The sequence below is a fragment of the Myxocyprinus asiaticus genome, chromosome 2 (genome assembly GCF_019703515.2).
Source record: "Myxocyprinus asiaticus isolate MX2 ecotype Aquarium Trade chromosome 2, UBuf_Myxa_2, whole genome shotgun sequence".
Taxonomy (NCBI): domain Eukaryota; kingdom Metazoa; phylum Chordata; class Actinopteri; order Cypriniformes; family Catostomidae; genus Myxocyprinus; species Myxocyprinus asiaticus.
In genome coordinates this window covers 42986140-43274497 of record NC_059345.1, presented here as the reverse complement: position 1 = coordinate 43274497, position 288358 = coordinate 42986140, and the positions used below count along the sequence as shown (strand labels likewise).

The 288358-nt window shown below is 38.4% G+C and overlaps 9 protein-coding genes across 11 annotated transcripts in view; 6 read left to right on the top strand and 3 right to left on the bottom strand.

The window, feature by feature from the left end:
- itfg1 (integrin alpha FG-GAP repeat containing 1) overlaps positions 1-26315 on the top strand; it is a 202146-nt gene extending 175831 nt beyond the window's left edge. Inside the window, exons 15-18 of the mRNA XM_051716640.1 lie at positions 5816-5940; positions 12926-13008; positions 13841-13958; positions 24697-26315. Of these exons, the coding sequence (XP_051572600.1) occupies positions 5816-5940; positions 12926-13008; positions 13841-13958; positions 24697-24756 (386 nt within the window). The 3' untranslated portion in view covers positions 24757-26315. The remainder of the gene's footprint in view (positions 1-5815; positions 5941-12925; positions 13009-13840; positions 13959-24696) is intronic.
- Positions 26316-31263: 4948 nt separating this feature from the next.
- On the top strand, positions 31264-58286 carry LOC127451741 (neuropilin and tolloid-like protein 2). 2 transcript variants are annotated; one of them, XM_051716650.1, is made up of 9 exons: positions 31264-31621; positions 34919-34975; positions 36751-36891; positions 37851-38099; positions 39370-39417; positions 39698-39822; positions 40396-40624; positions 53923-54036; positions 56412-58286. In XM_051716650.1, the coding sequence occupies exons 1-9, from the start codon at positions 31612-31614 to the stop codon at positions 57113-57115; spliced, it is 1677 nt and encodes a 558-aa protein (XP_051572610.1). In that variant the 5' UTR covers positions 31264-31611; the 3' UTR covers positions 57116-58286. The 2 variants fall into 2 exon arrangements, with proteins under 2 accessions (XP_051572610.1, XP_051572619.1); XM_051716659.1 differs by lacking the exon at positions 34919-34975.
- Positions 58287-68249: 9963 nt separating this feature from the next.
- Positions 68250-78639, top strand: LOC127451840 (dnaJ homolog subfamily A member 2-like). Its single transcript, XM_051716818.1, has 9 exons — positions 68250-68495; positions 69947-70006; positions 71721-71947; positions 72274-72354; positions 72620-72753; positions 72884-73080; positions 76698-76842; positions 76931-77058; positions 77605-78639. The coding sequence occupies exons 1-9, from the start codon at positions 68265-68267 to the stop codon at positions 77791-77793; spliced, it is 1392 nt and encodes a 463-aa protein (XP_051572778.1). The 5' UTR covers positions 68250-68264; the 3' UTR covers positions 77794-78639.
- A 1994-nt stretch (positions 78640-80633) lies between these two features.
- LOC127451750 (alanine aminotransferase 2-like) lies at positions 80634-115650 on the bottom strand. The gene is made up of 11 exons (XM_051716673.1): positions 115004-115650; positions 103851-103940; positions 102904-103012; positions 102485-102618; positions 93109-93352; positions 92706-92785; positions 88447-88583; positions 87788-87962; positions 87462-87617; positions 85717-85829; positions 80634-82202 (listed from the first exon to the last, which is right to left on the bottom strand). Exons 1-11 carry the CDS (start codon positions 115298-115300, stop codon positions 82091-82093), a joined length of 1647 nt encoding a protein of 548 aa, XP_051572633.1. The 5' UTR covers positions 115301-115650; the 3' UTR covers positions 80634-82090.
- An 11612-nt stretch (positions 115651-127262) lies between these two features.
- On the top strand, positions 127263-136930 carry LOC127451944 (UPF0547 protein C16orf87 homolog). The gene is made up of 4 exons (XM_051717034.1): positions 127263-127463; positions 128255-128351; positions 132215-132394; positions 136139-136930. Exons 1-4 carry the CDS (start codon positions 127398-127400, stop codon positions 136255-136257), a joined length of 462 nt encoding a protein of 153 aa, XP_051572994.1. The 5' UTR covers positions 127263-127397; the 3' UTR covers positions 136258-136930.
- A 6644-nt stretch (positions 136931-143574) lies between these two features.
- Positions 143575-181648, top strand: LOC127451685 (myosin light chain kinase 3-like). 2 transcript variants are annotated; one of them, XM_051716571.1, is made up of 13 exons: positions 143575-143741; positions 153738-153828; positions 154353-154692; positions 157388-157905; positions 158667-158772; positions 167838-167931; positions 170869-170978; positions 171625-171766; positions 172222-172292; positions 175003-175131; positions 177777-177929; positions 179267-179402; positions 179531-181648. In XM_051716571.1, the coding sequence occupies exons 1-13, from the start codon at positions 143658-143660 to the stop codon at positions 179606-179608; spliced, it is 2052 nt and encodes a 683-aa protein (XP_051572531.1). In that variant the 5' UTR covers positions 143575-143657; the 3' UTR covers positions 179609-181648. The 2 variants fall into 2 exon arrangements, with proteins under 2 accessions (XP_051572531.1, XP_051572522.1); XM_051716562.1 differs by lacking the exon at positions 143575-143741 and adding an exon at positions 148562-149212.
- LOC127451890 (origin recognition complex subunit 6-like) lies at positions 181622-194076 on the bottom strand. Its single transcript, XM_051716930.1, has 7 exons — positions 193938-194076; positions 193732-193858; positions 184791-184954; positions 184608-184697; positions 183888-183997; positions 183492-183578; positions 181622-182720 (listed from the first exon to the last, which is right to left on the bottom strand). The coding sequence occupies exons 1-7, from the start codon at positions 194000-194002 to the stop codon at positions 182590-182592; spliced, it is 774 nt and encodes a 257-aa protein (XP_051572890.1). The 5' UTR covers positions 194003-194076; the 3' UTR covers positions 181622-182589.
- Positions 186922-250342, top strand: LOC127451665 (vacuolar protein sorting-associated protein 35-like). The gene is given in 19 exon segments (XM_051716519.1): positions 186922-186966; positions 194413-194497; positions 194500-194537; positions 197508-197606; positions 197820-197916; positions 198155-198278; positions 207440-207622; positions 207890-208103; positions 208925-209008; positions 210690-210799; positions 211428-211524; positions 211644-211792; positions 226985-227192; positions 230394-230549; positions 230943-231065; positions 236450-236629; positions 236856-237095; positions 244425-244568; positions 249316-250342. Coding segments are annotated over 19 exon segments (2544 nt in total). The 5' UTR covers positions 186922-186933; the 3' UTR covers positions 249496-250342.
- A 3076-nt stretch (positions 250343-253418) lies between these two features.
- Positions 253419-261157, bottom strand: LOC127451827 (histamine H3 receptor-like). Its single transcript, XM_051716793.1, has 3 exons — positions 260734-261157; positions 260477-260643; positions 253419-254639 (listed from the first exon to the last, which is right to left on the bottom strand). The coding sequence occupies exons 1-3, from the start codon at positions 261113-261115 to the stop codon at positions 253725-253727; spliced, it is 1464 nt and encodes a 487-aa protein (XP_051572753.1). The 5' UTR covers positions 261116-261157; the 3' UTR covers positions 253419-253724.
- Between the last annotated feature and the right edge of the window lie 27201 nt (positions 261158-288358).

Here is a 288358-nt window from a genome sequence, read left to right as displayed (position 1 = left end):
CCAGTTTGTGATTTTTCACACAAGTGTTTGCCTCACTGGTGATGGTTTTAAAGTACAAAGAAAAACTCAGACTTTGATTCGATATTCGATGGCTCCTAATGAATTTATTAATTAATATTTACTTTATTTTTTGTTTGTACTCTAAACTCAAATACGTTTTCAGTGTTTACCGTGCACACCAACGCTTTTCATGTATTGAACAAAGCTCCGCATGACGCTTGCGTAGAGCAGTGTGTTGAAGCCCTGAAGCGCAAAGCCAAAGGGCATCAGTGTCAAGCGGCGCTTTGAAATCCACATGAAAAGCGTTTGCAGACAAAGACGTCTCATTCTGTGTTTTGGTGATAGTAAAGACTTGCCGTGCTCCTGTGGAAATTAAAATGCGCTTTATGCTGAAAAATACTTGATTTCTGTTACAAGGTATATCTAGGCTTGTTTTGTACAACAAATAGTGTTTCACATAATTTGATCACCGACAGGGAAGCACTGTTGTGTGTGTCGGTGCTGTGTGTGTCAGTGTAATGACTCCGGTTGGACACATCGCAAAGGTTCTGCCTTTTAAACAAGTGTTTATGCTGGTTTATGCTGTATTATGCTGGACAGTAAATGCGTTAATCACGATTAAGAAAAATTAACTCGTCAAACTTTTAAAATGAATTGCTTGCGTTAACATGTTCATTTTGACAGCTCTAGAAATAACTCTTTACAAACAAACACTGTGCAGTGATACTTCACTGTTCTTCTTCTGCTGTTTTACTTGAGTATTTAAATACACTATAAACCATAGGTATTTCGTTAGGGTAACTTTCATTACCATTAACAAACATTTCATTATTTAGTGTTTAACGGATCATTACAGCTGCAACACTTTTTACTCCAGCACTCCAGGCCCAGACGGAATCTGCGTGTGTAGAACTCCGCAAAACACTCAGCAGGTTTTTGCAGAGTTGCAACATCTTTCATTCATTAAAGTTCTACACATTCCCCACCCCTTGTATGCATGTTTATAAAATATTTAGGCCTATTTGCTGATGCTTCCAGTCACCAATTAGAGTGTAGTGTTCTCAGCTCCATTTAACACATTTTACTAGGTTTAAATCCCTACTACAGATTTCCCCTCAAAATCAATGCAGAAAATATTAAAAAAGTCAGCAGATCCCATTTGGGCCTTATCACTAGAAGCTGCTTGTCTGAAAAGCCCAGAAGTGTGGTTGCTTGTGTGACAATTTCATCTATAGATGATCATAGAAAATGGAAATGCCAGCATTGTCGACTTTGCAGGAGAATGTCCAACAAGAGCGAGACTACACAAGATCATCTTTGAGCTGTGGCTCTTTTCCTAATCAACGAGATTCTCTCTTAGTACATTCTATATCATTCAGCCTAATGGATCCACAGAGTGCATCCAGAATTCCAGTACCGCTATTATGTGCCAAAGGGAGGTTATTAGGACATTCTTGTTCTCTTCTCTGTGGTGCATAATGGAAAATCAGCTTATATACATCTAATTGTTCTTCTCTTTAATGGCATCATTAAAGCAGCCCTGACAGCTGTCACGGACACATGAGCAATACACTGACCTTTCCTCTGATGGGACTTTGTGTGTTATCACTACAGCAGTTATTTCTTTAGATCAAGCATCCTTACTCTAAAATCTGAAGCCTGGAGTAAGACCTAAAGTAGTAGCTATCGCATGTTGTTTTGTTCAGCCCAGACAAACTCTTGCTGGACCACAGAATCATTCATTAGAGCCATGTAGTTCTTATGAAAGGTACTACAGAGCCGCACCTGCATAATTACAATAATTGTAGATCATAATTGGTACTAACGTCACATCTTTCAGTGCCATTAGAAACTGGCTGATTATAGCGTGAGGATAATAGTTCACAGTTTGGACTACTGCAGATCTTTTAGCGCCATGGTTTTCAAACTGGGGTGCCAGGGCATGTCAGGGGAGGTGTGGAAAAAGATGATAAATTCACCAAGTAAAATAAAAAATAATAAATACAATAAAAATGTATTGTGAAGATAAATGAAAATTAATTGCTTAATAGACCATACTCCAGTTTAATGGACCATAGCTTAATACTGTTATGCCCATGCAGGTCATGCCAGAGCACAAGTGCAGTTTCACTTAAGACAAAGCTTGGCTCATGCGATGCGAGCTTATCACAAATATAGGCTAAAAAAAAACAGTTACATTATCCCATTGTTTTAAGGACAAGCATTTATTTTAAAAAATATGCAAAAAAAATGTCATATTATTAATAGAACATTTTATAGCCGTTAATCACGCACAGTATGATGCATTGCCGAATGAGTCTGTCAGACTGAATTTAAGGTTATTTATCATTTATCATTTCTCTAATGCCTGAAATATTAAGAACTTTGATAATATAACACTAGAGGACAATACCTGATAAAGCTTCAAATAAGTTGCCAGAATGTACTGCTGCTTTTAGTAGGAGAAATATATTTCTTACATTTAGCAAAGGCTAAATTTTTTTATAGGGGGCCTTACTGTTTAAGACTTTGAAAGCCCAAAGTCTGTTTTTTTTTCTCCACTTAAAATCAACATGAAATCAAAATCAAATGTATATTTGACAAAGTAGCATTACCATTTAGAATCACAATCAGGACCTCATCATGGTACCGAAGGGCTCTTGGGCTCTCCGTTCCACGAGCCTCCCCTAGCAGGAGTGCAGACTGTTAGTCAGTGTAAACATGCGCTAGACTGATGTTTCTCGCAGATAGGCCATGTCTCTGTTTATTTCAACACTACATGTGCGCCTCCCATGTTGGCAACAACCTTCAACCATGGGGTGTTGGCAGACACCGTAAATGAGGCCCCCTGGAAGTCGGGGACCCTGGGCTTAATCCCAGGCAAATCCGTGCATTAATGCGGCCCTGGTCGTAATGCTCTCAAGGGTGAACTTGACCTTCAGCGTCCCCATCCCGGTCACCATTTTGGTTTACAGCAGGTAGAGGCTTAAATAACTGTGGCCTGACTCCTGTAGCAAAATTTGTTTCCTCTCCACAATCGACTGAAAATTTTTAAAACATGTTTTCCCTCTTTTCACAGTCCAATTAATTTTGAATGGATAAAATCAAGGTTTTTTTTTTATTTATTTATTCTGTTTTGCATTCTGTTATCATATTATGGAAATAAGATTGCAAATGCCGTTTCATGTTGACTTTTTGAAAAAGGCTGAAGAAATAACAAATAATTCAAATGATGTACACTCGCATTTGATGAAGACTCCGATCATTTTAGTAGACTAGAAAAAAACTTTTTTATTCTTAGAAAAGCAGGATCACCACCTCATGGTACTGTAACTGTCATGTTGAGATAACAAGCACTCACAAGTTACATCTGAATCTCTCTTGACAAACCATAATAATAGTATGAGATGGTGAAATCGTACGAGCTGGCTCGCACAAAAATGGCAACTTTCACTCCCATAAAGAGAAAATAAACGAACCAATGAACAATGTTATTAAGATTTCTCCTAGGTTTAAATCCTAACCTAAGCCTAACCAAAAAGTGTAACTCCTTACCCAAACTCTAAACCTAACCATGATTTTAATAGGAAAATATCTTTTTGAAGAAAGAAAACATTGTTATAACATTGTGACAAACTTATCACGTTATTGACATTATTTGGATTGAATAAATAAATATTGAATGAGTAACCGAATTTGTTCACAGATATTTTATTTCTTAAAATGAAGTGTAGCTAAAATGTGATTCCTGTATTGCTTTGATTTGAAATTCTGTTTGATGATTGGTCGCACCTTTTCGTGCGAGCCAAGTCATACAATATCTTACGATCTCCCCATCTTGTACAAATTATTTCGAGTTGTCATGAGAATGTTGCAATCTCCATATCTCAAAAAGGAGCTTTTACACTTTACACTGGAATGCATGGAGATGACATAAATGTACATATACAGGAATCGCAATCATGGGAAATTGCACAGAAGTTGCCAGTGCAAAATTGGTATAATGCAGGCATCCAGTGTTTAAAGAGAGTAAGAATATATAAAAAAAAAAATTAATTACACCATTCCACCCACAATAGTAAGAATAAAAATTACGTTTTTGGCCTTTTTTTTTGTTCACATGCTCCAACAATGCTAAAACAATTTCAGCTCTCGCTGCTGGGGAGGCACCGGCACCCCCCAAACTCTGCATATAGAGCGCACTGTGCCCACCCACTTTTTCAGCCGTCTGGGTTCCGCAAGTATTTTCCCCGTTCATTTCTTCCATAGACTTTTCATAAAATCCTTCGTTAAAGAGTTGTAAAGCGTAAACCAAACCAAACAGCTCCGAGGTGAATCGCAACATTACAGACTTTGTTTTGAGGCAAAAACGTATTTGAAAATCCAACAAAAAGACAAAGGTACAAGTCTGTGTACTTAACGTCTTTCATGAGGGCACGGAGTACAATCCCATGAAGCATTGCGAATGACGAAATTAAAAATAAAACTTTGGAAATATCTAAAACTATTTATTTTAAGTTGTTGATTATAGAAACAACATAGTTTACGTTTATTGCGAAATATTCTGATATACACAAATATAGTTTGAGAGTGTAGGGAGATCAACTTGTTTGTGTCATTGACAGTGCGTCATGGGAGTGGGCGTTCGCTTCCGGGCTTATTTCGCAGGCTTTGTTGGCAGCGGTTCTCTGATTGGTGAAGCCTTCTCTGCTGGACCATGGGTAATGTAGTTGTTCAACAGAAATTCCACTATTAAAGAGGATTTTTAAACAATGAAGTTGAAATAACGTAGATGGATGGCTTCAAAGGAAGCATATATCATCGATGAACAACCTCGTAGTTCTCGGTAGGTCTGTCTTTTAAGGTATTGTTGAAATTCAATTCCCCTATGGAAGAAATGAATAGGATTTTACTTTCGACACCAGACTGTTTCGCTTTATTGCAGAAACAGACAAAAAAATTACTTAGTGCAAAATATGGGGATGCTTTGTTGCTTTGTTTCACCCAATTTGGAATGCGCAATTCCCAGTGTGCTTTTAAGTCCTCGTGGTCACATAGTGATTCGCCTCAATCCGAGTAGCGGAGGATGAATCTCAGTTGCCTCAGCATCTGAGACCATCAACCCACGCATCTTATCACGTGACTTGTTGAGCGCATTGCCACGGAGACATAGCGCGTGTGGAGGCTTCACACCATCCACCGCGGCATCTGCGCTCAACTCACCACGCGCCCCACCGAGAACGAACCACATTATAGCGACCACGAGGAGGTTACTCCATGTGACTCTACCCTCCCTAGCAACCGGGCCAATTAGACCTGATTGGAGTCACTCAGCACACACTGGGATTCAAACTAGCGAACTCCAGGGGTGGTAGCCAGCGTTTTTTACCAATGAGCTACCCAGGCCCCCGTCTGTTACACTACTCTAGTCACTGTTGCTTTGTTGAGACTGATTTATCCCTCATGAGGGACTGGGCATGGCTGGGAAGAATCCTTCATATGCTGACTTCTCTCTTTTTTTTTCTTTTTTTTTTAAACAAGTCTTATTTATGGATGACACTAATAGCGACTCTTTGTTCTGTTTTCTTTTCCTATTTCATCTTCTCCTCCCCTCCCTCACCTGTGCATGTCCTGTTCCATTTTTTCTCTAATATTTCCCTCCCCCTCACACTTTGCTGTTCTCTCCTTCACCTTTTCTCTCTTCCACCCTCAATCCCACTCTCTTCACTCCTACAATTCCACTCCTGTCCTGTCCTTTCCTCCCTCTCTCTCTCTCTCTCTCTCTCTCTCTCTCTCTCTCTCCCTCTCCCTGCAGCGGGGCAGCTCAGTCAGTCGGCTCATCTCTCTCTTCAGCTGCCCTACACCGTGCTCGGTCTGGGGCGCAGCGCCAACTTTCTGGATCACCTGTATGTGGGCATCCCCCGGCCCCCTGGAGGGAAGGTACAGACATACATTCACACACATGCTAACACACACACACACGTTCAGCATATGGAGGAAGAAGGTGGGATTCATGGGTAAAAGAACCCCAGGAGAGGAAGAACATCCAGTTGGCCTGGTTTACTTCTACCTGCTCCCTAACTGTGTCTAAGAGGAGGACAACATGTACCGCCATTCACTGTTGTGTCTGTTATTCTACAGTAATATATATATATATATATATATATATATATTTTTGTATTGTATGTATTTTTATCGCTTTGCCTTCTTAATTAATCTACTAACAAATATAGAAAAACGAAAAGTTTATCCAGTCAGAATTTAATCATTGATGCTTACAAGCAAAGTGTGACAACTGTTTCACAAATCGCATGCCCAAAGCAGTGAGTGAGTCTGAGCTCCACCCCGTCAGGCCTTCAGAATTTCCACAGAATCCCTCAACAGTGCAAATGAATAAGCAACTAAAGTCAGATTGTCAGATTCATCAGCCAATCGGATTGATATGTTTGTTCTTGGTGGGTGTGATCTTTAGGATTTTAAAGCGAAGAGTGTGAGATCAAGCTGTCTGTTGAGACTGCTGTCATCACTGCTTTTATCGCCATTGAGAAAGAGATCCTTATGGATTTAAAAACACAAGCTGTTCTGCATGACCGTGTGATTGCTTAATTTATTAAACAGGAAAGGAGGACTGATTTTCACTTCAAGTAAATTGGTAAGTGCTTTTTGCATTGTTATAGCAACATCAGGAGTTTTCTAAGTGTAAATTAGGCTGCTTGAGCATTCAGTCGGATTTTACAACTTCGTACTAGGAAAAGTGCAATGGAATGCATCTTTAAGTCAGAATTACAACTTGTAGGCTCGTGCAGAAATTCTCAACTCCGATTTCGCAGAGATGCAGGGGCATGATGTCACACAAACATGTCGACACTCAGGGAGATATACAAAGTGATAAACATTCACTTTATTAAGTAATATCGATAAATGAGTTCGTTTCCACATTACATGATATTAAAGCTTGTTTAACAAACGCCTGCAGAAACAGGTGTATAAAACATTATAATCTCTTTTGATAATCGTAAACCTGAAGCACAAATGCTAGCGCTGCAGCATTGTTTATCAGTTGGGTTGCTAGTAGACATCTCTAATGAACCCCTGCTAAGATAACGGGATTGTTGCAGTTCCGAATACTGGGGAATGGAATGCATTTATGGTCGGAGATATCATGTAGGAATATCCCACATCCAACTTGAATGGAATGCAGCATAACCGTGTACCCTGACGAAACAAAATTTATTGCAAGCAACATTTAAATCACAAATATTATTAGACAGATTTTTCCAGGTATTATAGACCTCCTTGGTAGATTCATATGGAAAATTATGATTTTTGAATGTCTGTTTGGGAGACGTTCATTTCACAAAACAGTCATACTGCAGTTAAAATTAGGCTTGTTTGAGCATTAAGTGTCGTTTCAAGTTCTGACTTTCATGCGTGGACATGTTTTTAAAATGTCATTTGGTATTATTAGTTAGCTGCGACATAATGTATGATGCCCAAAGGCATAGGGTGTCTTATTCATTGTGAAACTGTGTTTTCTTAATGGCATGAATCACACTGAAGGCCTAGATTTTAAATGCACGGCCCGCCACTGATATATATATATATATATATATATATATATATATACACACACACACACACACACACTACTGGTCAAAAGTTTTGAAACACTCATTCTTTATTATAATTTTTTTACATTTTAGAATAATAGTAAAGTCATCAAAATTATGGAATAACATAAATGGAACTACGGGAATTATGTTGTGACTAAACAAAATCCAAAATAAATCAAAACTGTGTTATATTTTAGCATCTTCAAAGTAGTCACCCTTTGCCTAGAATTTGCAGACATGTACTCTTGACATTTTCTCAACCAACTTCTTGAGGTGTCACCCTGGGATGCTTTTTAAACAGTATTGAAGGAGTTCCCATCTATGTTGGGCACTTAATTATTCGGTCCAAGTCATCCATTTCAAAAACGTTTTTTTTATTATTATATTTTAGTTTTATAATGAAATAAATTAATATGATGGCACAATTATATTTTTGTCTACAAAACTAATTTCAAACATTTAAACAAATGCCTTCAGATCAAAAGACTTTTAAGATCATGAGAAGCATTTCAGTCAAGTGTTTCAAAACTTTTGACCGGTAGTGTAATTCTTATCAGTTGCATACATAAAATTAAAAAGGGTAAATATTTGGCAAAAAAAAGTACTTCATAAATTTAGGCTACTGTATATACTTGTTTATTCAAAAATTAAAACACAACATACAGACAACGCACATAAATAATTCCTGACAAGATAAGAAAACAGTTTAAAACAGTTTCATATTTGGGCTTAGGAGAAGCAGTTGATCTCTTGCGATACAGGCCTGGGTTTCCCAGTATCGCAGCAATCTTAAATGATGTTGTAACGCCTATTTCCAAACCAGCCACATAGATTGCTTGTTATTAAGCAGAACTGAAGTGCATCATTACAGGAGCTGTCAGGTTCAAAGGTGTTAAACAAAGGCCAAAGCTTTCAGTAAAACCTTCCAGAAGTTTGTCTCCCCAATGCAAAAATGTGTGAAAATACTGTCAAATTTAATTTAATCTGAGATAACAGGAATAATTGGCTTTGATAAGACATTGTTTGCCAATAATAGACAAGTTTAATGCTAAACTAAACTAATGAATGCATCTTAAGTGATAAAATGTGATCATTATAAGCTAAACTGCAGTCTACAGACGCAACCAGTGAATATGTCCTGTCAAATGCTATCTTTATTGGGGAAAAAGTCATTATTGATGTGTTATGAATAGTTTAGAATATATAGATACAGTAGATAAGAGAAACTAGTTAATTGAGCTCTCAGGAAATGGAACTTTGTACCTACTCATTTGTAAGTAAAATGCCCAAACATTTTATTCTGTGATTTAAACAGCCTTGCAAAAACAGACTAATTAACAGTATTTGGTGAAGTATGACTCCTAATATGCACACTTATACAACACAATTTCACCAAACAAAATTTTACCTGCTGCATTTTGAGCTTGAAATAAATTGTGGAAAGTAATAAGCTGTTTGTTAATTCTTTGATACAACTATCAAACTTTTGATTTGTTGCGTTACCCAGAAATCAAGCTGTCAGTACTAGCAAAACATTTTTGTTTACCTCACACAGAGTCTGCATTAATGCAGTCGAAGGACATACTCTCAGACTAAGCATTATATAATCTCATTATATCATTAAACTAAATATAGAATCTTCATTCTATATTTTAAAAAGTCCCATCCAGTTCTCTCCATTGCATAATCATAAGGCGAGGGTCACTCCATTAGCGTAACCCTTAAACACGTGGGCTCTGAGCTGCCCTACTTCTCTAAAACTCAGAGCTGCAGTAGAGGCTCGCTGATTGTGAGAAGAGACAAACCCTTCTCTTTCTACCTGTGCCCTTGGTTGACCTCAGCATTAGGCAAAGGCTTGACTCCCATCAAAATATTACCCTATCCATTTCATTTATGAGACTCATCCACACTCACTTAAGACACATGCTTAAAATAGCAGCAGCAGAGCTAGTTCAGATCCCATACTCTTCTTTAGCTGTGCTTGTGCGTGCGTGTGTGTGTGTGTGTGGGCAGGTTTGGGTGGTTTCCGAGGACATTTTTTTGTAGGTTACAATTACGAGGGTGTTATGCTATAAATGTGGTTTATGAGGACATAACTAGTGTCCCTATAATTCAAATCGCTTAAAAAACATACTAAACGATGTGTTATTGAAAATGTAAAAATGCAGAACGTTTTTTGTGAGGGTTAGGTTTAGGGTTAGGGTTAGGGGATAGAATCTATAGTTTGTACAGTATAAAAATCATTATGTCTATGGAGAGTCCTCATAAGGATAGCCGCACCAACATAAGTGTGTGTGTGTGCGTGTGAGTGCAAGTGTGTGTGCGTGTGTGTGCATATCATAATGTAGCGGTATGATAAAGGTGTTGTCGGAAATTAAAATCTGTACCCCTGGAGGATTCCCTCAAAAAGATGGATTTAATGTTTTCTATGAATTGCTGTTGAGAAACAAGTTGAAGAGGGAAAATTACCTTTGTAATTGATACTTCATAATACATTAAAGCTCCCAGAGACTTCCTTTCCTCTAATGAACTTTTTATGCAAACAGCTGGGGGAATAGACGACTGTTGATGCTGCTTCATGTTTGGAGGCTTATTAACAGTTTGATGCACTAAAAATGATGCCATTTACTCCAAGCAGAACGCTTATGACTCCGACACAAATGAAAAAGCTGTTTTCATTTGCTCTCTCATATCTGCCATGTTTCAGTACTTAATTTTTATTAGTTTCTCTCTGAGAGCGGAGTAAATATTTAACTAATTGGCAGCACGATTCTGCTACATAGAGCATTTAAGGTACACATCATAGGGGGAAGCCAACTGGGTTAGCAGTGAAGGGTGCCAACACACTAGGGAAACCTCTGATGGAGCATTTGCCGGACAGTAATGTGTAAGGTCTGTTTTGAGGGTGTGGAAAGAGCCGTGACAGTTTGAAATCAAGTGGACATATAGCAAATTGGATATCCTTCCTCTCTGAGATTCTTATGAAATCAATGCATTCGCTGCATTCTCTGACGCAGCGTGTGTAGGAGCCCAAAAGAATTTGATTGGTTTGTAACCAGTTTGAGGTAACCAAGCTAACCATAACAGATATTTTTAAAGCTTGTTTTGAGTAGCTTTGACCACCTACCTACTCTTCTGCACTTTAAAGTGATGCAGAATTCTCTGATTGGACTGATCTATCCTGATCGGTTGAAGTTATAGCACTGAAGTTTCATTTCATGTTCAGCATTCTGCAGTATCTGTGCCTGAAGAACACTGAATAAAAATGATTTTGTGGTTAATTAGTTATAGAAGGAAAAATTAAGTACTTTCCACATTGAATAAGTTAGTTTAAGAGTGAACTTGAAATTATTAAGTACATTCTATTTTCTAATTATGAAGTAAATTTGTACTCAATTCAAGCATGTAAAAACAAATGCTTTAGCTTATAAGTAAATATTATTCATGATTGTGTGTTATCTTTACATGTTATCTTTACAGTGCGTCATCATGAATCATAATAAACCTTGTCATATTTATTCGCTACATGTATTTGATTGAAATTTCATGGTAAATCAAATACATTTACTTCACTTTTCGAAGCAGGTGTTCCAAGCATGCTTAAATAATGCTTGCATGGTTTCACTGTTTACAAGTTTATTCACACTGTTTTTATTTGTTATTTTGTGGTTATGTTTGGTAACTTCTTTTTTTGTGAAGTCTGAAGTTCACTTTCTACTCAAAATTAACCATTTGTGATAAAAAAAGAAATATCTGTTGATTGTTACTGTCATCGTGTTTTGTGCACTAAGTTTTGAGGTGTGCGTGCGCAGCTCTCTATCTTTTTTTTCTATTTCAAGTAATGCAATGTGATGTTGTCTTATAGACTACATAGCATGCAATAAGCTTCAATAAGTTTAAGTACCATGTACATCAGATTTGTAAGGAAAAGTTACTGTATTATCTTTAATGTTTGTTAAATGTACTCACTTTAATCAATGTTATGTTAAGTGGATTTTAAACCATTAAAATTTACTTTTAAATTAAGTAAATCTTGCAAGTCATCTATGAAGCCCATGTTTATAATGCATTGTAAAGGCATTATACATGCATTATACTGCATTTATAATGTCTCATAATACACCTTATAAGTTATAACTTTTCATGAATAATTATAACTACAGTTATAATACATAAGACTTCCCCTATTTATAGTTATACCTAAGAGTATAATGCATTATAACACAAGTAACATCCAATTTTAACACAGCAGAAGCTAATAAAGATAATTATATAAGTGCTGTCTAGTGTAAACAATCAAAAGACTTTATGACGTGATCATATTATAAGTGGCCTTTGCCTGCTTTAAGTTACAAAAGCAATACCTGCTTATAAACAGTCATAACATAAACTTGTTACATACAATATATTACAAGTCAAACTTATATAATGGAAGTTATTTATAAAATAAGTCTCCAAATAAGATGCACAAACCAGAACAGATTTAGTTTTATTTATTTTTTATTCTTGGGTGTAGATTGAACATGTGTGATCAACATGCATATTTCTAAAGAGAGAGTTTCTGATGTATTTTAACCTTGCAGCTTTACAAGTGTTTATTGTAATATCTCAAAATTTACATTTGAATTTGTTATTTTGTATTTTGTTCATGTGTATAACTTCCAGTATGACTTATAACCACTTAGAAATTTCTTATATCTTATTGCTTAAGTCACTTTACTTAAAGCATACCTATTATATACTTTATATTACAAATATATATAATACAATATAACTTATACAGATAATTGCTTGTGTTATAATGCGTTATACTCTAAGGTATACATGTGAATAGGTAAGTGTTATAGTGTATTATAATTGTGGTTCCAATTATTTATGAGAAGTTATAACATATTAAATAAGGTGTATTATGAGACATTACTAATGCATTATAAATATGGGCTTCATAGAAAGTGTTACCATCATTTTGTTCAGTTCATGGCCCTCCCTCTAGCTAGCAAATGTTTAGTTTAACAATATTAATGTCGGCCAAAAATGGCTGCAAGCAATGTTTGAATAGTGTATCAGTCGTTATTTACATAGTGACAGCTAAAGATCAACAGGTCTCTTTTTCTTTACTTTCATAATGTCCAATTATACAATAATACAATCTCCTGCAAATCTTCAGTCTACCACAGACATGGCAGATCCGTTCTAATATATGTTTGCCAAAGGATAGCTGCAGAAATTGAATGTGCTGTAATTTCCATAACATTCACTGGAGTATTATTCTCTCTCCCCACCCCCTATCTATCCCTCTCTTTCTCTTTCAGAACATAAGGAAACAGGAGTGGACTGCTATCATTCCCAACTCCCAGCTTATTGTTATACCGTACCCACAGAATGACCCACGCAGGTACACACACAAGTATCAGAACTCTAGTACAAACAGTATTTATGAATTTCCCCACAAATATTCAATTTGTCAACTCGTTAATGATCAGTATCCACCAAACACCAGAGATGCAAATCCACAGATAACAAGCTAATGATAATAAACTTGTTAATTTAATTAAAAGCAGTTTCACACCAGCATAGCATCCGTCACTAGACTTAATCAGCACCCTGAGAAGGTGTTTCCTCGGGCATTAATATTTAATGTGTTTACCAGAGCCAGCGAAATGTATCTTAATGAAGCTGTCCGCCAATCTTGATCATTAATATTTGAGCAGCTCACTTGATTTCTCGCTATTCCCCATGCACCTCGCTCTGACTTCATCAGCTACCGTTTTGCTTTCAAACAATTAATAATCATAAACAGAGTATCTCTTCAGTAAATAAGAGAGCGTTCCATCTGTCTCGTGCAATCTCTCCATCTATTATTTTGTAAAGCTGCTCATTTTGATGTTCTGATGTTTCCGCTCGTTGGAGAGTGCACGTCAGGGCTGATTATATTTAGCTGTCTCGGGTTCGTTGAGTCATCATATTAAAGCTCCCGAATGAAGTTGCAATGTGCTAATCAGAGTTTTCTTCAGTGCTGTAAAAACTCCAGCTGTCATTGTTTTGATAGTTTACACAAGTTCGCTCAGTGTAATATCTTTATGTGCATTCTCAGATTTCATTTCAGAGTTTTGAGTGTTGTTCAAAGTTTTCACTGAACTGAAGAGATAGAGCTTAGGTCTGTATTGTACATTTTTCCAAAGGTTTTGAATTATCTCTATTTTCTCTTTCTTTCTGTATCTCTGCAGTTGGAGTGCAAAGCTCTACCTAACCCCCAGTAATATAGTCTTATTGACAGCAATAGCATTGATTGGGGTGTGTGTCTTTATTCTCGTCATCATCGGGATACTGCACTGGCAGGAGAAGGTGAGATCTCTGATTTCTTTCATTTCTCCTTTTAATTTTCAGCTTTACGTTCCTCTCACTCATCTTTTGGTTTCACTGATCTAACTAAGCCCAGTTTTCTGTCACTGGTTCCTACTACATTCCCTGTTTCATCTGTGGATCTGTTTGAAGCATGTATACTCCTGCATCTGTCAATCCTCTCTTCTTCCTCTGCGGCAAATGATTGTGACCTCACAGAGACGCACAAAAACACACACATCAGTCTTTGCTGTGAACATGTGTGTGAAGATCTGAGCAGATGGGTGTGTCCGTGTGTGGCCCTGCCCTTGGGCTCTCTCGGAGGGTGCTCCACACACATACACACTGTTTCTAATTGCTTTGTTCTGTCCTTTCAGCATATCAAATCTGTTCCTCATTATCCCACACAACATGCCCTCTAGGGTGTTAAGTGTGAATTTGTGTCTCTTTTTGTGAGAAGTTGACTGTTTCTTATATGCAATCTCTACCTCTGAATATGTGAAGTCTATACAGATCTACGAGTGTATAATAAAGGCAATTAGGGTTGGTCCGATACCAACATTGATGCTTCAGTACGATACCAGCCTTGGTACCTCGGTATCGATACTAAATCGATACTTTGGCAACAAATAAATAGCCTCAGATTACTGATGAAATCACACAGAAAAGGACTTGATTAAAATAACTGCATAAAATTCTGCATTTTCCATTAAAAAAAATTCTGGATTCCATGTTTTAATTAAATGTTATCATCAAAACAGTGTTCAAATGAATACATAAAGCTTTAATCAAATAAAAATATAATCATTTTTTTTCAAGAGTTTTTTTTTTTTTTTTTTTTTTGGTCAAATACAATGCTGCACAACAGAGCTTCACAGTGAAAACATTCATGAAAAAAATCTGATTACCTGTGGCACAAGACTGCTATGGCGTAATCACAGTGTGCACTTTCAGTACACTTGTTTTTGTGATATTGCTTACATGTAATAATAATAATAATAATTATTAAATTAAATATAATTAAATAAAATTTATAATAATAATAAACCATTTGTTATTTTTGTTATTAGTAGAATTATTGCTATTACTTTGAATATTAACTTTTTATATAATAGTAATATTTTTTGTCTTAATTTTTCTGTCATTTCACGCATTCGGTTAAACAGAGCTTTTATTTTGGTGGAACGTTTATTTTGATGGATCATTGAGTTCCTCCGGTGTGGTAGTTTTTAACAAGGTTTTCATTCTAAATGAAGTGATGAAATACTGAAATATTTGCAAGCTGAGATCTCAGAGCAGCACTGGAGGAGTTCATGTGAGTGTTCACAGCCACTCATACACTAAACACACCGCATCATGTGCATTGCATGCAATCTGTTTGTGCATAGCAGCACCTCTCGTTAAATCTAAAGCATTCAGCGCTTGCACACAGTATATTATTTAATTAAATTGTATCCTTTTACTGTTTAATGATTACACTTGGCCATATCAAGATTTTAATTTGATTAATTGTCAAATTGTCATTGATTTCATCTAATAAATGTCACATCCTGTAAAATTAGCAACAGCAAGATGATATTGTACTGAAGACTCTGAATTTATGTATTTTTCCCTGTTGTGAAGTCACGGAGCCTGAAACCAGTTACTTTGCCAAGAAATAACAAATGTATTTATTCTTTTAGTTATCAGACATCAGTGTTGGGTGTAATGCATTACTAAGTAATTAATTACTGTAATTAAATTACTTTTTCATTGAAAAAAGTAAAGTAAGGGATTACTCTTAATTTTTCAGTAATTTAATTACAGTTGTTAAATACTGTATAGACTCTACAGCAATTCTATATAAATCAATAGTGAATTTAAAATCGAAATTTAAATTTAAATTCTTTGGCCAGTTCATTAATAATTTGTTTGATTTTATATGATTTATTTGAAAAAATTAAAAGAACAATTTCATGTCTATCCTTGTATTTTTCATCTGGTCGAGGTTGATAAGGATTTTAGAAAGTAGTTAGTAATAAGTAATGCAATTTACTTTTCAGACAGAGTAATTAGTACAGTAATCTAAGTACACTGTATAAGATGTAATTGGTAGTTAGTAACTAATTACTTTTTTGAGTAACTTACCCAACACTGTCAGACATAGAAGAGAAGGAAAATGTCAATTTAAAGTGTGATGTCATACAATGGTTTCCGATCTTCCTCGTCTTTCTCGGTGTCGCTCTGTCTTTCTCTTCCTCTCTCTCCCTCTTTCTCATCTTTCTCTGAAGAGCATACTCAAACAGGGTGTATTTAAGTCCATCCATAGGAAAAAAACAACATAGCCTTCCTTTGTCTAAAGCAGATCAACATGTGTCTATGGAAAGTTCCAAGTTTACCATTAGGTAATGTAAAGAACTTATGTAAGACTTACATAATAACTTACATAAATTTAACTTACACGTGGCTGTAAGAATGCATATAAGACACATTATGTAAAAGCATAAGTAGAATAATGTAATGCAAATGATCAATAATTTTACAAAATCATTACAAATACTAATGATAATCAGTAATACTGATAAACATGAAAATTTTAGTCTTCACGTACCATTTTAAATGTTTTGATATCGTGATATTTTGTTAGTACCGGTTTACCGTGCAACCCTAAAGGCTACAATGCTTTGTTTTTCTGCATGCCACTACGTATCGCATATCGTAAAGTGTTCTAGCATTTAAAAGTATACTCTTTTGACCACAAGCCTGGATGGACACATTTGATGCTAGCACAGTCAACTCTTGGCGCATGCTCAGACACGCCAGACGCACACAGGTCAGGAAGGCTACAAAAACTGGGCTGCTTGCAGACAGTCAATGTTGACTGTGCTGATGGCGAAATTTGCAGCGACAGAAACTGTATAAAATGATACGGGTCACTGATATACTTATGAATTCGAGAAATAATATAGCTGAATATGGTGGCTGTTGGAATGGAAGTCCCACCTTACTGTTAAAAGAGCCAAGTACTTTTTTGATAGAAACATTGCCTGTAAGTTTACTCAAGAACGCATATAGGCATTAGCTGGATAAGCCTGAAATTTAGCATTTTTTTTTGTGTGTGATCTGAGCTAAAGAAGTACAGTTTATGATACAGTTGTTGTCAGATTTTATTAATGATTTAAGATACATGATTTGATCTAGTGCTGCAAAAAAGAATCAATAAAATCGATAATCGAAAATAATTTGCAAAAAAATTTAATTATCATTTTTAAATCCGATTAATTGATTAATCAAAGAAATAATCAAAGATTAATCAAATAATTGTTTTTTGCAGGCCTAATTTGATCGTGGTCTTGACCAAGCATTTTGGAGATTTCTGTCTTTCCCCATTCAAGTAGATGGAAGCTGTACTTGTATGAACAGAAAATAACATCCCACAGGCTTTCTGGTGGTGTAACAAACATGGCCACCAAGTGACCTAACCTGCTTTAAAGGGACTTTGGAAACCAAAGTATACTTTAGCCTTAAGTGGTACAACTTCACATTTGCATACAATGCATGTAAGGATTTACATCTGTCATTGGTTGCAAATGGCAATGTAATTTGCAAATGGCCAAGACCTCCTTCTGGCATTTCCTATTTTTTCCATTATATTCACCGTGTTAATACAATGCACCTATATATATATACACACCAGCTTGCAACCACCCAAGTGTGCAAGGAGTGATTTTTGTTTGTTTGTTTGTTAGTTTGTTAGGACACATTTGTGTACCTTTAAGAGCAATTGTGTGTGTTCATCTCTTTGGACGTCTCATGGCAGTCCTGGCTCTGCTCTTAGTGTGCATGTGTGTGAGAAGAGAAGAGCTGTTCTAGTGTTGGCGTCCTCTCAAAGCCATCTGCTGTGGGTGCCTGATTATGCGTGCTGAAAACCATAATTGCTCTCTGCTCTGGGAAGCGCTTCCCACTACACGACCTTCATTGGAGTTGACACTGCATTAAAATAACATGCTGGCTCCATATCTCTCTTCTTCAGCTCTGCAATTATATGTTTGACAAAAGCGAAGAGAGAGAAAAAAAGAAAACATAGAGAGGGAGCATTTTGCATCTTTGAAATGTCTTGATGAGTGTTTGATGGAGCATAGGATTTCCTGGTGCACACATTCAGGTCATGATTAGCATTGCTCACTTACTCGGTTATTAAAAGGTCAGGAAGCAGCTTCGTTCACCTCCGACTGTCTGAGAGGAACAACACAGCTCTGACTTTCCTGAAGCTGTGAGCAATGGAAGCTGCAGGAGGTCTAATATCGCAATACCAGACTGAAACACATTATCACTCTCCATTTCTCACAATCCACATGCAGCACAACTCGAAACATGCTCTGCTTCTATTCATAGATACAGTATGATTTGTGGAAATGCTTATGCATGATATTTCAAGATATCTATGACCATTGTTCCTTTACAAATCTGTGCCGTAGAAATGTCAGCCCCTTTTACACTGCATGACTTCCACACTCATGAGACCTCTCATGAAAATGCATGTTCTCATCAGACGTGGCTTAAGACATCAGATATACACAGTTCTTTCTGTGACTTTCTTTCTTTCTCCATGCCCTCCATCTTCATCGCTTTGCCCCACATTGACAGCTTGTAATTGAAGTGGCTTTAGCAGATAAGAGAGGGCAACCTTTAGTGCCTGTGAAAATAGCATTTGGAGGGGACTCGGCAGATTGTTCCATCTTTCTGGACTGTTCCATTTGCATGTCTGCGAGAGGGGCACAATATTACAGATGAGACACAGTATTTCCTCTTCGCCCATTGATCCTCCATTCTTCTTGCTCAATGTCACAGACACAGGTAGGATGTTTTCAACCATTTGCATGTTTGCATGGGGCAGGAACACACCTTGTCTAGCAGCTTCCTTCCTGTAGACATCCTCAGTTCAGAAAATGCATCAATGAAGAGATGAGGAGACTTGCTGAAACTGCTGCTACATCTCCGCACCTATGAAACGCCTTATTAAACCGGCAGCATAATGACAAATGAAATCGACTTTGTAATTTTATTGTTGTCTTTTTTGTTTTTGTTTTTTTGTCACAACATTTTTATTTTGTTTTTAAAATCATACGTTTTCCATTAACCACTTAAAAAGGAAGAAATATACCCACATTTTCCTATCTTAACCCACATGCGACAAATAAACCAATCAAAACAAATCCATTTTATGTCAGATGTATAGCAATACAGGCAATACTCGAAAACAGTTAAAGGAATATCCTGGGTTCAGTACAAGTAAAGCTCAATTGACAGCATTTGTGGAATAATGTTGATTACCACAAAAATGTATTTCGACTCGTCCCTCCTTGTCTTTAAAAAAAAAAAAAAAAGCAAATATCTCTGTTACAGTGAGGCACATACAATGGAAGTGAATGAGGCCAATCTGTAAATGTTAGAATACTCACTGTTTCAAAAGTATAACCACAAGACATAAACTGTACAGGTGCATCTCAATAAATTAGAATGTCGTGGAAAAGTTCATTTATTTCAGTAATTCAACTCAAATTGTGAAACTCGTGTATTAAATAAATTCAATGCACACAGACTGAAGTAGTTTAAGTCTTTGGTTCTTTTAATTGTGATGATTTTGGCTCACATTTAACAAAAACCCACCAATTCACTATCTCAACAAATTAGAATACATCATAAGACCAATAAAAAAAACATTTTTAGTGAATTGTTGGCCTTCTGGAAAGTATGTTCATTTACTCTATATGTACTCAATACTTGGTAGGGGCTCCTTTTGCTTTAATTACTGCCTCAATTCGGCGTGGCATGGAGGTGATCAGTTTGTGGCACTGCTGAGGTGGTATGGAAGCCCAGGTTTCTTTGACAGTGGCCTTCAGCTCATCTGCATTTTTTGGTCTCTTGTTTCTCATTTTTCTCTTGACAATACCCCATAGATTCTCTATGGGGTTCAGATCTGGTGAGTTTGCTGGCCAGTCAAGCACACCAACACCATGGTCATTTAACCAACTTTTGGTGCTTTTGGCAGTGTGGGCAGGTGCCAAATCCTGCTGGAAAATGAAATCAGCATCTTTAAAAAGCTGGTCAGCAGAAGGAAGCATGAAGTGCTCCAAAATGTCTTGGTAAACGGGTGCAGTGCCTTTGGTTTTCAAAAAACACAATGGACCAACACCAGCAGATGACATTGCACCCCAAATCATCACAGACTGTGGAAACTTAACACTGGACTTCAAGCAACTTGGGCTATGAGCTTCTCCACCCTTCCTCCAGACTCTAGGACCTTGGTTTCCAAATGAAATACAAAACTTGCTCTCATCTGAAAAGAGGACTTTGGACCACTGGGCAACAGTCCAGTTCTTCTTCTCCTTAGCCCAGGTAAGACGCCTCTGACGTTATCTGTGGCTTAACAAGAGGTATACGACAACTGTAGCCAAATTCCTTGACATATCTGTGTGTGGTGGCTCTTGATGCCTTGACCCCAGCCTCAGTCCATTCCTTGTGAAGTTCACCCAAATTCTTGAATCGATTTTGCTTGACAATCCTCATAAGGCTGCGGTTCTCTCGGTTGGTTGTGCATCTTTTTCTTCCACACTTTTTCCTTCCACTCAACTTTCTGTTAACATGCTTGGATACAGCACTCTGTGAACAGCCAGCTTCTTTGGCAATGAATGTTTGTGGCTTACCCTCCTTGTGAAGGGTGTCAATGATTGTCTTCTGGACATCTGTCAGATCAGCAGTCTTCCCCATGTTTGTGTAGCCTAGTGAACCAAACTGAGAGACCATTTTGAAGGCTCAGGAAACCTTTGCAGGTGTTTTGAGTTGATTAGCTGATTGGCATGTCACCATATTCTAATTTGTTGAGATAGTGAATTGGTGGGTTTTTGTTAAATGTGAGCCAAAATCATCACAATTAAAAGAACCAAAGACTTAAACTACTTCAGTCTGTGTGCATTGAATTTATTTAATACACGAGTTTCACAATTTGAGTTGAATTACTGAAATAAATGAACTTTTCCACGACATTCTAATTTATTGAGATGCACCTGTATGTGTGTTAACATGATTTTAGTGAGATAAAATCGCTTACTAACTTTTTATGTGTAAAGTTATTTCCAATTTTACAACTTTGTTGCCATGTAGACGTAACGCGGTAAACCCTAAAATGAACATAAAAACGACAACTTTACAGCTCAAATAATAAATGAGTTTTAACAGAAGAATTAATGCAAGTGCTTTTATAAAATTATAAGCTTCACATTTCTGCCTTTAAACCCTCCAAAAATTGGCCCCATTCACTTCCATTGTAAGTGCCTCACTGTAACCCCATTTATGAGGAGGAATGAGTCAAAATTATTTTTTGTGCCATTATGCCACAAATGCTGTCGAGCGAGTTTAACTTGCATTGAACCCGTAATATTCCTGCAATAAACAGTTAAATATTACATACATATAGTTATAGTCAGTTTGTTGTAAACAAACCTCAGCTTCATCATTAGATCAATATGACATCTCAAGCTCATCCTCAAACCGAGAATAAAGGAAAGCATGATTTTGACATGGAAAGGTCTGTTTGAAAATGCTTGAAAGTCAACATGACTGCATCTTATCTTCCATGCTGGAGACTGCGGATGCGTGCAGGTCATGTGAATGTCAGCCTGTCAGTTTATTGATGCCGTACTATAGGTTGCCAACAGCTCCATCAGTACTTGAGTTGTGTGTATTCTTGAGCTTCTCGGAGTCTTGAGGTGTGCACATGTCGATCGTAACGTATGGGCTTCAGGTTGCATTGGTGCAACACCACCAAACAACTCAACATGATATAAATGGCTGGTTGTCATCAAGACAACCTGGAAACAGTCCTTTGGACTGTGCTAGAAAATATGTTATTATAAGATGCATCATTATATTTTATTGCTGATAGTCGATCTGACAAAGACCATTACTTATTAGATGCTCCTTAAAGAATTAAAATGATCAACTGCAAGTCTTGCTTTGTTGTAACAAAGTCCCTTTTAATGCAAGTCAGACCACTCAGAAGCCATCTTGAGAATGCTCCCAGGCAGCTATTTTCTATGGATACAAGCAAGCATATAAGTACAGCTCCAATCTACTTGAATGGGTAAAGACCAAAATCTCCAAACTGGTTGGTCAAGATTATGATCAAAAAGCATATTGCAAATCAGCAGTAAAATCTGACAACAATAGTATCAAATTGTGTGTTTGTTTTTTTTTAGCTTAGATTATGCTAAAGAATGCTACTTTTCAGTCTGGTCCAGCTTCTTTTTGGGCTAAACAGTCTGGTAGTAATCCTGAGCTTGAAAGAGCGTAAAAATTTGTTTTGTCTTTTTGCAATTAAAGTCAAGCACTCATAACAGAGTAATCAATGAGTCTGGGACTTTGCCTAAGATTCACTAACAGAAAATAAGTCCACAGATATGTTTCTCAGTTCTTCGTGTGCACTAAAACCCTCAATTCACAATGAAAGCCTTCATTGGTGAATAATGATGTTGAAATGAGTCAGCACTGTAACACATGCAAAATTAGACATATAGTGTTATATATCATAGAGTAGATATCATCTGGTCGCTCAGTCAAAGCCTTGGGTTCGTTTTGAAAAAGAAAGTAATCTTTTTTTTTATTATTATTTATTTTTTTCTTACTTATTTGCCATTTTGCCTATGAACGACATGCATTTTCACCAGGGTCATAGGAAACTGAAAACTGGGGGGGGGGGGAGGACACATTCTATATGTCGTCAGCCTCGCTTCACAATATGAGAGTTTTAAAGATTTTTTTTTATAATATGTTTTGTGTTTTCAAGAATATGTGATAAAATTTGAAAGAAAACATATCAACTGAACTTTTAAGGAACATCAGAATTAGGGGGGGGCCTGGGTAGCTCAGTGGTAAAAGACGCTGGCTACCACCCCTGGAGTTCGCTAGTTCACTAGTTCGAATCCCATGGCGTGCTGAGTGACTCCAGCCAGGTCTCCTAAGCAACCAAATTGACCCGGTTGCTAGGGAGGGTAGAGTCACATGGGGTAACCTCCTCGTGGTTGCTATAATGTGGTTTGTTCTCGTGGGGCGCGTGGTGAGTTGAGCGTGGATGCCGCGGTGGGTGGCGTGAAATCTCCACACACGCTATGTCTCCGTGGCAACGCGCTCAACAAGCCACGTGTTAAGATGTGCGGGTTGACGGTTTCAGACACGGAGGCACCTGAGATTCGTCCTCTGCCACCTGGATTGAGGCAAATGACTACGCGACCACGAGGACTTAAAAGCACTCTGGGAATTGGGCATTCCATATTGGGTGAAAAAAAAAATGAAACATCAGAATTTTTAATGATAGAACTTTCATAATTCTATTGCTTTTAGATCATTTAAGGACTTTAATTCAGCAGCCATATCACACTCAAGACTGGTTGCCCACTGAAGCTAAGCAGGGTTGAGCCTGGTCAGTACCTGGATAGGAGACCTCCTGGGGAAAACTAAGGTTGCTGCTGGAAGAGGTATTAGGGAGGCCAGCAGAGGTGCTCATCCTGCAGTCTGTGTGGGTCCTTATGCCCCAGTATAGTGATGGGGACACTACACTGTAAAAAAGCACCGTATTTCGGATGAGATGTTAAACAGAGGTCCTGACTCTCTGTGGTCATTTAAAATCCCAGGGCACTTCTTGTAAAGAGTAGGGGTGTAACCCTGTTGTCCTGGCCAAATAACCCCTATTGGCCCTTATCAATCATGGCCTCCTTCCCCATCCATTAATTGGCTCTATAACTCTACTCTCTCCTCTCCACCAATAGCTGGTGTGTGGTGAGCGTACTGGCACACTATGGCTGCCGTCGCATCATCCAGGTGGATGCTGCACACTGGTGGTGGTTGAGGAGAGTCCCCTGTTCACTGTGTAATGCGCTTTGAGTGTAGTGTCAGAAAAAGTGCTATATAAATGTTACATTCATTCATTCGACTGCTGTCAAACATTTCAAACATTTGTCCAGTCAGCCAGAACCAAAGAATCAAACCACAAAAAAAAAATTCCACAATGTCTGTGTCAAATATGATCTTGCCTGACCAGTTTCAGAAGCTTGTGTCACCTCTCTGTCTACACTGTTGACTTGGTAACTGATCTTTTTTTCTTTCTAAAATAGATATGCCAAAAACATCACCATTAATCTAAATTCAGTATAATATCCCAACAAAAAGTTATTAGTTATTTCTAAAAGTGAGGGGGACATGTCCCCTGATTTTCACAGTTACAAGGGAAAGAATACGCACCTGCCGCTAAAAATACATCCAGGTGACCCTTACGGTACAGGGGAGCCAATTCACAAGTGCCTCACAGAGGGACCCAGTGCATGAGTCACTCATACTAGCTGAGAATAGACACAGTTTTTGCCAATACTGAGACTGATAATCACTGTGCATGCACACACACACACTTTCCAGGCTTGGCAGTGTGTTATTATCATTCTCAGGCAGCAAGTGTCTGGTGTTGGCTCTATCTGTGATCGCACACTGAGGTATTTTGCTGTGGTAAAGTGTGCCATTGTGTGTGTAATGAGTTCTTTGTCTGTGTCTCTCTCGCTTTGTGTCTGTCCTTTCCTCTACCGATGAATCAAACGCCATTGTATTGTGTTCGCATTCAACTCACCAGCAAGGTTAACATGTGAGACCCAGATTCTCGGGATTGTGAAATTACAGAGAGCATGTTGCCATCTCTGATTGTTTTTTTCGGTTACAGAAAGCAGATGACCGGGAGAAGAGACAGGAGGCCCATCGCTTCCATTTTGATGCCATGTGAGAATTTGGAAAGCATCACAAGTAAACACGGAGAAGATCAGCCCTGCATTCATTTCATCTAATGGTTACTTCAATAATTTATTTTCTGTTTGCTCCCACACTGGAGATTTTTATGCTTTTAAAAATGCCTGCAACCAGAGGAATCCAAATGAGTCATTTCTACTGGATCTGTCGATGTCTGAAGAGTTTTTTTTGTATTATAATTATTATTGTCATGATGATTGTTTACATGAACCTAAACACATAAAGATGTTTGCACATTGAGAAGAGGGAAATAATTTGATGTACCTTTCAGTGCCATTTGTATACTTTGGTTTGGCATAAATATGTTGTTAGAATAGTCTTTCTTTTCCCACATTGTTAAAGTAACACTGGTAAATGTCAAGTGGGCAGAAACAGAACCGGCAATTTCCTCTTCGTTTCATCTCATGTTTTGGAAATGTTCATGGTTCATTTTGAAGGATTTAATCACTTGTCTGTCTTAACATGTATGGATGTGCCTGTGTGTGATAGTTCATTTATTTCACTGAATCCCTTTACTAAATAAACACTTGGAATCTAGGCGCTACATGTGTAAATTGGCATATATAGCTACATAGTACCAGGCCCTTTTCTGCATGTTCACGATGTTATCCGCTGTAAACTGATTTTATTAGGCATTTAACTTTAGGGGCTGAAAAATCACCTGAGATGATAAAAATGGCATCACTCTGCTTCCGTAACATATAGCATTTACAATCAACGGTTATTGCCAACAACTTCCGAGTGTTTCCCCAGACAATTTAGTGTTAGCTGCTTGCTGTAGCAGCACAATTTACTCAGTTGCCATAGGTAACTAAGAAATACCACACTCTAAAGCAAGTCAAGCCTAACCTAAGTAGTGTCCATAGCTCGTAGTCAACAAAGCAGATGTCTCTGTTTCAGCATGAACTGTCCTCTATATTTACTTTCTAGTAATTCCCCTGTGTGTCGTTCATTCCTAGATTGTCTTCTTTCCATTTTGAGGCACCATTTGCAATATTAAAACTGTGGGTTGTTTTTTTTTTCCATCATCACTGATGCCTTTGTTTGGGTATTTTCCTTGATTTCTAAGTTGTATTATTTATTTCTTATACCTGTTTTTTTAAAACATGTGCTACTGAAGAATGTTCAGTGTGAAGGGTTTGCTCTTCCAGTATGTGTATATATATCTGACAGATGCTCTGATCCATGCATTGATTTATGCTAATCTCTTTTACCTTTATACGGTGTTGTTATTGTGTCATAAATACACATTAATTAAGTGATTTCACTTTCAAAGGCAAAATCAGTTGTCAAACCATCACTACGATACAGCTGCATCCTAGATCTGAATTTTATCTAGCATGCAATTCTTTGCAGATGGTTTGCACAAATTGTTTCTGGTCAGGAGCATATTTGTCCTAAAAGGTTCTGCATCTGTGCTCTGTTTTAATTATTGATGAATCACTTTCGACATGGTTTGGGTTGGATTGACATGCAGTTTGTCATTTGATTCTCTTTGAAATTATATGTTGAGAATAAACATGACCAAATACTTTATTACCTTGACTGTTCATCTCAAGTTGTGACCAGTCAGAAGGTGGTACTAGTCTTCATCTGCAATGATTTCAAACCATGCATTTGAATTCACATAGTTCATACCTTTCATGGTGGAGGCTATTGTAACAATTTATTTAAATAAAGTCGTGACTGAGGTAGGGCCGTCGCGAGGAGGAGGTTTCAGGGGCTTAAGTTTTATGACTTTACTTTGTTCACCCAGTAGTCCATCTGTCCGTAATTAAAAGCAATGGGCGATAGCTGTGGTAGATTACTGTTTGCTCGTTCAATAAAGTTCACTGCAGAAACGACTGTCAGCTAGGTTTTAAAGACCTCGCATTTACAGTAAGCTGTTGAACACTACTTGTTCAGGCCATTAGGTGGAACTGCTGTCACTCGGCAGGTTTCAAAAAACCATCATTGTTTCAAAGAACTGATGAGGTAATATGCATGCGAAACAATCCACTGTTGTGTCTAACTTCCATGCTTAATAGTTGTTCACAGTTTACAACATGACCTGGTGAGTTTATAGTTTGGCATTATTGGGGGGAAATTATAAATTATCCCTTAGTGTGAAATATAGCTGTTTGTGCATGTAAAAGGTCTGCAAAGTTACAAAGCACAAAGTCCACGCCAAAGGGAGTTACTCTCTCCCACAGAAAACACTGCTCCTGAACTGCCTGAAACGCCTGGTTTGCAGTCCAGCCATTACTTCTGTGACATAGCTACGTCACTATGTAACACATTTGCATAATTCCTGCCTAAGGAATGCGCTACTCAGGAAGCCTCAGAAGCTGAAACTCGGTTATGGTAAGGGGCGTTACATTTCCGACACGCTCTAAGCGGTTGACCAATCACAACAGACTGGGCCAGCTGACCAATCAGAGCAGACTGGGCTTTTCGGAAAGGGGGGCTTTAAAGAGACAGGACCTAAATCAGAGCGTTTCAGACAGAGGGTGAAAAGAGGTGCTGAAGCAGTGTACAGTATGAGAAAAATAATGTGTTTTTTGAACATTAAAGCATGTAAACCTATTCTAGTAGACCCCCAAAATAAATTATGAACCTGTAAATGAGCATAATATGGGCTCTTTAATGAAATACATTATACATTTATAAGCCATATAAATCCACGTACATTGCAATGGAACAATGTTCTTGTAAATTTTAAAGAGCTACTGTAAATATTATAAATATTATATCTAGGTTTGATTTAGCCAGTTGGGTCGCTGTCTGTTAACATCAGTTAATGTAACGTTGCTTACTTAATGTTGGGCAAATCGGTTGTTCCTACTTGAGCTCAGCAAGCTGGCTAGATAAATAGATTTCATGAAGCCATAGATACATCAGAGATTAGTTGGCTAGCTTATTGCACCTCAGTTAATTAACCACTTTTCCCAAATGAATATGCTTGTTTTGCATTGCATTTGCATTGCAGTACATTGCTTGGAGTATGCTACATATAGGTTGACATTTTAAACCATATTATAAATTATATTTTCAGATGTGAAGACATGCAGAAAATAACTACATTTTTCAAAACAGACAGACACTGCTAGTTAGGAGAAGATAGGGAGCTTAAGAGGTCTGACATGACCCATGACAGACCAGTAAATGAGAAGACTGATTTATGTAGACAGGGCCAGAGTTCTTATATATTTCAGGATTTTTTTTTTTTTTTTAAGTTAACAAATTAATATTCATCCATACAAAAATAAATACATAAGTTGGTCATTTACCCCCATCAATGTTTTGTTCTTTGTTGTTCAGTGATGTGGTCAGCATCCAGAAGGTAGCTCGCTGGTATCTCTCCAGCAATAATTCAGTAAACTACATAATGCCATTCACCAAATTCTTAAACTCATTTTAAGTTACGTTATGCAAGTATTCCTGTTAAATGATTATTTCAGGCATTGTGAGGAAAAACAGTCCATTATTTCTTCCAATCCTAGCAATGCCCCTGGACTGAGGGCTGTGGTTTGCCACACATAATGGAAGTCAAAAAGTAGGCTATTCTGCCACATAAATAACCCAACTATTCACAAAAGAGAAAATTAATAGTTTTGCATCACTGTTGCCGTAGCGAAACATGCCACCTTAACCCTTAAATGCATTGCCTACCTCAGGTCTTTAGTGACCTGGGACCTCATTCCATCCCCTGTACCTCATAAAGTTTTTGGAGTTGTGCTCACACCTCTTTAGTATTCTTCAATTTTTCTCTTATAAATTGTGTAATGACAGGGTCATTTACTTCAATAAATTATATTTGATTATTTCATATATATATATATATATATATATATATATATATATATATATATATATATATATATATATATATATATATATATATATATATATATATATACATTCAGGGTTGGGGGGGTTACTTTTGAAATGTATTCCACTACAGATTACAGAATACATGCTGTAAAATGTAATTTGTAACGTATTCCATTAGATTACTCAAGGTCAGTAACGTATTCTAAATACTTTGGATTACTTCTTCAGCACTGGTAGATTTTTTCACTTGTTTTGACTATAAAACTCTGCCAGTACAGTAAGACAAAATACACACGTTAAAAATACATTCACTGAAAAACCTAAATATCTTATGCAGTGTTGTTTCTAAAACAAGATAAATCAAATTGATCTTGTTTTAAGGATTTTTGGATATTTTTACAGGAAAACAATACCAAAATTATTATCAAGAATATGATTTTTGCCTTAATATCAAAGGTCTTACTAGAAAATAAGAAATTATGATCCAATGTGAATTTTCTTGATAAACAAATATGATCATACCTGGTAACATGTGCATGTAAAATGGCTAGAAATAGCATTTTAGCTTAGTGTAAAGCTGACAATTTACACAAGGTTTATTTCTATTTCTTCTGCTCCAAACTTACTCCTCTGTCTGCTCGTATGAATGTAACACATCATAAGAAAGTGTTTCACTGCTGTTGAAATGCACTTTGAATCGCATCATTTATATGTATAAATGTTTTCCATCTGAAAGGACTAAATATTAAATGAAATAAATGACAAAAAAATTGCAAAGTAATCTCTTCAGTAATCAAAATACTTTTTGAATGTAACTGTATTCTAATTACCAATTATTTAAATTGTAACTGTAGTGGAATACAGTTACTTAGAGTCATTGTCGTGCTGGAATGTCCAAGAGCATCCCATGCGCAGCTTTCGTGCAGAAGAATGCAAATTGTCTGCCAGAATTTTCTGATAACATGCTGCATTCATATTGCCATCAATTTTCACAAGATTCCCCGTGCCTTTAGAGCTCACACACCCCCAAAACATCAGTGAGCCACCACCATGCTTCACAGTGGGGGTGGTATTCTTTTCACTATAGGCCTTGTTGACCCCTCTCCAAACATGGCGCTTATGGTTGTGACCATAAAGCTCTATTTTGGTCTCGTCACTCCAAATTACAGTGTGCCAGAAGCTGCGAGGCGTGTCAAGGTGTTGTCGGGCATATTGTAACCGGGCTTTTTTGTAGCATTGGCGCAGTAAAGGCTTCTTTCTGGCAACTCGACCATGCAGCTCATTTGTTCAAGTATCGTCATATTGTGCTCCTTGAAACAACCACACCGTCTTTTTCCAGAGCAGCCTGTATTTCTCCTGAGGTTACCTATGGGTTTTTCTTTGTATCCCCAACAATTCTTCTGGCAGTTGTGGCTGAAATCTTTCTTGGTCTACCTGACCTTGACTTGGTATCAAGAGATCCCCAAATTTTCCACTTTTTAATAAGTGATTGAACACTGACTGGCATTTTCAAGGCTTTGGATATCTTTTTATATCCTTTTCCATCTTTATAAAGTTCCATTACCACGTTACGCAGGTCTTTTGACAGTTCTTTTCTGCTCCCCATGTCTCAGTATCTAGCCTGCTCAGTGCATCCACGTGAGAGCTAACAAACTCATTGACTATTTATACACAGACACTAATTGCACTTTTAAAAGCCACAGGTGTGGGAAATTAACCTTTAATTGCCATTTAAACCTGTGTGTGTCACCTTGTGTGTCTGTAACAAGGCCAAACATTCAAGGGTATGTAAACTTTTGATCAGGGCCATTTGGGTGATTTATGCTATCATTATGATTTAAAAATGAGCCAAAAAACTATGTGATAATAAATGGCTTCATATGATCACTATCCTTAAATAAAAGACAGATTTTTTGCATGATCAGTCATATTTTCAAAATCAATGCCAAAATTTCACAATTTCTGCCAGGGTATGCATACTTTTGAGCGCAACTGTGTGTGTGTGTGTATATATATATATATATATATATATATATGAGTTTACTAGTATCACATGATATCTATTTCTTTGTTTATTACAAGAGGAATTAGTACTATATTCATACAAATAAATATTCTGTGCAACACTGAATGATCAGCAACTGTAAATTATCATTATTCCATATGCATGTACACATACATATTATACATGTTATTTCTTACTCAAGGTGCCGCTGTTGTTTCAGTGATTGACTTAATTTACATTTGATGAAGAAACAACATGGAAGTAAACTATAGCAAGTTTAACACATGCGGCGATGATGAAAATGATGAAAATACTTATTATGTGTAGGTTATGCTTATCTTATGTGTAGCTCAATATGTGTTTGACAGCCAGTTGTGTCTCATGAAATTTCAGTGTGAAAGTAATTAATCTTGTTCTAGATTGGTCCTGATTTGTTGCATATTCTCTTTGATATATGCAAAATAAAACTTCAAAATATATATTTATTTATAAAGATCCGAATATGTAAGAGTGTTTGGAGAAATTCTCATGCATTTAAGGGTTAACTTGACCGCGCGCTCTCTTCACTCGCGCCGAACGGCAGTTGTACACTCGTGAGAGTGCGCATGCGCACAGGCTGCTCATTCAAGCGAACAGCGCCCGAAGCTCAAATGAGGCTCGTTTAGTGGGATCTCTTCAGTTCAGCTCTAGACACACACAGACACGCTCCTCTCTCTGGACTATACGCGCGTCGTTTATTTAATGGCAATACATTGAATATGGATTAGAGCACATTTCTCAACAGGAACATTAAAAGCTCATTCATTTACAACCGCCCACAGGGCTCGAGGTGCGTGTGCTCTATAAGGAATATAGAGGGTGTTTTTTCCTGCTTGAAGGATGGGATTAAAGAGATCGAGGAAAAGTTGGGATTTTTGAGTCTCCTCGTGTTGTATGGCAACGATGGAGAGATAAAGCTCACCACCTACTGAGATCACGAAGGCGGACGCACTGTTAATTACACAGAGAAAGGAAATGCACAGAGGTGAGTTTCAAGAAACGTTTGCTTTTTGTGTGTGTCAGACAACAAGGCATCCAACAAACTGCAATTTCACTTTTTCTTTAGAGAATTTCCCGTGGCAGCCTTTTGTATTGACATGTCTAACAAGTTGCAGTTTCAGGGCTTATCATAAAATGCGTCGCCACCTACAGGTGTGTTTTTTTTATTAGCTATTTAACGCGCGTGATGGGGAAACGAGCAAATCAGTGTCCCTTGCGTCGTTTGCGTTCTATTCATTAAACCTTTGATCGTTTTTAAGACGAGAAATTTATTTAGTGCTTGCCAGTCATCAAATAATGGCTTCATGGAAGTTATAGGCTGTTTTAATACAACAAAAGGCGAGTTGCATTAGATTTCTGCAGCGTCTCGTGCAGCATGAGCTCTTGGCATTTGCAGGAGCGGCGCGGGAGTGCTGAAGTGACAGCTCCCGTGCGCGCACTGCTGCTCCTCAGACTTCATCCCTCTGATGATCCACGTCATACACAATAGCTTTCATTACATGTTTCTGTATGAAATAAGGCCCGCGAAAATAATTGCCTAAGCCCAATCTCACCATTTGAACATAATGGTTAATAGTTGAATTACAAGCAAATAAATGTTGATCCTGCATTGAGACTGTCTACTGTTGCTACTGTCTTATACCGTGTAGATTAAGCCAACTGTAGGCTATTTATTTGCTTGTTTTTTTTTTTTTTTTTTTTTAGGCTGGCTTTAGAAAGACCTATCTAAGTCATTAGACGAATGAAACACAAGACGCAAGAAAGGAAAGCAGCATATGCACTATTTGACACTGGTCTGGGTAATTAGTTCAGAGGTATTTTTAGTCTTATTATGGGGTCTGTCAGACCGAACGCGTTACAACAGTACGCAGGTGTCTCGAGACGCGCTTTTAAAAGCTGACGTTCTTTTTTAACGTGATGCGCGGCGCTGTTTTTGGGCATTTTTGTGCCCTTGAAGGGCGCTTTGAGAAGGGGACGCCACTCGAAGAGTCGTTCCAAACAAAAGTAAGAAAGGGCCCTGTCACAAGACTTTTTGTGACGGCTACTTTCAAACTGTAATGTCATGCTCCCTTCAGAGTGCCCACATCAAGAGCTTCGTCCTTCGTAGTGAGCAGGGATTAGGGGTGATCACTTTCGATTGGAAAGGACTCAAAGCAGCGAGACGCGGCACGTAAAAAAGACGGTCAAAGACGTCCGCGCACATGTTTACTTTAAACAGCTCAGACTGCCGCAAAAACGCGTTAAGTGTGAAAGGCCCCTTCTGCGAAATCCTCCTGTCGTCGGTCGCATTAACATCGACTACATTAAAGCGCCATATTTCATTTAAATGACACTAAACTTTTTTTCTCCTCCACTCTGGTGTATTTGTAGACAAACTACTCAAAATGATATCATAACATGTTTATGTACAGCAGCCTTGCGTCCCACGGGACACATCCCAGATGTCTGTTCATCTGAAACCAGACAGCATGCTTCAGATCATTGAAATTCACAGGCCTTATGTGATATGCATCTATTTTGAGTGAAAAACTTGATTTAATAAGCCAATACCCAGTGGTTCTCAACCAGGGGGTCGGGACCCACTAGGGGCCTCAGCACACTTCGGTGGTGGTGGGGGAGGGGGGCCTCAAGATCTCTTAAAATGATTTAAAATAACATATATTATTATACTCCCTTTAACAGCTTGATTTTTATGAAGAATATACAGTTCTAGACATTTCTGGAATCACAAAATGTATCATGATTAATTATTTTAATCTATATATGCTAGTAGTTTCTTACATTAAAAAAAAAAAAAACGTTGAAAAACAAGCTTTGCCATCTTTACAGAAGACATATCTGAGGAAGTATCTTATAATAGATATATCTTATAATATAAATATCTAAAAGGCTACATAGGGGGCCTTCGAATATTTTCTCAGACAATGCGGGGGGCCTGGGAACCACTGCTATACGCTAAAAACATGTTTGCATTTTTCGCTCGTTGTACATTTGTGCTCAAGGGGTGGGATTTGTAAATCTCATAATATACAGTATATCACATCAGCGATATAAACAATCATCTTATATTTGTGTTTGTCTGATGTCAAGGCGTATGAAGCGTGCTGTTTAAACAAGAGCCTGGTGTTTTATCAGACGGGGTTTATATGTTCGCCTTTTCTTCACCAGACAGACAGTTCAGTTTATCATAAACAGATTAATGTAAGCCAACGTCGATTTATTTAAAGTCAAGATAAATAAAGCAAAAGTATAAATGTAAAAAAGCTGAGGAGCTTTATTTTATTATACTAAATGACTGGTAACTGCAAGGATACCAGTAACTGTTGAGGATAGAAATTGTATTTACAGAATTCAGAAGGTTTTAGAAACAACACATGCTATCTTTTAGAAATGTCCTTTTTGCTTTCTAGATATTAAATGATCACTAAATGTGCTTGGTAATAAATAAATATTGCATCAGAATTAAATCAATGATGTTTGTGGCTGATATTTTGTCAACTAATCACACATTTAGAGGCAGTCTTTGACCATCTGGCCTTATGTCAGAGAGGGGTGTCAAGTGCAAGACGTGTTATGATATGGATCGGAAAACAATTGATCAGTGTGTTAGATTTATTTCTGCCTTGGTACAGGGCCAGGAGAGTGATAGAGGAGTTTGGGGTGATCAATGTTCTAGTGTTTCTGAGCCCGCGTCGCTCCTGGCCTTTGCCTCCACGCCATGAATCAGTGCTGGGCTAGTGCAGTCGTTTTCAGACAGAGAGAGGCTAGATTAATGGATTCTCTGTACTGCGCAGTAGTTTCTAAGATTCTCACAAGCACACCAGCATTATCTGAATCAGAGTTTACGGAGACCTTTTGAGGCCAACAGCAAATGCATTTTTGGATGCGTGCAAACAACACTGCTGACCGGCATAGCCATATTGTTCACCAGCAAAACTTAGCTGCTGAAGCTGATTGACCAGTATGGAAGTCCTACTGGATCAGCTTGTCAAAAAGCCCTTTTGGAACATTTTGTGTTGTGGGCAAGCACTTAAAACGCAACATGTGCTTGTGACCAGCTATGCTGTTTTTTGTTTTGTTTTTCAGCGTTGATGTCATTCTAAACACTGTCATCTCCGGTATTTGAATTTTGTAGCTGTTTCTTATAGTGTTTTTTTCCAGGCTTTTATACTGTCCCGAACATGGTGTCAAGTAAAGGACACAGTTGCTGCAGGAATTTCATGGCACATGCCTGTTTTTGTCCGCTAACATTTGACATACTGTTGCTCACTCTTCATTGCAGCCTGGGTTCTCCTCATTGTAATAGAAGAGGGATTTGCCCTGGCGCAGAAAATTAAAGGTATGACTCACACATTTCAGTGCACATACCTGATTTGTCAACTGTGACAGTCCTATGATATTCTGTATGCTTTTTAAGCACAGAGGTAATAGAGGGTTCCCTTCAATGCTGTTATATGGCTCATGCAGCTTATTTTGCATTCTGTTTTTCAACAGTTTTTGTGGGTAATCTGGTCAAGATATTAGTTTTAAACAAAACAAAAAATGCAGAATGCCTCTTTCCATCTTTCTTAATGAACACAAAATATGTCAAAAGTCTTACTTAAAGGGATAGTTCACCCAAAAATGAAAATTCTCTCATCATTTTCTCACCCTCATGCCATCCCAGATGTGTATGACTTTCTTTCTTCTGCAGAACACAAACGAAGATTTTTAGAATAATATTTCAGCTCTGTTGGTCCATACAATGCAAGTAAATGGTGATCAGATCTTTCAAGCTCCAAAAATCACATAAAGGCAGCATAAAAGTAATTCATCAGACTCCAGTGGTTAAATCCATGTCTTCAGAAGTGTGTGCGTAGGAAACAGATCAATATTTAAGACATTTCTTTACTATAAATCTCTGTAAAAAAAAAAGTGAAAATGGAGATTTAAGGTAAAAAAGAACTTAAATATTAATCTGTTTCTCACCCAAAATGATAGCATCGCTTCAGAAGGCATATTCAATCACTGGAGTTATATGGATTACTTTTATGCTGCCTTTATGTGCTTTTTGGTGCTTCAAAGGTTTGAAAAGACTTACAGAGCTGAGCATAGGCAGAGCATGTGTAAGGCTGGGCAAGGCTTAGCTTTCCCCTGGCCACGGGCATGATTAATATTCATATTAATGCTTATTAGGTATTGATCGGAAATCCATATTGCCACTCCAGGATAACACTGCTCATAGCTGCACCAGTAAACTGTCTAGGATCAGTTTCCCCACCTCATATACAAACTTTAATTACTAAAGGGAAGGGAAAGCTGACTCTAGATTAGTGGCCTTGGCCAAATTCATCTTAAAATGAAAATCTCTTGATCTCTTGTTTCGTTAAATAAACCCTATTATTATAATTTTTTTTACTCTCTGTCTCTTTGTTTGTATTCAGCAGAAGAAATAAACAAAACAAAAAATCTGGGATGGCATGAAAGTGAGTTAATGATTAGAGAATTTTCATTTTTGGTTGAACTATCCTTTTAAATCATTATCAGATTGTATTGTCAATGACATTGTTCAAGCACTGATGACCCAGTCTCCTCACTCTTGTTTGCTGAGATCCAGTTTTTGCTCTGTTTTAGTTTATTTCAGTCACAAGTTCTCTTAAAGGTGCACTCAAAATTAAAGGCAATTTTTTTTTGGTTTATGTCGTCTTGCACAGTGACACCCAGAGGTGTGGATGCAGCATGATTCAAACAAAATAGTTTTCAGTTTCAGATGCCATTGTAGAAATTCACTATTCACATTCAGTCATGATTGATTTTATCCATGAGTGAAGGTGACCCATAACAGGGTGGTTACTAAGATTAATCCAGTAGTATTTGGCTGGTCATGTGATCATAACATGGCCGCCCCCATGAGGGGACCCTCTATTGTACAATAAAACACCTTTTATAAGGTTACTGATTTCATGTGAGTGGTCATAATTTTATACATATATTTCAAAATTACAATTAATTTGTAGAGGAGTAAAATTTAAAAACAGTAAAATTACTGAGTGCACCTTTAAATGTCAGTTTTTTTATTTCCTCTATGTAATTTTTATGTGCTTTATCCTCTATTTCATCTATCTCCTCTCACAGAGATTCAGAATGAGGGTGAATCTCCATCTCCTACTGAGCAGTGCGGCCAGTGGACCCGGAATATCAACGGAGGGCTGTTTACATCTCCAAACTACCCAAACTCTTATCCACCCAACAAGGAGTGTGTGTACATCCTGGAAGGTAACTTACCTAAAAATACAAAGAAACCAAGTGTACGATTTTCTGGCCGTACTTCAGCTAACAGGTGACAGCGTGATTGATGTCTGCCTATATAATATAAGAGTGTCACATCTTCTTGCCTCTAAGTGCTTTTTCCTATTATGATAGTAGATACAAAACTAATTATCCTTATATTCTCCAAACCACATAAATTAGATGCCATTTCTTACCAGTATAGCACTTCAGAAGTCTGTTTTGCCATAGCAGTATTTCAAGAAGTACAATAGCGCCCCCTGTAGGAAAAAGCACATCCAAATGCATGAAAATGCCTTTAAAAAAATGAAATATAATTGAAATATAATTATCATCTAAGATATTATTTATCAGTATAATAAGTGTTTATCTTTTTTGATTGACAGAACTGACTATCTGGATAACAATTATAAGCCTTTGCACTCGTATGTGAAGAACACAAAGAAACTTTTCTTCTTGATAAATGATTGTAGAATGTGCAGAGTCTGTGGTTTTGATGCAAGCTGCAGGAAATACAGCTGATGAAATGGATTCAATAGAACAAACCTAAATCACCAGTGACATCATGTTTGATTCATAGACTGACGTGATTAAGGTTGTTGTGCCTCAAGCAGGTGACCTAAATTCACTCTGTGTATAATTTAGTTTCATTGTACTACAAGCTTGTGTGTTTGCTGTGCATCACAGATTGGATATTAATTTGGACACGTCTGCATTCTTTTTGTTATAAATAAAAATGAAATGAACTCTGCAATGTAATGGTCTATTACGTAATTACAACATTGCATATTTCCTTTGTGTGTGTATATACCAGAGTCTCTGTTTGAAAAGAGTTTTATTCTTGCAGCATAGTTACCATGCATCATACTGTACAGTTATAAACTAAAAATAACATTCACTCTTTCAACAAGTAAAGAAAAATATTCTTGATTCCCTTTCTCCTGCAGCTCTCCCTCGCCAGAGAATTCAGCTGGCCTTTGACAAAACGTACTATATTGAGCCCTCCTTCGAGTGCCGCTTTGACCACATTGAGATAAGAGATGGTCCCTTTGGTTTCTCCCCTCTTATTGATCGCTTCTGTGGGCCAAAGAGTCCAGGTGTGGTCACCTCCACAGGCCGCTTCATGTGGATCAAATTCATCAGTGACGAAGAGCTTGAAGGCTTAGGTTTCCGCGTCAAGTACACTTTTATAGCAGGTAACCTTCGCAATTGCATAAAATACAGTATGCGCAGGCAATTTGGTATATTTAAACTTGATATCTAAACTCATTGCATTCTGAATTTAAAAAGTTGGCTTTGCTGCTGTAGACCTTCACAAAAAAAGTGATTTTGTAGTGAAGTAAATACAGTATAGCAGAAAAAATTAAGTACTTTCTACATTGAATAAGTTAAAGCGTGAACTTGAAAATATTGAGTAAATACTACATTTGTTTTTAATTCAAACATGTAAAAACTAATGCTTTAGCTTATAAGTAAATATTATTTATGATTATTTGTTACTTTAACAATGTGTCATCATGTATCAACCCTAAAGTAGAAAACTTTGTCATATTTATTCGCTAATTTGAGTACATTTCAGTGGAAAATAAATGTAAAATTTTACTTAACTTTTCGAAGCTGTTGTTCCCTGCATGCACCGGGCCTGAATCATTAATGAGCTTGCATGGTTTCACTGTTTGCAAGTTTATTTACACCATTTTTATTGTTGATTTTATTGTTACGTTTGGGAACTTCTTGTTTTGTGAAGTCGGAAGTTCATTTTCTACTCAAAATTACCCGTTCATTATCAAAACAATGATCTGTTAAGTGTTACCACCATCATTTTTTGTGCATCAAGTGTTGAGGTCTGCGTGCACAGCTCTGGATCTTGTCTCGTATCGCCATTAAAGCAAGGTGATGTTGTCTCATAGACTACATAGCATGCATGGAGCTTTCCTGTGTAAAGCTTCTATATGTCATGTGGTACATTATTTAATGTGTTAATAATGAAAGTTCAAAATGTGGAATGTTCTAATTAAATGTTAATTAAAATTTCACTAAGATTAATTAAATACTATGTACATCAGATTTGTAAGTAAAGGTTACTGAGATGTTGAAGTTTAATTTACTCTCTCACCTCAATCGATACTATGTCATGATATCGTCGTTTTTCTTTAGTGTTGTAAAGAGTGAGAATAAGTCCTTGGTTGTCTCTTGAAACTTAATACTTGAAATACAATGACTTCTAGTTGATTCAGAGGATTTTCAGGCATGAAAATGTTCTGCTCAGATGTAGTAGCTTTATGCGTTTCTCAATGTTTTTCTTGTTCTTTGTGTTTAAGAGGTCAAATAAGACAAACACTAAATCTGCTTATTAGATCAAACAGCAAACCTTCACTCTGCAGCACCCACGGCTCTTTAAAATTGAGCATGGGATTTCCACCCGTGCACTATCTGGGCAATGTGATACCTGTCTTATCATTTCAGACCCAGATTTTCATTTGCACGTCGGTGGATTGCTAAATCCAATTCCAGGTAAGCAATTCAATATTTCACCCCCCACTTCAATTCCATCTCAAGTGCTTTCTATCTCTGCGGCAGACTGCAGGCTATCTTTTACTGGCACCCTCCATTCCTCCCTCTATCTGTTAGCCTCATGCTTTCCTCTTTTTTTTTCTCAAAAACATGTTTCTTCATCTCACCACTCCTGTATTTGTGTCCAATTTGCACTCAATGCTTCATTTTCTATGCTTTTTGTTTTCCTAATTTTACTTTCCCAATGTATTTTCCTGCTTCCAACCTTCTCTTCCCACAGATTGCCAGTTTGAGATCAGTGGTTCAGACGGAATCATCCGCTCCAGTCAGGTGGATGAGGATAAGATCAAAAATGGAGACACACTGGACTGCATCTGGACCATCCGTGCGCCTCCTCAGTCCAAGGTGACCCTCCTCTCCCCTCTTACTCCCATAGTTCATCAAATGAGATTACCCTGCTCTTCTGCCATGGGCAGATATATGGCCACCTAAAACCAGGGCTCGATGAGACCACAGGAGGCTATCGGGTCCTGACCCTTTTTCTGCTGAGAAAACTTTTCAAGGAGAGCTCAAATTAGCAATGCAGCAGCAGCAAGTATAAGGCCAGTGATGCAGAAATGGCTATAGAGCAGAATCAGCAGTACTATGAATAAGACTGAGGGAGGAAAACGGCATTAAGTTGGCCCAGGGATTACACGCTCACCTGCACTAAGCAGACTGGAACACTTAGCATGCTAAAAAAAACATCCCTAAAGAACTTCGCAAAAGAATATCTGTTTACGAAGCATAAAGATAAGTAATTAGAGTTGGGAGAGTAGCTCTTTAGTTTTTCATGGATCTCTTACCTTCCGTTTTTAAAGAATTTGAATGCATTCCCAGAAGATTATATTTTTTGCAAATTGCTGTATTCTTCCTGTTGCTGTTCAAATCAGCATTTTGCTGAATCAAACGAATGCATTTGTTGTTTTATCCCTGCAGATATACCTTCGCTTCCTGGAGTACCAGATGGAACACTCAAATGAGTGCAAGAAGAACTTTGTGGCCGTGTATGACGGGAGCAGCGCCATAGAGAACCTGAAAGCCAAGTTCTGCAGCACTGTGGCTAATGACGTGATGCTGAATACTGGCGTTGGTGTCGTCCGCATGTGGGCTGATGAGAGCAGCAGACTCAGCCGTTTCCGAATGCTCTTCACATCATTTGTGGATCGTGAGTATAGAAACTCTTAATGGTTACAACTAGTGTTGTCACGATACCAAAATTTCAGTAGTCGGTACCGATACAAGTAAAGTTAAAATTTCAATACCACAGGAAACAATAGGTATGTAAAAATAAATTAAAACAATAGCATGTTTCCTTCTAATGTTTCTCAATTAAGTAACATTGCTTCGGGTTTTTTTTTTTAAGTAGGACCCTATGAAATCAGTTTTATTTCTTTCTAAATTCTATATTTTTTCCCAAATTCCATGTTTTCCAATTTTAATTTTTTTCTGAATTGCATGTTTTAAAGTTTCATCAGGCACAGATGGTCTCTATGGGCAGGTAGGGCAGAGCTCTGCCTAAATATTCATCCACCTGAAAACATAGATCCATACTATAAACTGCCAATATTGTAATTTGTTGCCCGTAAATGTTCAAAATGCTGACATTTGTATTCAAAAGCAGGCCTAGTATAAGTTTCTATCCTATTTTTAAGTCATATAGTAGCTGAAAGCTCCATCACACACTGTTTGATATAGATATTCAAGGATGTGGGACAGAAAGTCTGCTGCCCTCCCAAACTCCACAGTGCCCCTCAGTTTTCCAATGGAAATCTGTTGTCAAATATGGTACTGCAACGAGCCCTTACTGAGAACCATTGGAGCAGAAATAAATCTGCCCATTAACGTAGCGCTAAACCAAAGGTAACATTAGTATTAGTGTGTACCAGCAGTGGGGTAGATCACAAACATGTCGGCTTGCGAGCACTATCGATGAGCGTGTGTGTAACTGTAACGAATGCTGGCAATGACAGGCAGATGAAGACGATGGTGATGTGAAGAACCCAAGTGCAGTTTATTCTTAAACATGAAATCCAAAAACCATGAACCTGGACTGGACTGGACTGGACTGGACTGGAAAACAATGTTACATAAATAATACCTGACAAAGGACCATGGCAAACATGAGGGTTTAAATACATGGACATGGGTAACCACATGACATAAACAACCAATGACGAGACTGAACTAATAACAAGATAACTAGATACTAAAACATGAACCAATGACATGACAAGACTGATAATGAGTTAACAAGACAGTAAACCAATGAAAACAAGACACATGAACATGGAGGGAAACCAGGACATCACATGACCAGGAAACACATGACATGAACAAGAACAGGAACTAAACTTTCAAAATAAAAGTCATGAACACAAAACATGAACAAAATACATAAACGTGACAGAAACAGTGTGTCGTTTCTACTGCAAATTATCTGCCCCACCTATATCTGTGGTTACGAGCCGCTACTGAGTTTCATTCAGTTGAATCATTAAAATGTGTCTGATCAAATTGATCCAAACTTCAACAAATAAAAATAGAACAGTTACTTTTCAGCAAAACAATTTAATTATTTTTTTATTTTTTCTTAAGTGCTTTAGTAAAAATCATCACAACATAATCTAAAAAATAATATTGGTCTTATTTTATGTCAAATAAACTGCTGCACAACAGAGCATCACATTATAAATGAAAACATATATTCTGTACAACAGCACTCATGCTTGTGAGATAGAAGTTCAACATAATAATAATAATAAAATACATTTTACTAAACACTAGTAACATATTTCTGTTGTAATTTCTTAAATTTTGCAAGTCGAGCTTTTATTTTGAATCAAACTTTTATTTTGACATGAAGTCTGTAACTATTGAAGCACAAAATTCTGCGATTTAATTGTATAAATATACTGAATAGTCTGCAAGTGCTGCACACGTTTCAGTGAATAAGCGTCGTCTGTTCTGTAATCTACTACAACATGCACAGTGTGCGATGCTCATAAAATGTGGTGTTTTGATCAGTGTATTTTCAGCATATGAGCAGCTTCACGCACTCTCTTTGTAGCACGCAGCGCTGTATATTTATTTAATTAAATCACACCCATTTGCAGTTTAATAATCACAATAGGACATATCTCAATTTTTATTTGATTTAATAAATGATTTAAAATGTAATTTAAGATTAACGATTTAATTTAATAAACGGATCGTCTGCATGCACTGCGGGCTTCAAAGTGAAAAGTACACAGGGAAATCGATTCAGTGTTTCCAGCAACTTCAGAGCATTTAGCAATCAATCCCTACGTCTAAAACCGCATACTCTCACATTATAAACTGTATTTGATGAAGGACATTCTTCTTGGCCGATAAAACAGTACATTCTTTAGGTATGCATGCAAGTACTATGAATAGATTCCGGACATACTTCATCCAGGAACGTGGATGGGTCTCGTGACCCGAACATATGACGTAATAACAATAACCACAGAAAAATTTACTCTGGTTTTGTTAAACAAGCATCATTTAAGCACAAGAAACAACTTTCTTGATGTATATATATCACTTACAGTTGAAAAGAGCCATCCGACTCGAGGTTCACTGCCGAGGGATAATGGGATTGTAAAGTGTCCAGTCGATCCGCACTTCAGAATCTTGCCGGAGATAGTAGGCCATCCGGGTATTTCTCGCTTACTGCATCATGAATACTAAGGATTCAGATATACTACCCATTGGCATACTGTTTTTGGCACACTATATAGTAGGGAAGTATAGATATTTGGACGCAGCATGTGAATACAGGACATTTATGACAAGCGATCACTGATGATCTACTGTTGATGAATTAGGACAATGTTTACTTTAAAGTGTTCATATTGTAATACCTTGTAGATGAATGTAAGGGTGCATATTTTATTTCATCTGTTTGAATGAGCAGCTGGAAGCAGTGAAGCACAGACATTTCAAAATGTTCAGGCTTTTTTATTTTTCAGGCTTGTTTATTGTTAAAAATCCTGCGTTATGCACAAAATCTTAATTTTTTATTATTTTAATTATATTAATTAAATTTTAAAACTTAAACTTAATTTTTCTGGTTGTTATTGGTATGTTAGTTGCACAATAATCTGCTTCTGGGATTTAATTCATTTCAGACTCTTGTAGCCTCTGTCTGGCCCATCCTGTCACAGGAAGGAAAGACTAAGAAAACATTTTAACATATTCAATATATCAATTTTAAAAACTATAGTCATAAGATACATTATTTTATTGTCATTTGCACAGATGACACATGGTAGAAACTGAGCATTGAAATTTGTAATAGGCAGATGAATCTGTTATTGCCTTTCTTTCAACACATTCGTATCAGCAAAATCTAATATTGGTCGATCTGTAATTCGTATGTTTTGATATACTGGTACATAAACCAATTTTAATATGATGTATATATATATATATATATATGTGTGTGTGAAAAACATGTCTTGAGAATATTATACCTGCAGAAGCCCTGTTTTGCTGATAAGCAGTGTTACAAGTTCTAAGGCCTTGTTGCATGTCCTCAAGCCTGTTTAGGTAAAAGCATCTGTGATGCATGATTTATTTCTGAGATTGTGTGGGTTTGTTCTGAATGGACATACGGTATTAATTTTATTTGTTCAGGTCTTAAAAAGTCTTATTTTTATTTGTATTAATTTTTTTCAATTTGGAATGCCCAATTCCCAATGCGCTCTAGGTCCTCGTGGTGGCGTAGTGACTCGCCTCAATCCGGATGGCGGAGGACGAACCTCAGTTGCCTCTGCGTCTGAGACCGTCAGTCCGCGCATCTTATCATGTGGCTCGTTGAGTGCGCTACTGCGGAGACATAGCGCGTGTGGAGGCCCACGCTATTCTCCGCGGCATCCACACACAACTCACCACGTGCCCCACCGAGAGCGAGAACCATATTATAGCGACCACGAGGAGGTTACCCCATGTGACTCTACCCTCCCTAGCAACCGGGCCAATTTGGTTGCTTAGGAGACCTGGCTGGAGTCACTCAGCACACCCTGGATTCAAACACGTGACTCCAGGGGTGATAGTCAGCGTCAGTACTCGCTGTGTTACCCAGACCCCCCTTAACTTTGATTTAAAAAAACTCTGCAGCAACACTGGGACCCCTAGGGAAAAATACTCTTAAAGCTAGTGTGTGTAATCCAGCGAGGCTAGCAGTTAGCAAGCTAGCTTTGAAAGCCTAGAGCCCGCCCTCGCTTCAGAGGTGTCTCCAAAGCCACGCCTCCTCTATCACACATGAACACACACAGAGCAGAGTTAATTCTGCTTTTAGCACGCTCTTGATCCAGACGTTTATTCGTTGTACAAGTTTCTAACACGGTGTTTCTTTTCTTGTTTCCTTTTACTGGTGGTTCAGGAGGAACAAAATGTAGCTGCAGTTCGCCTTCCATTCTCGTGCTCGCTCTGCACAGCGTCAAGGAACCCGTGCTGATGACGTGTGATTGTCTGCGTGAACAAGTTGCGCGGCGGTATGCAAATATAGATTGACAGACAGGAAGGACATCCTATCATTACATTCAGACCGAATGCAATGATTGGTCGATCATTTTTTAGTCCTGTCCCTTCCACAGAAGATATATATATTTTTTTTTTTTTTTTTTTTTTTTTTTTTTTTTTTTTTTTTTTTACATTTAGACCACTTAAATTATTGATTGCTATCAGGATGTGATGAGACTTTCAACCAGTATAACAAAAAAATGTTTCTGGAAAAGTTTGCACACCCTAGCTTTAAAGTGGGTGGGAAAAAGATACATTTTTGTTTTAAAAGAAAGTAAAGATTTTCCAGATAATATTTTCATTTAATTTGCTTTTGCTTTAGAACAATGACAATATAAAAGCTAACTAGTTAATTTTGCAAACAACATGTTTTCTTTATAATATCATGTTTACTTCTTTTCTTAAACAGTATTTATAGGTCTTATATATGAAAATAAATAGCTTCCTCACAAGGGAATCATCATATTTGGTGGTCATTGGCATCAAACAGATTGAAAACTCCTGCACTAACATAACTTAATAACAAAAGCAAGTACTTTACAACAGATCATTACAACACCTACCAGTGAAAGAACATTATTAGTGCCAATTTGTATTATTGTATTAAGAAGCAGCTAGTCCCATTTATATTTCTTGAGCAAATACGTGGTAAGAAAGTTTGTATGTATGGATGTGACCTTTGGAGAAGGCAATGCCACGTCAGCTCGCAAAAAAACAAACAAAAACAAAAAAGCAAAAGCCAGCAGGCTGGGCAAAAACTTCATTTATATTTCATTTTGTAATGTGCTTTAGGCAGAGTCTGCCTTTCCAGGATAGCATGTCTACTGCAGTATGAAAACAGCACAAACAAAGTGTGCAGGACAATTTCCCAGATTATGCTGTGCCAAATTTCATTAAGATTAGATGCCATTAAAATGACAACTTATACTGCGAGAAAATGTTGCACTCTATTCAACTGGCATGAAATATTGTTATCTATTGTTACTTATAGTCTTCAAATTTTAAATCTGGATGTTTCACCTTTTTATCCAATATAAATTTTGAATACAGAAATGGAATTCTGCTCTTTTGAGGCTTGTAACTTTATCTCAAATGTTGTTTAAAATGTCAGGAAAACAATATGTTGAATAATAGAATGAAATACACTATGATCCATGTGAACTGACTCAAAGAACCTGGCATTTATTTAAAAATTGTCTATTTATAAAGTGTGTAGTTAAAGTAATCTCTATAAGCAGCGATATCAAAAAGCCAATTAGTCCCCACAACCTTTGCATAGGAAATCAAATAGCAGAGCAACTTAATAAGATGACTGTAGTGTTGCACATTTTCCATGCTAATGGGTCAGTCATAAAAGACAAATTAGAACTTATCATGTGCTGCTGTAATGAAAGGGAAAAAAAACTAAATGAGGCTGTACTTTATGAGTTAGACTTTGGAAAGTGAACAAAATATCCCATTTTCTCTCCCTTTAGCTTTTCAGGACAGTTTAAAGGTTGTATGCAAATTGCTGAAAATTACCATGGAGCAAACAGTCATTCTGTCTGTAATACTTTTAATAAATTTAAAATAATCAGAGGTATTAATTGCAGCATTCAGTGTCAACTCCATGTGAATACTAATCTTACACTGCAAAAGACAAACATGCAAATGGTTTTTCACTACAGTTCCAGTGGAGCAAACCTAGAACAGGCTGACATAGCCTTGTTGTGTCTGGTTTTGTTGGTTAATTTATTGCTTTCACCAATCAAACTGGCTATGAACACACTCAAAATATCATAGTAGCTCTCACCAATGGATATTAGATTTGTCCTTTTTCCATCTGAATATTAACTAACCATTAAATTTTGTTACTTTACAATTATAGATGATATTGTAGTCAGAAGTTGAGCTAACCAAACCAAATGTACCAAATTTTACACTGTAAAATCTAATTAGTTGACCTTAGATTTTTTTTAAGGCAATCGGTTTGCATGCTTTTTCTAAGTTTACTAGTTACAAGTCAACTTAACTCATCTGTGATAAAGTATCATTGTTTTTATTTTATCATTTAAATTGAGTTATAACATGTCTTATACACAATATAAGGGAAATTATGACTGGACTCTAGGTTACCCATATGACAAGTTGGATTCACGTCAGTACTTCTTAATGCACATAAATTTACACTTTTGTAAAGTACAATTGAGTAGAGAAGAATGACTTAATTTGCCAGACTCCACGTTCACCACAGGTATCACCTTAATGGTGACTTCACACAAATTACTTCAACCAGCTACAACAAAACAACAACAACAGTCATACAAATTAAAACTATATAAATTTGGAATAACAATTATGATATTTCTCCATAAGTTCCCTTGTCTTGACCAAACATTCATAGTTTATTCAAGTGTAATGGGTATCCCACATAGCCGCAATTTTGTACTTGTAATTTTGAGTTAGTAGTACTCGAAGCTAAAGTTTAAAGAACGTATATAACTGTTTATTTAGGACAACTTAAGGGTTTAGAGAGTAACGGTAACTTAATTAAAACTGGTAAGAATAGTAAAAAATAAAGCTTAAATTTATTATTTATTATTTGAGATAACTACTAGTATTTACAAACATTTAATGGAGAATTCAAATTTATTTCCATCATTTGGACAGATAAAATATATTGGGGGACAAACTAGAGATTCCAAGTGTAGCCAGGTGGAATATTTCATGGGTTATTGTTCATTAAATCAGGTCACTAGATCACTGTTGTCTTTTTCACTATGCAAGAGCAAAATATAAAGAAAAAGACAAAAACCTGCATCACAGCACTTGGTAATATTAAAAGTTCTTGTGATAATGTCACAAAAAATATTGTACTGGAAAATGGCATGGTAACTTGAAGTCTGTTATTAGTTTAAAGAGCACCTATTATGGTTTTTAAACGTGCCTAATTTTGTTTTAAATGTCTCATACAATAGATTTACATGCATTTTTGTTACGAAATTACGTAGGTTAGTACAGGAAGTAAGTCTGGAATTACTAACGACTCATTTCAGGTGTTCAGAATCGGTTCTTTCTTTTGGGTGTCAATAACTCCATATTTCGTGCACTTTAATTTTTGAAACTTTGCAGACTTTTTTACATTCACAAACAGCTATATAACACTACATGAAAGGTAATATTTGAAAAACCATAATAGTTGCTCTTTAAGGTGCATATAGTTTAATGTAATGATGTTGTACAGTTTGAGATGCAATGATTTATACTTTTTTAACTTTTCATATCAAATGTTTTTGTGATTGAATTAGTAAATAATAAAGAAATCAATTTCACTGAATTCATGCTTTTATGAAATTAGTTATTTAAATCTTCATTAACTTCTATTGTAGCCTATGTTTTTTCAAATTCTGGTCAGTATAGACCTAAACTCTATATTTTTTTGGAAAATATGAACAATGATGGATAAAAATAGAGCATAATGGAAAATGTAAAAACTAGTCCGTCGAGGGAGGTCACGTGACACCATGCAAGAAGCAGACGTGTGAACGACGAGCTCTGCGCACTTTGCTAAATTTTTAATTATTTTCATGTTATAATCTGGTGAAATTTGATACACCCAGTTACACATTTGCTCTTTGAGGCAAAACATGGCAAAGAAGTCAAAATCCTCGGGCTCTGGAGACATTAAAAGACACTTACGTGTTCAGGATGAAAGCCCCGACAGGCCTACAGACCGGGGACTCGATTTGGATGGCGCGGCGGGAGAGGAGATCCAGCGTCAATTGTCCAACATGTTGGTGATGTTGACGAAGGTTTTGCTGTCTTGGAGGATCTCGCTGTAATACGTCGATCGATTACGGTGATGGAAATAAAATTCTCTGAGTTAGTTACAAGAATGACAGATGTTGAGAGACTAATTGATTGTCTGGAGTCTTTGGAGAGGGAATTAGCCGCTAATCAGCCCGCAACCAAAGTTGATTTGGAACATCTCCTTGAAAAGCTTGAAGATCTTGAGAATAGAAGCCGCAGGAATAACGTTCAAATTGTCAATTTCCAGCCAAACTGAGAATAGAAACGAAGGTCGGTTGCAAAGTATTTACATGTCCCAATCAGGCAATGTCTTTTATAGAATCAATGGCTGAGTAAACCGTTGGATGTTTCTCATGTGAGTGGGTCGACTCGCTGTACTTACTCTTGAGGAAGCTGGGCGACATTTTGGGGTTTTTGTGTTGGCTCCGCCGTGCGGCTAGAGCCTGTTTTGTGAATAACACTTTTCCTTAAAGAAACTTTTGCATTGATGAAAGATTACATTTGCATTGAAGTTCCCGGCCAGTTTGAGATTGGACACTACGGATGACCGCAAAATATCTACATGCTCACACAAAGGATGTCTTTTATAAAGTTGACGGATTGAGTAATTCGTGGTATATACTTTTATGCGGCCTCCGAGTGAATTGACTCGACCATCCGGGGAACCGGGATGCCGGTTTTGTTTCTTTTTGTATTGGTTCTGCCTAGCGGCTGGAGCTTGTTCTGTTGAATAACACTCCTTTGGAACAGCTGGGGATTAATCTTTCATTCTTCGTGCTTATTCCTCCTGCTGGCTGGAGTTTGTTTTGTTGAGTATTTTTACGGAACATTGGAATCATTACGTCATCCGCTGAACTCATAACAGCTGGCTCACTGAACATTCGTTTGTCTGTCCGAGGAATCTGTTGTTGAGTGTGTTGCCACGGAGGGCAACCACGCTCAACTCACCACGCGCCCCACCGAGAACGAACCACATTATAGCGACCACGAGGAGTTTACCCCATGTGACTCTACCCTCCCTAGCAACTGGGCCAATTTGGTTGCTTAGGAGACCTGGCTGGAGTCACTCAGCACGTAATTTCAGATTTATTTTACTCTGGATAGGGGCATCCGGCAGGGTTGCCCTCTTTCCCCCTTATTGTTCTGTCTTGCCCTGGAACCATTAGCAGCCGCGATAAGAAAGGAGAATGATTTTCCAGGGATGATTGCGGGAGGTGTGGCGTATAAGCTTCTGCATATGATATATCTTCTTATGCAGATGATATTTTATTATTCGTCTCTGACCCTACTAAATCTATGCCTTGCCTCCACAGAATTATTAATTCCTCCTCCAAGTTCTCAGGATACAAAGTCAGTTGGTCTAAATCCGAAGCTTTGGCTTTGACAGCGTACTGTCCGGTAACGGCTTTTCAGCCGGGCACCTTCCAGTGACCCAAACAGGGAATTAAGTATTTGGGAATTTTATTCCCAGCAAATTTGTCTGATTTAGTCAGAGGTCATTTTCATCCCTTAATAAAGAGGTTTTCGAATGATGTGGACAGGTGGGCTTCATTAAATTTATTAGATGACTGGGAAGGTTAATGTTATTAAAATTAATTGTATTCCAAAATTCAACTACCTGCTACAGTCTCTCCCTGTAGATGTCCTCCTCTCTTATTTCAAGCAATTTAGATAGCATAGCGAAATCCTTTATTTGGAATGGTAAGCGTCCCAGGTTAAATTTCAATAAGTTACATAGGCCGATTGACAATGGTGGGTAAGGCCTACCCAAGATTTTGTTTTATTATTATGCATTTGGTCTTAGATATTTGGCTCATTTGTCGCTTCCACCTGAGGGAGCTCCTTCCTGGTTTTGTGTTGAACAGGAAGTTCTTGCCCATTTCTTGCCACTGCAAAGCCTTTCAATCAAACTAGCTGGAGAGGTTAAGTCGCACCCCGTTATTTTGCATTTGCACTCGATATGGACAAAAGTGTCCAGAGTATTTAATTCAGATATTTATTTAAACGTAGCCTCGAGCATATGGCTGAACCCTAAACTATGTATTAATAAGTCCCCTTTTTTTTGGTCAGATTGGATTGTGAGGGGGGTTAATGCACTTGGTGACCTATATGAGGGTGGAGTATTGAGACCTTTTGAAAATTTGGTTCAACATTTTGGCATTCCCAGATCTCAGTTTTATAAATATTTACAGCTTCGCCACCTACTCTGCAATGTTTTTGGGAGTAGCACGCACCCCCCTAAAGCGGCAGATACTCTGGGAGTGGTGATTACTGCTTTTGGAAAAGGTCATGAGGCATCAGTGTATTACTCCCTGCTAATTCAGAGTCTGGGGGACGGAGCTTTGAATTCTCTCGAAAGATTATGGGAGAAAGATCTAAACTTGACATTGGGGGAGGGGGTGTGGGCTAGGATCCTAAAAAATTTCAAGTCTGCATCTAGAGATGCAAGGGTGTGTCTGATGCAATTTAAGATTTTGCATTGATTTTATTGGACCCCCTCTAGATTGTATAGGCTTCGTCTTAAAGACACTTCCACCTGCTGGCGATGCCAATCAGAAGACAGGGACACAACCCATGTTTTTTGGGAGACTGTGTATTTTGGGTGATGGGGCGGTCCTGAATATAGGTGATAAATATATAAAAAGCTGGGTCCTAACCAGCATGATGATTGGCAGACAGGTAATTCTCAGGGGATGGAAGTCAACTGATGCGCTCTCATTTCGTGAGTGGTCTACCGAAATGGGCAGGGTAGCAGCATTTGAGGAAATGGCATGTAGAAGGCTAGGCAACCTGGATTTGTACATCAGGAAATGGGGCAGCTATTTAGCCTTTTTGGAAGGCTCTCGGGGAGGGGCAGTGGAGAGAGACTAGTGTTTTTTTGTTTGTTTTTTTATGTTTCTAAATATTTTCTGCTGTTTTATTGTCTATATGTGTGTCTTTGTCAGTTGGCTTTTGACCACTGGGGTGCTCGTTTGTGTCTGGTGGGGGTGGGGGGGTTAATGTTTGGGGGGAAGAGTTGTGATTTCATGTGGTTTGATTCTGCATTTTCTGTCTATTTGATTTGCTGCATGGAATCAATACAAATTGTTAATAAAAAAATAAATAAAAAAAAATTTCCGTCAAAGGGAGAAATAATAATAATTTATACCGCAACCACTGGTGGTAGCTTGTTGGACCAGGACTTAGATTTGAGACGTTTTTCACTGCATTTGGGTTTTCTCTGCAATGGGAGCCAAGTCATGCCAGAGCATGGCACTTTCTTTGTAAAGCTGTGCAGCAGTGCATCCTGTCCTGGATTGTCATTTTGAATGTGTCTCCCCTAACCAGAAAGGAAACAAATACAATTGGCGTATCACTCTGTTTTTTGCCCTCCTCTAATGAGTGATAATCTGTCAGGAGGTGTTTGGCAGCCATCAGTGCAGCACTTGCTGTTGTTGGAAGGCAAGAAATTTCTAACAATTTTGGAAATTAACAAAGAGTAGTGGGAGCATGACACTGTTGCCAGAAAATGAAGTTACAACCTCTTCAACCCTCTGTCAGAAGCACTTCGCACCAGAGAATATTCCCTCCCCTCGCAAGTTTTAGCATTGCAGATGTACTGAGGGCGGCAGTTGGGAACGGTTTGCAAAGAATGGTGAAAGAGGGATGAAGCTGCATACAGGCTTATCAGGGAATTTTAAAATGGTGTTTGCCAGGACTGAAAAAGTCATAGAAATTAATAAAATCTTATAGGGCATAGTTCTTATAAGGCACCCAAAAATAAAAAATTCTGTCATCATTTACTCTATTGACTATTCTAAACCCATTTTCTACACAAAAGTAGAATGTGCAGTCTCGGTCACCATTCACTTTCATTGAATGTAAACAAAGATCCAATGACCAGTCGCTAAGTGGATGGTGACTGAGAATTAAGCCTAGTGTACACTACATGATTCAAGCTCGTATCCTTTGATGTTTTGAATCAGTGACTGGTCTGCAACGAGAAGTCTCAAATCTCACGACCAACGGTCTTATAGTATGCGCACTCCTGCGACAATCCCCGACAAGTTGCAGACGTTACGACAGATATGAAACCATCTTAATATCTAGATATCTTGTCGTCAGGTGTGCGCACAGTCCCGACGAGCAAGAGACCGACAATGAGCAGCCAATGAAATACAGAAAGAGCAAGAGAGCAAAATTAGAAAATAAAATAAAGCATCACCCATATCTCCCTACCCGCTGTCTTTATTTTCAGCTGTTTTTTTTCTCTTTCTTTCCTTTGCAAATCGTAAGCGCAAAAACTGGCACGAGCCGTTCTTTCATGTTTGTTGATATGTTATCAAGAATAAACTACATTATCTTAATTTTAAAATGCATTTTTGGCGATCCGTTTGAAAAGGGACTACGTTAAAGGTAGCTGTAACAGCTGGTTTTTCAACGGTTATGTACGAATTTAAAGGGAAATAATCATACTCGCTTTTTTAAAAAAGCGAATGCATAAACATGTACGATAGGGACACAGATATGAGCAGCATGCACAATCTACTTTTGTGCTCCACAAAAGAAGGTCATATGGTTTTGGAACACATTGAGGTCAGTAAATGACTTATAAGTCATGGAAAAGTAATGGAAATTTCTAAAATGAATGTACATCTTTCTAGGTATGTTCTGCTCTAAAATATTTCACAGGCTGAATATTGCTCGTGTACAGTAAAACTTGCTCACAAGCCATAGTGATGTCTGATTTGTGAGCGACAGCTGAACAAGACAGAGGAGGGTATGAATGTCAGGGTTTGTAGAAGCAGCCTGAAGGATTCACCCCTAGAGATCAGCACTTACTTTAAATTAATAGCTTATCTCCCCCTCTTCCTCTCTTTCCGTTCTTCGTTACCCTCTGCTCTCACTAGCACGCTAAGCGTTCGCTCAGTCAAGAGCTTTGTAGCAACCTGGACAGATGGGCATGGTGATGGCTGTTAGATTTGATTTATAGTGTTGTGCTCAACACCCGCTACACAACCCCTGGCATGGGCATGAGGGCACCTATCTACAGACAGCTGCTATGGAAATGAAGAGCTGGGCACGAGGTTGCTCTGTTTTTATAAGATTTTATATATATATATTCTCTATCTGTTGTGTGTTTTTCAGCTCCATGCTCCAGCAACACCTTTTTCTGTCATAGCAACATGTGCATCAACAACTCATTGGTGTGCAACGGCATTCAGAACTGTGTTTACCCCTGGGATGAGAACCACTGCAAGGGTGAGTAAGAGCATAACCACTAGTTTCTGTTTCCTGAGTCACCTATGATCTGGAACGGGATGAACCAGGACTAAGCTAACTACACCCAAAATGGAGTCTTTTTGACTGATTCATTAAAAAACAGGCTCAGAACCATTTCATTGTGAATTGGACTACACTGGTCGGGCTGTATGTTTGTTGTTGTAACCTGTGAACACAAAGCAGTAGAGTAATGTCTGGTCTATTAATGGTCTTGACTCTTTCTAAAGTCTTTGCCCACATATTTTGTCTCTCAACACATTCACTTCTATGGAAGCCCATTTCCACCACGTCAAATTAAAATCTAGCACAAAAGTCATTATTTTGAGATAGCATATCATTATTCTGAGATTTCTGAACCCTAGTCTTTATACTAACTCAATAATTTGAGATATTATGTCATTATTTTGTAATGGTATCTCGAAATAATGATACAAACTCAAAATAATTAGATAATATCTCAAAATCTTGAGATACTAACTCAAAATAATGAGATAATGGGTCTGTTCCAAAACTTAGTGAGCTGCCTCACTGTCTCCTGCCGACATACAGCTGTCTTCTGTGGCAGCATCCTAACTGAAAATGAGCCTCATAAGAGAGCCATTTGGCTTGCTCTACAAAGGCAGCAACTCCATGAGTCCCACACGCAGCACACGGGACACTCAACTCGCAACTGATTTCAAAACAGGTGACGCAAGAGGAACGACGCGATACTCTAATGAGCATAAATTAACATAGTACACACATATTTTGGGATAAATAGTCAATTTTCTACCACATTGAACTATTTTTTATTTCTACCTTTCAGTATTAAATTATAAGTATGAATAATAAAATTTTCTCTCGCTTTGTCCGCCATCTTGGATTTATTTTTCCACCAAGCTCATCACGGTGCATTATGGGATCGCCTACAAGGGGAAGGATAAATGATGATACCTTACAATTTGACCAAAATAAGGCATCTTAGGAGACAGCATAATTGAGATATATACTGCCTTTTAGAACAGCCTTCATGACAGGTGTGCACCTATGATACATACCTATAAGGTTTTGGAACAGACCCAATATCTCAAAATAATGAATGGATACTAACTAAAAAAAATTAAATACTGTAGTATCTTAGAATAATGAGATACTAACTAAAAAAATGAGATATTAACTCAAAATAACAATAACATTTATGCATTTGGCAGATCCTTTTAATCCAAAGCAATTTACAGTGCATTCAAGGTATACATTGTATCGGTTTGTGTGTTTCCTGGGAATCGAACCCATGATCTTGACATTAGCTGTGTCTCCTTTGAAAGGCTGCGTCCTCCGGAGGTTGCATTTGTCGGCCTCATACGTCATTGAGGCTGTCTTGTTTCAGAAAAGTGAGTAGGACACTCCACATGCAGCCTTAGAATGCGACCTTCTTTCACGGGAATTCGGAGGATGCATGAGGTGTATCCTTCGTGGGCACTCACAACCCACAATTCTTTGCTTCAGTGGAAATGAACATCATTTGTCAAAAAACAAATGACGCCAATTTGCCCAAAAATGTTCAAATGCAAGTAATGTTAATTCCCAAGTTGAAGTACCTCAGTAGACGGGTGAAGAGTATATAATATATATCATTATAACGCTCCTAAAATTGATCTCATACATTCCCTACCAAAGGGACTTTGTTCCCTTCTCACTCAAAGTGCTCGTGCTTTTTAAAGAGTGATGTGCTGCCAGTTGAGCTACAGGAACTACAAATAATGAGATACTTACTCAAAATAATGAGATATTGCCTCAAAATAATTAGAGAATATCTTTTTTGGAATGCCCAATTCCCGAGGCGCTCTAAGTCCTCGTAGTGTCGTAGTGATCTCAATTTCAACTGCGTCTGAGACCGTCAATCCACGCATCTTATCACGTGGCTTGTTGAGCGCGTTACCGCGGAGACATAGCGCGTGTGGAGGCTTCACTCAATTCTCAGCGGCATCCACGCACAACTCACCACGCGCCCCACTGAGAGCGAGAACCATATTATAGCGACCACGAGGAGTTTACCCTATGTGACTCTACCCTCCCTAGCAACCGGGACAATTTGGCTGCTTAGGAGACCTGGCTGGAGTCACTCAGAATTAGAGAATATCTTAAAATAATGAGATACTCAAAAGAATTATTTGTGTGCTTATTTTTTTTATAATTATTTTATTTGACGTGGCAGAAAACAGGGTTCCATACAATTCATATGGCTCACAACTTTTACTGTGGCGCTGTAGACTCAGCAGCGGCACAGAAAACACTGATAAAGAATGTCTTTATGCCTAATTATGGTTTAAAATGTGTTTGGTTAAAAAAATCATTCCCTTATGTCTTTACATCAGAGAGGAAATCCAAGGGACTCTTTCACCAAATCACAAAGACGCACGGCACCGTGATCGGCATTTCTGCCGGTGTGGTTCTGGCCTTGCTAATCATCTCCATCCTGGTGCAAATAAAGCAACCTCGCAAGAAGGTAGTGGCCCGTCGACCAGCTGTCATCAACAAAGGTGGCTTCCAAGAGGTCTTCGACCCTCCAAACTATGAGCTCTTCTCCCTTCGTGACAAGGAGCTGTCATCAGACCTGGCTGAGCTGTCAGATGAGCTGGACGGCTACCACAAGCTAAGGCGTTCCTCTACCATGTCTCGATGCATCCATGAGCACCACTGCGGTACCCAAGCCTCCTCTGGAGGCAGCATGAAGCAGAGCCGCACCACGCTCAGCTCAATGGAGCTCTCATACCACAACGATTTCTCCAAGCCACCACCCATGAAGACCTTCAATAGCAGCAGCACCGGCACCTACAAGAAGAGCTGCTATGGCTACAAACAGACTCACGACTGTGCTGAGCAGGTGATCGAGGATCGCGTCATGGAGGAGATCCCCTGTGAGATCTATGTGAGGGGTGGGAGCGTAGGAGGGGCTGCAGGCAGCATTGGCAGCGGTTGCGGGAGCATTACCATCCGTAACCATGGCTGCGCTCGCAGCAACAACACCACCACCACTGTAGTGGACCCGGGACCGCGTTCCATATCCATGGACTTCTGAAACTGAGAGGAAGAAAAGGGAGAACAAGAGCCCTGAATTATACCACTTTTTTCAGTGTCCTTCATTACTGATTTTCATGCACAGGGGTTCCAGTGCAATATAGAGAAACATGAAGCACACTAAGTGGATAAACTTATGTTTACAGAGAGATAACATGTGGCTGGCTATTTTAATCTATGTATACTAAAAAAGAAAGATAAAGAGTATGTAGGTTTTGTGTTGTTGCTTGGCATTAACTTACTTTTTGCATCATTTGACTCTGTGGATAACTCAAATTATACTGAAATGAAGATGACTTTCATGGTTATAAATTAAAATCATGTAGTGATCTCAGCAATCCCCTTCTATACACTTACAGTACACTGTGTCCGAACCAGTCAACATGTGATTTTTCTGTCCTAAATTGGTGCGTGATGCAACAAAATCAGCCAGTCAGATATTTGATGTTTTAAACAGCGTTATATAACATACAATATAGATATGCAGAAGGATTTTGGATTGTGGGTGGGGCTTCCCAATATGGCAGAATAGTAAACTAAGCGACTGACAAAATGTGTTGCTTCTCATCATTTTGCACTGTCATGACTGGTTAGAAGAAAAACTTAACATGGAAGACAAAGGATTGATCGCTTGTGGCTGTATCACATTGTGCATGGTTAGGGCACGGTGTTAAGAGGGACACACATTTGGATTGGAAAGGCTACTAGATCAAATATTCCCACAGCATACACAAACACTGACCTGATTTTTTTTTTTCATTTTGTCATTGGTTTTAATAGTTGGTTTTTAACTGAGATTTGTCTTAAACAGATTACCATGTTGGCAGTATGCATCATTGCATCTGAGTGGCCATAAAAGGCCACAAAACACACATATTGATATTATGTTTTTTTAACCTATAAACATAAGTGTTCTGCATTTTTTGAGGAGCAACCAGTCCATTATAAGCTTCAAATAAAGACAATTGTAAATTATGCTTACACTTTTTGTATAGAAATTAATCTTTTTTTGTTGTGAAATAAGTAAAAATAAACAGGAATATATTTTCTAATCAATATATGTTGTATAATAAATTATACTGCGCTTCCATTTTAGTCATGACATGAATAATTGTAAAGATATTGATGTAAGAAATGTCCTATTACATTTGAATAAAATTATGTCACCTTAAGTATTTTTGAATGATTGTATTACTTAAATAATAAGGTAGGATCGTTTTTGTCGTTTTGATTGTTTATCTCATGAACCACAAAAATCATCTATCATCCAGCATGCATGTTTTATCTTATGTCCATTAACGTCTAGATTACTTTATTCAGTCCAAAATATTTTATTATTGTCATTACTGGATACTTGTTCAAACTAAGAACAATGCACTCTCTTAAGCTGCTCCCTTGCTTTCATCTTCACTGTCATTTCATTTTCTGTTCACCTGTCCTCTTATTTTCCTCTAGTCCTCTCGCAGTGTCCATCTCATTGATCTGTCATGTTGAATTAGACCGTGGAAGTGCTCAAGGCCTCGTATGTCTTGAAAAGACAGAGGACAGACTCATTGCAGGTCACAGCCTCCATAAAACCCAGAGGCCTCAGCCACTCCAGGTGATTGTCACTGAGGTTAAAGTCAACATGAAATCAAATCGACCCTATTTAGGCAATGTCCACATTAATCCGGATACATTTGAAAATTGTGTTTTCATTTTCGAAACGCTTTCTGTCCACACTGCCGTTTTCAAGCATTTTCGGAAAGTTGCTTGTCCACACTTCAACATATGAAAACTCTTAAATTCCCTTATTGCGCATCCAGACAGCAATTCTGAGTAAACTTCCCGTCACCTTTGAAGGAATATAATGTGATGGTTGTACTAACTAACATTTATCTTTAACAGCGCTATTAAAGCAGGCACAACAACGGCACTACAATATGGGCCGCCATCTTGATTGTTTTGGGTTGAATGGATCATATGACTGTGTCACATGACAGCAAATATGTCATCTTTTTTAGATATCTCTGTTTCCCCTGTCCTCACTACAACGCAAAGACGCCATTTTCATATTTATCCAGTTGGGATAGTGCTTAAGAAAAGCTCTGTTTACTCTGTCAAAAAAGGTTTCTCAGTGTGGACAGAAGGCCAAAACATAGAGGAAGATGCATTTTCAAACGAAAAAGTAGTAGTGTACAGTAGAGTTTCACAAACATAAAGTGAATTCACAAATAAATAAAATTAGATTTGCAAAATAAAACAGTTATTTACAAATATATTTTTTAACTCACAAACACAACTCTGTCCAGCATTCATTTGTGAATCGCACACATTTCTTTGTGGATCGCTTCCTGTGCATTTGCCAAATTAATGCCATATCACTTTCGTACACTGTGTAATATAGGGTATTCATTTATGGTTTGTGCTCCTAAGATCATCAAATATGATTCATGTTTTATAAAGACACTATCTGTACTACTGATTTTTTTGTAGTGTCTAGTAGTGTGTCTGTTTGGATCTGACATGTAACATTAGGAGTAAAGGTTTTGATGACACATTTCAGTAAAAATTAAAATAGCAAACTCATACAGTCAGCCAGGTTAGCTATAAAGCTAATAATCAGGACACTCTACAAATGGGCAATTTTCATCTGTCTACATTTAACAAGACACTACACATGTTTATAACCGAGAGAAAACGGTACAAACCTTAAATCACAGTATTACTCTGATGATGTCCGTTTCTTTAAAAGTTTGTGGCCTTGGAGCTTATCTGTATGTGCTTGATTCCATGCTCATGAGAGTGCTGTGACTCTGGTCCCACCCTGATAGTAAAAATAAGCGTGATTGGTTGAAGATAGAATGTGCTATGATTGGTCCGAGTAATGTGGCCGTTATCTGATTGGCTTGAGTAGATGATGGGTGGAGTCCACCTATTTGTAGATTTGTGTGCACATCTTGACGCTAGATTTGTTTCAAAATCGACAAATGCGTGTAGCGATCCGCAAATGCACAGGAATCGATCCACAAAATAATGCTGGACAGAGTTGTGTTTGTGAGTTAAAAATATATATTTGTAAATGGTTTTTTGATTTGGAAATCTCATTTTATTTATTTGTGAATTCACTTTATTTTTGTGAAACTCCTAACATATATTTGTAAATCTCATTCTTTTTATTTGTGAATTCATTTCATTTTTGTGAAACTCCTTACATTTATTTGTGGATCTCATTCAATTTATTTGTGAACCAACTTACTATTTGTAAATCTCTTTCCATTTGTATGTTAATACAAATTCTATCTCCATAAATCAAGCCCTCTTATTTAATTAATTATTACTTAAAATGTCTAGAAGGGTATGGATGCTGGCAGTGCTCCAAAAAGGTGTGGGAGCTCCAAACCGCCAGCAAAGATATAAGGAGTCCTTAACCTTACCCTTTTGGATTTGGCGCAACCCCCTTTTGGAGTAACCACGCCCTCTTTTGGAGATTCCGCCTCCATTTGGAGGTCTCCAGCCTGCAGCTATACTTTCTTGGAAATGTCAGGTTTGAGGCTCATAACTCAAATATTTTATTTATGTGAACTTAATTATCTTAGAAAATCCATAGACTTAAGATTTGAAGTGTTAATAACTCAAAATTGAGGCTATGGGGAATAAATTGAATTCTTTAATTAGGTTTTCTTTGTCAAAATGAGGTTATGGGGGCATTTAAATATTTTTAATTAAGAAATTATAGAGGTTTTAGCTCTTTTGTAGTATTATTTATGTTGTTTTGTTGCAGATAATTGTTTTGTGTGATGTCACAATTAGGGTGATCAGTGTGGTTTATCTGATCAAGTTGGACCCTGTTGACAAATTCTCTTTGTGCATTTGCAGTTAAAGTGCAGGTATATATTTCTTTAGAGTATGAAATTTATTTAATGACTGACCTAGAATCAGTTATGATCTTTATTTGAGTTGTGCTACTGTTTGATCTTAAATCGAATTAATTCAGTGAAATCTATTATCAACAGTAGAAACAACAATATTAAAATAGCAAATTGAGTTAAGTCTACTTGCATCTAGTTACCTTAACCTAAGTAGCAAAGTTAATTCTATATGAACACCAAGTTAAGTGAACTTAATTACATAAGTTTTGGATATGCCATTACTCAATTCAATTGAGAGAATGAGTTTACTCAATCAAATGAGTAGTCAACTTATTAAAGTTTTCAATGTGCTAACTGAGGTGTCATACAGTTATCATATGTGCCAATAGATTTTATGCTATATCACACTAATATTGGTTATTTATTATGTATTTACATTTCACTTAATATGCTTCTTTTTGCAACTTATGTTCACCAAATTTTTAAACCACAGTAGCGTAGCTGTGAGGTTGACGATAAAATACCTGCTTAGATGTAACCTCCCATGAACTTATCATATTAAATATTTTATTAAAATTCAAAAAGGTTTTACATGTAAAGAAATTAAAAGCCCTTTGACAAAGTATGATTAAAATAGTAGTTTACCCAAGAATGAAAATTCTGTCATTATTAACTCACCCCATGTTTGACCGCCAAGTCAAGTCATTTTTATTTGTATAGCGCTTTTCACAACACACATCTTTTCAAAGCAGCTTTACAGAAAATCATGCTTTAGCAGAAAATTAAACTCTAATATCTATAAAGTCTTAGAGTGATCATTGTGTAGTTTGATTAAATATGATTGTATATTGTGTATAAAAATAAATAAATTAATAATTAAATAATAGTTGTATTTAGAACTCCAGTGAGCAAGCTGAAGGCGACTGTGTCAAGGAACACAAAACTCCATAAGATGATGGTTAATGGAGAAAAATAACCTTGGGAGAAACCAGACTCACTGTGGGGCCAGTTCCACTCTGGCTAATCAGCATGAATATAATGCAAATGTTAGTTATTTATGTCCAGTGCAGGTCATGGTTTAAGATTAGTAATCTAAGTGTTAAGGTCCAGTGTTATGCACATTCGAAATGAATGTGATGGAATATAGTATGTCAGAAGGTCACGTAAGTACTGTGGAGCTAGATCATTCAAAGCTTTGTATGTAGTTAAGAAAATTTTAAAATTAATATGAAATTTAACAGGTAGACAATGTAACAATGATAAAATAGGGCTAACATGATCATATTTCTTGATTCTGGTCAGCACTCTGGCAGCTGCATTTTGAACCAATTGAACTTGCTGGACATCCTCCCAGTAATGCATTACAATAAACTAGTCTTGAGGTCATGAAAACATGAATTAGTTTTTCAACTTCAGCAACAGAGAGCATGAGTCATAACTTGAGGTGGAAGAATGCTGTTCTACAAACACTGGAAATTAGATTTTCAAAGGACAGACTGGTATCAAATAAAAAATAAAAAGTTCAAAAAAAAAGTTCTTCGCTTTAGAAGACAACGTAACAGTACATCCATCGAGAGTCAAATGATATTTTAGCAGCTTATTTTTAGAGGTTTTTGGTCCAATAATTAGTACCTTTGTTTTGTTGGAATTGAGTAGAAGGAAATTTCTACCCATCCAATCGTTGATATCATTGATACACTCTGCTAATTTTGAGAATTTTGAAAATTCGTCGGGTTTAGAAGAAATATAAAGTTGGGTATTGTCTGCATAAAAGTGTAAACTTATTCCTTGATTCCTGATAATATCTCCCAGGGGAAGCATGTATAAGCAGAAAAGCAGAGGCCCTAAAACTGATCCCTATGGCACTCCATACTTAACTATTGTTTGATTTGACAATTCCTCATATACACATACAAAGTGGTAGCGGTCTGATAAATAGGACCAAAACCATGCTAATGCAAATATACTAATGCCAACATACAGTAATTCTCCAGCCTATTCAAGAGAATGTTGTGATCTATGGTGTCAAAGGCAGCACTAAAATCTAAAAGCACTAGAAGAGAAATGCAGCCGCAATCAGATGATAAGAGCAAGTCATTTGCTACTCTGATAAGTGCAGTCTCTGTACTGTGATGGGGCCTAAATCCTGACTGAAATTGTTCATATATACCATTTCTCTGTAGAAGTGAACATAGTTGGGAGGACACTAACTTTTCTAGTATTTTCACGAGCACGAGCGTGATCATTGTACCATGGTGCGGGGCTTTTTTTTCTTGAATTTTTCTTAAAACGAAGGGGGATGACAATATCAAGAGTGCTAGAGAAGACTGTATTTATATTTTCTGTTATTACATCAAGTTCTTCTAGACTTTTTGGCTTAGTATGTGAGACAATTCTGGAAGATTATTAGTGAAGCTATCTTTAATGGTCGAAAGAATAGTTCCACCTGAACGATAGCGTGGTGTAGATTGAGTGACATTAGCTGATCACAGCAAACAAGAGGTAATGATCTGAGATGTCATCGCTCTGTGGAAGAATTTCTATAGTATCAACATCAACTCCATATGACAGAATTAAATCTAGCATATGATTATGGTGATGAGTTGACCCTGTCACATTTTGTCTGAGTTGAGAGTATTGATAAATGCTAATCCCAATGTGTAATTTTCATTATCTATGTGAATGTTGAAGTCACAAACAATTAAAGCTCTATCTACATTAACTTCTAGATCTGATAGAAAATTTGCAAATTCACCAAGGAAATCTGAGTACGGTCCAGGTGATCTATTTACTGTAGCAAGTGCAAAAGACGACAGAGATTTTTTATTTATATCTGACGGTGTCATATTAAGCATTATTAGTTCAAAAGACTTAAACTTATATCCTGTCCTCTGAGTAACACAAAAAACTTCACTGTAAATTGTAGCAACACCTCCTCCTCGACCCTTCAGGCAAGGCTCATGTTTATAACAGTAACCTGAGGGAGTAGATTCCTTTAAACTAACATATTCATCCAGTTTAAGCCAGGTTTCAGTCAAACAGAGCACATCCAAACTATGATCTGTAATAATTTAATTTACAATTTGTGTTTTGGTAGAAAGAGATCTAATGTTTAGTAGCCCTACCTTTATATGATGTTTATCTTCATTTTTTTATTTTTTTTATTTATTTTTTTATTATTATTATTTAGTGAGGGGTTTGAGTTTGGAAGTTCGGGGAACAGACACAGTCTCTATACGATATCTAGGTGATACAGTCTCTATATGTTGTAGTTCATGTGACCTGTGTGACATCTCAAGGCAGCTAGCAGACGTTCGGATTAACCAGTTTGTCTGCTTCCTGACCTGGGCCCCAGTTAGTCAAATACTACTCTATTAAGACTATGAGCCAAATTACTAGAGAGAAGAGAGGCACCTTCCCTGGAGGGATGGAGTCTGTCTCTCTTTAGCAGGTCAGGTCTACCCCAAAAACGACTAAATCCTATGCTATTCTCCAGACACCCCTCAGACATCCAGCCGTTCAGTGACACTAATCTACTATAAACCTCGTCACCACGACGAGCAGGGAGGGGCCATAGTATATTAAAGTGTCTGACATAATTTTTGCAAGTTCACACACTTCTTTAACATTTATCTCTAGTGATCTCTGACTGGTGAAGCCGGACATCGTTAGTGCCGACATGAATAACAATTTTAGTAAATCTACCTTTAGCTTTAGCCAGCACTTGTAAATTTGATCTGATGTCAGATGCCTGAACCCCCGAAATGCATTTAACAATGGTGGCTGGAGTCTCTATTTCCATGTTCCTTACAATAGAATCACCAATTATTAGGGCTCTTTCAACATAATTCTCAGTGGGTGCATCACTGAGTGGGGAGAATCAATTGGAAACCATAACAGGAGCGGGAGAGTGGTGTCACTTTGCTGAGCAAGGATGCCGTCGAGATGTCACCTAAATGCCTGCTGCGGGGGCTCTGCAGCCAGAACCAAAGTGTGTGTGTTGCTCGCTGTTCTGCCCTCATCTGAAACAGCATCTACTGGCTTCTCTTTCTCACTGACCTCCACTAGCGTTCGGATGCGTGTCTCTAACTCATTAAACTTCTCTGTCAGCCTGACTAGTTCCTTTCATTTAACACATGTAAATGCCTCACTGCTTACGGAAGAAGCTATAGTAAATTGTGGCATCTAATGCAGGAAGAAATAACATGAGAGGATACCATGACTTACAGCAATTGTTTGTTGTTGTTATGGTTGTTCTTGAGTGGCGAGGGTTTGAGATAGATGTGGTTCCTGATCAGTTGATGTTTGACATTGATGCAATAATCCGTGGAAAACACAGTGGAAAAAACTAATGCACGCAGTTGAGACACGAAATGTAGACAAGCGAGAAAAGAAAAAAGAGAGAAAACCGGGTGCGCGCGGTAAAATACACGCAGTTGAAACAGTAGAAAAGCGGAAAAACCTGAAGCACACCGTAAAATGGCAAAGGATAAAACGATGAATGTATAAGAATAAGAATAAGCAACGCTAAGCAGGCTAACAAGCTACAAACACTCGTGCAGCGTGCCGGCAGTACCGCCAATTAGGTAGCTGTTGAGGTAGTAGAGCAGTTCTAGAAATAGATTAAATAAATTTAAGAATAGCAATACAATTGAGAGAACAAATAATACCACAAAGTAGGAGTGGGAATGTATACTCCATATGCAGAGAGCAAATGGATGTGGAAAAAGATTTAGCAGCTTAAAGAATGAGCAAATGAGCATTGTGGGTCATGGGACAGATAAACACAACACTGCTAAACAAAAGACAAAAACAGTCCAGACATCATAACAAACAACATAAACACAGAAATTTGTAATCATTCAAGCTGATGTTATGTTGAAGAAGTGAAAAGATCAGGCTATCTGGTCAGAGGCTGTGCAGTCAATGACTCACTTATAAAACATAAGGGGGATAGAAGTGGAGACATTGCTGTGCTTTTTCTGTGGTCTGATGTGAAATGCAGGGCCAGAAACACTGTGTGTGTTATACCACCATTGTCATTTGCTGCCATCCAGTGGTTATACACAGTATGTGATGTCTCTTTCTGCTAATAACGAGGTCAGAGGAAGGTATCTGTTATGAAAAGCCCAAGTCCAAAGGTCTCAATGGATTTCTCACTGGTAAAATTATAACACTGTTAAAAGGTTAGTTCACCCAAAAATGAAAGTTCTCTCATCATTTACTCACCCTTATGCCATCCTGGATGTGTACGACTTCCTTCAGCAGAGCACAAATGAAAATGTTTAGAAGAATATCTCAGCTCTTTTGGTCCATACAATGCAAGTGAATGAGTGCCATCATTTTGAAGCTCACATAGGTCAGCATAAAAGTAAACCAGTGGTTTAATTCAATGTCTTCCGAAGCAATATGATAGGTGTGGGTGAGAAACAGATCAATGTTTAAGTCCAGCCCATTTTTATTATAAAATATCCCCCCTGCTCAGTCAATCTACACTTTTACTTTCACTTTCAAATTCTTCTTCTTGTGTTTTTGGTGTCACATTCTTCATGCATATGCCCCCTATTGGTCAGGGAAAAGCATTGTTCTGTATCTCACCCACACCTATCATATAGCTTCTGAAGATATGGATTTATCCATTGGAGTCATATGGATTACTTTAATGCTGCCTTTATTTGCTTTTTGGAGCATAAAAATTGTGGCACCCATTCACTTACATTGTATGAACCTACAGAGCTGAGATATTCTTATAAAAATCTTAATTTGTGTTCTGCAAGAGAAAGAAAGTCATACACATCTGGGATGGCATGATGATGAGAGAATTTTCATTTTTGGGTGAACTATTCCTCTAAGCCTTTACACTGAACTGTGTACAACTCAACAAAAGGGATGAAAACAACCTCTACTTTCTTCATTCTTCTATATGAATTTGGTGTTAAATGTTGCTAAAAGTCTAATATGCACGTTGTGAAAACATGCCATAATAAAATACTTAGAGGAGACCTGGGCTATAGTTGTCGCAATGGGAAGTTGTCACAAGCACTGTAACTATATTTCAGTAACTATAGGGTTTTGATTGAACCATTCAATTGCATAAATGCTTGTTTTATCTAGCAGTGTTTGGCATCTAACACCTAGTTCAAAACCGCCTCAAATTAGGCTTTATTATTATTATTATTATTATTATTATTATTATCCTCCTAAAGTTCCAATTTCATAATATTTTTGTAATAGCTCTTGGGTGAACAAATGAATGACTACTGACATACTACAGCAGGTTCCCATTGAGACAACTTAACACATATAGTGTTGCAACATGCCACACTTATTAAAAGAACTGTATCTTTTTTTCCTGGGCAATAAAAGTGAAAATGTTCAGTTGCTTTTTTGGAGTCAAGATATCAAAGTATGTATTTATACAGATATTGACTTTCAAAAATATCCCCATATTAATCTGAGTTAAAAGTGTGACAACTTGCCCAACTAGGCTCCGTTAGCCCATGTCAAGCCAGTGGTTCAGATTTAGACTTGCACTGCCTACATTTTAAATGGCCCGCCCAACAACAACAAAACTGATAAAAAAATTTTACACTGTATTTTAAGAAAAATATAAACGTTTTCAGTAAATATTATGTTTTCATTACAGTTTTATTTTTTTATTTTATTTTATTTATTTTTTTGCAATAATAGCTGGTAGTTATACAGTTATAAATAATTCACACACAACTTAATAATACACATGGGCAATATAATCTACTTCTAGTGAGCAAAAATTACTGAAATATGAAATATTTTAGCCAGACCTCTCTAATACAGTTTTGGCTGTATATATATATATATATATATATATATATATATATATATATATATATATAAATAATTGTCTTTTATTTATTCATTTTTTATTACTTTTTGAACTGTGTTATAACAAGGGTCTTTTTTTTTTTTTTATAAATGTCATGTTGGGGCAACTTATCCATTTTTTATTTATTTATTTTTTTAAATCAGTGTCAATAAACTTACCCCATATAGTGTCATGACGTGCCGGCTTTCTTACAAAAAGAGCTGTATATTTTTTCCTGGTCAATAACAGTGAGAATGTTAAATTGCTTTTCTTTTCAAGACTTCAAGATGTGTGTTTAAACAGAAATTGACTTTCAAAAATATCCTCACTTTCACTGGAGTAAAAATTGAGACAACTAGCCCCAGTCTCCCTTAAATGACTCAACAAAAAGAATTTAGACTTGCAGTACCAATATTTTCACTAGCCCAAACGATATTCGTCAACAGAATGTCATAATGAAGCCTCTCCATCATCATGATGACATGTGCTCGTTTTGTGAGAGGAGGCGCATGTTGGAGAGGTTAAAGTTGACACTTCCGGCCGGTTTCTCGCTGTCGCTTCAGCTCTCTCTCCGCTTCCTCGCAGACAGTCCTTCACTCAGCACAGCCATGTCCAACGTCGTCGATACCAAACTGTACGACATTCTCGGGGTCTCCCCCTCGGCCTCAGAAAACGAACTGAAAAAGGTAACGATTTATTTGTCCAGTCTTTAAATATAGAGGATGGTCTCGCTGTTCGAGCGTGTAAACCGGGTGGATTTTGAGTGTGTGTGTGAATCAGGAAGAGGGAGAGAGAGGATTAGCACTGAGCTAAAGCTCGTCGTGAGGTTGGCCTACTGACTATAGTCCCCAGATCGACGGGCGAAACCGCTCAAATGGAGGTCTGTTGTGAGGGGTTTAATAAAGCCTGTCCGCTGTCTCTTTCCCCATCCATTTACCTCTTAATCCGGGTAATTTATTCTGTGGACATGGACACTAATGGAGTCATCATGTGTCATGTAGTAGCTGAAAACACTGTTAGCATCAGCTCATCGTGTGGCCGGTGTCAAGGCCTTGGCTTTGGACTTGTTTGCTTTATATGTCATAGTGCCAAAGTGGCCACACGTAAAATCATTTTACTGCCAGTCTAAATATGGACTCTGGCATATGACTGTCCTGCAGTGGTTTTATATGTAAGGTGTATCGCCATTAGTCATGCTGTGTATTATGTGTTCGGCACAGATGGGCTTCCGCTCAGGCGCAGAACATACAGGATCTCGTCCGATAACTGTTTAAAGTGACCATTATCTCTTGTTTAATCAGGGTCAGTAGTGTTAGGAAGTTGTGGCGAAATGGCTGCTGTTGTTGATTGGTAGTAAGTATTGAGTTAAGCTGTTCAAGGCCACACGGGGTTCATATGAATATGACGCACAAGGCTCCATGTTAAACACAAGTTGAGCTCAATAGAAAGTATTTGTGGCATAATGTTTGATTACAGCAGAAAATCATTTCGACTCGTCCCTCATTCATTTAACAACTACAACAACAACAAAAAGGCAGCAAAAATTCTGGTTACAGTGGAAGTGAATAGGGCCATTACATAAACATTGAAATACACAAGCATAGATGTAAACAATATATGTGTTAACATGATTTTAGTGGCATTAAATCAGGGATTTGGCAGCGCTGACTACATTACAAGTTGTTTTATGTAGTTATGACAACAAAGTTGTAATATTGTATGCAACTTCACACAGCTGAGGGTCGAAAGCAATTTTATCACGCTAAAATAATGTTAACACGTATAATAATTATGTCTTGTGGCTATACTTTTGAAGCAGTGTGTGTATTAGTGTTTATAGACTGGCCCCATTCACTTCCATTGTAAGTGCCTCACTGGAACCACCAGTTTTGCTGCTGTTTTTTAAATAAGACATGTTGATATTATTTGTGGTAATTATCAATTTGCCACACATGCTGTCGATTCAGTTCTCAAATCATATCTTGATTCATCTCGAGAGGCAGTTTAGTCAGTCCTGTTTTACTTGAAAGGCTCATGTTCCTTTTGTAAGGGAATAGTTGAGTTTGCTTGATGTTATCTGAAGGAAGTATGGTCTGATGACACTAACCTTTCAAAACCCTATATATTTATATTTCAGGCTTATCGAAAATTAGCAAAGGAATATCACCCTGACAAAAACCCAAATGCTGGAGACAAGGTAAGAATATTCATTTGTTTTGCATGTGTCCGAATATTGAGCATGTTGATATGTCAAGGCATTTTTTTAGAAAGTTGGAAGGCTGTAATTCGTGTTGTTGTGGCCTGTTATGTCTGTGTACACGTTTTTCAGGTTCAAATTAGTGATGTCCAGATACCATTTTTTATATATATATATATATATATATATATATATATATCCCCTTTTCTCTGCAATTTTTCTTGCCCAATTCTCACTTACTAGGTCCTCGTGGTGGCGTGGTTACTCGCATCAATCCGGGTGGTGGAGGACAAGTCTCAGTTGCCTCCGCTTCTGAGACAGTCAATCCGCACATCTTATCACGTGGCTCGTTGTGCACGACACCGCGGAGACTCGCAGCATGTGAAGGCTCATGCTACTCCGCGATTCATCCACAACGTACCACGCGCCCCCTTGAGAGCGAGCACCACTAATCATGACCACGAGGAGGTTACCCCATGTGACTCTACCCTCCCTAGCAACTGGGCCGATTGGTTGCTTAGGAGACCTGACTGGAGTCACTCAGCACGTCCTGGATTCAAACTCGTGTCTCCAGGGGTGGTAGTCAGCGTCAATACTCGCTGAGCTACCCATGCCTCCCGATACGATTTTTTTAAAGAATGATTAGGAGTACCGATACTTTTCACTATTCGCCAATACTGGTGATACTAGTTGTTTGTTTATTTATTTTTTATTCCATATTAAACAGTTTTTCCATTTTATCAGCAAAATAGGGTCTAAATAAATGAATTAATTAAAACTGTAATCTAATGACAACCAAACATTTAATTTCCAACATAATATTGTATTTTTAATCAATTTTTATTTTATACAGCACTTAACAGCATAATCCTCACTTCACAGTTATTTTTGTCAAATAAGGTGCTGCACAACAGAGCATCACAGATGTGAGATATTGCTTAAAAATAAGAAAATTATTGATTTATTATTATTAGTAGTAGTAGTAGTAGTAGTAGTAGCAGCAGCAGCAGCAGCATTACAGTGAATATTACATAACTATATTCAGTAGTGATATTTTTTTTATTGATCTTTTATTATGATTAAAGGCTTTTCCGTTTCTGTGTTCTTGGTGGTAGCTTCTCGCCTCCGGAAAAGCAGGTTGCTACGTGACCCAGTGTGATTATTGAACCGCAAAAGGCTGCTATTTAATTTAATAAATATGTAGTCTGTATGTGCTGCACGCTACAAAGTGATTAAGTGCTCTGCTCGCTGTCATCTGCTACAAACAGAGCACGCGATGCTCATGATGGTGTTTTAGAGCTCCTGGGTACGAGTAGCCAGCTTCACTTTTACATTCAAACATTCTTAAAACAAGATATATTTAATTGAAAGCGTGCAGCACATGCAAACTATATATTTATCTCATTCAATCTTAGCCTTTACAATGTAATAATCACACAAGGAAATAAAGTAATTTTAATTTGTCCAAATTTTCACTCAATGACATTAATTCATCAGATGGTATCGGAGCATTTTTCCAAGCACGAGTACAAGTACATGAGTGCAGTATCGGACCCAGTACCTGTATCATGACATCCCTAGATCAAATGAAATATGTTAAAACGTATTCACTAAATCTTCACATTATTAATGTTTAAAATAATCAGAACATTTTTCAGAGGTCAAATTTGTCTCCACTGTATCTGCTTTAAGCACACAATTTTATTCTTTTCAGTTCAAAGAGATTAGCTTTGCATATGAAGTACTAACTAACCCAGAGAAGAAGGAATTGTACGACCGTTATGGGGAGCAGGGTCTGCGAGAAGGGGGCTGTGGAGGAAGTGGGATGGATGACATCTTTTCCCATATCTTTGGTGGAGGCCTCTTTGGCTTCATGGGTGGACAGAGCCGGAGCAGGAATGGAGGACGGCGGAGAGGGGAGGATATGGTCCACCCCCTAAAGTGAGTGAGGTTCACACAGCTTGTGGTTTGAGAAATTTCCTTATTTAAAGAGATGTGTAGAAATGGTGTTTGTGCTGTTCTCAGCTGTCCCTAAATGGTCCCACTGGTCTCTTTCTGTTTCCTTATTGTCCTCGAGTCCTATTTTCTGTCATAGTTGCCAAGCATGTGTAAAGTAATATTTTGAAGAAAAACTTTAAATATCTGCGTTTACGGTTTTAACCAGGATTGCATCAAATAAAACATGGATGAACTGTTTAAAAAAAAAAAAAAAAATTATGTTTGAATATTCAGGAAGAGCTTTTGTAACACTGCTTTGTTTCTCATAGGGTGTCTCTTGAAGACTTGTACAATGGAAAAACAACCAAATTGCAACTGAGCAAGAATGTTCTGTGTAGCGCTTGTAATGGGTGAGTAATATTTCTTAAGTGTAAGGGTGTTTTCATGACAGTTAAAGAAAATTTGCTTAGTAATTTTGAGTATTCTCTCTCCGTCCAACCACACCCTATCAGTTCAGTGTAATCCTGCTTTTATAAGCCTGGTATCAGTCTGGCATCATGGTTATTTGTAAATGACCTGAACTGACCACCAAGGCTTTTATATTTTTTGAAATTTTCCCCTGGGTTAATAAGTCTATATGTGCTCATGCTTGCTGCTGTTTTTCTGTCTCTTCAGCCAGGGAGGAAAGTCCGGCGCAGTCCAGAAGTGTACAGCCTGCAAGGGGCGTGGTATGCGCATAATGATCAGACAGCTTGCGCCTGGCATGGTCCAACAGATGCAGTCAGTGTGTACCGATTGTAATGGTGAAGGTAAGCCACTGGACTCTTTCTGCATCGGAATGTACTCTGATGATTAGTAGTAGTTATTAAATCAGTTCTGAACAGCTGCAGGTTAATTATGTAGAGAAAACCCCTCAATAGAAACTTCTCTATGATCCAGGTGAGGTGATCAGTGAGAAGGACCGCTGCAAAAAGTGTGAGGGCAAAAAGGTGATTAAAGAGGTGAAGATTCTGGAAGTGCACGTGGATAAAGGTATGAAGCACGGACAAAAGATCACCTTTGGTGGAGAGGCTGACCAGGCACCTGGTGTAGAACCTGGAGACATTGTCTTGGTCCTGCAGGAGAAGGAGCATGAGGTGAGAAGCTAAATTTCTGTCTGGCCAAAAGCCTTAGCCTATATTTTAAGCCCAAATTAATTTGTGTTCTCTTTATTCACAATAATGGCCTGTGACAATTGAGCTTTCTTTCCGCAGTATTTGCTTTCTTAAAAATATGTGAACTATGGTGTTAATTGTTAGTAATATTAATTTGTAATCATCTGAGATTCAAAATGAATGTAAGAAATTTCCCGTACCCAGAGTGTTGAGAGTTTAAATAGCCTTCTAATTCAAGGCTCTCTTAAGAAGATGAATTAACAGTGACACAGTATGTGTTTGGTGCAGTGAGCCAAAGTGCTTATTCTCTAGTGCTGCGATTCAGTCATACAAATGACCTGGCTTTGGTGCCCTTTTGACTGCTAAACTGCTGCAGGACGATGAAGCAGATTGCAGTGACCGTGTGTCATAAGAATGCTGTTGTACAGGTTCTGGATTCAACCATTTCTCTCTCCTTCACATGCCCTCATGTGTGTACAAAAAAAGGAACATGTTAGATTTGGGGAGGGGAATCTTTAAGATCCATGTATCGATATTTATATTCAGGTTGTCTAAAGTGTAAACTCAGAGCGGCGTTCCTCAGTGCAGTCAGAGACACTTCTGTGAGGCACAAGGGACTTTTTTCTCATGGACATGCTGGGACTCTCTCACGCGTTTGGCTCTAGGGCCAGGCAAAAGTATATATTTTCCGCTTGATTGCAATCTTGAAGGATCTTGATGTCTATTCTTAAAATCCCAAGATCGCTCTTTCTTTCTATCCACAGCCCTCACCCTAAATCACTCACATATGCGACAAAAATGTGTGATTAGCCACTGGCTGTTAATTTTTTTTAGGTTTCACTCAACAGTATTTGAGTAGTGTAGTGCTGAAGAAGTTTAGCACCGAGATCTTTTCACTACGTGCATTGTAAGTTCTCTACAGTCAGTTGTAGATCAAAAACAACAAAAACATTTCTTATCACACATGCATTAAAGACCAAAACAAACACTTCTGTTAGAGTCCATTTAAGCACTTGTTCTACATATCAATGTTAATACTTGTAAATGGTACAAATTAGGCATGTAAACAAACATCTAACTATATATATATATATATATATATATAATATGCAATTTCAGGACAAATTTATTGCTGGAATACATGGACTTTTTATATTTTTAAAAAGCTTAAATGTGGGGGCCTGGGTAGCTTGGCGTGCAAAGACGCTGACTGCCACCCCTAGAGTCATGAGTTTGAATCCAGGGCGTGCTGAGTGACTCCAGTCAGGTCTCCTAAGCAGCCAAATTGGCCCTGTTGCTAGGGAGGGTAGAGTCACATGAGGTAACCTCCTTGTGGTCGCTATAATGTGGTTCTCACTCTCGGTGGGGCGCATGGTGAGTTGTGTGTGGATGCCGCGGAGAATAGCGTGAAGCCTCCACAGCACTATGTCTCCACGGTAGCAAGCCACATGATAAGATGCGCGGATTGACGTTTCAGATGCGGAGGCAACTGAGATTTGTCCTCCGCCACCCGGATTGAGGCGAGTCACTACACCACCACGAGGACTTGGAAGTGCAAGTCCAAATTGGGGAGGAAAAAAAAAAAGTTTAAGTGTGACCAAAATGATGAAAAACTAATGATAAAATAAAATTTGTAAAATTAATATTTCCATAATTTAAAGTTAGAAGATCCTCTGTATAATCAATAACAGCATTAGCTGAAAGACCATTTCTTTCATACCTAAAATGGACATTATACCTGAAATATACCCAAATTAATTGAAAGCTTGTGAATCGGATTCAAATCATGGTATCGCAATGTCGTGATATATCCAGTTGTGATGTATCGCAATGCGTATCGTGAGGTATCCTACATCAGTTTAATACAATTATTGCTAAAATGTGTTTACACAGACTTTTTAAATTACTTTTCAAAAGACATTTTTGAAGCACAAATGCAGTATCCAATATCAAAAAATCCGAAAACATTAAATTCTAAAACAAAAAATGACATTTTATTTTAATGAAGTTCCACTAGTGATAACACAACACACATGTGTAGGTCTTTAACTACCGATGGTCATATGAACAAACAGTCAGTAAAAGCATTGCCTGATTTAAGTGTCAGAAGCTCAAAGTACAAAATTACATTAAACAAGAACTGAAACAGTGTAATTTTTGAGGTGGACATATTTGAAGTCAGATCACTAAAAAAAAACCGGGCTCATGGAGTCATTCCACACAGGTTTCGCCGTAGAATTTTTTTTGTAAACTGCTCGTAAGAAATTCAGTAGAGGGTCAGCGCTGTGGAGTAGCAAAAAAATGTACATTCAAGAACCGTTAAAGAGCACTTATTGTGGTTTTTCAAATATTACCTTTCATGTAGTGTGTTATATAGCTGTTTGTGAATGTAAAAAAGTCTGCAAAGTTTCAAAAATCAAAGTGCACGAAATATGGAGTTATTGACACCCAAAAGAAAGAACTGATTCTGAACACCTGAAACGAGTCGTTAGTAATTCCAGACTTACTTCCTGTACTAACCTACGTAATTTGGTAACAAAAAAAACAGTGTTCAGCCAGTGCACGCTGTTAGCCTGTTAGCTGTTAGCCTCTGCTAACTGGCTAACTCACGTTATTGTCAAACTACATATAAACTGGGGGCCTGGGTAGATCAGTGGTAAAAGACGCTGGCTACCACCCCTGGAGTTTGGTAGTTCGAATCCCAGTGTGTGCTGAGTGACTCAGCCAGGTCTCCTAAGCAACCACATTGGCCCGGTTAGAGTCACATGGGGTAACCTCCTCGTGGTCACTAAAATGTGGTTCGTTCTCGGTGGGGCGCGTGGTGAGTTGAGCGTGGATGGTGTGAAGCCTCCACACGTGCTATGTCTCCGTGGCAATGTGCTCAACAAGCCACATGATAAGATGCGCGGTCTCAGACGTAGAGGCAGCTGGGATTCATCCTCCGCAACCTGGATTAAGGCGAATCACTACGCCACCACGAGGACTTAAATGTGCATTGGGAATTGGGCATTCCAAATTGGGGAAAAAAAATACATATAAACTTACCACTGAGAAACGTCCTGTTCTTGTCGTGCTTGTGATGGTGGTTGATCTTCCGATGTTTCACTATCGGACTCGGGCTCAAATTGGTAAGGTAAAACTCTGATATGGTAGTGGGCATTTCCTTTCTGACACGTGCTGTAAGCGGTAGACCAATCTGACCAATCAGAGCAGAGTAGGCTCTCTGAAAGGAGGAGTTTAGAATGAATTCTTTAGAACGGATCATTGAACGAGTCGTTTTTGACACTGGGGGGAAAAACGGTAATGCTGCAATTAAAATTATGAGCAAATTAAAGTGTTTTTTGACCTTTGATGCATGTAAATCTATTGTATGAGACCTTCAAAACAAAATTAGGCACGTTTAAAAACCATATTAGGTGCACTGGAACCGAAAGTCATAAAAATCATACGATTTCTTTTTGTTGGTTTGCAGTGGAATCAGTTCTCTGTTCCTGTCCCTAGTCAGATTTGACTGATGAGATCATGAAAGCCTCAGTAGAATGATTTGTTTGTTCAGATATATAATTTTGGGAAAGCTAAAGCTAAACCTCTTTCAACAGACATTCAGAAGAGAGGCCAACGACTTGCACATGACCCATAAGATTGGCCTTGTTGAATCACTTTGTGGGTTCCATTTCACGTTGAAACACTTAGATGGTAGACAGATTGTGGTGAAGTACCCAGCTGGCAAAGTCATTGAACCAGGTGAGTCCTCTCTAAATGAAATGTCCATTTTTATATAGAGGTTTAAATGATTAATACATTGACTGACTGAAAATTGTGTCCTGTGCAGGATCAGTCAGAGTTGTTAGAGGAGAGGGCATGCCACAGTATCGTAACCCCTTTGAGAAAGGAGACTTGTTCATCAAGTTTGATGTGCAGTTCCCGGACAACAACTGGTTAAGCCTAGAGAGACTGTCGGTAAGGTTTGCACACACATGGTTCAGTACAGTGATAGTTAACCAAAAAATGGCAATTGTCATTACTTACTCTCTTAACCTCATGCTGTTTCCAAATATTTCCAAAATTTTTAAACTGATTTAAATGTTTTATTATGAAGATTTTTTTTTTTATTATCCTTTTTATTTATTTGCTTTCTTCCTTTATTGTTTGACTCCATGTTCTTGTCATGAAAATAGCCTTTGGTGCTGATATGGCATTGAACTAAAAACTTGGTTTTTCAAACCAGTATGAATTTCTATAGTTTGATACACAAAAGGAGATGCAAGGCAGAAGGTTAGCCTCAGTCACCATTCACTTTCATTGCATCTTTTTTCCATAATGAAAGTGAATGGTGACTGAGGCTAACCTTCTGCCTTGCATCTCCTTTTGTGTTCCACGGAAGAAGTAATATGGGTTTAGAACAACATGGTGGGTAAGTGATCATTTTAATTTTGGTTAACTACCTATTTAATATTGAGGCATTGAGTACATCATCGTCCTAATGTCTCCCTTTCCATTTTGCAGGAATTAGAGGACTTGCTGCCTACACGGGCCGATGCGCCAGTAATATCTGGAGATGCAGAAGAGGTAGACCTGCAGGATTTTGACATGAGCACGAGCTCCTCTGGTGGTCACCGCCGCGAGGCATACAACGACAGCTCAGATGACGAAGGAGGACACCACGGCCCAGGAGTGCAGTGTGCCCACCAGTAAACCCGGCTACCACATGCATCTTTCCAGCTCCCAACAATGGGGATAGTTGCACAACAAAAAAACGTGTGTTTCAGAATCTGATTCGGGGCTGCCTTAAATGAAATTATGAATGGCCATTCCTTACCACCTGATTCCCTTGTAGTAAACGCACAGATGAACCTGCATCTAGTAATCCTTTCTTGGCCCTCCTCTCCCAGCCTGCCCCTCTAGAGGCAACCCCAGTTCAAAGAAAAAAGGGTAATTGCTCCGTACTCTGTGTAACTTGCATTTTTTGTTGTTGTTGTCATAGTATTCACAAGTTTAAAACTAACCGTAAAATGCAGTTTTGACCCTGTACTCAAGACTTTGTTTGGAGAGGAGTGACTAACGGAGGAGTTAGGAGAGACCTATCATAAAACAAAAAAAGCAAGAAAAATAGAAATGCCGCAATGGGACTTCATCACAATCCATTTTTAGGTTTGTTTGTATGTATCTGTGCTCAATTTTTACCACTTTATTTTATTTGTAGATTTTTGTTTTTTCCTTTCTTTGATATTTTAAGAATTGGAACAAGCGACTATAACATGTATAAAATGAAAGTGATTGTCATTTAAGCTTTGTATCAGCTACTGTCACATTTGAGCGTGTGATTTATGTTTTTGAACTAGTTGAAATAAAATCTTTGCCTATATTTGTCAGCAATCCAGGTGCATGTTGAGAACATTTTGGTCCCTTCTCTGAGTGAAACATCTGTATTCAAGAAACGTAATGAAATACGAGGAAAATGAAGCACCTTTAGGCTTATATCTTCTGTGAAAAAAAGTTTGAGTTGTTAAATAAAATGTCCTTCAATATCTCTTAAAAATATTAAGGTCTTTGCTTTATTTGATGCTCGTCATTACTTGGCAATGTTTATAGTGTTTTATTGCATCGTTAATACATAGTTTTTTGTAAAGCTGAAGTTGAAGCCATTTAGGATTGCTTGCACTCAGGACTAAGTTAAAGGGATAGTTCACCCAAAAATGAAAATTTCTCATTTACTCATCCTCATGCTATTCCAGATATGTTGGACTTCTGCTGAACACCAAGATTTTTAGAAGAATATCTCCGCTCTGTAGGTCCATACAAGGCAAGTGAATGATGATCAGGCCTTTGAAGCTCCAAAATGCACATAAAGGCAGCATAAAAGTAGTCTATGTGACTCCAGCGGTTAAATCCATATCTTTAGAAGTGATGTGATAGTTGTGGGTGAGAAACAGAACAATATTTAAGTCTTGAAGATACGGATTTAACCACTGGAGTCACATGGTTTACTTATATGCTGCCTTTATGTGCTTTTTGGACTGTCAAAGTTCAGACCAACATTCACTTGCATTGTATGGACCTAAAGAGCTGAGATATTCTTCTAAAAATCTTCATTTGTGTTCAGCAGAAGAAAGTCAAACACATCTGGAATATCATGAGGGTGAGTAAATAATGAGAGAATTTTCATTTTTGGGTGAACTAGCCATTTAACTATTCAGCATTTTTATCATGAAATTGTTTTTATCGTCTTCAGGTGCCAAACGTATAAATTATAAGCATGTCTACAAATGTGAATCATAATGTATTGTAATGTGCTTTAATATGCACATTTTGACTCTGACCTTTTGTTTACACATTATCAGCATGTCGCACTGATGTTTATCTGTCCTCCGAGATGCAATGCCTTTGGAAAAGGAAGAGAGTTGTTAGAGATGCTGTACAGTTGCAAAACGTCTTTGGTATATGAAACATGGTTTCTTCTATGCACTCACCATTGACATGTCATGGACTTAGTAGGGTTCTTAGTGTTTAACATGTCTGATCTTTCACTAAAATTGGTTAATAAACCAATTATTTGAAGGCAGCGCAGCTGAGTAAAGTGCAAGTTTCTTCAAAAAAGTGGGCTTGGGTAGCTCAGCGAGTATTGACGGTGACTACCAAGTTTGAATCCAGGATGTGCTGAGTGACTTCAGTCAGGTCTCCTAAGCAACCAAATTGGCCCGGTTGCTAGGGAGGGTAGAGTCACACGGGGTAACCTCCTCGTGGTCGCGTTTAATGGTTCTCACTCTCAATGGGGCGCGTGGTAATTTGTGCGTGGATCGCGGAGAGTAGCATGAGCCTCCACATGCTGTGAATCTCCGCATTGTCATGCACAGCGAGCCATGTGATAAGATGGGCGGACTGAGACTTGTCCTCCGCCACCCGGACTGAGGCGAGTAACCGCGCCACCACGAGGACCTACTAAGTAGTGGGAACTGGGCATTCCAAACTGGGGAGAAAAGGAGATAAAAGACTCTTCAAAAAGCTTAAAGCTGACCTGAAGCATAAAACTATTATTGCAAGTTCCTGTGCTAGAGAAAACAATTGTGTGAATATACACTGCCATTGAGCAATTCAGTTGTCTTAAAAAAACAACAGAGGGCAGTAAAGTTACATTTCACAACCATGTTGGCCATCACCTTACTGCAGACTCGCTTGGGTTAATGAAAGTCTACATTACCAGCTAAAGTACACAGATTTAGTTTTACATGCCATTTCACTCATGGTCACTTTGAACCAATTTATTAGCATATATACATTTTTGAATCAGGGTTCCACATCTTTTTCCAATCAGTTTCCATGACTTTCCCAGTTCAGGATTTAAAAAAAATAAATAATGCACTTACATAGTTGCATTCAAAAAGAGCAACTTCTTGTCAATGAGTTATATATATTTAGAGACAAATATGATTTTAAAATGATCTTATATTTCCAGGTTTTTTGTGACTGTGAGAACCCTGTTGCATGCTGAATTAATTGAACTGTAGGGCTAAATAAAAGCATTGCTGTTGATTGATTAAAAATCCTTTATTAATCCCCAAGGGAAACTGTTTGGCAAACATGGACAAATTATACACTAAAAAGATTAATGACCCAATTTTGTCATCTTTATTAAAAACAAAAGGTCAAAACTTGAATTGGAACAGATGCAACCAACTTTAAATTGGTAATCAACTGCAATTAGTATTTACAATTTGTAAACACTGGGCCAGTTCTCAAAAATCTGTAAACAAAAACTACATAAAAGAAACTATATTTAGAAAAAACTTTACATTTTTACAAGCTATGCTACTGCATATAGAGAAAAAGAAATCAATTCATTAAAACTCATAAGCATGAGTGAAGGCACCTCATATGAAGTGATAGGATGTTAATTTAGCTTAAAAGAATAGTGCTGCATTAATATTTATTTACTCTTAATGGCTTTGATATAAAAGTACAATGACAGATAATGAGGAGACTTTGGCACAAATATATCTGGCCTAATGGCTTGTGTTTAAATTGTAAATATTGTAAAAAATAAAATAAAAAAGGAAATGAACTGATTTCTTTCAAACAGGTCTGCGATGAAGATTTTCACATTTCACATTTCTTTCACAGCTAAAGCAGTGTAATAAATACAGGAGTAAACATTAATTATAGGCCAGCAACTAGACTTTTTACCACACATGCTCCCTTCACTCCACGTTTTCCACTAGCCACTAAAAAGTTTGTCATGGCAATGAGTACAACAATGGTCAGGGCAACATAAATGTTAAAATAATTCCCTCCTTGTAAACTGTCCAAAACTATAACATGTACCTTCAATGTTTCAGTCACAAAACAACCCCTTTCCCTCTTAAATATACAATGGTAAAAGTGAAAAATGCAAATTTGCATCAGTCAAAATAGTTTTGTATAATTCATAAAGGTGCAACATGAAGGACAGGAATATATTTTCAGGGGCACATGCAAACAAAATAAAAGAATTCTGTATATTGGTGCAAATAACAGCCAAAGTGTCCTGGTTTTGGAAACTTCTTATTTTTTGTTGAATCTTATTTATGATAAAGGGTGTCTGATCAGGTTGATCATGCACCCTGTTTAAGAATTGATGATTTGGGAATTGGGCATTCCAAATTGGGGAGAAAAAAAGATTTGATTTAAATGCAAAATAAACAAGAAAATGCATTGCTAGATGACTTTTGTTGTGTGCCATTTTCAAAATTCAAGCTTTAGTGTTACATCTGACTAAACGGGTAATAATTTCCCCAAAACTCCCAGATCATCTCCCAAAAACAGATCGACCAAATGTATCAGTACACAAGGCAGTCGTTTTTATAAATCCCTTAAATCAAGTTTTAAAATGAGGATTAAAAACCCAGCAAGATACAGTACTTAACACTATCTTTACAGTTTTAATGAGGGGCTAGTGTGTTAAGTAGCCATGTGCTGGAGCTGGCAAACTTATATGCTTTCCAGATCAGGGCAGATCTCATCTCTGTAGCTGCTCCAGAGCAGAATATTCTTTCATGAACTTGATATGGAAATCTTGCACTTTGCCAAGGAGTACCTTTAGCTTCTCTGTAGGTGGCAGGATTGTCATTCTGAAACAAAGACAATGACACCAAACATTAAACAATATTAGAATGTTACTCATTACTTAGCCATGTAAAGTATAAAATACAGATGACCGTTTCATGTGGTAAGACTTACTGTTCATGTTCCCCACATATTTATTAACAAGGCACATTACATTGTTACAAGGCAAGAAGCAGGTCCCAAATACATCATACGTATATAGTGCTGTTATATCTGAGGGTAATGCCAGTTAGTGCTGAGGTTAAATGCTGAAGCGTGTAAGAGCCACGAATTGCCAATATATAAATATTTGTTATTTCTTTATATAGATTTGGATTTAATAATGAAATATTACAGGGTTCGTACAGATGCTTCAAAGTTAAATTCAAGGACTTCTCAAGCACATTTTTATTTGTTGATGTCATTAAAACAAATTCTTTAATTGTTAATTTTAAATACAAATATTTTATTCATTCAGTTAATTTATTTTTATAAAACACCACTTATAACATGTACAACCTATCTCATTGAGCATCTTTAACTACATATTCTCACAGTAACAATTCTTGGTTCATTCATGATGAAATTGATGTGCAATTGTAGTGTGCTCCCTTAAAACACACTTCACTTTCCAATAAAAGTGAATAACTGGGTCTGTAAACAGTAGTCCATATGACTCATCCATGTTTTCTAAAGTCACACGACAGATTTATACAAGGAACTGACCGAAATTGCAAATGGGTCATTCTCAAAAAATTTGACTTTCCAACTTACAAAATATTGAAATTTTCCATTCAGTTCAGTTTTTGCCCATAAACGCTGAGGGTAAACATTCTGTAACATTTTGACATTATTTTTATTCATAAAGGAAAACTTGACTGTTGTTATTTTTATTATTTAATTTTGTTTCATGAATGAAGCAAGTTAACACTAAGTTAACACTAATGAGGGTTCAATGGGGTACAACACCAAATTTTTGTGTGTGAAAATATTACAGTTAAAATATGAATTCATAACTTTTTAACATGCTGGGAAAAATCACTATATGCATATTTAAGCAGCCTCTGAACTTTGATCTTAAAAATGATTTTCTACAACTTTGGTAACACCAATGCCATGAAATCAAGGGACAAATATTCTTTTTAAATCATTAATAATAATTTTGTTTTGTTTGCACACTTGTTCAGCCTTGCACTAATACCTGTATTAAAAATAAGTACAAAATAAACACACAAATAACTTTAAATGTCATAGAAGTGGTGTACCAGATGAAGGGAACAAGGATTTTTTTCAGGCAATTGACAATTTCAAATATACTTTCTAAAAAATGTGCAAAACAGAGTCAAGCCATTTCATATCATTAAAGGTTAGGTTATAAAATGATACTTTTTTTTTGTGGTCATTTGAAAACTTTTTCTAAAAAAGTAAAGGGACATGTTTGACAACATATTTTGATATTGACCCAAATGTTGTCAGAAATAACATATTTTGTGAGACACAAAGCTTTCTTTACACAAGTGGGCGCTAGACGGCTCACAAAACTGAATCCTCCATTGCACCAGCAGAAGAATGTACAGTATGTTTATGAATCGTTAACGGAATCCTCCATTGATCTGCATTCAAATCTCACGTTTTACATCTCATATAATTTTTTCACTCCAGAGAGTAAATTGTAATTAAAACTGATAGTTGCAATGATTCATACTTGTTAAATCCGCCACAGCAGTATCTATAAAATATATATTTTTAAATCCTCCAGTAACACTTGATTGTGATTGGCCCATTCTGAACAGCGCTGCCAAAATAACAGGTGCCACGTGACAGCGCCGTCTATACGCTGCTTCAGCAGTGGTCTAGTGGTCTGTCCTCGTGTTTTTCCGAAAATAAATAAATACATTTCATTTATTAAATGATTTAAGCAATGTATTTTAAGATTTTCTATAATTCAAGAATTTTTTAAGAACCTCTTGGTAAAAATGGCTATTTTCAAGGGTTTTCCAGGACTTCAATTTGAAAAAGCCAAATTCAAGTACTTCAAGCACCTCGTACGAACCCCTGATATTATGTGAAATATACAATGCACATTTGTACATTTTCACTTTTAAATTTTAACCTCATCTCTCTAGGACTGATGTGTGCAAGACAACATTTTCTAGAACTTTTTGCTTAAATAAATGTTCTTAAAAGAAGGTTTTGGACTTCTGTCACTCGCATTGAACTCATGCTTGCAATCCAATGTGGTACATTGAGAAGAATGAGAAGAATTAGATGGAGTCATTCCACAAAGTTTTTGATTGCAAATTCAACTGTTGTTTAATATGCAGATACAAGCTGAAAGGTGGCTTGTCCATGTTAAAATATTTTCTCTTATCCAGCTTAATATGCAGACACAAAGATAAGTAAGCCATCTGTGAAGTTTAAACGCTGTAGCGCTAGCAAAACATTGCTCTGTTGTTTTGGTATCCAAACCAGTCTGAAATTAAGGAAAGGCATTTGAGTAATTTTGTTGTCGAGTACTCTAACCCACAAAAAAACTAAACAAGTAATCAATTACTTGTAAATTAAAATATGAAGTATAACACGTACGTGAAATTTATATTTTGTTTTACTCACAAACGTTACCAAGAACGATTTCAAAATAAGCTAACTTCAACAAACTATGCCTTTCTTTTAAAAAAAAAAAAAAAAAATGAAATGAACATGCATATATATTTTGTTTTAATTGATAATAAAAAAGATTCTAAAATAACCGTAAAAAAAAAAAAAAACATTTGCACTCACCCGGAGCTTACTTAAAAAAACAAACAATATTGATGGCATTGGGGTAATGCACATAAACTCTGAGTCACATTTTTATAATTTGTACATATTATTCAGAAAAACATGAGGTGAAAGTTGGCTTTTTATAAAATGCGCTCTACCCATGTTCAAATATTTAACAAACATACCGGTCGGATAAGCTTCCGAGTTTCTTGTACCGCTTTGTATTTACATTCCACCATAAAAAACAGATCCTTGTCCATTCGTATGCTTGACTCTAACAAGAATCCAATTTTAATAGATTAGAATTCAATAAGAATCTAAATATTACAAGCATTGCCAGACACCATCAAGTCTCCTTCTCATATCCAACACCTTGACGACACACACCCACAGCTCCCTCCAATGGACTCAATTGTAACTGTGATATTTGTTCAGATCCAGAGCAAAAGTACAGGATATTTCAGCGTTGCTCACACAGGCAAATGTGAAAAGAAAAATCTATTTACGATATTCAAGTAGTGTTTTTAATAGTCAACTAGCTGAATGATTAGTCCATTATTCGTGCACATCCCTATCTGATATAGCAACATTGGCTCAACCAATGGCGTGCGTTTATGCCGGGACTACCCATTTTGATGGGAGGGAATGTTCAAAAAATCTGTTTGAAAATAGTCATTATTTTGGCAATTTCATGCTTCAAAACTTGTGCAAAGAAATCATCTGAAATCAAATGAAAATGGTTCACGTTTGTTTGATAATCAACAAGAGCAGGTTTACCTGAAATGGAATGTGCCATCTTTCTGCCCAAAGCCACTACCAGGAACGACACAGATTCCTGTCTCCTCCAGCAACCTCAGGCAGTAGAGCATGTCAGGCTGCATTCCTAGGGCCTGCCAAAAGCCAAAACAGTCAAATCAGTCACATTTTTGAGTTGTAAGATACAAAGGTTTGAAGACTAAAGTGTTATGTAAAAGCCGAGCCGAGTAGAAGAGTAGCTTTCAAAGTAAACATCCCAAGGATAATTTTATAACTATCTTTTCTGAAAACGAATATACATTAAATTCTAAACTGCTTTAGGATTTATTTGAGCAGGAATATCGGTGTATGTTTGAAATGGCATTTCATTCATGAAATCAAGCAGCGGAAATGTCTGCACTTCATGGCTAACATCAAAAGAGATGTTTGCAAAGTTGGATTTTGGTTTTCATTTGGGTTAGGAGATTAGTGGGCACAGCCTAGTAAACTGGTTTTACTGGTCACACCTTGTCAGCATGGACGTAACAAGCTATGAGGTAACCGAGGTCCGGACCTTGGTAAATTTTTCATATTCAAAAGTAAAATTTGAAGCTAAAACTGAACAACACAACACACGCATGGTCTGGTCTGTTCATATCTGAGAAGTTCATGATACAGTGCTTTAAGTCAATATTTATTCAAATATTTGAAGGTCAAAAAGCAGATAAATGGAGAATAAAAGTAATCCATACCACTCTAGTGGTTAAATCTATATCATCAGAAGCAATATGATAGGTGTGGGTAAGAAACAGATCAATATTTAAGTCCTTTTTTTTTTTTTTTTTTTTTTTTTTACAATAAATCTCCACTTTCCTTTTCATGTTCTGAAAGTGGAAGTGAAAATGGAGATTTATAGTAAAATGGATTTAAACATTGATCTGTTTCTCACCCACAATGATTGCATTGCTTCAGAAGACATTTATTAAACCACTGGAGTCATATGGATTACTTTTATGCTGCTTTTATGTGCTTTTTGGACCTTCAAACTGCTGGTCAACCTTCACTTGCATTGTATGGACCAACAGAGCTGAAATACTCTTCTAAAAATATTTGTGCTCTGCAGAAGAAAGAAAGTCATACACATCTGGGATGTTATGAGGGTGAGTATATGATGAGGGAATTTTCATTTTTGGGTGAACTAACCCTATAACTTTTTGGAGGATTCAGTTTTGAGCCGTCAAGCACCAATGAAAACAGTTTTGTAATTTTGGTTTGTTCCTCACACACAGCTACTGTATTACTTTAGAAAACATGGAAAATAGCACATGAGTCACTGATGAAAAATAAAAGTCTTATATCTTCTATAAGAAAACTCTAATATCTTCATGCCCAGGGGCACTAAGGAGTCTTAATCTGGCCCTGATAATCATGACATTATCTGAAACGTTTAAAAACAGTAGCACACTACACTAGTACACCATCTTTAGTACAGACTACAGTATGAAATATGTCAAATATGCAAACACTGGCCATGACGATGGCTATGCAATTTCATAAATTTTAGTAGCTAACGTTTCACAACAGCATTGGTAAAAACATAACTGTAATTTTGGTACAATTCTTGGCACCCCACCCCAGACCTCACTAATTTTCAAACCCTGGTTACAGCCCTGCTTGTCAGATGAATCCGTGAACAATAAAGGGTGTCTTGGAAAGTAGTGGACATCTAAGTTCAGGCTACCAAAAGCAATAGGACTACACAAGCAAGCCGAAGTAGGAGCACTTGCATTGGCTTTCTCCACTGCCTTAGGAGGGATAAAGATGCGGGGGAAGGCGTACATGGCCCCCTGGACGGGATTACACTTGATTCCTGGAACTGCATTCAGGATCTGCTCAGTTAGCTTTGCTTTCTCTGCTAATGCATCCAGCACAGCAGATTTCTCCTACGAGAGATCAGACAAACACATTTACGCCCAGTTAAAGCCAAAGTATGCTTCTGGAATGCCTAAATGATAAGAATTACAGATTTACATACCAAAAACTGCACAACAATGAAGCTATTGTCCCATGCATTGTCTTTGGACTGCTCTAGAATCTACACTAGATGACTGACCTGGTGGAATTGGTTGAACGAGGGCTCTTCTGGTTGTGGAGGGTTGACAATGACATCCATCGCAACCTGTCCGGCCAAGGGGGGACATAGTCTCACTGATATAAGTTTCTCCAACTGAACCTTGATTTCAGGATCCATGTTGACCACCTCCATATATCCACCCCTGAAGCCACACCTTGTGGAAGGACATGTAAAATTAGTTCTCCGAATCGTAGGCGATGTTGCCATAGCCATATTCATTAGCCAAATGCCTAATTCTTTGGGCTCATCACAGAAACAATGACAGATGTTTTTATACCAATCAGAACACATTCTGCATGGTGTTACAACTTTATTAAACCATGTTGTAATGGACGAACCATACTCTGAATTGTCTTGAACAGAGGAATTGTAGTTACTCTTTTAACAAATATTGGATTTAATGTCTAAAGTTCCTGGGCTGCTTCTAAAACTGTAACCAGTTAAGATTGTCCTTACAAATGGCAATAACCAGATTGATATTCGTACATTACAAAGCCAGATGACTTCTAAATATATTTCAGGATATTGTGGTTATGCCATGTGAATGTGTCCCAGTGAAAGTTGATCTTGTAGAGGCCATATCGGATTAAACATGCACATGCTCACCACAGCAAAGGGTCATGGATAGGGATACTCACTCTCCCGTGTACCCTTTGGAGGTGGAATGGAAGGAGACGAGCTCCACACTGTTAAAGTACTCAGCACCCATCTCATATAGCACCTTCTTGAAGGAGTGAAACTGACAGTCAGGAGCGTATACATTGTCCTGATACACCTGCCAATAACAGCACAAACCAACACAGAGAACGTGGTGGTCATGTAGAAGTCATGCATTTCAAATTAGAGCAGAATTTAGGTAGTTGAGGCACGTGCACATTAAATGTGTTTTAAGAGAAGTATGACTAAGAACAGGGCTGGGGGATATAGCTAAAAAATGCTCAATATTGTCCTCCCTTTTGATTAGGGATACACAATACAAAATGTGTGTTCGGAGGCCAATAGTTGGTGGTTCTGCTTTTCTGCACCAATCAGCCACAACATTAAAACCACCTGCCTAATATTGTGTAGGTCCCCCTCGTGCCGCCAAAACAGCACCAACCACCAACAATAGCATATTCTTCTCACCACAATTGTACAGAGCGGTTATCTGAGTTACCGTAGACTTTATTAGCTCGAACCAGTCTGGCCATTCTCATTTGACTTCTCTCATCAACAAGGCATTTCCGTCCACAGAACTGACACTCACTGGATGTTTTTTGTTTTTGGCACCATTCTGGGTAAATTCTAGAGACTGTTGTGTGTGAAATCCCAGGAGATCAGCAGTTACAGAAATACTCAAATCAGCCCATCTGGCACCAACAATCATCCATGCGATTATCTTATCAGCCAATCATGTGGCAGCAGTCCAATGCATAAAATCATGCAGATACGGGTCAGGTTCAGTTAACGTTCACATCAATCATCAGAATGGGAAAAAATTTGATCTCAGTGATTTGGACAGTGGCATGATTGTTGGTGCCAGATGGGCTGGTTTGATTATTTCTGTAACTGCTGATCTCCTAGAATTTACTCCGAATGGTGCGAAAAACAAAAAACATCCAGTGAGAGGCAGTTCTGTGGACGGAAATGCCTTGTTGATGAGAGAGGTCAGCAGAGAATGGCAAGACTGGTTAGTACTAATAAAGTGTAAGGTAACTGAGATAACCGCTCTGTAAAATTGTGGTGAGAAAAATAGCATCTCAGAATGCTATTCTGAGATGCGGGTTGGCGCTGTTTGGCGGCATGAGGGGGACCTACACAATATTAGGCAGGTGGTTTTAATGTTGTTGCTGATCGGTGTATGCTACTTTGATGCAAATCACTGATAATTAATTAACCAACTTCAAAAGAAATGTAAATACATTTATTCTCTTTCTCTCTACATGTCTTCCATGTTTCAGAGTAAGCGGTCTCAGTTAAAAGCACTCAAAATAAAAGCACATTATTAGCTGACATTAACTGAATTCTCAGTTGTCTCCTGTCAGGCTCACATTAAATTGATTAGATTTCTGAATGTTCTTAACTAACATTAACTGAATATTGGAAGTGTGGAAGTAATCATATTAGTTGTGTTAAAAGTTTTAAAGAGCATCTATTATGGTTTTTAAACGTGCCTAATTTTGTTTTAAAGGTCTCATACAATAGATTTACATGCATCCAAGGTCAAAAAACACTTTAATTTGCATATAATTTTAATTGCAGCATTACCTTTTTTTCCCAGTGTCAAAAACGACTCCTTCAATGATCTGTTCTAAAGGATTAATTCTAAACTCCTCCTTTCAGAGAACCTACTCTGCTCTGATTGGTCAGATGTCCCAGTCTGTTGTGATTGGTCTACCGCTTAGTGTAGTGTTTGAGGGCGGGTCAAAGCTGTTCGCGAGCAGCCAATGAAGACCAGAGGCGGGTTTTTTGTTACCAAATTACATAGGTTAGTACAGGAAGTAAGTCAGGAATTACTAATGACTCGTTTCAGGTGTTCAGAATCGGTTCTTTCTTTTGGGAGTCAATAACTCCATATTTAGTGCACTTTGATTTTTTAAACTTTGAGACTTTTTTACATTCACAAACAGCTATAAAACACTACATGAAAGGTAATATTTGAAAAACCATAATAGGTGCTCTTTAACAGTATTTCCACCTTATGAAATTCTGGCAGTGTAAAGCTTAAAAATTGCAATTCTGCTGTCATTTTCACCCAATCCAAAGTAATTCCACACAAGAGACATTTTCTTTCACACACTGCATGAGTTGTGGGTCAATTTTCAGACTGGTTTTTCAGCCACCCTTTTGACAAGAAATAAATGGTCCTGATCATTGACTGTTTTTAAACAATCGACTATGTAAGTAATTAATGTAAGCAACTAAAATAAATGAAGAAATTTAGTTATGCATAAAAATTAGTTTTCCACACGGTTTTACACTAAATGAACTAAAGAAAGAATATTTTATCATTTTCATTTATATGCACCAATATAACAGTACTAAACTGCAACATACTGTATTTTATATTAAACATTTTAATAGATGAAAAATGCCACATTGATACTTCCGTGTACATTTTTAGAGTGCTGACCCAAACAAATCACTAAATCAGAATTCTGAATCAATTAATTGGAAATGGACAGAACCGATTCACAGAGATTAAAATCAAACTTTGCAAACTCCAATGCCATTTGCTACTGAAGTTTGAATAAGACATTCAATATTAAAACATTTCCAAGTCACGAAACATTGAATGATTACAAAACTTGTCTAATAGAAAATTTGTAGAAACTAATCTTTAGGAAAATGGAGCTCAGTTGACAGTGTTTGAGGCATAATGTTGATTACCACAGAAAATCATTTTGGGGTCAGTCCATAAACATTAAAATTCACAGTTTCAAAAGTATAGCCAATAGACGTAAACATTATATGTGCTAACATGATTTCTGTGTGATAAAATATCTGTTCTACATGATTTTAGTGTGATAGAATCACTTACCGGGATTGAGGTTTACTGGCATTGCATCATCATAAACATGGAGTTGGATATAACTTTACACAAATAAGGTTAGTGAGCAATTTTATCATGTTAACACATATCATATTCATCTTGTGGCTTAAGATGTGTTTGCGTCTGGTACCATTTACTTCCATTGTAAGTGCCTGTTAAAGCGATTTAGTATTTTTTATTTCAATATTTTTTAAATGGAGGATGATCCAAAAATTAATTTATGTGATAACCAACATTACGCCACAAATGCTGTCGATTGAGCTTAACTTGTATTGAACCAGTAACATTCTGTCATGTGTATTTTGTTGGTTCATATTTTTCATGTCTTTTATTTTGAAAATCTAGTTCCTGTTTCATGTCATGTGGTTCCCTTGTCATGTGATTTCATGTTTCCCTCCATGTTCATGTGTCTTGTTTTCATTGGTTTATTGTCTAGTTATCTTGTTTAGAGTTCTTAGTGTTTGTTGGTTATCTTTATCATGTGTTCTCCCATGTCATGTATTTAACCCTCATGTTTTCCATGTTCCATTGTCAGGTATTGTTTGTTGTTGTAACATTGGTTGTTAGTTTAAGTTTATGTCAAGCCAATGTTTATGTTTTATTTACATGTGTAGTTAGGGTTTATGGATTACACTGTTGGAATAAATTTGCATTTGGGTTCTTTACTTCATGGTCATCGTCTTTGTCATTGCCAGTGCCAGCAGCAATGCTACAGACGTTACAGAACGTTACACATTCCTTTAATGGCCAAAAAATGCATTGCAATTTTAACAATGTTGATTAATTTTATATCGCCTACAAAATCATTGCGAACATTTTCTGAATAAAGGGGTGGTCACACTACACTTCGCGTGACATTCACTCCCATTCAAACGCATCTGAACGCGGGAGACTGGAAACGCAAGCTCAGGTGAAGAAATTTCGCACAACACTGCATACGAAAGTTCAAGTTTGGTGAACTCTGAACTGCGAATCTGCATGACGAGAGGATGCGTGGCCAGTAGTAGATCAAAATATCACACACTGACCTCTTGGCTCAATTCAAATGATACATATTTAAACGCTGTGTTTTTTTTGTTTTATTTTTTTGCTGGAAAGTGAGTAGACGGCATATTTTAACATTTTTATTATAATATTTAAGTTATTTGTGAAGTGTTATTTACTAAAACCAGAAGCTCTCCCGTGTAACATATCCTGTTCTGTTGCATTGTCCAAAAAAAATGTGCGTGCTTAAAGCCTAGTGTGACCGCCCCTTTATTAGAGTAGTTTGTGAGTAATGTTTTTCCAGTTTTGAGTTTGAGTAGATTTTCGATATATCACCCAGCCCTAACTAAGAGCAATATATACTAAAGCTCAAATGATTACCTCATCTGACATAACAAAGAGATTCTCCTCATAGGCAAAGTGCAAGACTTCTTCAATGCATTTTTTACTCTGGACCTGACCTGTGAAAGGTTAAAGAGGGGTGAAAGAAAAAGGGCAACAGAAATTTAACATCTTCACCAGTCCCCCTGCACTACACTGTATTATGATGAGATACAGCATTCTCTAAACACCATCAAATGATCATTTATAATAACGCATAGGGTCAAAGAACTGGCTCTTGCATAACAAATTTCAGAGAAAGTTCTTGATTGCATGACCCAAGGTCTTTCAAAATCAGTTGACGCATTTGAATCTTTCCAGTGCATATGCTATTGGATCTAAATAACCATGTGGTATTATGTTTCCAAGTACACATGATTAAAAAGCTTAATAATGTTCCTACCAGTAGGGTTGCCAGGGTTGATGATGCAAATGACCCGGGGCTGGCAGTGCTGTTTGGCAGCCTGATAGGCTCTGTGAAGTTCATTGATGTCCAGAGCCCAGCAGTTGTCCTCATCTAAGTAGTAGTTGATCTGTACTGAGCTGATCTCTGAGATAGCAGCGGAGTAGAGAGGGTACTGAGGGATGGGGATCATTACACCAGTCCGAGAAGAGCCTTTCCCAGACACCAGCAGTCGCAGAATAGTCTGCAAAATAAAATTAACATACATCTATGCAGACCTAATCACCCTAGTGAAAAAGTAATATACCAAATTTTATTTAATAATACATTTATTTCATGATAAGTATAATACAATTACATTAACATATCTATGTACTAATTGAAAGTACCATGTAGTCGCACTTATTTCATGCTTTCTTCAAATGCAAACAGAGAAATTTTGATCGTTGCAAATTAAGTGGCAAAGTAGTATAGCTTTTACAAATGCAGATTAGAAGAAGTATACACTAATGCTGCATTCCATTCAAGTCGGATGTGGTATATTCCTAACTGATTTCTCCGCTCTCCGACCATAAATGCATTCCATTGCCAGATGCTCGGAAGATGGCGTTTAAGGAAACAAAACTGTAACGCTCCCATTAGCTTAGCAGGTGTTTGACCAGAGCCATTGTAAAGGGGAGCCTAGCATCAAAACGCATAATGCAGCAGTACACAGGTGAGTAGACAAGAGGCCGTTTTTTTTTTTTTTTAATGGATGTCTATGGAGGAGATGCTTCAGTGTGCTGAATAAACTGCTTTTGTGAGGAAACAGCTCACCACTTACTGAACTGACCACCTGTCCACTAATCTTCAACATGTTTTACACTAAACAATCCTTTTGAGAGAAACTATGTGTGGAGTTTACTACGATAAAATTGCAGTTTTATAAGAGAAGTCGGAGTAGAGAATGAAGCGATAGGTATGACTCATTTACGACATTAACACCAGCCTACAGAGATTCTCCAGCTCGCAAAATTTGCATCGATGAATAAAAAAAAGTGTTCAGTATTAAAATATGATACATTTTGTACAATATTGTATATTATCTAATAAAAAGAAACATAATTTGATATATGTCTGTTTTTTACTTTAGCTTTTAGGATTCAACAAACAAGCACCTAACCAGTGTACTTTCTTAAAGTACACTATAATTAAAATTATGCCGCGTTCCATTCAACTAGGAAAGTAGGATATTCCAACTTCCTACTAGGAAAAGGAACACCACTTGAAGTCAGAATTCCAACTTGGAAAGTGGTGTGGAAATTTTAAACTCTGATTTCGCGGAGATGCTGGTGCGACACACTTCACACAAACACAGTGTAAAAAGTCTAGGCCTTCAGTGTGATTCATCCCATTAAGAAAACACAGTTTCACAATGAATAAGACACCCTATGCCTTTGGGCATCATACATTATGTGGCAGTCAACGAATAATACCAACTGACATTTTAAAAACATGTCCACGCACGAAAGGCAGAACTTGAAACGACACTTAATGCTCAAACAAGCCTAATTTTAACTGCAGTATGACTGTTTCGTGAAATGAACGTCTCCCAAACAGACATTCAAAAATCATAATTTTCCATATGAATCTACCAAGGAGGTCTATAATACCTGGAAAAATCTGTCTAATAATATTTGTGATTTAAATGTTGCTTGCAATAAATTGTTTCGTCAGGGTACACGGTTATGCTGCATTCCATTCAAGTTGGATGAGGGATATTCCTACATGATATCCAGGGTTGGGGAGTAACGGAATACATGTAACGGGAATACACATTTAAAATACAAAATATAAGTAACTGTATTCCACTACAGTTACAATTTAAATAATTGGTAATTAGAATACAGTTACATTCAAAAAGTATTTTGATTACTGAAGAGATTACTTTGCATTTTATTGTCATTTATTTCATTTAATATTTAGTCCTTTCAGATGGAAAACATTTATACATATAAACAGCAGTGAAACACTTTCTTATGATGTGTTACATTCATACGAGCAGACAGAGAAGTAAGTTTGAAGTAAGTTTGGAACAGAAGAAATAGAAATAAACCTTGTGTAAATTGTCAGCTTTACGCTAAGCTAAAATGCTATTTCTAGCCATTTTACATGCACGTTACCAGGCATGATCATATTTTTTATCAAGAAAATTCACGTTGGATCATAATTTCTTTTTTTCTAGTAAGTAAATCATATTCTTGACAATAATTTTTGTGTTGTTTTCCTAAAACCTAAAAATCCTTAAAACAAGATCAATTTGATTTATCTTGTTTTAGAAACAACACTGCATAAGATATTTAGGTTTTTCAGAGAATGTATTTTTAACATGTGTATTTTGTCTTACTGTACTGGCAGAGTTTTTATAGTCAAAACAAGTGAAAAAATCTACCAGTGCTGAAGAAGTAATCCAAAGTATTTAGAATACGTTACTGACCTTGAGTAATCTAACGAAATACGTTACAAATTACATTTTACAGTATGTATTCTGTAATCTGTAGTGGAATACTTTCAAAAGTAACCTTCCCAACCCTGTTGATATCTCTGACCATAAATGCATTCCACTCCCCGATATTCGGAAGATGACGTTTAAGGAAACAAAACTGCAGCGCTCCCATTAGCTTAGCAGGGGATTGACTCTCATTAGAGATGTCTACTAGCAACCCAACTGATAAACAATGCTGCAGCGCTAGCATTTGTGCTTCAGGTGTATGATTATCAAAAGAGATTATAATGTTTTATACACCTGTTTCTGCAGGCGTTTGTTAAACAAGCTTTAATATCATGTACTGTGCAAACAAACTCATTTATCGATATTACTTAATAAAGTGAATGTTTATCACTTTGTATATCTCCCTGAGTGTCGACATGTTTGTGTGACATCATGCCCCTGCATCTCTGTGAAATCGGAGTTGTGAATTTCTGCATGAGCCTACAAGTTGTAATTCTGACTTCAAGATGCATTCCATTGCACTTTTCCTAGTAGGAAGTTGTAAAATCCGACTTTCTGAGTTGAACGGAACGCAACACTACTTTTCAAAACTTGATCCGACACTGAATGCTCCAGCAGCCTAATTTACACTTAGAAAACTCTTGATGTTGCTATAACAAGGCAAAAAGCACATACCAAATTGCTTGAAGTGAAAATCAGCCCTCCTTTCCTGTTTAATAAATTAAGCAATCACACGGTCATGCAGAACATCTTGTGTTTTTAAATCCATAAGGATCTCTTTCTCAACGGCGATAGCAGCAGTGATGACAATCTCGCGCTCTTCACTTTCAAATTACGTATATCACTTAAAGCGTGATTGCATAACTCAAGGCCAGCTAGAAGGCCTCGACCAGGACATATCCTAAAGATCACACCCACCAAGAACAAATAAATCAATCTGATTGGCTGATGAATCTGACAATCTGACTTTAGTTGCTCATTCATTTGCACTGTTGAGGGATTCTGAAGAAATTCTGAAGGCCTGATGGGGTGGAGCTCAGACTCACTCACTGCTTTGGGCATATGATTTGTGAAACAGTTGTCACACTTTGCTTGTAAGCATCAATGATTAAATTCTGACTGGATAAACGTTTAGTTCCCTATCTGTCACTCACTCGACGTTGTGTCAATGTAGTGACACTAGGGGTCACTCTTGGGAGCCCGAGACACCTCTGGTCTTTGATAAAAGGCCAATGAAAATTGGCGAGTGGTATTTACATGCCACTCCCCTGGACATATGGGTATAAAAGGAGCTGGTATGCAACCACTCATTCAGATTTTCTCTTCGGAGCCGAACGGTCATGCTCACTGAGCTGAATTCCCACGACTGTTCATTCAACTCTGCTGGATCTGACGGCGCATTTCAGCAGCTTCTCCCTCCTCTGCACTGGTGCACTGCAGAGAATGCCCCTGGGCGCTTTGGCAGAAATAAGAGTATATTTCTCTAAAAGAGTATATTTCGCTAAAAGAGCGGCACACACGGAACGTCTTTTTAAAGACACGTCTTTTTAAAGATGCCTTTCCTTTGTGTGTTATTCCTGGTTGCGCTCATTATCTCTCGCCTTCTGACGGTCACGATCACTGTCTTTCGTGTCTGGGCACTGCTCATTGAGAGGACATGTCCATGGCAACGATGCGGTCGCGGCTCGCCTTCGTAAGAAAGCAAGCTACCCCAGAGGTTCCCTGCCTTGGCCCTTTTACCCACAGGTATGAGGCCAATGCGGCTAGCACTGGGGGCGATTTGGGGACCCCAATGGGATCGCCTCCGCCGGGCATCCACCCGCGGACCTCCCATTCCCCAGCACGCTCGTCTGCCCCGATCGGGCTTCCGGATGAGTCCGCCGGCTCGTCTCATGGCGAGTTCAACCTCTTATTCGGAGCCCGCGAAACTGATGAGCTCTCGAGCACAGGATCGGAGAGCGGGCTCATCCAGTCAGACGTGGAAGCCTCAGCTGGGCTCCTCCCTACGGGGAGGACTGCCCAGTCACAGGCTGACGAGGAGATGACGACATGCTTTCCCGGGCAGCCGTGAGCGTCGGCTAGAGTGGAACACTTCGCTCTTCCCTGAACCCTCAATGATTGGTTCCTGGACTCGCGGCGCCGCTGAACAAGCCACCTCAGCCCTGCACGCTATGGCTCTCCTGCAAGTCCGCCAAGGCGCTAAAGGAACTGCATGAGGGTAGTTCCGCCCCGGGATTGATGCAGGAACTGCGCTCGGTGACTGACCTCGCTCTCTGTGCGACGGAGGTCATGGCTCGGTCTCTCGGGCGGACGATGTCCACATTAGTGGTCCAGGAGCGCCACCTTTGGCTCAACCTGGTCGAGATGGGTGAGGCTGACAGGACACGGTTCCTTGCTGCCCCCATCTCCCAGGCTGGCCTGCTACCTTGCGGCAAAAATGCATTCTGGCGAGCGTCCGGCATCAAGATTGGTTCGTGGCGGTAGACCTGAAGGACACGTACTTCCAAGTCTCGATTCTACCTCAACACAGACCCTTCCTGCGGTTTGCATTCGAGGGTCAGGCGTATCAGTACAAGGTCCTCCCTTTCGGCCTGTCCTTGTCTTCTCGTGTCTTCACGAAGGTCGCAGAGGCAGCCCTTGCCCCGTTAAGGGAAGTGGGCATTCGCGTTTTCAACTATCTCAACGATTGGCTAATCCTAGCTCACTCTCGGGACATGTTGTGTGCACACAAGGACTTGGTGCTCTCACACCTCAGCTGACTAGGGTTTCGGGTCAACTGGGAAAAGAGCAAGCTCCTCCCGGTTCAGAGCATCTCTTTCCTTGGTTTGGAGTTGGACTCAGTCTCTTTGACAGTGCGCCTCACGAACGAGCGCGCACAGTCGGTGCTGGCCTGTTTGAAGGTGTTCAAACAGAAAACAGCAGTTCCAGTGAAACTCTTTCAGATGCCCCAGGAGCCTATGGCATCCTCAGCTGTGGCCACCCCGCTCGGGTTGATGCATATGAGACCGCTTCAGCATTGGCTTCAGACTCGAGTCCCGAGATGAGCATGGCACCGCGGGACACATCGCGTGGTCATCAGGCCGGTCTGCCACTGTATTTTCAGCCCTTGAACCGACCTCTCGTTTCTACAGGCAGGTGTTACCCTAGAACTGGTCTCCAGGCGCATCATGGTCACGACGGTCGCTGCCAAAATGGGCAGGGGCGCTGTTTGCAACGGGCATGCAGCCGCCGGCTTGTGGACGGGCCCGCGACTGCATTGGCACATCAACTGTCTCGAGTTGTTGGCAATTCTGCTCGCCCTGTGGAGGTTTCGGCCACTGATCCAGGGCAAGCACGTGTTCAGGCAGACAACACGGCAACGGTAGCATATGTCAACCGCCAAGGTGGTCTGCGCTCTTGTTGTATGTCACAACTTGCCCGCCGTCTCCTCCTCTGGAGTCAGCAGCACTTCAAGTCGCTGCGGGCCACTCACATCCCGGGCAATCTCAACACTACAGCGGACGTGCTGTCACGGCAGATTACCCTCAGGGGAGAGTGGAGACTCCACCCTCAGGTGGTCCAGCTGATTTGGAGTCGATTCGGACAGGCAGAGGTGCACTTGTTCGCCTCCCAAGAATCCTCCCACTGCCCGCTCTGGTACGCCCTGACCAAGGCCCCCCTCGGCATAAACGCGCTGGCACACAGCTGGCCCCCTGGCCTGCGCAAATATGTGTTTCCCCCAGTGAGCCTACTTGCACAGACCCTGTGCAAGGTCAGGAAGGACGAGGAGCAGGTCATCCTGGTAACACCCTACTGGCACACCCAGACGTGGTTCTCGGACCTCACGCTCCTCACGACAGCCCCCCTGAGGAAAGACCTTTTTTCTCAGGGACGGGGCACCATCTGGCACCCACAACCAGACCTCTGGAATTTCCATGTCTGGCCCCTGGACGGGACGCGGAAGACCTAAGCGTTCTACCACCTGCGGTAGTAGACACAATAACTCAGGCTAGGGCTCCCTCTACGAGGCGCCTGTATGCCTTTAACTGCCGTATGTTCGCTAAGTGGTGTTCTTCCCGACGCGAAGACCCCAAAGATGCGCAGTCGGATCAGTGCTTTCCTTCCTGCAGGAGAGGTTGGAAGGGAGCCTGTCCCCTTCCACCTTGAAGGTGTACGTTGCCGCCATAGCAGTACACCACGATAGCTGTCGACGGTAAGTCCTTAGGGAAGCACGACCTGATCATCAGGTTCCTAAGAGGCGCCAGGAGGCTGAATCCTTCCAGACCGCTCCTCGTTCCCTCATGGGACCTCTCTGTAGTTCTTCAGGGTCTACAGAGAGCCCCCTTTGAAGACTCTCCTTGAAGACTGCCCTCCTGACTGCGCTCACTTCCATCAAGAGGGTAGGAGACCTGCAAGCATTCTCTGTCAGCGAAACGTGCCTGCAGTTCGGTCTGGGCTACTCTCACGTGATCCTGAGACCCCGACAGGGCTATGTGCCCAAGGTTCCCACAACCCCTTTTAGGGACCAGGTGGTGAACCTGCAAGCACTGCCCCAGGAGGAGGCAGACCCAGCTCTGTCGTTGCTGTGTCCGGTGCGTGCTTTACGCATCTATTTGGATCGCACACAGAGCTTTAGAATCTCTGAGCAGCTCTTTGTCAGCTTTGGTGCACAGCGGAAAGGAAGCGCTGTCTCCAAGCAGAGGATCGCCCACTGGCTCATTGACACCATAACTATGGCATATCACGCCCAGGACATGCCGCCCCCAGTGGGGCTACGAGCCCATTCTGCCAGGGGTGTAGCGGCCTCCTGGGCCGTGGCCAGGGGTGCCTCTCTAACAGACATTTGCAGAGCAGCAGGCTGGGCAACACCCAACACCTTTGCAAGGTTCTACAACCTCCTGGTGGAACCGGTTTCGGCCCAGGTAGTGGCACGCAATACAAGCGGATAAGCCCGGGATAGCCGGCCAGGTGTATCACTTGCACATAGCGCCTTCCACCTCCTTTTGAGCTGAAGACGTGCGCCATTAATTCCCAGTAGTGTTCACAAACTTTGTTCCCTGGTTGACTTCCTCCGAGCCCTGTGGCAGTCGAGTTTTTGGAGAGACTCGCTGCCAGCCCAGTACACGTGCTAACTAAGAGTCCTGTTCTGGGGTAGGTGCTACGCATGTGGCTGTTCCCTGTAAGGCTAACCCCATGTGATATATATCTTCCACTAATTCGTTTCCCTGTTGGCAAACTCCGTCTTCCTTGGGCAGAGCCCCTCTGCCCCAGTCTTCATGTTTGTAGTAACTCCTCCCCCATTGGGTAGGATCTACCTTGAAGACTCTCCACATGGTCGGCAAAACCATGTGACATATTTTCCACTTAAATATCCCCCCCTCTCTTTGGGCGAGGTGTGGTCTCCGCGGTGTCCTCCCCTTGGGGGAGACACCCCCCGACTAGACCTGGCGGCCCAGTCGGATAATTCCCCTTCTTTTTTAGGGAGTGGAAAAAGAGAAGGGAAAAAGAGGCCTCAACTGGGTTAGCCTGTCTCTATCTTTAGACTTGTCCCCAAAGGGCTGTTCGACACTCATAACTATGTTGGGGGAGGTTACGTGTTGACATGGTGTGCTGGCTGCGAGGCACACAGTGGTCTGCCCACCACACACCGCCAGTTCACATAACACAGTTCAGCCAGTTGTGGCGTTTCGTATAGGGACCCCTAGTGTCATCGACACACGTCGAGTGAGTGACAGATAGGGAACGTTGTGGTTGCCTCCTGCCACGACGCTGAACTACCCACTGAATTGGCTGGACCTTGTCTCGGCTCCTCAGCATAAAACCTGAATGAGTGGTTGCATACCAGCTCCTTTTATACCCGTATGTCCAGGGGAGTGGCATGCAAATACCACTCGCCAATTTTCATTGGCCTTTAATCAAAGACCAGAGGTGTCTCGGACTCCCAAGAGTGACCCCTAGTGTCACTACATCGACACAACGTCTCGTTCCCTCCATCAGGGAACGGAGGTTACACAAGTAACCATGACATTTTTCTCTATTTATTTGTAAATTAAGAGTGGAAAGCGGTTAAAAATACATAGGCAAAAAGGTGATTGAGAATGGATTTGTAGTTGTAATTTCACCAAAATACATTATAAGTTCAAATTGAGTCAATTCTGTGTATTTCAAAACTTAAATACAAGGGTAGATATTTAAAGTGTACTAAAGTATACTTGTAATAGTTCCATTTCAGCACAAACTAAAGTGCATTAAGTACAAAATTTGTTGTTCTAATTAAGCAGACTTTAAGTATACCAATTTATAGTCTGCCAGTAATACACTTTAGTACACTGAAGCACCCAAGAATAAAGTGTGCTTAAGTATATAATTTTTTCACTAGGGCTGCCAAGTAACCTGGCTGGATCAAGTCTCCGTTTGCAAATATAATGGCCCCAAAAAGTATTGGCCAATTGTGAGCACTTAAGCCACGCTTAAAAAATGTCTGAATGTCATTGCATTAGATACAAAATATCAAAGCAAGTGGCATCTGCAAACATATAATGGAATGATGGATCTTTTCTCAGAACTTCTTCTGAAACATTGTTTTAAAATACTTTTAATCAACTGGTCCCAAAGTGATTTTTAGTGGACGTATAAAGTCAGGTACCCTCAAGTTGACACAGGTGCTCTAGCAGGGTAACCACGGCAACAGTACGTCACATTAACTATGGACATGTCATACAAAATTTGACAACAAGAAAGAAAGTACTTCTGAACAATAAAGTATTTTTAACTATTGCTTTAGAATTTCAAACCACAAAAAATTTGTTCTGTGACAAGTTTTTTTAATGCAAAGACATGAATATGTGTTTAAGTGCAGTTTAAGTGTCCAAATACTTTTTGGGTCCACTGAATACCATAACTTACCATAATGCCATCACTTGCTCCAGTGGTGAGGTAAATGTTTTCCCAGTTAGAAGGCACTCCCTCATCTCTTTGTTCAATGTAAGCAGCAATATCTTTGCGTATGTACTCTACGCCTGGGCTTGCACTATATGACCCTGCAACCAAAACATACAAGTTAGCACTCATAAAGCACTTACATAAACTTACTTGTTACAGTTCTTTTGTTCTCCAGCTTCCTGAGAGTTGTGCGATTTACAAAAACAGGTTATAATGGATATTTTGCCATCACTACAAAGCCATGCAGAAAATATTATTTATATTTCTATTTTATTTCTAATTTATATTTTTTAATTAAAAAGCCATATAGCAAACCATTTAATGTAATAACAAAGTCTTCACTGGTTTTAACACAATACATTCTCGGGAGCAAATGCACACACCAAGACTGTGTCCCCCGCAGCCCTGCAGGATACGCCGTGCTCTCCATTTCGCATCCTCTGGGAAACTGGGGCTGTCCATCAGCTCTGGGAAAGTGCAGAGAGCCACCACCTGCAGTGAAACAGCAATGGTGAATCAGTGACAAATAAATCCATTGTAAACATACTGTATTGTTCCATTGAACCCAAAGAGGCATGGGTATAATGTGTGTTTCTGTAAATGTCTGTGCACATAGAAGGGGGAGTGATCCAAACTTGGAGAATGAATTTTGTTTTCTAGCAAAACAGAGAGCAGATGTCTGGCAGAATTTATTTCCTCTCAAGTTTCCAAGTCATAGTAAACCATGCAGGCCAAAGGCTTCTTCCCTTTAGTGAGAACATTGGCCACACTGACTACAGACTATTACAACCAAGCTAGCATGCAAAGCGAAGTCATATTGCAAATGTATTTCCATGTCACAAGCTGCAGCTACATTGGCGCAGAGACAGGATCTGTCCATCACACAAGCTTTTGTTCAGCTCATAATAAAAAGCTAGATCAACTCTGACTAAACTAGGCCAATCATATGATGCCGTCTTCCACAGGAATTTGCAGTGTCTTTCAAATTTGTGAGGGGTTAATATAAACTTATTTCATGATATACAATGAGAACAACCTTTAATGGTAAACATGGACTGAGAAATTTAATTTAGATATTGCATTAACCAGAAACAACTATTCATGCTTAAAGCTATTCATGCTTTTCTTTTATCTTGTTTCCAGGATACCAATGTTTTTTTTTACAGGCTAACGATAGCCCTGTCATTTAGACAAATGAGTTGAATAATCTTTTCTACAGTTGCAGAGGAATTCCATAATTAAAATAAAACAATTATTTGTTTACACAATGTGACTCGGGCAATAATCAGTTCAGGGAAACTTAATTTGCATGTTGGAGATTTTTCATTACCTGTCTGAGGAAAGTGATTGGTTGCTGTCCCATGGCGTGTGCATCACCAATATTGGCTTTGATGACCTCTGAGAAGGGTTTTGTACCACCCTGTAGGACAAAGAGAGAGGTGTCCATTATATGATGAACTATATCATGTTCCAAAGAACACAGCAAATAGTTTGCAAGCATTACACTGCTGTAGGAAAACAAATGATTATGTCCACCTATTTGAGCCAAAGCAGACATTTGTCTGAATCCACATTAATAGGTTTTGTAACTAAATACAGGTGTATCAGCTTAGATGTTACAATCATATACGATTATGATGTTAGGAAATAGGATATATGTTAGGATATATCTCTCAGATTATTTTGTGGACATTCAGGACGTACCATCATGTCATGTGCTGAGGGCATGACAGTACTCAGTCCCACCATCACTGAAGGTCAGGTTATGATATGACCACACTAGAGGGGGTCAAAGAAGGTCCAGAAGGCACCTGTTCATGGGCTATATTTAAAGCTCTTTTTCTAAGTGCTTAACTGTCATAACAAAGTCTGCAAGCTCAATCAATCTTCTATGTCATGGTAATGAGAGTTATATAACATTACTGCTGAATGGTCAACTTTGTAGGAATTAGACTATTTTGTTGCATTGCTTTGATAGTGGCCTGCAATTACTTTCCCATGGACCAAGTCAACTGTTCACATTCTATACCCTTTTGGAAGGGTAAAAAAAAGAGAGAGAGAGAAAGAGATCTGTGAGGTAATCATTTTGATATTACTTCCAGCAGTAGGCACAGTAGAATGTCATCTAATGCAACAAACAATAAATACTGTAGAAGTTATCTTACAGTATGTTTGATTATTTCTGTAGTTATTCAATTAGTTATTAACCCTTTTAGTTCAGATTGGCCCTCTGGAAAAAGAATGATCAAAATATGAATAACGACAGTCTTGACCAACACAAAATAGGTATCGTTTTAAAGCTTAGAGGCTATACTTTACAGTGCTGCAGGCATCATGAACAAAACTGAACAAGTGTTTGGTTTTGATAATTTATTAAAAATATTGCACTGTACATTTTATTGTAATCAGTAAAAACATCGACTGATCAAATAGCCATGTGTAATATGTCGTTAGAAAGCTCTCAAAGAGTAGTACAGAAACTATTTGTTTTACTCACAGACAAAAATATAGAATAGCAAAGTATATGTCTTTTGGGGGGGGGGGGGGGGTTTGCAGCGTGAAGCATTTACATGTTTCCATTGATCATGGTATAAATATTGTTTTCATTATTGAAAACAATGTTGTCCAATAAATCAAAACAATATTTATACCATGATCAATGGAAACATGTAAATGCTTCACGCTTTATATTATGTTTTTCGCACCTGCATTACAATCTATATCTTGATGTAATCCTTCCTCATGATCACGCGGTGTGTTTTCATCAGCTGAATGGGAGGCTAAACACTATTAATAAGTGACGAGACTCGCGTTACACATGCAAGCCATTTGTGCATCACAAGCTGATCGACTATTAACCCTTTTCAGTGTATTGCACCTGCTAAATCCTAAAACTTAATTTCCAGGTTTACTTTATATTTTGAATAGACTCAGATATTTGAACCCCACCATGCAGGTTTATGTTCCCTGTCTGTCACTCACTCGACGTTGTGTCGATGTAGTGACAATATGGGTCACTCTTGGGAGCCCGAGACACCTCTGGTCTTTGATTAAAGGCCAATGAAAACTGGCGAGTGGTATTTGCATGCCACTCCCCCCGACATCCGGGTATAAAAGGAGCTGGTATGCAACCACTCATTCAGATTTTCTCTTCGGAGCCGAACGGTCATGCTCATTGAGCAGAATACTACTGTTCATTCACCTCTACTGGATCGGATGGCGCATTTCAGTGGCTTCTCCCTCCTCTGCACTGGTGCACTGCAGAGAACGCCCCTGGGTGCTTCGGCAGAAAAACAAGAGAGTGTATTTTCTGAAAGAGCCTTTTCCCCTCTAAAAAAGTATATATTTCTCTAAAAGAGCGGCACACATGGAACATCTTTTTAAAGACACGTCTTTTTAAAGATGCCTTTCCGATTGTGTGTTATTCCTGATTGCGGTCGTTATCTCTCAACTTTGGATGGTCATGATCGCTGTCTTTCGTGTCTGGGCGCGACCCACAAGGAGGCAGCGTTTGTGGATGGTTCATGTTCTCACTGCGAGAACATGACCATGGCAACGTTGCGGTCGCGGCTTGCTTTCGTAAGAAAGATTCCCTTGCCCCGTTAAGGGAAGTGGGCATTCGCATTCTCAACTATCTCAACGACTGGCTAATCCCAGCTCACTCTCGAGACGTGTTGTGCGCACACAGGGACCTGGTGCTCTCACACCTCAGCCGATTAGGGCTTTGGGTCAACTGGGAAAAGAGTAAGCTCCTCCTGGTTCAGAGCATCTCTTTTCTCGGTTTGGAGTTGGACTCAGTCTCCTTGACGGCGCGCCTTATGAACTAGCGCGCCCAGTCGGTGCTGGCCTGTTTGAAGCATTCAAACAGAAAACAGCAGTTCCACTGAAACTTTTTCAGAGGCTCCTGGGGCATATGGCGTCCTCGGCGGTGGCCACCCCACTCGGGTTGATGCATATGAGGCCGCTTCAGCACTGGCTCCAGACTCAAGTCCCAAGATGGGCATGGCGCCACGGGACACAACACGTGGCCATCACGCCGGTCTGTCACCATCTTTTCAGCCCTTGGACAGATGCCTCCAAAATGGGATGGGGCCCTGTTTGCAACAGGCACACAGCCGCCGGCCTCTGGACGGGTCTGCGACTGCATTGGCACATCAACTGCTTCGAGTTGTTGACAATTCTGCTCGCCCTGCGGAGGTTCCAGCCATTGATCCAGGGCAAGCATGTGTTAGTTCGGACAAACAGCACGGCAACAGTAGCATATGTCAACCGCCAAAGCGGTCTGCGCTCTTGTTGTATGTCACAACTCACCCGCCGTCTCCTCCTCTGGAGTCAGCAGCACTTCAAGTCGCTGCGAGCCACTCACATCCCGGGCAACCTCAACACTACAGCGGACGCGCTGTCACGGCAGGTTACCCTCAGGGAAGAGTGGAGACTCCACCCTCAGGTGGTCCAGCTGATTTGGAGTCGATTCGGACGGGCACAGGTGGACCTGTTTGCCTCCCAAGAATCCTCCCACTGCCCGCTCTGGTACGCCCTCATCGAGGCTCCCCTCGGCATTGACGTGCTGGCACACAGCTGGCCCCCTGGCCTAAACAAATATGCATTTCCCCCAGTGAGCCTGCTTGCACAGACCCTGTGCAAGGTCAGGGAGGACGAGGAGCAGGTCGTCCTGGTAGCACCCTTCTGGCCCACCCAGACGTGGTTCACGGACCTCACGCTCCTCTTGACAGCTCCCCCCTGGCGAATTCCCCTGAGGAAGGACCTCCTTTCTCAGGGACGGGGCACCCTCTGGCACCCGCGCCCAGACCTCTGGAATCTCCATGTCTGACCCCTGGACAGGACACGGAAGACCTAAGCGGTCTACCACCCGCGGTGGTAGACACGATCACTTAGTCTAGGGCCCCCTCTACAAGGCACCTGTATGCCTTTAAGTGGCATCTGTTCGCTAAGTGGTGTCCTTCCCAACACAAAGACCCCCAGAGATGCGCAGTCGGATCAGTGCTTTCCTTCCTGCAGGAGAGGTTGGAAGGGAGGCTGTCCCCTTCTACTTTGAAGGTGTACGTTGCCGCCATAGCAGCACACCACGATGCATTCGACGGTAAGTCCTTAGGGAAGCACGACCTGATCATCAGGTTCCTAAGAGGCGCCAGGAGGCTGAATCCTTCCAGACCACGCCTCGTTCCCTCATGGGATCTCTCTGTAGTTCTTCAGGGTCTACAGAGAGCCCCCTTTGAGCCTTTGCAGTCAGCTGAGCTTAAGGCACTCTCCTTGAAGACTGCCCTCCTGACTGCGCTCACTTCCATCAAGAGGGTAGGTGAACTGCAAGCATTCTCTGTCAGCGAAACGTGCCTGCAGTTCGGTCCGGGCTACTCTCATGTGATCCTGAGACCCCGACCGGGCTATGTGCCCAAGGTTCCCACAACCCCTTTTAGGGACCAGGTGGTGAACCTGCAAGCGCTGCCCCAGGAGGAGGCAGACCCAGCCCTGTCGTTGCTGTGTCCGGTGCGCGCTTTACGCATCTATTTGGATCGCACGCAGAGCTTTAGAATCTCTGAGCAGCTCTTTGTCTGCTTTGGTGCACAGCGGAAAGGAAGTGCTGTCTCCAAGCAGAGGATCGCCAACTGGCTCATTGACACCATAACTATGGCATATCTCGCCCAGGACATGCCGCCCCCGGTAGGGCTACAAGCCCATTCTACCAGGGGTGTAGCGGCTTCCTGGGCCGTGGCCAGAGGTGCCTCTCTAACAGACATTTGCAGAGCAGCAGGCTGGGCAACACCCAACACCTTTGCAAGGTTCTACAACCTCCTGGTGGAACCAGTTTCGTCCCAGGTAGTGGCACGCAACACAAGCGGATAAGCCCGGGATAGCTGGCCGGGTGTATCACTTGCACATAGCGCCTTCCACCTCCCTTTGAGCTGAAGAAGTGTGCCATTAATTCCCAGTAGTGTTCACAAACTTTGTTCCCTTGTTGACTTCCTCCTAGCCCTGTGGCAGTCGAGTTTTTGGAGAGACTCGCTGCCGGCCCAGTACACGTGCTAACTAAGAGTCCTGTTCTGCGGTAGGTGCGCCGCATGTGGCGGTTCCCTGTAAGGCTAACACCATGCGATATATATCTTCCGCTAGTTCGTTTCCCTGTTGGCAAAATGCGTCATATCGGAAAGACCATGTGACGTATTCTTTGACTTAAATATCCCCCTCTCTTTGGGCGAGGTGTGGTCTCCGCGGTGTCTTCCCCTTGGGAGGAACACCTCCCGACTAGACCTGGCGGCCCAGTCAGATAATCCCCCTTCTTTCTCAGGGAGTGGAAAAAGAGAAGGGGAAAAGAGGCCACGACTGCGTTAAGCCTGTCTCTATCTTTTGGGTAGTCGACTTGTCCCCATAGGGCCGTTTGACACTCATAACTTTGTTGGGGGTGGTTACGTGTCGACCTGGTGTGCTAGCTGCGAGGCACACAGTAGTCTGCCCACCACACACCGCCAGTTCACGTAACATAGTTCAGCCAATTGTGGTGTTTCGTATAGGGACCCCTAGTGTCACTACATCGACACAACATCGAGTGATTGACAGATAGGGAACGTCATGGTTACTTGTGTAACCTCCGTTCCCTGATGGAGGGAACGAGATGTTGTGTCCCTCCTGCCACAACGCTAAACTACCCGCTGAAATGGCCGGACCTTATATCGGCTCCTCAGCATAAAACCTGAATGAGTGGTTGCATACCAGCTCCTTTTATACCCATATGTCTGGGGGAGTGGCATGCAAATACCACTTGCCAATTTTCATTGGCCTTTTATCAAAGACCAGAGGTGTCTCAGGCTCCCAAGAGTGACCCCTAGTGTCACTACATCAACACAACGTCTCATTCCCTCCATCAGGGAACGGAGGTTACACAAGTAACCATGACATTTTCCCTTTTAATCACTGAATGTAATTTTGAATGTCCATAGTTTAAGGAGGGTGTACCTGTATGCTGGGTTGGAAATCTCAAGGATTAATAGTGGTGTTTTTCTTATTGCATTACGTGTTGTTCTGAAAGCATAAAAACAAATGAAACACAGAATGAAGGCTGTCATCCGCGCAGCCTGACCGAAGCAAAGCGAGTGCGTTTATTCGTGCGATTAACAGAAAGTGAAGCGCTGCCGGCTTGTGATGCGCAAATGGCTTGCACACGCTGCACGAGTCTGTTTGGTATACTGCAGTCTTGTCACATTTTAATTTTTTGTTTAGCCTCCCATTCAGCTCATAAAAACATGCTGTGTGATCATGAGGAAGGATTACATCAAGATGTAGATTGAAATTCAAGTGAGGAATTTATATTAATAAAATAGTCTATTCCTCTCTCTCCGTTGCTGGCATGCCAGTGATTACCCCTCCGTGTGCCAATGCTGGCACACGTGCCATAGGTTGCCGACCCCTGGCATAGATCATTAGATAATCCACATGAAGCACAATGTGCACAGAGCACATAATGTGCTATCTGGCTTAACACACGTTAACGTTCCCAGATCAGATGACTTCATTGGACATGATGTAGTAGGTTGTCCAGCATCATGGAATGCTAAACCAATCATATTAGGATTCAGATCGCTGCAAACAGAGGTGGAAGTCATCCAAACATGGGCAGAGAGGATCGTTCACTTTAATTGCCACTAATATGGCGACCAAGAGATGATGCCAAGTACATGACACAGATTAAATGATGGCTCAAATGACACAGAATGGAACTGAATGAGATCTCGTTACTCATGCTTGCATGCTTTGGAGAGAGAGCATACCTTTAGTCATTGTTGTATTTGCATGTGTAATTAGTTCTTATGTACAATTATGCTTTATTTGTTTGAAGAGGCTTTTGGACACTTGGAGATGTTATTTTTGTAATGCTATAACTTTTGATTGCTTTGTCATATCAACACAAAATTTTACTCAGTTACAGGTGACATGGTTGGGAATAAAACAAAAGCAGATTTTGGAGCTACCTTATTTACACCCTGAGATATGTAATGTAAAATCTGAAAAATAAAAATAAGTTATTTTTTGGCTCAAGATTTTTGTGATTTTTCAGCAGTTTCTTAGGCTGAGATTATCAGAATTTATCAATCTATTTCATAAAAAAATTTGAAAAGTTATCTTTACAATGATACCAAACAATTTATTGCATTTGTAGAGTTATAAGCCTTTAATTTTGGGCATGCCACTGAAAAAGGAAATCTTTAAAAACACCTTAAGAACTTAAAAGTATAATGAGCCTAAAATGACTAACATCCAGAGGTGGGTAGAGTAGCCAAAACCTGTACTCAAGAAAAAGAACAATTACTTAAAAAAAAAATTACTCAAGTAGAAGTAAAATTTCTAACATAGCTAATTACTTGAGTAAGAATAAGAAAGTATCCAATAAAAATTCATTACTTTCACAAATTACATAATGGACGTTAACCCTATATTCCATTAAATAATATACATTGAACATGTATTACAGAATTATTATTAATGGAAATTCTCTCATCATTCACCATCATGTTGTTCCAAACCCATTTGACTTTCTTCCATGCAACACAATAAGGAGATATTAGACAGAATGTTTGCCTGAGTCACTATTTACTTTCAGTGAATGTGGTTTTTTTTCTCCATATTTTGAAAGTGAATGGTGACCGAGACTGTCAGTCCCTAACATTCTGTTTAACATATTTTGTGTTCCACATAATACAAAGGGTCACACGGGTTTGGAACAACATAAGGATAGGGAAATTATGACAAAATATTAAATTATGGCTGAGCTATCACTTTAAAGGGATAGTTCACCCACAAATGTAAATTCTCTCATCAATTATTCACCCTCATGCCATCCCAGATATGCATGACTTCCTTTCCTTCCTTAAAATCTCTCAATAAATTACACATTAACTCAAATTAAACCCAGTAATGTAAAGACGTAAAAGTAAAAAAAAATTCATTAGAAATTTACTTGAGTCAGAGTAAAAAGTACCCACTTTTAAACCTACTCTAAAAGTAAATTTTTTTTTCAAAAAGTTACTGAAGTAAATGTAACGTCTCTCCATCTGTGGAAGAAGACTTACTTACACAAATATTGTTTGTTAACTATAGATTTGCCTGAACAGTTTGATCAGTACACATTGACATATGGGTGTTTCTCACTAACAGATTTCCCAAAAACAAATTTTGGGGTTATATTAAGGTCACTTTAAAACTCACTGAGAAATCTTATGCCATGCCTTCATTTATTTTACCCTTCAAATGCTTTTTTATGTATAGATTTATTTCCCAGAATACAGACCCAGACTTTTTTTATATTAAATTATGAAAATGCAATATCAAAATAGTAGAGTAAAATAGATTTTCACTGAGTGAAAATGATTGATTTGTCAGAAATGATGACTGTTCCACAGTTGTGGCATCATTTCCACCACACCAAACAATTTTGCTCCTAACAAAGTTTTTAAAAGTTAGTGTACTTGTTAATCAAGTCGACAAAAGTGTCAGTGAAGAGCATGCTTGAGATGAAATATGAGACAAGTAATGTTTGAAATAAATTAAAGGTAAATATCACTTGTGAGCAGAATATGTTTAATGGGCGTCATTTACATTCAAACTGTAATTTTGCCAAATTATGCTAAAAGTGTGAAAATATTACATAATTGTGTGCATTTAGGATACATACAACAAATCAAATTTAAAAAACATTTAAAATCAAATGTAATTTCCTTCACAAAATTATATTAGACAAAATTCTAGATGTGGTGTAAATGACGGCAATGAAGATGGCTTGACGTTGGATGTTCGATATTCACAATTAGTCGCAAACTTAGGGACCATCTCCAAAGATACATGCGATATTGGTGTATACATTTCTAACTTCAATAACATTTAAAGTAAATGACTTGCAGTCATACACCCAACTCCAAAGTGTGCATCTAGATGTCAGCAATGATGCACACCTTTTAGATTTTTGATATAATGAAAAACAAACTGTCCAAATATACAGATAAGTACTATTATCTACTGAATAAGTACTAGTGTCTAGTGAATAAGTACTAGTGTATAAGTACAATTATCCATTGAATAAGTACTAGTATCTAATGAATAAGTACTAGTGTCTAATGAATAAGTACTAGTATCTAATGAATAAGTACTAGTGTCTAGTGTATAAGTACAATTATCCATTGAATAAGTACTAGTATCTAATGAATAAGTACTAGTGTCTAATGAATAAGTACTAGTATCTATTGAATAAGTACTAGTGTCTAATGAATAAGTACTAGTATCTATTGAATAAGTACTAGTGTCTAATGAATAAGTACTAGTGTCTGTTGAATAAGTACTAGTGTCTAATGAATAAGTACTAGTGTCTATTGAATAAGTACTATTGTCTAGTGAATAAGTACTATTATCTAATGAATAAGTACTAGTATCTAATGAATAAGTACTAGTATCTACTGAATAAGTACTAGTGTCTAGTGAATAAGTACTAGTGTATAAGTACAATTATCCATTGAATAAGTACTAGTATCTAATGAATAAGTACTAGTGTCTAATGAATAAGTACTAGTATCTAATGAATAAGTACTAGTGTCTAGTGTATAAGTACAATTATCCATTGAATAAGTACTAGTATCTAATGAATAAGTACTAGTGTCTAATGAATAAGTACTAGTATCTATTGAATAAGTACTAGTGTCTAATGAATAAGTACTAGTATCTATTGAATAAGTACTAGTGTCCACTGAATAAGTACTAGTGTCTGTTGAATAAGTACTAGTGTCTAATGAATAAGTACTAGTGTCTATTGAATAAGTACTATTGTCTAGTGAATAAGTACTATTATCTAATGAATAAGTACTAGTATCTAATGAATAAGTACTAGTATCTATTGAATAAGTACTATTGTCTAGTGAATAAGTACTATTATCTAATGAATAAGTACTAGTATCTAATGAATAAGTACTAGTGTCTATTGAATAAGTACTAGTATCTAATGAATAAATACTAGTGTCTAGTGAATAAGTACTAGTATCTAATGAATAAGTACTAGTGTCTATTGAATAAGTACTAGTGTATATTGAATAAGTACTAGTGTCTAGTGAATAAGTACTAGTATCTAATGAATAAGTACTAGTGTCTATTGAATAAGTACTAGTGTCTAATGAATAAGTACTAGTGTCTATTGAATAAGTACTATTGTCTAGTGAATAAGTACTATTATCTAATGAATAAGTACTAGTATCTAATGAATAAGTACTAGTATCTATTGAATAAGTACTATTGTCTAGTGAATAAGTACTATTATCTAATGAATAAGTACTAGTATCTAATGAATAAGTACTAGTGTCTGTTGAATAAGTACTAGTGTCTAATGAATAAGTACTAGTGTCTATTGAATAAGTACTAGTGTCTATTGAATAAGTACTATTGTCTAGTGAATAAGTACTAGTATCTAATGAATAAGTACTAGTATCTAATGAATAAGTACTAGTATCTATTGAATAAGTACTATTGTCTAGTGAATAAGTACTATTATCTAATGAATAAGTACTAGTATCTAATGAATAAGTACTAGTGTCTATTGAATAAGTACTAGTATCTAATGAATAAATACTAGTGTCTAGTGAATAAGTACTAGTATCTAATGAATAAGTACTAGTGTCTATTGAATAAGTACTAGTGTATATTGAATAAGTACTAGTGTCTAGTGAATAAGTACTAGTATCTAATGAATAAGTACTAGTGTCTATTGAATAAGTACTAGTGTCTAATGAATAAGTACTAGTGTCTATTGAATAAGTACTAGAGTCTATTGAATAAGTACTAGTACCCAATGAATAAGTACTAGTATCTAATGAATAAGTACTTGTGTCTATTGAATAAGTACTAGTGTTTATTAAATAAGTACTAGTGTCTAATTAATAAGTACTAGTATCTACTGAATAGTGAATAAGTACTAGTATCTAATGGAATAGTTACTAGTCACTAAAAAATAAGTACTAGCAACATAAAAATAGATACTAGTAAATTTTAAGGAATAAATGTCAAAACAGCTTGCCATAGATATGCTGCTTCACAGCCCACACTCCAATGATATTGGCTCGCGCTACAGTCAGTCTTTACAGGTTAGAAAAGCTATCAAAGCCAAAGCGCCTCGTGATTCAAATAAGTGCAGCATTGCTGCTGCAGCTGTTTAAAACACTTATGTGCTGATTGCAATGTCACAGATTTTAAGGGGGGCTGATGCCCTCCTAAAAAGAGTCAGGTAACGTCGATGACTTTCAGAAATAAATGACAAAAATTGCATAACTATCTTGTGATGCAGGTACACTATTAGACAAATTAAACTAGTGAGATTGTGAAAAATGTTTTAAAGAGACTTTACTTTCTAGAAGTCTACAATGCTGTGCGAAGTTGAAGAAACATAATCTATAAAACTGAAGATTATTTCTACTTAGTGACACCATGTGATTTTCTCACCTCCTTTAAGTATCTCTCTATTTCTCCAGCTTTGATGACGATGGGTCCTCTCACGGCGTACTCCACAGCCTTCACATGCGGGTTCAGTGTGTTCATAGTCAGAGTCTTCTCCCGCATTTTACCATTCAGACGCCCCGCAGCCACTTTCGCCTCGGCGGAGCTGAAGCGCATCTGCCCGTACTTCTCTACGGACGGACCATGAGATTTATGTCTCACCCCGGTCAGCTTCAAGGCGGTGTATTGATCAAGAGCACCAGCGATCAATGACCGAGCTGCAAGCGACTGCATGCGATACATATCGGTACAGTGAGGAAGTCGAGCCCGTATGATGAACCTGTCAAAAACCCGAAACAAGGATGCGCGTGCGTCGGTACCGGTGAAGATCCTGTAGTTTTACCACGTGTTTGATCGCTGGTTAGTCACGTCAGAAATGTCCGCTTCTGTACGAGGCCGATCGGCATTATAGAGCCACCTCAACATCGCCTACTATTATCCACCCGCCAATCTTTTCTCTCTCCCTCTTCAGTTCACGATGGGTATTGTTGTTCTCACGCTGCCCCCTGATTCAATGTCACAATTCGACGCTTAAATGATAAAACTACAATATCCAGCCGTATAGGCGTTTTCGCTGGGGGTGCGCGCGCGCGCGTGTGTGTGTATGTGTGTGTGTGTGTGTGTGTGTGAGGGGAGGAGATTTGATGGCACTGTCACAGCCGGCTAGAATTTCATCAGAACAGTAGTCACATTCAAGGTTGCTTGAAAGTAGCAGCAAGACGTTGTGTTAATGTTTGAGGTCTCTGAGTTTTTGAGCAGAGCTAAAGTAAAAAGGTTCAGACTCTGACTTGGTTGTTACAGGTGTTTTCTACAAATCATAATACTAATTTTGTAACAGTGTAGTTAGTTAATGCATAAGCAAACATAAACCATTGAATCCAGCGTCCCCACCACTTACCTATTTTTAAAGCACACAAATAACAGCTCATTAGTCAGTTGTAATTAATAAAAATACAATAAAAATCAGCCTATTTGCCTTATAAAAAAATAAAATAAATAAACATAAAAAAAAAAACGGAAGGTTTTATGTACAGATAATAATGTACTAGTGAATAATGTACAGATTTTGCTCTTATGGAAGGAAAGTGATACTTTAATTCACCAAAGTGACATTCAGCTGATCACAAAGTATAGTCAGGACATTACTGATGTAAAAAACAGCCCCATCACTATTTGAAAAAAGTAATTTTTGATCAAATCTAGACAAGCCCCATTTCCAGCAGTCATCACTCCAACACCTTATCCTTGAGTAATCATGCTAAATTGCTAATTTGGTACTAGTAAATCACTTTCCATTATATCAAACACAGTTGAAAGCTATTTGGTTCATTAAATGAAGCTTAACATTGTCTTTGTGTTTGTTTTTGAGTTGCCACAGTATGCAATAGACTGGCATGTCTTAAGGTCAATTTTAGGTCAAAAAAAGAAACAGCTTTCTCTAGAAACTCATCAGTCAATCATTGTTTTGAGGAATGAAGGCTATACAGTGCTTGAAATTGCCAAACAACTGAAGATTTCATACAAAGGTGTACACTACAGTCTTCAAAGACAAAGGACGAATGGCTCTAACAAGGACAGAAAGAGATGTGGAAGGCCAGATGTACAACTAAACAAGAGGATAAGTACATCAGAGTCTCTAGTTTGAGAAATAGACGCCTCACATGTCCTCAGCTGACAGCTTCATTGAATTCTCCCTGCTCAACACCAGTTTCATGTACAACAGTAAAGAGAAGACTCAGGGGTGCAGGCCTTATGGGAAGAATTGCAAAGAAAAAGCCACTTTTGAAACAGAAAAACAAGAAGAAAAGGTTAGAGTTGGCAAAGAAACACAGACATTGGACAACAGATAATTGGAAAAGAGCGTTATGGATCTTAACCCCATTGAGCATTTGTGGGATCAGCTAGACTGTAAGGTGTGTGAGAAGTGCCCGACAAGACAGCCACATCTATGGCAAGTGCTACAGGAAATGTGGGGTGAAATGTCACCTGAGTATCTGGACAAACTGACAGCTATAATGCCAAGGATCTGCAAAGCTGTCATTGCTGCACGTCGAGGAGTTTTGATGAGAACTATTTGAAGTAGTTTAAGAAGTTCTGAAATTGTTTTTCAAATTGTAATAGTAATTTTTCACATTATTAATGTCCTGACTATACATTGTGATCAGATGAATGCCACTAAAAGTACCAATTTCTTTCCATAGGAGCAAAATCTGTACATTATTCCAAACTTTTGGCCACCAGTGTAAATGGTCACTTTCAGTTTTTATTAAACACTATTTTTATTTGGGGGAAATTTTATATTCATAAATGTAAGTGTATTTTGCAAGAAGATCCTGCTACATGTTTATTTATTTGTATGTATGATTTAGTTTTTGGGGATGTTTATTTTTGTAGTGCCTTATTGTAATTGTGGTTTAGGAGTAAATTAAAGTAATAAATATGCTACATGTTAAACCATGTTTAAAATAATAATAAAACAAGAACAGAAGGGTCTGCATTCAATATAGGCTTTTGGCAAGATCAGCTTTATAGACTTCTCAATTTAATTTGTATCATGAAGGCATTTGTTTGATAGAATCACATGCTGTTGCATGTGATACACATGGTCCTTTTGAAGGACATTTTACTTGATAACAAAGTGAAATCGATTATATAATTATACTGCCTTGATTTACACTGTTTTTAGTTAATCAGAAATAATAAAATAGGATTATTCTTCTATGTCTGTACTACTCAATACCTGAAGGATTCTTGAGTACGACTAAGGACAAGCCAAAATTGTCTAGATATTCCCCACGTTTAGTGTGGAGCAAATAGGTCTGTTAATAAAATCGTACTGTTTTTCTTTCACCTTCTAATTACGGCAAATTATGTTTTCATATTGTATTCAACATATTACCATTAAAAATTGGTTTGATTTAAAAAGATATTTCACACAAAAGTACAAATTTGCTCCAAAGGATTAGAAAAATGAAAATGTTTCTGTAGTCTGTCAATATAAATAATCTGAATGAAATGCTGCCATCTGTTGGAAACAAGTCTGTACAATCTCATTTTATAACTTCAGTAATATGTAGAATGCCCAACAAAATCACTGGTACCACAGTATTTGTTTTTCAGGTTGACTTTTTATTTAAAAACTATTTTTATAAGACACAAACATTAAGTAAAAATGGCAAGCCAGTGAAATGTATTAACACATATATCAGAGAAAATTCTTCCAGAAAATATACTCTTTCAGTCAGGCCAAATTCAAATGTTCTCTGAGAGACTCATTAACACTTTATGTAGCTGCAGGTTTGGGGAGTAACGGAATACATGTAACAGGATTACGTATTTAAAATACAAAATATAAGTAACTGTATTCCACTACAGTTACAATTTAAATCATTGGTAATTAGAATACAGTTACATTCAAAAAGTATTTTGATTACTGAAGAGATTACTTTGCATTTTATTGTCATTTGTTTCATTTAATATTTAGTCCTTTCAGATGGAAAACATTTATACATATAAATGATGCGATCCAAAGTGCATTTGAACAGCAGTGAAACAATTTCTTATGATGTGTTACATTCATACGAGCAGACAGAGAAGTTTGAAGTAAGTTTGAAGTAAGTTTGAAGTTTGGAGCAGAAGAAATAGAAATAAACCTTGTGTAAATTGTCAGCTTTACACTAAGTTAAAATGCTATTTCTAGCCATTTTACATGCACATGTTACCAGGCACGATCATATTTGTTTATCAAGAAAATTCACGTTGGATCATAATTTATTTTTGTCTAGTAAGACCTTTGATATTAGGGCAAAAATCATATTCTTGATGATAATTTTTTAAAATCCTTAAAACAAGATCAATTTGATTTATCTTGTTTTAGAAACAACACTGCATAAGATATTTAGGTTTTTCAGAGAATGTATTTTTAACATGTGTATTTTGTCTTACTGTACTGACAGAATTTTTATAGTCAAAACAAGTGAAAAAATCTACCAGTGCTGAAGAAGTAATCCAAAGTATTTAGAATACATTACTGACCTTGAGTAATCTAACGGAATATGTTACAAATTACATTTTACAGCATGTATTCTGTGATCTGTAGTGGAATACATTTCAAAAGTAACCCTCACAACCCTGTGTACCAGTTGCCTAAATCATCTTGTGTGAGGCTAAAAGATCAGTATTGTGCTGAACAATGACTTGGTTAGCAAAAAACCCAGGATTTCCACAGTTCAACTAAAAAATCTGAAGTCTGGAGAGCAACATATAACATTTTATTCAGGGTTTCCCTTTCCATTTTCAAAAAGGCACTTAACATTGAGTTTCAAAAAAATTTCAGTGACAGACAACATTTTGAATTTTTTTCAGCTGTAATTTCAGAACACTGAGGCTTGTGTTTCAAACAGTGTGCGGCAGTGTATGAAGGAGGTGGTACTAAAAGGAATGTTTCAACAGAAGGCAGGACACGATGGTAGAATTGTAAAAGTTTCTTTGGTGCAGAAACATTTTTTTTCTTTGGCACTTTACTCAACACTAAAATCTAATTAGTTGATCTTAGATTTTTTAAGGCATACTTTTTTAAAGTTAACGTACTTATTTGGCTCAAGTAAACTGAACTAATGTTAACTAGTTACAAGGCAACTTAACTCATCTGTGATAAAGTATCATTGTTTTTATTTTATCATTTAAATTGAGTTATAACATGTCTTATACACAATATAAGGAAAATTATGACTGGACTCTAGGTTACCCATATGGCAAGTTGGATTCACGTCAGTACTTCTTAATGCACATAAATTTACACTTTTGTAAAGTACAATTGAGTAGAGAAGAATAACTTAATTTGCCAGACTCCACGTTCACCACAGGTATCACCTTAATGGTGACTTCACACAAATTACTTCAACCAGCTACAACAAAACAACAACAACAGTCATACAAATTAAAACTATATAAATTTTTAAATAACAATTATTATTTTCCTACATAAATTCCCTTGTTTTGACCAAACATACATACTTTATTCAAGCGCAAGGTCTTATGGGTATCCCACACAGCGGAAATTTTGTACTTGATCATTTTGAGTTAGTGTTTGAATCTTTAAGTTTAAAAAACGTATATATTTGAGTTATGATTCCAAAATGTGACATTTCTAGTACTGTTTAAAAATAACTACTTAACTTTAGGGTTCAGAGGTGACTTAATTAAAACTAGTAAGAAAAGCAAATAATTAGGCTTAAGTTGAGTAAACTGTCTTTTTACAATTTGAGAGAAATATTAGTTTTTACAGTAATACGCACTTTTTAAAGAAAAAAGCTCTCTGATTATGATTTTGTGGTGGTGTAGTGGACTAAAGCACTGAACTAGTAAGCAAAAGGTTGTTGATTCAATCCCCACAGCCACCACCATTGTGTCCTTGAGCAAGGCACTTAACTCCAGGTTGCTCCAGGGGGATTGTCCCTGTAATCAGGGCACTGTAAGTCGCTTTGGATAAAAGTGTCTGCCAAATGCATAAATGTAAATTTTCTCTTGCATAAAATATATAGACCTAATGCATTGTATTATAAACAATAGCCCATTCCTTTCAGATTCAGATCCTATTATTCCATGCTCCCAACTGTTTTGCGTACTTTTTCTCAGTCCCTCCTGCCAACACAATGAATATTTTGACTGCATAACCTTTTGTCAGATTTATATAAAAACAGGGTTCCCACACTTTCTGACCAATGAATTATGACTTTTCCAGTTGCTTAGGGTTACTGGATAAGAATTTTTAAAAACCATTTTATAGAAATTGATCCCACAAAGATAAATTCCTGCCCAACGAACACTAAAAAATACTGGGTTAAAAATAACCCAAATTGGGTTGTTTTTAACCCAGCTGCTGTTTAAATATGGGTCAGAACAAACGTTGGGCTAAACTAACCCAGCAAGTTGGGTTATTTATTCAACCCAAATGCATGTTCATTTTTACAGGAATGCTGGGTTCATTTGATCTCATAAGTGGGTTAATATTTTCAGATTGTTTTATCCTTAAAATATTGTAAAATAAACCACACCATAAACAAAAGTGTAAACATTGCAGCTCCTTTATTCTTTGTAGTGGATCTCAGGCTGCTGGAGGTACCCCACCATATTTGTTCCAACCTACAAAAAGACAGTAAGACAATAACAAAGCAAAGCAAAAAGGTTAAAGAAAGATATCAACCCATAATGTTAGCAATCTCACAGTCATCAGAATACTGGAAGCATGGTTAATAAATATAAATGTGTCTGTGCAATAACAGGTCGAAGTTTGCACCAGTTTGTGATTTTTCACACAAGTGTTTGCCTCACTGGTGATGGTTTTAAAGTACAAAGAAAAACTCAGACTTTGATTCGATATTCGATGGCTCCTAATGAATTTATTAATTAATATTTACTTTATTTTTTGTTTGTACTCTAAACTCAAATACGTTTTCAATGTTTACCGTGCACACCAACGCTTTTCATGTATTGAACAAAGCTCCGCATGACGCTTGCGTAGAGCAGTGTGTTGAAGCCCTGAAGCGCAAAGCCAAATCTCATGAAGCTAGTGTGACATCTATTAACAGTTGCGTACAGTTTGTGATACAAATCTTATTTCACTGAATAAATACTCCAATTTGTCTGCACTGAGAACCACTCACTCCTGAAGACGATCCAAAAAGCGTGTCAGGTAACTCAGCAGCTGGGCTGTTCTGACGCCACCGCTGGGAGGGTTGTATAGTTTCAACTGTCAGTGAAAATGACCCAGCTATTAACCCACAAATACTACCCAACATTGAGAAAATAATCCAATAAAATGACGTAACAGGCCCGACCCAGCGTTTGGGCTGAAAAAATAACCCAGCATTTTTTTGAGTGTACAGCAATCATTCATGGTTCGCGTCAGCGTCAAGTGGCGCTTTGAACTCCACATGAAAAGTGTTTGCAGACAAAGACGTCTCATTCTGTGTTTTGGTGATAGTAAAGACTTGCCGTGCTCCTGTGGAAATTAAAATGCGCTTTATGCTGAAAAATACTTGATTTCTGTTACAAGGTATATCTAGGCTTGTTTTGTACAACAAATAGTGTTTCCCATAATTTGATCACCGACAGGGAAGCACTGTTGTGTGTGTCGGTGCTGTGTGTGTCAGTGTAATGACTCCGGTTGGACACATCGCAAAGGTTCTGCCTTTGTTTATGCTGGTTTATGCTGTATTATGCTGGACAGTAAATGCGTTAATCACGATTAAGAAAAATTAACTCGTCAAACTTTTAAAATGAATTGCTTGCGTTAACGTTCATTTTGACAGCTCTAGAAATAACTCTTTACAAACACTGTGCAGTGATACTTCACTGTTCTTCTTCTGCTGTTTTACTTTCAAATTGAGCTAAAGTGGCCAAAATGTGTGCGAAGTTGAAGCACCCCAAAAGATAACTGGAGATTTGGGCTTCCTTCAGATTTCCATCAAGGGCAGTGGAAAAACTTGCAGTACTGACAAAATGTGCATTAATCAAAATTGATAAAAAAATGCATTTATTAGGGAGCCTGGGTAGCTCAGTGAGTATCACCCCTGGAGTTGCGAGTTCGAAACCCAGGGTGTGCTGAGTGACTCCAGCCAGGTCTCCTAAGCAACCAGATTGGCCCGGTTGTTAGGGAGGGTAGAGTCACATGGGGTAACCTCCTCGTGGTCACGATTAGGGGTTCTCGCTCTCAATGGGGCATGTGGTAAGTTGTGCGTGGATTGCGGAGAATAGCATGAGTCTCCACATGCGGAATCTACACGGTGTCATGCATAACGAGCCATGTGATAAGATATGTGGATTGACTGTCTCAAAAGCGGAGGCAACTAAGACTTGTCCTCTGCCACCCGGATTGAGGTGAGTAACCGCGCCACCACGAGGACCTACTAAGTAGTGGGAATTGGGCATTCCAAATTGGGAGAAAAGGGGATAAAAATTTTTTAATAAAAAATGCTTTTATTATTATTATTTTGAATGTAATAACTTTCATTTCTATCAAAGTCAGGTAATATTATTTATGTGGACCAAAGTGCATTTAAGCAATAAAGATGCATATTGCATGTTTTTTTTTGGACATTAAGTTCAACATGATATCGGGTCGACGTGTCTTCATGTGTTTGTGACAAGTGCAGTTTTACTTGAGATGGAGCTTGGCTCATGCGATGCGAGCTTATCACAAATATAGGCCAAAAAACAGTTACATTATCCCATTGTTTTAAGGACAAGCATGTATTTGAAAAAATAATATGCAAAATATGGATTTTTAATATACATTTTTGTAGCCATCAATCACGCACAGTATGATGCATTGCCGAATGAGTCTGTCAGACTGAATTTAAGGTTATTTATCATTTATCGTTTCTCTAATGCCTGAAATATTAAGAACTTTGATAATATAACACTAGAGGACAATACCTGATAAAGCTTCAAATAAGTTGCCAGAATGTACTGCTGCTTTTAGTAGGAGAAATATATTTCTTACATTTAGCAAAGGCTATATTATTTATTATTTAATTGGCTATTGTATAGGCCTATATACATTATTGTACACTGTGTAATATAATGTATTAATTTATGGTTTGTGCTCCTAAGATCATCAAATATGATTCATGTTTTATAAAGACACTATCTGTACTACTGATTTTTTTGTAGTGTCTAGTAGTGTGTCTGTTTGGATCTGACATGTAACATTAGGAGTAAAGGTTTTGATGACACATTTCAGTTAAAATTAAAATAGCAAACTCATACAGTCAGCCAGGTTAGCTATAAAGCTAATAATCAGGACACTCTACAAATGGGCAATTTTCATCTGTCTACATTTAACAAGACACTACACATGTTTATAACCGAGAGAAAATGGTACAAACCTTAAATCAGAGTATTACTCTGATGATGTCCGTTTCTTTAAAAGTTTGTGGCCTTGGAGCTTATCTGTATGTGCTTGATTTTATTAGGGATGGGCGGATCAATAACTTGGTTTTAGTAATAGTAACCATATAATAATATCTATGGTTAATTTTGAGGTTTTATATGTGGCTTATACTTACCAATTTTTTAAGGGTAAACAAAGCAGCCTAATAAGTTTCTGTTTAGGCCCATAAATATATAAAAAAATTTAAGTAATAATTTAAGTTACTCATGTTATCCAAAGAATTAATAAAAATTCGATTTAATAGAAGTATTGGTATTGGTATTGGTATCGATATCAGCGATATTGGCCTAAAAGTACTTGGTATTCAATCGAAAAGAAAATAAGTGGTATCGCCCATCCCTTGATTCCATGCTCATGAGAGTGCTGTGACTCTAGTCCCAATAGTAAAACGAAGCGTGATTGGTTGAAGATAGAATGTGCTATGATTGGTCCGAGTAATGTGGCCGTTATCTGATTGGCTTGAGTAGATGATGGGTGGAGTCCACCTATTTGTAGATTTGTGTGCACATCTTGACGCTAGATTTGTTTCAAAATCGACAAATGCGTGTAGCGATCCGCAAATGCACAGGAATCGATCCACAAAATAATGCTGGACAGAGTTGTGTTTGTGAGTTAAAAATATATATTTGTAAATGGTTTTTTGATTTGGAAATCTCATTTTATTTATTTGTGAATTCACTTTATTTTTGTGAAACTCCTAACATATATTTGTAAATCTCATTCTTTTTATTTGTGAATTCATTTCATTTTTGTGAAACTCCTTACATTTATTTGTGGATCTCATTCAATTTATTTGTGAACCAACTTACTATTTGTAAATCTCTTTCCATTTGTATGTTAATATGCAACAATTCTATCTCCATAGGGTCGTGTCCTAACCAGATGCTACAAGATGCCGCAACACATGATAAAATGTATCCTTTCCATGTTAAACAGAGTTTTTGTCCTAACCAGTCGTGACACTACGAGCGACAGGTCTTTCTATTTTTGGAATGGTTTCTATTTCTGCAATGTCACGCCAGCCAGTGCTGTCAACAAACGGGTCTAAAATGTTTCTTATTGCATTATATTAAGGTCAGCATCTCACTAGTCGGTTCAGAACAACTTGATTTTGGCCAAGGGTGTCACACAACTACCAAATGTCGTGCTTGAGGTCTCGCTTCAGCCTGAGCTCTAACACACACACACACACACACACATACTGGTTCAGAATGGCAGTGGGGAGACATACCGGTGTTCTGACCATCTGTGCTACCTGCTCAGGATGTGCTACCAGCAGTAAAACAGTGATTTGTAAAGTTAAAACATGGGTAGCACATGTCGGGAGGCACGACAGAACCTGTCGGTATGTACTAAAACAGCAATAAATGTGATAATAACCTATGTAGCACATCTTGTCCGGCAGATAATACCTATCAGGATGTGCTACCAGCATATCTATCAGATAGAGTGATATGGTGTGAGGCTGTACTAAGCCCTAACCCTACCCCAAACCCTAACTCCAACCCTAAAACTATGCGAATATTGGTAGCACATCCTGATAGATAGCATATATTTTCAGGACACCGGCTCATTCTTACTTTCTCTTCGCTTCCCTGTTACGTTGAGATCTGCAAAATAACAACAGGAGTACCGCATGAACATAAACAATCGTAACAGACTGAATAAGGATGCGATTCGATTCATAAAGTAACTTTGAAATGTGTGTGTGTGATTTATCCCCTCGGGGTTTGCGGTAGAAAGAATGTGCACATACGGAGCTTCAGTGAAAAAATGAGTTGCGTTCAATAATCAGACTGTTTCGTCTGTGATTGCTCTGTTTTCTACATTTTATTGTCATTATCCTCGTTTTAGTGTATTAATATCGCGGTGTCGCGTCGTGCCTGGTGTGGACAGACAGATTGAGTGTCGCTGGAATCTTATTGCGTCGCGACAAGGTGTAAGAGGAGCCGAGTTTAAACAAAAGGATAAATGCAGAACTAGTTACTGCAGCATAAAAGGAAGTAGGGGAAATGTAAGAAAGTGTCAGTAAAGAAAATCAATGCAGAGATCATTTAAGGCAAGCTTGTCAGAAACAGTCTAAAAATCTACACAATAGAAAAACTGTTCAAATGTGACCTAATAGATGTGACAAAGCACATATCTCTATGTCTTAATCATATGATGAAGGGAAGTCAGAGCCTAAGTATCAATGAAGTATAATTTGTGAAACATTTAATGCACAGTCCAGGATAATCCTGCCAAGTATTTCATTATTAGCAGGGATCAGTTTGCCAGGTGGTTGGGAATATTGTTTAGAGGATTTTAGTTCTGTAAAGGGTAATCAGATCCTTTTGCTGCACATTAACTTTACTCACCTTGCTAAAATGCTTATTATGTGTATTCTGATGCACTTTGTAAAGGTTATTACATAAAAAAGAGGCACCATTATGCCACATACAGAACTGGGCTTATGAAACACCATTCTAACTAAAGTATCTAGTGCTCTCTCTTCGCTAACACACACAAACATTAACCAATACAGTTGCAGACTTACATAACAGCCTTAATGTTATTATAAAAGGTAAATTTAAATTCCATTTATTTCACATGGTGCCATCCAGTTGTGTTTTATATGAGGGAACCAACCATTACTAGCCATATTATTCATATAAACAGTTATCTTTCCTCACATCACACATCAGCAAGTCAATTTCAAATATTAATTTGAACAACATTAAAATGTGATGGCAGCATATCTATTTCACCTACATCAGCACTTATTGTTCTTCAGCCATGTGTCTGTCGTGCAGTACAGCGCATGCTCCGTAAGTGCGGAATAGATAGAGGAAATATCGGTGCTCCTATATTTATCATTGCCGCTCATTCTGTCAAAGCGGCTTGACGCAAAATGCCCAAATTTATCGTGTGTACACAAAAAAAAAAATCGACCCATTCTCTTTATGGATGGCAGCAGCTCACGTGATCTGCGAGCCAGGGAAAGAGGGTCGTGTTTAGAAAGGAACCCTCGATTTGGGGAAGTCTCGCGAGAGTCGCATTTGCTCTTACTACGGTTAGGTTTAGGGTTAGATTTATTGGTAGGGATGATGTTAGCGCTAAGTTTTTTGGTAGGAGTAGGTGTAGAGTGTCTGTGGCTCTCCAAATAAACACAGTTTGTTAACGTCTTGTGCGGCTCTCGCGAGACTTTCGGCAGCCGGGGTGTTACCTTCCAGAACTCAACATCGCGCATGCGTACTGTGCGTAGTGTGATTGCTGGTGTGTGTGCGCTTGAGCTCCCGCGAACCCAATCAGCTGCACTTCTAGCCAGTGTGTGTTAGTTAGTGTAGCTGGACGGTTCATCGCCGAGGTCGAAGGATATTATTAAGGCTCCTCGTTATAATAAAAATGTCTACAAATAAAGTGAAGAAAGTAAAAATGGCTACCAAATCATGCCCCGAGTGTGACCAACAGGTGAGGTGTTGTTTAAGATGGATTGATAAATATGTGTGTCTATCTGAAGTTCTCAATCGCTGCGTTGTTTTGTTTAGTACGCTGTGTGTTTCAATGAGACAAAGTTATTTCATGAGTGTGAGTTAGAAACAACGTTGGGCTACGTGATCTGAAATATGCTGGGAAGCTTTTCACATATTTGTCGATTGAAGTGATATTATCAATATTATACATCGTATCAAATGATACGCCACTGAACTTAGTTTTGAGAGAGAACCGGTTTTTAACGGATTTAGTTTTGTTGTTGTTGCAATAAATACGTGTTGGGATTTCCAGCTTGCTGTATTGAAACAATGCAGTTCTTGATAGGTTTCATGCGGTTTGTGCTCGCCCTATTAAACATCACGGAGAGAGCTGATACCTGAGATTACACTGCTTAGAAATATGCATAATATTACATGAAGACCTCAAACACTTCTAATGATGAAGACATTATATGTTCGCGCCGATTTTGATAATACTATTGCCATTATAAATGACGAGGTATCGATGTGTATTTTGCCCTTGAACATACAGGATTCACGTCATTTTACAAGAATGCATTTTGAGTTGTAATGTTGTGTTGTGGCACACGTTCAGTGTTCCTGCTTCAATACTGCCTTTATGAAGGTAAACAACATGTACCCCCTCTGAATGCTAAACATCGAAGAGTTTTTCATTTCAGTGATTTAACATCTTTGTCAGTCATTTTGATATTAATGTCTGTGTATACTGAAGACACACACTGAGTTCTGTCTCTCTGTTTCTCTCAGATCCCTGTGGCTTGTAAATCCTGTCCTTGTGGTTATGTCTTCATCAGCCGAAAGCTGCTCAATGCTAAATTAAATGAGAGGTCAAATCCAGTGATGGGTAAATTGTGCATTTTTATATATTTTATGCCCATAAATTTCCCATACATGTACACCTATGCCACTTTGTTTAATTATGTATAGCAACTTGTTTATCAAGTTGCCTTTGTGAAACTCATTTATTTCATTTTTTTAATTAGTTGTAATATTTGCCTATTGTCTTCGCAAATGTACCCCATGTCCTTTGGTTTTAATCATGAATCATAGGTCACAAATGTTTTTATTTTATTTTTTTAACTGCCGGTTTGTGTTTGACTCGATGGGGCTAGTGAATGGGAATAAATCGCAGACAAGTTTCCTGTCGGTGAGATGCGTTGCGAATACTGAAATGAGTGTTGCAGTGGTTGGTGGCTGTTTGCTTGAATGAGTACTGCTAAGAGGAATGGGGGGGTTGGGCAAACTAGCCTAATTCCTGTCTAAAAAGCTTGTTCCTGCTGCCTCTCCACCCCCTCCCTGTATTACTACCGTCTTATTATCTAGAAACTAGTCACAATAAATCAGCTAACACTTTTTCAAAATGCATAAGATTAAAGTGAATGAAACAGTCATTAAGATTATCAAATGAACCAATATGGATTCTTCAGTTTTTAACTGGAGGTTTGGTGGAATTTTAACGGAGAAAGTTAACGGTGATGCCTCAAATAAAACCCTTGGAAAATTAAAAAAGCATGTTATATAAGGGATAAGAGGCCAGCTTGGGTTAGTGATTTTACTAGGTGGGTTTTTCTGGCCATTCTCTGTTGACCTCTCTCATCAACAAGGCATTTTCGTTCGCAGAACTCCCGCTCACTGGATGTTTTTTTGTTTTTGGCACCATTCTGAATAAATTCTAGAGACTGTTGTGCATGAAAATCCCAGGAGATCAGCAGTTACAGATATACTCAAACCAGCCCATCTGGCACCAACAATCACGACACGGTCCAAATCACTGAGATCACATTTTTTTCCCCATTCTGATGATTGATGTGATCATTAACTGAAGCTCCTGACCCGTATCTGCATGATTTATGCATGGAGTGCTGCTACATGATTGGCTGATTAGATAATCGCATGGATGTTTGTTGGTGCCAGACGGGCTGGTTTGAGTATTTCTGTAACTGCTGATCTCTTGGGATTTTCACACACAACAGTCTCTAGTATTTACTATGAATGGTGCCAAAAACAAAAAACATCCAGTGAGTGTCAGTTCTGTGGACGGAAATGCCTTGTTGATGAGAGAAGTCAAATGAGAATGGCCAGACTGGTTCGAGCTAATAAAGTCTACGGTAACTCAGATAACCGCTCTGTACAATTGTGGTGAGAAGAATATGCTATTCTGAGGTGCGGGTTGGCGCTGTTTTGGCGGCACGAGGGAGACCTACACAATATTAGGCAGGTGGATTTAATGTTGTGGCTGATCGGTGTATATTATATTATGTCTATTTATATTTTTACCTTGTTTTATATTCTGTCTCTCACTGTAATGTTCTGGGTGCACTTGTTTCTCCTATCACCAAAAACAATTCCTTGTGTACTTGAGAACACTTGACAGTAAAGCTCATTCTGATTATATATTTTTCTCGTAAACATAACGTCATGGCTTAAAATAAACTTTTTTTTTGCATTAATTTGTTTATCTGCTTTGCATCAAATAATCACAAGCTTAGAGAAAGTTTTAGGTCAGTTTAGAGCACTATTGATATTAAATAAATTGTCTGGTTCACCCAAAAATGAATATTTTCTCAACATTTTCTCACCCTCATGCCATCCCAGATGTTTATGACTTTCTTCTGCAGAACACAAAGATTTTTAGAAGAATATTTCAGCTCTGTAGGTTCATACAATGCAAGTGAATGGTGACCAAAACTTTAAAGCTACAAAAAGCACATAAAGGCAGCATGAAAGTAATCCATATGACTCCAATGGGTTAATCCATGTCTTCTGAAGTGATCTAATGGGTTTTGGGTGAGAACAGAAGGACCAAAATGTAACTTATTTTTCAGTATAAGTCTTGCCATTGCAGTCCTAGTGCTTGAAACATGCACAGAGAGCTAGATGGTGCTAGGAAGTGTAATTATGCTTGAAATCATGATCGCTAAGGAGACTGCTGATGTCAAGATTTATCGTGAAAATTGAGTTACATTTTAGTCTGTTCTCATGCAAAACTGATTGGATTGTTTCAGAAGACATGGATTAAAGGATAGAGTCATATAGATCACTTTTATGCTGCCTTTATATGTTTTTTTGGGAGCTTCAAAGTTTTGGACCGCATTCACTTGCATTGTATGGACCAACAGAGATTAAATATTCTTCTAAAAAACTTTGTGTTCAGCTGAAGAAAGAAAGTCATACACATCTGGGATGACATGAGGGTGAGTAAATGATGAGACCGTTTTCATTTTTGGGTGAACTAATACACTCAGCTGAAAGTCCCAAGTATACTATTTGTGATTTGTATTGTTCAAAGCCCAGCTGGCTTGTGCCTTGCATTTTTCTGGCAGTGCAGACTCAGTGTGTGATTGTTACATTGCTTTGAGTTATGATTGGAATGCTCTGCAGAAATATTCTACATTAATGTTTCATAGTTGTATGAAGTATACATTGATATAATCCACTTCTTTCTGTACAAAAAATGTAGAGCTTTCACAAGGCCCTCGAAAGTCACATAAGGAATTTGTTAATGTGTGGGACATGTGAGATTTTATATGATGTTTAATGATGGGTGGAGTCATTTTTCTTTTGGTAAATGGCTGGATTTGTGTCTTCTAAAATGTCTCTTCCCTTGTAGCGTTCTGTTTCCATTTTAGTCTCTTGTCTCAAAACCAGGATTAACTCTTTTTTTCAGGGTTTACTTTTAACTGCTAAGAATAGTGAGCCTCAATTTGAAACAGGACAGACTGCCCTGCCTCTGCTGTATTTGGTAAATTTGACTGGCATTGTAATTCAAATGAAATGTCGAATGAAAGCTTAAATTATGCGTGTGTGGGTGCTTTTAGTTGTATGAAATGTATATATTTACAGCCAGATATTGTGCAGTAATATTTACACAGGATGTCATCGTTCTAATTGGTTGTAGAACTGAGCTCTTCTTGTTAGGGCAGGTTATTGACAGGGCCTGGATTCCTGAGTTAATATTAGTGCAGTCGTACAGCAGGGCTGTGAAGGGAAGGAACAGACAAATATCTTATCACAGCATTGAGAATTAAATGGCTTCTGAGGAAATGCTTGCATATATAAATATTTAGACAGAATAAGTTGTTGTTAAAGATGAACAGAATTCTGTTACACTGCTAAGATGATTGAAACTATTTAATAAAGATTTATAGATTATTTTTAACATTTTCTCTTACATTTATCGCAATTAGATCTTGACAAATTATCTTGCTTATTCAAAGCTCGGTCATTGCTCTTAAAAAGCTTTACATTTCTAAGATATTCTCATTTATTATTATTATTATTATTATTGTGGTGTAGTCTTCACTCAGATGAGCTCTCTTTGCACAAGGTTGTGAGAGCCTCTTTTCCAGGATGTATATTTGAAGGGGGAAGAGCCCTATAAATAAACTCCCTTTGAGAGATGCAGGCCTACTTCCTGTAGTAATTAGTCCTTAACTGTCTGATTGTAGCGATTTCATATGGCTGTGTTTTCTACCCATATTTGCATGATGATTGACAGTTTCTCTTTTGCCTTTTTGTCTGGCAATAATGGTTGGGGGGTGTAAAGTTAATGTGTGAAAACAAGTGTTGTTAAAACTAGGGTTTGTCTTATGTGCATGTGTTTAAGAAACTACTACCAACCCCAATAATGGACACACTGTCTATTATTTTATTACTCTGTAGAATTTAATTAATCTTTTGTATATATCTTATTACATTGTGTTTCAGACAAATTGGATCCCAAGAGAAGACGAACAGAAAGAATCAGAAAAGAGAAGATAAACTTAACATCTGCCAATGATATGGAAAATAGGAGGCAATCCCGTTCAAACAGTCAATCAGATCCAATTCGTAGAGGGCGTGGCAGACCAAAAACTGTTGGTCTGAAGAAGCAAGAGGAAGAAAAAGGTATCTGTGGGCATTATAATGTAATTATAAATTGAAAGCAGTTAATCACATTTATAAACAATTTAAACAAAATTGTCTCATTCAAGAGATGGGAAAAGTAGTCTCCTTTAAAAAAAGAAATTTTGGCATGTCCTTTTCTCAATTAGCCTCATTAAGTGATTCTGGGTGAATGTGCTTTAAATGGTTCTTGTGGATAATGCTTGAATACAGGGGGTTTTCCCCCCTTTGTAAACACTTTATGGGTTTTATCAGAGTGATATTTCTCCTTAAATTTTGCTAGCATTGCTGTCATTTTCTCTATTTTTTTTGTCATTATTTTCTCCATTTTGAGTCATCCAAAAGAGGACTGCTCTTTTTCATTTCCCATCTCAGTTTTAAAATGACTCATCTTTTGGGTCAAAACACTTTAGGAGTCATTTCAGGATTGAAAGAGGGACAAGGGCTTTTGTGTGTTTACATTAGTCTCAGTCGTTAATTTCTAAAAATTGCTCTGAAACATTGGGCTACTCATTGGAAAGCAACCTTGGTCTGATGTACAGTGAGGTCTGGGCCCGTATTCACAAAGATTTTTATCTGACTAGGATTACTCCAAAAAGTTCCTATCTAGGAGTTATATATTTTACACACACACAAAAACACACACACACATAATGCTTGTTATAGATGGATTGTTTTTTTGTTTTTTTTTTTGGTTGACGAAGACTTCTTCAATCTGAATTGGTGCAATGAAACAGAAGCGTGCATCCCGTCTACTATATCAGCTAAACTGGGTAGCCCTGCGATGGCTGTGAATGCCCCCTTTTTTTCTCTGCAGTGAGCGCGCATGCATAAGAAAACTATGAATTGGCGTGTGATATGCAGTCTGAAGAGGGCATATAAAGTTTGATAGATGATTCTGCTGACGGATGATGGAAATTCCCAATTCATGCGTGCTACACAGTTGCATTTTGCCTGTGGCCATGGAGTGCAGAGTTGCTCAAACCTTTATCTCCAGTTTAATTGGATTGTTTCAGTTTGGATCAGCAGGTTTTGGACAAACTTGGAGTGAAGTCTGTCAACTGTGTGCTGTTATTCAAGACAAACAGGGACATAACGAATACTAAGAAACTGTAAAAGGAAAAAAAAAAAAATATATATATATATATATATATATATATATATATATATATATATATATATATATATATATATATATACACTATATTGCCAAAAGTATTCGCTCACCCATCCAAATAATTGAATTCAGGTGTTCCAATCACTTCCATGGCCACAGGTGCATAAAATGAAGCACCTAGGCATGCAGACTGCTTCTACAAACATTTGTGAAAGAATGGGCCGCTCTCAGGAGCTCAGTGAATTCCAGCATGGTACTGTGATAGGATGCCACCTGTGCAACAAGTCCAGTCGTGAAATTTCCTCGCTACTAAATATTCCACAGTCAACTGTCAGTGGTATTATAACAAAGTGGAAGCGATTGGGAATGACAGCAACTCAACCACGAAGTGGTAGGCCACGTAAAATGACAGAGCGGGGTCAGCGGATGCTGAGGCGCATAGTGCGCAGAGGTCGCCAACTTTCTGCAGAGTCAATCGCTACAGACCTCCAAAGTTCATGTGGCCTTCAGATTAGCTCAAGAACAGTGCGTAGAGAGCTTCATGGAATGGGTTTCCATGGCCGAGCAGCTGCATCCAAGCCATACATCACCAAGTGCAATGCAAAGCGTCGGATGCAGTGGTGTAAAGCACGCCGCCACTGGACTCTAGAGCAGTGGAGACGCGTTCTCTGGAGTGACGAATCACGCTTCTCCATCTGGCAATCTGATGGACGAGTCTGGGTTTGGCGGTTGCCAGGAGAACGGTACTTGTCTGACTGCATTGTGCCAACTGTGAAGTTTGGTGAAGGGGAGATTATGGTGTGGGGTTGTTTTTCAGGAGCTGGGCTTGGCCCCTTAGTTCCAGTGAAAGGAACTCTGAATGCTTCAGCATACCAAGAGATTTTGGACAATTCCATGCTCCCAACTTTGTGGGAACAGTTTGGGGATGGCCCCTTCCTGTTCCAACATGACTGCGCACCAGTGCACAAAGCAAGGTCCATAAAGACATGGATGAGCAAGTTTGGTGTGGAAGAACTTGACTGGCCTGCACAGAGTCCTGACCTCAACCCGATAGAGCACCTTTGGGATGAATTAGAGCGAAGACTGCGAGCCAGGCCTTCTCGTCCAACATCAGTGTCTGACCTCACAAATGCGCTTCTGGAAAAATGGTCAAAAATTCCCATAAACACACTCCTAAACCTTGTGGAAAGCCTTCCCAGAAGAGTTGAAGCTGTTATAGCTGCAAAGGGTGGGCCGACGTCATATTAAACCCTATGGATTAAGAATGGGATGTCACTTAAGTTCATATGCGTCTAAAGGCAGATGAGCGAATACTTTTGGCAATATAGTGTGTATATATATCGGTTTTTTTTCAATGAAAGTTTTCACTCAAATTGTTAAGCTTAAAATATGATTTGTAATTATAAAATTGTGTTTAAATGATAAAAGTGCGAAACAGAAGCATTTTTACTAGTGGTCTCAGACTTTTGGACCCTACTGTATGTGACAAAGTATCCATCTCTTCCCAAAATATCATCAGCCAGCCCTCCTTTAGCCAGCCCATGTCCAAGCTCACGGCAGGACCGCGCGGCCAAGAGAAGGTGTATGACAATATTGGCTGTGTGTGGTGATGCTAATTGTGTCCTTGATTTCCATGTCACAAACAACCACTAATACAATGACAGGACCTACCTACCACCCCTCTCCTTAAACTGACCTTCATACCCACCATGCCTTTCTCTGATTACACTCTCACCCTAGAGAATTCTGTTTATTTGCATTTTAATTTAAGAAAATCCTTTCTATGGCATGTCACCCCTGATCCAACTGCATATGTCTTCACTCCCTGCCACACCTAGCTTTAAAACAAAGTGTTTTCATTTAAGCCCTCTGTTGAGAAATCCAGTATGTTGCAATTAAAGCTTTCTTTACTTCATTTTTAAATAGAAATTATGTTGTAAAATGAAGATTTTTTTTTTAATTCTGCACTTTTCTAGGTTAGTAATTAAACGCATAACATTTATCATGTTAACACCTTTGTACAAAAAAAATTATGATGTAAAATTAAGACATTTTTTAAATTCTGCACTTTTCTAGGTTACTAATTAAGCAAATTTATGACATTCAAAATCACGCTGAGAAAACATGGATTATCAGGTTTTGCACAAACTTGAGTTCATGCTGTCATTAAAACTAAAGGGGGAAATACCAAGTATTAATGCAAATGTTTTCATGTTATGCTAGTAATATAATTTGTAATAAAAATATGAAAAATGCAAAATGGAAGCATTATCACAAGTGCACTGAATGGCACTGCATCTCCCCAAGCAAAATGTAGGGGGAAAAATCTTCAGTATTCAGCCGTCATCGGGGTGGCATGCGGTTCATTGTGCACAGGTTCCAAATGCAAGGCTATTGCAAGGTATTGTGGATTAATGATTTACACACATGGTCCTTTCTTTACTCTCTGCTGAATAAATCATTGCTGTGTTGGAAACATCTATGCATTATCAGCTTTTTCACAGAGGAGTGACCTTTTTTATTTTTTTCTGTTCACTGCAAATCTGCTGTGCTTTCTCCTTATTTTTAAAGGATAACATGTTTATAACTAACAGGTCTAACATAGTTGTTTGTTTTGGGTTTTTTTGCAGAAAAACAGGAAAAGGAGATTGACATTTATGCCAACCTCTCAGATGAGAAAGCTTTTGTGTTCTCTGTGGCCTTGGCTGAGATTAACCGCAAAATTCTGGGCCAGAGACTCATCCTGTAGCAGGGGGTGGTGGAAACAATTGCAGCTGAAACTCAGGACTCTCACGACGTGGGTGTGCGGGTGTCCCATATGTCTGATGGAAAAGAGGGTGTAAAACTGTGACCCGGAAATGCTTATGACTGTGGCTTAAACCCTGCCTTTGTGGCCGAAGCCCAGTGGTGCTACCTTGGATAGGTGGGAATTCAGACACATGCTCTGAAGATCTGTATGAGGGGAAAAATGACTGTTGCTCTACAAGAGTGAAAAACTAGTAAATGTTAGTGGTGTAGGATTCTATTTATATTTTAATCAAAATTTTATGAAATGTATGAAGTGTTCCTCCAAAGTCATTTCCTAAAAATTCAAGCTGTTTCTTTGGGAACAGTGAGTTCATTATGCACATCAAAAGAGCAATATATGTGCAGGTATGTGCATTATATGGTGCCATTGATTAAAACGTGTAAGCTGATATATAACACTGTTTATTTAGGTGCCAGTGAGCCATATGAAATTTATAAGTAATCTAGTAGGTTTTAAACCCAGGGGAATGCTTAATAAATGGTTATTTATTATGTCTCTACCACGCAAATTTAAGTGCATATTTTATTTTTCTCTTTTGTTATTGTTTCACAAATGGTAACAACATGTATAACATTCACCCTGTATGTAAATGTATTAAAATCAAGTGAAAATGCTCTGTATTTTTAACTCCTTTTTTTGAAGAATTACAACCATTCCTTCTCTTACATAGTTCCCCCTCTTTTAAAATGGATTTGGGGCAAGAAAAAATGCCTGGGGTTACTCTCAGTAGAGCTCATATTTCAGTTGTGCTCTGAATTAAATGGCTCTGCTTCAGTTTGTTACAAGCAATGTTTCACAGTAGAAAAAAAGGGACTGGAAGCTATTTAGCTAAATATGTTAAATAAAATACATGAGGATTGTCCTTGGATATCCATATTTTGGTCTTTTAAAAAAAAAAAAAAAAAAAAAAAAAGCTAAGACAGAAATGTATATAAAATGAGTGTAGGCATGGTATTTACCATTTTGACCATGATCCTGTTGATGTCTCTAGTTTTGGCGCCAGTTTGGAACTTGTTATTTTCCCTGGGAGACAGCTGCAGCAGCTTGTCTTTCTTTTCTTTTTTTCTTTCCAAAAGCTTGATCACCAAGCAACAAGCTTACCTCAGATAATCCTGTGTGCTTTGGTTTCCACAGAGATGATGGATCTCTGGGACTGTATTCCCTTTTACAGTCACTGACTTGATTCTGAAAGGGCATATTAATGAATTATTCACAATGTCAAACATGTCTACCTAAAACATAACGATAGAGTTTGCTTCTATAGTCAATATATTCTACATTCCTATAGCTATCAGTGTGTAGTGGATGTAAAATACTTCTATCAGTAATGGATATTTAAATAGGCCATTGTGTCTGAGGGGATTCTCAGTCATCCAGGTCAATGCAAAATGTCTGGTAGAAATGTATTTTGCTTGAGTTGTAGTCTGGTGGACCTGACTTGGAATATGTTTTCCAGAAGCCTGGCCTGTTGTACCTCTGTGCATCTCCTTTTGTTTGCAGGTTAAAGTATAGGCCGAGGGATACCATGTCCTTCCTCTCTTGGATTAAAATCTTATGGGGCTCCTTTTATAGATGTCACAACCTGTCCAGATGCTCTTAAATGAATTTCATGGTGAAACACAAGTCATTTTACATGAGCCATTATGTTCACATTAACGAAAATGTGTTCTGAAAGTGTGACCAATGATTGGTTTAGCCTCCCCTGGCTTTGTTTCCACAAGAAAAACATGGTCGCAAAGCAATTACTTATGTGTATGCAGTGGCTTGGTAGCTCTCTTCATAAAAAGAAGGAAATTAAGGTGTATGAGAAGAAGTTGTGAGAAGAAAAAAGTTGTTGTGAAAATGTAAAAACAAAGTGGAAACTTTCTGTCAGTGATCCTATTCTACATGCAAAATTATTACCTCTTAAATTTGGGATCAGAGATGAAACAATGACGTGTTAAAATGTAAATGCAAATACAGAACGTTGACACGTAAACAGTACAAAAGTGGCCAATAAAGTAGAAACAAGTCAAGAATATGCATAAACTGAAAGGGCAGTTGTTTAGCTACATAAGGGGATTTCCCACTTTATGCATTGTTTTATTTGTATTTGGTTGCCACCAGCAGCCCAGAACAGTAGGCTGTTACAGCACCTTTTGCTTTTGATAATGTGACTGAGCTATCATCTAAACATGCCCTTTGCCAAAACCAATGGCTGTAGTGGGGATTTTTTTCTGTGCAATTATTTAAAAAACTGAAAGTGTTTTTGTGGCAAGGGGAAGTGATGACTCTAGTCTATGCCATGAGGACGAGTCACTGGACAGTTGGCTTCTAAAGATGTTTTTGGTTGAAATGTTTGTAAGGTCAAAGTCAGATGGAATATCTGATAACCAGGTGCTGATCTTGTCTGGCACTTGTCTAACCTCCCAATAGAACCTTCCTCTGTGTGAATCACAGGCTCTGGTGCTTTGCCTGGAGGTTAGGAAAGAAATACTCCTGCCTTAATATCTTTAGTTACAGGAAATGGAGAAGCTGAATGGTAACATGCAGAAATACCACAATTCTGTCTAAAGAAAACCACTATTTGTGTGCTTTGAATTCATAAATAATAATAGATATTTCCTCACATTATCGCATCTCGAGACATTTTGGAAAATGAAAATAAAATAGGACATAAGACAAAAAGCGTTAATGAAAGAAGAGCCAGAGAGTGACAAAGCGGCTACATTTGTGCACTAGACTGTCAGGCCTAAAGCCTAAGAGCCTCTTTGTATTTTGCCACATACAAAACTCACAGAAGTTGACATGTCTACAGTACATTGATATTTAAAAAATTATTGCTGCCTTAGAAAAGAGCATATGTTCTTTGTAAGCACATGAAACCAAAATGTGCATAGTCATTGAATAGCAATGTGCCCTGATATCATTTTATTTGCTCCTTCAGTTTATTAAAATGAACTGTGCAAGTTATGCTTTATATCAGATGAGCTTGTGATGCTTAGACAAAAGAAACCCATGAATAACTTTAACCTTAAACACTGGAGTGTGCATGGCCCCTTGTGCCCTTGATAGTGCATGCATCATTTAAAATGTTATTTACTTTGTACAGACGTTATTGTCAGCCATGGAAAACCATTTAGGTAGCTAATGGAAACTCCTCAGTGTGAATCACAGGCCCTGGCTCTTTGCCTGGGGGTGTGGAATAAAACAGAATAGTGCCTTTATTTATATATAAAAACACAATGTGCTTAAGCTAACAACATACAAAGAATTATAATCTTTCATGGCTATATTGATCACATCCCATTAAACATTCACAGTGCTGTGGGAAAAGTAAGTGAACCCTTGGATTTAATAACTGGTCGATCCTCCTTTGGCAGCAATAACCTCAACCAAGCATTTCCAGTAGCTGCAGATTAGACCTGAACAACGTTCAGAAGGAATTTTGGACCATTATTCCTTATGGAACTGCTTCAGTTCAGCCATATTCTTAGGATGTCTGGTGTGAACAGGTCTCTTGAGGTCATTCCACAGCATCTCTATTGGGTTAAGGTCTGGGCTCTGACTGGGCCACTCCAAAAGGTGGATTTTCTTTTTTTGTAGCCATTCTGTAGTGGATTTACTTCGATGTTTAGGGTCATTGTCCTGCTGCATCATCCATCTTCTGCTGAGCTTCAGCTGGCGCACAGCCACCCTGACATTATCCTGTAGGATATCTTGATAAACTGGGAATTTAATTTTTCCCACAATGATAGCAAGCGGTCCAGTCCCCGAAGCAGCAAAGCAGATGCTCCCTCCACCGTACTTTACCTTTGGGAGAATGTTTTCATGTTGGAATGCGGTGCCCACTTTACGCCATATGTAGTGCTGTGTGTTCTTCCCAAACAATTCAACCTTAGTTTCATCAGTCCACAAAACATTTTCCCAGTAGCATTGTGGAGTGGCAAGGTGGTCTTTGGCAAACTTCGGGCACGGATCAATGTTTTTGTTGGAAAGCAACATCTTCCTTTGTGGTGTCCTGCCATGGACATTATGACTGTTTGTTTAATGTTTTCCGTATAGTAGACTTATGAACAGAGATGTTAACCAGTTCCAATGATTACTTCAAGTCTTTAGCTGTCACTCTAGGGTTTCTTTTTTTGTGTGCGTGCCTTCTGAGTCATCTTGGCTGGACGGCCTCTTCTAGTGAGAGTAGCCCAGGGAGGTGCTGTCCATATAAGCAAGGTAAGCAGTGCTTACCTAACAGAAGGGTGAAAAGAAAAATGACACTATGAAATATTTAAATATAATTCTTAATATAAACTACTGTTTTTGTTCAAATATGAGCTGTCCTGAATTTAAAACAGTTTGGTCATAAAGTTTGCCACTGTAACATATTTGTTTCCATTGACTGGTGGGTTTTAGGGCAACAATTTACATCAATAATATTTCCGTAACATTACACTCACCCATATAATGTGTTTTGCACACAGTGTTTAATAATTTGTATTAAAAATCTTTGATGCTTGACCAGTCTCAAAGCTCACGGCACTTGCCTGGAGTAGCTACAGTACTAAATCATCTCCATTTATAGACAATTTGTCTAACTGTGGACAGATGAATATTTAAGCTCTTCGAGATAACTTAACCCTTTCCAGCTTTATGCAAAGCAACAATTCTTGATCGTAGGTCTTCTGAGATCTCTTTTTTGTGAGACATGGTCAGCGTCAGCAGATGCTGCTTGTGAATAGCAAACTCAAAATGTTACGATACAATAATTTGTGTTATTAGTTAAAACAGATTGTGCTTGTTCTTTATTGTAGCTAGATGAATCAAACCAGATTTTAAGGCAAATGTATACCTAAATGCAAGTAATTCCAAAAGGTTTTCTTACTTTTTCTTGCCACTGTATGTATGTATAATTAAAAAAAAAAAAAAAAAAAAAAAATATATATATATATATATATATATATATATATATATATATATATATATATATATATATATATATATTTATTTTTATTTTTATTTTATTTTTTTTCATTTATTTATTTTTTTTTTCAGATAGTTTCATGTGTTTTTCGAGGGGGGTATTTTGATTGTTTGGTCTTTTTTAAACTATTTTCTCAATTATAAGTTGGGATTTCTTTGAGAACCACTAGATGGCAGTGAAACACAATGCTCCACTATAAATACAACTGAGGTTGTCAAACAAGAATTACTGAAGCTTACTGCGTCCTTTGTATGTTTCGAGATGACTGAGGAAGCAATATCGCTTTTTAAAATGTTAAAATTCGCACTTCAGAAAGAAAATATAGAAAAATGCTCATTCAAATGTGGTCATAGCTTTTTGAAAGTGTTTGGTTGCCCTAAAGTGCAATATTTTACGCTGTACCACTCTTTCCCTTGTAAGAATGGATCGTGGTTCCCGCCAAATAGTCACTAGTTATTGTTACTACTCTTTCAGCATGGTAGCTAAAGCCAGCGTTTTAGTGTTTTTGCTTATACAACTGGTCACCCAGGCTAGTCAGTTGTCTGGTTTTACAGGGGTTTCAGGTGCCTTTAAGCCGGTCAGGCAATGGGACCCACTTAAACCAAATAAGACCAGTTAACAAGCTTACCAACTTTAGAAGCTATGCTGTTCTGGAAGATATAATGGTAATATTTTGACACATATATAACACATACAGTATTTCCCTCTCTGTTTAACACTACCAATTACTTAATTTACATGTAGTTCGTTTAGAAGTCATGTTGATGAAGGTCGGTATAGGCTGTGGTGTGGTGCATATTGAGTCAATGTAGTCATATAATAGAGCATTGCGATGACAAAAGTGTGTGTGAGTCATGTTAGATGCCATACTTGATGCCACCTGTCCCGTTACTAACAGGAACAACAGCCCCGTCACAGAATCACATTATTGTTTTAACATTAAAGTGTTTTCAGTACCATCTGGAGCACCACCCAAATAATTCAACATGCCCTTTGCACAAATCATAGGATGAAGATGTTTGGTCAGCCTCTAATAACAATTTAGAGCATTTGGACTTTTTCTGGTGTGCCTTCTTTGCAATAGTGAAGCCTGCAGTGAAAACTGAAGCGTATATCATGTTTATGCAGAGAAATTAGATCACAAATATTTTTATTTTATTTTTATTATTATTATTATTTTTTTTTCTAGAATATCCTTTTATTAGCATCATATTATCAACCATTGCCATTTTCTTTCACATTAACTTCACTGGCATGCTTATAATGGCTCAGTCTTACTTATATTAGTAGCAATAGTAGCCATATTCCCAGAGAATCCTTTACAGACTTGGAATAATGCCACCAATCAGAGTTGGATTTTCTTCCATCAGCCTCCTAAGACTTTATTTCTTTCTAAAACCAGAGCCAGCTTACAAAATATCCAGCATGGTGGACTTATACTTTGGATTGCCATATGGTCTGGCACTGGGCTGTTACAAACCCAGATGGATGTATACTCGCTTTCTCTCCCTGCTTGGACTCTTAAATTCCTTATCAGGAAAGACTTAAGCTAGCTACTCGATGCCCGATGCCACATCTGAATGTGACTGACGCACTCATCTCAAATTGGGTCAGTGCATGAGATCAGGGTCCGTATACACAATGATTTTTTATCTTACTACTAGGAGTTCTCCAAAGAGTTCCTAGCTAGGAGTTTTTGCTTAAAACCTATTCACAAAACTACTAAGAGCAAGTTTTAGTAAGGAAATCTTAAGATAAGAGTAAGGCGGAGTTGACCTCGTTGCTTTGGATGATGTTCGTCCACAATTTCCTTTTGAAATTGTCGACGAACGTCATCCAGGCCAATGGGCCAATATTCACAAAAATATCTTAAGGCTTAAGATATTTTTGTGAATATTGGCCCAGATCCCCACAGGTTTAAGCACACAAAATCTTTCGTTCCTTTTTTTTTTTTTTTACATCAGTAAAAGGGAGACAGAACTCTTGCCAGACACCAGGATACTCGTCATATCACCATCCATCCATTCTGGCTGTGTAGAGAGGAGGCCAGATTGGGGCCTCCCATGGGGACCCTCCCGAAACAAAAAGACAAATCTGAGCCCTATTAATAAAACAGGACACTCACATTTCCAGCATACTGGTACTAATCTAGGGCAGCTGCTATCTTGTGCTTTATGGGCCCACTGCCGTGCTGACGGGGCTCCACTATCAGGAGGGGTGTGTACCCAGTAAACGAGCTAAAAGAGATAAGATAGTGTCTGAGGGGCAATCAGTCCACTCTTGAATGTTACAGAACCCCGAGAGTCCAGGTCTGCGGAATAATAGTTTGCTTGTGGCAGCCCACTTTGGGAATGGAGTACACTGAGTCCTGCTAACCCAGAGGGCAATGATGATGGGGACCTCACTGTACAGATCTTCTCTTCTCAACACAGGTGGCTTCAGTGTGTCTGATTACATTCGCAAGTTCACGGTAAGGTCCTGATTTCGTGCAGAGTTGAAACTCCTGAGATGGGATGGCAGACAATGAAAGAGAATAGTTGTAGCATCCGTGTGTAAAAGCCATGGAACTATGATTGCAAACATTTGCTAATATGTTTTATTTTGAGAATATACTGTATGTAGAAAACAGCAGACATCATAAGTGGTGTGAAATATTTTTAGTATGCAGTTTCTTCTGAGGCTATTGGGACACTGCATATTTGAATAAACTTCTAGGAGCTAAATTGATCTTTTGATTCAAACTGCACTTATCTAAGTGAATATGAATTAAACAACAGGTTACCCAACCACGATAAACATCATTTTAGTTTTAGTCACTTTGGTGTAGAAATGCCTCTAAGTTGAAGCAGTTCATGATCTGACGAGGTGGTGCAACTTTTATCAAAATGATGTGCAGAGTTCATCAAGAATTTTATTACTTTAATCACTTTAACAGCTTTGATCTTTTATAAGCTTCATTCCTGTGCTACTGTCATAATTGTGTTCTCTTTATCTTATAATTTTCCTTCTTTTGGTAAATTATCACAGCATTTCTTTTTTTAATTAATGAACATTCTTGAAATTTAATGTCTTTTGGGCAAACTTTGGTCATTTGGCCCATTGTGTATAACATTTTCAAGATTTTCTACAATAGTCTGCACAATCTCATCTCTTTTCTCTGAACAAAGAAGAAACATGAATTGCAATTAGCTTGTGTGGGAGAGTGAAAGAGAGAAACAATTTATATTTAGAGTAAGCGTAAACACAATTTCAGTTATTATGCCTATTGCAGTCATGTGATGAGTTTTAATTCATCCCCACACTTCATAACACTCAAAGTGAATATATATTGGGAAAAGTCTGATTTTCGGTCAAATTTGCACACCTTTAGCCTGAATCCACACCGATCGCTTTTGTCAAAGAGAAAAGTGGGAAACACACTATTTTGCTCTTTCAGCCTTTGAAGTCAAGAGTCCCTGCCAAGTCAAACAGGGCACAGAAGGGGCTGTACAACGAGACTACAATTTAAACAATCCCTACACATAGGGCAAGGCTAAACGGCACTTTAAACAACAGCATGCACCAATCAGCCACAACATTAAATCCACCTGCTTAATATTGTGTAGGTCTCCCTCATGCCGCCAAAACAGCGCCAACCAGCATCTCAGAATAGCATATTCTTCTCACCGCAATTGTACAGAGTGGTTATCTGAGTTACCGTAGACTTTATTAGTTCTAACAAGTCTGGCCATTCTCTGTCCACAGAACTGCCGCTCACTGGATGTTTTTTTGTTTTTTGCACGATTCGGCGTAAATTTTAGAGACTGTTGTGTGTGAAAATCCCAGGAGATCAGCAGTTACAGAAATACTCAAACCGGCCAATCTGGCACCAACAATCATGCCACGGTCCAAATCACTGAGATAAATTTTTTCCCATTCTGATGGTTGATGTGAACATTAACTGAACCTGACCTGTATCTGCATGATTTTATGCACTGCACTGCTGCCAAACGATTGGCTGATTAGATAATCGCATGGATGTTTGTTGGTGCCAGACGGGCTGGTTTGAGTATTTCTGTAACTGCTGATCTCTTGGGATTTTCACACACAACAGTCTCTAGTATTTACTATGAATGGTGCCAAAAACAAAAAACATCCAGTGAGTGTCAGTTCTGTGGACGGAAATGCCTTGTTGATGAGAGAAGTCAACAGAGAATAACCAGACTAGTTAGAACTGATAAAGTCTACAGTAACTCAGATAACCACTCTGTACAATTGTGGTAAGAAGATTAGCATCTCAGAATACTATTCTGAGATGCGGGTTGGCGCTGTTTTGGCTTCATGAGGGGGACCTACACAATATTAGGCAGGTGGTTTTAATGTTGTGTCTGATCTATGTATATCCATTGACACTACAGAGCCCCTTCAAACTACATCAACTTAGCAGACTCATGATTTACCACAAATACTGTAGTTTGGCCACTCATTTGCACTATAGACAGACTTGCAATTAACTTCTCAATGCACACTGTGTACTCGATGTGTTTGTGTGAGATTTTAACTGCATATCAGAGATCAAAGAGTTTTCAAAACATTAAGCGGTGATAAAGTTACACTTATCTCTGCCAAGCAGATATTATTTTCCAATTATGTTAGCTATCGTACTGGCCCAAGTCCTGTTGTGGACTTAATATTGAGTTGCTTCTGCTAGCTTGTAATAACAGATGCCCCCCACCCACCACTGTCACCCTCCAAATTGTCAGCATGGAGCCACATTCCTGTGGCTGGACTGACCCTGGCTCCGATTGCTTCTCTATTGCATAATAAGGTTATACCGTATACCTTGTAAATATTGTGTTTTGACATTTGATCATAGCAGAAAGCCAAATTTTGGAGAAGGATTTAGAAAAAAAATAAAAATCCCAGGCTTACATATGGGAGTCCATTACATATTGAGGCCTTATAGGGATAGCAAATGCAGTGAGGCCTCCATTAAGGTTCACCTCTAGGCTTTTCTAGATGCCTCTCTTGTTATACAGAGGAAACATTTGGTATGTTACATTTACATGTACACCTACAGATTTCTGTGTTTTAATAGTCCTTTTCCATTAAAGGAATGTTCTGGGTTTCATACAAGTTAAGCTCAATTGACACCGTTTGTGGCATAATGTTAATTGCCACAAAAAATAATTTTGACTCGTCCCTTGTTTATTTAAAAAAGCAAAAATCATGGTTGAGGTGAGTCTCTTGCAGTGGTAGTGAATGGGGACAGTCCATAAACATTTAAAGACATACTCAAATGTATAGCCACAAGACGTAAACATAATGTGTGTTAATATGATTTTAGTGTGATAAAATCACTTGGTAACATTATCTGTGTAAAGTTACATCCAATATTACAACTTTGTTGTCATGATGGCAGAAGGATTGTAAATCCTGAAATCTGCTAAAACACGGGAAGCTGGTAAATCCCTGATTTTATCACACTAAAAACATTTTATGGATATTCACCTTATGCACCAGAGAATCTAGTGTGCAGCGATCTTGAAAATGTTGTCTTTGAACTTCCGTTCTAGTGGTCACTATATAGATATATATGGAGTTGATGTCAAAGTGTAATTAGCTAGTGAAGTAAATTTACAGGTTATAGAGTTGCAAAAAGTTATCATGAGTATTTTAAAGTGTTCAGGGGATGTCATAACATCTGGAAGCAGACCAGGGAGATTTTAAAACAAGAGTACTTCATTCATAAATACACAAGATCATTCCTTCACACTGTGTGACTCTGTGCTCATTAAACTCCAAGAGACAACACAAAGTCATTAAAAATATCTCTGTACAACACCTCTGGACATTTTTTTGTTGTAGTTAAGGTAAGCAGTTTTTTTTTTGTTTTAAACCGGGACGGGGGAAGAAATGCCACTATATTCATACCCACACACATGCACAAACATGTGAAAATGTAGGCCTACGTTTTGTTTTATATTCCGTTTACAACTATTTTAATCACATTTAAGCCTTTTAAAAATGTGGTGTGACAAATTAACATTTTAAAAGTACAAATGTAATTTCCTTTAATGTCATGAACTTGAATGTGAAATAATATGAGCTGTCACTGTTGGAAATTTCACGTCAACTACACATTTTAACAAATTGTTAACAAGTTGAAACCTAAAAAAATAAATAAACAGCATTACACTTATAACAATTAAACGCTTGTGTCATGATAAAGCACGTTATAGCTATCTGAATGTGAACTGCCAAGCCCAATTTACCTCTGTGTGTGTTGGAAAAACAAACATTTACAGTGACAGAAAAAACATCACACGAACATGTTCAGTTAGTAAAGGGTTGCTGTAGACTCACACCATCATTGGTGAAAAATACTTTCTGTGCTCTCACACATAATCCATTTTGATCAACTCTTCTCAGTAGCTTCAATTCAAACTGGAGGTTAAGAGAAAATATATAATAGATTTATGTTAGATTTTGCATGCATGCATTGTTTGGGGAGTTGCATCTGGGCATCTGTCTCTAAATAATTTCCTGATGCCATTTTGGTTGTAATGAATCAACCCATGGCTTGAAAAAACCAAACAGGACTAAACAGGTTCCCAATCACGCTTTTCTTAGCAAATATTTCCTGGCAGTAAAGAGCATGTTTGGATTCCTGATGAGTAGAGAGAGAGGACAGTTGTAGCATTACATTCATCATCATACCAGTGTCTACGAAGGTTTATTTTTACTTAAAATGTCAGCCAATGTCATGTCACATTCTGCCCAATAAGGAGGGCATTATAGGTGTTTATATTTATTATAGGTTGCATCCAGTGGAGGAAAATGGATGCTCCTGTGCAGCAACAATTAAAAAAGGAAACAAGACAAAACAAAGGAACATGAAAGAGTGAGTCCTCATCTTTCTTTTCTCTGCTTAATGATTGGCCATTGGGAAAGGTCATTCCTTGCGTTCACGCCTGTCAGCAGAATCTGCTATTGGAGAGTTTGAATGTTTTAGTGACGTCAAGAGACCCCTGGAACTTTGGCAATCACCAAGGCCTGCTAGGTATTATAAAAGGCCTGGGCAGAGTAGGTAGGAGAGAGAACAGGGAGGGGGAGGAAAAATAGACTGGAGAGATAAGATACCCAATGTAGGTGTTTATTTAAGTGGTGTCATGTCTCTGGCACATACCAACAACAGGGTTTGTCAGAGCTGCCTTGTGGGAGGTACACAATACCTCAGACAAGCGTAGAGACCAAGGGGGATTGGAAGAACTCAAATAGTTGCTTATGTACTCTTGTTCAGTGTCCATACAAAAAGTCCAGACAAAGGGATTATTGGGGCTTCCTCTTTTTCCACTTTTTCTCACCCCCGTGCCACTGTCCTGATTGTGACCGGGGCCAGCCATGAGTAAACAGGAGACTCTGGCAACCTGTATTGCCAGAATGTATGAGGGTGGCAGGCTGGAGAACTCTGGAACGCCATCCGGAACAATCAAGAAGTCGAGCACTACTTTGATAGGCAGCCTGAGCAAAGTGGAGGTCAAGTTGAACGTCCTGGAGGGGAAAATGGAACAAATCGAGCATACCCAGACAGAGGTGCTCCAAAAGCTGAGCTCACTGTGTCATGGGATGGAATCGTTTGAGAAGATCCTTATGCAACACAACCAGGGCAGCCAAGAATCAAATCTGGTCAAAAATGGCCAAGTAGAGGGCAACAAGCTCCCCTTGCTTACTGAGGTCAGATCGCTTTGTGGAGAAACTGTGGATCTGCTTCATAATCTCAAGCAGGAGAGTCAACAGCAGACGAAGAATATTAGTGGTATTGAAAGTTCTCTGTCCACACTTGATAAAGTACTAGGGTATGTGGGAGATGCTTTCCACAACTCAAAGATAGTGGAGTTTATCCTCAATGGTGTGGTGCCATGGAGGAAGCAAGGCCTTCTGGACACTGTAGAGGAAGAGGTCAGTAAGCTATCCAATGATAATCAGAGATCTCAGTGCAACTACCAGCTAAACACAAATACAACAGAGGAAATATAACCTCTGGGTATATAAGGTTAAAGGGATTGTTCACCCAAAAATGAAAATTTTGTCATAATTTACTCACATTCATGTTGGTCCACTCCAAACCAGAATGACACAAAAGGAGATGTTATTCAGAATGTTAGCGTCAACCATAATTTATTTTTATTGGATGTTTTTTCAATACATTGAATGTGAATAGTGATTAAGCCTAACATTCTGACTAACCATACGGCCATACAGGTTTAAAATGACGTGAGGGTGAGTAATTGATGTAAGAATTTGTATTTTTGGGTAAACTATCCCTTTAAACCGGAACTGTTTTCAACTTTTATTCTTGTATCTGCTGAAAGCTACTCATGTACGAGCCAACCTGTTGGTTGTGTTTTTTGTTTAGTTTTTTTTCTCCCTTTTCTCCCCACTTTGGAATGCTCAATTCCCAATGCGCTCTAGGTCCTCGTGGTGGTGTAGTGACTCGCATCAATCGGGGTGTCAGAGGACAAAACTCAGTTGCCTCCACGTCTGAGACCCTCAATCTGCGCATCTTATCACGTGGCTTGTTGAGCGCGTTACCGCGGAGACATATCACGTGTGGAGGCTTCACGCTATTCACCGCAGCATCCATGCACATCTCACCATGCACCCCACCGAGAGTGAGAACCACATTATAGTGACCACGAGGAGGTTACCTCATGTGACTCTACCCTCCCTAGCAACCGGGCCAATTTGGTTGCTTAGGAGACCTGGCTGGAGTCACTCAGCACTCCCTGGATTCGAACTCACGACTCCAGGGGTGGTAGTCAGCATCAATACTCACTGAGCTACCCAGGCCCCCAAAGCTTTGATGGTTGTGTGGGGTTTTAAGGCTTGAAAATGATCCTTCAGTGTCTAATGATCGTATTTATGAGTTGAACGCACATGAACCACAAAGTCGTTATTACGAGTGGGAACCTCTGGATGTTTTTTGAATCCCGACTTTTCATGGTGGAAGCAAATTCCTATTGATAATAAGTGAGTTTTAATTTAGGATTTTGACTGTGCAATTTAGTTTGTTAGCATTTTTTGTACTGTTAATGAAGAATAACGATAAAACTTGCCAGAAAATAAGACTCATTTAGCTGGTTAATGCAGCGACAAACATTTGCAACAAAACTACATTATTCCCATCATTATACAGTATGTGGCTACACAAGAATGATAAAATTAATACATAAAGCATTTCCTTTACCAGAAAAATCTAGAGTTCTGACAAACTTCATTTCCCAATCATTATTTTCACATGCAAATGAGCTTGCGATTAGCTGCAAATGTTTGCTTGAAGTTTTCCGCTATTCACCAGTAGTGGTGAACCTGCAGCAAACCTTTGGCGACAATGCAGAGTTTGCCGCAAAGCTAATTTGCATGTGCAAATAATGAGTGGCAAGTTTGCAGCAAGATATTTTTTAAGGGTAATTACGCACATAATGCATGGCTTTGCTCTTTATTTAGTAAAAAAGCTTTCTGCATTCGCTAGTAAGTGAAAAAGGAAATATTAAATTACAAAACAGGTTAAAATCACTTTAACACACACCACATTGTACTTCCCTGGAGGACTTGAATGCACCATTTTGCTCATTTCATTTTAAGGCTGATACGCATTCATGCTAGTGAGCATGTTAAGTTTATGGGCAAGCTAACCTTTTACCGAGGTTGCTATTTTATCTATGATGTGGCTGAATGGGCCTCGTGTTTCAAATTCCTAGACTGGTTATGTGACCGAGTTGATGGTCACTGAGAATTCAACTGTGAATACATTTACACAGCTTTTCAATTAGCATAACCAAAGCTTAAACACAAACCCAACCCTACTTTTTACATATACAGTCATTACTAAAAGTACAATGTAAACAACTGTAATTTTTCCTCTAAAATGCTCTTCCATTTTAGCTGTTTAGCAACATACTGCTGTCACTCAGCAAGTTCCATTTCTTTTTAATTGGAGTATTTTTACATAGACCAAATCCACACTAATCCTTTTAAATCCTTTTAGTTTGAAACCTCCATTTTAAACGTTAACATTTTCCAAAGTATGTGCAGTTATGGAGAGTGTTTTCGAAAATCTCAGTTTTCAGAGGAGGAAAACAGCGAAATTAATACAAATTTCAAACAAAACAGTTGGGTGCACGTACCAATAGACAGCTACATTGTTAAAAATGGTGGAGGGTAAAATAAAATTAATCAATACAGAGTTCCAGCCATGATAAAAACCACAATTAAGTCTTGTGGTCAGTGTGAGTGCTCTGGCATATTGAGCTGCAATGCTCATGGGAAACCTGGGACCAGTCTGACCTTGCAGTGTTTCCATTCCATTGTCCTCTCTCCCTCCCCTTGATTTCCTGTCTCTCTACTAATATGCAAATCATGAAAATGTGGGGAAAATTATAATATTGTAACTGGAGGTAGACCGATATATCGGGTTTACCAGTTATTCGATGCCAATAGTTGGTTTTGGAACTATCGTTTTTCGGCAGAAATCTACTCCGATAGTTTTTTGTTTGTTTTTTTATTCCTCTGTGTTTCTCTTTGGCTGGCGCTATTTTGATGTGATAATTAAGTAATCTAAATTGAAGTGAAGGCATGCAAAGTAAAATGAGAGTATATGAAAATGTGCCCCATCAGCACATACATTGTGTCTCCAACTTCATATCTTATGAATAATTATAAACCTTATTCTTAATTAGATGTCATCTGGTGAAATATACATACAAAACTGTTCATCTGATGAATATATGGGATATAATAAAACACTAACACTATATTTATTGGTAAACACTAAATTATAGAGCATTGTAATGGAGCCAAGTCTCCGTCATTTCAAAATAAGAGCCCCATGTGTGTTTCGGACTTGTTTACAGTTTAAAGTCATGTATTATGCACCAAATCTAAATTTGTTATGTTATTATTGGCATTTTGGTTGCACAATAAACTGCATCTGGAATTATATTCAATTTTGGACTCTTGTAGCCTCTATATCTGTTCCCGTCATAAAAGGAAAGACTATGAATATATATATATATATATATATATATATATATATATATATATATATATATATATATATTCTTTAAATCACATTTTAAAACTATTCAATTTGATTTATCAATTATCAGACTTTTCCACCACCTTAGTTTTAGGTATCGGCAAAATGTATTATTAGTCGACCTCTAATTGTAACAGCAAAAGACTTACAAAAGACTTATTCAACAAGTTACTGCTAAATTGTGAATATAGTCACAGCTGAAGGCAGGGGCGGACTGGCCATTGGGAGAACCGGGACTTTTCCCAGTGGACCAGCCACGAAATGGGTCCGAACGGGCCGCAAAACGTCACCGCAGTATGCCGAAGGAGGTCGTGTGTCAGTAGTGACTAATTGCTTAAGTGAATTAGGATTGAATCGCTCTTAAAATTCTAAAGCAGAAGGTGATCTTGAATCAAAAAGCGCTTTTTCAATATTGCGCTGAATGTTTCTGAACATGATGTGTAACTGTTCCAGTAGCATTTCCACTTGAGCTCAGTTCGGTGTGGCACGATTACAAACCTTGATTTCTCACCATGGTTCACTAACTATATACAGGAATCCAGAAAGCAACAAAGACATTGTTTGTGTGAAACATTTTAAAAGGTCTGAGGCTCTTTAAAGGGATAGTTCGCCCAAAAATATTTACTCACCCTCATGTTGTTCCAAACCCATATGACTTCTGTTGAACATATAAGATGTTAGGTAGAGAGTGAGCCTCAGTCACCATTCACTTTCATTGTATGAAAAAAAGATGCAATGATAGCGCATGGTGACTAAGCCTCACATTCTGCCTAACATCTCTTTTTGAGTTCAACAGAAGCAAGAAAGTAATACAGGTTTGGAACAACATGAGAGTGAATAAATGAAGTGAATTATTTTTGGGTGAACTTTCCCTTTCAATTCTGATATTTTGGTGAACTATGAAATATTAAGATTATGATTTACAAAATGATTAATACTTTTCTCTTTAGAAAATCAAGGAGAACTGACATAGTAAAATACATGTTTTGGGTCACAATTTCTTATTGCAAGAAACACACACACACACACACACACACACACACACACATGTTGGTGCAGTTATCATTATGAGGACTCTCCAAAGACATAATGATTTTTATACTGTATGAACTCTAGATTCTATCCCCTAACCCTAAACCTAACCCTCACAAAAAACTTTCTGCATTTTTACATTTTCAATAACACATCATTTAGTATGTTTTTTAAGGGAACACTAGAAATGTCCTCATAAACCACATTTATAGCATAATACCCTTGTAATTACCAGTTTGTAACCTAAAATAATTTCCTCATAAACCACTTAAACCTGCCCACACACACACACACATACACACACACACACACACACACTCACAAAGTGTAATATAATTGCATTTGATTCTACAGAAAAAAAAAACAGATGACAACAGTGTTAAGCCCAAAGACAGTGTGTGCCACCAGAGCACACAGACTTCAGAGGAGGTTAAAGAAGTTTCAGGTATGATTCTTATGAATCACTGTTTCTAGTATATTTTTGTATATCTTTGGTTATCAGCAGATAATGGTCTATAAATATTTATTATCAAAAAGTTGTAGCTTATGGTTAAAGTGATTTGTTAGAGCTGTTTCATGTATGAATTTATCAATGTACAGTTTAGCAAGATTCTTTTAAAGGGATGGTTCACCCCAAAATGAAAAACTTATCAGCATTTACTCGCCCTCATGTTATTCCAAACCCATATCACTTTCTTTCTTCCGTGGACCACAAAGAAGATGTCAGGCAAAATATATTATGGACAGACAGTCTCAGTCCCCATTTACTTTGATTGCATCTTTTTTCCATAAATGAAAGTGAATGGTGACTGAGGCTTCTTCCTAATATCTCTTTTTATGTTCAGCAAAAGAAAGTCATATGGGTTTGGAACAACATGAGGGTTAATAAAAAATGACAGAATTTGCCATTGTGGGTGAAATGTCCCTTACACAGCACACCCATTAGCCTGATTATGTTATTGTCCACAGCTAAGACTGCGCTCCAGCAGCCAGAGGTCACTGTTTCCACTTTCCACAGTCTACCCTCTCCTGAACCCCTGACAGGTTCAACTGAACCTCTGCACACTGTTAGTGGAGGAGAATGGTCCAATAAAGCCTTACGTAAAGCCAAGGAGGTCACCGGGAAAAGCAGAGAGCCGGCACGTGTCCAGACATTTGCTCCTGAAGTCCAGCTTGAAATTGAAGACACTGAGGTGCATGATGTACCCACACAGGAGATAGACAGATCAGCTGCAGTGCCAATTAAAACAGAGTGTGTCACAATTACAACAGCTAAAGTGGAAGAAGACGTGGCTTTTCAGCCAGAGAGGTGAGATATTGCACAAATTGCTGTCTCATTGATAGTTACAGAACAAAATGCTCTAGAGTTTGCCCATTTTTTCTTGTCTTGACTTTTAGAAAGGATTATTTCAATGATATGTTGCCTTTTGTAAGACTGCAACAGCATTTGTCAAGAATAACTCTTGGTTTGAAAGGAAATAGATTATAACAGAAGACTGAACAATGTCTCTTCACTTACCCTTGGCAACCTTTGTCCTCAATGATTGTTCTGCAGTAATATTTGATCTTCAGTCTGATCCTAATGGATATAATTGCATAGCAGCTGATGCCAGTGAGGAGCACTAATGGACTTTTATACACTCTTATCTAGCAGATGTGAACTAACATAGAAGATTATAGTCTTTATATCTTCCAAAGGACTATAATTAACCCTAAGAACAATCATGACAGTAGCTGCAATATGAAATAATTATTTGATGAACTTCCAGTGTTTTATTTGTAAGAATTCCTGAATAAACCAGAAAACTGCACTTTATCAAATAAATGTCACAGTGATTGAGAACATCAATCCACCGCTCCTGGTTAAAACTAATCTACATCATATTGAAAATATTTCTAAGGCACAATCATGTCGCACAGTCACGTTGTGAGAGTTTTGAAAGGTGGAGTGCTGATAATGCAATCGCAAGAGAGGTGTATTTTCTATGCGTTAACTATGTGTTCTGTATAGAGGCACAAAAGACCATCTCCTGTAAATAATAGACTGTGTTGCTCACATGAAAGCATAATTCTTCAGACTAATGGCAATGTCTTGAATTTAGACTACCTCTGTCTTATTTTTGTACTATGCCATGTGGTAACTAGTGACTGAATGCGTGTTGCAGTGCATTATGGGATTTAGGCCATTGAGGTAATTATAATCACAACAATCCAATTACAGACTGCATGCTGTTATTGGATTTACTGTTTTTTTATAGTAGACTTGCACGTGCAGCCCCATAATATATCATTGACCAAACACCCAGTATAAATCCACTTATTATTATTATTATTATTATTTAATTAATTGCACATAGCAAAATCTCACATACATTATTACCTTTGAATATTGAGCACTTTACCTTTAAAACAAGTGACACTGCAGTAATTAAAATATACACTGCAGTCATTTCGGTAACACTTTCTATGAAGCCCATATTTATAATCCATTGTAAAGGCACTATAAATGCATTATAATGCATTTGTAATGTCTCATAATACTCCTTTTATAAAATGTTATAATTGATCATAAATAATTGTAACCACAATAATAATACTGTAATTTAAAATGCTTACCTATTCATAGTTATATTTTATTTTTATAAGAATATTTGTTATATTTTAATTTTATATAAAAATATTGAATTATATATAATATATATTGACATACTTATATTTTTATTGCATTATAACATGACAAACATCAAATTATATCTGCAGAAGTTATAATGTATTACATATATTTTTATTATATACAGTATATTAGGGATGTTTTAAGTATAATGGCAAAAGCAGCGTCTCCTTATAAACATACAATATTTTTAAGTGATTATAAGACAATTAAAGTTATATACTAATGCACAGAACACAAAGGATCACAAATTCAATGTAAAATTTGAGACATTAATCTCCTGAGACCTGAGCATGACTGCTGTGTGCATTTTCCATTTCCTTTTTTAACTAAATATAGTAAATATAGGATTTCTAATGAAAACCTTGTGCTATTGGATACATTAGTGTACATTGTGTTTAGCAGCGTGGCGTTTCGCGATAAATCGTTCAAATTGTAAAAATGGCATATCTGATGAAACTAGAGACTCTTTTGACTCAAACAGGGTTCAATGTAAAAACGTAATTAGGTTTCTTACCAGATGCAGTTTTGTTGTCGTTTCTCCCAAAGACAAACTCTGCTGTGATTGTCATGTTGATTTGTCACATAACTATTATTATTCATAACTCTTTAACCCTTTACTGACAGCACAGAGTCTCCTGAACTGAGATCAGTCAATTTAAATTAAATTATGCGTTGCGTGTAGCAAAGCCAAAATACAATGCCCACGCATGTGTACGCGGGATTGCCTGAGCCCTGAGGTTAAGAAAAACTTGTAAAACTACAAGGCTAAAACATATCAGTAGGTCTCAAAAAATATGTGTGCTTCTTTGTATACAATGCATTTTTATATAATGTCCATTATATTAGCTTGACTTATAATGTATTGTGTTACAAGTTTATGTTATGGCTTTTTAAAAGACATTGATTTTGTAACTTTACTGTATCTTTACTTGCAGACCAAGACCACTTATAACGGTATATGATCATGTCATAAAGCCTTATGACTGTTTACACTATGTTGCTTTTGCATGACTGCACTTATTAGATACATAATGCATACTGTATATTACATTACAACTTCTGAGGATAAAATAAAATTCGATGTTACAATAATGCATTGTACTCTTTAAGTTATAACTATGAAGAGGTTAGGCGTAACAATGTATTATAACTAGTTACAAATATTAATGAGAAGTTGTAATACATTATATGGTGTATTATGAGACATTGTTCCTTTACAACGCATTATAAATATGGGCTTAATAGAAAGTGTTACAGTGATTTCTATAGTAATGTTTTGGTTGTTCCATTAATTACTTTAATGGCTGATTGGATTTCTCTATAAACACAGGGATATTGAACAGGCAGGACTTTCACAGTTTGGTGTGGAGGTTTCAATCAAGCCAACATTTCTTGGAGAGCATGTTAAGTGGAAGTTGGAGGTTCCTCAAGAACAGACAAAATGTTCACTGTTTGGTGAGAAGGCCTCACCCAAGACAACAGTTACTGGACAACAACAACTGGAGAAGAATGTTTTGGTTCCTCAAGAACAGACAGAACATTCACTAGTTGGTGAGAAGGCCTCACTCAAGACAACAGTTCCTAGAGAGCTTCAAGTAGAGAAAAAGGTGGAAGTTTATCAAGAACCTCAGCTTTGCACCAAAGATCTTGTCAACAAGGATTCAGAGACTAAGTCACCACATAAAAAGTCAGCAAAGATGGTGACACCTGTGCCAAAACATAATGAGAACAAGCTAGAAACCGAACCAGTAGTGAAAAACTGTGCAGCTCCTAGTCCACAGACAACAGACCATGTTGAAGGAGGAAATGCAACATCAGGACCTCTGAGAACACATCTCCTGATCATTGGTGAGTTTAAAGGCACAGTACACCCAAAATCTGTCATCATTTATTCACCCTCATGTTGTTCCAAGCCCATATGACATTCTTTCTTCTGTGGAACAATAAAGCAGATGTTAGGCAGAATGACAGCCTCAGACACTATTCACTTTCATTATTCTGAATGAAGATGCAATGAAAGTGAATGGTGACTGAGGCTGTCATTCTGCCTAACATCTGCTTTATTGTTCCACAGAAGAAAGAATGTCATATGGGCTTGGAACAACATGAGGGTGAGAAAATGATGTCAGAATTCTCATATTTGGGTGTTCTGTCCTTTAAGGCTTTAACCATAAATAAATTAATTTCATGTGGTGATACTGAGTTGATCAATGTTCACTAATAAAACTGGAATTTGGCACATGCATAGGAAACTACAGTTTGTATGCATGCATACCTTGTATTGTGAGCAGTCGTGTGATGTGAGCAAATTCGATAACTAAGATGACCAATGGCTTGGCAACCTGTAGACAGCATGTGGCAAAAATACCCTGCCTGTCAACTGCAACACGTAGAAAGTGATGAAGTTGTGTACTAGCACTTCAGTTCATTCAGTCACTTGTAACTGCAGCCTATAATTTGTCAAAGTCCTTAAGTTCAATGTGAAAACTTACAACTTTGCAAATTGAGTCTCAGATGTCAGCGTTTATCAAATCAGCACGTCACAATGGTCCAGCTTGTTTTTGGCTTGCAGGGAATGTCTCTCACCATGCTGGTATTTGTTTTTCCAGATGACAGTCCACCACTTCCAGCCCCATTTGAGCATCGCATCGTCAGTGCCAAGCAGGTTCCCATGAGTTCATATTATGCAGTCAACCCCAATGCGCTGCTGGGCGGGTAAGTCAATGTGTTAAAAACCTGACACTGACTTTGCATTTAATGCTACTCACTTCATTTAACCTATAGGACAAAGTTAATATTCTGAGTGTGTATACAGGCTTCTGTCTTTCATTCCTATATTGATAATGTTATAGATAAAAGGAATTCTGTCTACAGGGACTAGTGCACTTTTTGTCCAAAATATAATCAGGTCTACCTTCAGCAACAAGGGGCTACTGACTAACATTTTTATCTTGGTACAATCCATACACTGTCAGCCTTGTATTTACTGAATCACATATGACATACTGACAACAGTGAACCAGATAAGAGTGGAACTTGGTAACTTTGGCAGATACCGTTAGCACATGGGCACTGGCTGTGGAACATATAGCAAGCACATAATGACCCACATCCATAAACACTCCTCCCCTCCCTCCACAAATACACACTGGCTTGTTTTTGACTCATCATAGACAGTTTATTTTGGGCAGGTGTTGAGCAGGTCTGTTTGCATGGGAATTATTTTAAGCCAACAGCAGCAGCCATCTTGTAAATAAACAGTAAGGAAGCCTTCAAGGAAAAATAGCAAATTGTCAAGGAAAATTTAGCTGCAGTGTTTACGTGCCCATAGATAACTTTCATATAGGTTTAAATGACTGAATACCCTTTCCACATAAATTAAATATATGGGAATGGTTCGGATCCCGCAATGAAACCAGGAAGAAATCGTGTTCGCATAATCAGTGACAAGCGTGTTTCTGAGGTTGCATTTTTCCCTCTAACATTACATTCTTACTCCGCTGATGGTCAGGTTAAAGTTTAGGGTTTGGGTTGTGGATTACAGTTTATAAACTATGCATTTCTGCATTACATCCTTTTGAAAGCAACTTGCTTTACAACTCACTTTTGGCATCTCTCTGTGGACATTAAACCCGAAAAATAGAGCTCCCATGTGCTCATATGCCTAGCAACACTTACCGCTTTGGCCACTGGGGGCAGTGTTTCGAATTTCGGTAAGCACAGACCGATTTAGCTAAAGAAAGGTCAACCTATTGTTTCCAATTTCACAGTGAGATTAGTCTGGAAATCAACCCTGTGTCTCAGTCAGCTCCCTAGCTCCCTATGTCGTGAATCAGTATATTGTGAACATGAATTCGGGCACTGGTAAGGGTACTGATCCACTGAACATTGGGACACTTATGACACAATCACCTGTGACAAGTTAACGAGCTTGTGCATTGAAGCACAGCTGTTATTAATCAGCACCATCGCTGTATAAATGACACTTTCGTTCATTTTCCTTGAAAATATTCAAACGTACAGTGTTATTATAACAGATAAATGTTGTAAATAAAGAAATAAAAATATATAGGAGTGTATTCTTTTAACAACTTAAATATTTAAAAGATTGTTTCACTTTCATGGTAATTATGAATGAAACACATTACTTTTCAACAGGGACTAAAAACAAAATGTTTTTCATTTCGGTTCGTTCTAAGCAAAAAGTAATTTTTTCGTTCTGTTTCAGAAGTTCCGCAGCCTCCTTTCCGAAAGGATACCAGTTAGAACAAAATAAATGAACAGTTAATAACGTTCTTTTAAAAATGACAGTACTCTCCGCTAAGGGGTTGGTGAAATACCTATTGCAGTGTTGCCAGATCTCACAAGAGAAACAAGCAGCATGTCCTGAAAAAACAAGCCCAAAATAAGTCAATTGCCTCACCAAAATAAGCCAAAAAAAGCAATACATTTTTTTCAGATGTGGTGGATTTATCGGCATAGAAATCATAACAAGCAGTTAATTAACAGTTAAGTAAAGTTTTATTTACAGATCTGCTTTCGAATTAAAACCCGGCAGCATCAAATCTTTATTAATGCATCATATCTAACAATAATTCAGTGGAGACTTGGAAACAACTGAGAAATTAAATTTTTACCTGTAATAATGTTTTCCTTGTGTCTGGATAAGCAGTGCATGTATATGTAGTATTTATACCAGTGGTGGAAAGAGTACTGATTTTTTTTTTTTTTTTAACTTAAGTAAACTGATACTGCTACTACTAAAGTACTGCTACTGAAGAAATAATTCACTTGAGTACAAGTAGAAGTACTGAGAAATATTATGAATTCTCAATTAATTACGTTACAAGTTACTTTATGAAAATGATATTATATATAGTATATAAGCTTCCATTTTTAGCACACAAAACATTTTTGTTCTTGAAAGAAACTGATGCTTCCTTTCACCAAGGATGAATTAAATTGATCAAAAATACTGTCAAATTAATTAATTGCCAATATTATTACAGTTTGAAATAATTGTTTTAAGTGATATTTATTAAATTTTTTCTTTACCTATGATGGCAAACGTACTGTCACCTATTCCTTACAAAAGCTTTCTAAAGTATTAATTTGGTACTCAAGAAAATTTTCATATTATTAGAACAATTGAAAATGGTTGCGCTACCATGCGGAAATCACAATACAGTGGTTTGCTTTCCCCATTTGCTGAGGTATTGAGTTCTTACAAGTTGATTTACACTTGCAAGTCAAATTTCTGTTTTTAAAAATAGGCAAAAACACATTTCTCCTGAAATTCTATTTTCTCCTGAAGTCTATTGTTTTAGAGAGATGAAGGCTATTCCAAACATTACTGTTTTGAAAAAAAGAATCTCTAACCAGGATAGAGAGGAAAGTGGACGGCCAGATGCACAACAAAAAGACAAGTAAATCACAGTCTCTAGTTTGAGAAACCGACTCCTCACAGGTACTAAACTAGCAGCTTCTAAATGCCAAAGACCTGCATTGCTGCAAGAGGATTCTTGGACAAACAGAACATTTTAAGGATACAACATTTATTTAAATAGAAATAGCCATTTGTAACATTCTAAATGTCTCTAAATCATCTCTAAACTACATAATGTGCATTATGACTGAAACACATTCCTATTTCAGGTTTATTCTCATTCATGTATGTCCAAGTATAAAGTTAACATACTGTACAAAACAAATATAATGCAATATCATAGAGGAGGAAATTTATCTTCTATGATATTGCAGCAATTATCCAGATATGGAATGAGATTATTAAGCAAACTGTTATCAACTCCTACAAGCCAACTGAATAAAATAACGCAAAAATTAACATTTCACACAGTGATTAGTGAAAGATATGACTGATTCAAACACTAAAAGTGGTTGTTCTGTATATGTATTATTGTATTACAGTTGTAATAATAAAATCTTAATTAACATTATGGTTATTTAACATATTGAGATATTATTATTAAGTAAATTGTAGCATTTGGTTACATTGTTTTGTGATTTCTCATACCTTCTTTATATAACATCCATCTAGCGGGTGAGACAGGGCAGGGAAGTACAGTACAGCACAGTAAGCGAGAGTGTTACCTGCTAGGACAGTTTATTTTGAACAAGAGGGGCGAACAGTTACAGAATTTAACGCGGTAGTACAATACCGAACTGATGCAGATTGATAGAAGCGGAGAGCCTGTCTGTGCGCGCGATGTTGCGAGGAACCGGACGGCAGGAAAAAAAAATTATGTTCAGTGAAAAGTCAAAAGAAGATCACAATGTATATAATTGTAACTATATCAGATATTATTAATAAAACACAGGAACACGTTGTGTGGGCATTTTTTTGCCTCTATATTTTGAATTTCTGGGATATTTTTGTTAATTTCGGTGGCATTTTTGCCCAGAGTCCCCGTTAATTTCCGATACTATTGGCATTGTGTCTTTCTAAGGTATTTTAAAGTTTGTTTTAGACATATAGTAACAAGTAAACTATATATCTTGTAAAGAATGGGCAAGAAGGAGGCAGGAACTGGATGAACAGTCAACATAAAGGTTTAATGTCAAACTTAACTTAAAACATCAAACAAATGCAGCTGCGTGCGTCTCCCTCTCTCTCGAACTGGTGCTTCCGGCTCCCCTTTATCTCGCTCTCCCGCTGATAAGCTGATTCAGTGCCAGCCGTGCACCATCACGGCCCTGCCACTCCCTCCTCCTCATCACATATATGTCATACTACATTGTGTTAATGTTTGACAGTTAAAACATTGCCTACTTTAAAAACAGGTGAAGTTTGATCAGTGGTTAAAACGTGTTCAGATGGTTCTCTCGTACCTGAATGAACATCTCCTTAACAGAATAAAATGAAATATGCAGAAAATCACAGTATTACAGTTCTTATATAGTGACAGGGCAGAAAGTCTTGAAGAAGCTAGAGAAGAGAGGACACTGGCAGCAGTTTATGCAAGTGCACAGCACTTTTTAGTTTATAAACTTTTATAACTTTCTTCTTCCTAAAAATACATAAATATTATGTATTTTTTTGTACTTTGTAATTGTGGTTAAAAATATCTGTAGCGAAGTTGAATACTTTATTTTTTCCACGCTCAACTCACCACGCGCCCCACCGAGAACGAACCACATTATAGTGACCACGAGGAGGTTACCCCATGTGACTCTACCCTCCCTAGCAACTGGGCCAATTTGGTTGCTTAGGAGACATGGCTGGAGTCACTCAGGAATACTTCATTTTTAATCAACTCAAGTAAAAGTACTACTATTTATTTATACTTAAAAAAAGTAGAAAATTTTAAAAAATGTACTCAAGTACTGTAATGAGAGTACTTGTAATTCGTTACTTTCCACCTCTGATTTATAGTTCTTCAGGTCTTCATTCATAGAATGTGACATACACAGTGAACAATTAGACAAAGAAATGTGTGATGCAGCAGTTTCCTTCAGGACCAAAGCACATGTTTAATTTTTTTCGGGCAACAAGAAGTGGTGTAATTCCAAAAATTTACTGTGATAAACCCTTTGGCCTTTAGTTTCATGAACAAATTATCGGAACAAAATTAACCGGCTATAACCGGTTACCAGCATTTAAAAATAATGTTTTCACTTTGGAACAATTGAAAATCACATTGTACCGGTTTTTGGTTATGTTCTGCAACAATTTCGTTTTTGTTCCTTGAACCGTTTTCAGTCCCTGGTTTTCAACATCTCTTTTAAAGATAAAATAAGGCTTGGACTTCATAGTTTTACACTTGTGCTCGTCTTCTCATGACTTGAAAGACTTCAGAAGACATGACAACGATGCTCCCTGGTTTTAACGGTGCGTTGTGGATTTTTGAGGGAGCGAACGTAGACTCGCGCACTGGAACGATTTTGCGAATGAGACAGCCCTAAAAATGGCCAACTCACTGATCAGTGCCCTGACTACTGAACTAGGGAGCTGATTGAGATGCACCCCAGACTCTAGCTATATCAGTAACCTTATTGAGCCCGCCTGTTTTCAGTGCTCCCTGCTTCTGAATTTTGTCATCTAACTTACTGTTTGAATTGAAGCTACTGAGAAGAGTTGATCAAAATGGATTATGTGTGAGAGCACAGAAAGTATTTTTCACCAATGATGGTGTGAGTTTACAGCAACCCTTTACTACGTGAAAATGCTAGTGAGATGTTTTTTCTGTCACTGTAAATGTTTGTTTTTCCAACACACACAGAGGTAAATTGGACCTGGCAGTTCACATTCAGATAGCTATAACGTGCTTTATCATGACACAAGCGTTTAATTGTTATATGTGTAATGCTGCTTATTTTATTTTTTTAAGTTTCAGCTTGTTAATAATTTGTGTTAAAATATGTAGTTGATGTGAAATTTCCAACAGTGACAGCTCATATTATTTCACATTCAAGTTCATGACATTTGTACTTTTAAAAATTAAATTTGTCACCCCACATTTTTAAAAGGCTTAAATGTGAATAAAACTTTTGTAAATGGAATATAAAACAAAACATACACTTTCACATGTACAGTATATGTGTATGTATGCATGGGTGCCTGCAGAATTTCATCTGAGGGTACACAGAAATCTGCCCAAATAACCTTACAGTATATCTAGGGTGGTCTGTGGGCATTCTCCCTCATGATGATTTTCAGCTAAAGTTTACATGGAAAACGATTGAAAAACAGTGCGAACAGACGCAAAATCACGTTCAGTTTGAACAGCCCCTTGTTCATTTGACACAACACTAGCTGAAGTTTCTCAAAGTTACCTCTCAAAAAGACAGCATATTGTTTCAGTTGATTGTACAGTGCAGCGCTGTATTTACAGCGCTTCACTTTTTCCACATTTTGTTATGTTACAGCCTTATTCCAAAATGGATTAAATTCATTATTTTCCTCAAAATTCTACAAACAATACCCCATAATGACAACGTGAAAGAAGTTTGTTTGAAATCTTTGCAAATTTATTAAAAATAAAAAACGAAAAAAAATCACATGTACATAAGTATTCACAGCCTTTGCCATGACACTCAGAATTGAGCTCAGGTGCATCCTGTTTCCACTGATCATCCTTGAGATGTTTCTACAACTTGATTGGAGTCCACCTGTGGTAAATTCAGTTGATTGGACATGATTTGGAAAGGCACACACCTGTCTATATAAGGTCCCACAGTTAACAGTGCGTGTCAGAGCGCAAACCAAGCCATGAAGTCCAAGGAATTGTTTGTAGACCTCCGAGACAGGATTGTATCGAGGCACAGATCTGGTTTCTGGTACAGAAAAATTTCTGCAGCATTGAAGGACTCAATGAGCACAGTGGCCTCCATCATCCGTGAATGGAAGAAGTTTGAAACCACCAGGACTCTTCCTAGAGCTGGCCGCCTGGCCAAACTGAGCGATCGGTGTAGAAGGGCCTTAGTCAGGGAGGTGACCAAGAACCCGATGGTCACTCTGACAGAGCTCCAGCATTTCTCTGTGGAGAGAGGAGAACCTCCCAGAAGAACAACCATCTCTGCAGCACTCCACCAATCAGGCCTGTATGGTAGAGAGGCCAGACGGAAGTTTCTCCTCAGTAAAAGGCACACGACAGCCCGCCTGGAGTTTGTCAAAAGGCACCTGAAGGACTCTCAGACCATGAGAAACAAAGATTGAACTCTTTGGCCTGAATGGCAAGCGTCATGTCTGGAGGAAACCAGGCACCGCTCATCACCTGGCCAATACCATCCCTACAGTGAAGCATGGTGGTGGCAGCATCATGCTGTGGGGATGTTTTTCAGCGGCAGGAACTGGGAGACTAGTCAGGATCGAGGGAAAGATGAATGCAGCAATGTACAGAGACATCCTTGCTGAACACCTGCTCCAGAGCGCTCTGGACCTCAGACTGGGGCGAAGGTTCATCTTCCAACAGGACAACGACCCTAAGCACACAGCCAAGATAACAAAGGAGTGGCTACGGCACAACTCTGTGAATGTCCTTGAGTGGCCCAGCCAGAGACCAGACTTGAACCCAATTGAACATCTCTGGAGAGATCTGAAAATGGCTGTGCACCGATGCTCCCCATCCAACCTGATGGAGCTTGAGAGGTCCTGCAAAGAAGAATGGGAGAAACTGCCCAAAAATAGGTGCGCCAAGCTTGTAGCATCATACTCAAAAAGAATTGAGGCTGTAATTGGTGCCAAAGATGCTTCAAAGTATTGAGCAAAGGCTGTGAATACTTATGTACATGTGATTTCTTTTTTTCTTCGTTTTTTATTTTTAATAAATTTGCAAAGATTTCAAACAAACTTCTTTCACGTTGTCATTATGGGGTATTGTTTGTAGAATTGAGGAAAATAATGAATTTAATCCATTTTGGAATAAGGCTGTAACATAACAAAATGTGGAAAAAGTGAAGCGCTGTGAATACTTTCCGGATGCACTGTAGGTAAATTTCCACTGTATCCAGCGCTGTTTGTTCTCTGTATTCGTAAATATCCTGATACTGTTTTACTGTGTGAGAAACCGCTCCAAATGATTCAGGTGAGAGAGCACTCTGAACAAATTGTACTGAATCACGAATCGATTCAGACCGTTTTGCAAGCCTGTTTGGCCAATTCACTGAAAAGAACCGGCTCAAAAGAATTACTCATTCGCAAATTGGGCATCGCTAGTTCTTTTAAACGGCCAACAGAAATACGGGACACATTTCATGATTGGTGAAATATTCTGAGAGTAAATATTTCTCATGTCAGTCAGAGTGCTCATGGTACGCACAGTGTGTAACGCCGTACAGCTGCAGGTGCTACTGTATGTATGTGAGTGTGTATAAATATTGCTGCTCTCCGGTTTAACGCTCAAAATATCTGCTCACCTTAACTATAATGCGATGGATGAAAGACTCAAGAATATTGCCAGAGGTGTTGTACAGAGATATTTTTAATGACTTTGTGTTGTCTCTTGGAGTTTAATGAGCACAGAGTCACACAGTGTGAAGGAATGATCTTGTGTATTTATGAATGAAGTACTCTTGTTTTAAAATCTCCCTGGTCTGCTTCCAGATGTTATGACATCCCCTGAACACTTTAAAATACTCATGATAACTTTTTGCAACTCTATAACCTGTAAATTTACTTCACTAGCTAATTACACTTTGACATCAACTCCATATATATCTATATAGCGACCGCTAGAACGGAAGTTCAAAGACAACATTTTCAAGATCGCTGCACACTAGATTCTCTGGTGCATAAGGTGAATGAAAACTGTTTAAATCTACATGGAGAGGGTCCCCTCATGGCGGTAGCCATGTTAGGATCACATGACCAGCCAAATACTACTTGCTTAATCTCAGAAAATACTCTGTTATTAGAAACTTTCATACATGGATTAAAGTAATTATGGCTGACTGAATAGTGAAAATCTGCAATGTCATTGGAACCAAAAACTGTCGTTTGAATGATGCTGCATCATTCATAAAAAAATAAAAAAATAAATGACCTTTAATTAAAAACAAACTACTCACCACTGCTTTGATGGGGTTCAAATATAGCTGCTGAGGAACTGACAGTAAATTTGGCATCTTTTTTCATCGAAGTGTTTTAATTCACCGCTTTTTATTTATTTATTTTTTTTACCACTTTTGTAAAGTCATTGAAATGTAACAGTGAATTTTTTCTAGTGCTGTTGGGGCAAATGGGAGCGTGACTATAAAAGTTTACTCTCCAATAATTTATTTCCAGAAGTGTTCATTTGTGTGTGTGTTGTTTGTTTTTGCAGAGGCCGTTTTGGACAGGTACATAAGTGTGCTGAGTTGTCATCAGGTCTTACTCTGGCTGCTAAGATTATAAAAGTACGGGGAATGAAAGAGAGGGTAAGTACAAAAAACAAAACAAAACACATAAACCATTAGCGTCTCTCAATTTGATACATGCACATCAATATGTTTACCCCCTTCTGTCTCTCTCTCTCTCTCTCTCTCTCTCTCTCTCTCCTCCCTCCTACTCCAATCTGCCCATCACTCTGTTCCTGTTAGATTGCTTTATGAGAACATTTCCTTGACAACAGCTGACAGTTCAGCCCATATGGGCATACAAAATATATGCACACACTCTCACGAGTTCTACTACACTTGCAAATAACATGTAAGCACATGTTGTTTCTAGTATCCACATTAAAAAAGAAAGCATTAATTCAAACATTCAGCCTTTTTCTAAGAGTGTCATTTTGTCATATAGTGAGGAACATTACAAAAACATTTGTGGCACCAACTGAGAAATGCACAAAGGTATTAAGGTCTCTCTTTCTGTGTATCACCCAAGGCCGTCATCATTTCAACCGCTCCCTGCTTCATCAAGTGCCTCTAATTACATCTAATGACAGATCTCTTGTCAAGGACACTTTCCTGCAATGCAGTACCATTCTGAATGTATGATGGTGCATTTATATATCACTTTTCTGACACTATACTGAAGCGCTTTACACAGTGAACAGGGGACTCTCCTCAACCTCCACCAGTGTGCAGCATCCACCTGGATGATGCGACGGCAGCCATAGTGCACCAGTACACTCACCACACACCAGCTGTGGGTGGAGAGGAGAGAACAGAGTTATAGAGCCAATTAATGGATGGGGATTATTAGGGGGCCATGATTGAGAAGGGCCAATGGGGTGAATTTGGCCAGGACACCAGGGTAACATTCCTACTCTTTACGAGAAGTGCCCTGGGATTTTTAATGACCACAGTGAGTCAGGACCTCGGTTTAATGTCTCATCTGAAGGACGGTGTCTTTTTACAGTATAGTGTCCCCTTCACTATACTGGGGCATTAGGACCCACACAAACCACAGGGTGAGCACCCCTGCTGGCCTCACTAACACCTCTTCAGCAACCTTAGTTTTCCCAGGAGGTCTCCCATCCAGGTACTGACCAGGCACCTGCTTAGCTTCAGTGGGTAACCAGTCAAGAGCTACAGGGTGATATGGCTACTGGATATTCTGTGCCCTTTGCTCTATCTATTACCACAAATAGAGAGCTATCAATCAAGAACAGGCCAGAGCAGATCAGTTTCACCCTCTTGTGTTTTTAATTCCCGCCATTTGACATAAATAGCAAAACAGCTAAGGAGTTGAGGAATCTCTCTCACACACACACACACACACACACACACACACACACACACACACACACACACATGTTTGTTTTTTATATTATGGTGGGGACCAAAATGCTTTCTATCCCCTACCCAGTGTCAGAAATTAACTTCTACATTAAGGGGCAATATTTACCCACTGGATTTGATTTTCATGGACTTTTTTTTATCTTTATGAAGGCGGGTTTTTTCCTAACCATTTAAAACAAAAACAGTGTCTCATTCGTGTCAAATACTTCAATTTATTCAATTCATTTATACGAGTCTCAAGATTGAGAAATTAATACCTCTCACCCTTAAAATTAAATCAACATCAGCTCTTTTATGTGATAGTGTGAATAACTAGGACTATAATAGAATATTAAGAGCTGAATCAGATCTTACAAATAAATAACAGAAGAATTCATTACAGCTGCATTTTTTGCCCTCACACTTTGAATTTCAAGGGCGTTGAAAATTCCTCCTTATTTTCTGATCCTGTCCCTAACCCTATCCTTACATCTAAACAAACATTTTTTTATATATATATATTTTATGTAGTATGTTCATTAAGTTGTTTTCCTTGTTGGGATTGTTGGCTGGCCCCCACTATTTAGATGATTTCAGGTTCTGCTATTCTTGTGGGGACCATACCACTTACAAACTTAAAGGGACAGTTCACCCAAAAATGAAAATTCTCTCATCACTTACTCACCCTCATGCCATCCAGGTGTGTTTGACTTTCTGTCTTCTGCAGAACACAAACAAAGATTTTTTTTTTTTAAATATCTCAGCTCTGAGGGTCCATACAATGCAAGTGAATGGTGGCCAGAAATCTGAAGGTCCAAAAAGCAGATAAAGGCAGCATTGAAAATTGGAAATTGAGATTTATAGCAAAAAAGGACTTAAATATTGATCTGTTTCTCATCCACACTTATTATATTGCTTTTGAAGATATGGATTTAACCACTGGAGTCTTATTGATTTATTTTATGCTGCTTTTATCTGCCTTTTGGACCTTCAGAGTTCTGGCCACCATTCACTTGCATTGTATGAACCAACGGAGCTGATATATTCTAAAAATCTTCATTTGTGTCCAGCAGAAGAAAGAAAATCATACACATCTGGGATGGTATGAGGGTAAGTGATGAGAGAATTTTCATTTTTTGGGTGAACTATCCCTTTAACTTTTCTGAGCCCCATTTCTCTAATATAAAAATGTTGAAATGCTGCTTTTCTAGTGACAGCACATAGGGGATATTGTGCCATTCTTGCTACATATGCTGTCTATTATGCCAGAGAGAGAGAGAGATATCTTCATATGGTATAACTGAACACATTTCCTGGGTCAGTAGAGAGAATAGCAGATGGGAAGAGCCAGAATGAGTAGGGCAGACAATTACATGGTTGGCTGTCAAGACCCCATTTCTGAATCTGTTTAAACTGTTGTTTTTGCTGTCCTGTGCAACCATTGTAAATCCATTTCCAACTATTTAAGTGTGCAATCTGAAATAGCCTCTCTCTGTTTTCAAATTATCTCATTTAATGTTCCTGCCTTTATTCTTTAAAGACTTAACAGCCTTTAAAAGCTAAAAATATAGGCTTTGGGCATGTCTTTGAAAAAGGGCTGCATTGTACATGATGATTTACTTGCTCTGGCATTGTTTCTTTTAATTCTAGGATGAAGTAAAGAATGAAATTGGAGTTATGAACCAGTTAAACCACGTGAATCTGATTCAGCTGTATGATGCCTTTGAGTCTCGGACTAACCTCACTCTCATTATGGAATAGTGAGTACACCATCAACTGAGAGAGACTTGACTTTGTATCAGTACCAGAAAGATTATTTTACAATAAAATGCATTAATTGATCTAAAATAAACAAGTTTAGCAAATGACACAATTAGTGATTATTGTTCAAATGTCTTTTTTTCTGGCTGATTATGACACAGTGGTTTTGGACAGTATTCATCAGGCCTAATTTGCAAAGGAAATTTTCTCTTCTGGCCTGGTCGTCACATTCTGTCGCAAGAACACAGAATACCCACACATGCTACTTTACACAGCCATGATGGTGTGTCATCTTCCTGTCCTGTCCACAGATTTAATTCAGCATTTTTTGTTGGTATAGAATTGACAACAAAAGCATTCAAGTGAATGATTTAGAAATAGTTAAGTAAATGTTTTTATAATATGTGACATAACTAAAAATGAAAGAGTACATTTCAATCAACACTGATTCTTTACGTATATACTGTGTGTGAAGCGAACACTTACAAGGAAAGAATCAAAGTTAAAATCCAAGAGAATACAGGCACCCACATGGCCCAACCCACTTAATGTCCTTATACAAGTCCAAATAAACTGAACTAAAATAAGAGGAGTTAATTTGTGATGGTTGATTTTAAAATATCTTCCCATGGTTTGTCATTTCAGTGTGGAGGGAGGTGAATTGTTTGAACGAATTGTTGATGAGAATTACCAGCTGACAGAGTTGGATGCCATCGTGTTTACCAGGCAGATTTGTGAGGGGGTACAGTACCTTCACCAGCAGTACATTCTTCATTTAGATCTTAAGGTAAAACCCCACGCCCTGCACTGAATGTTATAATGTGATACTGACGGGATTAGCAGTGCATAGTGTCAGGTGTCTCCATGGAAAAAAGCAACTAATGAATCACCCAAGCATGTCAACATTAGCAGCTGTATGCCATATATTTTAATTAGCATACTGCCAAGAGACTTGTGTCTTGCTTTGCTGATAACATGTTGAGTAGAATATGGTCATAATAAATGGATACAATGCAATAGTGACAACATACCAAATAGCATTCAATGGTAGATCCATAGTCAAAGATCACTCACCTGTCAACTATCCTTCATAATAAACAATAAACTCTGGATTGTGGATTCATTTTTAAATACTTTTAAGTAGGACATTGTTATGTATGTTGTTATTATTATTTATGTGTGCATCAATCACATATTCATCATGTTCAAATATCTGTTTAATTTTTATTATCTGCAATATAGCCAGAAAACATATTATGTGTGAACAGCACTGGGAATCAGATCAAGATCATTGACTTTGGACTCGCCAGAAAGTAAGTGAACAAACCTCGTTAAGTTTTATTGTTATTAAATGTATAGAAACAAATGCTGACATTAGATGACTTTTTATATGATTAAGGGTATGAAAGAAAAAGCTTTCAATTTGTCCTAGTTTGTGGTAATGTTGTCCCTTCTCAGGGTTGGGAGAGTTATTATTGATAATAATTATTATTGAAATGTAATCTGTAGTGGAATACATTTCAAAAGTAACCCTCCCAACCCTGTCAGCAGACACTATTATCCAAAGCACCTTACAAAGGAGGAATACTACAACAAGTGATTAATCCTAGGGAGTCAGTAAAGTGCTGCAATACAAAGTTCCAGAATTGCTCAGAATTGTATTAAAGTACAGGCTAGTACAAAGATGTAGGTGAGGCACTGTGGAACAACAACTAAAAAGAGAAAAGTAGAACTTTTTACTTTTTCTGTTTTTTATAAAAAGTAAGTGCATTTACAGTTGTGAGGCAAGTGCTGTCAAGAGAGTTGTATCTTTAGGCATTTGTTGTTGTTTTTTAAGGTAAAGAGGGACGTACACTGAATGTGAAGGTTCAGAAAAGTGATTTTGTACCATGAGGCACCACTTACTAAATTACTGTAGATTTCTGGAGTGAACGTACATTTGCAAAAGTGAGTTAAGGTAAGAGGGTACAGATCCGGTGACTGTTTAGTATGCAAGCATCAGTGCCTTAAACTTGATGCAGTCAGAGAACTGGCAGCCAGTGGAGTGAGATAAAGCAAGTATAAAGTGGAGTGAGATGTAACCGGCCATCTCTAAGGTTTTAGTGAGATAAAGTGAGGTGTAACTGGCCATCTCAAAGGTTTTTGGGTGACGACCTAATGTGCTGATGCATTCTGAATCAGTTGCACATGCAGGACAGCTGGAGCATTGCAGCAGTCCAGGCTAGAGGTAACAAGAGCCTGGATAAGGGGTTGTGCAGTATGCTCCGAGAGGAAGGGTATGATTTTCCTGATGCTGTAGAGCAAAAATGTGCATGACTGGCATCATTCAAGTTTGGTAGTTAGGGAGTTTGGGTCTGATTTTTCATATAGACTATTTAACAGACATAAATACCAAAGGAATTACAATGCTACTGCTCATGTTTGGTCCTAAAGCATTTTCAGTAGCGGCATTTTTATAACCCAGGACTGCCAGAGCAAAATGACTAGTGTGTTATTTGTTAATCTAGCTAAAACAGAACAAATCAGATATATACAAAAACAATGAAGTGTCGTTACAGGATCATTTATATAAGACTTTGAGGCAACAACTTTTCTCAAAGGATGTGAAATGTTTACCTGAAGTTACTTATTTAGATGTGTACAATTATCTTGTTGACACTGAGTGCATCTACACGAGTGAGGCAATTAAAGCGCATCGTAGTTAAGATGCTTAAGTTATTTCTTCAACGAAAAGGTCTGGAATATTTGATCTCTCCCATTATAATCAATGAAGCTGTTATCACCGCAAGTGCATGACTTTGCAGCTTCATTTATAATGCTAGGTAGATTACTTCTGAATTGCAATCCAGTACTGATTACAAATTACATGACTTAAATTGCAATCAGTAACGTAATCTCAATTCTTAGGTAATGCCATTTGATTTCTTTTGAAATGATCTAATTCTTGCTTATTTGATCACATGTATTTGAGTATGATAGTCTAAACCATTTTGACATAATGCTTGTTTAAATGCATTGAAAAAAGCGTACTTAATGAATCAAAATATGAGAACTGAAATTATTTTTTTCATCCATAAACACCATGCCCTCAGCAATTTGTCTTTTACTGAGTAAAATAAAAAAGGCACTTAAAGCTTAAAGGGTTATTAAACAAATTTTTGTTTAACTTTTATTTATGTTTTGTCCAAGATGGCAGAAAAAGATGGTGTAAATTTTTCTTATTTAGAAGGGGGAAAAAAAAGAATATTTTCTTAAACTATTGTCTTCCAGGTTTGATTATTTGTTTTGTTTTGTCCAGACTACCATCATCAATAAATAGTGAAGGTCATTGGATATGATGTAGACATGTAGCATTTCACAGCTATACATCAGCAGTGTTTAGTTACTTGCATAATTATTTGTTGTGAGAAGGCATGATCTAATCATTGCAGTGGTGCTTTTTTCCACAAATTCAGAAATGTATTTGCATGATGTAAAAATACGAAGTTGCATGTTTTTCCCTGTGATGCTGATAGAGCTCTAGCACTCCATCAATGACAGACTCTTAGCAACACATGGTTATATGGCACACAGTGATAATTCAAATAATAATTAAAATGTATTTCCCAGGAGTTTGTTAGATATGCAGTTTAAAGTTGAGAAAACTTACAAGCACACCTCCAAATGCTTCTTTTGATTTGACGTGGAATCGTTTGCAATGGAAAGGATATTACGCTTTGAAAGGATTGATCTGGCTTGGATGCTTCTGTATCTTTCTCCAGAAGGTAGTGAAGTAAAGAATCTACGTAAGGGATGGGAGGTGTGATGGGCAATACTGGTAGCTTTGCGAATGCAGCGTTTCTGGTAGAGATCATGGATTGTGGGGAGAGAGGTCCTGATGATGGTCTCAGCTGTCTTGACTATACATCGCAGGGATTTGCGATCTGAGGCTTTGCAGTTCCCATACCATGTATTTATGCAGCAGATCAGCACACTCTCTATGGTGTCCCTGAAATGTTTTTTTTTTTTTTTCCCTTCTACCAGGTATAGGCCCAGAGAAAAGCTGAAGGTCAACTTTGGAACCCCAGAGTTCCTGGCACCAGAAGTTGTCAACTATGACTTTGTGTCATTTCCTACAGATATGTGGAGCGTTGGTGTCATTACATACATGCTGTGAGTACACAACTAGAGCTATAAGGCAAGGGTGATCAAATGATAAGCAAATGTTGGGCACAAAGATGAGCACATTTCTGTAAATTGTGTGATGCCCTAATAAGCATATATAAGCAATATACATACAGTAGCTCACACATCGCAAAAATTAGTTCCTAAATATTTATTTCATGATTTAAAAATAAGATTAAAATACTTAAAACAAGCTAAATTTACTTAGAAGCAACTCTGCATAAAACACATACCTGTATTTACACTTGTTTTCAGAGAATCTATCTTTATATAATGTCTTATTGCACTGGCAGATTTTTTCACTAGTTTTAAAGGAATATTCTGGGTTCAATGCAAGTTAAGCTCAATCGACAGCATTTGTGGCATAATGTTGATTACAACAAAAATGTATTTTGACTCGTCCATCCTTTTCTTAAAAAAAGAAGAAGAAAAATCTGGGTTCCAGTGAGGCACAGACAGTGGAAGTAAATGGGGCCAATTTTTGGAGGGTTTAAAGGCAGAAATGTGACGCTTGTCATTTTATAAAAGCATTACATAATTTCTTCTGTTAAAACTTGTGTACTATTTGAGCTGTAAAGTTGTTTAAATCTTTATTTTTAGTCATTTTAGGGTTTTAGGGTTTGTTGACTACATCGTCATGGCAACAACGTTGTAAAATCGGATATAACTTTACACAGAAAAGGTTAGTAAGTGATTTTATCACACTAAAATCATGTTAACACACATATTGTTTATATCTTGTGGCTATAATTTTGAAATATTAATAATATCATTGTAAGTGCCTCATTGGAAAAAAAAAACTTGTATTGAACCCATAATATTGCTTTAAGTTAACGTGTGAAACAGTGATAAAAAAAAATCTGCCAGTGCAAGTAGACAAAAGGTGCATCCCAAACTGCACACTTCTGCGCTATTCTACGGCATTTTGTAGTATAAGTAGTGCGAGTAGCACGTTTACACTGAAAATGCAGCAAAAAGAAGTGTACTTTAAGTACACGGAAGATGATGCACTTTTTCACGTGGCTTGCTGTACATAGTGGAAGGGGCGGAGTTACCTGGCTGCTCTGCTGGTCTGATAAAACAGTTATAAGTAATGGAGAATGTAGCACTAGTGAAACTTCAGTCAAGACAGCACCTTACAAATGTAAGTTGAATGTTTTATCATCACCCCACACTGTGTGAATATGTACGTTGTTTGAGATACAAGTGTTGAACTGAGGTTGCCTAAGACGCTAAAATTAGCAGCAACATATCACGTGTGCTTGAAACGTCACTTCCGTCAGCTGTTAAAAGGCGAACGCTTTCTTGTAATAAAACATGTTAAGTGTTACATTTGGGACAGTACAACACTTTGAAAATTCATACACTACATGGCTGAGTGCATAGTACATTTTGTAAGTGCATAATGTATAGTGTGTCGTTTGGGACACAGCTTTAGTATACTTATATTCAAGATACATTCTATGCCATATCTTATGCCGTCTGTTCTCAAGAAAATTTTGCTTGTTTTAAGGACTTTAAGATTTTTTCTACTGAAAAACATGACAAACATTTTTTTTTTTTCAGTGCAAATATATTGTGTAAATCAGTCATTTTTACTTTTTGGTATTGAAAAATTAGAAGTATATTTATTATCAATGTTTCTCATCCACCATCTCGGATTTATTTTTTTTACTGAGCTTGTCGCAATGCATTTGGGATTGCATTTTCTGTAAAGGATACTTGCAATGCTGCCTTAGAATTTGGCCAAAACAAGGGATCTTAACATAAGTTGCCTATGATGTCCTAAAAATGCTGCCTGTACAGGAAGCTCACTAGGTTTTGAAACATCGCTAATATTTCTCATATAATAGTAATGGTGTTATGCTGAGTCAAAAAAAAAAAAAACTGTCATAAAAGAGTCAACCATTCAAAAAGTATTTATTAATTTATTTATGTGCATATACATTCATATATTCACGATTTATGCCTTAAATGGAGAACGGTTCCTACTTTCTTCTTACACTAAATTGCATAGTGGACTTTGTGACTGTCATATCAGAGAGATCAAAAGCAAAAAGCAAATGTGGTGCTCATGAAAGTTTTAAAGGGCTCAGCAAAGAGCATTCAATAGAACCCTGATTAAAGGGCATCAGCCCCTTCCAGCACAGAAAGCATGCTACTAAGTCTTCTTTGTTGGTGCAGTCAAAAGTAAGACAGTACGCACACACTGTGCCCAGAGCTGGCCCCAGATGACTCACTGTGGTGACCGGACCTCAATGATTAAATCAGTGCTAATTACCTGACAGCTGCTGGTGTAGATTTAGGAGGGCTTGCCCATTTAGAGAATGTGTTTCACCTACTTCACGCTTCTCTCAGAACAGAATGTCCCACACGATTCCAGGCTTCAAGAGCATTAATTCTGTTTTTGCTTTCTATTTAAAGTACACACCGTCACAAATGTGTAATTGTGTAAGCGATCATTTCTCTCGCCATGTTGCCCTCACTTTAACTGCTATTATGGTTGCATATTCATGTACATTTACATTTATTCATTTAGAAGATGCTTTTATCCAAAGTGACTAACAAATGAGGAACAATGCAAACACAAGTGATTAATCATGAAAAGCAGTCAATGTGATTTCTTTTTTCAGTTTGAGTGGCCTTTCTCCATTCCTGGGTGACAACGACACAGAGACAATGAACAACATTCTGCATGCCCAGTGGTACTTTGACACAGAGGCATTTGAGAATGTGTCCGAGGAAGCCAAAGACTTTATCTCCAGACTTCTTGTACCTGCCAAATGGTATTCATCCACCCAGCTAACCAATGTGACACCTTAAAATACAGAGTATAAGCCATGCTTACTATTGCACATACATCAGTATCGCCTATTATATCTCCACCTCTCTGGCCACCCATTTTATAGATGTAAGAGCCTCACTTTTCCCTTCCATCTTTCAGTCATATCCCTACTTTGACCTGATCATGTTTCCTTAATACATCCTGATGTCAAAACTGAAACCTCTGAAAATGCAGTGCTCTACACCAGATATGGCACAAATAACATATATAATTGGCCTGTTATGTATTACATCCAGGTGCATTGCATTTAGAGCATTTGGCGGTCGCCCTCACATAACAACGCTCTTAAACAGATAACTTCTCCCACACAAAGGCTGGCCAGCTCAGCTGGCATGACATAATAGCAGGCTGACATAGTACGTGGCATGAGAGGGCACATAGTCTTTTGCTCACCATCATACCACTGTGTGCAGTAAACATGATGATTAATGATCCAGTGGGCTTTGACAAGGTGCATTTAGACGCAGCATGACACCCACCCTGGCCTTTCTCTCTTCCCTGTAACTGTGATGATAATGTATCATAATCAGCTGGATTACATATTCTTTCCTACTGGTGAAGATGCACACATGCATGCAGAACCTGTTTGATTAGTGTCACCGCTTTATCTATTTGTTGCATTTTACTTCTTTTAAAGCAATAGTTCACCCAAAAATGAAAATTCTCTCATTATTTACTCACCCTCATGCCATCCCAGACGTGTATTACTTTCTTTCTTCTGCTGAACACAAGCGAAGATTTTTAGCAAATATCTCAGCTCTGTTTGTCCATACAATGCAAGTGAATGGTGGCCAGAAATCTGAAGCTCCAAAAATCACATAAAGATATAGATTTAACCACTGGAATCTTTTGGGTTACTTTTATGCTGCCTTTATGTGCTTTTTGGAGCTCCAAAGTTCTGGCCACCATTCACTTGCATTTTACGGACCAACAGAGCTAAAATAATTCTTCTAAAAATCTTCGCTTGTTATCTGCAGAATAAAGAAAGTCATAGGATGTCATTAGTGTGCATGATGAGAATTTTCATTTTTGGGTGAACTATCACTTTAAGTTCTCTCCTCAGTTATTTAAGCAGATTTGTTTTGTTTGCTTTGTTTTACTTCTGATGGATTACTATACCCAATCAGCTTTCTGTAAAAGGCTTGAAAGCAACCTTCCTAGATTATTACACAAAAGATATTGAACTTGCACCTTTAAAAAATATTTTATGGAACTGTTTGTTCCCTTGATGACAGGATGTTTTTAAAACCTTGTCTGTGTGTGTGGTCTTCATGGCAGTAGCCGTCTGAGTGCATCAGGGTGTATGAAGCATAGCTGGTTGAATAACCTGGAGGACAAGGCAAAAATGTACAAAGTTCGCCTAAAGTCTCAACTGAGTCTGCAGCGTTACCTCGCAGCTCACCGTCAGTGGAAGGTATGGAATCTGAAATCAGTGCATGTGTTTGATTCTAAATGTAATTATGACATATGGTGTTCTAGGAGTCTGCTGCTTCCCAACATAATAAGTGATCATGCACTTATGGTAACTGTTTGTTTTTTCAGAAACACTTCTATGCAGTTGCAGCCGCTAACAGGTTGAAGAGATTTCAGCAGAACAGATCAGTCAGTACGCCAAATTAGCTATTAACCTAGAGGACAGTGTCAGTAGCAAATACATCACACATTGGGAAAGCATCCTGTTTCTGATGTAAAGAATTTGTAGAAAGCATTTTATCTTGCCTTGTTTGTAGCCAGTTTCCTTTTTTGCTTGTATAAGTATCTTGTTTAAAAATGTCACATTTTCTTAATGTATCTTGTTTGAACACCATTGCATTTAATTTACCCTTCATTATCATGCTTTCACACCAAGAGTGTATTGCATGGATTACAGGGTATGCTTTTGAATCACATGAAAAAGCTTTTGTCCCTTCTGTGAAGGTTTTTCTTGGGATCTACTGCCTTGTCCTAGTACAAGCCCTGGCAAAAATGATTTACTTCGTAGCAAATAAACAAATCACAGATATGACACAAAAAAATTGTGTTAAATAGCTGAACACGAAATGGCTTCTTGAAACATCCCTCAAACAAATTAAATTACATTATTTTAATTAATTGCATATTTTTTTCCAGATCAAGTAGAGGAAAAAATGATGGAATCAACAACAAAAAAATAAAAATCGTAATTCGTACTTTGTTGCTCCTCTGGCTTTTATGACTACCTGAATTCTTTGAGGCATGGACTTCACTAATGAAAAACAATATTCTCCATCAAGCTGGTTCCAACTTTCTCGAGTAGCGGTTGACAGATCAGCTTTGCAGGATGGAGTCTTGCCATGGACCACGTTTTTCAATTTCCACCATAAATTTTAAATCAGATTTCCTGAAGAAAAGCTTTAACACTCACCAAACCTATTTTCTATCGATGAAGTGAGAAAAGTGTCCAAAATTTCAACAGTCAATGCACAGGTGTACATTGACTGTTGAGGTAATGATTGCCATCTCCCCTGGTCCTTACCTGACATGCAACACCATATCATAAATGACTGGGGAAATTTGATTTTCTTCAAGCAGTCATCTTTATATGTTTCATTACAACGGCACCAGACAAAAGTTCCAGCATCATTGCCTTGGCCAATGCAGATTTGTGATTCATCGCTGAATATCACTTTCATCCAATCATCTACACTATATGATATCTTCTCTTTAACCCACTGTAGCCTTGTTTTCTTCTGTTTAGGTGTTTGTGCTGATTTTCGTTTGGTTTTTCTATATGTAAATCCCATTTCATTCAGCTGATTTCTTACAGTTCTGTCACAAACATTGACTCCTGTTTCCACCCATTTGTTTTTAATTTGTTTTGAGCATTTTCTATTTTCAAGGCATATTGCTTTGAGTTTTCTATCCTGATGCTTTGATGTCTTCCTTGGTCTACCTGTATGTTTTCCTTTTATAACCTTCCAATTTTGTTTATACTTGAACCAAATTTTAGACACAGCTGACCGGGAACAACCAACTTCTTTAGCCACACTCCATGTTGGATTTCCTTGGAGTTTTATAATCCTTTCCATTGTTTCAGTTGACAACTCTCTTGTTGGGGTCATGTTTCCTTTCAATTAGCCAAGTCCAACAGCTCGTTAAGGTCTGTAAACACTCTATTAACTGCAGACTAATTTGCATTTTTAGACTTGTGCCAGTATTTGTTTTAGAAATGCAAATTACAAGGTGATTCCATAATTGTTTCCTCAACATTGAGTGATTCCATCATTTTTTTCTCTGCTTGATCTGGAAAAAAATATGCCATTAATTAAAATAATTTAATTTGTTTGAGGGATTTGAGGTTTCATGAAGCCAGATGTTCAGCTATTAAACAAAAAATGTCATATCTGTGATTTGTTTATTTGCTATGAAGTAAAAAAAGCTGGGTGAACATCCTCTTAAGTTTGGTGGTTCCATAATTTTTGGCAGGGGTTGTACTTGAAAGAAAATGTTTCCTTTCATATTGTTTGAAAGTATTTTTTATGAGTAAAAACTTAGCAGCAGGATTTTATATAGAGACACAGCAGACATCCTACATTGCTAACCTTTATCGAGCATTTAGTTTATAACAGGAAAACTCAATCAACAAAATAACAAATTGACTAGCATGGTATATCATTTTCTTTTTTTTTTTTTTTTTTCAAATTCTCATTTAAAACAGTTTCACTTATTCCAGAATTTTTTAATATTAATACTGTAACAAAGAATTTATTGCATTGCTCTTCATTTGCATTTTGTAGCATAAATGACAAGTTGTAAACATTTATATGGTGAGAGCATAAACAAATATATGCACAAATGTGGTTCTGCTGTTGCCATGGTAACTGGCATATAAGGGCACAGAAATTAGGACTCTTTATAGGGCAGTTCTGTTTGGCCATTTCTCTGTTAGAGATTGTTTGTAGAGTGTGCTTGTATAGAAACCCATTTCAATTGCAATATTGACTGTCACAAACATCTGTACTTTGCTTCTGTTGGAAATGCATGTTATTAAAGAAAATTATAAATGTGCCCTAACACAATAGTAATAAAGTTTAATTTTGTTATCATGACTACATAAACCAGAAACACCCAAGAGCCATGTCTTACTGAAACAAATGGATAACACATCAGAAGCTCCTGAATACTTGATATCAATACACTAAAATGTTTGTTATGGTGATTCAAACCAGCATCACAAAAAACTGTTAAAAATTAAGTCACATTCTCACTAGACAATTATCTAATCATGATGCATTAAACAGATGACTGATTTAACACAAGTTCAAATCTCAACATTCACACCTACTGTACACCTACCACACAACTAAATGAACAATTATAAAATCCTGCCATTGCAAGAAGACATTTAAGTTAGGAACATAACATGGTATGGTAATGAACTAAATCTGTCACTTCACTGGAAAAAAGTGACCAAAGCCCTCTTAAAATGTCCATACTTCAATGGAAGTGAATTTCACAAAAGAAGCCAGAAGAGGGCAGATGACTAATGTTGTTACCAAGACATCAAATCCTACCCCAAGTAGGGTCCAGCCAACATAATGCAGAACCATAATTAAATAAAATGGAGACATAAAGCATTGAGTTTATGAAGCTACAGCCTTTGCTTTTAGTGCATTTTCAAGGATTTTTCTTTTCCACTCTTCATAATTTTTTGTCACTTCCTCCTCTGTCTTCTCAATATGTAGTTCCTTAGGGGGTGTTACCAAATTCCCATCTTGGAAGAAAACAAAGAAAATAATCTTTGTCATTGAATATGACAGATATGCTTTGTCCCTTATTAGATTACACAGCTAGAAGTAGGGCTGCACGATATGGATTTAAAATGCGATAAGTTGTTGGAAAAATGTGATACGATAACCCTATCATGACATCATCAGAACCCCCACCGCCCAAATAAACTAAAGTACATTTTACAAGCCCTTGTAAAATGCATATCATGATATCCTGCAGCCCTAATTAGAAGTATTACTTATGTTAGTACTAGCAGGAAATGTTCATTTATACAGCTTAGAGACAGACTAAAGGATAGTTCGCCCAAAAATGATGCCATCATTTACTCACCCTCATGTCCTTCCAAATCCGTATTACTTTCTTCTGTGGAACACAATAGGAGATGCAAGGTAGAATGTTTAGCTTCAGTCACCATGCACTTTATTTTATGGAATAAAGATGCAATAAAATAAATAAATAAATAAAAAATGGGGACTGAGGCCAACAAACCTAACATCTTTTGTGATTCACAGAAGAGAGAAGTCATGTTGATGACAATGATGACAATTTTTATATTTGGGGAAACTATTCCTTTAAGAACAGAAAATCTTAAAATGAGATTAAATTCTTAAGAACTTCCATTGTTTAGAAGTACATTGATATAAAATTATAGTTACAGATATTAATCTACTGTATCAGGTAATTGTAGCTAGAAGCAGAAGATATGATTTGCCATGATTGTTTTGTTTTTTCTGTAAGCAGTTGCTTGTCTTACCATCGTCTTCCATTTCTAACATTTCAGTGAGAGTCTTCTGCCTCTTTTGAGCTTTTTTGATTGGTTCCTCCATAGAGGATGCCTCATCTGAGGGGAGACGGAGAGATTCAAGAAAATTAGTCAGCTTGAGCAGGAAACCTGCTGGTCTTTGATGTTCAACTAAACACGAAATATACATTGTCTAATTGTGATATGTCTGTAGCCATGGTAACCTGTGAAAACTTCCATCTCTTTGTATCTCTTTGAGGTTTTTCTTCAATTACAACATCTTTGTTAAACATGAAAGTCTGTCCAAGACCAAAACCTCCCACACTTAATGCTTTTATGCCTTTATTCATGTTAATTAAGCAATCTGTCATATTCCAAAAAGTTCTTGTTTGAAGGATTTACACTCACGGGAGATCTGCTGTCCAAATTTCTGGAATTGTGTACATAGCCGGTCAAAGATTCCCTTTCTGGCTCCAGATGAAGAGGCTAATTTTCTGTCAGTTCTGATTTTCATGCACCTTCAAACAGAAGAACAGAACCTATTTATTTTTCCATTTTCAGTAAATGAATGTAAACCAGGTGCTGTTTTATTAGAAGTTTCTGTGGCTTGTTGGCATGCTTAAAATCATTCTGACACATCCGGGGGCCCAAGCGGTTTATTTTTGTACAGTACAAGAGTACTGCACAGAGTTCGGTTGGACAACAGTTGTCACAGTGTAGAAATCTGCTTAAATCACTCAAGAAAAACAGATTTAGTCACTTTGCATATTTTTATTTGGCCAGTCATACACCATCACTATTTCTTTAAGAGGATGACATTCCTTGTGCACGCACTCACTTTCAGATGCAGTGTAATTACATGCATATGTAACAATCTATGGAAAATTACCAAAGGTAAAAATACCAAAAGGTACAAATTCACTGTGCCTTGACCAAAATGTCACTGAGAACAGCATATGTACCAGGTTTTCAAAATACTACTATTCCTGGTTTAATATCTGACAAACATCTATGGTTTGCAAATGCTGCCAAATACAGTACATGATCATCCACCAACTGTTATTAAATCATGCATTATTTGTTCATGTGCTATTACAGCAGAAATCTGGGCTTCAAAAAAATACTTACTTGCATGCTGTATATAGGGCAGCTGTGGTAAAGAGAGGTTTTGATAAGTCAAGTTCTTGCTGCTGAGCTGCAGGCAAGCTGTCCTCATACCTTAAATAAATACATAGGTTTACATCATGATATTCCTTTTCAGCATGAATTCAAGGTTATTTCACTGACATAATGCAAAGCCATGCAACTCACTGCTGAAGGATCCGAGAAGCCACATTAACTGCATCCAAACAGCCATACTGCACTGCAAGATCTCGGAGACCCAGGTTCGACTGCAGGCCCAGCATGCACTCCATAGCTTTCAAATTACTGTGGTAAACCTTAGAACTCAGTCCAGATAGTTTGATGGCATACTCCTATTCAGAAGACATGTTTAATAATACAGTACATCACATCACTATAAAAGTTTATACACGTGTGTGTACAATTATAAGGTGTATAAGCGTACATACTGTGACACATTTGTAATACTGTAATTTTTCATGTGTAATATTGCATATTATATATATATTATTTTATATATATATATATATATATATATATATATATATATATATATATTAGGGATGTGCACGAGTAGTCGAATACGAGTATTCGTTCTGCAATAATTATTAGAATAGTAAAAATACTATTCGAATTTCGCCAAGTATTGCTTGGCTGGCCATATATACAGTGAGATGCATGTTAAATCCTGAACACAAACTAAAACTGGCAGTTATAACAGAATACACTGGGTGGCGCTGTTGAGTGTGGACACAAGTTGATCACATTTGATGAGCAAACCGTTCTGTCAGTACCTTTAGATGGACACCAAAAAAAGCGGGTTATTGTGAGAATGTGGCTTACTGCAAGGCATTGCTTGTTTAAATATAAAAAAATTTTTTTTTTTTAAAAAACAGGACATAATATAAGCTTGTTTTGGATTAATCAGAAGCTTTTTTTTTTTTTTATGGTGATGCAACCTTTATGACTAAAAAAAATAATTTTACAACGTCTCTTTCTCATTAATTACCTTCATTTAAATAACAGAATATTTGTATATTCATTTTTTATGAGCTTAAATATTCGAATACCAAATTATTGATGAATGCCCATCCTTATATATATATATATATATATATACACACACACACACTTGAAGTCAAAAGTTTACATACACCTTAGCCAAATACATTTAAACTCAGTTTTTCCAAATTCCTGACATTTAATCGCAGAAAACATTCCCTGTCTTTACTAAATTTTAAGAATGTGAAATGTCAGAATAATAGTAGAGAGGATTATATATTTCAGCTTTTATTTCTTTCATCACATTCCCAGTGGGTCAGAAGTTTACATACACTTTGTTAGTATTTGGTAGCATTGCCTTTAAATTGTTTAACTTGGGTCAAATGTTTTTGGTAGCCTTCCACAAGCTTCTCACAATAAGTTGCTGGAATTTGGCCCATTCCTCCAGACATAACTGGTGTAACTGAGTCAGGTTTGTAGGCCTCCTTGCTCGCACATGCTTTTTCAGTTCTGCACACAAATTATATATTGTATTGAGGTCAGGGCTTTGTGATGGCCACTCCAATACCTTGACTTTGTTGTCCTTAAGCCATTTTGCCACAACTTTGGAGGTATGCTTGGGGTCATTGTCCATTTGAAAGACCCATTTGCGACCGAGCTTTAACTTCCTGGCTGATGTCTTGAGATGTTGCTTCAATATATCCACATAATTTTCCTTCCTCATGATGCCATTTATTTTGTGAAGTGCATCAGTCCCTCCTGCAGCAAATCACCCCCACAACATGATGCTGCCACCCCCATGCTTCACGGTTGGGATGGTGTTCTTCGGCTTGCAAGCTTTACCCCTTTTCCTTCAAACATTACAATGGTCATTATGGCCAAACAGAGGACATTTCTCCAAAAAGTAAGATCTTTGTCCCCATGTGCACTTGCAAACTGTAGTCTAGCTTTTTTATGGCGGTTTTGGAGCAGTGGCTTCTTCCTTGCTGAGCAGCCTTTCAAGTTATGCCGATATAGGACTCGTTTTACTGTGGATATAGATACTTGTCTATCTGTTTCCTCCAGAATCTTCACAAGGTCATTTGCTGTTGTTCTGGGATTGATTTGCACTTTTCGCACCAAACTCCATTAATCTCTAGGAGACAGAATGCATCTCCTTCCTGAGTGGTATGATGGCCGCGTGGTCCCATGGTGTTTATACTTGCGTACTATTGCTTGTACAGACGAACATAGTACCTTCAGGCATATGAAAATTGCTCCCAAGGATGAACCAGACTTGGAGGTCCACAATTTTTTTCTGAGGTCTAGGCTGATTTCTTTTTATTATCCCATGATGTCAAGAAAAGAGGCACTGAGTTTTAAGGTAGGCCTTAAAATACATTCACAGGTACACCTCCACTTGACTCCAATTAGCCTATCAGAAGCTAATTGTCTAAAGGCTTGACATCATTTTCTGGAATTTTCCCAAGCTGCTTAAAAGGCACAGTTAACTTAGTGTATTTAAAATTCTGACCCACTGGAATTGTGATATAGTCAATTAAAAGTGAAACAATCTTTCTGTAAGCAATTGCTGTAAAAATTACTCATGTCATGCACAAAGTAGATGCCCTAAACAACTTGCCAAAACTATAGTTTGCCAATATGAAATCTGTGGAGTGGTTAAAAAATGAGTTTAGTCAATATAAGTGCATGTACACTTCTGACTTGAACTGTATATATATAATTAGTGTGTATGTGAGGATATATATATATATTATACAGTGGCAAGAACAAGTATGTGAACCCTTTGTAATTAGCTGGTTTTATGCATTAATTGGTAATAAAATGTGATCTCATCTTCATCAAAGTCACAAGTATTAACAACAATCTGCTTAAGCCAACAACACACAATTATAATATTTAAAGTCTTTATGAACACATCCCATTAAACATTCACAGTGCTGCGGAAAAAAAACCCTAGGCTAATGACGTCAACAAAAGCTAACTGGAGTAAGGAGTTGGCAAACCTGTTCTCCAATGAGATTGGAGGTGTGGGTTAGAGCTACTCTGAGTTATAAAAAGCACTCAAACATTTTGAGTTTGCCATTAACAAGAAGCATCTGCTGATGTTGACCATGCCTCGCAAAAAAAGATCTTGGAAGACCAACGATCAAGAATTGTTGCTTGCATCAAGCTGGAAAGGGTTACAAAGTTATATAGAAGAGCTTCGATATTAATCTGTCCACAGTTAGACAAATTTTCTATAAAATGGAGATGATTTTGTTCTGTGGCTACTCTCCCTAGAAGTGGCCGTCCAGTCAAGATGACTCACAAACTGCAGAATACTCAATGAGGTAAAAAAAAAAGAACCTTAGAGTGACAGCAAAAGAACTGAAGGAATCATTGGAACTTGCTTACATCTGTTCATGAGTCTACAATCCGGTTAACATTAAACACACAGGACACCATGAAGGAAGCCGCTGCTTTCAAACAAAAACATTGCTGCACACCTGAAGTTTGCCAAAGACTTCCTTGACACTCCACAATGCTACTGGGAAAATGTTTTGTAGACTGATGAAACGAAGGCTGAATTGTGTGGAAAGAACACGCAGCACTACGTATTGCGTAAAGAGGGCACTGCACACCAACATGAAATCATCATCCCAATGGTGAAGTAGTGGAGGGAGCATCATGATTTGGGGCTGCTTTGGGGCCTAAACTGCTTGCCATCATTGAATTAATTTTTCCATCAAGTTTATCAAGATATCCTACAGGATAATGTCAGGGTTGCTGTGCATCAGCTGAAGCTCAGTAGAAATTGGGTGATGCAGCAGGATAATGACCCTAGGCATCAAAGTAAATCCACTACAGAATGGCTTCAAAAAGAAAATCCACCTTTTGGAGTGGCCCAGTCAGAGCCCAGACCTTAACCCAAAAGAGATGCTGTGGAATGACCTCAAGAGAGCCATTCACACCAGACATCTTCAGAATATGGCTGAGCTTAAGCGGTTTAAGGAAGAATGGTCCAAAATTCTTTCTGAACGTTATGCAGGTCCAATCCACAACTACCAGGAACACTTGGTTAAGTTTATTGTGCCAGAGGAGGATCGCCCCAAGGGTTCACGTACTTTTTCCAGAGCACTGTGAATGTTTAATGGGATATGTTCAATAAAGACATAATCGTTTGTCTATACTTGTGGACTCTGATGAAGTTGAGATTCACATTTTATTACCAAATAATGCTGAAAACCAGCTTATTCCAAAGGGTTCACATTTTTATTGCCACCGTATATAAATACTGTAACATACACAATTATAAATACACACAAACACAAAATCATATATAAACTCAGCAAAAAAAGAAACGTCCTCTCACTTTCAACTGCTTTTATTTTCAGCAAACTTAACATGTGTAAATATTTGTATGAACAAAGATTCAACAACTAAGACATAAACTGAACAAGTTTCACAGACATGCGACTAACAGAAATGGAAGAGTGTCCCTAAACAAGGGGGGGGGGGGGGGTCAAAATAAAAAGTAACAGTCAGTATCTGGTGTGGCAACCAGCTGCATTAAGTACTGCAGTGCATCTCCTCCTCATGGACTGCACCAGATTTGCCAGTTCTTGCTGTGAGGTGTTACCCCACTCTTCCACCAAGGCACTTGCAAGCTCCCGGACATTTCTGGTGGGAATGGCCCTAGCCCTCACCCTCCAAACCAACAGGTCCCAGACGTGCTCAATGGGATTGAGATCTGAGCTCTTCGCTGGCCATGGCAGAACACTGATATTCCTGTCTTCCAGGAAATCATGCACAGAATGAGCAGTATGGTGGCACTGTCATGCTGGAGGGTCATGTCAGAATGAGCCTGCAGCAAGGGTATCACGAGGGAGGAGGATGTCTTCCCTGTAACGCACAGCATTGAGATTTCCTGCAATGACAACAAGCTCTGTCCGATGATGCTGTGCCATACCGCCCAAGACCATGACGGACCCTCCACCTCGATCCTGCTCCATAGTACAGGGCTTGGTGTAACGCTCATTCTTTCAACGATTAACGCGAGTCCGACCATCACCCCTGGTGAGACAAAACTGCGACTCATCAGTGAAGAGCACTTTTTGCCAGTACTGTCTGGTCCAGCGAAGGTGGGTTTGTACCCATAGGTGACATTGTTGCCGGTGATGTCTGGTAAGGACCTGCCTTACAACAGGCCTACAAGCTCTCAGTCCAGCCTCTCTCAGCCTATTGCGGACAGTCTGAGCACTGATTGTGCATTCCTGGTGTAACTCGAGCAGTTGTTGTTGCCATCCTGTACCTGTCCCACAGGTGTGATATTCGGATGTACCGATCCTGTGCAGGTGTTGTTACACTTGGTCTGCCACTGCGAGGACGATCAACTGTCCTTCCTGTTTCCCCTGTAGTGCTGTCTTAGGCATCTCACAATACGGACATTGTAATTTATTACCCTGGCCACATCTGCAGTCCTCATGACTCCATACAGCATGCCTAAGGCACATTCACGCAGATGAGCAGGGACCCTGGGCATCTTTCTTTTGGTGTTTTTCAGAGTCAGTAGAAATGTCTCTTTAGTGTCCTAAGTTTTTATAACTGTGACCTTAATTGCCTACCGTCTGTAAGCTGCTAGCATCTTAACGACTGTTTCACAGGTGCATGTTCATTAATTGTTTATGGTTCATTGAACAAGCATGGAAAACATTGTTTAAACCCTTTACAATAAAGATCTGTAAAGTTATTTGGATTTTTACAAAATTATCTTTAAAGTACAGTGTCCTGAAAAAGGGATGTTTCTTTTTTTGCTGAGATATGTATGTGTGTGTGTGTGTACACACACAGCTTTCAAAAAATATTCAGACCCTTCATTTTTTTTTTCACATTTTGTTATGTTGCAGCCTTATGCTAAAATACTTTTTCACATCAGTCTACACTCCATAACCCATAATGACAACGCAAGTAATTTTGCAAATCTAATATATATAAGAAATATCACACTGACATAAGTATTCAGACCCTCAACTCAGTACTTAGTTAAAGCACCTTTGGCAGCGATTATAGCCTCAAGACTTTTTGGGTATGATGTGACAATCTTTGCACACCTAGATCTAAGGATTTTCGGCCATACTTCTCTGCAGATCCTCTTAAGCTCTGTCAGGTTGGATAGGGACCGTCGGTGGACAGCCATTTTCAGGTCTCTCCAGAGATGTTCGATTGGGTTCAAGTCCGGGCTCTGGCTGGGCCACTCAAGGACATTCACAGAGTTGTCCTGTAGCCACTCCTTTGTTATCTTGGCTGTGTGCTTAGGATCATTGTCCTGTTGGAAGGTGAATCTTTGGCCCAGTCTGAGGTCCTGAGCACTCTGGACCAGGTTTTCATTAAGGATCTCTCTATTTTGCTGCATTCAGCATCCTTCAACCCCAACCAGTCCCCGCCGCTGAAAAACACCCCCACAGCATGATGCTAACACCACCATGCTTCATCGTTGGGATGGTATTGCACAGGTGATGAGCGGTGCTTGGTTTCCTCCAGACATGATGCTTGGAATAGAGGCCAAACAGTTCAATCTTTGTTTCATCAGGATTCTCTGGTCTGAGAGTCCTTTAGGTGCTTTTTTGCATGTCTTGCACTGAGGAGAGGCTTCCGTCTGGCCACTCCACCATAACGCCCAGATCGGTGGTGTTGCAGTGATGGGAGAAACTTGCAGAAGGACAACCATCTCCACACATGATCTCTGGAGCTCAAACAGAGTGACCATTGGGTTCTTTGTCACCTCTCTTACCAAGGCCTTTCTCCCCCGATTGCTCAGTTTGGCCAGGCAGCCAGCTCTAGGAAGAGTTCTGGTTGTTCCAAACTTCTTATATTTAAAGGTGCATTCCATAATTTGGGGCCAATTTAATAAGTTTTACACATTAACAAATGAATTGTGATCTGAATGTTGTACACTCATATGAGATGAAGTCTGTACTCATAAGTTTTCTATAAAAAGTTTTTATTATACATGGTGCGGGTCACCCCTTCAGTGTGTTTCGCCATGTTGAAATGACATGGTCCGCTGTGTTTCACTAAACGTCAAAGAAAATCTTCATGCTCACTAGCTGCTGCCTATGTAGATATGCTTGGCTATGCTTAGCGCAGTGTTGTTTGGTGATGCAAAAAGAACACGATGGAACATATTTATTATCGTGCTTTAGAAGCAGAGACAACAGGAGATTCAGTAGCTGTACTGCCGAAGAAGCGAGCAAGGTCCGAAGCAAGAAGACAGAAAGACTGGCAAAGGCAAAACACTAGAGCAATAATCGGTTCGGCATACACAAGGTGGAATGCTTTGTTGATGGAGAAAAACATGAGTAGTGATGCCGATGTTGCTTCTTTTTTGTTGGACAGGTAAGACATTATTAATTGTTTAGACCACTCTCTAAAATAGTATCAGTGTAATTTACAGAAATCTCATACACATTTCCCTTGAAAACGGACAGTTTTCAGTGGTGTTTACAAATGCAACCGGAAAGCAACATGTAATTTTATTTTCTATCACAGCTGTAGTAAGAGGGGCCCATCTACCTCCACCTCTATGAAATGGCATACGTCTTCATTCGTTTAGTAGCTTGGCACAGCGATTGTTGTGGATTTTGTGTAAACCATGACTTTGGTTGCTTGGAAACAAAACGAGTTCTTTAAATACAGTGTTCATGGACATGCTATATTTGATCAAAAACAATTCTAATCTTTCCTTTACCATGACATTCTGTACCGCTAGATAATTGGTTTATTTCACACTAAGCAGTTCTCTAATGTCTGATAAGAATGCTGCATGTCAGCGCATCGGCATACAGTCGCCGATCCCAGGGTACCGAAACTATCGGAAACATCATGCCAAATTCACGTGTGATCATGTTGTTTATTTCACGTTAAGCAGTTCACTAATAAAGGTAATAACTATCTTAAGAAATAACGTGAAATGTAGATAGCCTCCAAAGATTACTGATATAAGGGACAATAATAATCTGTTCTTAACAGTTGAAGCATGTTCACTTGATTTCTGATGTTTGTTTTTAGGCAAAGCAATTATATTATAGTAGTAATAAATTACTTTTGAAATTACTTCAAACTCCGACATTTTACAGATGCAAATGATATTCCAGTGCTGGCAGGGGCAGCAGAGACGATCATGCTTATCCACATCGATAGATGGCAGTACAGCGTCTAACACCACTGCTATATCGGTGCTTAATGTACACAAAGAAGAGCAATGCTAACACTAGCTAGAGAACTACTGAATGTCCCTTTAAGAATTATGGAGGCCACTGTGCTCTTGAGAACTTTCAATACAGCCGAAATAGTTTGTAGCCTTCCCCAGATCTGCGACACAATCCTGTCTCTGAGCTCTGCAGGCAGTTCCTTTGACCTCATGGCTTGATTTTTGCTCTGATATGCATTTTCAGCTTTGAGACCTTATATAGACAGGTGTGTGCCATTCCAAATCATGTCCAGTCAGTTGAATTTGCCACCGGTGGACTCCAATCAAAGTGTAGAAACATCTCAAAGATGATCCAGAGAAATTGGATGCACCTGATATAAATTTCAAGTGTCATAGCAAAGGGTCTGAATAATTGTCAATGTGATATTTCAGTTTTTTTTATTTTTAATAAATTTGCAAAGTTATCAAAAATCTTGTTTTTGCTTCGTCATTATGGTGGTATTGAGTATAGATTGATGTGAAATAAAAAATAATTTAAAGCATTTTAACATAAGGCTGCAACATAAAATATGAAAAAAATGTGTCTGAATGCTTTCTGAATGCACTGCATATACACGCACACACTAACACACACATAAATACATATAAAGTGTATACATATAAAGTTTACACACACACACACACACACACACACACACACACACACAAACACAAACAAACAAACAAACGTGTGTGTGTGTGTAAACTTTATATGTATACACTTTATATGTATTTATATGTGTGTGTGTGTGTGTGTGTGTGTGTGTAAACTTTATATGTATACACTTTATATGTATTTATATGTGTGTGTGTGTGTGTGTGTGTGTGTGTGTGTATTCATTTGTTAGATAAACAGAATGATATAATGACACATTACAAATATACAGGAAAAAATACCTTGTCTAAAGGAAATTTCATTGATGTCGCTGCCAACTCAAGACAAACAATTGCCTTGCTGGTGGCTGTCACAGAGCCCAGTCCAACACACTTCACTTGGGATAATCGCATGTACTCCTCAGCTTGGCTGAAAATAAATAATCAGAGACATTACTTCAGCCATGTCGAAACTGGCAATGATCTCGAAACTATTTGAAAACACTCACCTCAATATTTTAACAGATGTTATCCCAATCTTCGACGCAAGTTTGCGAAATAACTCTTTATCCATTTGTAAAACAGGTCCGTTCCTCGTTCTACCTGCTACACTACAAAGTCCTTTCAGCCGACAGCAGTCTTCGCAGAACGATTTCGCGCGAAAACTGACACGTGTCACACCCGAAATAAACGTCCCGCCCTGTGATTGGTGGAGCTAAAATGGGCGTAAATACGTAAAATAAAATACGTAAACGTTGATCAAATTCTCACTAAATATATATTTATTAAAATAGTACTATATGTGTTCGACAGAAGTAGACATTATTAAAATATTCAGTGCAATAAAAAGTGGTTCAGGAGAAGAGAAAGTTGTTAAATGGTTGTTTCTTAATAAATAGAATGATGTGCTGAGAAGTCTCCACAACCCATCCCTGTCTATCAGTGTAAATAAATTATTTTTTATTTGCAATGTTATTTCTACAGAGTTTTATAAGTGAAAAGAGCTTTCAAGCTCGGCGTGAGGCGGAACAACAGCAGCAGCAGTCACATGACTGGATACATTCACAGGGGCTGATCCAGTGTTTCCTCTAACATACCTGATAATCATGGTGAGATATTACAATAATCGTACTCATACAGTGTGTGATACATGCTTTATATGTGCCGTTAAATCGTTTACAGTTGTAATGGTGGCAGGTGGGCAGCGAGAGCTCCTATTTTGCGTCTGTGCAAGTTAGCCATTAGCATTAGCATTAGAGATGCGGAGGCCGAACTACTACATTAATATTTGTATTTTATCAGTTTTGTTTTATTCCTCAAGTGCTTAACATCCGGCCTGCTGTTTCTGGTCACTTGCAGTCAGTGGGGTTTACTGTCATTAAGAGTCACAGGTCTTGTGTAAGATGCTAATTCAGCTAGCGTTAGCTTTATCCTATTTACAGGTATATTTATGTAAGCGGTTATGATTTATCTTAATCCAGTTGCTAAAATACGCTTGTACGCCGTTCTTGATTACATGGGCATTATATAAATTTGATATAAAAATAATTTGTATTGAAAGCATGCTGATGGTGGTTCATATCACTCACTTACTGTCTTGAGTTATTATAAGCTAACGGGTTCATTCATTTCAGTTGAAACCGGATTTCAATATTTTAGGATTACTGTTCACCTTAACGGTTTGAAAAGGGTCTTTAATGTGAAGTGTGACTGTTTATTACTGACAAAAGGGTTCATTTGGAGGAGGGGGTCTTACGTCTGTCAAGCCCCTTTAATTCCCAACCTGCAGACCACTGACACTTCTATTATATTTTCTCATAATTTAATATTTACTGAACACAGTCACAGGTAATATTTGTGAACACATACTCTCAATTACTTTATAAAAGTGAGCAGTGACATTACTTTTAACTGTAAAAGGGTAGTTGTTATTGCATTTCAAGCAGTGACAGCAGTGTGATGCATAAAGTGCAACATGCTATACTGTCTAAAATTATATTTTTTTAAATTCAGTTTGAAAATAAATTTGTCACCCCTTCAGGACCATTTAAGTGAACTGCAAAACAGCTAAGTGATTAAAGTGACAGCTACATGATTAAAAATAGTGAAAGAAAACTTAAAGTTTCACCAGTCACAGGGAGAGTGTTTGAAAATACACTTTCCTGTATACATGTGTAAACATTTTAAGGTAAAAAAAAAACAAAACACATAATGAGTTGACAATGTGGCCATGGACAATTTTTGTTTTTATTAACACTAAGATTTGAGGTTAAAATGTATGTTAATGTATAAGCAGTAAGTGTATATATTAGGTCCTGTAACTTGTCATTATTTACACAAGGGTTCTTACAATACCAAACTTTCAGTAGTCGGTACTGATACTGGTTAAATTTCACGATTCTGTATACCAATTTTGATACCACAGCAAAAATACATAATATTCTATGCTGTTGAGCACACTTTTTTAGCCTATTTAAAAAGTTAAATATCAATGTAAATAATAAAGTAAAACAAATCCTACTGAAATCTTTTTTTATTTTTCCCTAAATCCCATGTTTTCTGTTTTAGTTTTTCTGAATTCCATGTTTTAAAGTTTAATTTCATCATCAAAATGGGGTCTAATTAAATTAATTGAGAGAACAAAAACCAATTACTGTTTCCTCTAACCTACCTTCAACATACCATTGCATTTTGTACCAAATGAAGTGCTTCAGTAAATATCCTCACAGCATAATCTACAACACAACATTTATTTCTTATTTTGGCTTTTATTTTGACATCAAGGCTTTTTGGTTTCTGTGTGTTTTTGACAGAAAAGCGGTTGATTATTAAAGCGCAAATGCTGCAATTTCATTAGCTAAATATACACTCACCGAGCACTTTATTAGAAACATTATAAAGTGCCCGACATGGTCTTCTGCTGTTGTAGCCCAACTGCCTCAAGGTCCGATGTGGTTATCTTAGTTACTGTAGCCTTTCTGTCAGCTCGAACCATTCTGGCCATTCTCTGTTGACCTCTCTCATCAACAAGGCATTTCTGTCCACAGAACTGCTGCTCACTGGATGTTTTTTGTTTTTGGCACCATTCTGAGTGAACTCTAGAAACTGTTGTGCGTGAAAATCCCAGGAGATCAGCAGTTACAGAAATACTCAAACCAGCCCGTCTGGCACCAACAATCATGCCACGGTCGAAATCACTGAGATCACAATTTTTCCCCATTCTGATGATTGATGTGAACATTAACTGAAGCTCCTGACCCGTATCTGCATGATTTTATGCACTGAACTGCTGCTACACGATTGACTGATTAGATAATGTGTACAAGTCTTCCTTATAAAATGCTCTGTGAGTGTATAGTCTGCATGTGCAGCGCACTTCATAGAGAACAGGTGCTCTGATTTGTCATCTCCTACAACATGCACAGCACGAATGATGTTTAAAATGTGGAGTTTTCAATAGATGAGAGTCTTCACACATTCACTTTGATGCACGCAGGACATGCAGATTAAATCGCAGTCTTTCGCGGTTTAATAATCACACAAAGACACATCACAAATTTAATTTGATTAATTGGGCATTGATTTTTTTCCCAAACATGTCAAATTCGTGTGTGTGCTTTTGAAAGCAGTTGTGTGTCAGTCAGACAGTGCGTGGGTATCGAAATGAGTTGGTATACTGGCTGTACTGAAGAAACAGTGGTATCATGACATCTTTTTTATTTTAGTATCGAATTGATACCAAAGTACCAGCACTATTGACATCCCTTATTTACACCGTTTTTAATCACCTTTTTGCCCATACTAGTTCATTTTAATTTGTCCTGTGGTGTGACATGAATATCTTAGAGTACACATATTCCTGTACACTCAATATAATATGAGGTCATAAAAGCTACATGTATAAGAATTATAAAAGAAAATTATAATTATAAAAAATAGTTTTTGATGAAGTTTAGTTTGCCATACTTCAGGACTTGTGAACTACCAAAAATTATTTTATTTTTGTACTAATTAATAGTAATTTGTCACATAAGATCCTGTTTTGATTGTCTGAGTCCACTGTGTTCTCATTTTCCCAGCCTACCACACAGCAGTCTCCCCAGGATGAGCAGGAGAAGCTTTTGGATGAAGCTGTGCAGGCTGTGAAGGTCCAGTCATTTCAAATGAAGCGCTGTCTGGTGAGTTGAGTACATGCGTGTTTTCAGTGTCCACAACATGCTGCTAACCTGCACCCTGAGGCCTTATAAATATGTTAATATTCATAGCATTGTGATGCCTCTTGCTTTGGACATTCTGGAAGATAAGTTGTGATAAGTCATTATTCTTATTCTCATGGTACTGTGTAAGCTTGACTTTTACTCTGTTTATGAACTTTTATGTCCTCCATCCAGGACAAGAATAAGCTGATGGATGCCCTGAAACATGCCTCAAATATGTTGGGGGAGTTGAGGACTTCTATGCTTTCTCCCAAGAGCTACTATGAACTCTGTATGTGTTTTATTTGATATCATAGGCTTTATGTATGTAAAAAATCAAAAAACAAAAAAACAACACAGAATATACGTTTAAGGGTAAAAATGCATTAAAAAGAATTAAGCAAAGTTTGAAAATTAAAGAACAATTAATACATTCTTCAGTGCTGTAAAAAAGGATTCCAGAACTGCCTTTAGCCATGTTATCTGTTTTTATTTCATTTATGTATTTATTTTCTAAATTCCTGTTGTAGACATGGCCATCTCAGATGAGCTGCATTACCTGGAGGTCTATTTGACAGATGAGTTTACCAAAGGCCGTAAGGTGGCTGACCTCTATGAGCTTGTTCAGTATGCAGGAAACATCATTCCTAGACTGTGAGTATCTCAGCAATCTCTTGAGACACTATAACCACAATATGAAACTTTCAAGAGGTTGGAACGTATTGAATTGACCAACATTTTGAACATTAAATATAATTGCCAACCGATCGAATTGTGTACCTTTGGTGATCTTATTAAGATCCTGACTGCCACTGGCACCAGATCAATATTCAGTTTTAGCTCTCGCTCAATACATTGTCTCCTGCAGATTCTTTCTCCCACTCTTTCTCTCCCTTTGACTGACTTGGTAGAGAGTCACTACTTCATCTAACATGTTATTTCTATTCACTCATTCTGTTATCCAGTGTATTGTTTATTAACACTAAATATGCCCTGGCCTGATTGTGCAAAATTTGTTTACTAACTTGAAAGTGCAGAATCACGAAGTTTAAAGATTTGCCGGTGATACTGATTTGTTAAAACAATTGTGTAACCTAAAGGAAGAGGAAAATCATGCATAATAGTCACTCACAATCAGAACATGGTTTCTATAAGCTCTTGATTGAAGAGTTTAGCCTGTGGACTGGCTGTTAAAAGAAATAATGCAGTGCTCAAAACATTTGAAATAATAAGGAGCAATTAAATATGTAATAAATTGTCATGGGTGTGTAAAATAGGCATAACCTGATCTCACCTTGATGTGTAAAACTACTGAGGGATCTTTAGGACTGGGTTGATACATACATATATCGTGAAAATTTCTCTCATGATATTGTATCGATACTTTTGATCCCTGTATATTGATGAATATTTGTGTATGTGGTTGGCGATACCCAGCCCTAGTGATCCTGTAGTTTAAAGCCTCCAGGTGGGCTTACTTAGACTGCACCTGCCTTAATAGACAAGTAGAGATGTCAAAGCAAAAGAGGAGAACTCCAGTAAGAAACCGTCATGTTCTTGGCAAGCCCTTTGAAGCTGAATGGAGCTAACCTTCAAAGCTAGTTCTGTTGTGTCTTTGATGTGGGTCTTTGGCACAGCTTAGCCATATTATTTGAGTTTCATTGTAAGATATAAAAATAAAAATTGTTATGTGTAGTATTCTGGCTCTTAAGAGATCTGTGTTAATGAAAGCTAAGTAAGTTTGTAATTCGTTCTAGGTGAAAAAGAGTGAGAGGATGGTTGGAAAGATGTTTGTTTTGTACAGTGCTGCTTTTTTGCCTCCTTATCTTTAATGATGGAGACTAGAGTATTCTGTTTGTATGCTGTTAACAAATTGGTGGAGCGCATTTGTTCGGTGATGTTTTTATTTTATTTTTTGTCAGGTACCTCTTTGGAACTAGAAAAAAAATAGTTTTTGTTTCTGTTGAATACTAAAAAAAAGCTTTTTGTTGAAAAACAGACAATTACAATATAATCTGCATTTATTCTGCTACATTTGACTGTTTTGTTGAATAATAAAAGAAGGCAAGTTACATCATTGAAGAAAAGTTGCAAATACTTTTTATATTTAAAATTTTTGGAGGTCTTCTGTGGAACAGTTTTGTCCCTGAAAAAGAACAAGAATGTACAGTATACCATGCAACTCGTGCACAGTCTTCCAAATCTTCTGAGGCTGTAGAGTAGCTTTGTGTGAGGAAAATATAAAAAATGTAATTGTTATTCACTGAAAGTCTTGTGGTCCACCATTCAAAACTGGCGTCTTCATTATACACATGAGAACATAATCTTTTGTCAGATTTGAATGTGCAGACAGAGTTTTATGATAAGTCACTGTGTTGAAACAGGCAGTAAAATCAGAACAAAGGGCCTCATTCATGAAACACGGGTGGGAAGAATTTTTGTGTAAATTGTTTGGAAAGGCGTTTTGATGTACAGGTGCATCTCAATAAATTAGAATGTCATGGAAAAGTTCATTTATTTCAGTAATTCAACTCAAATTGTGAAACTCGTGTATTAAATAAATTCAGTGCACACAGACTGAAGTAGTTTAAGTCTTTGGTTCTTTTAATTGTGATGATTTTGGCTCACATTTAACAAAAACCCACCAATTCACTATCTCAAAAAATTAGAATACATCATAAGACCAATAAAAAAATATTTTTAGTGAATTGTTGGCCTTCTGGAAAGTATGTTCATTTACTGTATATGTACTCAATACTAGGTAGGGGCTCCTTTTGCTTTAATTACTGCCTCAATTCGGCGTGGCATGGAGGTGATCAGTTTGTGGCACTGCTGAGGTGGTATGGAAGCCCAGGTTTCTTTGACAGTGGCCTTCAGCTCATCTGCATTTTTTGGTCTCTTGTTTCTCATTTTTCTCTTGACAATACCCCATAGATTCTCTATGGGGTTCAGGTCTGGTGAGTTTGCTGGCCAGTCAAGCACACCAACACCATGGTCATTTAACCACCTTTTGGTGCTTTTGGCAGTGTGGGCAGGTGCCAAATCCTGCTGGAAAATGAAATCGGCATCTTTAAAAAGCTGGTCAGCAGAAGGAAGCATGAAGTGCTCCAAAATGTCTTGGTAAACGGGTGCAGTGACTTTGGTTTTCAAAAAACACAATGGACCAACACCAGCAGATGACATTGCACCCCAAATCATCACAGACTGTGGAAACTTAACACTGGACTTCAAGCAACTTGGGCTATGAGCTTCTTTACCCTTCCTCCAGACTCTAGGACCTTGGTTTCCAAATGAAATACAAAACTTGCTCTCATCTGAAAAGAGGACTTTGGACCACTGGGCAACAGTCCAGTTCTTCTTCTCCTTAGCCCAGGTAAGACGCCTCTGACGTTGTCTGTGGTTCAGGAGTGGCTTAACAAGAGGAATACGACAACTGTAGCCAAATTCCTTGACACGTCTGTGTGTGGTGGCTCTTGATGCCTTGACCCCAGCCTCAGTCCATTCCTTGTGAAGTTCACCCAAATTCTTGAATTGATTTTGCTTGACAATCATAAGGCTGCGGTTCTCTCCGTTGGTTGTGCATCTTTTTCTTCCACACTTTTTCCTTCCACTCAACTTTCTGTTAACATGCTTGGATACAGCACTCTGTGAACAGCCAGCTTCTTTGGCAATGAATGTTTGTGGCTTACCCTCCTTGTGAAGGGTGTCAATGATTGTCTTCTGGACATCTGTCAGATCAGCAGTCTTCCCCATGATTGTGTAGCCTAGTGAACCAAACTGAGAGACCATTTTGAAGGCTCAGGAAACCTTTGCAAGTGTTTTGAGTTGATTAGCTGATTGGCATGTCACCATATTCTAATTTGTTGAGATAGTGAATTGGTGGGTTTTTGTTAAATGTGAGCCAAAATCATCACAATTAAAAGAACCAAAGACTTAAACTACTTCAGTCTGTGTGCATTGAATTTATTTAATACACGAGTTTCACAATTTGAGTTGAATTACTGAAATAAATGAACTTTTCCACGACATTCTAATTTATTGAGATGCACCTGTACATTTTCAGATTCATGGAAGTTTTTGTATTTTGCTTTTTAAATGTTAGTTGGTACGAACAGATTTACTCCTGCTCCCGACCACGTGTAAATCGTGCATAAGACATCTGAATGTGTTGTGTTCTTTCAGGCAAACAGACTACATTTTGATAGAAGGTAAATAAGTATTGAAAAAATTAACTAATAATTAAATGAGTGAAATTTACCTTAAAAATATAACATAAATTAGTAAAAAAAAAAAAAATAAGAAAGAAAAAGCTTTTTCTTTTTTTACACCATAGCTTTTAATTAATTAGAAGCGTTTCTTTACTGCTTGCATTACATTTTTCAAGTATTGTTTTTTTCCCCAACTTATCGTTTTTCAGCAGAAGTTCTTGATATAGGGTGAAAAAGGTTCATGGAAAGACTCAGTTTGCGTTTGATTAAAAAAAAAAAAAAAATTAATGCCCTCTAAAGTGACTGGTTGTACAGCTTTTTTTATTTGATATGAACTATAATTTAGGTTTCATAATTGAATAGTCATCGGTAAATCGTGTTCAGTTTATAATGTATGGTCAGTGATAATGCTGTTAAACCCATAAATAAACATCGCGGGCAGGTGCATACACAATACAATGGGGTAAAAATATTAAAAATCCTCACACTGTTGCATTGCTTGCAAATCTGTAATATCTTAAAGCATTTCAGTCAAAGATCTTCTTTAGGCATTCTATTCATTTCTCTGAAGATTCTTCTAGTTGCAAGTATATCACTTATCAGGATTTCGAGAAGTTTCACAAATGATGCTGGCGAATGTGCTGCGAACTGAACCACAGAAGGTTAATGGTGGTGGACAACCCCCTCCCGGTTTGAACTGAATTTTTTTTTTACACTCATGTCAAACCATTTCTATTGACTTCTTGCACTGTTTGATTCACAAAAGAGCCTCAGATGGCAGCAAAAACATGTGATGACAATAACTGTCTTTCTTTGAGATGCTGTTGTGCTTGCTAAATCAAGATTAATTTTATGATTTGAATGCACTTCATTCATAATGATTTCATTACTGTTCCACAAAGATGTTAACAGCATTTACTAGCGAGTCTGGCGCCTTCTTATATGGTTTCATGGGGGTGGTTTATGGTAATAGTAAATGAACCTGCATGCACTCTATTAACGAATGTTTGGAATTCACTAACATGCACTCGGTTTACTAACAGATTTTGGGAGTATGAAGCATTTGTGAATACGGCGGAAAGTTTTTGGGAAGGTCCATTTTATGCTCAAATTACTCTGAATTTGCTCATATATTTACAAAAGTTTCATGAATGAGGCCCAAAGAGCTTGAGATCACTGCATCATATATTAAATCCATCCATCACTTTTGATTGTTTTTAAAGTTTGCTGATCTGACCTTAAAGGTGCATTCTTACACTGACACCTAGTGTTGTGGATGCAGCATCATTTAAAATCAATAGTTTTCAGTTTCAGATGTCATTGTAGAAATTCAGTATTCACAGTCAGCCATGATTACTTTAATCAGTGAGTGAAAATATCAAATAACAAGACGGCTACTGAGATTGAGTGAGTTGAATTCAGCTGGTCATGTGATTATAACTTTTTTAAATAATTTCAGTAGATTGATTTTAAACAGTATTGACCGAAGAATCCTTTATCAGTTTTCTTCCAACACCTTATTATTGATATCAGCAAAATCCACTATCAATCGACCTATAATTTGTATGTATTAATATATTGGTACTAGCATTGTCAAAAGTACCAGTACTTCGGAACCAAGTCGATACTGAAATAAAAAAGATGTCACGAGACCAGTATTTCTGCAGTACCGGTAGTACAGAGCACCAACTCTATTCGGTACCAGCACGCAGTATGACTGACACACGACTGCTTTCAAATGCTCTCATGCTTATTTTGAACGGGTGCTCTGTTAGTCCTTTTACACTGAAATGCACAATTAATCAAATTAAAATCATGATATGTCCTAGTGTGATTATTACACTGCTAAAGGCTGCAATCTTAGTCTGTATGAGCTGCATGAGCTTTAAATAAATGTGTGAAGCTAAAGATAAAAAATAAAAAACATATTTTTTGAGGAAAAAAAAAAAAAACAGAGCACTAATCCAATGCGAAGCACACGTAGACTATATATTTATATAATTAAATCACAGCATTTGCACTTTAACGATCACACTGTTTACACAGTGAGTTTTCACACAGCAAACTGTTTATCCATCAGAAGAAGAAAGTAAAGCTTCCGGCAAACCACACGTCAAAATAAAAGCACGATTAAAAATAAAAACTAGATGCCTAAAATTGAAGAAATTGAAACCAAAATATATTACAACTGTATAGTAAAATGTAATATTCATTGTAGCAATATTAATAATAATAAGTAACAATGATAATAATAATAATGATTAATCATTATATCACAAACAAGAGTACTATTGTACTGAATACAGTTTTGTTAATGTATTGGTGTGTTGACAAGTAATTGTTCTGTTTTACTTTTTAAAAGTTTTTAAAAGTTTTAAGAATTTGATTAGACACCATTTGGATGATTAAACTTTCTAGAACTTTCTAGTTCTAGAAAATTAATTTAAAAAAGTATCATTTAAAAAAAATAATTTGGGAAAAAATAAAAAAACAAATTTTAGTAGGGTCATACTTAAAAACACAATGCATTCTTAATTGAGAAACACTTGAGGAAAACATGCATTTCTTTTAATTTATTATTTACATTGAAATTAAACTTAAAATAGGCTAAAGGAGTGTGTTTAAAAGCACATTACCATAATAGTATATTTTTGCTGTGGTATCGAAATTGGTATCGAGAATCATGAAATTTCACTGGTATCGGTACCGACTACAAAAATGTTGGTGTCTTGACAACACTAATTGTTACTTAAACCACTTATAAATACAGTTATGCTCAAAAGTTTGCATACCCTGGCAGAAATTGTGAAATGTTGGCATTGATTTTGAAAATATGACTGATCATGCAAAAAATCTGTCTTTTATTTAAGGATAGTGATCATATGAAGCCATTTATTATCACATAGTTGTTTGGCTCCTTTTTAAATCATAATGATAACAGAAATCAATTGCAGCACTCAAAGATGAAAAAATTCAGAAGACAAAGAAAGAAAGAGTGAGAACCTTTTTAATGCACGTGTTCCACAAGACTGCACACCTCCGTACAAACAGCGTGTCATACATGCGTATAGACGGCTTTTCTGTCATCTGTTCTTAATAATATAATAAACTGTGTTTCTTCAAGCGCGTGTGTGTCTATGGGCAAATAATTTGTAATATTAATTTGATAATAATAATAGCCTAATAATAATAATTAATTTAATACATTAATGGGAAAACGAGCCAAATATCATCTTGACATCGTCAAAGGCATCAGCTATTGGCGATCACTCTGACCATCGTCGATCCCCGAGATCATCGTCTGTCGGCACAACCCTAATGTGCATTTCTCTCTATAAATTAATAAAATGTTCAGACAGTCTCCTTGCTGGTTTTTCCGACACATTCAGAATCATTACCGCTTTTGTGTCACTGCAGCTCACTTCGTGCATGCGCTTGTAAAATGTATATTTTAAAGGCTCATTATTACGGTTTAGTATTTCTCTGTAATGTACAACAGTGTTAGCAATGTTACTTATAAATAACATTCTTTCTCAGCCCTGGAACTCAAACTATTTTCTGATGCCCCCCAAAAATATATATTTAAGAAATTAAATATCATAAACGTGCGACAACTAGTCGACTATTGGCTTAAATTAACGCCTACTAGTCGACTAGGAAAATCTTTGGTCGGGGGCAGCCCTAATATATATTATTTTTATATATATAAAATGTATTTATTAGAGCTTAGAAATGTAAAACGCAATTAATGCTGTATTCTTTTTTGACTTCCTGAATGTTTTTCCCAACTTGTGGTGAAAATTGGCATATATCAATTTTAAGGAGGTACACGCTCGACTCGACTGCACATCCTAACGCAGAAACAAATTCTGTGGAACAGTGTTCACTTTTTCATTACGTGTGATGCATGTCCCAGGCATAATAAACACAGGAGCGTATTTACTCCACGGAGAATGGAGACTTCACCCACAAGAGGTGAGCCAGGTGTGGGAGAGATACGGGCAAGCTGCCATACTGTATCTCTTCACTTTTCCTGAAAATGTTTACTCACTGTCATCTGAACCATTGTCAAAAGCGAAACCGTGTGAGAGAGACCCAGCGTGTGCATGATAGAGACTGAACGGCATCCAGATAAAATAATACTTTTGAGATTATACACTTCGGCAAATAAACTTCAGCATTGAATTTGTTTTACAGTTGAAGTCAGAAGTTTACATACACTCATTTTTTTAACCACTCCACAGATTTAATATTAGCAAACTATAGTTTTTGCAAGTCGTTTAGGACATCTACTTTGTGCATGACACAAGTAATTTTTCCAACAATTGTTTACAGACAGATTGTTTCACTTTTAATTGACTATATCACAATTCCAGTGGGTCAGAAGTTTACATTCACTAAATTAACTGTGCCTTTAAGTAGCTTGGAAAATTCCAGAAAATGATGTCAAGCCTTTGGGCAACACTTTTAGAAGCTAATTGGCTAATTGGAGGTGTACCTGTGGATGTATTTTAAGGCCTACCTTCAAACTCAGTGCCTCTTTGCTTGACATCATGGGAAAATCATAAGAAATCCGCCAAGACCTCAGAAAAAAAAATTGTGGACCTCCACAAGTCTGGTTCATCCTTGGGAGCAATTTCCAAATGCCTGAAAGTACCACGTTCATCTGTACAAACAATAGTACACAAGTATAAACACCGTGGGACCACGCAGCCATCATACCGCTCAGGAAGGAGACACATTCTGTCTCCTAGAGATGAAAGTAGTTTGGTGCGAAAAGTGCAAATCAATCCCAGAACAACAGCAAAGGACCTTGTGAAGATGCTGGAGGAAACGAATAGACACAAGTTAAACAATTGACCCAAGTTAAACAATTTAAAGGCAATGCTACCAAATACTAACAAAGTGTATGTAAACCTCTGACCCACTGGGAATGTGATGAAAGAAATAAAAGCTGAAATAAATAATTCTGTTATTCTGACATTTCACATTCTTAAAATAAAGTAGTGATCATAACTGACCTAAGACAGGGAATGTCATCTATAATTAAATGTAAGGAATTGTGAAAAACTGAGTTTAAATGTATTTGGCTAAGGTGTCTGTAAATTTCTGGCTTCAACTGTATATGTGTAAATAATATTTTCTAATAATGCATTGGCAATAAACACTTACGTTTGTCTTGCCAGTAAAGCTTGATATGAATTGAATCTGCCCATTTGATCCTATTATTAAAAAAGCCCACTGGAAAACAGCAGAAGATTTTGCCCAACTTTTAATTACAGCATGTCCACTGATTTTATGGCATGTACACATATACTTGTATCAAAAATGTATACCTGTGAAAATGTGTCTAATTAACTCTGTGAAATTATCTATTATCTTATGAAACATGTCTTGAACGTTTAGACTTGCAGATACAGTTTTAAGGCCTTGTTGTTCCTGCCTGTTTAAGTAAGAATCTGTGATACGTGATTTATTTTAATGTTGTGTAGGTTTGTCCTAAGTTTAATTTTATTTGTTGAGGTCTTAAAAAGGTCTTTTTAAAAAAAAGTGCAGCAACCCTCTCCCATTGTTTACTTCTCTCCCTTATTCTCTCTCCTCTCACAGGTACCTGTTGATAACTGTCGGAGTGGTGTACGTTCGCTCTTTCCCCCAGTCTCGCAAAGACATTCTGAAGGACCTGGTGGAGATGTGTCGTGGAGTGCAGCATCCTCTCCGGGGCCTGTTCCTCAGGAACTACCTCTTGCAGTGCACACGAAACATCCTGCCTGATGATGGAGAGCAGGCTGAGTAAGACACTTAGAATCTAATGGCAGTGATTGCATCTCAAGTAGCTCAAGAGCTTTGTGAATCATGCAGAGCAATTTAAAAGCTATCGTAGCTTAATCCTATCTGCTGAAATACAATTTCACCCATTGCTAGAAAAGGCTGAATTTCCTTGTTAATTGCTTTTGGAACACTTGGACAGCTTTTCACAGAATGAAATAGGCAAATCCCTGCAAAGTCACATTATCTGGTAAGGGTAAATCTAGTGCCGTTCTCTCCTGTTTGATTTAGGGAAGAGATGACAGGTGACATTAATGACTCCATTGACTTTGTGCTGCTGAATTTTGCCGAGATGAACAAACTGTGGGTGCGAATGCAGCATCAGGGACACAGTCGGGACCGAGAAAAGAGAGAGAAGGAGAGACAGGAGCTGCGTATCCTTGTTGGGACCAATCTGGTACGACTGAGCCAGCTGGAAGGAGTCAATGTGGAAAAGTACAAACAGGTGCGTTTCGGTTTCAATCCTCCAATGCAGACTTCATAGAAATCAGAAAATATTCTGTTTCTCTGAGCTCATAAAGATCTTTTAAAGGTTTAAAAGAATGTGTTGAATTTAGATTTGACATTCATGACCTGTTTATTTGTGGTCAACACAGGATCCTCAAACTAGCATAATCAGTTGGTAAATGAGCATTGATGGCATGAATTAATATTGAGAGGTATTGAGATACTGAGTCAATATTGAGAGGTTACAGCATCTTTTGATGGTTCTTTGAAAGCTGTTAAAGCACTCGATGTTCACATTCATAATTTAACAGTGATGTGCTCCAAAATCTGATTTGATATTTAAATTCTGGTACTCATAAATATTGATTTATCTGAGCCAGCAGAGAAGCTTTTCAGATGTACCCTTAAGTATGCTAATGAGAAGAAAATAAAGTAAAAGGTTTGTGCTTGATACAGCCAAATCAAAATTCTGTAATTCACTTTTTGTACTTCCATTTGAAAGATTGAGGTGAACAAAATGAATGCGAGTATCTTATCAAGCAAGTATACATCTCTATATTATATCTTAAAAGTTTGTAACAAAGTCACCCACATTAAGCCATTTATAAAGTAAAGCCAATTATATACTCTATACTCTGCAGATCAGCTTATTCCTCCAAAATGTTTAAGGATGCATTATGTGGTACCCAATGCATCTGTTCTATTGGCAAATAGGCATCAATCTGTAGACTTATGCTATGATTTGCAGTTAACTTGGTTTGCAAGTGGATTTGGCAGCACAAAAGCTGCACACATTAAGCATGTGTTGGCTCCCCACAGGTTGTGCTGTCTGGGATCTTGGAGCAGGTGGTGAACTGTAGAGATTCTCTAGCTCAGGAATACCTCATGGAGTGCATCATACAGGTACAGAAATAACAAACATGATTCACCATATTTTTGTCTTCTGTTTCATCATGGAGTCAATTTCACACGCAAAAGGGGCATTTCTTAAAGGTGCAGCAGCCCAAAACAAACTGTTTAATTCTATAGGCCTATTCAGACCAAGACCGAAAATCTGTTGCGAAAAGATTTTGAATTGAAACAATAGATTCTTATGAACCTTTGGTATTTATCTGCTGACATGGCAAATTTAATTTTTTTTATTTTATTTTTTTAAGTATGTCGAAGTGGCTTACATTGACACCTAGTGGCCTGGATGCTGCATCATTAAAACACAGTAGTTTTTAGTTACTATTGCCATTGTAGAAATTCACTATGCACATTAAATCAGGATTGATTTAATCCATGAATGAAAGTGTCCAACAACAGGGCAGTTACTGTGATTGAGTATTATTTAGCTAGTCATATGATGCTAACATGGCTACCCCCTTGAGGTGCCCCTGCCCATGTAGAATAAAAGAGCTTTTATAAGCTTACTGATATGACTGAACTCTTCATCTCACATGACTATTCATGATTTTATACATATGTTTCAAAATTACTATTAATTTCTTTAGAAGTAAAAGGTTTTAAATGAGGAAAAAATTACTGAGCGAACCTTTAAAGAGCAGTTATTACTTTTTTAATATATGTATTGAACCATGAGTCACAGAAGAGTCTTGAACTTGCTTGCTTGTCCTGCGTGGTGTGTTTGTTGATCAGCCCCACCTATAGACATTATTCACAGTATTGCCATCTTTGATTTTTGATGTTAATGACAGGGCTGTAAGGGATAGACTTACAGTCTCTTCAATGGGTTGTACAGTTGTTTGAAGTGTTTTTGGATCGTTCCGCTGCTGAAACATTGAAAAAATCTCTTCCCCAAGAAATTTCTGTAGACAAAAACCCTTAGACAACATAAGTTGTGGTAAATTAGATGTGATATAGGAGCTTTTTTTTTTTTTTTAAATCCCCTTTTTCTCCCAATTTGGAATGCCCAATTCCCACTACTTAGTAGGTCCTCGTGGTGGTGCGGTTACTCACCTCAACCGGGTGGCGGAGAACAAGTCTCAGTTGCCTCCGCTTCTGAGACCGTCTCTCGCTTTGCACGACACCGCGGAGACTCCCAACATGTGGAGGCTCATGCTACTCTCCGCGATCCATGCACAAATTACCATGCGCCCCATTGAGAGCGAGAACCACTAAACGCGACCACGAGGAGGTTACCCCATGTGACTCTACCCTCCCTTGCAACCGGGCCAATTTGGTTGCTTAGGAGACCTGGCTGGAGTCACTCAGCACACCCTGGATTCGAACTCAAGACTCCAGGGGTGGTAGTCATCATCAGTACTCGCTGAGATACCCAGGCCCCGATATAGGAGCTTTTTGATAGCTTTATACAGTGCATGTCATTGAAGAGATGGTATAATATTAAATTCAGTCTTGGTGTGAATAGACCTTTAGTCTCCAATTTGTTTTGCATTTTTATTTTGCATTTGGTATGAGTAGACATTAAAGCAAATAGAGATGGTTAAAAATGGTCATGAAAAACAAATATGTATGATGTTGGCACAAAAAACCTAAACTAACTAAACTAACATTATAAATGGACATCAGGGAAACAATTAAGTAATGAAAATGCATGATATGACTGCACTTTCTGCAGGTTTTTCCAGATGAGTTCCACCTGCAGACGCTGAACCCGTTTCTTCGCTCGTGTGCCGATCTGCACCAAAACGTGAACGTGAAGAACATTATCATTGCTCTTATTGACAGGTGGCTTGGTTTTCCACTCATTTACTACTCTGCTTAGACAAATACCTATTATGTATATACAGAATCATTGGTGCACATTTAAACCATATTTTGTGTATTTTTTATTTGTTTCTGCTAGATTTTGTTTAGATATTATTATTTAAAGTAATATTTTTTACAAAGCATTAATCAGCAAAGCCTCAGAAATCACCGCAAGTGTAATGATGGAGGTGTGGCTATAATTTAACAGAGCTGAGTGGTGTGTTTCCTATTAATCAAACAAATGATAGTGGTGTTGCTAGCACCATTCTCTACCAATTGAACTACAGGAAATAAGGAGTGGTTGCAAACATGATAGGCTGCACTTTTTAGGACCTCTTTGAGAATGCAGGCAAAAAAGATGCTGTGTCCCTCTTAAAATGTATCCACTGGTGTTACTATTGGACGGTGTTACTTTAGAAAGATGAGTGATTTACACGCTATTTGATCTCATTATTTCAAGAAACATTTCACTTTCATTTAGCTTTATCTGTAATGTCAATACTATTTTTTCATCTAAATGTTTTAGAAGGCACTGCCTCCCTTCCCTTCTCAGTGAAAACGCCCCTGGTACTCGTATAGTTTTTTATTGATTCCTCTCATCCTGCAGATTGGCCTTGTTTGCTCACAGAGAAGATGGACCTGGAATCCCTGCTGAAATCAAGTTATTTGACATTTTCTCACAGCAAGTGGCTACTGTCATACAGGTGGGCTCTGGCTTATTAAGGTTTATTATTATTAAAGAACTGCATGATGCGAATTGAGCCAACACTGCAAGGGTTCAAATATATATGTTTCATGTTTCCACCTTTATTCTTCCCATTAGTCTCGTCAGGACATGCCGTCCGAAGATGTTGTTTCACTCCAAGTGTCTCTCATCAATCTGGCCATGAAATGCTACCCTCAGCGTGTGGACTATGTGGATAAAGTGTTGGAGAGTACTGTGGAGATCTTTAATAAACTGAACCTGGAGCAGTGAGTCTTAACTATACTGTTTTTCTCACACTGTTCAGCAGATCACAGAGCACATGGTCAAATCAACACCTGTTGCCTGTAGTGTTGCTATTACTGAAAGTTTTATTTGCTCATTGATTTTAGTGACTGATTTCTGTTTTTAGTCCCTTTTTTTGTGTGTGTAACAGAACAGTTATATGAGATGTCTGAAAGTATTCTGATTATTTTACTTTCACTATTTTATGCCCTAAAATTGTGGTAGCGTGGTGATGTGGCCTTTACACCTCCGGAAGAAAATACATTTTCAATAATTCAATGATAGATGTCTGCATACACCATGTTTACCATACAGTAGGGAGGGCGCGATGCGGAGAACATGGACAGAATCGCAGAATTCTGTCATTAAAATGGCATTAGCTATAAAATGCAGAATGTCATGGAATTTGACATATTTTAGATGAAAATTTGCATTTGCATGTTTGAATGCACAATTAATGAAATTGTAGGGCTTTACTGGTTGTTTAGATCAGTGTTACTATCAGAAATAATTAATAATTATTTCTTTAGTTATTAATTAATATTTAAATTAATTAATTGAATCTAACTCATTAAAACCTCATATGGGGCTCCAGTAAATGTAGTGCGCTACGTTTAGTAGCGGGTTTGGTTATTAGCAATAATTAATAATTATCAAAGACAATTATTAATTATTAAAATCAATAGAACATTGATGAGAATCAATGTTAGCTTTTTTTTAATCCTTTAAATCAACAATTATCAAGATAATCATTAACTGTTAACATCGCTGAAACAATAATTAAAATTAACACTAGCTTATTGATCATTCAAATTCAATCAAAGATAATTATCAATTATCAAAAATCAATAGAATATTAATAAGGATTAACATTGATGGGGCACCACCCTGAAATCAGGGACTAATAACCAGATAGTAAAACAGTCTCAATATTAGATTGTTTTCTTAGGAAAATCTCCGAAGAATATCGATTTTCGGGAAAAAAAACAATGAATGAAGGTTTGAATCCGAGCGCTGATATCCCGTCAGCATGACACAGGTGTATGCAAAACAAACCAAAACACTTCTCTTTGTAATATAAACAAAGTTTATTTATGCAGTAATATCAATTAATAATTAATACAATGCAGTCAATAAACTTCCGAATTACAACTACAAACTAAACAGTGATATGATTAGATATGGAAATAAAAATAATCCTATAACACATAAGGTGTGTGTGTGACAGTGTGTGTGTGTGTAAGGAGGAACGCGCACAAAATGGCGGACGTGACTCTCGTGGAGAGTATGTCACACGAGACTTCCGGCCAGGGAATATGACCGCGAGTGGGGGCGGAGAGAAACCAGTCAATGGCGTCTACCAGTTACCGCGTGTATCCGCTTGTACAATAGCTTAGGGACAAAGCTGGGCTTTAGCATTAAGCTATCTACGAGCCAAAAATGTGTGCCAGAATGTTTGTGAGGGGTCGCGTGCGTGTGTGTGTGGTTAGTACGAGAGAGAGAGAGAATTAAGTGACGGCCCTAAAGCCGGTTTCGCGATCGTGGGAGAGAAAGCAGCTGTTAGTTTATCACTCAGAGATGCGGTGGACGGCTCGTAAACAGTCCCGCATTCTTTGACTCTTTAAAGGATGAACTCCGTTTACCTGTCTCACCCACGATGGCGAAATTGCACAACAGTCCAATTTGGTTGGACCACAATACAGCAAATCAAATTTGTGATAATTAATACCCTGAGTATTAATAATGAGCGGACATGGCGGTCCGTAAACTGTACAAGCAAAAACCTTGAAACACAAGAATAACACACTATAATATTCTATCTCTGCCCAGACGTAAACCTCTTACTTGAATCGCATGAGGACACAGGTAGAATGTGTTTTCCTCCGTCCTTTATCTCCGACCCGGTTCCTTGAGGCTCGGGTGATGACGGGAGGCCGTTTCCTCGCTCTGTCGGCGGGCGGTACGGCTGCTGATTCTCGGCGGGCTGGCAGAGAACTCAGAAATGTCGACTTGATTGAAGATGGAAGAGAAATCTTTTTCTCTTCACTTCTGCAGGCAAACGGATGAAAATGCGGATTGCTCAGCGGTCTCCTTCAGATCCGTTAGAGTGTTCGGTGGAACACAGAGTAATCTCAACTCGTCCAGCGAGATGGAGATTGTATGGCCACAGTTTCAAGTCGGACATTACTTCCTTGTGCCACGAGGTTGCACATGAGAGCAGTGATGAGCTGCGTCTACACACAGCGAACAAAGTTGCTGGAAGCAAATCCCGAAAGCATTTCAGAGGTATTTCTACTCCTGATGATGTCACGGTTGAGGGACATTCTGTTGTGTGCCTCATCCAATAGGAGTTGAGAGTTCAATCCTTTAGTGAGCAAGGCTTCATGGGATTTGTAGTCTGTTTTGGACTCCCTTTGTTTGATTTTGGCGCGATTTTTATCAGTATAATTTACGACTTGGTGTGTGGGGGCTTGAGTTAGGTTTTTACGACTGTGTTAGGCCTGCCTTTGTCTTCTATCTGAATACATGAGGCCCAACAAAATTCAAATCGTGATATGTCTTAGTATGATTATTAAACCACAAAAGGCTGTGATTTAAATAAACATTTAATCTATATGTGCTGCATGCTTCAAAATAAACTATCATCTAAAACACACAGAAACGGCTAAATAAAAACTTGATTTAAATAGAAACATGAAATTTGGGGAGTAAAATATTACTACTATTTACTAATACAATGTTTACTGTAATTAAAATAATAAACATAATTTATTAAAGGAATAATCTGGTTTCAAGTTTAGCTCAATCGACAGCATTTGTGGCATAATGTTGATTACAACAATAATTGATTTGACTCGTCAAAAAAAAATAAAAAAAAATGGAAAAGTCAGGATTCCAGTGAGGCACTTACAATGGAAGTGAATGGGCCAATCCGTAAACATTAAAATACTCACTCTTTCAAAAGTATAGTCACAAGACAATATGCATGTTAACATGATTTTAGTGTGATAAAATCACTTACTAACCTTTTCTGTGTAAACTTGTATATGATTTTACAATTTAGTTGCTATGACAACGCAATGGTGTAAATCCTAAAATGATGATTTTTTTTAACAACTTTACAGCTCAAATAATACACTGAAGTTTTTAAAGAAGAATTCATGTGCTTTTGTGAAATAATGTTTTGTAGTATGTGACATTAACTATGTTTCCATCCAAGGATTTTTAGCGAAAAAAGGTTTAGCGCATCAAAATTAAGCTGATGGAAATGCAAATTATCACTAAATTTTGTTGACATAAAAATGTTCTATTTAACTTGACCGCATAAATCCCAAGTTGATACAGCAAATGTTTTGTAAAACTAGTCGAGAAAAATGGCATTACTGCAAAAAAAATGTAGTGTCACATGACAGAATTTACATCACATTTGTCCTCACAACAAAGAGCAAATCGGAGAGGGACACTTTAAAGAAAACTTAAGTTTCCTCATCACTCCATTTCATTAAAGACAATGACATTACCTTTATTCTTGATGGAAGTTTTTCCAGACTTTTTATGGACTGTGCGTCCCCGTGCCAGTAGAGTTTACGGCGTCTTTTACCAAAACGCCCGGTAAGAATAAACCCCAGGTTATATTAATCCCATGCGATTGACATGCTGGTAAAAAAATATAAATAATAAAAAAATTAAAAAAACTGTGAATCTGCACTGTCCAGCCTGTGCGCCCGTTATTTACAGTTGTTTAAGTTATCCGAGTTTCTGAAGTGGATGTTGGCCAATGAGAAAACACCAGAAAAATTGCTCAGCTTTTTTAATGTATTGCAATAACAGACATGAGATTTCAGAACAGAAAATGAAAAAAAAGATCAATTAAATTGAGCACCAAGAGGATTAAATCAAAATATATAGATAAAAATAGACATAAGAGAAAAGACATATGGAGGGAGTAATTAACTTAAATGAAGAAAAATAAATCATAACAAGTGTACAGCGACAGATAAATAAAGTTATAAATAACAGAACTGGGGGTCATATTATACCAAAAGGTATATAAAGACACTGAAATTCATTCACACAGTTCAAGTATTTATTTCTTTATTTATTATTATTATTTTTTTTTTTTTGGTGAAACAGGTGGACGAGGGAGTCACGTGACGTGGGGGTTGGTCGCTTAAATCCGCATACTGTTAAATATTGATTGGTTAGTGTCATGTATGTTTATATGCTCACCTCAGGGATATTGTTGTTCTCCAGCGGTCCATTCAGATCAGACCGCTGCTGCTTCCTTGGCTGTTCTGCACTATTAGACACCTAGAAAGAATTTAAATTGAAAGAGAACTGCGTGAAAAATAGGTGGAGAGAGAGAGATGTGAAATGTACAGAGGGCAAAAGACTCCCTCAGTACAGATGATGGGTTACAGCAGTGCTCTCTGAACAGCATCAACAATGTGTGGCAATGCAGAACCAAAGGCTGAAGCAAAGGGGAACGGAGAATAATCTTTTCATAGAGTAAATTGAAAATATTTTTTAACACAACATATTAAAACACTGATAACACTTTACAATAAGGTTGTATTTGTTAACATTAGTTATAGTAATATTTAACATGATCAAACAATGAACAATACAATGAAAAATAAATCAAATTAAAAATGTTAAAAATTATTAAAAAAAAATAAAAAAATTATCAACATTTAAATAACTTCAGTCTTGACCAACACAAAATAGGTATCGTGCATGTAGGCATTATGATAAAAATTGAACAAGTGCTTAGCAATTTGCAGACAAATCAGAAGTGTTCCATTTTGATAATTTATTTATAATTTTGCACTGCACATATTATTGTAATCAGTAAAAACATCAAACTGATGAAATAGTCATGTGTCATATGTCGTTGGAAAGCTCTCAAAGAGTAGAATACAACCACTTTTTGTTTTACTCACAGACAAAAATATAGTGAGTAATGCCTATATGTATTTGACATACATGTTTCATGTGAACAGGTGTTGCTCATATGCCGCATTTTTTAATTGAAAAAACTGCTGCACCAACAGAAGGTAAGCTTCACACTGCTCTATCCAGCTAAGCTGAGAATTGACGGCAAGGATGGGCTTAAGACTTTTACATGCCCACGACAAGCTATGGCCTTCATTAAATCAATGGAGTCTGAGAGGTTTGTTCTGTTGTCTGCCCACTGACTCTTTGTTAACTTGCTGTAGAGCTGGGGCCTATTTTATTTTTTTATTTTTCATTTTATTGAACATATTTATGTAATTTAATGGCACGGTTTATGTTAAGAAAAAGGGGGAAAATAATAATAATAATAATAATAATAATATATATATATATATATATATATACACATACATACAGAATATATGTAAAAATCACCGGACTTGAGCAATCTGGTAGCAGAAGTGTCGCGGAAGATCTCGTGGGCGTGCATGGACCGTCAGATTTCCGAGCGATGGAGAGTTGAGACTGTAATGCGTGAGGTTTTTTTCTGTTCTGTGCATTATTAAGGATGTTATGATTGCAACAATGTTGGATAATGGTCTATATAATTTAGCCTTGGGTACACAATTTATCTTTACATGTCAATATGTCACACTTTAATATAGGTAAAATGTTTCTCTCCACGTGGAATGTTAATGGACTGGGGCACCCTATAAAAAGAAGGAAGGTTGTATCTTTTCTTGAGCATAACATTTTTTATATAGTGTTCCTTCAAGAACTGCACCTTTCTTCGAGGAAGAGCAGGGGAATCATCACATTCATAAGTAAGCATTTACAATTTAAATGTCTCAAACAGATTAAAGATAATTTAAGAAGATTCTTTATTGTTTTGGCTGAAATACAGGGGCAAAATCAGATTTTGGCTAATATTTATTCATCCAACACTGATGATCAGAACTTTTTTATAAATCTTAAGGGTAAGCTACAAGCTGCTGGGATCCTTCATGAAATGTTTTTTGGTGGAGACTTCAACCTTTTAATGGATCTTGTCCTTGATCATAGTGATGCAAAGGTGTGTAGACCCTTTAGAGCAACGTTGACACTACAGAGGGTGTGTAAAAAATCTTGGTCTTACAGACATTTGGAGACTTCTGAACCCATCTGGGAGGGACTACACCTTTTTTCATCAGTTCATAAGATTTACATCTGCCACTGACTGATCAATTGGGAACATTTTAGTTTCAGATCATGCTTTGGTGTGTTTAGAGATGTTGCCACATATAGAGAAAAGGAAATCATATAGATGGTGCTTTAATACATCCCTTCTACAGGACCCAGCATTTCAATAAATGTTAAAGATAGAAGTTAATGCTTATGTAGAAATTGGTCCTCAGTGTTCTCTGTGGGCATGGCATGGGAGACGCTTAAGGCAGTTCTTATTGGGCGGATCATACAATATGCCTCATTCATTAAAAAGATCAAAGCAGATTTCTTAGAATTAGGAAAGAGTATTAAAAGTGCTGAAACAGAGCTGAAGCGCTGAATGTCATCCAGTGGTTTTAGAGAGTTGACTCAGCTAAAATATAGGTACAATACTATTTTGTCACAGAAGGTAGAGTTTTGTTTATTCAGGGCAAGACAGACGTATTTTTAGTAGGGGTACAAGGCAGGGAGACCTCTTGCCAGATACGTAAAACAGAGAGAGCTTTTTTCCACCATTCCTTCAGTGAAGTCTTCTACAAGATATTTACTCCTCCCACAGATATTAATAAAGCCTTTAAAGAATTCTGTTTAGATCTTTATAGTTCCACATCCTCCGATAAGGATATTAGAAACATCATAGAGCTGTTAGAACTTCCTAAATTGACGAATGATCAAAAAGACTATTGATCTTATGTCACAGAACTGGCTCCACTTATGTTAGAAGTTTACACAAGAGTCATTAAAGAAAGGTGAACTATCGCCAACCATGACGCAAGCCCTGATCAGTCTCATTCTTAAAAAAGATAAAGACCCAAATTAATGTTAAAGTTATCGTCCAATTTCCCTGATCCAGTTAGATGTAAAAATATCATCTAAAATTCTGTCTTGCCCTGGAACCATTAGCAGCCTCAATAAGAAAAGAGGATGATTTTCCTGGCATTGTAGCAGGAGGTGTGGTGCATAAACCTCTACTTTATGCAGATTATATATTATTATTTGTCTCCGACACTAAAAGATCTATGCCTAGCCTCCATAGAATTAATTCTTTCTGAAAATTTTCAGGATATAGGGTGAATTGGTCTAAATCGGAAGCTCTTGCTCTGGCCCTGCCACGGCTTTCCAACCTGGCGTCTTTCAATGGCCCAAGCAAGGCATTAGGTATTTAGGCATTTTATTTCCATCAAATTTGAGAGATTTAGTTAGTTAATTTTGCCCTATTAATGAAAAGGTTATCGTGTGATGTGGATAGGTGGGCTTCACTACATCTGTCTATGGCAGGGAAGGTCAATGTTATAAAAATGAATTGTATCCCCAAATTCAATTATCTACTACAATCTCTCCCTCTGTAAGTTCCTCTTTCTTATTTTAAACAATTTGATAGAATGTCTAAGTCTTTTATTTGGAATGGTAAACGACCTTGGTTGCATTTCAGTAAGTTACATAGACCAATTGACAAAGGAGGCGTAGGCCTCCCAAAAAAGTTTTTTAATACTATGCTTTTATTCTCAGACACCTGGCCCATTGGTCTCTTCCACCTGAGAGAGCTCCTCCCTGGTACAACATTGAACAAGTGGTCCTTTCCCCAATCTCACCATTGCAAAACCTTTCTATTAAATTGCCTAGAGAGGCAAAAATGCATCCTGTTATTTAACATTTACATTCAGTATGGACAAAGGTTTCTCACATGTTCAATTCTGATACTTACCTAAATGTTTCCTCAAGTATATGGCTGAACCCCAAATTATGTATTATCAAGTCCCCCTTTTGCTGGAAAGAAGAATGGATTGAGAGGGGTGTTGCTACACTTGGTGACTTTTATAAAAACGGAGCTTTGAGATAAATGAAAATATTACCCAGTAATTTGGGATTTCTAGGTCTCAATTTTTCAGGTAGTTACAATTGCGCCATCTACTTTGTACTATTTTTGGTGATAGTACGCCTCCCCCTAAAGCTGCAGACACCCTCTGCATGGTGCTCACAGCCTTTGGAAAGGGTCATGAAGCATCAGTTGATCATTCCTCGTTGATTCAGAGTCTTGGTGATGGGGACTTAACTGCTCTTAAGAGGTTATGGGAAAGAGATTTGAACATGGTATTAGAGGGTGGGGAGTGGGAAAGGATTTAAAAAAAATATTAAAACTATGTCTAGGGATGCAGGGGGGTACGCCTTATTCAGTTTAAGATTTTGCATAGATATAATGGGAGTTAAGTTGATTCTGTGTGTGTGTATATGTTCTGTTTATTCCATATTTCACATAAGAAAACACAAAAATGTTAATGGCAAAAAATAAATAAATAAGAAATTAAAGAAGTTTAATGTAAATTCCAACATCTCTTTGAAAAACGACTGCAGATTAGTCCAACGCTGGCTGTTGCGTATGGACCAATGCATGTTTGTCTTAAGCATTTCATGCTGTCTAGTGTTTATTTACCCATGTAAAAGAGAAAGAAGCAAGCATGATTTCTTTTGGTTAGAAAAGTAAAAAAAGTTGTCTACATACAAAATTGTGTGATTTGAGCAGAGTGGAAATGAGTGTTTAAAGTTTTTATGTGTTTTTCGGACACTGCAGCCCCGTGTTTCACAACATATTTTCTGGAGGGAAAAATAAAATTACATAATGTGAATGGACTGTCCATGTTTTTAATTCAAGAGTGTATAGTGTCACTTGTTCTGTTGTATTTCGCCAGGTATTTCAATCAATTTCTATTTCTAACAATAATAAGCTACTTCTCCATTTCGACATCGTCTTCTGATGTTTCTCACGATTGCAATTATGCAAAATTAAAATGACAGTAAGCTGGACAAATTAAATAAATTACTTCAAAACTCGCCATTTTGACAAAATTATGTATGAAAACGCCTCAAGGGAAGATTTCTTTTGTGCTAACCAAAACTTATGCAACAAAGTATTTTTTTATTATAATTTTTTAAGAATGACACCATCCCATTTGAATGGAAATGCATTTCCACTTTTACGATAACAGAACAGTGTGGAAATTGGATGGAAATACCCCAGTGGTCAAATGATTATAGACACACAAAAACAAAACAAAACAAAACAAATATATAATAATCTCACACATCCACTACACCTCTCTCTCCACTGTCCCTCCCCAAGAGCCCTCCAAAAAAGCCAGATATTTGACCCATTTCCCCACAAACAAGTCTAAATTCCCAAGTCTTCTGGATGACCCCTCTTCAAAAGCTGCTACCCTGCCCATCTCTGACCACCACTCCTGAAATGGGGGTGCTCCAGCCGACTTCCAACCCCTTAAAACTATCTGTCTGGTGATCCTAACGCTAGTTAGGATGCATAGTTTTTTATGTGCTTATTCTCCATATTAATGACCGCCCCATCACCTAAAATACAAAGTCTGGGGCAAAATAAATTTCGAGTGCCCAATACCTCACACATAAAACTGAATCTTCAACCAAAATTCTTGGATCTTAACACACCCCAAAAAAGACATGGGTTGTGTCTCCATCTTCTGATTGACATCGCCAGCAGGTGGGTGTGTCTTTAAGACCAAGCCTGTACAATCTAGAGGGGGTCCAATAGAATCTATGTAAAATCTTGAATTGCATAAGGCACACCCTTGCATCTCTAGATGCAGACTTGATGTTATTTAGAATCCTAGCCCACACTCCCTCCTCCAATACCAAGTTTAAATCTTTCTCCCATAATCTATTAAGAGAAGTTGAAGCTCCGTCCCCCAAACTCTGAATTAGCAGGGAGTAATACACTGATGCCTCATGACCTTTTCCAAAAGCAGTAATCACCACTCCCAGAGTATCTGCCGCTTTAGGGGGTGTAAACTACTCCCAAAAACAGTACAGAGCAGGTGACACAGCTGTAAATACTTACAGAACTGAGATCTGGGAATCCCAAAATGTTGAACCAAATTTTCAAAGGATCTCAACACTCCACTCTCATATAGGTCACCGAGTGTAGTAACCCCCCATGATCCACTGTAATCAGCAAAAAGGGACTTATTAATACATCATTTGGGGTTCAGCCATATGCTCAAGGCAACATTTAAATAAATGTCTGAATTAAACACTCTGGACACTTTTGTCCACACCGAGTGCAAATGCGAGACAACAGGGTGTAACTTCTCCAGTTAGTTTGATAGAAAGGCTTTGCAATGATGTAATAGGGGAAAGAACTTCCTGTTCAATACAAAACCAGGGAGGGGCTCTCTCAGGTGGAAGCGACCAATGAGCCAAATGTCTGAGACCGAATGCATAATAATAAAACAAAATCTTGGGTAGGCCCAGCCCACCTTTGTCAATTGGCCTATGTAACTTATTGAAATGTAATCTGGGACGCTTACCATTCCAAATGAAGGATTTTGCTATGCTATCAAATTGCTTGAAATAAGAGAGGGGGACATCTACAGGGAGAGATTGTAACAGGTGGTTACATTTTGGAATACAATTCATTTTAATAACATTAACCTTCCCAATCATAGATAAATGTAATGAAGCCCACCTGCCCACATCGCTCGAAAACCTTTTTTTATTAAGGGGTCAAAATGGACTCTAACTAAATCAGACAAATTTGCTGGGAATAAAATGCCCAAATACTTAATGCCCTGTTTGGGCCACTGAAAGGCACCCAGCTGAAAAGCCATTACTGGGCAGTACGCTGTCAGAGCCAAAGCTTCGGATTTAGACCAATTGACTCTGTATGCTGAGAACTTAGAAAAGGAATGAATAATTCTGTGGCGGCAAGGCATAGATCTAGTGGGTTCGGTTATGTATAATAAAATATCAGCGTAAAGCAAAAGCTTATGTGCCATACTTCCCACCACCACCCCTGGAAAATCATCTTCCCTTCTTATCGTGGCTGCTATTGGTTCCAGGGCAAGACAGAACAGTAATAGGGAAAGAGGGCAACCCTGCCGGGTGCCCCTATCAGGAGTAAACTATTCTGAAATTAATCCATTTGTTTGTACCGCTGCTACTGGGTGTCTATAAAGTAACTTAATCCATCCAATAAAAGTATTCCCGAACCCATATATTTTCAAAATCTTAAAAAGATAATCCCATTCTACCATATCAAACACCTTTTCGGTGTCAAGTGAGATGGCAGCGACCGGAGTCTGATCATTCGCCACTGACCACATGATATTGATGAAGCGCCTAATGTTAAAAGAAGAGCTGCGTCCCCGAATAAACCCCACCTGATCTATATGTATAAGATGTCATAACTTTACTCAGTTGGTTAGCCAGAATTTTTGACAATATTTTAACATTTAGCTGGATCAGGGAAATTGGACGGTAACTCTTACACTCGCTTGGATTTTTGTCCTTTTTAAGTATCAGACTGATCTGGGCTTGTGTCATGGTTGGAGGAGGCTTTCCATTCTTTAATGATTCCGTATAAACTTCTAGCAAAAGTGGAGCCAATTCTATAGCATAAAATCTAAAAAAATTGCCTGTAGGCAAGGCCTTACTTACCTTGCCAAGCTCCTCCAAGGTTATCTCAGAATCAAGAGAATTTTTTTGCTCAGTCGTCAGTTTAGGAAGATCTAATGGTCCCACAAAGTTTATAATATCTTCATCAGTAGACGAAGACATGGAACTATAAAGATCAATATAGAACTCTTTAAAGGCATTATTAATATCAATAGCCGAGGTAAAAATTTCACCACCAGCAGAGGGAATGGTAGAAAAAGACTCTCTCTGCTTTATATATCTAGCCAAAAGCTTCCCTGCTTTGTCCCCCGACTCAAAGTATGACAGTCTTTCCCTGAATAGCCAAAACTCCACCTTTCGCGACAAAATAGTATTATATCTGTATTTCAATCGGGTCAATTCTCTGTGGCCATCAGATGACATTCAGCGCTTCAGCTCTGCCTCGGCACTTTTAATATTCCCTTCTAACTCCATGAGTTCTCGTGCTTTGGACTTTTTGATGAATGAGGCATAATGTATGATCTGACCCTAAGAACTGCCTTAAGTTCCTCCCAAGCCATGCCTACAGAGGTCACTGGGGACCAGTTGGTCTCCATATACACATTGATTTCAGCCTTTAACATTTGTTGGAATTCAGGATTTTGCAAAAGGGATACATTAAAGCGCCAACTATATGATTTCTTTTTCTCCGTATTTGGCAATACCTCTAAACTCACCAGGGTGTGATCTGAGACTAAGATGTTTCCACTTGAGCAATCCACAACAGATGAAATGAGGGACTTAGATATTATAAAGAAATCTATTGTAGAATAAATCTTATGGACTGATGAAAAAAAAAAGTATAGTCCCTACAAGTCTCCAAATATCTGTAAGACCAAGATTTTTACACATCCTGTGAAGCGTCAATGTTGCTCTAGGGGGCTTACACACTTTTGCTTCACTATGATCAAAGACTGAGTCCATCAAAAGATTAAAGTCTTCTCGCAATATTATATCATGAGGGGTGCCAGCGGCTTGCAACATCCCTTCAAGATTTATAAAAAAGCCCTGCTCATCAACATTAGGTACGTAAATATTAGCCAAAATCAACCTTTGCCCCTGAATTTCTGCTAAAACAATAATGACTCTTCCTAATTTATCTTTAATCTGTTTGAGACATTTGAATTGTAGATGTTTACTTCTCAATGTAATCACTCCCTTGATCTTACTTGAGCCAGCACTAAAGAAAACATGTCCACACCATATCTTCCCAAATTTTTCAGCTTCCTGTGAGGAAAGATGCATTTCTTGAAGAAATACTATCACATTTCTTACGTTTATGAAGAGAAATAACCTTCCTTCTTTTTATGGGGTGCCCCAACCCATTCACATTCCACATGGAGAGAGACAATCCACTCATATTAACATTTGACATTTTGACATATTAGAAAAAATAGATTGTGTGTCAAAAACAAGATTTTAAAGACCACATTCCAACATTAGTGCAACAATCAACTTCCCCCCGAACCAAACAAACAGAAAAAAGAAAAATGTGCGCATTAACCCAGCGCACGACAGTGCCAACCAGTGTTCATCCCTCTAAACTCAAACAGTCCATGTACGCCTACGAGAGCCCCCGTGTCAACTTTGCTATTGGATTACTCAAGTCCAGTGCTTCTATACAAATTTTGTGAGACAGAATTATATAACAGAAGAAAATCTATAAAACAAACTCCAGCCAATAGGTAGAATAAACATAAAGAACGTGAAGATTCACCCACATACTGTCCCGAAGGTGTGTTCCTCCCCAAAACAAGCTCCAGCCTCTAGAGGAACCATCACACACACACACACACACACACACACACACACAAAAAACATTCAATTTCCTCAGACAGTCAAACGAATGTTCAGTGAGCCAGCTGTTTCATAAGTGCAGCAGATGACCTAATCATTCCAATGTCCTGCAAAAAAATATTCCACAAAACAAAGAATGTGCAGATTCATCCACAACTATCCCGAAGGAGTGTTATTCCACAAAACAAACTCCAGCCGCTAGGCGGAACCAGCACAAAAAGAAACAAAGAAGGTGCCCATTTTCCTCGGACGGTCAAGTGAATGTTCAGTTAGTCAGGTCCACTTTGCTGCAAAGCGAGCGCCACACAATGATTTACTCATTCCCTTGACTTTATAAAGGACAATGCTTGTTGTGGACAAGTAAATACTTTGTGGCCATCCTTAGTATCTATTCTCAATCTGGCTGGAAACATCAGTGCAAAAGCGATCTTCCGTTGATGTAAGAGTTTCTTGCATTCCTTGAAATTATCAAATTTCTCTCTTATCGAATTCGAAAAGTTTGGGAACAAGAAAATGTTGTGGTTCTTCCAAGAAAGCCTTCCTTTACTCCTTGCGTCATGTAACATGAGACCTTTATCGGATGATCTCAGAAATTTGGCCAGAATTGATCGGGGATTGTCTCCCTCCACGGATCTCAGAGCTGGAACCCTGTGAGCTTGATCAATTTCCAGCTTATGGCCTGTTATGTCGAGCAGACTTGGGAAGAGCTCGTCTAGGAATTTCACCATATCTGGGCCTTCTTCATTCTCAGGAATTCCAACAATTTGGACATTGTTTCGCCGATTACGATTCTCAAGGTCTTCCAACTTTTCCCAAACGCACTGCAAATCTGCCTTGGTCGCTAGCTGTTTAGCAGCTAATTCCCTCTCCGATGACTCAAGATAATCGATCCGTTTCTCGACGTCCCCCTCTATTGTAACCAACTCAGAGAATTTTGTCTCCATGGCCGTAATTGTTCGACGTATTACAGCAAAATCCTCCAAGTCCGCTACAACCTTCGTCAGCATCACCAACATACTCGACAGTTGACGTTAAATCTCTCCTGCCGCACTGTCCAAACTCAGTCCCTGGTCTGCGGCCCCGTCAGGGGTATCAGCTTGAGCAGGTAAGTGTCTTTTAATGTCTCCAGAGCCCGAGGATTTTGAATTCTTTGACATATTGACTTCATAGAACAGTTATGGAACAGGGTGTATCGAATCTCACCGGTTTATGACACAAAAATAATTTAAATCTAGCAAAGTGCGCAGAGCTCGCTGTTCACACGTCCGACCCTCGCACGGCGCCACACGACTCCTCCAGAATATTCCTTTTAAAGCAATATCACACATCTGTGATGTTCTGTTGTGCAGCACTTCATTTGACAAAAATATCTCCAGTGTTGTTTCGAATTGTGCTGTGAGGGTTTTGTATAAAAGCACTTAATTTGATAAACATATTGCAATGTTATGTTGAAAATTAATGTAAATTCAGTTAGTCATTAGTAGTTGCTGCATCATGTTGCTGCTCATTTACATAAAGTTAAACTTTTCGCTGGAAATGCCAGTGGTCATTGTAGCACATAACTGCACTATTTTGCCTCGATTTTACAAAAAATAAGGTGTGCAGTTACTGAATAAATAGGCTGAAACTCCTTTTTGTGTATATGCCACCTACCTTTTAAAATACCAGTGGCCAAAGCTGTTCCCTCACAGTAATCAGACCACTCATAACTACTGCTTCTGTTTTTGACTGGTTGACTTCTTTCGTGTCTTTTCATTCAGCATTGCCACTAGCAGCGCAGTATCTAAGGAGCTGACCAGGCTCCTAAAGATCCCTGTGGACACATACAGTAACATCCTCACAGTGCTCCAGCTCAAGCATTTTCCACCTCTCTTCGAATACTTCGATTATGAGTCACGCAAAAGCATGAGCTGCTATGTGCTCAGCAACATACTGGACTACAACACCACCATAGTGGCCCAAGATCAGGTATTATATCACATACAGTATTTTGAGAAGAATATGGTTGTTTGTCATGTATTTGCGCATCTTAACAGAAAACGCAATATGTCTTTTCAAAAATGGGATTGTTTAACCTACATTTGAGTCATTTGCTCTGATTTGCTCCTTTAATAAATGGGGACTAACAGGTTAACATGTAATGGTGTCAGTTTTACACATTACGCTGTGTGCCGTGGGTTTAAAGCACTGTTGAAGTTTTTGATTGCTTTTGGCTTTAAATGCTGTTTCAAACCAGCCCAGACGTTCTCTCCACCTGTAATTTAAAGGAGCATTGTTAAGTCTCCTTAAAATCTATGACTCTTTAGGGAAATGTCAGCTGATATTCAGACAAGCACCATTTGGTTCTGGCCATCACACAGAGGGAGGAATTTATTGATATTCCTCTGTTCCAATAATGCTGGAACTGCTTTGGCCTTTCCAAAGGACTGTGCCAAAACACCATGTTTTCTTTCACCCACTCATTTTGTGAGCAGTTAAAAAGAGAGCACTGACTACATAACAGTGAGGAACCATTTAAAGCCATTTGTTTGCTTTAGTCTAAGTAGAGCACTGTTTGAATAACTGGCCATGTAAAACATCTAGTCATATGACACTTATTATATTGATAATAACAGTACTATTGTTTAATTTATGTAAAAACCCATGGTTGCCTTACAGAGCATAATAAATAAGAAAACATCATGAAGAGCAATTAAATGCAAAAAACAAGATTGATCGAAAGACAATATGTGGATACAGCATGGAAACAACATGAATCAGAGGGAGACATAAATAACAAATTAAATGCTATAGCTTATAGATATTTTAGATGTCATTGGCATTACAATTATTTAATGAATTCATTGATCTAATTTGTCCAAATGGAAGCATGTAGACTTACAAAAAAAAAAAAAAAAAAAAAAAAAAGCAGCAGACCGACGCCAGAAAAAACATCATCAACCACAATATAATTCTTGACCTCTTATTTGTTAAGTATTACACCTGTTGGGCATAAACAATATCCTGGAAAATTGTGTCTTGAAATCTTCAGCAGTGAATAATACACTGCCTGGCCAAAAAAAGGTTGCATAGTCTAATATTTCATTGGACCGCCTTTAGCTTTGATTACGGCACGCATTCGTCGTGGCATTGTTTCAACAACCTTATGCAACGTCACAACATTTATTTCCATCCAGAATTGCTTTCATTTTTGGCCGAGATCTTGTATTGATGACGGGAGAGTCGAACCACTCCGTAAAGTCTTCTCCAGCACATCCCAAAGACTTTCAATGAGGTTAAAGGTCAGGACTCTGTGGTGGCCAATTCATGTGTGAAAATGATTCTTCATGCTCCCTGAATCACTCTTCCACAATTTGAGCCTGTTGAATCTTGGCATTGTTGTCCTGGAATATGCTTGTGTCGTCAGGGAAGAAAAAAAATCCATTGATGGGATAACCTGGTCATTCAGTACATTCAGTTAGTCCACTGACTTCATTTTATTGCCGCATAATGTTGCTGAGCCTAGACCTGACCAGTTGAAGCAGCCGCAGATCATAACACTGCCTACAGAGACTTGTACAGTGGGCACTATGCATGATGGGTGCATCATTTCATGAGCTTCCCTTCATATCCTGATGCCCCCATCCCTTTGGAATACGGTAAATCTGGACTCATCAGACCACATTACCTTTTTCCATTGCTCCACAGTCCAATCTTTATGCTCCCTAGCAAACTGAAGTAGTTTTTTCCGATTAGTCTCACTAACAAGTGGCTTTCTTGTGGCCACACAGCTTTTTAGTCCCAATCCTGTAAGTTCTCGTCACAGTGTGCATCGGGAAATGCTCATAATTTCACTATTAAACATGGCCGTGAGTTGTACTGTCGATTATTATTTATATATATATATATATTGTGACTTCAAGCGTTTTAGTGATCTCTGATCATGATCATTCAAGATTTTTTTCAGACCACATTTCTTCCGCAAAGCTGATGGTTCACCACTATCCTTCCAGGTTTTAATAATGCGTTGGACAATTTGAAACCCAATTTCAATGATTTCAGCAATCTCCTTAGTTGTTTTCTTTGCTTGATGCAGGCCAATAATTTGCCCCTTCTGAAACACAGTAACATCTTTTCCACGACCATGGAATATGTCTTCTGACATGGTTGTTTAAGAAATGAGAAGCTACACATTGCATCAGTTTGGGTTAAAATAATTGTTGCCAGCTGAAACATATTTATCACTGCAACAATGATCCAATCATAGGCTCTTAAGTTTCTGTTTATTTAAATCCAAACGGGAACTTTTTTTTTGGCCAGGCAGTGTACATCATATCATGAACAAGATCATTCAAACCATCGTGTGAGTCAATTTCTGACAACATCCTTTTTAATTATATTTTGGTGAGTGGGCAGAGACAAAAATATATTACAGTGAACCTCAGTCTTGCCTACAATCCACTACAGCATCTCAAAGAAGAAGTAATTATGTGAGCTCCACTGTCTTCATAAATAAGAAAGCATGAGGAGCAATTAATTACAGAAAACAAGACAAATCAAAAGTAAATAAGTTGGTTCGAAAGCAAATGGAAGCATGTGGACTATAAAAAGAAGTGGACCGAGCACTGAACCCTAGAGGATGTCGTGTTTTATTGGAGTGGTGGAGGATTAGTGTCTCTGAAATATAACAAATTTCTGCCTTTTACTTATGATACCAATGGCTGAAAGTCAAGTGAATAGTGTATTGTGGCAGATGCTGTCAATTGCTGAGTTTAGATCAAGAAGGAGAAGAATATTAAGTTCGCCTGAGTCGGAGAGAAGGTGGTTGTTGAGGACACTAAGAAGAGCTGTTTCAGTGCTGCAGTACATAGAGGATGGAAGCCAGACTAAGGTTTCATACATTTTGCTATTATTAACAACTAAGTTAGACTTTGAGACTGAAGCTTGAAAGCAACAACTTTTCTAACACCTTTGATCTATTATTACTTGGAGAATCCATCTTCTATTACTGGCACCTGAATTCAGATCTCTACAATGGATGTGAAAGAAAAGTATTTAGGTCCTTTGGTGTCATTTTAGGGGCAGTAAAATACCAAGATGTTGACAATGAACAGCATTTTCCACAGTGTCTCTGTTCTACCCTATTTGCCCCCTGCATTCCAGGCAAGATCTCATTGTCTCTCCTCACAGGTTGATGTGATCCTGAACCTGGTTTCTACACTGATCCAGGACCAACCAGATCAACCAGCTGAGGATCCCGACCCTGAGGACTTTGCTGACGAACAGAGTCTAGTGGGCAGATTTATTCATCTGCTGCATTCAGACGACCCTGACCAGCAGTATCTGGTACATGACCTCTCCTCTTAGCTCCTCCTTTCATCAGATAACAGAGCAGAACATTGTTAGACTACTCAAGGAGCTGCTGTGCTCTATAAAAATGCACTCTGTTTAAGTGCTCCATATTTGGGGGGAAGGGGGACAACATATTTCTTTGATCATTTCAATTGTGCTGGATACTAAACAGAAGTAATCACCTTGATGGAATATCACAAACAAATGATTGACAATGCTATGATTCTTTAACATCAGTAATTTACATCAGAAAAGCCAGAGCTGGTCTAATTAGCTTCCAGTGAAAGGTGATTCATTTAGCATTCAATCAGTTGATGAGGTCATCATGCTGCTCAATGAATTATTCAAATAGATTAATCTATTCTTTTGGATTCATGCCTCCCACAGATTTTAAACACAGCCAGGAAACACTTTGGTGCTGGGGGGAACCAGAGAATTCGGCACACTCTACCCCCGCTGGTGTTCGCTGCTTATCAACTGGCCTTCCGTTACAAAGAGAACTCCTCCTCGGTATGTCCCACATTCAATCAGGAAACATCCCTCTGCCATAAAACAACACCTTAGCTCTGTTCCAAAACCTATTGAGCTGCCTTGCCTTTTACTGTCTATGTAGACAGCAACCTTTACAGACATCATCCTAACTGAAATGGAACCTGATAAGTTAATGATTTGAAACGCTCTTCATGGGCTTTCGGCAACGGCACAGAGAACAGTATAAACGGAAGCAAGTGAAAAAAAAATCTTTTTTTTTCCTCCCACTTTTCTCCCCAATTTGGATTGCCCAATTCCCAATGTGCTCGAGGTCCTCATGGTGGTGTAGTAACTTGCCTCAATCTGGGTGGCGGAAGACGAATCTCAGTTGCCTCCACGTCTGAGACCGTCAGTCCACACATCTTATCACGTGGCTTGTTGAGCGCGTTACCGCGGAGACGCTTCGCGCTATTCTTCGCGGCATCCACACACAACTCATCACGCACCCCACAGAGAGCGAGAACCACATTATAGCGACCATGAGAATGTTACCCCATGTGACTTTACCCTCCCTAGCAACCGGGCCATTTTGGTTGCTTAGGAGACCTGGCTGGAGTCACTCAGCATGCCGTGGATTCGAACTTGCGACTCCAGGGGTGGTAGTCAACGTCTTTACTCGCTGAGCTACCCAGGCCCTCAGATAATGTTATCTTAATTAAAAATTAATTAGCATAATTTATGGAAACTGTGATAAGCATTTGTATTAAACTTGCATTTGTCTTGTGCAGATATGGTTAAACTTTAATTTGCTCTTTTTTGAAAAGCTTAATAAAATCAGTTCTGCCACAAATTAAAAGCTTTTAAATGAATTCTGTTGGCAGATATGGATAATCCATATTCAGGAAATGAAAATGTCATCCATATTCAGGAAATGAAAATGCACCGTCTATTTCTCATGGAAGTATATTTGTATATAAGTATATTTCTCACTTCCTGTTACGGTTGCTGCCGGCACGCTGCACGAGTCTGTGTTTGTAGCTTGCTTGTCTGCTTAGCATTGCTTATCCTTCTTATACATTCATTGCTTTATCCTTTACCATTTAACCGCGTACTTTGGTTTTTTCCACTTTTTTACTGTTTCAACTGCGTGTGTTTTACTTCGTGCTCCCGTTTTCTCTCTTTTATATTTTATTTTTTTTCCGCTTGTCTACATCTCACGTCTCGACTTAGTGCATTCGTTTTCTCCTCTGTGGTTTGCACGGATTATTGCATCAATCTCAAACCTCTGCTGATCAGGAAAAACATAGAACCATATGGATCTCAAACCCTCACTGCTCAAGAACAACCATAACAACAAAAAACAATTGTGGTAAGTCATGGCATCCGCTCATGTTATTTCTTCCTGCATTGCATGTGGCATGTTTACTATAGCTTCTTCCATCAGCAGTGCAGCATTTACATGTGATAAATGTAAGAAATTAGTAAGGCTGACAGAGAAGATTAATGAGTCCGAACGCTAGTGGAGGTCAGTGAGAAAGAGAAGCCGGTAGATACTGTTTCCAATGTGGGTAGTACAGCGAGCAACACACACTTTGGTTCCAGGTGTAGAGCCCCCGCAGCAGGGCGTTTGGGTGACGTCTCGGCAGAATACTTGCTCAGCAAAGTGACATCACTCTCCCCTTCCTCTTAGGGTTTCCAATCGATTCTCCCCACTCAGTGATGCACCCACTGAGAACCATGTTGAAAGCACCCTTGTTATAGGATATTCTTTTGTAGGGGACATGGAAATAGAGTCTCCAGCCACTATTGTTAAATGCATTTCGGGGGTTCAGGCATCTGACATCAGATCAAATTTACAAGTGCTGGCTAAAGCTAAAGGTAGATTTTCTAAAATTGTTATTCATGTTGGCACTAATGATGTCCACCTTCACCAGTCGGAGATCACTAGAGATAATGTTAAAGAGGTGTGTGAACTTGCAAAAATGATGTCAGACACTGTAATATACTCTGGCCCCCTCCCTGCTCGTCGTGGTGACGAGGTTTATAGTAGATTAGTGTCACTGAATGGCTGGATGTCTGAGTGGTGTCTGGAGAATAGCATAGGATTTAGTAGTTTTTGGGGTAGACCTGACCTGCTAAAGAGAGACAGACTCCATTCCTCCAGGGAAGGTGCTGCTCTTCTCTCTAGTAATTTGGCTCATAGTCTTAATAGTGATAGTATTTGACTAACTGGGGCCCAGGTCAGGAAGCAGACAAACTGTTTAATCCGAACGTCTGCTAGCTGCCTTGAGACGTCACTTAGGTCACTTAAACTATAACATACAGAGACAGTATCACCTAGATATCATATAGAGACTGTGTCTGTTCCCCGAACTACCAAACACAAACCCCTCACTAAATCATTTAGAAAAAATTTGATTAAGGTCAAACTTGAAGAAAACAAAATAATTGAAGATAAACATCATATAAAGGTAGGGCTACTAAACCGATCTCTTTCAACCAAAGCACTAATTGTAAATGAAATTATTACAGATCATAGTTTGGATGCGCTCTGCTTGACTGAATCCTGGCTTAAACCGGATGAATATGTTAGTTTAAAGGAATCTACTCCCTCAGGTTATTGTTATAAACATGAGCCTCGTCTGAAGGGTCGAGGAGGAGGAGTTTCTACAATTTACAGTGATGTTTTTGGTGTTACTGAGAGGACAGGATACAAGTTTAAGTCTTTTGAACTAATAATGCTTAATGTGACACCGTCAGATATAAATAAAAAAACTCTGTCGGCTTTTGCCCTTGCTACAGTGTATAGAACACCTGGGCCGTATTCTAATTTCCTTGGTGAATTTTGTATCAGATATAGTAGTTAATGTTGATAGAACTTTAATTGTTGGTGACTTCAACATTCACATAGATAATGAAAATGACACATTTGGATTAGCATGTATCGATATTCTCAACTCTCTTTGAGTCAGCATATTTTAGCAAACTCACAGAAAATAACCACAACAATCCTGGTGTTTATTCAGTACTGTGGCCAAATTGGTTAGGAATAAAGCCTCGACTGAACCAGATATTCCGTCGCAGCATAATAGTATTTACTTATATGACTAATAGATTTTTTTTTACTGATAAAATAGAAATTATCAGAAATAAAATTGGAGTTATGCAATCAACAGTCACAGCACTTCAGAAAACAGTGTCTCATAATTTTCCTCACGAGCAGCTTCAATCCTTCGCTGTCATTGGTCATGAAGAGCTAACAAAACTAATCAAAAAATCAAAAGTCAAACATGTATGTTAGATCCAATACCAACTAAGCTCTTAAAAGAGGTATTCCCTGTAATCTCAGAACCTCTTCTTAATATTATTAACTCCTCACTATCCTTAGGCCATTTCCCAAGAAACTTTAAAATGGCAGTTATTAAACTGCTTATTAAGAAGCCTGATCCTGGAGAATTGGCTAATTTTAGACCAATTTCAAATCTACCATTTATGTCGAAAATACTAGAAAAGGTAGTGTCCTCCCAACTATGTTCATTTCTACAGATTAATGGTATATATGAACAATTTCAGTCAGGATTTAGGCCCCATCACAGTACAGAGACTGCACTTATCAGAGTTACAAATGACTTGCTCTTATCATCTGATCGCGACTGCATTTCTCTTCTAGTGCTTTTAGATCTTTTAGTGCTGCCTTCGACACCATAGATCATGACATTCTCTTGAATAGGCTGGAGAATTACTGTATGTTGGCATTAGTGCATTAGCATGGTTTAGGTTCTATTTAACGGATCACTACCACTTTATATGTGTAAACGATGAATTGTCAAATCAAACTAAAGTATGGAGTGCCACAGGGATCAGTTTTAGGGCCTCTGCTTTTCTCCTTATACATGCTTCCCCTGGGAGATTTTATCAGAAATCGTGGAATAAATTTCCAGTGTTATGCCAACAATACCCAACTTTATATTTCTTCTAAACCCGACGAAATTTCACAATTCTCCAAATTAGCAGAGTGTATCAATGAAATCAAAGATTGGATGGCCAGAAATTTCCTTCTACTCAATTCCGACAAAACAGAGGTACTAATTATTGGACCAAAAACCTCTAAAAATAAGCCGCTAAAATATAATTTGACTCTCGATGGATGTACTGTTATGTCCTGGCCTGTTAATAGTTCCTAGAATATCAAAATCCACAAAAGGAGGTAGATCCTTTTCCTATTTGGTTCCTAAACTATGGAATAGTCTCCCTAATACCGTTCGGGATGCAGACACACTCATCAACTCACAATTAGGCTGCTTTAGTTAGGTCTGCCGGAACCAGAAACTTTTCTCAGAAACATTTCTAATATCTATAACTCTGCAATAAATTGAATGGCATCTACGCTAATATTAGTCTATTTGTTTACATTTGATTCATATCCCGAGGTTACCAGAGCCGGCCAGATCCTGCTCCGTTCCTGCTTGGTGTTGGATTCCACTGCTACGTGTCTCTGAGTGGTGATGACAAACTACAGCAGGTACTAGCCAGACATCACTTCAGTCTTTTATGATGGACTTTAGAGGATGAACTGATGCCAACTCCAACTGTAAGACACGGATACTTCATATGCCACTGCCTGAACCTTGGATTTAGGATGGACCCCACCGAACCTCACCAAAATGACCTGCCAGTTGAACTGTGATGCACCTCATTGATCTCTGCTTGCATCATCTTTGTCTATTGATGGACTACACTCTTGAAATGGAATACATAGATTATCAATTAATTGTCAACAAAAGCCTTCATCAGCCAACTAACAAAGGACAATGCATCTATGTGACTTCTGCAGCTAATCCAGGATGGACTTCAAAGACATTAGCCATAAATCTTACAGTTCATAAAAAATATTTTTTTAAACATTGGACCTTAACACTTACTTAGTTTACATATTTTAAAGCATGACTTGCACTGCACACAAATAACTAATATTGGCATTATATTCATGTTGTTTAGCCAGAGTGGAACTGGCCCCCACAGTGAGCCTGGTTTCTCCCAAGGTTATTTTTCTCCATTAACCAACATTTTATGGAGTTTTGTGTTCCTTGCCACAGTCGCCTTTGGCTTGCTCACAGGGGTTCTAAATACAATTATTATTTAATTATTTATTTTTAAACACAATATACAATCATATTTAATCAAACTACACAATGATGACTCTAAGACTTTATAGACATTACATTTTCATTTTCTGCTAAAGCATGATTTTCTGTAAAGCTGCTTTGAAATGATCTGTGTTGTGAAAAGTGCTATACAAATAAAAATGACTGACTGACTGATTTGCACAGCCGTCATCTGTCATATTGTCACACTTACTCAAATGCACTCACATGTGAATCACAGTTTATTATAGAAGAGATGTCAATCTTTATTTTCCACAGGATGATAAATGGGAAAAGAAATGTCAGAAGATTTTCTCATTCGCCCATCAGACCATCAGTGCTCTGATCAAAGCAGAGCTGGCCGAGTTACCTTTGAGGCTCTTTCTCCAGGGGGCTCTGGCAGCTGGAGAGATTGGCTTTGAGAACCATGAAACCGTTGCCTACGAGTTCATGTCTCAGGTAGAAAAGCATTTTGATTACACGCCAGATAGGTCACTATCGAGATGTCAAATGTGCGTGAATTCTTTATTTTTTTCTTTAACATTCATTACTATTCACAATGATACAACAATAGCCTGAGAGGAAGAATAGATCAGAAAAGAATTACTTTTTAGTGTCTCATTCTTGCACCAAAACATTTGTTCTGGAAAGGTGCTATTTCATTTGTGCGTTTGTATGTCCCAAGGCATTCTCTCTGTATGAGGATGAGATCAGCGACTCAAAGGCTCAGCTGGCCGCCATCACCCTTATCATTGGCACGTTTGAGCGTACGCGGTGCTTCAGCGAAGAAAACCACGAGCCTCTGCGTACTCAGTGTGCGCTTGCTGCTTCAAAACTGCTGAAAAAACCTGACCAGTGTCGTGCTGTCAGTATCTGTGCCCACCTCTTCTGGTCTGGACGCAACACTGACAAGGGCGGAGAAGAGGTCAGTACACATATTATAAGAAGGGCCAATGTGATATCTGGTGTTCGAATTAGGCTAGTTGTTACTGTGTGGCTGTGAATCAGAATGACCTCAAGTTGTAATTGGATTGCAGATAACATATTTTTTTAAGTTTCTTAGTTCATTTGTAAGTCATATTGACTTTTAGTTTTTTTTGGGGTCTTTATTTTTTATAGGACAGTAGAGTTTGACAGGAAAGTAGGGTTGAGAGAGAGAGAGGAGTTGGATCATGAGTTGGACCCAGGTCGGACTCGAAACTGGGTCCCCGTGAGCAGACAGCTCTTATACGTCCTGAGCACTGCAGCACAGCCCACTGCACCACAGAAAAATCAATACAGAAATTAAAAACTAAAATTCGTAAAAAAAAAGAAATGTTGACATGAGTAATGCAGAATATTCTTTTATTAATATTTCTTAAAATAAACAGTTGAACAATTGTATTTTAAAATAAGATTAAAATTTGAAAAACTTTTTGTCATGTGGTGTAACCAACATGTTGACAAAAACCATAAAATAAAGAGGACCTCTTTAGACCCTTAAGACTGAGAATGTTTTAACAAAATATATGATATTTTGCCTTTTTCTTTTCATAAAAAAACAAAAACAAACAAACAAAACTTGACATGTGTTTTAAACTAGATTTTAAAAGATTTTTACTTTTATTTGTTTTACCTCAAACAACCTTATTTGTCAATTACCCATGTATCAGTTAGTTATATTTGCTGGAAATTCAAACAAAAATGTATTTATTAAATACTCATATGATAATGCCTGTTTTTGGATAATCTAGTGAAATAAATACTTTACAAATGAAAAGAACATTTTTATTTGATCTTTTTTTCTTTCTTTTTTTTTATTTGAAACCAAAACGTGATTTTTCATGACAAATAAATCAGAATCAGCTTTATTGCCAGGTATGCTTACACATACAAGGAATTTGTTTTTGTGACAGGAGCTTCCAGTGCACAACAGTACAATATAGTGACAAGACAGAGAGAGTAAAAAATAAAATAAATAAAAATAGAATAAATATGAACATTTTATAGAAAATAAAGTATATATAGAATACACAATAAGACAAATATATATATATGCTTCTGGTGCTCAGAGCTCTGGAGCATCGGCCAGAAGGCAAAAAAGTAGTGGGCTGGGTGAGTGGGGTCCAGAGTGATTTTTTCCAGCCTTTTTCCTCACTTTGGAAGTGTACAGTTCTTGAAGGTAGGGCAGGGGACAACCAGTAATCCTCTCAGCAGTCCGAACTGTCCTTTGTAGTCTTCTGATATCCGATTTCGTAGCTGCACCAAACCAGACAGTTACTAAAGTGCAGAGGACAGAGTCTGAGTAGAACTGTATCAGCAGCACCTGTGGCAGTTTGAACTTCCTCAACTGGCAAAGGAAGTACAATCTCTGCTGGGTCTTTTTCACAATGGAGTCAAAGTGGGTCTCCCACTTCAGGTCCTGTGAGCTGGTAGTGCCCAGGAACCTGAATGACTCCACTGCTGCTACAGTGCTGTTTAGAATGGTGAGGGGGGTCAGTGTTGGTTTGTTCCTTCTAAAGTCCACAATCATCTCCACCGTTTGGGCATGTTCAGCTCCAGGTTGTTTTGCCAGCCGTTCAACCTCCCTTCTGTATGCAGACTCATCGTCATCTCGGATGAGGCCGATGACTGTGATGTCGTCTGCAAACTTCAGGAGCTTGACAGAGGGGTCCTTGGCGATGCAGTCTTTGGTGTAGAGGGAGAAGAGTAGTGGGGAGAGCACACATCCCTGGGGGGCACCAGTGCTGATTGTACAGGTGCTGGAAGTGAGTTTCCGCTGTCTCACAAGCTGCTGCCTGTCCGTCAGAATACTGGTAATCCACTGACAGATAGACATGGGAACAGAGAGTTGGTGTAGTTTAGTCTGGAGTATAGCTGGGATGATGGTGTTGAAAGCCAAACTGAAGTCCACAAAAAGGATCCTTGCATATGTCCCTGGTCTGTCCAGATGTTGCAGGATATGATGCAATCCCATGTTGACTGCATCTTCCACAGACCTGTTTGCTCGATAAGCAAATTGAAGGGGATCTAGAAAGAGTCAAGTGATGTCCTTCAGGTGGGCCAACACCAGTCTCTCAAATGATTTCATGACCACAGATGTCAGAGCGACAGGTCTGTAGACATTAAGTCCTGTGATTTTGGGTTTCTTTGGGACAGGAATGATGATTGAGTGTTTGAAGCAGCATGGGACTTCACACTTCTCCAGTGATCTATTGAAGATCAGTGTGAAGATGGGGGCCAGCTGGTTAGCACAGGATTTTAGACAAGCGGGTGTAATGCTGTCTGGGCCCTGTGCTTTCCTTGTCTTTTATTTTCGGAAGACACGGCACACCTCTTCTTCACAGATCTTAAGTGCAGGTTGAGTAGCAGGAGGGCGGTTGCAGGAGTTGTTGGTGTTTGTTTGAAGTGAAGGTCAGAGCGGGTGTGGGGTGTGAGATTGGGCCTTTCAAATCTGCAGTAGAACACATTCAAGTCGTCAGCCAGTTGTTGGTTCCCTACAGTGTTGGGGGCAGGAGTCCTGTAGTTTGTAAGTTGTTTTAGGCCACTCTACACTGATGCAGGGTTGTTAGCTGAAAACTTGTTTTTCAGCTTATCAGAATAGTTCCTTTTAGCCACTCTGATTTCCTTATTCAGTGTGTTCCTGGCCTGATTGTACAAGACCTTATCCCCAGCTCTGTAAGCAACCTCTTTGGCCTGACGAAACTGCCTGAGTTCTGCTGTAAACCATGGTTTGTCGTTGTTGTATGTGAAGCAAGTCCTAGTAGCAATGCACATATCCTCACAGAAACTGATATATGATGTCAGAATATCTGTGAGCTCGTCCAGGTCTGTGGCTGTAGCCTCAAAAACACTCCAATCAGTGCAGTCAAAGCAGGCTTGTAGTTCCAGCTCTGCTTCATTGGTCCATCTCTTTACAGTCCTTACTACAGGTTTAGCAGATTTTAGTTTCTGTGTGTAGGTTGGAAGAAGATGAACCAGACAGTGATCAGAGAGTCCCAAAGCTACTCTAGGGACAGAGCAATATGCATCCTTTATTGTTGTGTAGCAATGATCCAGTATATTTCTGTCTCTGGTTGGGCATGTAATGTGCTGTTTTATTTGGGCAGTTCACGTGTGAGGTTTGCTTTGTTAAAATCCCCAAGAATAATAATAAGTGAGTCCAGGTATTGTTAAATAGTTCTGGCATCAGTGCGACTTCACGTTATGCATTACACAAGTTATAAACAAAAGACTGAAAACAGTAAATCTAAGATTATAAAACAGATAATATTAAAATCTAATTGGATGAGCCACATTTTGAGCCCTTTTAAATAGTCATTATACGCATACATTTGACCGTGCATCAATTTAATTCTCCATTATGTGGTAAGTGGCAACATTGCTCTGCAACTTCAAATAACTAAACTCAGCTTTGGGTTATGCCTAACAGCATCCCTTAATAACATGTTCCTTCTCGGTTTAACTTGTTTGGGACACATTACTCTCTGTATTTTTGTATTACTCCATCACTCTCATGTGTAAATAATGTAAAGCAGACTTACCCAGCCCTATCTGTGAAAAAAGCGACCTGTCTGATGCTCTGGTCTCCTGTTGAACATTTAATTTCAAAAGCATGCGCATGAATCCCTCCCTTTGCTGCTATATAACCTTGTTTTGTGCACAGGGCCATTCTCACACCCTGTCTACAACGGACACAAGCGGCGTGTCACATCGCATAAAGTATACCTTTCCCATTCTTATTAATGACTCTGTCTACACTGGAAGCATCCGTTGCAATGCGTAGCACCGACAGTAAACATATCCCCCCCTTCCTGTTGCTGACGAGCTGCTGAACAACTCCAGCCCCTTTATTACTCGAGTTCACGCTGATTGGTCTATGCTGTCTGCACGTTACTTGGAATGTTCACTTCAACGCTTTCAGTGTAGACGGCCTCAAGCCACTGCTTCGCGTCAACAGACACGTCCGGTGTAGTGTCATGCTGAAACAGAAATGTACTCCCCAAACTGTTGCAACAAATTTGAAAATGCACTATTCTCTAGAATGTCACTTTGTGGCAGTAGTATTTGCGCTGCTTTCACGTCATGTCAGAATTACTGTAACTGTATGAGGTGGCTACATGGAGGTTCTACTCAGAGCCGTTCATGTCCTGCGACCTTGGAAGTTATGTATTTTCTGTGATAACACTCTTAATGCCAAAATGGCTTTGTTGATTACAGCAACATATTTATCACTGCATTAATTCATTAATTCACCTCTATATGTTGTTGCTAAATGTTTAAGAACAAAATAAAATGCTCCAGGTAACGATGGCATAATAAAATGGCAAATCAAACAGAAATATGTGTTCACTACCTTTAACTGTTGAGGCCGCTGCCATATAATATTGGTTCTTTTCATATGGCGTCACGACTGTAATGTTGGAGCTTTCATAGAATTCCGAGTTTACATACAACTTGTAATTACGAGTTCTACAAAGATGTTAATGCTTGAAGTCGGAATCTCATAATTATGGTAAGTCTGACATGATGTGAATGCACCATATGATATGTCCTTACAAAAACTACTGGAATAGCCAAACCTGTTAATTAGAAGGGGGTGTCAACTTTTAACTGACATTAGCCGCCATTTCACTGTCTCTGACATTCGCATACAACGGTTGTATTTCTCCATCTAGTGCCAGTTTGTTAGCAATGGATTTTATTTGTGGTAAAGGAAGAAGCTAGCAAAGGTTTGCTACCAAACCTCAGAATTACATTACTGTGTGTGATTTTGTTGAGCAGACAGATGAAATTAATGAAATTCATGATTAATATTCACTCAGTATATGTTATGATTATCATTATTTATTATTAATACTGTATTTGTAGTTTGTAATATGATAACAACTGTAATTCAGCAAATAGGTAGTAGAAATTTATAGATTTGATTAGGGCTGTGTCTATAGAATCAGATATCAGTATATCGCAATACATTTTCTCATGATGTTTTATCGATACTTGAGATCCAAGTATCCATATTTATATTAAACTGTTTGTGTATTCATATAATGTAAACACACAACATAGTTGGCACACTGTTACTTCCAAATCAATTTAATGAGCTCACCAAGAGACAAAAACGTGATGTTTTGAGCTACATGCGCTTCATCAGACATCAATATATAACTGAAATATACCCAAATGAATTGGAATTGAAATTGGAATGGATTCGTAATCAAATCAAATTATGATATTGTGATGTATCGCAATATATTGAATCATGACGTGTATTGCAATACATATCATATCGTGAGGTGTCAGGCGATACCCAGCCCTAGATGAGATGTTTCTACAGCTTGACTGGAGTCCACCTGTGGTAAATTCAGTTGATTGGACATGATTTGGAAAGGCACACACCTGTCTATATAAGGTCCCACAGTTAACAGTGCATGTCAGAGCACAAACCAAGCCATGAAGTCCAAGAAATTGTCTGTTGACCTCAGAGACAGGATTGTATCAAGGCACAGATCTGGGGAAGGGTACAGAAAAATTTCTGCAGCATTGAAGGTCCCAATGAGCACAGTGGCCTCCATCATCCGTAAATGGAAGAAGTTTGGAACCACCAGGACTCTTCCTAGAGCTGGCCGCCCGGCCAAACTGAGCGATCGGGGGAGAAGGGCCTTAGTCAGGGAGGTGACCAAGAACCCGATGGTCACTCTGACAGAGCTCCAGCATTTCTCTGTGGAGAGAGGAGAACCTTCCAGAAGAACAACCATCTCTGCAGCACTCCACCAATCATACCTGTATGGTAGTGTGGCCAGACGGAAGCCACTCCTCAGTAAACGGCACATGACAGCCCGCCTGGAGGACTCTCAGACCATGAGAAACAAAATTCTCTGGTCTGATGAAACAAAGATTGAACTCTTTGGCCTGAATGGCAAGCGTCATGTCTGGAGGAAACCAGGCACCGCTCATCACCTGGCCAATACCATCCCTACAGTGAAGCATGGTGGTGGCAGCATCATGCTGTGGGGATGTTTTTCAGCAGCAGGAACTGGGAGACTAGTCAGGATCGAGGGAAAGATGAATGCAGGAATGTACAGAGACATCCTTGATGAAAACCTGCTCCAGAGCACTCTGGACTTCAGACTGGGGTGAAGGTTCATCTTCCAATAGGACAACGACCCTAAGCACACAGCCAAGATAACAAAGGAGTGGCTACGGGACAACTCTGTGAATGTCCTTGAGTGGCCAGACTTGAACCCGATTGAACATCTCTGGAGAGATCTGAAAATGGCTGTGAACCGACGCTCCCCATGCAACCTGATAGAGCTTGAGAGGTCCTGCAAAGAAGAATGGGAGAAACTGCCCAAAAATAGGTGTGCCAAGCTTGTAGCATCATACTCAAAAAGACTTGAGGCTGTAATTGGTGCCAAAGGTGCTTCAACAAAGTATTGAGCAAAGGCTGTGAATACTTATGAACATGTGTTTTTTTTTGTTGTTTTTTTTTTTATAAATTTGCAAAGATTTCAAACAAATGTCTTTCACATTGTCATTATGGGGTATTGTTTGTAGAATTGAGGAAAATAATTAATTTAATCCATTTTGGAATAAGGCTGTAACATAAAATGTGGAAAAAGTGAAGCGCTGTGAATACTTTCCGGATGCACTGTACATTTATAATGTCCAATATACAGCAATAGCAGGCATTTACAATAAAGTTTAAGACAAAATCCATTGATATTTCTCACTTGGCGCTCATAATTTTGCATGAATACATCACATCACATAAAATATTTCAAATCCAATGAGAAAATTCCACATCCACAGATGGTCAGAACTCCACACAGCCCCCGTTTAACTCACCATTGGTAATGATTAATTTTTGGTCTTTTGTTTGTCAGATACAGTGAAAAGGCTGATATAGTCCTTTGCAGGGATCAATAAGAGATACATCAGCCCCCCTTGAAATATCGCTAAATAATATAGACCTTATGTGGTGTTTGTCTTTATTTTCTTTTAGTTAGGATCAGTAGAGAGTGTTGTTGTGACTCGTAAATGAATGTGGAGAGAGAAGAGCATGCTGTTTTCCTTTTCTCGACTCCACAGCATGTCTTAGGGAGGTGTGTGTTGCCCCTAACAACAAAGCTTCTCAATCCAATTCTTAACCCCATATACTGAAACACAAAGAGCTTGCTTCAGTGATTTCGCCAAGATGAAACAGTATCATTTTTGGCAGTTCACAGTAATCTCAAGTGAAACCTCTTTGAATTTGTTTTTCTGCTGTTGTCAGATCCGTGATGGGAGGAGAGTGATGGAATGCTTGAAGAAGGCTCTGAAGATTGCCAACCAGTGCATGGACCCATCCTTGCAAGTTCAACTCTTCATTGAGATCCTCAACAGATACGTCTGCTTCTATGAGCGAGAGAATGATGCGGTATGACCCGAGATGATCTTTTACCCCTCATTCTCCTTCACTCTATTCACCTCTTATTGCTTGCTGTTCTTTAACCTGTGTTCTTTGCTCTGCCACTCCTCTGATCTCTCTTCTCATCTCTCACTCATTCGCACTCTCAGTTCCACAGTTTTGTCTGGCATAGGCAGGACTAGATTATACCTAAATCACACACATCGGGAAGGAAGCATTTGTATCAGTGTTCAATTTGGGGGAGATTGAGTCAGGACTTGCTTGAGCACATCAGGGGCACAGGGTACATTTGTGTGCTTCCAGGCTGAGAAGAATCACAAGCCCACACGCACACAGATAAACCCAAGGTGTGCCTATCTGTCATTTTACTCTCATTACAGAGGTCGCTCTTGTCATTTGAGGTGTATCCAAGGACAAGGACCTCTACGTGTGGAAATAAATGGGACAAAACAAAAACAAATTCTTGCACTGCATTTACATAATTTCCATCCATGTGTGATCTGTCATTATCGTACCATTATAAATAGGGTATTATTTAGTAAATGGTGTCTTTTTTCCAATCATCTTTCTTAATTGCTTTCTGTCTCTCTGGTCCTATTTACACCTGATTAAAAGATCCGTCTCAAGCATCCTGATGCATCCCGGACAGCAGCGAAAAACCGTGTACTCAATTGTCAATAAACCACTGCGATAAAACATGAGTTATGTGCTTGCTTTAAAAATGCATACATACACATGCACTGTGATTGAATACAATGCTCAACCTGCTGTCAATTTTTTTTAAATAGAACATTTTGATGCAACGGGAGGAGATCTAAATGGTTATGTGCAGCAGCTGTAATTGTAATTGCAATTATTTTTACATATAATTGTGCAACCATGCTTAACGGAACTTCTTCAGTAGTAGCTTCCACACGTACAGCCTTTCCCAAAAAACTGATAGCATTTTTCCATTCAGAGTTCATGTGTGAACAGGACCCATTGGGAAATACCGGTAAATCAGCTCTGGCAATTTCCTGGAATAAGAAGTTATATCCTTACCGAAAGATGTTCCGTTTTGATGCTATGTTTACTTTAAACAAAGCTTTGAGATTAGCGGTTTGAGAATGTACGAGATCAGAAGTCTGCTTTGGGCCAGTTCCTATGGAGATGATGCAGTTACTCCATGCCATTTAATGCCAGTGTCTAGGGCAGTGGTTCTTAAATGGTGTGCAGCGGCACACTGGTGTACCGTGGCAGGTGGGCTGGTGTGCCATGGAATTTGCAGAGCTCAAGCATTTGCGAGTAAAAATTAGTGTGTGCGAATTTGGACAATTATTTGGCTGCACCGGTGCGAGTGACAGCTGATCTTACACCCAAAGTTATGAACTTATTGCAACATACAATCAGAAGAAAAACTCCTTGATGCATCTTGCATCCAAGTACTTTTAAAAGAGGCATGTTGTTTAGTTTTGCATTCAAAGCTCCGTTTCCTCAGTCTCACACGGCTTCGAGCGCTCTCCTCTTCCCTCTTTCTCTCTTTCATGTGCACGCATAGACCGAAAGATAGTGAAGATATACCATGTGAAGATGGTTTAAGCGGAGATTCTTGCTTGTAGGCCTGTCTGTCAAAACGACGGACATCATTTTGAATAATTAATTATTGATGGATGACCTCACGCTCAAACGCAAGTTTCTGAGAAAAATAGCGAGTCAAATAAAAATGCGTGTCAGTAAATACCAGTAAACAGCATGTCAGCATCCTCATCTAACTCAACGTGATAAGCAAAATCTCAAACATAAAAAATAACCATGAAATGTCACTCTAACAATAAGAGCCTCTTTGCACAACTGCGAGAGGGTGACAACGCACCGAACTTACAGTATTCTGCTTCTAACGGAGGTGCGCATTGCAACATTATAACCACGCACTGCCAGACTGCAAAAACCTATTAAAGCTGCATATCCTGTTGAAATGTTCATACTTTATAATGAGACTACCAAACAGCTGCATGGCATCACGCTTATGCAAATTCCAGGTCAATGCACATTCCAAAAAATAAACATTGTTTTATAATCATCACATTAGTTTTATCCGTCTTTATTCTTTTGCATTTTTTTTCCTAAATAAAAATGTTTGCGTAGAGCCCTGATTTGTCCTTAGAACCTAAATAACCTTTTTCAAATATTTCATGAAATTTGTGAAGTAAATTTTTTTCACTGATATAATTTACCATGGTTTCAAATCCATTTTTCACCCAATTTGGAATGCCCAATTCCCAGTGCGCTTTTAAGTCCTCGTGGTCGCGTAGTGATTCGCCTCAATCTGGGTGGCGGAGGATGAATCCCAGTTGCCTTCGCGTCTGAGACCATCAACCCGCGCATCATATCACGTGACTTGTTGAGCGCGTTGCCACGGAGACATAGCGCGTGTGGAGGCTTCACGCCATCCACCGCGGCAACCACTCTCAACTCACCACACGCCCCACCGAGAACGAACCACATTATAGCGACCACGAGGAGATTACCCCATGTGACTCTACCCTCCCTAGCAACCGGGCCAATTTGGTTGATTAGGAGACCTGGCTGGAGTCACTCAGCACGCACTGGGATTCGAACTAGCGAACTCCAGGAGTGGTAGCCAGCTACCCAGGCCCCATTTAAAATTTTTGATTTGTGTTTCAGAGGCAGCATAAGGTTTAATACTGTTTATTTCACATTTATGAGGATGTACGCATCATTGTATTTTGAGGAAAAAAATGGTGTGCCTTGGAAATTTAATATTAACAAAGATGTGCCTTGGTACAAAAACATTTGAGAACCACTGGTCTAGGAGGTCAAAAAATGTTGTCAAATGGGAAAGATATTGCAACTAAAGTGAGTGGATGAAGACATTTTTGAGCAGTTTTCAGGAACAGTAAGTGATTCCATTACTTGTGATAAAATTACTTGCATCCTTTGGGAATGAGATATACACAGGACCAAAATCCAGATGATTAGCTAAAAAGTTTAAAGGTTATTTCTGGCAAATTACATCACAGAGTTTATTAGCTTTTTGGTGCTCATGTGTGAATGGTAGCAAAATGGATAAATGACGGAAAGTACGAATAGCATGTGAATCTGAATTGCATGTGTGAATAGCAGTTGTACATTTACCAGAAAAGCCCATTTTACGGCAATTTAACGGGTTTAATGTGTGAAAGTGGCTTGTGTGTCTGATATAAACATGCAGTGACCCAGATCATGTGAATCAGTTAAAGGAATATTCCAGGTTTAATAGTTAATCTCAGTCGACAGCACAAAAAATGTCTGGGTTACAGTGAGGCACTTACAATGGAAATGAATGGGGCCAATCTGTAAACATTAAAACACTCAGGGGCAGATTCACTAAGAATAAATTGCGCCAGCTAAAAGCGCTGTTTTTTTATCATGTGCTAACTGCACTCGATTCACTAAAGGAATTATGCAGATCAGGCAACGACGCAAACGCGCCCACAAAATCGCTGCTGAATGCAATTTGCACATGCAATTCTGATCTTGTGGTCCGATTCTGAGCGCAATATAGCCGAGGATGCCGCAGACCACCGTATCTGACCCACCCTGCTGGGACTGAATAGCATCACTTTGATCCAGACACTTGGATCATCTCTTAAACATGCAGAACGTGCGCTTGATGACACCGCGCATCTGAATATATGCCAGATTATAACGCTCTTCAACATCATTTGAGTATTTGATTAATTACTTCTGAAGTGATCAGATGAAAATGTTCACAAACATCTCTTTTAACTAAAATTAATTTTACCGCGTACTTTCATTTGGCTGTAATAGCACGATGTAAATTGCGCAGGGCAAATTGAGAGTTTTGTGAATGAAGCACAATCTTTAATGAGCCTAATTTACATAGAAAGGAGGCGTGTTTGCAAGGTTAAGGAATGACAATGACTTCATTTAAATATTGAAGACGCAGTGCAATTTCAGCGCTGATTGAACCCACTAAACGTGATTTGCGGGTGGTTAATGAATACGACGCAGGTATTTGCGCTGAAATACCACGCGCAAAAGTGGCGCAACTGTTAAGTGAATCTGCACCTCACTGTTTCAGAAGTAAACCCACAAGACCTGTGTTAACATGGTTTTAATATGATAAAATTGCTTACTAACCTTTTCTGTGTAAAGTTATAGCCAATTTTACAACTTCGTTGCCATTACAATATAATGCTCAAATAATACATGAGTTTTAACAGAAGAATTAATATGTGATTTTATAAAATTATAAGCTTCACGTTTCTGCCTTTTAAACCCTCCAATTTTAGACCCCATTCACTTCCATTGTAAGTGCCTCATTGTAATCCAGATTTTTGCTTTTTTTTTCTTAAAGAAGGGACGAGACAAATGCTGTCAATTTAGCTTTACTTGTATTGAATCCGGAATATTCCTTTAATACAGGTACGCTACTAAATTAACTGAGAATTATGCTTGAAATGTCACGTTTGTGCTTGGATTAGAATTCAAGTGTAATTGGAAGAAACACTGATTTTGTTTTCTTTTTGTTTTCACTTTATCATAATGTAGGAACACACTCACGTAGTGAAATCAGAGACCCTCCCTTGAAAATCTTAACACAAATCACAGGAGACACATTTTACTACCTGATATAAATGGCAATTTGTCTCGCCTCTTAATACGAATCGTAATACCATGTGTAAACGGGGCCTCTGGAAGTCATTGAAAGCCAGTATCTGACAACTTGTTAATATCTGTGTTTGTTTTTTAGGTGACGGTTCAAGTCCTGAATCAGCTGATCCAGAAAATCCGTGAGGATCTCCCAAACCTGGAGGCCAGCGAGGAGACGGAGCAGATTAACAAACACTTCCACAATACACTGGAGCACCTGCGCCTGCAGAGAGAGTCACCTGAGTCTGAGGGACCTGCCTATGAGGGACTGGTGCTGTAGGAGCCTCACGTCTACATTTATATTTGTGTACACACATATAGAGAGAGATATGTATATGCCCACATGTGCGCACCAGGGTATTCCAGCCAGGGGACAAATAAAGCCAAACCCACCCATTCCTCTTACTGCTCATACTTTCTCTTGATTTCTTCCTCTGCCTGTCTGTCTTCTCTCTGATCTTGTGAGGCGTTTCCATGTAAATTATCTAGAGAACAGTGTATGCATTGCACTTACTTTGCGCTTTCTTCAGATTATCATTCCCTTTCATGCCATACTCTACAGAAATGAGTGAAAATAATAAAGAATTAAAAAAATAAGTTTTAGTGTTTCTTCACAACTTCCCTGCCTCGCAGGCCAAACAGGAGAAAAAGGCAGAGCTTAATTGAGCCATGCATTGTAACGGTCTTTGTTTGGAGGACCTATGATTAAGTCTACTTTTTCAGCATTAATATTTTAAATGCCATGCTGAGTTAAGAGACATTTGTGTAACTAATGAATACTCTCATTTCTCACTTCTCTCTCTATTTGTTTTAAACATGCCATCTTTTACTCTATGGCAGACACTTTGGTGGAGTGGGATGGTGTGTTAACTAATACATGGAATGGGTGAACGTGTGAATAGACTCTGTTAATGAATGAGTAGCTGTGGGTGTGAATCTAAATGTCAGAAGCCTTGTTATTTGAACCACCTCTTGCATCTTGTATTTTTATTATTATTATTATTATTATTATTTTGATCCTCCCCCTCCCTTCATATATTGTATGTATAATCTAATTGTAAATCAGTTAAAACAAAATATCATTGATTTCATGACATTTGCACAAATAAAATATGGTATTAACCCCATGTCTGCAGAATCGTTATTATTAAATATTAATGTATTAACTATACATTTTGCACTGAATACGGTCTGTTATTATAGACTTTTTGGTATATAGTGGTATTTCTTATTAACACAAGCCGTGTTTATAATATTTGATACATGATTTTCTAAAGCCTTTACCTCAACATGATGAAAACATGAAAATCCTGTTGTATGCAATGTACTAGATGTCTACTGCCTCCTGGTAAAAGTTTCTGTGCTCTTCTGAAAGCAGAAGACCTTGTAATATCATTTCCAAAATGGCCATCTCCGTACTGTGATGCGCATTCTTTTTGCTGTGAAATCTCTGTTGATTTTGAAGTAACAATAACATTTATATTCTTACTGATATTTCAAAATGAGTATTTGCGCTTGGTTAAACAGGCTTTTGAGGTATATACAGGTGCATCTCAATAAATTAGAATGTCGTGGAAAAGTTCATTTATTTCAGTAATTCAACTCAAATTGTGAAACTCGTGTATTAAATAAATTCAATGCACACAGACTGAAGTAGTTTAAGTCTTTGGTTCTTTTAATTGTGATGATTTTGGCTCACATTTAACAAAAACCCACCAATTCACTATCTCAACAAATTAGAATATGGTAACATGCCAATCAGCTAATCAACTCAAAACACTTGCAAAGGTTTCCTGAGCCTTCAAAATGGTCTCTCAGTTTGGTTCACTAGGCTATACAATCATGGGGAAGACTGCTGATCTGACAGATGTCCAGAAGACAATCATTGACACCCTTCACAAGGAGGGTAAGCCACAAACATTCATTGCCAAAGAAGCTGGCTGTTCACAGAGTGCTGTATCCAAGCATGTTAACAGAAAGTTGAGTGGAAGGAAAAAGTGTGGAAGAAAAAGGTGCACAACCAACCGAGAGAACCGCAGCCTTATGAGGATTGTCAAGCAAAATCGATTCAAGAATTTGGGTGAACTTCACAAGGAATGGACTGAGGCTGGGGTCAAGGCATCAAGAGCCACCACACACAGACATGTCAAGAATTTGGCTACAGTTGTCGTATTCCTCTTGTTAAGTCACTCTTGAACCACAGACAACGTCAGAGGCGTCTTACCTGGGCTAAGGAGAAGAAGAACTGGACTGTTGCCCAGTGGTCCAAAGTCCTCTTTTCAGATGAGAGCAAGTTTTGTATTTCATTTGGAAACCAAGGTCCTAGAATCTGGAGGAAGGGTGGAGAAGCTCATAGCCCAAGTTGCTTGAAGTCCAGTGTTAAGTTTCCACAGTCTGTGATGATTTGTGGTGCAATGTCATCTGCTGGTGTTGGTCCATTGTGTTTTTTGAAAACCAAAGTCAATACACCCGTTTACCAAGAAATTTTGGAGCACTTCATGCTTCCTTCTGCTGACCAGCTTTTTAAAGATGCTGATTTCATTTTCCAGCAGGATTTGGCACCTGCCCACACTGCCAAAAGCACCAAAAGTTGGTTAAATGACCATGGTGTTGGTGTGCTTGACTGGCCAGCAAACTCACCAGACCTGAACCCCATAGAGGATCTATGGGGTATTGTCAAGAGGAAAATGAGAAACAAGAGACCAAAAAATGCAGATGAGCTGAAGGCCACTGTCAAAGAAACCTGGGCTTCCATACCACCTCAGCAGTGCCACAAACTGATCAGCTCCATGCCACGCCGAATTGAGGCAGTAATTAAAGCAAAAGGAGCCCCTACCAAGTATTGAGTACATATACAGTAAATGAACATACTTTCCAGAAGGCCAACAATTCACTAAAAATGTTTTTTTTATTGGTCTTATGATGTATTCTAATTTGTTGAGATAGTGAATTGGTGGGTTTTTGTTAAATGTGAGCCAAAATCATCACAATTAAAAGAACCAAAGACTTAAACTACTTCAGTCTGTGTGCATTGAATTTATTTAATACACGAGTTTCACAATTTGAGTTGAATTACTGAAATAAATGAACTTTTCCATGACATTCTAATTTATTGAGATGCACCTGTATCTCAATCATTCCATTCATGCCTATTACAATTAAAAACACAGAGCTTTAAAAATACTTACATATACTGTATTTTTTATTAGATATATTTAAAGTGGGAACTGATATTTATATGTATTTATATGTATACTGTATGTTGCCTAACCTGATCTGTCATTATAAAGATCTTATTGTTTTACATTTTTCTATTATGTCATCTACCTATAACCTCCTGAGACCCAGCAAAATAAAATAGAAAAACTGGTTTGGCAATTTCACTTTTTTTAAAGGTCAAAATAGTGTTTGGTGCAAAAAAGCATATGATAATTTTTGTATACTTTAATTTTTGATTGGATGTGCTGAATTGTAATGTCATACATTTCTACATATTTCTATAGACCAAGTAGAGGAAGTTGTCATGGCAAAACATTTGATGTCTTTGAAAAGCTCTTAACATACCCCAAGATTTATGACTGTGGTATACAGTACATGTATGGGCTAAGAAACACTTAAATAACAAATGTTCAATATAAAATGAATTGCTGTCTCAGAAGGATAATATCTTTTAAAGCATGTTTCAAAAATCCCATATTCAAAAAACATTTTTTTTTTTTTTACATTTATTTACTTTGTCTACAGATTCAAAAAACATCTCCATTTAAAAATATTTGTATTTTCTGACTATTATTTCATATGTCATGCTTAATAGGCTTAAGAGTGTGTCCATTTGGTTTCCTGACTCATTTTTATTTGTCTTTTCATTTCAACAGAGACACTCACTGCATTGAAGGTCTTATTAGAGTTCATTTGCTATAGGATCTGAAATAACCTAGTATAAATTGGTGTAATTTAAGCAATGAGTCATGTTTCTCCATATTTAGTCTTTTCGCCAGTTGCTAGGAGAACTACAGCCTTCTACTGCAAAGTTGTACATCTGATATTTAGAATCAATATACAATTACAACGATCAGTGTGGTCTATGTTCATCATAGAGCGTTCTTATTGCAGACGTATGAAAAGGTATAACAATCCATAATGTATCACCAATAAAGTTTATTTTCACATCATCTGAATTAAAAAATAAATTACCAAGGCAAATATGGCAATGTGTCTAAAGACACTTATAGGTATTTGTACATAATACATGAAACATCAATAACAGTACTAGTGGCTTGCACAAAATCTAATGTAAAAGAAATATATCTATGCCATTGCTTCATACAAAAATGTGAGACTCTGAATAAGTACATATAAAGCACAGTCTAAACAATGTAAGCAAAGCAAAAGATTCTGTGCTACTTTTAAATACTGCTAAGTTTAAATGTTTACAGAGTTCCCGTACAAGCACATTATAAAAGACTAGCCCCATTTGAAATTCTTTTAATACGTTTTTTGTTAAGAAGTCTAGTACTTCTGGTCCATGTTCTGAGGTTGTATTTTTGTCTTGGTTGGACACAGTAGTTTGCTGAAGGCTCTTTTAAAGCTGCTGTGACACAGAGGATACAAGACTGGATTGATAGATGAATTTATCCACAGCAGCCAAAACGAGATCTCATAAAGGTAGTGCTGGACACACTGACCATGACATGCTGCCCGAATGATCATCAATAGGGTGTAGGGTGCCCAACAAAGCCCAAATACACAAACTATCACAGCTAGAGACTTTGCAACTTTTTTATCTCTAGATAGGCGAAAGCGGCTGGCCAGACTGGCAACCATATCTGGACGGTGTCTATGTGATCCGGACGAGTGATCCACGTAATGAAACTGCGCCTCGGTAGATGTCAGGAGCCTGTCTCCAACCTGCAGAGGAGGCAGGTCTGCAATTGTGCTGTCTCTTCGTTTTGTCTGTCTGCCATTGCCAAACTCGGTGGCGGACACCTTTGCTGTCGAAGCTAACCGGCAACACCGAGACCTGGAGGGTAACTCTCCAACCCCACTTTCCTCGACAGGCCTTACAAAAAACACACGCTGCACATCACCAGCACCAAGCGGCCTCATCTTAAAACTCCTGAGTCGAATATAAGACGGCTGTTCTTCCCTCACAGCACATCTGTTGCGTATGTTTATGTAAATGCTGAGATTGAAATATGTGACACTTATAAAAGGTGTGAAGAACTCTACAGCAGAGGCAGTCATAAGAAAATACCAGTTGAAGTAGAACTCGGCATAGCACTCTCCATCTGGCACTATGCTTCCTCCAGCGATGTGTTCCCAACTGATAATAGCTGGACCATAAAGAAGAAAAGCTGCCAGCCACACGTAAAGCATCTTCAAAACAGCCTCCCTATTGATCCCTTTTTGGCAATGGTAACTCACCTGAAACATAGATTTCTAATTGAATTAATATGCATTATATATCGGATTTAAATAGAAGCAATACAAATTTAATTTACACAAATTGACATAAAATTCCAAAGTCATATACTCTTTTCCCTGCCAACTGAAATTATAAAATATTATTATAATAGAACATCACAGTGCACTCATTTCAGAGGCAGAAGAAATGGTTTCTTTGTTCATCACTATACTGGGATGTAAATAAATGTTGACACATGATAGTTAAATATGAAACTGAACATGACATTTGCCCAAACAATTATTTCTGCACCCGCTGTGTCTGTCTAAATAATTATGTCTGTATATGTAATGGTATATAATAACATATCTAAGTTGTAATTATTCACCTTTATGTGACCAGTTGAGGAAAAATGTAAGCACTGCATAGGTTAACAAACAGAATTGGGATTATTGTAATAACTGTACTGTGCTAATATCTGTGTTATTGTAATAACTGTACAGTGATAATCTCTGTGTTATTGTAATAATTGTACAGTGATAATCTCTGTTATTGCAATAACTGTACAGTGCTAATCTCTGTGTTATTGTAATAACTGTACAGTGCTAATCTCTGTTATTGCAATAACTGTACAGTGCTAATCTCTGTGTTATTGCAATAACTGTACTGTGCTAATCTATGTATTGTTGTAATAACTGTACTGTGCTATTCTCTGTTATTGTAATAACTGTACTGTGCTAATCTCTGTTATTGTAATAACTGTACAGTGCTAATCTCTGTTATTGTAATAACTGTACTGTGATAATCTCTGTGTTATTGCAATAACTGTACAGTGCTAATCTCTGTGTTATTGCAATAACTGTACTGTGCTAATCTATGTGTTGTAATAACTGTACTGTGCTAATCTCTGTTATTGTAATAACTTTACTGTGCTAATCTCTGTGTTATTGTAATAACTGTACAGTGCTAATCTATGTGTTGTAATAACTGTACTGTGCTAATCTGTGTTGTAATAACTGTACAGTGCTAATCTATGTGTTGTAATAACTGTACTGTGCTAATCTCTGTGTTATTGTAATAACTGTACAGTGCTAATCTATGTGTTGTAATAACTGTACTGTGCTAATCTATGTGTTGTAATAACTGTACTGTGCTATTCTCTGTTATTGTAATAACTGTACAGTGCTAATCTCTGTTATTGTAATAACTGTACTGTGCTAATCTCTGTGTTATTGTAATAACTGTACAGTGCTAATCTCTGTTATTGTAATAACTGTACTGTGCTAATCTCTGTTATTGCAATAACTGTACAGTGCTAATCTCTGTGTTATTGCAATAACTGTACTGTGCTAATCTATGTATTGTTGTAATAACTGTACTGTGCTATTCTCTGTTATTGTAATAACTGTACTGTGCTAATCTCTGTTATTGTAATAACTGTACAGTGCTAATCTCTGTTATTGTAATAACTGTACAGTGATAATCTCTGTGTTATTGCAATAACTGTACAGTGCTAATCTCTGTGTTATTGCAATAACTGTACTGTGCTAATCTATGTGTTGTAATAACTGTACTGTGCTAATCTCTGTTATTGTAATAACTTTACTGTGCTATTCTCTGTTATTATAATAACTGTGCAGTGCTAATCTCTGTGTTATTGTAATAACTGTACAGTGCTAATCTCTGTTATTGTAATAACTGTACTGTGCTAATCTCTGTTATTGCAATAACTGTACAGTGCTAATCTCTGTGTTATTGCAATAACTGTACTGTGCTAATCTATGTATTGTTGTAATAACTGTACTGTGCTAATCTCTGTTATTGTAATAACTGTACTGTGCTAATCTCTGTTATTGTAATAACTGTACAGTGCTAATCTCTGTGTTATTGCAATAACTGTACTGTGCTAATCTCTGTTATTGTAATAACTGTACTGTGCTAATGTTATTGTAATAACTGTACTGTGCTAATCTCTGTTATTGTAATAACTGTACTGTGCTAATCTCTGTGTTATTGTAATAACTGTACTGTGCTAATCTCTGTTATTGTAATAACTGTACTGTGCTAATCTCTGTTATTGTAATAACTGTACTGTGCTAATCTCTGTGTATTGTAATAACTGTACTGTGCTAATGTTATTGTATTAACTGTACTGTGCTAATCTCTGTTATTGTAATAACTGTACAGTGCTAATCTCTGTTATTGTAATAACTGTACTGTGCTAATATCTGTTATTGTAATAACTTTACTGTGCTAATCTCTGTTATTGTAATAACTGTACAGTGCTAATCTCTGTTATTGTAATAACTGTACAGTGCTAATCTCTGTGTTATTGCAATAACTGTACTGTGCTAATCTCTGTTATTGTAATAACTGTACTGTGCTAATCTCTGTTATTGTAATAACTGTACAGTGCTAATCTCTGTGTTACTGCAATAACTGTACTGTGCTAATCTCTGTGTTGTTATAATAACTGTACTGTGCTAATCTCTGTTATTGTAATAACTGTACAGTGCTAATCTCTGTTATTGTAATAACTGTACTGTGCTAATCTCTGTTATTGTAATAACTGTACTGTGCTAATCTCTGTTATTGTAATAACTGTACAGTGCTAATCTCTGTTATTGTAATAACTGTACAGTGCTAATCTCTGTTATTGTAATAACTGTACTGTGCTAATCTCTGTGTTATTGTAATAACTGTACTGTGCTAATCTCTGTTATTGTAATAACTGTACAGTGCTAATCTCTGTTATTGTAATAACTGTACTGTGCTAATCTCTGTTATTGTAATAACTGTACTGTGCTAATCTCTCTGTTATTGCAATATCTGTACTGTGCTAATCTCTGTTATTGTAATAACTGTACTGTGATAATCTCTGTGTTATTGCAATAACTGTACTGTGGTATTCTCTGTGTTGTTGTAAAAGCTGCACTGTACTAATCTCTTTTATTGCAATAACTATATTGTGCTTATATAAAAAACTGTTCCTGTGCCTGAGCACCAGAACCGTCAGGCACAGGAACAGTTTTTTCCCTCAGGCTATCCATCTCATGAACAGTTAAATTGCCCCATTGACCAACAACTATGTGCAATACACAGTTTAGTCTTTTTTATATTTATCCAACACATCCAACCTCTTCTGCCATTTAATTCCTCTGCAAATGTTTTTTTTTTCACTGTACATAACAGATTGTATTAGATTTGCACTACCCATGTGTATGTGTGTATGTATGTATGTGTGTGTCTGTACGTATGTGTATAATTAGTTTTATGTTTTTATTATTATCTATGTCTTGCTGCTGTTTTTGTATTGTTTTTGTATTGTTGTACACTGGAAGCTCCTGTCACCAAGACAAATTCCTTGTATGTGTAAGCATACTTGGCAATAAAGCCGATTCTAATTCTGATCTGTGTTATTGTAATAATTGTACTGTGTTCATATCTGTGGTATTGTAACTTTAGTTTACTGTGCTCATCTGTTGTTGCATACAAGTAATTATTGGGTAAAAAGGGGCATAACCAAACTCATATTTTTTATATAAGTGGTGGTTCAAACTCAGTTTAAATTCTGAATCTCCAAAACAGATTACGAGCTGTTTATTATTTAAAGGGGTTTTCACCAAAATCTTTTTTAAAGGAATATTCTGGGTTCAAAACAAATTAAGCTCAATAGACAGCATTTGTGGAATAATGTCGATGATCAAAAAATAACATTTCGACTTGTCCCTCTTCTAAAAAAAAAATAAAAAATCTGGGTTACTGTGAGACAATTACAATGGAAATGAATGGGGTCAACCCGTAAACATTAAAATACTCACTGTTTCAAAACAATATGTGTGTTAACATGATTTAAGTGTGCTCAAATTGCTCACTAATCTATTCTGTGTAAAGTTATATAAAATTTTTACAACTTCGTTGGCATGACGACATAACTCTATAAACCCTAAAATATTATTTAAACAATTTTATGTTATTTTAAGTATACTTCTCAGCAGCGCTGTAGCTTTTCCATTGCTAAACAAATGTTCAATACATGCATCAAATTCAAGGCTTTGACTCTGGCTTTCAGAACAGCCAATGGAACCACACCCTCTAACTTCAATTCACTTCTTCATGTCTATGCTCCAACTCGCTCTCTGCGGTCAATGAATGAGCGGCGCATGGGGCCTGGGTAGCTCAGCGAGTATTGACGCTGACTACCACCCCTTTAGTCTCGAGTTCGAATACAGTGTTTGCTGAGTGACTCCAGTCGGGTCTTCTGAGCAACCAAATTGGCCCGGTTGCTAGGGAGGGTAGAGTCACATGGGGTAACATCCTCGTGGTCGCGTTTAGTGGTTCTCGCTCTCAATGGGACATGTGATAAGTTGTGCATGGATCACGGAGAGTAGCATGAGCCTCCACATGCTGGAAGTCTCCACGGTGTCATGCACAACAAGCCACGTGATAAGATGCACGGATTGACTGTCTCAGAAGCGGAGGCAACTGACACTTGTCCTCCGCCGCCCGGATTGAGGTGAGTAAATGCACCACCACGAGGACCTACTAAGTAGTGGGAATTGGGCATTCCAAATTGGGGAGAAAAGGATTTTTTTTTTAAAATGATAAAAAAAAAAAAATGAATGAGTGGCGCATGGTGATCTCATCACAAAGAGGCTCAAAGTCTATGTCACAATCGTTCACTTTCTCTACTCCTCTGTGGTGGAATAAACTTCCAGCCTCCACACGATCTGCTGTTACCTTTTCAACATTCAAGAACCAGCTGAAAACACATCTGTTCCACTAGCACTTAACCAACCCACACTAATTGCACTTACGACTGCACTTAATGTACAGAAGTAAAAAAAATCCTGTCTCTTTGTCTCTCTTTCTTTTGTGCTAGCATCTTTACTAATCCATCCACTGTGAGAACTTGGCAGTCCTATACTGCAGATGTTGTTAAACTTTGTATGACAAATTGCTTGCTATGTGTCTCATTTTTAAGTCGCTTTGGATAAAAGCGTCTGCTAAATGACTAAATATAAAATGACTAAATGTTTTATTGATTTGCATGGGTCCGTTGGCATCAAGGCTTTGCCTCTTGCTTGTGAGTGTCTATGTGTGCTTATGTGTGTGCGCATGTAGCCTATGTGTGTGTGTCCGTGGGTGAGTGTGGGGAGCGCGGGGGTGCTTTCCACAGATATTAAAAATTATTCTGGATAATATAGAAACTGTTGTATTGATCAAGTCACGGGGATGCGTTCACATCAAGGCTCTGTGTGTTTCTCACGAGTCTCTATGTGTGAGCATTTGTATATGTGTGAGTTTGGGTGAGAACAAGAAAGAAAGGGAGCGTGAGCGTGCTTTCCACAGAAATTGAAATAAATGTAGGATATAATAGAAACTGATCATATCAACTCATTCATATCTGATGTACTTAACCAATTGTCTTTGCTGTGGTAGACTGTATGGCTCTATGAAATATCTTAAAACGTTACTGGAAAATAATTGCACACCTTAGAACGTCCGTCAACCACTCAGAATCAAGCATTCAACAGACCTGTGGTATAAAGCTAAAAAAAAAATAATAATAATAAATAAAGAGAGTTTTAACAGAAGAATTAATTTAAGTGCTTTTATAAAATTATAAGCTTCACAGTTCTGCATCAGAACCCTTCCAATGTAAGTGCCTCACTGTAACCTCGATATTTTTTTTTTTTAAGATGAGGGACAAGGCGAAATTACTTTTGTGGTAATAAACAGTATGCCATAAATGCCTTCGATTGAGCTTAATAAATGCTGTATTGAACCCGGAATACTCCTTTAAGTCTTAAAGAATGTATGAACAGTACAGTTGATGGTTTTGCGCTGCACTCACCGCTTTAGTGACCGATTGAAACCTGTCGAAACTGATGAGCACGATGTTGAACACTGAGGCGGTGCACAACATATAATCCACCACCAGCCACAGTTTACACAGACCTCTGCCCAGTCTCCACTCACCCGTCAGGACATATGGGATATACATGGGGATACATAACCCACCTGAAAACCCATTCAAAACACACAAACCATTAAACAACACTGCAGTTAATAATACTAACACTGAGATAAAAACCGTCATCATTCACTTACCGACAAGAAAGTCAGCTATGGCCAAATTTAAAAAGAAAAAGTTGCCTTGTGTGCGTAAACTTTTCTCAACCACAAAAGCTAAAATGACAAGCGCGTTCCCGAGAACCGTTGCGAACACCAGCAGCGTCATGAGCACAGTCAGGAATATAGAGGTGGACGGAGAAAACTGGCCATACTGTGCGCGCCGGTCCCCAAATGTGTCCAGGTCACCCACAGTCGTCTCATTTTCTCTCTCCGGCACGGTCCAGTTGGACGACTGCGGATTTCCTGATTTCCACATTAATGAAACGGCTGTAGGTATCCCTGGAGAGTGTGCGACGGAAAATAAAGAGGACTGCATGGTGTTGCTGCTGATCTCCTCCGTCAACAAACAATTATGCATGATAGTCGCTGCCGTGCCATTAGCGCGTGCTGTGATTGTGCCCCTCATTCACAGCTCAGCGAGCGGCGCGGTTGGTCACAGGTTTTTATAGCAACGGGGAACCGCGCGTTCATTGGCTGATTACACTATGTAACACATTTTTTTGTTCTTGGGTAGTGTTATTTCCTTATGCCTCAAAAGTATAGAAAATGGCTATACTTCCCCACAAATTTTGCTTATGTGACCAGGACAGTGATATTTCCAATGAGAAAATGGGCAAATGTGTGTCTTTTCGTTCACATAAATTCAGAAAAAAACAACATATGAATCCAAATTAACATGTATTTATATTGAAGTAATACAAAAATGACTACAACAGATTTAGAAGTGAGTAGTTTTTTCGAGATTTACGATTATACCGTAAATCACTTTCACGAATCAGCCCCCCAAATGTAGTCTCCCATCATGTTCTCGTTATACTGTCCTTGGTAGCGGTGTTCAAAGTCCAGTATATCCTGATGGAAGCGCTCGCCTTGCTCCTCTGAGTACGCTCCCATGTTCTCTTTTAATTTATCAAGATGAGCATCAAGGATATGGACTTTGAGGGACATCCTACAGCCCATTGTGCCGTAGTTCTTCACCAGAGTCTCAACCAGCTCCACATAGTTTTCGGCCTTGTGATTGCCCAGGAAGCCCTGAACCACTACGACAAAGCTGTTCCAAGCTGCTTTCTCCTTACTAGTGAGCTCTTTGGGGAATTCATTGCACTCCAGGATCTTCTTTATCTGTGGTCGGACGAAGACACCGGCTTTGACCTTTGCCTCAGACAGCTTAGGGAAGAAGTTTTGAAGGTACTTGAAGGCTGCCGACTCCTTATCTAGAGCTCTGACAAATTGTTTCATAAGGCCCAATTTGATGTGCAGTGGTGGCATCAGCACAGGTTCACCAGTGGCTCCTACTTGATGTTGTTCCTCCCCACAGAGAACTCGGTCCACTGTGGCCGCTGTGGTAGTGCGCCTTGGTGTCCCTGCTGTCCCAAAGGCAAAGATAGCAGGGAAACTTAGTAAAACCGCCTTGGAGACCCATCAGAAATGCCACCACCTCCCAGCCATACTCATCATATTTCAGGGCTCCAAGCAAGGTCTTGATGCTGTTGTAATCCTCTCTGAGGTGCACTGAGCCAGGGGAAGAGACGGGTACTTGTTACCATTATGGAGCAGCACGGCTTTGAGGCTCCTGGATGAACTGTCAATGAAGAGGCGCCACTCATTGTGGTTACAGGCGATTCTGATTGCCTTGAACAGACTGGTCACACTGTGGCAGAAGCAGAGCCCATCTTGATGGATGAAGAAGCTGGAAAAAGGTTGGTGATGCTTCCTCTGATCTGCGACTTGCACACTTTCATCCAACAAGTTCCACTGCTTGAGCCTAGACGTCAAAAGCTCGGCATTGGACTTGACCAAGACCAAGATCTCTAATCAAGTCGTTGAGGTCTTTTTGGTTGGGGTAGTATGGATTTCTCTCAGCTCCACCTCTGAAATCCCTCAAAGTCCATATCCTTGATGCTCATCTTGATAAATTAAAAGAGAACATGGGAGCGTACTCAGAGGAGCAAGGCGAGCGCTTCCATCAGGATATACTGGACTTTGAACGCCGCTACCAAGGACAGTATAACGAGAACATGATGGGAGACTACATTTGGGGGCTGATTCGTGAAAGTGATTTACAGTATAATCGTAAATCTCGAAAAACTACTCACTTCTAAATCTTTTGTAGTCATTTTTGTATTACTTTAGTATAAATACATGTTAATTTGGATTCATATGTTGTTTTTTTCTGAATTTATGTGAACGAAAATACACAAATTTGCCCGTTTTCTCACTGGAAATATCACTGTCCTGGTCACATAAGCAAATTTTGTGGGGAATAATAGCCATTTTCTATACTTTTGAGGCATAAATAATTAGGAAATAACACTTACTACGCAGGAACCAAATAAACAAATAAATAAATACATTTGTTACAGTGTTATTCAGTGCTGTCTGGTCTGATGTCCATGATGACTGGGATAGAAGTGTATAGGGTACAATGGGGCTAAAGGCACACCTTGAGTAACTTTTTTTTTTTCCGGTCACAAAATGTATCAAGATTGAGGAATTTTTTTTATTTATTTTATTTAATATTGATGGAGCAACATAATTTGTTTAAAAATAAACAATAATGCAAGGATGCTTTGATTAAAATTAACTTAAAACAACAACAAAAAACAGGTGGCCCCTATAATTACACTATAATGTGGGGATACCCCACATTTGGGGTAAAAGCCCCCAGAGCGGTTATAGTGATTATGGTGTAAACATAGGGGCAATAGTTATTGGGCAAAATTTGTCAACTTAGGCAAATACATTTGAGATAGCAAGATGCTTTTTTGGGTTACAAATTAAAATAATGCTTATTAAAAATTCATAACATCTCAAAAACAAATGGATCTCCATTGTGACTGGATCAGTCAATGTGAGCCCACTTTGAACATTTTATCTATTCGCCCCACCCCCACTTAAGAAAAACAGTGTGCTTTATGGGGGCCTTTAGCCCCTGCAAAAGGGTTTTTTTTTACCCCAAATACTATCTTTTCACTTATTGGACATTTATTAAAATAACATATGATTCAATCACCTTGAATAAAACTGAAAATGATAAATAAGTATTTTGTCTAAAAATAAATATGATAATCTCAGGGATTCTCATTAAATGAATGTAAAAAAAATCTTAAATATTAGATCAAACTACCTCAAGATCAAACTTTAGTTTAGACATTACACGCAATGATCTCATGAATCGGAAATATTTTGCAGTGTAAAGTGACAAACAGTTGTTAAGGAAAGTACTGTGGTAGTTTTTGTTGCTGTTAAGTGTTTTATGAGAAAATAAAATCAAAAGTGCCTTTTACAATGGGGGGCCTTTAGCCCTGATGTATGCTACTTACAGATTTCTTAAGAGTGCCAAACTCTCAGCTCAATCGGTGTTCTGTCTTGCTGTGATAACAGCCCAGTTTGCAGTTCTCCCCCACTTATACAAACGTACCCACACTCTGAAAAGTCAATCATAAAATTGAATTCAATAGAGTGGGTGGTTAAAGGTACACAATTTTTCCTTGATAAAGAGCTTTACTCCCAAAGAAATGAATAGTAATTTTGAAATATATTTATACAATTATGAGCACTCACATTAATATGAAGACTCCAGTCATATCAGTAATCTTATAAAAGCTGTTTTATTCTACATGGAGAGGGTCCACACATGGGGGCTGCCATGTTAGAATCACATGACCAGCCGAATACTACTCGCTTAATCTCAGTAATCGTCCTGTTATTAGACACTTTCACTCATTGATTAAAGTAATCATGGCTGACTGTGAATACTACATTTCTACAATGACATCTGAAACTGAAAACTATTGATTTTAAATTATGCTGCATCCAGGCCACTAGGTGTCAGTGTAAATCCAAGACAACATAAACAAAAAATTGCACCTTTAATATCAATAACTAAATGTAATCATAGATCGTTGCATGCCATTATTTGTAATCCATTTATTGAATCTGTTTTTAGGAAAAGCACATATGATTATTGTATATTTTTCACCATAACCCTGGTTTTAACCATTTCAGCTGCGAAAAAGAATACTTTATAACGTTCATCTGATCATTATAATGTGTTCTGGCTGCAGATCACTGTGACCTTAATTATTGTCTATCAAACACCAGTCTGCAACGTTTATGAAAAAAATGTATTTGACAAAAAAAAAAAAATAATAATAATAATGAAATTATGAAAATAATAATAATGAAACATAATGGAAAAATATTCTCTGAAATAAAACCTAAAAATAACCATTAGATAATGTTCTTTATAAGTCGTATTAGGTTAATGTCACACAAAAAACTCTTTGCAATGTTCTGTGAAGGTTAGTTTATGATTATTAAAAAAATAATAATAATAAAAACTGAAATAGAACATTACTAGAACGTTAGGAATTGGTTCCCTAAAAATAACCAAATAAGAACACCAATAACATTAGGGGAACAGCCTCTGTTTGCTAGGTTGATATCATTAATGTGACACTATATCTTTGAGATGGACCTAATAGGGACAAGGGAGGCAAAAGAAAACACTATCAACAAAATGCACCTTATTCCAAATACAGCAAAAAAAATAAATAAAAAAAATAAAATAAAAACAAACAAACAAAAAAACACATGCCTGTAAATAGCACTTTTCACAGTGACAGACCATCAGACCATACCTTACCGTACCTCACCTAGCAGAGTCTAATATGGGCAATGACATTTATTTTAATACTTTCTTGCTGCACCACTAAAATGTGATGTTTGACAGGCTGAATATAGTCATAATTAAAAACAATGTGCCAGAACTGAACAGCAAAGAATTAAAATAAATACCCATTAAGGTCAAATAAATTCAAAGAATTAAATGTCAAATCTCTTGAGAATTCACTAAAGAGACATGAAAGCCATGCCAGGACTAATGAGCTGCTTCACCTAAAATATACAGCTACTTGTGTAGACAATCCAGTAGCTATTGCCTATATGCTTTATTCTACATTTGACCTCCCTTTGCATTAATTCTATGTGTTTTATTCTGTTAATGTATGCTTAAATGATTTTGTGCAGCATAAGCATTTTGTGTTTGTATTGTAATAATGAACACCTGAGAAAATTATTTTACCAAAAAAAATAAAAAAAATAACAGAGAGCCAATATGTCTCTGAATAAAGGCAGCAAGTCTAGTTGCAGTGTAATCATTCAGTCTGTCTAAAGCCTAATAGAGCTTCATCTTACACCCTTCTATAAAATCATGTAAATGTAGAACCGAACAATGCCGGGAATGATGAGTGTTTTTAGGCCTTTAAAGCGAACTTCCTATTTGTAGAGCTAGGATATCATGATTTTGTCATACTCCTCTCTGGATTTTTCGTTCTATATTCATATACTTGACAACACAAAAGCATATCTGTGAAAACACCTTATGTGGTCTTTCAGTGAAAGAGTAATGAGAGACTTGCAGTGAGAGTGAAAGAGATTCATGCAAAAAGCACGTTTCTTTGCAGAGATGTGCCGAGATAATACACACAAAAGGAACTGAACTCAAATGAAATGAACAATATGTACAGATATACAGTTCATATGTATGAATTGTAAATCTGATGCAAAACTTGAGGTCTATTGTTAATGTATCCATGTTAATTTTATCAGTCATCTATTGACCATCAGTGTGAAACATCTGGGTATGATGAATGGATATTATGGGAATATAGACAATAACATAGTGGTACAAAAGCTGCTTGAATTCACTAAAATAGATCATCATAATCATGGTGCTTGTGTGTTGTGCCAAACAGTAACAGATGTGTTTCCTCCCCACCCACTTACATCGAGACTCTCTCTCTGACTCTCTCTCTCTCTCTCTCTCTCTCAGATCACCTCAATTCACAAACACTCACTAATTCATGTTAATTGCAAGAAGTGGGGGCATAGGCATATCATATGAATGACGGACGGTTTGGATACAGCACATAATTATAAGCTTATGTTTTTGGTCTTCCTGCTTATCAATTTCACTTGGCTTTCACATGTTTCCACACAGGAAGCAGACATCCTTCTCACAAATGGGAGAAAGATGACTTTGTCAAAACTGAAAAACCTCTTCTCAAACACTTTATCTGAACCTCTTTTTCCCCACACAAGAAAGAAAGAGAGAGAGAGAGAGAAAAGAAACAAAGAAAGAAGTGAAGAAAGAAATGAAGAACTAAAGAAAAAAGAACAGAAGAAAGAAAAAGAAAGAAGTAAAGAAAGAAGAAAATAAAAAAGAATGAAAGAAAACAGAGAAATAAAGAAAAAGAGAAAAGAAAGTAAAGAAAGTACAGAAATGAAGAAAGTTAAGAAAGAAGAAAGAAAAAGTAAAGAAAAAAATTAAGAAAAAAGAAAGAGGTAAAAAAGAAGTAAAGAAAGAAAGAAAAAAGAAAGAGAGAAAAGAAAAAAGAAAAAGAAAGAAAGAAAGAAAGAAATGAAGAAAAAAGTAAAGAAAAAAGAATGGAAGAAAGAAAAAAGAAAGTAAGAATGCAAAGAAAGAAAGAAAGAAAGAAAAAGAAAGAAAAAGAAAAAAGTTAAGAATAAAGAAAGAGGTAAAAAAGAAGTAAAGAAAGAAAGAAAAAGAAAAGAAAAAAGAAAGAAAAAAGAAAAAGAAAGAAAAAGGACAAAGAAAGATGTAAAAAGAAGTAAAGAAAGAAAGGAAGGAAGAAAAAGAAAGAGAAAAGAAAGTAAGAAAGTAAAGAAAGAAAAAAGAAAGTAAGAATGCAAAGAAAGAAAGAAAGAAAGAAAAAGAAAGAAAAAGAAAAAAGTTAAGAATAAAGAAAGAGGTAAAAAAGAAGTAAAGAAAGAAAGAAAAAGAAAAAGAAAGAAAAAGGACAAAGAAAGATGTAAAAAGAAGTAAAGAAAGAAAGGAAGGAAGAAAGAAGTACAGAAAGTAAGAAAGTAAAGAAAAAATAAAGAAAGTAAAGAAAGAAAGAAGAAAAAGGAGGGAAAAAAGAAAGAAGTAAAGAAAGAAAGAAAAGAAAGAAAGAAGATAACAAAGAAAGAAAAAAGAAGTAAAGAAAGTAAGAAAGTAAGAAAGAAAAAAGAATAAAGTTAAGAATAAAGAGGTAAAAAAGAAAGAAGTAAAAAAAGAAAGAAAGAATGATGTAAAGAAAAAAAGAAAGCAAAGAAAGAAAAAAGAAAAAAGTGAAGAAAGTTATGAAAAAAGAAAGAGGTGAAAAGAAGTAAAGAATGTAAGAAAAAAGCAAGAAGAAAAAACAAAAAGAAGTAAAGAATGTAAGAAAAAAGCAAGAAGAAAAAACAAAAAGAAGTAAAGAATGTAAGAAAAAAGCAAGAAGAAAAAAGAAAGAGGTAAACAAAGAAATTAAAGAAAGAAGAAAGAAAAGAAAGAAAGAAAAAAGAAAGTAAGAATGCAAAGAAAGAAAGAAAGAAAGAAAAAGAAAGAAAAAGAAAAAAGTTAAGAATAAAGAAAGAGGTAAAAAAGAAGTAAAGAAAGAAAGAAAAAGAAAAGAAAAAAGAAAGAAAAAAGAAAAAGAAAGAAAAAGGACAAAGAAAGATGTAAAAAGAAGTAAAAAAAGAAAGGAAGAAAGAAGTACAGAAAGTAAGAAAGTAAAGAAAAAATAAAGAAAGTAAAGAAAGAAAGAAGAAAAAGGAGGGAAAAAAGAAAGAAGTAAAGAAAGAAAGAAAAGAAAGAAAGAAGATAACAAAGAAAGAAAAAAGAAGTAAAGAAAGAAAGAAAAAAGAAAAAGAAAGAGGTAAACAAAGAAAGTAAAGAAAGAAAAAAGAAAGATGTAAAGAAAGAAAGAAGAAAAAGAAAGAAGAAAGAAAGGAGAAAAGAAGTAAAGAAATGAAAAAAGAAAGAAGTAAAGAATGAAACTAAAAAAGAAGTAAAAAAGAGAAAGAAGTAAAGAAAATAAGAAAGCAAAGAAAGAAAGAAAAAAGAAAAAGAAAGAAGGAGAGAAGTAAAGAAATGAAAAAGAAAGTAAAGAATGAAACTAAAAAAGAAGTAAAAATGAAAAAAGAAAGAGGTAAAAAAGAAGAAAGAAAGAAAGAAAGAAAAAGAAAGAGAAAAGAAAGTAAGAAAGTAAAGAAAGAAAAAAGAAGTTAAAGTAAAGAAAGTTAGAAAAAAGAAAGAAAGAAGAAAAATAAAGAAAATAGAAAGACGTAAGAGAAAAAAGAAAAAGAAAGAAAAAAGAAAGAAATAGGTAAAAAGAAGTAAAGAAAGAAAAATAAAGAAGAAAAAACTAAAAGAAAAAAGAAAGAAAGAAAAAGAAAAAAAAGAAAGAGGTAAACAAAGAAAGAAAGTAAAGAAAAAAGAAAGTGTTTGCTTATGAATAGGCATAAGGTCAACATGAAAGCAAGAGTGCTTATGTTCCAGTGCCCTTCAGATGCTTCGAATGATCCTGCAGCTCATGCAACAGGTGCCTTTGTGACCCAATTAGAAGAAAAGACAAGTGACCATTGAGTCATCCATTAATGAATAATGTATTAAGAAGCTCAGGCAAAATTCTCTAGCTAGTGACGCCATACTGACCCAAAATAACCCAGTCACATTTTACATTAGTGTTCATACTGCAGAGTAATTGTATATTTACATATGCAACAATACTAATGAACAACATGTCATTATTTTCTAAAGCTGCTTATAATTACACAAAATTGTTATTCAAATTGTAGTTGATTATATGATCATAAAATATATGTAAGGCGAACACAGTACTGTATCTCTTTTCAGATTTTATCCACACTAATTCTAAAGTGAGTGCTTTTAAAATCATACTGACTGCCTTTTCAAAAGCGAGAGCATCCATTCCGCTCTTTTGCTGTGTTAAAAGTCAGCACCTTTTTGGTCTCTATAATTGAAGTGAGCAGTAGTAATGGGCTACAGCAGACAAGGGGAGAAGGAGCTGGTTAACTTGTTCCCTTGCAGCCATAAGCCCACCATCTGTCTTTTTTTAATTTTCTCAAAACATATGCTGAAAACAATCACATTATTCCTTGACTATCATGCTCCAATCCACTGTCGGTGTTTGATCGGTGGTGACTTTTTAAGTGTAGTGGTGATGGATCATAAGGTGTCTAATAGAACTAACACATGTACTCTTTCTTCCTCTGCAGGGACTCTAACCATTCACACCACTGTGAGCATTTCCCACATTTTTCTTTTCTCAGTCTGGGAAGCCCAGATGTTCATTCTGATCAAATGAACCATTTGTATCTGGAGATTTTTTGAAAACATTAAGGTTAGTAAGAGGTTTTATGTTTTTTAATGGTATGTGGTTTAGAACTTTTCACATTTTTACACCAGAAAGATGGATGGAATAAAAATAGGGGAAAATACAACAAAGTGCTGGCCTTTAACATAATCTCTAGAAAATGCATGTAACCATTACAGCTCATTAAGCTGTAACTGCCTTACTAAAACAATGTAGCTACCTCCAATAGGCCAAACAATGGCAGTTCTGCAGGGAACACTTTTTAGCTAACATGCCAGCTTGCTTTGTTTGATAAATTGTCCAAATATCACTACTGTAATATGTATAACTGTTACAAAGGTTCAGGTTGGGCAGATAAAGGAGGAAGCGGGAACCGGTTTCCACATTTCAATTGAGACTGTTTTATTCACAAATAACCAGCAATCGCTTTACAGCTTCACTGAAAACATAAGACGGCTTTTCATCGTCACTCAAATAAACAGTCCGCTTTTCAGCTTCACACAACACAAGACTCTCCCTCAGGGGTCAGACACGAAGACTCTGGTCTGTCTGTCTCTCTCCTCTCTCTGTAAACTGGCCATCTTTTTATCTTCCCCAACTCTCACTGTGAACATAGAGATGGTAATTAGTCACAATTAATCTCAGGTGGATGTCCTTACCGCTCTCTCTCTCCCCAGACGGGCGCTCGACCACACCCTCACCTCCACAATAACATAAAAACAATTGTTTTTAAAAAGCTGTTTTTTTCAGACTACATTGGATTACACCAACAAAAGTAAATAAGGGTCAGCACAGGCAGAATAATAATAATAATTTGTATTCATATATAATGCCTTTCAAGGATCCAAGGATGCTTCACAAAGCATAGAGAAAAAGGTAGAACTAAACATATAAAGTAAGCAAGCATGCATCCAAAACACAAAAATGAAAGATGTATGATATTACAGAGATAATAGCATTAAAGGAGCTACTCCCAGAAAGGCCTTAAAGACTAAGGCCAGCATTTTGAACTCTATGTGATAGGCAACTGGGAGCCAGTGCAGTTGTCAAAAGAACCGGTTGATGTGAGCAGAATTCTTGTTATGTGGGAGAATATGAGCAGCAGAGTTTTGAACAAGTTGTAAGCAATGAAGCACTTTTGTGAGTAAACCAGCAAAAAGAGAGTTAAAATAATCTAAACGAGAGGTTATGAAAGCATGGATGACAGTTTCAGCATCTTTAAAGCTTAGAGAAGAATAACGGTTCAGTATAACTGAGATGAAAAAAACAGGATTTAACAAGTTGGCACGCCCAGGTTGTAAATAATTGGTGAAGGCCTAACCAGAACACTATCAATGTCAAGGGAGAGTTCACGATGGATAGAAACAAGGGATTTTGGACTGACTAACACATTTTCTGTGTTGTCTGTTTAGTTTTAGAAAGTTTGCTGCCATTCTAACTTTAAGGTCATGGAGGCGAGCAATAATGGATGTGGGTGGAAAAGCAGATTTGGACTGGGAAGCGATGTCAATTTGAGTATCAAAAGCATAAATAAAACTAAGCCCATGGCGACGGATGATCTGGCCAAGCGGAATCATGTAAATTAGAAAAAGAAGTGGACCAAGAACTGATCCTTGCAGTACACCATGTGAGACAGAGTCAGAACATTATTTGTGTTTGTTAATACTAATGAATTGTTGCCTGTCACAGAGATATGAAGTTAGTCACTGAAGAGCAGTACCAGTAATACCAGTAGCAGCTAAACGATTAAGGAGTAAAGAATGGCAGACACTACCAAAGGCTGCGCTAAGGTCTAAGAGGACTAGGAGACTGATGGCACCTGAGTCAGATGAGAGGAGGTCATTTACTGCCCTTAGGAAGGCCGTCTCAATATGTGGAGGGGACTGTAACTGAGATGCAATCACCTTTTCCAATACCTTTGTCAAAAAAGGCAGGTTGGAGATAAAGTTGATAGAAGTTGCTCAAAACTCTGTGATCTAGACCTGGTTTCTTGAGTGCTGGAGTGATAGCACCTAATTTTTTGTCTTAGTGGTTACATTACCAGTAACAAGTGATGTAGGTGATAGGTGAAATAATAGCAGACTAGGAGTTTTTAATTAGATGAGTCAAGCTGACATGAAGAGGAGTTTGTTTTCTAATCAGCTCAGCTACCAAAGATGGACTGGTAGGTGAAAAGTCCATGAGCAGGTGAACTAAGGTTGCAGGAGAAAATTCTGAAGGAATGGAGAGAGAGAGAAAAACAGGTAGATGGTATACTTTTGTTCTAGGAAAAATAGAAAAATATCTAATTTAGGTAACAGCTGCACATGATAAGTTTTTACAGTGTAAGCAAGTGTTTATATTTAACACTAATCTGAATATTACACAAAAAATGGTTACAATTCAGGAGTCATCATGTAGACCTAGCATAAGATACATGTGGAATATTCCTCACATTAAGCCATGTGAAAAACAAAATCATGATGATGTATTTATTTTTTATTTTTTGAGAGGTGCAGTTTCATTTCATTGACACTTGTGAATAACTTGTGTTGTTTATGACTGATATGCAAATAAACTAAATACTTCCACTGTTATAGGGACAAAAAGAAATGTAAAAAAAATATTTTGCATTATATTATTGTTTTATGTTTAATTGCTGCTGTTACTGAAAAACCTTACGCACTATTTGCTCTGTTCCCTGTTTTATTACTGGCTCTTGAATAAATACTTAAAAAGCTTGAAGCAATGTTTCCTTAAGAAGCTCTTGAAGGCCTAAAATAGTTATTTGCCCAGTCCCAACATTTGGTGCTATGCCCCTCTACGAATATCATAAATCAGATACATTTTAATTTGGTAATTCTCTCTCTCTCTCATAGCTTTCCCATCAGTGCCATCTCTTGGCTGTATGACGAGGCTCCAAAAATGGTGTGTATACATTAGGGTACAATGGGGCTAAAGACACCCATTTAAAGAAAATTTCCTATTTCTGGTCACATCTTGTATCAACACTGAAAAAATCTTTTTAAATATTTTTTATGAGCAACATTTTGTGTGAAAAGACATAATCAGGGTTTCTGCAGGTGTTACGAAGCTAAATGTAAGACATTTTTAATACCATTTTAAGACCAACTAAAGGAAATTTAAGGAATACATTTAAGGGAACACAATGTCATCACATCGCTCTCTAAATGTAAATGCCTAGGGAGCACAAGAACAGTCATATATACTGTATACAGTATTAACACTTCTAAGTTTAAAAACGCAACTTAACAGATCTCCATTACTTTTTCATTTTACAAAAATTAATACAATAAGGCTTGAATACCCCTGCCCCTAACCACCAGAATGTGGAAATAACATTTACCTTCTGATCAGACCCATTGTATCAGCTATATTTCTCTGTGACACTCCTTGTTTCACTTGAATAGTATTTAAACAACACCCAAAAAATACTTCAAAGTGAAATCGTGTAGATATAGGGGCAATAGTTTTAGGGCAAAATTTGCTAACCTATGCAATTATTTTTGAGACAGCAAGATGCTTTTTTGAGTAACAAATTAAGATAATGCTTATTAAAAATAACCACTTAAGAAAAGGGTGCACAATTTCCTGTTCATTTCAATCACTTCAGAATCAGAATCAGAATCAGAATTGACTTTATTGCCAAGTAATTTTTCACATACAAGGAATCTGCCTTGGTGTATGTTGCATACAATAACAATAAACAATAAACAATTAACATAGTAAGATAAATAATAAACGTCTTGGTTACTGTCATAACCTCTGTTCCCTGATGGAGGGAATGAGACGTGTCGATGTAGTGACACTAGGGGTCACTCTTGAGAGCCCCGAACACCTCAGATCTCTGAGAAAAGGCCAATGAGAATTGGCGAGTGGAATTAGCATGCCACTCCCCCGGATATACGGGTATATAAGGAGCTGGCTCGCAACCACTCATTCAATGTTTTGTGCTGAGGAGCCGAGACAGGGTCCCGGCCATTTCAGTAGGTAGTACAGCGTTGTGGCAGGGGGGACACAATGTCTCATTCCCTCCATCAGGGAACGGAGGTTACGACAGTAACCGAGATGTTCCCCTTCTGTCACTCACTCGACGTTGTGTCGATGTAGTGACACTAGGGCTCCCTATATGAAACGCCACAACTAGCTGAACCGTGTTACGTGGACTGCCGGTGCCGGTGCAAGGAAGCTGCTGCGTGCATTGTAGCAGGTGCACCGGTCTGCACGTAGCCTCCCCCAATGCCCCAAAAAACGTTGTATAGTTCCCCACATCCCTGGGGGGGAAGAGACGTATCTAGTATGGAAGCAGGCCGTGCCTTTTCTCTCTATGTTTTCTCTCAACAGAGTATTCAGTTATTCGGCTGGGGCCATTTTAACGCTCAATATATGCGCCGGGGAAGGTGTTCTTTTCCTATCCTATTCTTCAGGGGGAATAGACCCTGCGGAGACCACATCCTGCCCAGAGAGGAGGTAACATGTGGCAAGCACGTCATGTGGGCTCAGAGCCGCACATGGAAGAGGCGTGGTGGTAGGTCCTGCCTGAAAGGGGAGGAGCTCTACAAACACGGCGACCAGGACAGAGAGGGCTCTGTTGAAGGGAGACGAAGGTCTGCTGACAGGGAGACCGTACTGCGTAAAATTCATCACGGGGGTTACCGGAGTAACCTGTGGAGCACCTACCTCAGTAAGGGCATATTAGCACACATACTGGTTCCGGCTGTGAATTCCTCTGCTGAATTCATGAGCCACAGGGCTAGTGAGGAAGGACATCCAGGGTTCATGGGTTCGTGAACTCGCATGGGAAAAGAAGCGCACATCTTCGCCTCTTTGGAGGGGAAAGGCGCTAAATGCAAGCGATACACCCGACTGTATTCTCGAACTTACCTGTTCTTACCTGACAGAACACGAGATGAAACCGGCTCAACCCGTAGATTGTAAAATCTTGCGAAGGTATTGGGTGTCGCCCAGCCTGCTGCCCAGCAGATGACTGCTTGAGAGGTGCCATGGTCCAGTGCCCATGAGGATGCCAGACTCCTTGTGGAGTGTGCTCATATACCCTAAGAGTCGGGCACGGCCTGAGCCTGGTATGCCATAGCGATGGCATCCACGATCCAGTGGGCAAGCCTCTGTTTGGAGACTGTGTTCCTTTTCCGCTGTCCGCCAAAGCAGACAAAGAGCTGCTCAGAGCGTCTAAAGCTCTGCGTGTGATCCAAGTAGATGCTCAAAGTACGCACCGGACACAGCAATGACAGGGCTGGGTCTGCCTCCTCCTGGGGCAGCGCTTGCAGGATCACCACCTGATCCTTGAAGGGGGTTGTGGGAACCTTGGGCACATAGCCCAGCCGGGGTCTCAGGATTACGTGAGAGTCACCTGGACTGAACTCCAGGCAGGTATCGCTGACAGAGAACGCTTGCAGGTCCCCGACCCTCTTGATGGAGGTGAGCGCAATCAGGAGGGCTGTCTTCAAGGAGAGGGCTTTCAACTCAACTGACTCTAGTGGCTCAAAGGGGGCTCTGTGAAGGCCCAGGAGGACCATGGAGAGATCCCATGAGGGGAACAGGCGTGGCCTAGGAGGATTCAGCCTCCGGGCGCTTCTCAGGAATCTGATGATCAGGTTGTGCTTCCCTAAGGACTTACCATCCACTGTATCGTGGTGTGCCACTATGGCGGCCATATACACCTTCAAAGTGGAGGGGGACAGCCATTCCTCCAGCCTCTCCTGCAGGAAGGAAAGCACTGACCCAACTGCTCACCTCTGAGGGTCTTCAGCTCAGAAAGAACACCAATTCACGAACTGACACCACTTCAGGGTATAAAGCTGCCTAGGGAGCTCTGGCCTGAGTGATCATGTCTACCACTGCTGGTGGTAGGCCACTTAGGTCTTCCACGTCCCGTTCAAGGGCCAGACGTGGAGGTTCCAGAGGTCTGGGCACGGGTGCCAGATGGTGCCCCATCCCTGAGAAAGAAGGTCCTTCCTCAGGGGAATTCACCAGGGAGGGGCTGTCGTGAGGAGCATGAGGTCTGAGAACCAAGTCTGGGTGGGCCAATACGGGGCCACGAGGGTGACCTGCTCCTCGTCCTCCCTGACCTTGCACAGGGTCTGTGCAAGTAGGCTCACTGGGGGGGACGCATATTTGCGCATCCCACAGGACCAGATGTGTACCAGGGTCTGTGTTGAGGTAGAACCGAGATGTGAAAGTATACGTCCTTCAAGTCTACCGCCACGAACCAATCTTGATGCCAGACACATGCCAAAATGTGCTTTGGGTCAGCATCTTGAACGGGAGTCTGTGCAAGGCCCGGTTCAGAACTCGCAGGTCCAAGATTGGCCACATCCCACCACCTTTCTTCAGTACAATGAAGTAAGGGCTGTAAAACCCTTAGGGACAGGCTCTATCGCGCCCTGGCGCAGAAGGGTCGCGATCTCGGCACGCAAGGTGGCGGCGTTCTCGCCCTCACCGAAGTGAAGCGGATGCCGCTGAACCGGGGCAGGTGCCTGGCGAACTGAATCACGTAGACGAGTCAGATGGTCCTGGCCAACCTCCGCGACAAGTTGGAAACCACTAGCCACGTGTCCAAGCTCCGGGCGAGGGGCACTAAGGGGACAATTGTGTTTAATGTACCTGTGGGTGGGGCCTCGCGGCGGGAGGGAGCAGGGTATGTCACGTCGAGGAGTCTCGCTTCATCTTGAACTTGTGGCTGTGCTGAGGGGACCCTCGAAGCACTTGCTCCATGTACCCGGCATCGGGGGGTCAGTGATTGGGGAGGAGTTTTTGACCATCCTCGTAGTCCGTCACAACCACCTGGCCGTGGGTGTGAGTGTGGTGCAACCGGACGCGCGAAGGCGGGGGGCCCGCGTTTGCGGCATCTAAGTCGCAGGTGCTCAGTGCCCGGTTGCCGTGATAACGGCGGTTGTAAACACTGGCTATGTGACCCAGGGAGTGAGGAAACTGCTCTTTTGAGAATGTGAGTACTTTTCTTTTAAAAGAAAAGGAAACCAAGGTTTTACCTCCTGGCCCTCCACCGGGGGATGGAGTGGTCTGGATACCTACTCTGGGTTTGCAGCAGACATCTCGCTCCCTGGGTCATCTGACTCAGGGGCGCTTAGGAGCCTTCCGGGTCCTCGTGCCGGCCCATGAGACAGGGGGCATCAGCTTCCTGCGGGGGACTCTACGCTGGGGCTGAGAACTGGGCTCGTGCTGAGGCGGAGCCGCCTGGGCTTTCGCCGCCGCAGGGGGATGCCCTCGGCGAGCAGACAGGATACAGGATCTTGAACTGCGCCGGAGCAAGATGTGTTGTATAGCCTCCATCTGCTTCCTCACCGACGAGAACTGCTGGGTAAAGTCCCCGACGGTGTCGCCAAATAGGCCGATCTGGGATATGGGGGCGTTGAGAAAGAGAATCTTGTCCGCGTCCCTCATCTTGACCAGATTCAGCCACAGGTGGCGTTCCTGGACCACGAGGGTGGACATCGCCTGCCCGAGTGCTCGCGCCATGACCTTCGTTGCCCGGAGGGTGAGGTCGGTCGCCGAGCACAGCTCCTGCATCACATCGGGATCAGGACTACCCATGTGCAGTTCCTTTAGTGCCTTGGCCTGATGTACTTGCAAGAGGGCCATTGCATGCAGGGCAGAGGCGGCCTGACAAGCGGCACTGTAGGCTTTGGCCGTCAGAGATGACGTCGTCCTACAGGCCTTGGAAGGGTGTGCTGGGAGATCCCGCCAGGTGGCTGCGCTTCGCGGGCACAGGTGCATTGCAACCGCCTTATCCACCTGAGGGACCTCCATATACCCGTGGGCCCCCCGCCATCGAGGGTAGTGAGAGCGGACGAGCTGGGAAGTCAGTTTTGGGCAGAAAAAGGTGCCCTCCATGACCTCTTCAGCTCATCGTGCACTTCCGGGAATAAAGGGACCGGGGAAGGGGGGGGTGTGGCTGTGAGTGGCGCACCGAACCCAGGAACCAATTGTCTAGCCGTGAGGGCTCAGGGGAGGGTGGAAGGTTCCACTCCAACCCGACACACACGGTGGCCCGGGCAAGCATGGCAGTCATCTCGCTGTCAACCTCAGAGTGGGTGGTCCGACCTGATGGTGGCAGCCCGGTCGAGTCCTCGGCATCTGACATCACCAGTACACTCTCCGATGCAGCGATCGAGCACTCATCCTGCTCCGGAGCTCCGAAAGGGACACTAAGCTGGCCCTGGGGTGAGCTGGTTTCCTCTCGGAACTCACCGGGGACAAACGAGCGTGCTGGGGAATTGGAGGTCCGCGGGGATTTACCCAGCGGAGCCGCGCCAAATGAAGCCCCCAAATTGCCTCCAGTGCCAGCCGGGCTGGCCTCATACCCGGAGGTAAAAGGCGAGGCGTGGGGGTCGGTTAGAGTGGCTTTCCCCCAAAAGAAGGAAAGCCGCGACCGCAACGTTGCAACGTTCTCGCAATGAGTACATGAGCCATCGAATGCTGCCTCAGTGTGATCGCTGCCCAGACACATGAGGCAGTGCCCATGGCCATTGGAAGCGGAGAGATAACGACCGCATCCAAGAATCACACAAAGACGGAAATGCATCTTTATAAAGACGCGTCTTTAAAAAGACGTTCAATGTCAATGTGTGTTCTCTAGTAGAGAAAATATACTCTTTAGCAGGAATATACACACTTTTAGCGCTGTCGAAGTGCCCAGGGGCGAAATCTGCACTCTTCGTGCAGAAGGAGAGAAAGCTGCTGGAAATGCACCATATATCTAACAGCATTAAGTGATGAATGGAACAGCAGTAGTATTCAGCTCGAGTACACCCGCTTGTCTCCGAATAAAAATCTGAATGAGATTTTATATCTTCTTTTATACCTGTATGTCCGGGGGAGTGACATGCAAATTCCACCTGCAAATTCTCATTGGCCTTTTCTCAAAGATCTGAGGTGTTCGGGGCTTTCAAGAGCGACCCCTAGTGTCACTACATTGACACAACATCGAGTGCGTGACAGAAGTGGAACTATATTTATGATACAATATAAAGAGAAAAAGTAAACCGACTGGTTTTAATAAAGGACCTGTACAGTTGTGCAAAACATGTGCAGTTGTGCAGGGATGTGCAAAATATGTGCAGAATATGAATCACAGAATGTGCAAATGTTCACTGCTCACAGTTGTTCACAGTTCACAGAAAAGTTCACAGTTTGAGTATAATAAAAATTGCAATAGACCAGATAAATGTTCTTTACATTGACGCAAGACAGATGTGGAAACTATGTTAATGTAATGTGTAATGTCTATGGAGGTGGGATAAGAGACAGTGTCATGGGGGGTCCAGATGGGAAGCTGCAGATGGGAAGAAACTGTTCCTGTGGCATGAGGTTTTGGTCCTGATGGACCATAGCCTCCTGCCGGAGGGGAGTGTCTCAAAGAGATTGTGTCCTAGGGGGTCCTCACAGCATTGAGCTCCAAGTTGTCCTGAGTGCACCAGGTCACCCTGTCATCCCCACCAGAGATGGGCCCAATGAGGGTGGTGTCATCTGCAAACTTCAGGAGCTTGACAGACTGGTAACTGGAGGTGCAGCTGTTAGTGTACAAGGAGAAAAGTAGAGGGGAAAGAACACAGCCTTGAATCAAATCAAATCAAATCACTTTATTGTCACACAGCCATATACACAAGTGCAATGGTGTGTGAAATTCTTGGGTGCAGTTCCGATCAACATAGCAGTCGTGACAGTGATGAGACATATACCAATTTACAATAACATCAAATAAACACAGCACAATTTAAACATCTGTTATACACATAATTACACTCAACAATATACAAATAATAACATACACTGTACAGTATACAATACGCACTATATAGATACACATTATTCAATAAAAATTAAAAATAAAAATATATAAAAAAGTATATACAGGTGCTGGTCATATAATTAGAATATCATCAAAAAGTTGATTCATTTCACTAATTCCATTCAAAAAGTGAAACTTGTATATTATATTCATTCATTACACACAGACTGATATATTTCAAATGTTTATTTCTTTTAATTTTGATGATTATAACTGACAACTAAGGAAAATCCCAAATTCAGTATCTCAGAAAATTAGAATATTACTTAAGACCAATACAAAGAAAGGATTTTTAGAAATCTTGGCCAACTGAAAAGTATGAACATGAAAAGTATGAGCATGTACAGCACTCAATCCTTAGTTGGGGCCCCTTTTGCCTGAATTACTGCAGCAATGCGGCGTGGCATGGAGTCGATCAGTCTGTGGCACTGCTCAGGTGTTATGAGAGCCCAGGTTGCTCTGACAGTGGCCTTCAGCTCTTCTGCATTGTTGGGTCTGGCATATCGCATCTTCCTCTTCACAATACCCCATAGATTTTCTATGGGGTTAAGGTCAGGCGAGTTTGCTGGCCAATTAAGAACAGGGATACCATGGTCCTTAAACCAGATACTGGTTGCTTTGGCACTGTGTGCAGGTGCCAAGTCCTGTTGGAAAATGAAATCTGCATCTCCATAAAGTTGGTCAGCAGCAGGAAGCATGAAGTGCTCTAAAACTTCCTGGTAAACGGCTGCGTTGACCTTGGACCTCAGAAAACACAGTGGACCAACACCAGCAGATGACATGGCACCTCAAACCATCACTGACTGTGGAAACTTTACACTGGACCTCAAGCAACATGGATTGTGTGCCTCTCCTCTCTTCCTCCAGACTCTGGGACCCTGATTTCCAAAGGAAATGCAAAATTTACTTTCATCAGAGAACATAACTTTGGACCACTCAGCAGCAGTCCAGTCCTTTTTGTCTTTAGCCCAGGCGAGACGCTGAAACCCATGTCTTGCATACGTCTGTGTGTAGTGGTTCTTGAAGCCCTGACTCCAGCTGCAGTCCACTCTTTGTGAATCTACCCCACATTTTTGAATGGGTTTTGTTTCACAATCCTCTCCAGGGTGCGGTTATCCCTATTGCTTGTACACTTTTTTCTACCACATCTTTTCCTTCCCTTCGCCTCTCTATTAATGTGCTTGGACACAGAGCTCTGTGAACAGCCAGCCTCTTTTGCAATGACCTTTTGTGTCTCGCCCTCCTTGTGCAACGTGTCAGTGGTCGTCTTTTGGACAACTGTCAAGTCAGCAGTCTTCCCCGTGATTGTGTAGCGTACAGAACTAGACTGAGAGACCATTTAAAGGCCTTTGCAGGTGTTTTGAGTTAATTAGCTGATTAGAGTGTGGCACCAGGTGTCTTCAATATTGAACCTTTTCACAATATTCTAATTTTCTGAGATACTGAATTTGGGATTTTCCTTAGTTGTCAGTTATAATCATCAAAATTAAAAGAAATAAACATTTGAAATATATCAGTCTGTGTGTAATGAATGAATATAATATACAAGTTTCACTTTTTGAATGGAATTAGTGAAATAAATCAACTTTTTGATGATATTCTAATTATATGACCAGCACCTGTATATATATATAGAATGTACAGTATTGTACTGTATTGACATTCAGGCTGTCGGTTGATAGTCAGTTGTTAAGAGAGAACATAATATAATAATAATAATATAATTTATGACAGTCCGGTGTGAGAAATAAGAGTAAGGGTAATAAAGTCCAGTGCTGATGTATTTTGATCGTGGGAGATCAAGAGTTCAAAAGTCTGATTGCTTGGGGGAAGAAGCTATCATGGAGTCGGCTGGTGCGGGTCCTGATGCTGCGATACCGCCTACCTGATGGTAGCAGTGAGAACAGCCCATGGCTCGGGTGGCTGGAGTCTCTGATGATCCTCCGAGCTTTTTTCACACACCACCTTGTATATATTTCCTGGAGGGAGGGAAGCTCACCTCCGATGATGTGTCTGGCAGTTCGCACCACCCTTTGCAGTGCTTTGCGGTTGTGGGCGGTGCTATTGCCATACCAGGCGGAGATACAGCCAGTCAGGATGCTCTCCACAGTGCAGGTGTAGAACCATGTGAGGATGTGGCGGTTCATTCCAAACTTCCTCAGCCGTCTCAGGAAGAAGAGGCGCTGATGAGCCTTCTTCACAACGACTTCAGTGTGGACGGACCATGTGAGTTCCTCAGTGATGTGGACACCCAGGAACTTGAAGCTGCTGACTCTCTCCACTGGTGCTCCATTGATGGTGATGGGACTGTGTTCTCTGTCTTTCCTTCTGAAGTCCACCACAAGCTCCTTTGTCTTATTGACATTGAGGGAGAGGTTGTGCTCCTGACACCAGTGTGTCAGGGTGTGCACCTCCTCTCTGTAGGCTGTTTCATCATTGTCAGTGATCAGACCTACCACCGTCGTGTCATCAGCAAACTTAATGATGGCATTGGAGCTATGTGTTGCCACACAGTCATGTGTGTACAAGGAATACAGTAGTGGGCTGAGAACACAGCCCTGTGGGGCTCCAGTGTTGAGGGTTAGTGATGAGGAGATGTTGCTGCCTATTCTAACCACCTGGCGTCTGCTTGACAGGAAGTCCAGGATCCAGCTGCACAGCGAGCTGTTTAAGCCCAGAGCACGGAGTTTCTCATCTAGCTTGGAGGGCACTATGGTGTTGAATGCTGAGCTGTAGTCTACAAACAGCATTCTCACATAAGTGTTCTTTTTTTCCAGGTGGGAGAGAGCAGTGTGTATTGTAGATGCAATGGCATCATCAGTGGAGCGGTTGTTGCGGTAAGCAAACTGCAGCGGGTCAAGATTAAGTGGCAATACAGAGCAGATGTAATCTCTGATTAGTCTCTCAAAGCATTTGCTGATGATGGGGGTCAGAGCAACAGGACGCCAGTCATTTAAACAAGTTATTTTTGATTGCTTTGGTACAGGCACATTGGTGGATGTTTTAAAGCATGTGGGGACTACAGACAAAGAGAGGGAAAGGTTGAAAATGTCCGTAAAAACATCAGCCAGCTGGTTCGCGCATGCTCTGATGACGCGGCCCGGAATGCCGTCTGGGCCCGCGGCTTTGCGGATATTCACCCGTCGGAAGGATCGGGTTACATCCGCTACAGAGACGGAGAGTGAACTAACCTCTGTAGCTTCAGCCGCGAGAGCTCTCTCCGTGAGGGCGGTGTTATTTCCCTCGAAACGAGCATAAAAAGTATTTAGCTCATCCGGTAGAGAGGCAGCGGTGTTCATGGCGGAGTTTTTATTCCCTTTAAAGTTCGTGATGATGTTAATTCCCTGCCACATGCTTCTAGAGTTGGTGGTGTTAAACTGTCCTTCAATCTTGCTCCTGTACTGGCGTTTTGCGGTTCTGATAGTTTTTCGGAGGGCATAACTGGCTTGTTTATGCTCCTCCGCGTTCCCGGAATTAAAAGCGGAGGTCCGCACATTAAGTGCCGCGCGAACATCGCTATTGATCCAAGGTTTCTGATTCAGATAGATCCGTATTGTCCTGGTCGGAATCACGTCCTCTACGCACGTTCTGATGAAACACGTTACGCTATCAGCGTAAAGCTCGATGTCGTCATCAGAGGCGGACCGGAACATCTCCCAGTCTGTGTGATCAAAACAGTCTTGTAGCGTAGAATCTGAATGGTCCGACCAGCACTGGATCGTTCTGAGGGTGGGTGCTTCCTGTTTCAATTTCTGCCTGTAAGCGGGCAGAAGCAGAATGGAAGAGTGGTCTGATTTGCCAAATGGTGGGTGGGGGAGGGATTTGTAGCCATCCCGGAACGGAGAGTAGCAATGGTCCAAAACCCGGTCCCCTCGTGTGTTGAAACTAATGTGCTGGTGATATTTTCGTGCGACTGATTTTAAACTGGCTTTATTAAAGTCCCCGGTCACAATGAATGCGGCTTCAGGGTGCGCAGTTTCCTGCTCACTTATACTCCCATACAGTTCCTTGAGTGCCCGGTCTGTGTCGGCTTGTGGGGGAATGTACACAGCAGTGATAATGACCGCTGTGAATTCCCTCGGTAGCCAGAATGGTCGACACAGAAGCATAAGAAATTCCAGATCAGGAGAACAGAAAGTCTTGATAGAATGTACGTTCCTCTGATCACACCAGGATTTGTTGATTATAAAACATACACCACCTCCTCTAGTTTTACCTGAGAGGTCTTTCGCTCTGTCTGCTCGGTGCATGGAGAACCCCGCGGGTTCAATGGCTGAGTCTGGAATCTCCGCAGACATCCAAGTTTCCATAAGGCAGATAATGCAGCAGTCCCTCGTCTCTCGTTGGAAAGAGATCCGCGCTTTCAGCTCGCAGAGCTTGTTATCCAGAGACTGAACATTTGCCAGTAGAATAGTGGGTAGCGGGGGTCGATTTGCACGGCGTCTTACTCTGATGAGAACGCCGGCTCTGTTTCCCCTTTTTTTTTGCGTTTCCGCGGCCGTGCTGCCCAGACAAAGGGCTCCGCTTGCGTGTTTGTAAACAGCGGGTCGGCATTGAGGAATGTGAAGTCCGGTTTTCGGTGTGAGATTGCTGAACCAATGTCCAAAAGTGTTTGTCTGTCGTAGACAATAAGGCAGACAACATCCAAGACAAAAAACATAAGAATTGTGAACAAAACAAACAAAACATTGCTATGTTGTGTCGGAGCTCGCAACGCAGCAGCCATACTCGGCGCCATCTTGAGGGGAACCAGTGCTGATGGTCCGGGAGTAAGAGACATGTTTTCGTAGCCTCACATGCTGCCTCCTATCAGTCAGGAAGTCTGTGATCCACCTGCATATGGAGTCAGGCACACTCAGCTGGGAGAGCATGTCCTGCGATGATGGTGTTGAAGGCGGAGCTACAATCCACAAACAAGATCCTGGCGTAAGTTCCTGAGGAGTCCAAGTGCTGGAGGATGAAGTGAAGGGCCATGTTAACTGCATCGTCTACTGACCTGTTAGCTCTGTAGGCGAACTGCAGGGGGTCCAGGAGAGGATCAGTGATGGTTTTGTTGTGGGACAGCACAAGGCGCTCAAATGACTTCATTACCACATAAGTCAGGTCGACAGGTCTGAAGTCATTAAGTCCTGTGTTCCTTGTTTTTTTAGGGACGGGGATGATAGTGGAGGTCTTGAAGAAGGCTGGCACATGGCATGTCTCCAGTGAGGTGTTAAAGATGTCTGTGAACACTGGAGACAGCTGATCAGCACAGTGCTTCAAGGTGGATGGAGAGACAGAGTCTGGCCCGGCTGCTTTGCAGGGGTTCTGTCTCTTGAATAGTCTGTTTACATCTCTCTCCATGATGAAGAGAGTCATCATTGTGGTGGGGGAGGAGGGGGCCTCTGAGGTAAGGAGCTGTGGAGAGGACCAGGCCCCTGCTGTGATGGGGGAGGTGGAGCAGGGCTGGAGCTGGGTGGACTGGAGCTGATCAGTGGTGTCGGGGGGATAGTGTTAGGAATGTCCTATTGTCTTTCAAAGTGACAGTAAAACTCATTCAGGCTGTTGGCCAGGCACAAGTCATTAGTGGAGTGGGGGGCTTTAGCTTGAAGTTTGTGATCTGTCTGAGCCCTTTCCAGATAGAAGTAGAGTCGTTGGCTGAGAACTGCTGTTGTAGTTTCTCAGAATACAGCTGTTTGGCATCTCTCACCGCCTTACTAAACCTGTAATTTGACTTTCTGAACCTGTCTCTGTCCCCATGCCTAAACGCTGTCTGAGTTTGGCTGTGAACCAGGGTTTGTCATTGTTGTAATTCACCCTGGTGCGTGGTGGTACACAGCAGTCCTCACAGAAGCTGATGTATGATGTCACAGCCTCTGTGTACTCATCCAGATTGTTGGTAGCAGTCCTGAATACATCCCAATCAGTACAGTCCAAGCATGCCTGCAGATCCTCCACTGCCCCACTGGTCCACTGCTTTGATGTCCTTACAACAGGTTTAAATAGTTTTAATTTCTGCCTGTATGCAGGAATCAAGTGGACCATGACGTGGTCAGAGTGACCCAGTGCAACGCGGGGGATGGAGATGAGGCATGCATTTGTAGAATTGTAGAATTGTAAAAAATTTGTAGAATTTCCTAAAAAACTGGAAGGGCTGAAGCCAAGAAGTCTGTTAGAGAAGTTTTTCCAAGGATTTGGGAATATACATAAATTAGTATTTGGGTTGTGCTTACATCAATACCTATTAATGCATTACTATAAAAACTGTAAAAAATTTAACATAATCCAAAATCTCATTCTGAAGTTGTTTAGCTGTTGCTAACATATCTTTAAAAATTGTTAAACTCCGTGAAAATGATGAAACTATGCCACAGCGTTAATTTAAGTCTACTTTTATTGTTATTTGTTAGTCTACAGACACATAATCAAAACAGAAGTACCTTTTCCAAGAGCTCAGTGATAGAGTTGGGAGTAAATAAATACTGCTAAAACTTGTGCATTTGTGCAAAACTAAATAAAGTTTGGTCAGCCTCCAACCTCTAGTTTAGACCCCCTGCAACACCTAGTGTTTCACAGTGTAATAGTGGAAATAACATCGGCAGCATAAAATGAATAAATTACTACTTAAATTATTGAATGAAAGAAAGGGAAAATAAAACAGATTGGAAATGCTGAAGTTAAGTGTGACATAAATTGATGTCTGTGTTGTGAACACTTTATATTAGCCTAAAGGGACATGGTATTGAAATAGCCTATAATCAGTCAACATGTAAATGTAATTGAATGATTTGTCTACATGCTTGTCAGTTGTGACAAGGTAATACATATTTCTGTTTAGCATATGAAAATTACAGATAGCCACAAATATCTCACAATGTATGACGTTAAAATTCACAGTGCTTTTGCAGGTCTAAAGATTCTTCATTCACAAGCTTTTTTCTTGAAAAGGAGAGTAATTATACCTGATAATGCAGTCTGCTTAAGAGAGTATTAGAAAAGAAAGACAAAACAGCAAACAGACAGAAAAGTGATCTTTTCAGAAGGTCATATAGTGGAAATCTCGATCTTTTTGTTCCATGTATTAAAAGTCTTTCCGATGTGGAGTATCTCTGTATTAAGTAATATTTCAGTAAATTGTGGCTATGAGGACAAACAAAGATGTGCTAGATTTCTTGATATTTCATTACCATATTCTCACATTAAGTGTGATATTTTTCAGCATTCTTAATAACTGTGATGGAAACGGTACAGGCCATCTTAGGCACACAATCTGTCCTTGTCTTTGGCAAGAAAAAATACAAAATACTTCTCTCCGAGATTGGCAGTGACCCTGTTGACGGGCTGAATGTCATTAAGTGGAATGGCCATAGTCAAGAGCTCAGTGGAAAGAGTCTACCTTTATCAAGAAAAAAATATAACACTCAAATTCTCAATTTCAATCTTTTTTTTTATATATATATATATATATATATATATGCAAAAGGGTTCCAGGTGGTCATCATTGATTTAAATTTATTTGCACCACCAGTGAGACTGGCGGTTTACATGGCGCCATCTCCTGGTGGCCATATGTAACATTGTGCTTTGTGTGGATTATCTAATGATCTATGCATCCGATTACCTTGTGTGTGGGCTGTTTGAAAGATAATCAGCTCCTTTAAATAATGTTATGTAATATTTTATTTTCCTTTTATATTTTGTGAAGTTATAAGCGAAAACGCGGCATACAAGCAGTACCAACATAATTGTCAAAGAAATATAGTTAGCTATTAATTGCTATATTTTTGTCTTTGAGTAAAACAAATAGGCTGGTTGTATTCTACTCTTTGAGAGTGTTACAACAACATATGATCAGTTTGATGTTTTTACTGATTGCAATAATATAAGTACAGTGCAATTTTTTTTATAAATCATCAAAATGGAACACTTCTGATTTGTCTACAAATTTCAAAGCACTTGTTCAGTTTTGGTCATAATGTCTATATGCATTGTAAAGTAGAGCTTCTAAACTTTCAATGATACATATTTTATATTGGTCAAGAATGTAGTTATTAACATTTTGATAGTTATTTTTTTCTTTCACTGGCGGGCCCATTGAGCTTAAAGGGTTAATATTAAATAATTTGTTCAGACAACTTTTTAAGCTAGTTAGGGCAACATTTAGGGTCATATTGTTTGTCTAACATATTTAGATTAAAAGTAGCCTAATTTACATTTCTTAGTATTGAAGATCTTGCGATAAATTATGTGAAGTTACCTGGCACTGAATGTAGTTGATTAAACATTTATGTTTATTGCACTCAATTTATTTGATTTAAATCGGGGATAACAGTATCATTATCCTAGCCTAGGGGCTTTGCCATTATTTATGTGCTTGAGAAATGTGGGTGAGAAACAGATCAGTATTTAAAGGTGCACTCAGCATTTTTTCCTCATTAAAAAAGTTTAACTCCTAAAGATATGGATTGTAAATTTGCAGTATATGTGGGAAATCATGAGCACTCACATTAAAATGAAGACTCCAGTCATATCAGTAACCTTATAAAGGCTGTTTTATTCTACATGGAGAGGGTCCACACATGGGGGCTGCCATGTTAGAATCACATGACCAGCCGAATACTACTCG

Coding starts and splice junctions, on each gene's coding strand:
- LOC127451741 (XM_051716650.1), top strand. Junction 39,823..40,395: donor GTGCGCCTCCTCAGTCCAAG/GTGACCCTCCTC, acceptor TTATCCCTGCAG/ATATACCTTCGCTTCCTGGA. Junction 40,625..53,922: donor CTTCACATCATTTGTGGATC/GTGAGTATAGAA, acceptor TGTGTTTTTCAG/CTCCATGCTCCAGCAACACC.
- LOC127451840 (XM_051716818.1), top strand. CDS start 68,265: ATGAAGCCTCTCCATCATCATGATGACATGTGCTCGTTTTGTGAGAGG. Junction 73,081..76,697: donor TGCAGGAGAAGGAGCATGAG/GTGAGAAGCTAA, acceptor CTCTTTCAACAG/ACATTCAGAAGAGAGGCCAA. Junction 77,059..77,604: donor TAAGCCTAGAGAGACTGTCG/GTAAGGTTTGCA, acceptor TCCATTTTGCAG/GAATTAGAGGACTTGCTGCC.
- LOC127451750 (XM_051716673.1), bottom strand. CDS start 115,300: ATGTATCGCATGCAGTCGCTTGCAGCTCGGTCATTGATCGCTGGTGCT. Junction 93,353..102,484: donor GAGCAAGTGATGGCATTATG/GTAAGTTATGGT, acceptor TTTATTTTGCAG/ACTATTCTGCGACTGCTGGT. Junction 92,786..93,108: donor CAACCCTGGCAACCCTACTG/GTAGGAACATTA, acceptor AACCTTTCACAG/GTCAGGTCCAGAGTAAAAAA.
- LOC127451944 (XM_051717034.1), top strand. CDS start 127,398: ATGTCTACAAATAAAGTGAAGAAAGTAAAAATGGCTACCAAATCATGC. Junction 127,464..128,254: donor GCCCCGAGTGTGACCAACAG/GTGAGGTGTTGT, acceptor TGTTTCTCTCAG/ATCCCTGTGGCTTGTAAATC. Junction 128,352..132,214: donor GAGGTCAAATCCAGTGATGG/GTAAATTGTGCA, acceptor ATTGTGTTTCAG/ACAAATTGGATCCCAAGAGA.
- LOC127451685 (XM_051716562.1), top strand. CDS start 148,655: ATGAGTAAACAGGAGACTCTGGCAACCTGTATTGCCAGAATGTATGAG. Junction 172,293..175,002: donor GACTTTGGACTCGCCAGAAA/GTAAGTGAACAA, acceptor CCCTTCTACCAG/GTATAGGCCCAGAGAAAAGC. Junction 175,132..177,776: donor GGTGTCATTACATACATGCT/GTGAGTACACAA, acceptor TTCTTTTTTCAG/TTTGAGTGGCCTTTCTCCAT.
- LOC127451890 (XM_051716930.1), bottom strand. CDS start 194,002: ATGGATAAAGAGTTATTTCGCAAACTTGCGTCGAAGATTGGGATAACA. Junction 193,859..193,937: donor ACATCTGTTAAAATATTGAG/GTGAGTGTTTTC, acceptor ATTTATTTTCAG/CCAAGCTGAGGAGTACATGC. Junction 182,721..183,491: donor GTTAGAAATGGAAGACGATG/GTAAGACAAGCA, acceptor TTTTCTTCCAAG/ATGGGAATTTGGTAACACCC.
- LOC127451827 (XM_051716793.1), bottom strand. CDS start 261,115: ATGCATAATTGTTTGTTGACGGAGGAGATCAGCAGCAACACCATGCAG. Junction 260,644..260,733: donor CATAGCTGACTTTCTTGTCG/GTAAGTGAATGA, acceptor ATGGGTTTTCAG/GTGGGTTATGTATCCCCATG. Junction 254,640..260,476: donor TTCAATCGGTCACTAAAGCG/GTGAGTGCAGCG, acceptor TCTATGTTTCAG/GTGAGTTACCATTGCCAAAA.